Source organism: Bos indicus, chromosome 12 (assembly GCF_029378745.1).
Source record: "Bos indicus isolate NIAB-ARS_2022 breed Sahiwal x Tharparkar chromosome 12, NIAB-ARS_B.indTharparkar_mat_pri_1.0, whole genome shotgun sequence".
Taxonomy (NCBI): Eukaryota; Metazoa; Chordata; class Mammalia; order Artiodactyla; family Bovidae; genus Bos; species Bos indicus.
In genome coordinates this window covers 50,100,928-50,363,073 of record NC_091771.1, presented here as the reverse complement: position 1 = coordinate 50,363,073, position 262,146 = coordinate 50,100,928, and the positions used below count along the sequence as shown (strand labels likewise).

The 262,146-nt window shown below is 39.4% G+C and overlaps 1 protein-coding gene across 7 annotated transcripts; it reads left to right on the top strand.

Moving 5' to 3' along the window:
• The first annotated feature begins 27,820 nt into the window (after positions 1–27,820).
• On the top strand, positions 27,821–238,573 carry TBC1D4 (TBC1 domain family member 4). Of its 7 annotated transcripts, none has more exons than XM_019971563.2 (21): positions 28,214–29,128; positions 153,989–154,576; positions 156,909–156,998; positions 160,421–160,525; positions 170,841–170,973; positions 176,584–176,675; positions 176,942–177,052; positions 181,161–181,280; positions 191,550–191,624; positions 194,321–194,547; positions 196,311–196,475; positions 200,500–200,523; positions 205,477–205,634; positions 207,888–208,097; positions 211,586–211,744; positions 215,977–216,135; positions 218,909–219,153; positions 224,772–224,931; positions 227,572–227,741; positions 232,406–232,582; positions 236,105–238,573. In XM_019971563.2, exons 1-21 carry the CDS (start codon positions 28,631–28,633, stop codon positions 236,336–236,338), a joined length of 3,900 nt encoding a protein of 1,299 aa, XP_019827122.2. In that variant the 5' UTR covers positions 28,214–28,630; the 3' UTR covers positions 236,339–238,573. The 7 variants fall into 7 exon arrangements, with proteins under 7 accessions (XP_070656443.1, XP_019827122.2, XP_019827123.2 ...); XM_070800343.1 differs by lacking the exon at positions 28,214–29,128 and adding an exon at positions 29,201–29,510; XM_070800345.1 differs by lacking the exon at positions 28,214–29,128 and adding an exon at positions 77,193–78,415.
• Positions 238,574–262,146: the final 23,573 nt, after the last annotated feature.

Here is a 262,146-nt window from a genome sequence, read left to right as displayed (position 1 = left end):
TGCCTTCAGTCTTTCCCTGCATCAGGATCTTTTCCAATGAGTTAGTACTTTGCATCAGGTGGCCAAAGTACTGGAGCTTCAGCTTCAGCATCAGTCCTTCCAATGAATATTCAGGACTGATTTCTTTTAGGATTGACTGGTTTGATCGCCTTGCAGTCCAAAGGAAGCCCTAATATCTTATATTAGTGTGGTACATTTGTTACAATTGATGAACCAGTGTTGATTCATTAGGTTTCCTTGGTTTATACCTAATATATTTTTCTACTCCAGGATCCTGTATAGGACAGGATATTACATTTAGTCATCACTTCTCCTTAAGCTTGTCTGTAACAGTGTTTCAGATTTCCCTTGTTTTTGTTGACCTTGGCAGTTTTGAGGAGTACTCAACCTGGTCAGGGCTTCCCTGGTGGTTCAGTGGTAATGAACCTGCCTTCCAGTGCAGGAGACATGAATTCGATCCCTGGGTCAGGAAGATCCCCTGGAGAAGGAAATGGCAACCTACTCTAGTATTCTTGCCTGGGAAAACCAATGGACAGAGGAGCCTGGCAGGCTACAGTCCATAGGGTCACAAAAAGTTGGACACGACTTAGTGACTAAACAACAACATATGTTTATGTTTACAACATAAAAACAAAGGGAATGAAAACCAAAAGCAGGGTCAGTGATTCCCTCTAGTTTTCAAGCTAGAAGATAGAGGCAGGGGAGAAGGAAATGGCAACCCACTCCAGTGTTCTTGCCTGGAGAATCCCAGGGACGGGTGAGCCTGGTGGGCTGCGGTCTATGGGGTCACACAGAGTCGGACACGACTGAAGTGACTTAGCAGCAACAGCAGACGAGGAACCAAAGTAGATGTAAACTGGTCATGTCTAGTTGTTCAGGTTGGGAAGTAAGTTCATGGTCTTTATTATGTCATTAAGTAAATACATAAGTTAAAATTTTTTAAAAAGAGAGCTACATTTAGAACAATGATGAAAGTGTGCCACAAAGCAAGAACTGCAATTAAATGATTAATCCAGTATTCAAGTCTGCTTCTGAAGTAATTGCAAGCAAACAAACAAGAAGTAAACATGATACACAGCATTTTCTAGATAATATAGGTGGGTCTATTAGCCCAACATCTCAAGAAAATCAATTCAATAATCTTGCCTTAGGAGGATGATTCATGCTGACCAAATTCAGTGAAGATGGGCATATAACTCAAAATATTTATTAATTTACACTGAAAATATAATGGCGAAGTAGTCTGTAATATTCATTCACCAAATTTTTTAAATTATTTATTTCTCTTTGGTTGTACTGGGTCTTTGCTGCTGCATGCGAGATTTCTCTAGTGGAGAGCAGGGACTCCTCTTGCACTATGGTGCACAGGCTTCTCATCGCGGTGCCTTTTTGTGGATCATGGGCTGTAAGTGTGCAGGTTCAGTAGTGGTGGCACACGGGCTTAGTTGCTCTTCAGCACATGGAATCATCCAGGACCAGGGATTGAACTTGTGTCCCCTGCACTGGCAGGTGGATTCCTTTCCACTTTACCACCAGGGAAGTCCTCATTCAACAAACGTTGCTTGAATATTAGCAAACTCACACTTTGCTAATCACTTGGCGTATAGTGGTACACAGACAATTTTCACGAAGTTTATAATCTATTGGGGGAGTCAGATAGTTAATAACTAATAACAAACATTAATGGGTCAGCCTCTTACACAGTGTGGTAGAGTGGAGAATTTATTATCTGTTCTTTAAAACTGAAGAAACTGAGATAGTTTTGTGACCTTGGGCAGGAGGTCTTCATAATTCCTTCCTGGCAGGATTTCATCACTGCTGTGGATAAGGAGAGCTGTATCTCCCATTCATCTTTCAAATAAGTAAGTAGGCAAGCAAGTAAGAGGGAGTTTGTTCCTTATGTTTTCCTGTCTCTGTCCCACCAGTGTGTGTTGGGTGTGGATGGGGCTGGGCAGATATATTGGCTTTTGGTTCCTACACGGGTCTGCATTTGGATATGATGGAGACAACTTTGCAGCTGTAGTGAATCTGCACTGGGATAAAGTTTTGTGGGGTTTTTTTTTTGTGTGTCAATTTTCTGCTTTATTTGCCCTTATATGGGCAGTAAGTGGCAGGATTTATATTTCACACTGAAAATTGCTGGCTTTCAGCTGGCTGCTGCTGTTGGGATTGTAGTGGCTGCAGTGAGCATGCGTGTTCCTGAAAGGGAGATAGGAAAATAGACTATTTGTCGTATAGAAACAGAGCTCCTTTACAAGATAAAGTTCCTTCCCCAGCTAAAAGCCAAATTAAAACCAAGTGGTGATTCTCTCACTACCTGGAGAGTTGTTGAAGAGATGAGCCTCCTCAGATGACTTCATCTGGTTGAGTGCTGGTACTTCTCTCTTGTTTATTAATCATGGTTACTATGTTCTTTATGGGGCTTTCCAGGTAGGAATACCAGACCACCTGACCTGCCTCTTGAGAAACCTGTATGCAGGTCAGGAAGCAATAGTTAGAACTGGACATAGAACAACAGACTGGTTCCAAATAGGAAAAGGAGTACGTCAAGGCTGTATATTGTCACCCTGCTTATTTAACTTCTATGCAGAGTACATCATGAGAAACGCTGGCTGGAAGATGCACAAGCTGGAATTAAGATTGCCGGGAGAAATATCAATAACCTCAGATATGCAGATGACACCATCCTTATGGCAGAAAGTGAAGAGGAACTAAAAAGCCTCTTGATGAAAGTGAAAGAGGAGAGTGAAAAAGTTGGCTTAAAGCTCAACATTCAGAAAACGAAGATCATGCCATCTGGTCCCATCACTTCATAGGAAATAGATGGGGAAACAGTGGAAACAGTGTCAGACTTTATTTTTCTGGGCTCCAAAATCACTGCAGATGGTGACTGCAGCCATGAAATTAAAAGACGCTTACTCCTTGGAAGGAAAGTTATGACCAACCTAGATAGCATATTAAAAAGCAGAGACATTACTTTGCCAACAAAGGTCCGTCTAGTCAAGGCTATGGTTTTTCCTGTGGTCATGTGTGGATGTGAGAGTTGGACTGTGAAGAAAGCTGAGTGCCAAAGAATTGATGCTTTTGAACTGTGGTGTTGGAGAAGACTCTTGAGAGTCCCTTGGACTGCAAGGAGATCCAGCCAGTCCATTCTAAAGGAGATCAGCCCTGGGTGTTCTTTGGAAGGAATGAAGCTAAAGCTGAAACTCCAGTACTTTGGCCACCTCATGCGAAGAGTTGACTCATTGGAAAAGACTCTGATGCTGGGAGGGATTGGGGGCAGGAGGAAAAGGGGACGACAGAGGATGGGATGGCTGGATGGCATCACCAAATCGATAGATGTGAGTTTGAGTGAACTCTGGGAGTTGGTGATGGACAGGGAGGCCTGACATGCTGCGATTCATGGGGTCGCAAAGAGTCGGACACGACTGAGCGACTGAACTGAACTGAGGTGGTGCTACTGGTAAATAACCTGCCTGGAAATGCAAGAGACTTTAAAGATGTGGGTTGAATCCCTGGGTTGGGCATGGAGGAGGGCATGGCAACCCACTCCAGTATTCTTGCCTGGAAAATCCTATGGACAGAGAAGCCTGGTGGGCTCACCACTGAAGTGAATTAGTGCGCACGCATGTTCTTTGGTTTATTCATGAAATTAAGAAATGACTGAAAAGAAACTGTTGGCCTTCAGTGTCTTCTGTGGTAACCAGAAGGAGACAGCATTTGAGATTGAACTTCCATGTCAAAAAGTCCATGGAAAGAAAAGAAATTCTAAATTTGAAATTCCCCATTTTCACTGTATCTTAGTCTTCACAACGATCCTTTAGTAAGCTAGTTACCCATGGCTTCAAATTCAACGTTGTTCACAAGAGGCTTCGCTACTAGAGATTATAAGAACTAAAAAAGTAAGGAGAGGAAGACCCACATGGATATTATGGACACATACAAAATTAGTTGTATATTGACTAATTTTCATTTACCGATATTAAGAGCTTACCCTTTTTTTCCCACTATTTTTTCTTTGGATATATTGCCCATTCAGTACTCCCTTCCTTCCTGTATGGTTTATCTAAACTGTTTTGAAATGTCTGGCAATTATACTTGCAATTAGAGAGAGAGAGAGAGAAACTGTGGAAGTTAGGACACATAAAAGAGGAGTAGGAAAACGGCGGCACAGCGGTAAACAATCTGCTTGTCAGTGCAGGAGACACGGGTTCCATCCCTGGGCGGGGAAGATCTCCTGAAGTAGGAAATGGTAACTCACACCAGTATTGCCTGGGAAATTCCTTGGGCAAAGAAGCCTGGTGGGTTACAGCCCATGAGGTCACAAAGAGTTCGGCACAACTGAGTGGCAGAGCGCGCGCACACTTAAACGCGGTTAGGCGGTATAGCTGAGTTCAGTTCAGAGAAGCATATATACAGGGTACTATCCTGTACAATGGTTTAGGTTAGGTTGCAATTAACCATTAGTTTTCAAAGTTAAAAACCGAACAAAAAAACGCCAAGCATTCATGAGAGACGTGGTTAGATAAAAGTAAAACACAAAGTTCAAGATAAGCCTAAATACTTAAAAGAGATCTGAATTTTATCCTTGGGTCCTGCCTGATGCAGAGAGCAGTAGTCATGGGTGACTTGTGCTGACAATAACTAGAAAAAAAATCCTTGTTAATGGCTTGCAACGTTGCAACCAAAAGCAGAACAAATTATAATTACAATTGTTACGTATGTCTTGATTTACAATGCTTGGGAAATACTTAAATATTCATTGGTAATGCATTTAGAAGCTATTTCTCATATTGGGGTGCAGATTACTAATTCTCAGATTAAGTGGTTCTTTCCAAAGTAGATTAGGGGATTGTTGGGGGGGGGGTACTCAAGACTACCTTCAGTTTTAGTAATTTACTAGGAGTAATCACAGGACTCAGCATATAATCATACCAGCAAACCAGCAAAGTGAAAAGGCATGTGGGGCTAGTGTTGCAAGCTTCCAAGATTCCTTCCCCAGTGGAGTCACGCAGGATGTGCTTAATCCCTAACCCAACAAGTTGTGTCTAATTGTGTGAAAGGTTGCCAACCAGGGAAGCTCATTAGAGACTCAATACCTAGATTTTTTTTTTTTTTACTGAGAGCTTATCATATGGGCACCCCTGCCTGGCATGTACCCAAATTTCAAACTCCCAGAAGTAATGCAGAGGGTTGCGTAATTATATTGTTTGTAAAAACAGTTGAGACACAGTGAACCGCTCATATCAGTCAATGGTGGGAATTCTCCTGGAATCCAAGTTCCCAGATGCCAATGAAGGGCCAACCTTGCCAGCTCTAAGTATAAGCAGTCAGGAGTGCTGTGTTAACTCTTTTCTGCACAGGCATAAGTCAACTCTTCTAAAAATTCTAGAGGTAACTTACTAAATAACTTCTTATATATTGCCTAAAGAAATAATCTAACTTTTGTGATCATTCATTAATATTAGTATTAATTCTCCCCAAATGAATGATGCTAGTATAAATTTAGCCTATTCATTCTGCTATTACTATGCATGCTAAATTGCTTCAGTTGTGTCTGACGCTTTGCGACCCTATGGACTGTAGCCCACCAGAATGCTCTGTCCATGGGATTCTCCAGGTAAGAATACTGGAGTAGGTTACCATGCCCTCACCCAGGGGATCTTTCCCACCCAGGGATTGAACTCTCATCTATTAGGTTTCCTGAATTGGCAGGAGAGTTCTTTACCACCAGTGTCACCTGGGAAGACCTCATTCTACTATATTTATCAAGAATTTCAGAATTTAAGTATTAAGGTTTTCAAATTTGAATAAGAACTTATTTGCCATCATTTAAATGGAATTTTACTGTTTTACGTGTTATTTTCCAATGAAGGGTGCCGATTTGACTAGTCCTGTATTTGATAAGGGGGATATTCCAGCCATTGATGTAACCATTTCATAGCACACAGAAATACTGAATATTATGGATTGCATAGCTTGATGAACTTGATCCTGATTTATTCTCTTTTGAGTTCCAAGTACCCCAGGAGAATGTAGCTATTAATCTTCAGCTAGTTACTGTTTCGGCATATGAAGAACGTTTGTTAAAGAAAAGCACTTACATATCTCATTGTGTTTCACATTTCTGTGCCAAGGGAAAGGGCAAAGAAATATTTAAGATGTGCTACTAAAGAACTGTTATTATTAAGGTCATAATTGCAGGATGTAGGTTGATTTCAGATTCTGACTGGTGATGACTAAGCAACAGGTTTGATGATTTCAGACAGATATTAACATTCTGGCCCATAGGAATTTACAAAGAAATGGCAGGGCATGTGGGAAACCCTGGAGAAGCAGACTGCCTTCTCCCAACACGTGCAAACCCCTTCACACTGTAGAAGCAGAGACTTAGTTTGGGGGATGAGAAAAGAGGGTATTTTTTATTTCTTGCTAAAAATGCCACTCATAGATGGGTGTGAAAAACCCCTTGCTTTTAGGGTAGACATCTAACCATTCATTATTCATATATTTGGTGTCTCTGGAGCACACATACCAAGAGTCAAGGATACTGAGGAGAATGACATTGGTCATGCCCTTGAGGAGATAAGATTTCCTGTGGCAGTGATTTTGAAATTACAGGGTGAGTAAAAACCAGCTGAGGAGTTCGTTTCTACCCATAAACATTTAGATATTGGAGTGTAAGTGAAAGATTAGCCATTTATTAATGATTGTTGGAGTTGGATGATGTGTATATTTGGGTTCATTATGCCATTGTCCTTTTTATTTGTGTGAAAATTTCCATATAGATTTATATTTTATTTTAAAAATTATGTTTTAAATTTTATAAAATTATAAATAATTTATAATTTAAATTATATATAATTTATAATTGTATTATATTTTAAAATCATATTTTAAAAATTGTATTAAAATTTTTTTACTTTAAATTTAATTTAATTTTTATTTTATATTGGAGTATAGTTGATTTACAATGTTAGTTTCAGATGTACAGCAAAGTGATTCAGGTATGTGTGTGTGTGTGTGTGTGTATGTATATATATATATGTGTGTGTATATATATATATATCTCTCTCTCTCCATCCTTTTTCAGATTATTTTCCCATATAGGTTATTACATAATATGGTGTAGAGTTCCCTGTGCTGTACAATAGGTAAGTTGGGTTTTTTACTATCCTGATAATTTACCTTGTTTTATTAAAAAATTATAAAACATTAGCATTTTGTCTATAAATATATTTGTTCTTACTTCAAGATGGGAGACCAGGATACACCATAGAGCAATTTTTATCATACAGCTGGCGTAAATCATACATACTACCATAATTAAAGTATACTTTCAGCCAGATAATGTGTTTTTTATATTCTGATTAGTGATACATGAATTGGTAAGCAGCTTGTTCCATAATAGGCAGTAAAAGATGCTTGTTTTATGCTAAGAAATTTCTAAAAGTTGTTTTACATACAAATCATTCGGAAAAACTAATTTGACTAAAACTATTTAAAACATTTTAAAAGAAACTGACCATAAGACTGAGGGATATCTTAAGATGAACAGAATAAATAATCTAAACATTAAAACTCTCCCAAGTCATGGTAAACATTTGAAGACAGGAATCATAACTCTAATATATGTGAAACATGAATAAGATTATAAAACAATAAAATAAAATGATCATCCTTTAAAGTGCCTTATTATAAATTATGTAATCATTAAAACGTCAAACAACAAAACTGAATATTGAATGAATGAATGGCTAAATAAACAAATAGGTGTTTTTTCTTTAGCCTCAGTTTAAGAGTCACACATCTAATTGTCCAGCAGAAATGCACTTTTGAACTCCATAAATTTTTTTCAATTTGAGAGTCTTTTAAAAAATTACAGGCCCCAAAATACTACATGTACATTCTCCCATGCCAGTGATTGACTAGAGCTGAATGAAACTACCCCTTTGTTTGCTCAAGATAACTTTTCTCAGCTTTTACCTTTTCTTTGCCTTCGCTGCTGTTTTTCTGCTTTTGGCTTCTTGCTCAATGAAAGCTACCATGTGCTTCATTTGCTGTTTCTATCAGCACCGCACAGGCTTGTGGCAAACACAGAATTAGCCTAGGAAATAATGGGCTAATTTGATGGGCCAGATGAAAGAAAGGGCAGACAGAAACTCAACAAAGGTCTCAGCTTCCTTGCTTTATAATTCTGGATTCTGCATTTGCTATTTTTGAGTTTCTCTAATGCTAATTTATGTTATTCTTTCGTAGCTTCTATACTTTTCTTAATTTCTTTTAGTTTGTTTTGAAATATTAGATTTTACAGTTTCACATTTGGTCAGCATGTCTTTTTGAAGTGTTTTTGTCATGGTTTGTGAGGACTTTATTCTGCGCTTTCTCTTTTTTCTGATGAAAATGCTGCATGAAATTTGTCCAGTTTTTTTCTTTGCTTATTTTGAAAATAGGTTTTTCCTTCTTTTATAAGAGACGTCCAACGAGACAGATTTTCTAGCTTCCCTGTTCCAGGACTTCTTCTATTGTTTTTGCAAAGTAATAAGAAAATAATAGCCTCTTTCAGCGATCTGCCTCTCATTGCTTTTTTTTTTTTAAATAAGGAAGCAATGCATCATTTAACAAGGGAGAATTACTTTAAAACAGGGAGTATCACAATGAGTAGCTGAGAGAAGAGTGGAATTTTAATCAAAGGTACAACTGAGTTTAATGATCCAAAACAGATGACTAGTTCTCCTCTAGAGTTATAGCCATAACTGTAAAAAATACTGCATGGTCTGAATAACTTTTTCATATACATTAGAGCAAAGTGAAGGAAAAATTTTGTAACTATATAATCCAGAGGTGGTCTCACTCCTTCTCGGAATGTTTTTAACTTTTCAGACGTCATTTTTTCTTTCTTCCACCTCCTCCCTCCACTTTTGCTTAAAATAAATTTCCTAAGCCACGTTCGCCAGTGTTTTCTCTTTCATAATCTCAACACTAGATTGTCAGTTATTTGGTAAAGTTTTTCATGAAGCTATATATATTATCCAAGAATTTATGTTGCATTCTCTGAAATTTTGTTGAGAACTGACTTAAAATTACCTAGTGTCTAAAAAATACTTTATATACACATTGTTAATTAGTTCAGTTCAGTTCAGTCGCTGTGTCTGACTTTTTGTGACCCCACGGACTGCAGCATGCCAGGCTTCCCTGTCCATCACCAACTCCGGAGCTTACTCAAACTTATGTCCATTGAGTCGGTGAGGCCATCCAACCATCTCATTGTCTGTCGTCCCCTTCCTCCTCCCATCTTCAATCTTTCTCAGCATCAGGGTCTTTTCCAATGAGTGAGTTCTTCGCATCAGGTAGCCACAGTGTTGGAGTTACAGCTTCAGTATCAATGAATATTCAAGACTGATTTACTTTATGATGGACTGGTTGGATCTCCTTGCAGTCCAAGGGACTCGCAAGAGTCATCTCCAATACCACAGTTCGAAAGCATCAGTTCCTCAGCGCTCAGCTTATTTTATAGTCCAACTCTCACATCCGTATATGACTATTGGAAAAACCATAGCTTTGACTAGATGAGCCTTTGTTGGCAAAGTAATGTCTCTGCTTTTGAATATGCTATCTAGGTTGGTCATAACTTTTCTTCCAAGGAGTAAGCGTCTTTTAATTTCATGGCTGCAGTCATCATCTGCAGTGATTTGGGAGCCCCCCAAAATAAAGTCTGTCACTGTTTCCATTGTTTCCCCATTATTTGCCATGAAGTGATGGGACCAGGTGCTATGATATTAGTTTTCTGAATGTTGAGCTTTAAGCCAACTTTTTCACTCTCCTCTTTCACTTTCATCAAGAGGCTCTATAGTTCTTTTTCACTTTCTGCCATAAGGGTGATGTCATCTGGGTATCTGAGGTTATTGATATTTCTCCCGGAAATCTTGATTCCAGCTTGTGCTTCATCCAGCCCAGCATTCTGCATGACGTATTCTGCATATATGTTAAATAAGCAGGGTGACAATATACAGTCTTGATGTACTCTTTTCCCAACTTGGAACCAGTCTGTTGTTCCATGTCCAGTTCTACCTGTTGCTTCTTGACCTGCATACAGATTTCTCAGGAGGCAGGTAAGGTGGTCTGGTATTCCCATCTCTTGAAGAATTTTCCACAGTTTGTTGTGATCCATACAATCAAAGGCTTTGGCATAGTCAATATAACAGAAGTAGATGTTTTTCTGGAACTCTTTTGCTTTTTTGATGATCCTGCGGACGTTGGCAATTTGATCTCTGGTTCCTCTGCCTTTTCTAAAACCAGCTTGAACATCTGTAAGTTCACAGTTCACATATTGCTGAAGCCTGGCTTGGAGAATTTTGAGCATTACTTTCCTAGCGTATGAGATGAGTGCAGTTGTGCAGTAGTTTGAGCATTCTTTGGCATTTCCTTTGGGATTGAAATGAAAACTGACCTTTTCCAGTCCTGTTGGATTTTCCACATTTGCTGGCATATTGAGTGCAGCATCATCTTTTAGGATTTGAAAGAGCTCAACTGGAATTCCATCACCTTCACTAGCTTTGTTCATAATGATGCTTCCTAAGGCCCACTTGACTTCACATTCCAGGATGTCTGGTTCTAGGTGAGTGATCACACCACTGTGATTATCTGGGCCATGAAGATCTTTTTTTGCAGTTCTGTGTATTCTTGCCACCTCTTCATAACTACAATTGGCATGTAGTTTGTTCAACTCTTGTGTTGGACTGTAATATTCAGCTGTATACAGATTTAGGAGTTCCTCTGACTGTTGTAACAAAACTGCTTATCTTATGACTGTTTTCTCTTTTGGGGGCATGTTAGGCTTTCTATGTTATATCCTAATAAAGTTTCCTTGTTGAGGCTGTTTGCTAAGGTCATATTGATGTAGATTTCAAGCAGCATCTCCTCTCAAAGGGACAAGTTCTTTCCACTGTCAGGTACCTGGGAGAGTGGAGGGATTGAAGCCCTTAGGACTTAAGCATGTTAGATGAGCAAGGGTGTTAGTGCACAGATGACTCAGGTTCTGTGTAGAGACTCAGTAGACAATGAAGTAGGCTTCCGTGCCTTCTTATCAGGTTTCCCTGATAGCTCAGTTGGTAAAGAATATGCCTGCAGTGCATATTCTGGTTCGATTCCTGGGTCGGGAAGATCTGCTGGAGAAGGGATAGGTTACCCAATCCAGTATTCTTGGGCTTCCCTTGTGGCTCAGCTGGTAAAGAATCTGCCTGCAATGTGGGAGACCTGGTTCGATCCCTGGGTTGGAAAGATCCCCTGGAGAAGGGAAAGGCTAACCCACTCCAGTATTCTGGCCTGGAGAATTCTGTGGACTGTATAGTTCATGGGTTCGCAAAGAGTTAGATGTGACTGAGCGAATTTCACTTTCACGTTTTTCCCTGCCTTCTTAGATCTTGTGCCCAGTTTGATCCTTTGAAGACTGGCGGGTACTTTGTTGATAGGGTCATATCTGGCTCAGCAGGTCTCAGAATTGTAATGAGCTATTAAAAATGTCCTCCAGTGGAACCATGAGACATTGCCCAGGTTAGGAGGCAGAATGGTCCAAGGTCATGAACTAGCTCTGTGTGTGTGTGTGTGTGTGTGTGTGTGTGTGTGTGTGTGTGTGTATATGTGTGTGTGTATGTGCTCAGGGTCACTCAATTGTGTCCAAGTCTTTGCCACCCCATGGACTGTAGCCCACCAGCGTCCTCTGTCCATGCGATTTTCCAGGTAGGAATACTGGAGTGGGTTGCCATGCCCTCCTCTAGGGGGATCTTCCTGATCCACGGATCAAACCTGAGTCTCCTGCATTTTAGGCAGATTCTTCACTGTCTGATCCCCCAGGGAAGCCCCCAGGGTGCTATCAGTATCTACCAAATCTGGTGGAACAGTGACAGGAACAAAGGAGAGAAAAAATACTGAAGACTGTGGCCAAGAATTTCAAGTGAGGGAGGAGCAGGGAAGGATGCCAGGTAATGGTGTGTTCACTTGAGGGGGCCCTAAGGCTCTGTACTGGGAGCATGCACTGGGCAACCCCTTTCACCAGCCACCATGAACGCTGCAGAGGCTGGCAGCTGCTGAAAGGGGCTTCTCTCTGAAGCATCCTTTCAGAATACTATTCAGAAACCTTTTTCATTCTTCTCAGTCCTTCCAATCTGCCACCCTCAGATTTTATCTCTCAGATGATTCATCATTAATTTCACAGAGAAAATAGAAATCATCTAATAGAACTTTCTCAAATTCTTGACCTCACATCTACCAAATGACGTGCATCTACAACTGTGTCCTCCTTTTCTGCCTTTTTGATGGAAGAGATCTCATGCCTCATGTCTACAAATAATTCCTTCACTTGGTTGTGGTCTTAAATACATCCCTACTTGTAAAGGAATTCACTCATTTATTTAACAGATACCTACCAAGCATGTACTTTGTAACAGATGCTTTGTTCCATTTTTTTGAGTAACCGTTTTCTCTTCTGTATATTCAACTTCTCTCACTTCATTTGCTTCTTCCCAGTAGTATTTAACTGTGCTCAATAGTCTCAGTCAAATAGTTGATTTTTTTAGCTAAAAATCAACTAAACTGAACCAAATTGAAAATCATCTCCTATCTCCCTACCCCCCTCTTCAGCTACTAGCCTTTATTCTTCTCTGCACAGACAAGCAACCTCTAAAATTTTGTCTATACTTAGCATTTTAATGTCTGCTTCTCTCATTCATTCTCCTGCTCTTAATAAAAGTACATTCTCTGTAGTCACCAATAACATGGCATGTGGCTAAATATGGAGGGGAACCAATTCAGTCTTCACCTTATTTGATCTGTATGCACCTTTTAAAAATGTGGACCACTTCTTTTTTTCTTGGGTTTCCATGGGAAACCACATTCTTCCTATGTCTCTGGTTCATCCTTCTTAGCCTTTTTGCATGCTACATTTTGGTCTGTATTTCCCTTAAATGTTGATGTTCTTCAGGGTTTCCTATACATCCTTCCTTCTCATTGTCAGCCCTCTGTGTTTGATGTCATCAGCTCTTCAGACTGAAATTATCATCCACATCATGTAAGAAAAATGCTTTGACATGTGTTTAGACATGAAGTTGTTGGGATCACAAAGCCTGTTTTGTGTAAATAGGTCTATGAGGAGAAAGCCAAAATAAATGTTTTAATGAATCCCAATTAGCAATCTATTTCATGCCAATTAAATACCAGTGAAGTGACAGAGAAGTTATTAGGTTTATTGTTAGTATCTTAGGCATCACAATGCTGGGTACATATTATGAAGTAGGTGTGTAGAGTCAGTTCTTACAACAAATATTCTAACAGATACAATTTCATGCAATACTGATGTAATTGATAAAGGTATTATCATAACAAACATGAAAAATAAACTGCAGTATCTATTGTTTTGAGTTAATGTTACATTCTGAAGGAGAAGATGACGATAGTAATCCTTTTGTAATTAAAAATAGCATATCACAAAAAGGTTCTTTTTGTCCTGAGCAAACTGCCCAGTGATTCATATTTATGATACAGAACCTACATATATAAATTGGACATGGCCTTCTCCCTACTTGGCTAGTGCTACATACTCTTGCATTTTTGACATTTGAATTATAACCGCTTGTGTTCTGCTTTGAAAAATTGTCCTCTGTGAGGACTGTATCACTCATGCCCCTTTGGCTTGTCCAGTGGCATGTATACCAGCAGGAGATGTCATACAAGAGGACAGCAAGATCAGGGCATTTCTTCTCTGCTCGCTGCCTTCTCTGTGCCGTATCTTTGGCAGTAGCTGCTCTTCCCACCCCCAGTAAGTCCCCTACATGTGAATCTTCAAGCTGTGAAATTTCAAAGACTCAAACATGCATTTACATGTCCAAAGCCATGTCAAAGGTGAGTGAAATTGCAGCTTGCCCTCCATCTCCTGTTGCTGATGGTCTTCCAGCTCTGCCACCTCCCAGTCAGTAACTCTTGTCAGTTCACTCAGTGCCAGTCCCTGTATACCAGCTGTTGTACTGTTGTTGTCGTTTAGTTGCTAAGTCTTGTCTGACTCTTTTATGATCCTATGGACTGTAGCCCACCAGGCTCCTCTGTCCATGGATTTCCCAGACAAGAATACAGGAGTGGGTTGCCAACTGTACTTCTCAAGGTACTGTATTGTAAGATTAAAAAAAATTTTTTTAATTTTTGCTTTTTTTATGCATTATTTGTGTGAAAAATATTATAAACCCATTACAATACAGTACTCTATAGCTGATAGTGTTAGTTGGGTACCTAGGCTAACTGTGCTTGACTTATGAACAAATTGGACTTATGAACCTGTTCTTGGAGTGGAACTCATTTGTATGTAGATTTACTGTATAGGTTTTGCTGGGCAGTGCTCCCTTCAAGTTCCATTAACACCATTTCCTACTCTTGATTTTTCAGTCATAGGTGTAGTATGGGTTCCCCACTGCTCTAAGTCTCTCAGTGCCTCAGTATTCCCTGTTCTCCTCATTTTGCCCACACCTTGTTACTCCTTTCACCAAAATCTTATTTGAATCCATCAAGGGTGAGTTTTTTTCTTTCTAGGACCTGACTGATAGGATAGTGTTGTAAAAGTAGCCCAGTGCTCTGTGTCCTCAAAAGTACTTGTGTCAGCGATATTCTGCTTCTGTTAAAGATTCTCACTGAATAACATTTGTGATGCGGGGGTTCCAAGATTTAGCCTGTATTTCAACGAAAGGTGGCATGGATTTGTGATTTGTTATTTCATATGTGCTGATGATTCTCAAATTTATATCTCTAGCCCAGATCTGTCTCCTAAATTTCAGAACCAGACGTTCAACTCCTCTGATTTCTCTGTTCTGATAACCCACAGACGTTTAAAATTCCAAATGCCCAATTGCAGTTCATCTCCCTGTATCCCCTTTAAGCAACTTTCTCAGCCTGTTCCTGTATGCATAAAGTTAGGAACCCAGAAACTTCTTTATGATCTGAATAGTCATGGTTCCTGTTAGCCCAGGTTGGCAGTACTTTTGCTAGTACAGTTCCCTTAAGAATATTGGGAGTTTCCTATATACCAGGTGAAAATCCACTCCATGCTCTAGAAGCCAAAAACACACTTGTTTTCAAGACAGTCTTCTATACTTTAGACTAATTTACTTTGGGATCAGGCTTTTGTGACCTACATCTTTAAGCTTTTGAGAAGCCATTTTATTCAGCCCAAGAAAGCACCAATTTAGGATTGCTTAGAAGTCTTATAAAAAAGTCTTATAACTTTGATTTTATCCTTAGGTCATGTTTTAATTTGAAAATCTTTTATTTGCTCCAGAAGCTGAAAATAAGAGTTTATACTCTTGACTAATTCTAGCCCCCCCTACAATCTATTTAAATTCTGCTTACAAAGGGGCCAGTTGTTTTCCAAGCCTTTGTCTTTCTTGAAGCTCCTACTTCCGCTAGTACGAACACTCTGTTTTCCTCTTTGAAACCTGCTCAAATCCAGAAGTCCACCATGTTACTGGGTGCACCAAGTTACTGCAAGCGATACTTTTAGCATTACATAACATAGGTCACTGGTTTTTAAGCTTCTATAGCAGTTTCTTCCTCCCCCCCGACCCCCGCCCCAGTCTCCTGAAATTGTTTTCTTGCTATTTTTCCTGCCTCCACTAACAGTTTCCTTCCCTTCTGCCACATGGCCCTAGAATCAGTGTCACATGTTTTAGAGTTTTGTTATGGCATGATCTCAACTTCTGTATACTCATAATATTGTAGTTGCTTTTCCTTTGCCTGCCTTCCTCAGGAGAGGATGGCAACCATGTTTCCAGTGCCTGGACCATAGGAAGTTTTCCATAAATATTACTTAAGAAGTAAATAAAGTATTCTTAATTGTTAAAGACCTTTTAAAGGCATCTTTACATTTTATCAAATCTCAATTACCCTAATTGTTCAGTTGCTGAATCGTGTCTGACTCTTTGCGACCCCATGGACTGCAGTATGCTAGGCTTCCCTGTCCTTCACTATCAGTTCAGCTAGTTTCTTTCTTTTTTTTTTTTAAGATTTATTTAACTGTCTAATTTGTTTTTGGCTGTGCTGGATCTTTGCTGCAGTGTGAGGACTTTCTCTAGTTGCAGTGAGTGGGGCTACTCTTCCTTGCAGCGCGCGGGCTTCTCATTGTGGTGGCTTCTCTGCTTGTGGAGCACAGGCTCTAGATTGAGGGTTCAGTAGCTGTGGTGCACGGATTTAGTAGCTCCACAGCATGTGGGGTCTTCCTGAACCGGGGATCCAACCCACGTCCCCTGCATGGACAGGCAGAATCCTAACCTCTAGACCATCAGGGAAGCCCTCTTGTTCAGCGAGCTGCTTCTTAGCTGTTTTCTCTAGTATAGTATCTGTTTGAGTACAACCTGTACAAAAATGAGTAATGACCCTGTTTGAACCAAAATTCTCCTACTTACAAAGCATGACCCTAAAAAAAAAACTCAATGTTTGTATGACTCAGTTTTCTTATTTGTAAAGTGAGGTTAATAATAGTTAACTCATATGATTTTTGTGAGGAACCTGGGTGCAGAATTGAATATTCAACAGATGATGGCTATTATTATTACTTCATTTTTAGATCCATGCATAATAAACTTGTAACAATGGTTGTTTCCAGAAAGAAATGGGTATCTGGGGAAGGGAGTGGAAGGGAGACTTACATTTTGGTGTATTTATCTTTTTATACTTTTCAAACTCTCTACTCTCTATATACATTACCAATTCAAAATAAAGATTGGTTTTAAAACTATTACATGTATATTTATTCATTTTAATCTCTATTATATTAGTGGCTTGAGTGATGCATTTTAAAATCAGCAAGGAAAATGTGGAATAATTTCCCATGATAGATTTAAAATAGATTTATTTTTAAGCTTTTTAGGGACCATTAGAAATACTAATTAAACAGGAAGCACTTTTACAGGGGACAATTTTACTGCAGCATCAATAACATCAGTGTAAATCCACGTAATTCTGAAGAGCATAAATGTGAAATTTCACTCAATAATAAAAGAGTACATAGTGCAGGAAGTGATTAATCTCTCCATACTAATATCCTTATTCAAATAGTATTTTGTAACTTGTGCTTGACTTCATATGTTTGGCTGGTGTGGAGCTGTCTGGTCTGAAAATCTGCATTAAAACAAATGTACATATGTTTTTTTAACAAAAAAACATTTGTTCATTTTAACCCTACATTTCTTTCTTTTCATCCCTCAAATGGTTTTTATGATAACAGAGTTTTTCAGACCACTTGAGGCGCTTCTGAATTATGCAGTAAGACAAAAAATGGGTATTGTAAAATTATCCCTGCCTTATGGTAGAAGAAAAAACTGTTTCCTCTGCAGAAATTTTTAACTTCTGAAACTGATTCTGTTCTTTGGCATTCAAGAGAGCTCTAAACATGTTCATTCACCAGACTTCATTAATCACCTTCTGTGTGCCAAGCACTGTGCATTTGATTAGCAATCTTTTACTATGCATTGTGTTCATTTTCTACAACATTATTCTCATTACTTACTTATTTGATGCCTCAATTACCTAATTAAAAAATGTTGCTTTTATAATTCTTGCCATCCATTTATCTATCAAGAGCATTAAGAAGTAGCACTGGTATTTGGGGTGTAGGCTGAAGTAAACGAATAATTATCTCAATTTTTGTGAAGACATCTTAAACTATGTTAAAAGACAAGGTACAGTTAATTTCTTTGACTATTCCATGAGAGTTTGGAAAAAAAAACCAACTGTATTCTTTTGTTATGTTCCAAAAAGATAATGATAAACTGGGAGAAATATAGAAAATGTATGTTGAACAAAATTTTATGCTTCCTAATATGGGGAGATTCTATGATTTGGCCCTAATTTTAAAAATAGGCAAAAAATATGAACACCAAATCTTCTAAAACAACATAGATGCTCAATAGATACGTTAACATTCTTCCTTGCTATTCCTTTCTATTGTTTTCCCATTCCTTATTTTCCTGATTTCTAGACTTAACTTTATTCCTTCTTTACTTATTATTTCCTTGGGTTTTTCCATAAAATTTTTCTTGTTTTTTTTTTTTTAAGTTGAATTCTTAGTTCACTTATTTTCATTCATTGTTTATTTTTTATTTTGATAAATATACTTTAATCAATGCATTTATCTGTATTCTATAAGTTTTGAAAATTTTTTTAAACTTAATTCTATACATTTAAAATTTTCTTTTTAATCAGGATTATTCAATGCCATATTTATTACTTTCCAGATATATGGATTTATAAGCCTATGTTCTCAATTTCTAATTACCTTGAATACTAATCAGAAAATATATTGTATATAATAGCAATCCTTTGGAATTTATGGGCTTCCTGGGTGATGTGGTTCATAGTCATTTTTTAGCCACTTTCACAGGTGTTCTATAAAAAAAATTTGTATTATCTATTCATTTATTCACTACATATATTTAAACTGTAAATCATACTATTAAATTTAGAAATTTGATTATATTTAGCTTATTTAATCTTATAGTATCTGAGAATGATTTGTTAAAAATCACTATTTTTTTTTCTGTTATTATTTTTGTTGCTGTTTTTTGTATCTGACAGCAATTTAGGGTGTAAATGTTTAAGTATAATATCATCTTCTTAATACTTATACCGGCAAATATTTCTTCATGACCCCCTTCATTACATTAAATTCTATTTAATCTGACACTGAAACCACAACCCTGATTTTCTTTTCATTCATGTATGCCTAATATATTTTCTTCTATTTATTTTCAATTGTTTGTATATCCTTTTGTTTTAAAAGTGATTCTGTAGACAACATATTTCTGGATCTTTAAGTCTTTATCTTTTGATCTATTAGAGTAACTAACTTACATTTAGTATGGTTACTGTATGGAGTTACTATTGCCATACTATTTTAAGTTTCCTAATTACCACACTTTAATTTTGTTTCCTTTCTCATCTTTTTCTCTTTTTATTCCCTTTCCTTTCCTACTAGATAGATCAATATTCTACTGACTTGAAAATCATACTTTTTATATCTAGTTTTCTTTTTTTTTTTTTATATCTAGTTTTCTAATAACTGTCCTTTATTTATTTCCTCTCTCTTCATCTCTATCTCCCAAATTTGGGAAAACTTTTTTTTTTTTTTTTTTTTCAGTATGAAGAGCAATAGAAACTGACTCTGAGAGCACATAGTATTCAAAATCTTTTGCCTTTGCCAGGTTCTTATCTGTGTTCTGCTGTGTCATCGTTTTCCTGAATAAGCAATATTTAGGTTGCCTGGGTTGGGAAAAGTCACAGGGAACAATAGGGGAAAGTCCTGATAGTATCTGAAATTGTTATTCAGTCATAAACACTTGTGCTCTGCTTACGATCTCCAGTCAGAACTCTACCACAATTTTGGAGAGGAATTCTGTTATTTTCTAGTATTTTTAATTAGCTGATGGATATAGTTAGTACATTTACCTGAAATTAGCTAATTAAATCATTTTGGCATATTGCCTCTGTGATGTTAAAAATCCTCTCTTCAACTTTAGATTCTTAAATTCTCATCTGCCATTTATTCATTTATTCACTCAATATTTCAGTTCAGTTCAGGTCAGTTCCTCAGTTGTGTCCAACTCTTTGAGACCCCATGAACCGCAACATGCCAGGCCTCCCTGTCCATCACCAACTCCCAGAGTTTACCCAAACTCATGTCCATTGAGTTGGTGATGCCATCCAATCTCATCCTCTGTCATCCCCTTCTCCTCCCACCCTCAATCTTGCCCAGCATGAGGGTCTTTTCAAATGAGTCAGCTCTTCGCATCATGTGGCCAAAGTACTGGAGTTTCAGCTTCAACATCAGTCCTTCCAATGAACACTCAGGACTCATCTTCTTTAGGATGGACTGGTTGGATCTCCTTGCAGTCCAAGGGACTCTCAAGAGTCTTCTCCAACACCATAGTTCAAAAGCATCAATTCTGTGCTCAGCTTTCTTTATAGTCCAACTCTCACATCCATACATGACTACTGGAAAAACCATAGCCTTGACTAGATGGACCTTTGTTGACAAAGTAATGTCTCTGCTTTTTAATATGTAGTCTTGGTCATAACTTTCCTTCCAAGGAGTAAGTGTCTTTTAATTTCATGGCTGCAGTCACCATCTGCAGTGATTTTGGAGCCCAGAAAATAAAGTCTGACACTGTTTCCACTGCTTCTCCATCTATTTGCCATGAAGTAATGGGACCGGATGCCATGATCTTAATTTTCTGAATGTTGAGCTTTAAGCCAACTTTTTCACTCTCCTCTTTCACTTTCATCAAGAGGCTCTTTGGTTCTTCTTCACTTTCTGCCATAAGAGTGGTGTCATCTGCATATCTGAGATTATTGATATTTCTCCCGGAAATCTTGATTCCAGCTTGTGCTTCATCCAGCCCAGTGTTTCTCATGATATACTCTGCATATAAGTTAAATAAGCAGGGTGACAATATACAGCCTTGACATACTCCTTTTCCTATTTCGAACCAGTCTGTTGTTTCATGTCCAGTTCTAACTGTTGCTTCCTGACCTGCACACAGGTTTCTCAAAAGGCAGGTCAGGTGGCCTGATATTCCCACCTCTTTCAGAATTTTCCACAGTTTATTGTGATCCACACAGTCAAAGGCTTTGGCATAGTCAATAAAGCAGGAATATATGTTTTTCTGGAACTCTCTTGCTTTTTCAATGATCCAGCGGATGTTGGCAATTTGATCTCTGTTTCCTCTGCCTTTTCTAAGACCAGTTTGAACATCTAGAAGTTCATGGTTCACATATTGCTGAAGATTGGCTTGGAGAATTTTGAGCATTACTTAACTAGCGTGTGAGATGAGTGCAATTGTGAGGTAGTTTGAGCATTCTTTGGCATTGCCTTTCTTTGGGATTGGAATGAATTTATAAAGACCCTAATAAGTGTCATCTACTGTAGTTTCAGCTGGAATAAAATACAGCACAAAACCAATAATCCTTTCTCTCAAGATGCTCTCTTCATGGTGGGGGGTGGGCATAGACAAATCACCCAGTAATTATAAATGTAATAAGAGCTACAGTAGTAAATGTAGTAAGAAAAAAAAAAAAAAAGACCAAAGAAAATAGGGCCACTAACTCTGACTGGGGAAGTAAGAAATAACTTCACAGAAGACATGACTCTTGACTTGGGTCATGAACAATAGATGAGTATTTCTGTTGTGAAAGATGACGGAAATTCAAGTTGTTGGCTGCAGGAAGCAAGGGCAATTGGGGAGAAAAAGAAGCTTATGAAGCCCCATGAAGAACTGAGCATATAATACATTGAGAATCGAAGGATTATTTGGCTGAGGGAATGGGGGGACCATGGGCAGCAGTTATAAGACTAGAAAGATTTGTGCTTTGAGCTTTAGGAAATATGTATCTTTAGTTAGAGATTTTTGAGCAGGGAAGGAAAAGTAGATGTCTAGGGAGGACACAGAATGCAAGAGAGAGACAGAGAGACACAGAGAAAAAAAAGAGAGCACACTAGTGCCTGGAAGAAAGGAAACAAGCTAAGAGGTTGCAATGAATCTTTCCAATCTTATGTGCTAGCTTGGGCTCTTATAATTCTCATGTAGTACAATTTTTAAACTAGGATTTGACTGAATGTTACAGCTTCTAGTCAATGCTGAAAACATTATAATATTGGGATAGTAAAGGAGCACTTTAAAAAAATATATAAGGTACACTTTCGGATACATCGGTAGCAGTGCCTACAGGGCTGTTTAGTAGATACTTCTTCATATTGTCAGAGATGCATCTCATGAACATATGCTTTGGCCTTTTTGAGGGGTAGCAGTGGAAGTGGAAGGTTTGGGGGTGTCAGAGGATGATTTATTACCCCACCATTTAGTAAACATCATATACCTGCAGATTTTTGGTATAATAGCCACCAAACATTTTAAATTGTATCTTCATCCTCTTGTCCTTTTCTAAATTCAAGTGGTCAAACTATAACTGTATACTTTTTAATGTGCATACAATTCTCTAAGTTTCTGCAGGTGATACAATGTTAGTAAGAAAGTAATAGTTTACCATGTGGTTCATTCATGCAATAAACCAAATGTATAAATGATAATGTGTGTGTGTCTTACATCACTTCACTTGTGCCCGACTCTGTGCGACCCCATGAACTGTAGCCTGCCAGGCTCATCTGTCCATGGGGATTCTCCAGGCAAAAACACTGGAGTGGGAAGCCATGCCCTCCTCCAGGGGGTCTTCCTGACCCAGGGATGGAACTGGAGTCTCTTATGGCAGATGGGTTGTTTACCACTAGCGCCACCTGGGAGCCCATAAATGATAATAAGGCAAGTTATATAAGATATCTTATATACCATAGTATAATAACCTTACTGAACAGGATAGAATAGATTTACAGCAAGGTAACAAACAACTCCTGGAGAAGGCAATGGCACCCTACTCCAGTACTCTTGCCTGGAAAATCCCATGGATGGAGGAACCTGGTGGGATGCAGTCTATGGGGTCGCTAGGAGTCGGACACGACTGAGCGACTTCACTTTCACTTTTCACTTTCATGCATTGGAGAAGGAAATGGCAACTCACTCCAGTGTTCTTGCCTGGAGAATCCCAGGGACGTGGGAGCCTGGTGGGCTGCCGTCTCTGGGGTTGCACAGAGTCGGACATGATTGAAGCAACTTAGCAGCAGCAGCAACAAACAACTCCACAATCCCAGTGGCTTAACAAAGTGAAAAAAGTTTATTTCCCACTCATAGGAAGTGTGCTGTGTGCCTGGGAGGTTCTCCAAGACAGTTGTCCTCCATGTGCTGATGCTATGATCACAAGAAGCCTTCATGGTGGACGTTTCCACCATGATCACTGAAGGGGAAGAGTCGGGCTGGACAGCAAGAGTGAGCTGGGGCCTTAAATGCTTCTACTCAAGATGTGACCCAAGCCACTTCTGGTCACATTTTCCTGCCAAAACAAGTCTTATGATTTTGCCTATCTTCCCATGTGTCAGGATACAGAGAGGATCAGATATTGGTAAAAGTAATAATGCTCATTAATGCCTGATAAGATAAACATCACACAAAAAAGTCACAGAGAAATGGCTGAGGGCCTGCCAGAGAAGGAAGCAATCACGCTTAGGATGTTATGTAATAAAAGACAGTTCTTCTGTGTTTCTGTCAATAAGTAGATGTTGTTTATTGCATCGTGTTCTTTCACCAGTAGGAAATGGCCTGCCAGGGCTCCAAATTCAATCCTAGCTCCCAAGCTTGTTGATTTGACAGAACCCACAAGACGTCTGTGCTTTCCCAAGATCTCTGTTCTTTTCTTTGTCTTTTATAGATCTCAAATATGTGGCCTAGGGAAATGGATCTGTATAAGAGTTTCTGATAAGGTTCTAGAATGTTTTAATCATATTCCAAGAACTTGTCTCTGCTTCTTGAGACAGGGTTCTACTTTGCACAAAGGCGTGGTGGTGTGAGTAAACCAGCTGAGTAAATCTAACCCATTAATAATGTCTTTATCTTGTAGCTTAAATTCTATTTATGAGAGCTATCAGGGTGCATCCAGAAATTCAGCATAGGAATAATAATTGATCATTGTGATCCTACATAAAGGATAAAAATAGTCCCAGAACTTTATAGAAAGTGAGAATACCATTAAACTGAAAAAAATAATAAGAGTGAGAGAAACCTAGATTTTCATTTTTCCTGTAAGTTCTTTGCAGAAAATTGAGAACTTTCAGTTTTTTTCCCCACTTCTTTTGTTTACTTTTTACCTCTTAATTATAATTCAATGAGTGAAAAGAACAAAAGTCCAATTTGCTTTTAAAAAAAGAACCTTCATATATATGGAATTTAGAAAGATGGTAACGATAATCCTGTATGCGAGACAGCAAAAGAGACACAGATGTATAGAACAGTCTTTTGGACTCTGTGGGAGAGGGCGAGGGTGGGATGATTTGGGAGAATGGCATTGAAACGTGTATAATATCATATGTGAAATGAATCGCCAGTCCAGGTTTGATTCATGATACAGGATGCTCGGGGCTGGTGCACTGGGATGACCCAGAGGATGGGATGGGGAGGGAGGTAGGAGGGGGGTTCAGCATGGGCAACATGTGTACACCCATGGTGGATTCATGTCAATGTATGGAAAAACCAATACAATATTGTAAAGTAATTAGCCTCCAGTTAAATAAACATATTTAAAAAATTAAAAAAAAAAAAAGATAGCCAGACTTTCTGTTTAAAAAAAAAAAAGTAACTTCTTTCTTTTTAAAAATTAGAATGGTTAGATTTTCCCTAGAATGTTTTTTGTGTTCCTTGGAAATATATTGACATATTACTGCATATAAAAGGGTGAGAAATCTCTGTACTAGCTCTGAACTGGGTAGATACAATGATAAAATGGAACTTTTCCATATTTTAAGAAATCGGCTGCACCAAAAGCTACGAAGATGCATGTTTGTCATACCATGTCATATCTTAAAGTGAAATTGGAGTTAAAAATACTTTATCGTGATTGTGTTTGCACGCAGTTTGCATGCAACTCTGTTTCCTTTCAGAGAAGTTGTAAAGCAAAATAAGTAGAGGGAGATTTTTAAAAAGATAATTCTAAAATACTATTGACAAGTAGTGCAGGTGGCTCTGACTTGAGCAGTAACTGTTGATCAGCCATCCTAGGGCAGGTTGGGGGGGGGGGGGGTGCAGTTCTGAAGAGAAGGCAGGAAATATGCTCACCCTGGACATGGGCTAGGTAGAAGCACAGGCGGAAGTGGCAGTGCTGGCCCTGTAGGAAGATTTGGAGCATTTTCTGCTTTGTCATCAACAGGCTGCTGGAGGATGTCATGGCTTTCACCTGAGAGCACGTGAGAGCATATCTGAAGACCAGAACCAAGTTCTGGTGGATCAAAACTGGGTCTCCTGCATTGCAGGCAGATTCTTTACTGTCTGAGCCCCCTGGGAAGCTGCAAGATGGACAATAAAGTGTGCGTGTTAGTGGCTCAGTCACGTCCAACTCTTTGCAATCCCATGGACTATAGACCACAAGGCTCCTCTCTCCATAGGATTCTCAAGAATACTGGAGAGGGTTCCCATTTCCTTCTCCAGGGGATCTTCCTGACCCAGGGATTGAACCCGGGTATCCTGCATATTCTTTACCATCTGAGCCACCAGATGGACAATCAGTTAAGTTCAGTTCAGTCTCTCAGTCATGTTCGACTGTTTGTGACCCCATGAATCGCAGCACGCCAGGCCTCCCTGTCCATCACCAACTCCCGGAGTTCACTCAGACTCACATCTATCGAGTCAGTGATGCCATCCAGCCATCTCATCCTCTGTTGTCCCCTTCTCCTCCTGCCCCCAATCCCTCCCAGCATCAGAGTCTTTTCCAATGAGTCAACTCTTCGCATGAGGTGGCCAAAGTACTGGAGTTTCAGCTTTAGCATCATTCCTTCCAAAGAAATCCCAGGGCTGATCTCCTTCAGAATGGACTGGTTGGATCTCCTTGCAGTCCAAGGGACTCTCAAGAGTCTTCTCCAACACCACAGTTCAAAAGCATCAATTCTGTCACGCTCAGCTTTCTTCACAGTCCAACTCTCACATCCATACATGACCACAGGAAAAACCATAGCCTTGACTAGATGGACCTTTGTTGGCAAAGTAACGTCTCTGCTTTTGAATATGCTATCTAGGTTGGTCATAACTTTCCTTCCAATGAGTAAGCGTCTTAATTTCATGGCTGCAGTCACCATCTGCAGTGATTTTGGAGCCCAAAACAATAAAGTCTGACACTGTTTCCACTGTTTCCCCATCTATTTCCCATGAAGTCATGGGACCGGATGCCATGATGTGGGGGGAGACCTCGGAGGAGAAAGTCTTGAATCACCTTCAGCATCTTAGTGGGGAAGCTGATGAGAGTGTGATGAGAGTGTGGGTTGTGCCAGAAGTCAGAGGAGAAAGCCAAGGGAATGTTGGTGGAGCTAGTCTGGCAGGTAGAGAAAAGCAAACTGTCCTGAAGGAGGGTTGACATTTACAGCTGTTGGACTGCACTCAGTAAGAATGGGTTGACACCTGGAGGAAATTGAAACAGCTCCTCATTTTCTCTATTCTGTTTTTACATGTATTTTTCTTTTGCTCATGTAACAGTCTCCCCTGGGCTTCCCTGGCGGTTGAGATGGTAAAGAATTCATCCACAATGTGGGAGACCTGGGTTCCCTCCTTGGGTTGGAAAGATCCCCTGGAGTAACCCACTCCAGTATTCTTGCCTGGAAAATTCCATGGACAGAGGATCCTGGCTACAGTCCATGGGGTCCCAAAGAGTTGGTCAGGACTGAGTGACTAAGCACAAGCACAATCTGCCCTAGGGTCAGTGATTGGTGACCTTGATATGGGTGTAGATTGTCAGATGTATTTGGTTCATAAAAAATAACTTTTGTTTGGGAAATGCTCTCACAAGGGAAATAGGACTTAATCAAAACTTTTTTCAGTTTATTTTTGTTAGTTTGCGGTGTTTTGAAATGTTGGGCAAGGCCTTGTATTTTGCTGTTACCATGTGACCGGATTGTTTTCTGGAATTTTGGAGACTTGGGATCACAATCTTCCAACTTTAGAGGTGCAGTGGAAGGCACTACTTTGATGTAGTGGATGAAGAATGTAGGAATGAGACTGCTTTGGATAAGACTGGGAAAAACCAAAAGACAGATGGACATGGAACATGGTGGGAATATATTTTGGAACTTGAATACCTCTGTGAGAGAAAGGAAGAGAGTGGTGTTTTGTGGCATATTGTCTTGTGCACACTGTATAACCTGTCAGGTGTGTTTATTTAGAAAACCCATTCCAAACAGATACGGGGTGGTAATATTTAAGCATTTCGAGTGAGGGGAAGTGGGTTGAGGAGGCAGTGGAAGGAAGTGGGTTGATTATATTGTAAGATATAATCTTACAATAACCCTCTCTTAGCTCCTTCCCTGGTGGCTCAGACAATAAAGAATCTGCCTACAATACAGGAGACCTAGGTTCGATCCCTGGGTTGGGAAGATTCCCTGGAGGAGGACATAGCAACCCACTTCACTCTTCTTGCCTGAAGAATCCTCACGGACAGAGGAGCCAGGCGGGATACTGTTGGGTTTGGGAAGAGTCGGATGTGACTGAGTGACTAAGCGCTACTCTGACCCTAAAGGACAAAGCAGTTTGAACAGGGAATGATGGAGTACACTTTACTATTGTAATATTCTCACACAATAGAGAGGTTTAAGAGAACAGCATCAAAGAGACAGTCTACCAAGAGCCTTGAGAGCCTTGAGAAAGGGAAAAGCATATCAGAGCCAACAAAGTTCCTTCTAGGTCACCAGGGTAGTAGATCTGATTAGGACTTGAGGTCAAAATCAAACGTGTAACAAGTGTTCATTTCCCTTGAAAAACAAAGACCTAAAAAACCTTCCTTAAAAAAAAATATTCTTTGTTCAGATGACCAAAGCCCCTGTGTGTGTTAATGAAAGAATCATAAATTTCTTTTGAAATGGAAAAAAATTCATCATAATTTCGTGATTTAAAACATGAGTATTTTTTGAGATTATTAGTAAATAAGATTCAGAAATCATGTAGACTTTAGAAGGAACTGAAACCAAGCAAATATGATTACTTAAAAAAAAAAAGTCTTAGGGTCCCATTGAGAATGGTCCCTTCTCCAGAGGGCAGCAGAGACACCCAAAAGAAAACGGAGATCTCGGCGACCCGAGAGAGGACGAGTTGGTCGGGGCAGGGCCGGCGCTGGGCGCAAGACTGCTGCCCGAGGGGCGGGTTGGAGGAGCGGTCGGGGACCGCGGCCGGAAAAAGAGGCAAAGAGGTGACTTCTCAGATAAGCTTTCAGAGACAACGGTCTCCGCCCGCCCGCCCGTCCGGAGGCGGGGTGGCAGCCGGATTAAAGAAGCAGCCAGCCTGGAAGGAAGGAAGAAGCGAGGGAGGGACGGGAACAGTAGGAGGAGGAGCAGCGAGCTGGGCTGCAGCGACCGGAGGAGGAGCGGCCCCCGCGAGGCCGCGTTTCGTTTTTGTTATTTTCCACCGAAGTAGTTTTCGCAGGCCCTCCGGGGGTACCGATCGCGCCGAAGCCCAGGGACCCCGACCTTCCAGGTGACAGCCGGTCACCCTGGTAGGAATCAGCTCCGCCCCAAGTCACCCCCTCCCGCCCGCCCACAGCCGGTTCCCCGCCCAGCCTCCCTGTGCCCGCCCGCGGCGAGCGGCGGCCGCAGCGGCTCTGCAGCGCCGGAGAGGGCGGCGAGGGCCCTCGGACCCCGCGGAGCCGCGGACGAGGAACGGGAGGTCTGACCCCACGCGCGAGCCCGAGAAAGGAGAATGGCGATTTAATTCGCCCTCTTCAGCCAGTCCTGCTGGCCGGCGCTGCCCGGGTGCCCGCCGCCAAAGCCCGGGAGCCGCGCCCGGAGAAGTGCTGCATGGGGCAGGGCCGTTAGGGCGCGGAGTTCGGGGTCGCGCCGAGTAGGGCGCACGGCCCAGCGCAGCAGTTGGCACAGTTTCGGCGGCGCCTTCAACGCGAGAACTGGGGGGGTGGGGGGCGCGGCGGGCCTTTCCCCCGGCCTCCGTGCCCTCCTCGGGAGGAGTGAGTTATGGAGCCCCCCAGCTGCATTCAGGATGAGCCGTTCCCGCACCCACTGGAGCCCGAGCCTGGCACCCCGGCGCAGCCTGGCCCGGGGAAGCCGAGCGACAAAAGGTTCCGGCTGTGGTACGTAGGGGGGTCGTGCCTGGACCGCAGGACCACGCTACCCATGCTGCCCTGGCTCATGGCCGAGATCCGCCGGCGCAGCCAGAAGCCCGAGGCGGGCGGCTGCGGGGCGCCGGCGGCCCGCGAGGTGCTTCTGGTGCTCAGCGCGCCCTTCCTGCGTTGCATCCCTGCGCCGGGCGCCGGGGCCACTGGGGGCTCCGGCTCGACGGCCGCGCAGCCCAACCCGGCCGTGTTCATTTTCGAGCACAAGGCGCAACACATCTCGCGCTTCATCCACAACAGCCAGGACCTCACCTACTTTGCTTACCTGATCAAGGCTCAGCCCGACGACCCGGAGTCACAGATGGCCTGCCATGTTTTCCGCGCTGCAGACCCCAATCAGGCAAGACCGCGCCGCTCCGAGGCCCCGGGGAGGGTCCGACACACCCGGGAGGAGTGGCGGGGCTGCGGGCTCCGGTACCACCAGTTAAGGACCGGCTCTGGTCCGGCTGCTGGCGCGCGCCCTCCACGTGGCGCACTTGAGCGCAGCTGGTCCGGCTCCTCGGACCCCGAGTTCGGGAGCTGGCTTTTGGGGGCGGATGGGGTGGCGGGAGCAGATGACCCGCAGGAACGAGGAAGAGAGAGGGACGCTGAGTGGCTTCGAGACGGCAGAGGAGCTAGGACGATGCGGGGAGCAGCGCACGTCCTGGCAGGATCCCGACGTCTTGGGGTGTGACTGGAGAGATGGCATGCCCGGCCTTGGTCGAGGGTGTGAGTGCGTGCAGGTGTGTGTTTGAGTGAACGCGGGAGAGGGTTGGGTTCCTAAAGGCCCCCGCACTCACCCTGGGTCTTGGTCGAGCCCTGTTCCTTAGCCTCTTGGATGGTCGCATCTTCGTCACAATAACACCTGCAGGTCTCCGATGTGGGAAGATGTTTCAGAGCCGGGCTTAGGGAGAAGTTACTAGACACTGTCAGATTGTCAGCAAAATACGAACCCGCGTTTAGATGTTGAGCGGAAAGACTTTTTTTTGTGTGCCGTTTTTTACACACTAATTGGAGACAGAATCAATACCCACTTGCGTGATTTAAAAATCAGTGTCTTAGAAGAGGCAAAAAAATCTCTATTCTAATATCATTTCTCTCGAGTTTACGAAATCGAGGTGCCTGTTACCAAACAGTACATTTTTACTTCCTTAAGAAACGGACACAATCCTTTTTTCTTCTGGAGAGAGAAATTTAAACAGTCTTTACCACATTTTGGTTGTGTCTTGAACAACAACACCCCCTCCCCCCCTTTTTAAAAAAATGTGTAAGAGGTTTTTTTTTTTTTTTTACCGTGTCAAAAGTCCCTGAGATGCTGTCATTTTTTAGTTGTTTATTTGTTTGGGCAAAGTACTTAGATTCTTTGGGAAAATAGTGATGTCTAAATGTAAATCAATAGTCTCAGTTGTACTATGTGGCCAGGTTCTTTAGCAGCTGGCCAATTAACAGATGAGAAAAACATTCTATAAGGAAGTCTTTAATTTTTGAAAATTCATATGATACTAGAATATATACATTTTCAAAAATTAAAGCATCTAGTATCTGTAACGGAGAAGGAAATGGCAACCCACTCCAGTATTCTTGCCTGGAGAATCCCAGGGACAGAGGAGCCTCGTGGGCTGCCCTCTGTGGGGTTGCACAGAGTCAGACACCACTCAAGCAACTTAGCAGCAACAGCAGCAGTATCTGTAACAGAAAGACTGTCTGTTTAATAGCTTTCCACAAAAGGCCTATAGTTCAGCTGAAGAAAATCAAAGTTCAATATCTTCTGATTCCATCAGTTACTTTGTAAGCTAGTTTAATATGCTCAGAACTCCCAGTGTGAAGAGAGCAATTTTGATTTATGGGACCTCTGTTACATTATGGTAAAATACCTTATTACAGATGATCTCAGAATCCTAACCATGATTAAAATGAATTTCATTTCATACTTATCTGTTCAAAATTTATTTTTAGCTGTCAGCTATGTTGAAGTTGGAGGGCAGCATGTTCTTTATTTCCACTGTTGTAGTATTGTATTTATCACTATCTTTATTGTTTTAAGGTTTTGGGGTTCTGTGAGTAAGATGGAAGTAGTGGCATTTTTTAGGACTTTAAGGAATATTTCAAGATTCTTGATAGTTCTTTCCTTCAGGTCTGAAGCATGACACATCATTGCTAATTTCACTGATGGTCAAGGTTTGTCTCTGGATTATAGCACCTTAAATTCTCAACAGTAGCTATTGAGTTTTCCCTGGACTCATTGAAGTTTAATTAAAACATCCCATTTTATTTACCTTCCTTTTTGTGTTTAGATTTGAGAGCCTGAATGTGCGGTCACTTTACAAATAATAGCATGTGTAAGCTTATGTACCCGCTATGTAGGAGCAGTGGAAGCCAAATGGCTTTTTGATAAAAGAAGAAACAAATTTTTCCTGTTTATTGTCATTTCCTAGTTGAGTCTTTGATCTAAAGATGTAGATTCCTATTTGCCCCAAACCTAGAGAGCCCCTGGCAGAGGATCATTAATTTGAAAGGCCAGATGTTGTCTACTTAAGAATTATCTCCAGCCATAAATCAAGGGTTACAAACCTCCACGGCTGGGAGGATGGTTGAGTGAGGTCCATAGGGAACTAAATAGGGAAATTCTTTCTCAAGGTGCTGCTCAGCTCCAGATGGAAATTACGTTAACAGAATATAAGCTCAGTGTTGACCAAACTTCTGATTTCTCAAGAGAAAATGGAAATTTGGATTTTTACATATGAGTCCACATTTTAAAGTATTAGCAAGTATTTTAAACATTTAAGAATCCTATCTGGGCTAAACAAAACACATCTGAAGTTTGGCTTCAGAGATCTAAGGACGGCCACTTTTGATCTTGCACATAAATATTTGTTGAGTGGCCAAGTGCAGTCATTAGATACTGTGCGCTCTTTGTCACATTTCCTTTTGAAATAGTGAGGAGAGTTAGAATGATTTGGAAGGCAGAATTTATAAGTCAGATTCCCAGTAGTGATGATTCCGCAGTTGAACTTGTTTGAGGATGAATTCACATTATTTCCATCCAGCAGTATACCTCATATAGCGTAGAATCTCTGGATTTTTCTGAGCACCTATGAAATGAGAAGGAAGAAAATTTGCTGTTTGCAATTCTACATTTGAAGTAGAGACTTATTTGTTCTTGTTTAGTCGCTAAATCATATCTGACTCTTGCGACCCCATGGACTGTAGCCCGCCAGGCTCCTCTGTCCATGGGATTTACCAGGCAAGACTACTGGAGTGGGTTGCCATTTCTTTCTCCAGGGGATCTTCCCAACACAGGGATTGAATCTGCATCTCCTGCATTGGCAGGCGGGTTCTTTACCACTAAGCCATCGGGAAACCCCAGAGAATTATTTAGTTGGACTTTAAGATTATGGCTAAATCTCCTAAGTATTTTCTACAGTTCCTGAACAAAATATGGAAGGTAGCCTGGAGCAGAAGTCCTGCAAACATCCCTAAGTAAACTAGCCTCTGCTTTGTCTCTCTTGCCTGTCCCTTTTCTGAAATAGACTTGTCTGTTGGTTGACCATGTAACTTATTGTTTAATGCAGGACAATTTTTATGAGAAAGGAGGCGTCGTTAAACTTACACCGGCATAACAACTATAAAACTGGACCATTTAGGGCAAACAGGAACATAAATGACCATAGATAAATGGAAAAGTTTGTGTTTCTGCCAAGTCACTGAAATGGAGGATAGTGGTTTCTGTATATAAAATGATGATGTTTTGCAGCATATCTACTCACACATCTTTTGTGGGGTGGATCTCTGTGTGACCTCAAAGATGAGAGTGCTGTGTGTATGCGAGTAGCTTGGGTCTGTTGTGGGGAGTTGCCATAGTGATGTGCCCTTTGGCTCCACACCTTCCTGGTGGGTAAGAGTCAGCCTGAGGATGCTAAACCTTAGTCAGCCTGGAGGAGAGCTCTGCCATAATGCTCTGATGCAGAGCTATTTCTCCCAGGTGCAAAGAGAGGTGTGGGTTGGGAGCAAGTGAACTAGTTCCAGTTCAAATATATGCCAATACAGATTGCTTCCCATTTATTCAAGCCTGTGTAGTCTTGCATGGGAGGAATGTCAGTCAGCACACATCAGCCAAGGTTGGATATTTGAAAAGTGCTTAACTCTGCATAACTTAAAAAACAATTACACTGGCATAAATTGAGTTGTAGACTTAAAACTGGTTGGAGAAACCAAGAATCTCTGATTCTATACCGAAAATCTTGGGAAGGTCACTAATATTCTTCAAAGTACTTACCTTTATCTACTTTCAGAAAGAGCCTGAATGTTGCATTCAGAAAATACTACATACTGAGCGACTTCACTTTCACTTTTCACTTTTATGCGTTGGAGAAGGAAATGACAACCCACTCCACTGTTCTTGCCTGGAGAATCCCAGGGATGGGGGAGCCTGGTGGGCTGCCGTCTATGGGGTCGCACAGAGTCGGACACGACTGAAGCAACTTAGCAGCAGCAGCATTATCTCCATTTCCCCATTAAAAAGCAGAACTTGTTTTATGTTATATATATATTTTTATATTAAAAATAAGAATTGTTAGTGTTTGTAACGCTTGTTAGAGATTACATGTATTTGCATAAGACTCAACAGCATATGTTTCAGATTACAGAATGAGTAGTCATTTAAAACACAAAAACATGATTGCTGTAATTTTCATTGATTTCGTTTGTGTATATATTCCTTGAAGCTCACAAGAATGTACTTTCAAAGAGATTTTACAAATTGTGTTCTTAAAATTAAAAAGTGAACCCGACATGGTTTATTTTCAACTCTAAGTTCTCTAAGCCTGTGGGTTTTTTGCTTCTTTTAAAATAGTATTTTCTGAACTTTGCTCAGATAACCAATTTTCACCCATATATTTTCAAAAGATCATTTTTAGTGTTGTCAGAGTTGAGGATCAGTGGATCTGGGAATATACAAACAAGGAAACCAGAGAAATAGAAACCTGGAAATTTTCACATCTCTCTCTATGCTTTCCAAGTACTTTGTGCTATTCTAGACAGGTAGCTCTCTTCCCTCGTGTTTGCTCTGGTCACTTTTTTTGTTCTCTCCCTTTCTAATCTGAGGTGGATCTAATCTGCTTTGGCTTTGTGGTAGGATCCTGACTACCTTATCTAGGGGAAGGGTAAAAATGTATACCCAGAGACTCCCACTTGTGAATTGGCGTGTTATAGTGAAGATGGTGGTGTTTGGTATCAAGGCTTGTTTATCATAAACCAGAGCTTCTCAAACTTGAGTGTGTGTCAGAATCACCTGGTAAGCTTGTTCGAACAGACCGGTGGCCCCCACCCTCAGTTTCTGATGTTATCAAGTTCTCTGATGATGTTCAGACTCTGGTCTGGGGACCACGGTTTGAGACCCACTGCCTTCAGTGATTCTGTTCATCTGGTTGGCTATATAATCCTTTCTATTCTCTTGGTTATTTTTGTAGCTGTTCTCAAACTTGAAAGCTCAGGGTGAGTGTGGGGAGGAATAATATCTACAGAAGATTTTTAAGAAACTCTTCATTTTATAGCTTAATAAGCTTTGCCTATTTTCTTTGCTAGATAGACATTATTCTGCCAGACATGCTGAGTCTAGCCCTATGTTTAATGAAAACATTACCTTTCAAGCCAACGTTTTAGGTTCTTCAGATGGCATAATCAATTTATAAGGAATATAGTCTAATGTTCAGTTATGATACAGTTTTGCAAAAATCAAAGCTTTATTTATTGAATCTGCAGAACTAACATGTAAAACATCAGTATGTGTAACATACTGTCTAGTAAGAAAAAAATCAGGCAAGAAGAAACAGAATTGATAATTTGGTGAAAAGGATTATGACTACTCTGAGTGATTATTGCAAACTTTTCTCTCCTTCCCCTTCTTCCTCCTCCTTTTTCTTTTTAAAATCTCACGGCTTTTGTTTGTTTTGTTAAAATCATCTGGATGGTGATTTTAGACGCCCATTTCTTTTGGGCTGTGTTGCCGTGTTGTTGTGGCTCCCCAGGTAGCGCTAGTGGTAAAGAACCTGCCAGCCAATGTAGGAGACAGAAGAGACACAGGTTCAATCCCTAGGTTGGGAAGATCCCCTGGGGAAGGGCATGGCACCCCACTCCAGTATTCTTGCCTGGAGAATCCCCATGGACAGAGGAGCCTGGTGGGCTAGAGTCCATGCAGTCGCACAGAGTTGGACACGACTGCAGCGACTTACGATGCACCACCACATGCCATGTTTTTAGTTAGAGATATCCCCCTGTAAAATGAGGGACAGATCAATTATAAACTAATTTTGTAGTACATTCAGAATTATTGACCAGATAAAGGATTTTGTTTGAATTGTGGTCTATATAAAATATTAACACAAATTTAGTAATTCATTGGGAGGCATCAACTAAGCATGCCATTGGCTTGTTACTTTAAGGGTGTAATGTGATTACAAACATACACAATAGTACGTCTATCTAAATAGCTTTTTAATGCTTAAAAGCTAACCTTTGTTGAGCTCTTGCTGGATGATATTACTGCCTTTAGTGCTTGTCCTAGGTAATCACATTTTATCCTCACAGTAACAGTGTAAAGTATGTATAAGTCTTCCTCCCATTTTACAGATGAGAAAACTGAGCTAAAGAAAGTTTAAATATTTCCCTAAAGCACAAAGCTTGTAATGGTAGAAACAGTTTTCAATCTGTGTGAATAGATCTCTTATCTGTTACTCTAAAAATATGATTTTAATTGTTAGTGATAGGAAGCTTTATGCTATCACTTTTTCCCCATTTAAAAAAAAATATAGTTGTTTTATTTTGTTTTCCAGTTTTACTGAAGTATAATTAACAAGTGAAAGTGTGTTAGTTGCTTAGTTGTGTCCAGCTCTTTGTGATCCCATGGACTGTAGCCTGCCAGGCTCCTCTGTCCATGGAATTCTCCACGCAAGAATACTGCAGTGGGTTGCCATTCCCTTCTCCAGGGGATCTTCCAGACCCAGAGATCAAACTGAGTCTTCTGCATTGCTGCTGCTAAGTCACTTCAGTCATGTCCAACTCCGTGTGACCCCATGGACGGCAGCCCACCAGGCTCCCCTGTCCCTGAGATTGTCCAAGCAAGAATACTGGAGTGGGTTGCCATTTCCTTCTCCAATGCATGAAAGTGAAAAGTAAAAGTGAAGTCGCTCAGTCATGTCTGACTCAGCGACCCCATGGACTGCAGCCTACCAGGCTTCTCCATCCATGGGATTTTCCAGGCAAGAGTACTGGAGTGGGGTGCCATTGCCTTCTCTGGTCTTCTGCACTGGAGGCAGATTATTTACCATCAAAAAAGTTGTACATATTTAAAGGTATAATGTAGTGTTTTCATATACATATCAAATGGAAGGATTACCACATCAAGCTAATTAACATACCCATCAACTCAGACAGGTATTGTTTTCTCTGTGTGTGTATGGTGAGAAAACTTAAGATCTACTCTTATGGCAAATTTCAAGTATACAATATAGTATTATTAATTATAGTCACCATACTCTCTATTAGATCTTCAGAACTTTCTCATCCTGCATAATTGAAGTGTGTTTCCTTTGACCAACATCTCCCTATGTCTCCCATCCCCCAGCCTCTGGCAACCACTTTTACTCTTTGCATTTATGAGTCTGACTTTTTAAATTCCATGTATAAGTGAGATCATGCACTGTTTGTCCATCCCCCACCCCACCCCCGCCCCACTTTTTAATTAAAAATCTCCACATTTAAATGTATTCACTGAATTTATAAAATAATAATGAAATGCTGAATGCATGCTTGGATATAGTTTTGCCAGTGTGTATTTTTGTTTCACTGGAAAGTGAAAAGTCTGCATGATCTGTTAGACTGGTGAAGCTGACCTCTAGTCTTTTACATTGTGTCTTTAGGAGTGGCAGGAAAGTAAACTGTGAGAGTCTTGTTTGCAACCTTTGTAGCTACTTTGAGGGGAAGTGTTGCCGCTCAGTCATGTCCTACTGGACTGTAGCCCACCAGGCTCCTCTGTCCTTAGAATTTTATAGGCAAGAATACTGGAGTGGGTTACCATTTCCTTCTCCAGGGGATCTTTCCAACCCAGGAATTGAATCTGGGTCTCCTGCACTGCAGGCAGATTCTTTGCTGTCTTAGCCACCAGGGAAGCCCTGATAACTACTTTAGTTTAGAATAAAAATTCTTTAGGATATGTATTTAAGAATGGGTACAACCATGCATTTGTTTTATTGACCCTTAAAGGATATAAATATTGTAAAGTATAACAAAGTAGAAAGTATAAATTATAAAAATGTAATATCAAAGTATATAATTATAAAGTGTGAAATTATAAAATATAAAAGTAGTGCATCTTACCATCATTATAAAACATATACAATAAAGCAAAAAATATTGGTATCAAGTTGTGCTATTTTAATTACCTTGGGTTAAAGGGAAAGAATACGTAAATTTTAAGGTTATCCCAGTGACCTGATGGGCTGATATATGATTTTGCAGGAGTTCAAGTAGGGAAAGGTGGTTCAAAACAGCATTCATAGGTTCACAATAACTTCAGCCTGCTGAACCCACGCTGTGGCAGCCAGTGCCATAGGCATGTGTTTGGGAAAATAACATCGTTCATCACATTGAATTTAGCTCATTAGTGTAATTGTTACTGGTTTTATACTTGTGTTTGTGGGTATTTTGAAAGTTGGCTTTGGTTTGAAAATTGTTTAAAAGCTAGAGCTGTAAGTATCTAAAGTTTATGTCTAGATTTTTGTGACCATATTTAAAGTAACAGTAAAATAATCATGTTAACATCTTAATTTATCTTCAAAAGTATTCTAACAACCAAAGGTAAGTTCAGAAAACTCCTGGCTTAAACTTTCAGGTGTTATTTAATATGACTCCCATCATCTATGATCCTATGACAGAGAGAGAAAAAAGTATGAGATTAAAATTTTGATGGGTTTAATTTCAGATAATCTTAACACAGGTATTTGCAGCTCTATGAAAAAGATACAGAGGTATTCTCCAAATTACTGATCCCTTCCGAGTTTTATTTCTTGTAAGAGGTTGGGTTGGAAAGAGGATCTCCTAGTAATGTGATCTTCCTGGTTAAATATAGAAGCCTAAATTTGCTGCTTCAGATCTTTTATTTTGTGGATGCCCTGGACGTGAGTTAAGTGAACTCCGGGAGTTGGTGATGGACAGGGAGGCCTGGCGTGCTGCGATTCATGGGGTCGCAAAGAGTTGGACACGACTGAGTGACTAAACTGAACTGAACTTAACTAGTTGGATAGTCCTCACTTTCAAACTCTTGAGAATTTTTACAGGAATTTCTATAATTGTCAAAGTTAGAACATAGAACTTTGTACTGTCAGTATTATATAACTTCTGAGTAGTTTGAAATCAATTTCAGATTGCAAGTCAAACAGTGTTTCTGGTTGAGCAAATCAAGTAATATTTTATGTCTCACAATTGTATCTTCATTCACATTTTCCATAATAGGTTATACAATGTGGACAGGTGTATTTATGGCTTAGGGTTTTACAAAGCAATAAGCAAATCTGTCTTCTGGCCTCAGACAGCTCCCAGTTTTTTCAATTCACCTCTTGCCCTGACTTCAGCCATTTAATTCTCATTAGCTCGGCAGCTCGAGGGATTTTCTTGAGTTTACCTGAAATTAAACTGATGGCTTTCCTTCTTGGTTCTGCAAGTATTTCTGTTCCTTAGATTTCCAGTGTCTTAATACCGGGCTTCCTAAGTGGTGCTAGTGGTAAACAACCTGCCTGCCAATGCAGGAGATTTAAGAGATGTGGGTTTGATCCCTGGGTCGGGAAGATCTCATGGAGGAGGGCATGGCAACCCACTCCAGGCAAGGCAGTGTCTCTTGCCTGGAGACTCCCATGGACAGAGGAGCCAAAGAGTCGGACAGGGCTTAAGCAACTTAGCACGCACGCACATTTCTTTATACCTGGTGGGATACCCCATTACTCTGTGTTGCATGCGCTGCATCCTCCACTTTGGAGACTACCCAGTGTCTACTGTCGGACTCTTAAATATTGTGCACTGCCTGCTTGATTGAATTTCTTTCCACTTTTGGAAGCTGGAGTTCCCCCTTCTGAGGGATGATCTGGTTGTCTGGTCCTTACCCCTTCCTGTTGGTTCCCTCCAAAGCTGTTAGCCATTATTTACTGATTTTATTTTGGCTTTCATATGGAATTTTGCTAAGATCTATTGGCAGGAACATAGCCTAGTAGTGATAGGTAGTAGGCACGATCCCTCTATATTCACCCATAATTCTATATCTAATTTGAGGAAGATTCAGTAGGCTGAATTTAGGAAACTAGATTTCTGTCTAGTTTCTAATAGTACTGATAAAGCAATATGAAAGTGGGTGGTGTTATATTTTATTTTTCGACAGCCCTTTATATTTTAACTTCCCCCATTGATCCTCAATTCAAATGGCCATATTGTTCTGTTAAAATAATAATGGCATTTGATAAAATTGCCTGCTCTATATTCCTTAAAAAAAAGTGTGTTAGTTATAGCAATAACTAATAACTAATATAACTAACCAATACCACTAACCAATAACTAATATGACATGTAGGATCTGGAAGTTAATTGATATTAAACCTTCATTTCTGTTGGAAGTTAGGGTGAAGATATGTTGAGATTATATTGTTCATTTTAATAACTGGAGTATGAACATGACCAAATTAAATCTAGCTTAATTAATATATGAGGTAGTATTGAAATTCTTTGGAATAAAAGTATATTAAAAAAAATCTTCAATTTCTCAACTATTCTTACCTAAGCCCGTCTTGTAGTTTAACAGAGTTTGTTATCTCTCTTTTGCTTGATCCACCACAATTATCCAGCATTTGATTCTATCTTTAGAAAGTATGCTCTAAACTTCTAGGAACCATGTTAAAAAATAATAGATATATATTCATGATAATATTAGCTCTAAGCAGTATATATGTGTTTAGTTTCTTTTTCAAACTTTGACTTCTTTCTTTTCCTCTTTTTATTTTTTAAATTGTGAAAGTATGATAGCACATTTAATGGGAGACTTGGAAAATACAGAGCAAAGTTACATATAGTTCCACTATATAATACAATTATTTTTTTAAGTAGACAAATTAAGATTTTTTTAGTTGGAGTTTCAATATGAAACTCAAAAATTAATGGAATGAACAGACAGAAAAGTAGAAGGTATAGTAGACCTGAAAAGCACTGTGAACCAATTCAACCTAATTAAGATGAATACAGTTTTCACACAACTGCTAAGTCACTCCAGTCGTGTCCGACTCTGTGCGACTTCATAGACGGCAGCCCATCAGGCTCTCCGGTCCCTGGGATTCTCCAGGCAAGAACACTGGAGTGGGTTGCCATTTCCTTCAGCAGGATGCAAATATGTTCGTTTTCTTGACTCAGATCAGATCAGATCAGATCAGTCACTCAGTCGTGTCCAACTCTTTGCGACCCCATGAATCGCAGCATGTCAGGCCTCCCTGTCCATCACCAACTCCTGGAGTTCACTCAGACTCACGTCCATTGAGTCAGTGATGCCATCCAGCCATCTCATCCTCTGTCGTCCCCTTCTCCTCTTGCCCCCAATCCCTCCCAGCATCAGAGTCTTTTCCAATGAGTCAACTCTTCGCAGGAGGTGGCCAAAGGACTGGAGTTTCAGCTTTAGCATCATTCCTTCCAAAGAAATCCCAGGGCTGATCTTCAGAATGGACTGGTTGGATCTCCTTGCAGTCCAAGGGACTCTCAAGAGTCTTCTCCAACACCACAGTTCAAAAGCATCAATTCTGTGGCACTCAGCTATCTTCACAGTCCAACTCTCACATCCATACATGACCACAGGAAAAACCATAGCCTTGACTAGACGAAGCTTTGTTGGCCAAGTAATGTCTCTGCTTTTGAATATGCTATCTAGGTTGGTCATAACTTTCTTTCCAAGGAGTAAGCGTCTTTTAATTTCATGGCTGCAGTCACCATCTGCAGTGATTTTGGAGCCCAGAAAAATAAAGTCTGACATTGTTTCCACTGTTTCCCCATCTATTTCCCATGAAGTGATGGGACCAGATGCGATGATCTTCGTTTTCTGAATGTTGAGCTTTAAGCCAACTTTTTCACTCTCCACTTTCACTTTCATCAAGAGGCTTTTGAGTTCCTCTTCACTTTCTGTCATAAGGGTGGTGTCATCTGCATATCTGAGGTTATTGAAATTTTCCCAGCAGTCTTGATTCCAGCTTGTGCTTCTTCCAGCCCAGCGTTTCTCATGATGTACTCTGCATAGAAGTTAAATAAGCAGGGTGACAATATACAGCCTTGACGAACTCCTTTTCCTATTTGGAACCAGTCTGTTGTTCCATGTCCAGTTCTAACTGTTGCTTCCTGATCTGCATACAAATTTCTCAAGAGGCAGGTCAAGTGGTCTGGTATTCCCATCTCTTTCAGAATTTTCCACAGTTTATTGTGATCCACACAGTCAAAGGCTTTGGCATAGTCAAGAAAGCAGAAATAGATGCTTTTCTGGAACTCTCTTGCTTTTTGCATGATCCAGCGGATGTTGGCAATTTGATCTCTGGGTCTCAAACTTTAGCATGCATCACCTGGAGGGTTCATTTTCATGCTGATTGCTGGACCTCCATCCCCAGAGTTTCTGATTCAGTAAGTGTGGGGTGGGGCCAGAATTTGCATTTCTAGCAATTCCCAGGAGTTACTGATGCTGCTGGTGCAGAACCTCACTCTGACAACCACAGCTCTAGCCTGGGGGCTGACACACTCTTCCCTTTGTTTTTCTAAACACAGTTTTCTGTGAACACACCCCCCACTCATCTATTTACATATTGTCTATGGCTGCTTTCATTCTGCAATGACAGTACTGAGTGTTTTTGACAGAGACCCTATGGCCACCAAGCCCCAGGTTTTTATTACCTGGCATTTTATAGGAAATGTTTGCTGACCCCTTCTCTAGCAATCCTGTTAAAAATAGGTATTTTTATCTCCATTTAATAGATGAGAAAACTAAGTCAGTAATTTTCCTAAGGATGCAAGCCAGCAGTAGCAGCAGATCTGGATTTCCGAACCTCATGCCTTTTCTGAAGCCCACTTTGTAAGTTTTTTATCAATGGCCCTTAAATGTGTCTGTATAGCCCAGCCCTCTTCTCGGAGTGCCAGCTTCTTTCAGCATTTACATGCTTACTTGACATCTGCATGTGAATATGTAGTTGCTGATACTTATAACCTGGGAATTATATTTGAGTCCTAGTTTTCACTTCCCAAGTACAGTCCTGATGAAGAACAGTCCTCATTGAAGGAAGTCGTCATGTTGATTCTGCTTTCAACACTGACTTTTTTTAAATTTTTGGCTGCACTGGGCACGTGGGATCTTAGTTCCCTGACCAAGGATGGAACTGTGTCCTCTGCAGTGGAAGCCCAGAGCCAACCACTGGACTGTGGGAAGTCCAAAACTTAGTTTTTAGTATGTCCATGTCTCTCTAAGACCACTGCCACCACCTGGGTCTAATTCTCGTCAGGTCTTTCTGGGACTATTAGACTCCTCTCAACTATTCTCCCTGCTCTACTTTTGCTCTCTTATCAGTCCCTTCTTCAGTGGAAGCACAAACCAGACCAGATTCCCTTTGTGCTGAGAGTAATATCCAAATTCTTCTCACACAACCCTGCATGGCTCCGCCCCCCCTCAGTCTCCTCTTGGACTGCTCCTCTCCACATGCTCCCTACATTTCAGTCATCCTTAGCCAAGTCCAACTCAGATCACTGCAGAGTCTTCACAAGTGTGGTTTCCATTCTTAGCCATTCTTAGGTTTCAGTTCTTTGCTTGACTCACAAATAACACATCCTCAGATTGGCATCTGACAACGGTCTATCTAATAAAGTCAGTAGATATCTCAATTTTTCACTTATATCTCAGCCCTTTATTTGTTTTCCTTTTGGCATTCACACATTTAAAATTAATTTAAAACACATTTTCTCTGAATACTGTCACCACCTCTAGAATGTAAGCTCCAAAGAGACAGCAATCTTGTCTGGTCATGGTTGTATCCTCAGATCTGCTGCTGCTGCTGCTAAGTCACTTCAGTCATGTCCGACTCTGTGCGACCCCAGAGACAGCAGCCCACCAGGCTCCCCCATCCCTGGGATTCTCCAGGCAAGAACACTGGAGTGGGTTGCCATTTCCTTCTCCAATGCATGAAAGTGAAAAGTGAAATCCCTCAGTCGGGTCCGACTCCTAGCGACCCCATGGACTGTAGCCTACCAGGCTCCTCTGTCCATGGGATTTTCCAGGCACGGGTACTGGAGTGGGGTGCCATTGCCTTCACCGATCCTCAGATCTACTCCTATAGTAAAAGTTCTTGCTAACAAGTTGAAATTAAGCAAAGTAAGAGTTGGCCCCTACCCTCAAGGAATTTAAATCCACTGGTGAGAACTTAAAGTCTCCTGGCAGTAATTTGCATGTGCTCTCATACTTGTTGCTTTTCCTTAACTTTAAGAAGTGTTGATTTTATTGGTTGTGCAATATTATTTTTTCTTATGAATACTTATAATTTTAAAGACATCATACTGCTTACAGTATTAAATGTGGTTTAAGCAGATATTTTTTAAATAAGCAGATATTTTAAAAATTAGTAAAGTTATGCAGTTTCTGAAAACAAAACTGTAAACTCATTTGAGATGGACCTTTCCCCTCCCATATCAAAACACAAGAATTTTAGTGAGGCTGCCAACATGAAAACGTGAATGTTTGAATAACGTGAATCAAACATTCAGGCACCTGGAAGGTGATCAGCAAGAGCGGTGTTGTGAATACACCCTTGCAAGATTTGGATATATTTTAGTTTCAGTTTAGATGTTATTAGGCTTCTCCATGGAAATAAGGTCTCATTTGGAAGGCTATTTATTTTCAAAATACTTTGAATGGCTTCTGTGTTTTACTCCCAAATCTAAAATAGACCTTTTAAACCTTATCCTTAAAGGGGCAGGGAAGTGCTTAAGAGGTGTCTCAAAAAAAAAAATTTTTTTTTTTTAAGTCAAAAAAGTTAAGTGAATGAATGGTGAGAAGACACCAGGGTAACCAGGGATGGGAAAGAAAAAAAAAAGATATGGCCCATGTCCACGGTGAACTGTTGACCAGTAATAAAATGTATGATTTGTATTCTGGATTTCTTTATTTGCTTAAATAGCATACCCTTGTGACAGAGTGTTTTTTGGCTTGTTTGTCTGTATACTTCCTTTGTATTCTTTTTATCTAATGTTTGTAATAAGAGCAGTTGATAGGTTAGTTTTAGTTTTCAGTGCCCACTGAGGCATGTACCAAGCCACACATAAGATAGTATTCATGCTTGGCAGCTGTATCTCCATGGACTGGAGGTCAGCTTTAAAGAAAGAAAAAAACGACACAAGGAAAGATGATCTTATTTTTCCAGGAAAAATAAGTGCCAAAGTTATTTACCTTTATAGAGACGCCCATCTCTTCTCTTCCTTAGGAAGGGCATATTCTCCTCATTCCTTCTTTGCCTTCAGGCATAATCTGTCCACCCATGAGCATCTCTGCAGTTTTTTGAATGTTGGTCCCTTGTATGGGGTAGGAGCTGCCTCTGCTTCATTGATGGAGCCCTGTGTATTTACTGAATGAGCATCTCTGTTTTGTCATTTCCCTTATTTTTAAGTGATGGAAATGATCTTTGAAAGCCAACTCTACATTAGTAGGCTTGGCTTGAAGATGTAGATATTGCTGATGGTACATTTTTCTTTTCTTTTTCTATTTTTTTTTAGCTGTGGGATCTTAGTTCCCTGACCAGGGATTGAAACCATGCCCCCTGCAGTGGAAGTGCAGTGTCTTAACCACTGGACCACCAGGGAAGCTGCTGATGGTGCCTTTTTTTCAAGCTAGCACATGTAGCTGCTTATTATGGCAAAAGGCAAATATGTAAATAGTTTAATAGCAGGTTTGCCTATTTAGCTTGTTGTTTTTCTTTGCTCCCAGAGTGGAAGAAAAACTCACAAGCCTGTTCTGAGGAAGGAGAGGCTGTAATGTACACACTAAGCTTGAAGGCTGGTGCTTGTTGGCAATGGATTCCCTAACCCTGTTCACATTACCCCCATTGACTTAGGAACCAGGAAGATGGACAGCTTCTGGGTGGATGTGGTTGCACCAATTTATTGTCTCTCTGGAGACCTTGTTTGCTGTGATCAGGCAGTGATTTTTTTTTTTGAGAGTGGAATCATTTCCAGACATTGACAGTGGGAACTGACATATGTATGCCCTGCAATTTTTTCTTACCTGTTTACATTTCCAGATGAATTATTTTTAAATGTCATGCTGTCACCATGAAAAGGAGTTAAAACAAATGGTCTGCAGATACTCAGAGATCCCTTAATCAAATGGAGACTTTGATTAGCTTACTAAAATTATTCACTTAAAAAAATGTTTAAATGTCCTCAGTACCTGATACTACAAAGGACTTTGTATATGTTTTCAGTGTGGAGGTCTTACTCTTAATGAACAAAGTGTTTGTCTAATGCGGGTGGGCTAACCATGGGAAAAATCCCATCCTTTACTCAAATCATTCTCTATTTTGGACATGTTCACATCTGATCTCTCTCAAAAGAAGTGACTGTCTCCTACTGGAGTTTTCATTTGCTGTTTGGTGACTTTGCAAAGAAGGAAGGATTATTGACTCTGCAGGTGTGACCATGTGGAACAGAGATAACAAACCTTCAACTAGAGAAGGCAGACTGGACCCAGGAAATTAAAGCTCTGGGCTCCACTCTTCTGTGATTAATCATGTAACACGAACACTCTGTTAATCTAGTTAGTTAGTTAGTGTTAGTCACTCAGTCGTGTCTGACTCTTTGTGACCCCACGGATTGTAGCCCGCCAGGCTCCTCTGTCCATGGAATTCTCCAGGCAAGAATACTAGAGTGGGTTGCCATTCCCTTCTCCAGAGGATCTTCTCAACCCAAGGATCGAACCCAGGTCTCCTGCATTGTAGGCAGATTCTTTACCATCTGAGCCAGCAGGGAAGCCCTCTGTTAATCTGGATCATGGCTTTACCACTTGCTCTTTTGTTCATCACCGCAGTCACTCATTTACTTATTCTCTCAACATCTTTTCATTTATTCAGTTCTCAGGGGAACTGAATGTTTCCTGTGTGCCTGGCACTCCATTGAGACTGATCTATATAAAATAAACGAATTCCCTGCTTCATGTTTCTTAGACTTTTGTGGAGGAGTCAGACAAAACTGTGAATAAAGAGAATAGCACATCGTAGTAGCTGAGTGCCTGGCCTCTGGAGTCTGATCACTGAAACTCAAAGCTCTACCATCATTGGGCTCCATGCTCTGGGGAAGTTCCTGCCTCTCTCTGTATCTTGGTCTGCTCATCTTTCATATGGAAAGCGTAGCATTGTTGTGAAAGTTAAATGAGTCCATTGATATAAACTGTTTAAAATACTGCCACCTCAAAGTACTCTGTAAATGTTAGGTATGTGTCCACCAGTGTCCAGTTTCGAAGGTGATAGAGTCTATGAAGGCAAAGACTGTGGTGCTATGAGGGAATAAAAGGAGGAAACTTTAGACTGGGTTGTGAAGTAGATTCTCCAGCTCTCTTTTCCTAATCAAATCTTATAATTCTCTTAAGCTGTCTCTCCCTCTGCCACTCAGCCCATGTGCTACAGAAGGCTGGTCTCTGCAGCTCTAGGATTTGCCCAGTAATCTGGTCCCTGGAGAAGGGAATGGCTATCCACTCCAGTATTCTTGCCTGGAGAATTCCATGGACAGAGGAGCCTGGTAGGCGACAGTCCATGGGGTCACAAAGAGTCGGACATGACTAAGCAACTAACGCTGGTCCAAAGCCAATTTATAAGCTTATAACTGGAGACCTAGTGGTCCCAGGGAATGCACCCGTTTGTGCCAGGGCAAGATGAGAGAAGTTTTCCCTTAGTTGTTGTGTGCAGAGTTAAAGCCTGGAACTGTAACTGCTGTTTCACTGCCAAAGTGATGGTGATACAGAGGAAAGTGCTCTGGAGACATCTGGGAAAAACTGTCCCTGAACTCTGATAGGAACAAGGCTGATAACCACCGACTTGCAGACTTTTGCAGTTTGGGTGCATTGAGTTGTGTTTTTGATGGTGGTGGTGGTTTACTCACTAAGTTGTTCTGATTCTTTTGAGACCCCCATGGACTGTAGCCCACCAGGCTCCTTTGTCCATGGGATTCTCCAGGCAAGAATACTGGAGTGCGTTGTCATTTCCTTCTCCAGGGGATCTTCCTGACCCAGGGATCAAATCCATATCTCCTGCATTGCAGATGGATTCTTTACTGACTGAGCCAGCAGGGAAGCCCATGTTTTCTTCTACTTGTGGTCAAAAGTAAGAGCTGAGTCAAGGAAGGCTTATTGTGGAGATGATAATTAAGGATGATTTCCAAGTTTTCTGACTCTATTTTTTAATTTTTGGCCTTACCCCATGGCATGTGGGACTTTAGTTCTCTGACCAGGGATCAAACCTACGCCTCCTGCATTGGAAGGCAGAGTCTTAACCCTTGGACCACCAGGGTTGTCCCCTGACTTTTTTTTAAACTAATGGGTGAGTTTGTTACCATTTACAGATAAGAAGAAGGTTGGTTGGAGGAATTGGGGAGAAATAGGTTTTAGGTCAGAAATCTTATTTGTAAAATGAGAGGGCTGGAATGTTAGCAGTGATTTGCACACCTTTTCTTTTTCTGACCAAAGATTCCTAAGAGAGATGACATCTTTCCATCAGTATTTGTGATTTCTAGACCATTGGCAACTATTTTGACCAACATTGGTCTGATCAGAATCTCAGCAGGGGTTATAAAGGGTGATCTGAGGATGTTTTCCAACCCAGTTGCACATGAGAACCTTGTGGGGAGTTTAAGGGAAGTATACAGTCTACTAGATTCTTGGGCCCCTCTCCAGACACACTGCATCAGAATCTCTAGGGTGAGACCTGGAAAGCTATTTCAAAACTGGGACTGGGGTGCAGCCAGCTTGGCACTTACATGCAGCTTGGGTTTGGGGAGCCTCTGCTTTAGGGGGTGCCAGGTCCCTTCCTGTACAGCAGGGGTCCCAAACCGGAAAGTGGACTGCACAGCAGGAGGTGGGTGCTGGGCTAATGCCTGAAGCTTCATCTGTATTTACAGCTGCTCCCCATTGCTTGTATTACAGCTCTGCCTCCTGTCAGACCAGCGGCAACATAATAAATGTAATGCCCTTGAATCGTCCTGAAACTCTCCCTTCTCCCCTTGGTCCTGGGAAAAATTGTTTTCCATGAAACCTGCACCTGGTGCCAAAAAGACTGGGGACTATTGCTGTACTGGGTTTTATTTTTAAATTAATTAAATTTTAATTGGAAGATAATTGCTTTACGATGTTATGTTGGTTTCTGCCGTACATCAACATGAATAAGCCATATGTATACATATGTCCCCTCCCTCTTGGACCTCCCTTCCACCTTCCACCCCATTCCACTCCTCTAGGTTGTCACAGAGCACCAAGTTTGAGCTCCCGGTGTTGTACAGCAAATTCCCACGGGTTATCTATTTTATATATGGTCGTGTATATGTTTCAGTGCTACTCTCTCAGTTCATCCCATCTTCTTCTCCCACTGTGTTCACAAGTCTATCCAGGGTTTTTGATGACAACTCCAGGAACCAACTTCAGTTAGCTTAAGCCCAGGAAATAGCATGTACCATAGGGGTGGCTGCAGCCCAAAATGCCTCAGCTGCCATCAGGACACTATGGCTTCTTGATACTACCTTTAGTCAAATTGTTATCATTGTTTCTGTCTAGAGTGAGAGTCAAAACACCGTGTCTGACTGCTGGTGATGTTGTGAGTATATTAACAGTTGCCAGATGCCTAGGTGTTTGATTGATGGTTATTAGAGCATCTGATACTTGAACAGCAGTTACAGTATCACTTCACTTATCAGTACCTGGGCAATTCCATGAGAAATCAGGTGGCAGATCAACCTCCAGTCCACAGGCTGTGCTCTGTAGTCACTGTGTGGACATTATTACCCATGCTCGGCCAAGTTAGAAGATAGAATAGCAATGGATGATGCCTGTCATCAACAATGAGAGGGGGGCTTGGAGAAGAAATGAGTCAAGGACGCACTGAAGCACAATTAGGTGCTGTGTTATAAGCAGTGGGGGGATGAGATGTCTGGGAGTGGGTGAGCCCATGGGGAGGGTACTGGCTCCAGAGCTGAGACAGGGCCCCCAAATGCAGAGATGCTCTGCAGGAAGCAATTTCTCTAATTAATGTAATTAAAACTTTATTTATGGTCATTTGGGGCTGCACTGCAGCCAGGCAGTTTGCCCAAGGCAGTAATGATTCTCTCAGCTTTGGAACACGATGCTTCAGGCCTTTTGGGGGCAATTCAGCTCTACTTTGCCACATCTTTTTCTTTTTCCCCTCCAACATCTACTGTCACAGGATTATGAGTGGCAAAAGGAGAACATTTAATCCTGGAAGGAGGCAGCATATTAACTCTTTTACCTCCTAAGATAGATTTCTACTTTAACTTCCCCAGAAGGAAAACAGGTTGTAAATACAATAATCTTTCCTTTGCTTATTTGAGATGTTGGTAATTGTCTTAAGTGTCATATTAAGCTTTAGAACATTGGACACATACATGATTGTTCCTCTGGCTTCAATTTGCTCTCCCTAATTGAGCTGGCTTTTATATTTAAGCATTTGTCCATTGGAGAAGAGCAAGAATGATAATGGTGTCCATGAAGGATTTTTAGAGCATGATTTGGGGTTATGTGTTAGACAGTGGAAGCCATGAACATTTCATAGTTGTCAGAGTTTTAGTTTCCTTGTCACCACCATTGTTATCAGCTCCAGCAAGGCCATTTACAAATATTGGTTGAGGCTAATCAAGTGTAAGGTTGGTGAGTTAGCCACTGGGGATAAAAGGTTTGTGATTTCTGCAGAAAGAGATAAACAGATATAGTAACGTAAGCTTGTGTTGATTACCTGGGAAAGCTCCTCAGAGAATACACACTTGTTGGGCCTCTCTGTATCCCCTGACATGCAGGGGATTACAGGCCCTGGTTCTAGAATTTAAAAAATGGCAAATAATAAGAGAGAGGTGTGTTTTTTTTTGTTTTTTGATGCATTTATGTTCCTAATGAAATGTGACTGTTAATTTGAGACTTTTTAAAGTCAGTACATCTATGTAGATGTAGCAATGAAGAACTCAGTGATTAGGACATTTTAAGGACAGTGTTTTTTTTTTTTTTTGTTATTCTTAAATTTCTATAAAGAAGGTGGCATTTATGGGTTTAATCAAGTAAAAAATTTGTTTAAATGGCTTCATGGTGATTTCCAAGAGCATTTACATGCTCAGAAATGTAATCACGCCACTTTGAAAACACAGCTACAAAGTGTATCGCACCTCATACTTTTTGAAGCTGTAGTATCAAAGAGATTGATAGCCTCATTATATATGGAAATGGGAGCTCAAGACTGTATGGTAACAGAAATCCACAGACAGTCCTTCACTTGGAGTCCTTTCTGGAATGTGGTGAGGAACAAATAACCATTGTCTTTAAGTCTTTTTTCTTTTGAGCTATCACTTGCATTTCTTTTAGGCTATAATGTATTGTAGATTCCAAGAGGTGTAAAAAACATTAAACAACAAAAGTAGTAGTAAGGTGATAACGAGCTCCTCATTGCTTTACTGCTTACTTTTTGTGGCACAGACACTCACTGGCCCCCAAACATAGAGCAGAGTTTTATTTTTGTGGAATATTGGTTCCCCAACCAGGGATTGAGCCTGGTCGTGGAAGCTCCTGGCAGTGGAAGCTCAGTCTTAACCACTGGACTGCCAGGGAATTCCCATACAGCAGAATTTTAGATGGACTCTTTTGTGAGCTAGTGACTTAAGAAATCACTGATGGTATTGAAGGTGATGATGAAGAGTCATGTTGATTACTCGCGGAAACACTCCGAATGGGTGTGGCTTCATCTTCTAGAATGCTAGCGTCTAGGCCCTAAGACTCTAGTCGTGGATGGGGTAGATTTGGTCTGACTGTTGACTTCAATCCTTGTTTCTCTCCTTTTTGATGCCTAACCCAGTTACTCTGAGAACACCCACACTCCTTAATGTGGCTTCACTTCTGCCCCTTCCCCCGGCTCCCATCCTGTACCCCGGGTCTGTCTTCCAGCCTCTCGAAATTTTTTTACCATTTCTCATGCCCAGCTGCCCTTTCACATCTCTATGTTCACAGACTGGTCTTTTTGTTGGGAATGTCCTCTTATCCACTCTCCTGGTAGTGTGGTGTCCTAATCATCACAAATGCTACTCAACTCATTTCTGCTATGAAATCTTTGCGGTCAACCCCCAGCCCCCAGGTCAAGGTTTCTTCTCCTTCTCTGGCTCCCACCCTTGTGTATGATGAAAGTTATCTTACATCCTTAGTGTTCATTTGCAAGCCCTTCTCCACTGCTAGTTTGTAAAGGCATTGAAGGTGGAGACAATGCCATTTTTCTACTTTTTGTATCTGACACAATGACTCATATGTATTTCTCATTCATTGTATGCTTTGTTGAAATGATTTTAACAACATATATACTTTTTGTTGTTGTTTGGAGTGGTTCTTTCCTGAGTAGGACTGTGCTATGTGTCTAAGAAGTGTGACAGTTGACCAGGGCCTAAGGGGTTTATGTTGTAATTGGACGAGAAAAGACACAAAGGAAAAACATTAAATAATTAAAGACAGCGAATAGTACTACTTTTATTTTACACAAAGAACATGGAGAAAGCATATAGGTCCTCCATAGAGAACTGAGTAAAAGATGTTATATTTTATACAGAAGAGGAAAGGTATGGGGAAGTGAAATAGAGTATGTGCATATATTTTGGAGGAAGAAAATCAAGGAAAAAAGGCAGTGGCAGAGATCAGAGACCACATGGAATGAGGAGAGCTAGCAAATTCTTTCAAGTCTTTTCCCTTTCTATAAAGTAGGAATAATATTTGTACCTGTCTCTCAGAATTATGAAAAAGAAATAAGATGATTCATGTAAAGCATGCAGCAAAATGCTTGCAACAGAGGAAGGGTTCTCATGATAGTAATCCGTTATTATGATTGTGATTATAGTTGTGATGATTATTTTGGAGTGGCCAGGCATAAAAACACCCCTTTATGAGGGAACTGTAGAAATCTAAGCCAGACAATCTGTCAGAAATGCAGTTAGAGAAATAAAGGCAAGATAACAGGTCAGGGATCAGATGCAAGCGGGAATGAACACACTGGTCAGTGTTGTGGGGAAGGGAAGGCAGAGAAATGTGAAGGGCAGATGAGAAGGGAACACAAACAACTGGTGAAAAGAAGATGACCTTGAAGCTAAGCAGTGCTTGCCCCAGGCTGGTTAAAATAAAAAAAGATCTACTTCCTGCTGGGACGGGAGCCCATCTCTGAGCGTGCCCAGCCAGAGGGCCTGCTAGTAGGAGCAAGTGTCCCAAAGGAGTGAGCAGGTCATTAGGGGCACTTGTGGACAGTGGGAGTTGCTGTAAGGGCAGATTGTGACAAGAGATAGGGCGTGGCTTGTTGAGACAAAAGATTGGCCAAAAGGTTTATTGGAAACAGGATCCCAGTTTAAGTTTACATAGGGCTTTCTCTAGAGCTTCTCTGGTTGCTCACTGGTAAAGAATCTGCCTGCCAATGCAAGAGATGCAGGTCTGATCCCTGGGTCGGAAAGACCCTCCTGGAGAAAGAAATGGCAACCCACTCCAGTGTTCTTGCCTAGAAAATCCCATGGACAGAGGAGCCTGGTGGGCTACGTTCATGGGATTGCAAAGAGATGTGACTGAGCGACTGAACAACAACCCAGGGCTTTCTCTTTCTGCTGCCCTAGGTTTGAAAGGCAAGGTCTTGCAGTCCAGAGATGCCGTCTGTCTCCTGGGCCCCAGGGGAGTCCTCAGCCATTTGTTTGGTCTTTCTCAAAATATTAGACAGCTCCTATGTCTGGTGTTTCAGCTTTGCGGTGGCGCTTTAGTCGCTAAGTCGTGTCCAACTGTTGTGACCCCATGAGCTGAAGCCTGCCAGGCTCCTCTGTCTGTCCATGGGATTCTCCAAGCAAGAATACTGGAGTGGGTTGCCATTTCCTTCTCCAGGGGATCTTCCCGACCCAGGAATCAAACCCAGGTCTCTTGCATTGCATGCAGATTCTTTTCAGCTTTAGTAGATCTTTATTTTATTTTACTTTATATTTTTAAGTATGAGCTAAAAAAGACAAAGCCTTGTTTATTATCCTTGTGGAAATGTTGAGAATTTTTGTCATGCAGTATAACCAAACATTTTCTACCTAAGGTGTATACAGGAGTCAGAGTATATTTCCAACTTGCATGTTTATAAAAAATCACCCGAGGTGCTTGTTACACAATTTGATTTCTAAGCCTCACCCCAGACCTTCTTTATTTCTAGTGAAAGCATCTTGGAATGCGTGTTTATAAGCATCCCAAATATTTCTTCTGATCAGGCAACTTGGATAAATATCGCTTGTGACAAATGGAAGTCTTTTAAATTCCCCTGTCCTTGTAGGTCAGGGATTCTAGTTTTCATTTTTAAGTCATAGTCTGATTGTGCTCTGATTCAGGCTTTGAGAAGTCATAAGAAAGGTTTACTATATTCTTCTAGATAGATGAGGAATTAAACATAGTGGTTCTCAGCTGGGAAGGGTAGTGGATTTTTATCCCCCAGGCAGCGTTTGGTGATGTCTGGAGGCAGGTAGCTTAGTGATAAAAAATCCACCCGCCAATGTGGGAGACGCAGGTTTGAGCTCTGGGTCGGAAAGATCCTCTGGAGGAGGAAATGGCAACTCTCTCCAGTATTCTTGCCTGGAAAATTCCGTAGACAGAGGAGCCCGGGCTATAATCCATGGGGTTGCAAACAGTTAGACACAAATGAGCATGCATGGCACAGAGGCATTTTGGGGTGTTATACTGGGGCTGTGGGTGCTATCTGTGTGCGTGTATGTGTGTGTTACGTCACTTCAGTTGTATCTGACTCTTTTTGACCCCTTGGATTGTAGCCCACCAGGCTCCTCTGTCCATGGGATTCTCTAGGCACCCACAATCTACAGTGAACAAAACCTCCTCCCACAAAGAATTGTCTCATTGAAAATATCCATAGTGCTAAGGTCGAGACTCTCTGGTTAACCCTTAAGGTCTGTCTGTATTAATTAAATTAAATTAAACTTAATTTAACTAAAGTCAATTAAGGCTTAAGTTGGGGTATAATATATATCTTCTTTGATCACCATCCATATTAAGATGTAGAACATTTCTCCATAAAAGAGTAGGTCAAGTAAAAGTAAAGCCGAACACTTGCTAGACTTTGAGGTAGGTCCACCTCAAAGCCTTTCCCTGGTGGCTCAGACGGTAAAGTGTCTGCCTGTACTGCGGGAGACCTGGGTTTGATTCCTGGGTCGGGAAGATCCCCTGGAGAAGGAAATGGCAATCCACTCCAACACTCTTGCTTGGAAAATCCCATGGATGGAGGAGCCTGGTAGGCTGCAGTCCATGGGGTTGCAAAGAGTGGGACACAACTGAGCGACTTCACTTTCATGTTAATGATAATGGAGTCTTTTTTCTATTTTTTTTTCCTTACTAAATCATACTTCAAAGATTCCTTTAAAATGGAATCAGAATGTAAAAGCACTTATGAATTGGTTTGACTGTCAAGTCATCCTAAAGTTTTGCAATTTTTCTCATTTGCCTTTATGGCTGTTTCTTCTGTACTTGATTTGATAGCAGTTTTTTGTTTCAGTGACTTGCCTCAGTCCTGTAAGACATTTTTTTTTTAGGAAATTTTTATCAGTTTATATTGTAATTACTTGAATATGATTACAGTAGCAGCTATTGAATAGCTGTATAGTGAGTACAAACAGGACTAGGGACAAACACAACAGACTTAAAGATTTAACTAGGGGCACGGAGAAGCTTCCCTGCATGGAAGATGGGCCCCTAAATACTAGTTGGCCGGGGCTGTGGGCACATGGGACTTGCATGTTTTACAGAGGCACTGAAGGTAAGGGTTAAGTCATTAACTTATTTACGGGAAGGTTGATTGAGAAAGGTCCTTCAGTTTTCAGTGAGTCATGGGTGGATGGAGGGAGAGAAAACCAGATATTTCAATCTTTTTGATTCACTACATAGAAACCGTCTTTACTTTCTCTAACTTCTCTAAATTAGACAATGAAAATTTAAATTTGGATTTTTCGCCAGTTCATATTTTCTGAAAAGAATCAGAAGTAGATTAAAAAAGTAACTGTATATTTAATTAGGAAAAACAGGTGTTCATGTTTGCATTTTTCCTAGATAGTACTTAATTTTCAAAGTAGAAGGAATAGTTTGGGATTAGATAGATGAATCTGACAAATGTAAAAGACTATATTCGAGTACGTTTTCAATGTAATTATGTAAAGTACCTTGCAGATATATTTCAAAAGCAAAATATATCTTTTAAAGGTGTGTACCTTTAGGTCAAATCGTTGTAAACCCTGGGAAAAAGGACCAGGGACTTGCAGCCTCTTGTCAGGTCTTGCTTGTCTGTATTTGGAGTTAACCTTGTACCAACATGCCAGATTCCACCCATAAATTCTATTGAAAAGTGGTCTGCCAATTTGAAGCTGCTTGTTGCTTAATAAAGTCTAGCAGCTTCTTTCTATATGTTTTCTGTAGAAGCTGAATACATATACCAAGATAAAAGTCTGTGTTTAATTTTGTAAATGATAGTATCTTTTACTTAAAATTCTTCAGTTAAAAGTTGGAAGCAATTTTTGCATGAAGTTTTAAGTCCACATGAACAATGTTTTTGTATATTGTAGAAGTCTTATAAAAACTTAAAATGGAATATCTATGCTAACATTGGTATCAATTTTAAAAACTAGAAAGTACCATATTAAATAATATAAGTAGATAGTTTAAGCTACACTTTGGAATAGTAGATTATATACTTAATCACAATTGAGATTTATTTTATGATGCACTTTTAGAAATAACTGTATTTCACAAAATATTCCTTTTGTTTTTGTTTTTGCATTATTTATTGCTGGCAATTCCAAGTATCAGAATCCCCTTATGATTTTTCTTTCTTTTTTTTTTTTGATTTTTTTCTTGTTCACATCATTAAATGAGCATCTTTTAAAACAGAAAAAATTTTTTCTTCCTAGTGGAAGCATAGGCATTACTATATTTATAATTAATATTGTTGCAAGAAAATTAAATAACTTGGTTTAAATATGTCTAAGTGGAACTCAATTATTTGGCAGTAGTTGGGCAGGAAAATAGGAATTGGTGCACAATCCAAATCTGAGTTTTAATTGTATAATTTATTGTGTTGAAAACAAAAGTTATGATATATGAAATGTATTGCTTATTAGAGATTCTTAGGGAATTTGGATTTGAATAACCAACAAAATCTTGTAGCCAGCTTAACTCTAAGTATGCCTCTCTATGCTTAAGGATACTTGGAAACAAAAACTGGTCTACCTAAAAATCTTATTTATATTATTCATAAAGAAGTGTAATATCAGATTTAATTAATTCAGAAGTCTTTCACTGTGACTAATTTTTGGCAGATGCATTGGAGATGTGAATAATAAAACTTGTGCAAGCTGGTAAGAGTTTTAATACATTTGAAAATAATTTTCTTGAAATTTTGCTTTTTTTAATAGAGAAGACTGTAATTTACTAGTACCAGTATTTTCATAATTCTCATTTTATGTGTTCATTAAACCTGTGTGTATTGAATTGCTACTTTTACATCATAGTGGTCACAGTTGCCATTCATTTCTTGTGCCTTTTGCCCTTGTTTTTTCTTCATTGGTTTGTGCTGTCAGATTTGCCATCTTAGCTCTAGAGGTGTACTTCATTTAATGCAATAACAATGACCCTAAGACTCTGCATGTATCATATTTTAATATTACTCCTTCCTTTACTTTATAATTTCAGAAAGAATTGTCAAGCCCTTTAGTGCAAAACCTTTTGATAACACCTTGGATATTTCTTTCATTTTTAACATATACATGTATATATATATGAATGTATGTATGTTATATTTTTTCCTCCTGGGAAATTACAAATGAAAAAGATAATATGGTAAATTTACCTTCTTCTGATATGTGTTCAGAGCTCTGATTTACATCCTGAAACATAATTATGTGGCAATACACAGAGGATTGTGTATTAAGGTGAGCCAGGGAAGCTTTCCCAGTTGTCTAGAGTTTTACTTGAGTCTTCACTACATAGGCATGAATAATTGAACTCAGTCTCCAGCCCTCTCCCCTCTCAGGTTATCACAAAGCCCCACCCTCTAATTATGTGACTGGTCCTTCTCAGGAGTCTTCTTGTTGGGTTTACCACCCATCACCTTAGAATTGTAAACTATTGAGTAAGGGCTCAAGGACCCACTGTGAATAACAAGGATACTCCTATCACTTGGGAAACTGCAGGGATTTAGAAGCCAGACAAATTCTTATTACAGACTTTTTGATTCCCCCTGAAAGTATATGAGTAAATCACTTAACTTGTTTGAGTCTCAGTTTTCTTGTCTGTATAATGGAGGTAATAGGACTATTATTAGAGAAGAAGCAAATTGCCTTACAGTGTCTACAAACAAAAGGTACTCTATAAAATAATAATCATTATTATGTGCACATTTGCACTGTAATCAAGTGCTCTTTTTAAGAATCAATAGATAATTTTTAATTGCTACGTGTAAACATACAGCTAGGTCTGTCTTTGTGTAATTTGTTTCCCATTTATAATATATATATATATATATAAAACCTATGTTATTATATATTTTACATGTTATATTAAATATGTAAATATATTAATATTTATGCAGCATGTTTTATATTATAATGTAAACATATAGTTAGAAATACATATGGAAGTGAAGTGAAAGTGTTTGTCACTCAGTCGTGTCTGTGACCCCATGGACTGTAGCCCGCCAGGCTCCTCTGTCCATGGAATTCTCCAGGCAAGAATACCGGGTGGGTTGCCATTCCCTTCTTCGGGGATCTTGCCAACCCAGGGATCGAACTTGGGTGTCCTGCATTGCAGGTGGTTTCTTTACCATCAGAGCCACCAAGGAATATATACTAGAATGCAACTTATAATGTCTGGAGTTACTCAGAATGTACTGTTGTCTGCTCAGAAGTGGGCGACCTGATTACCTTTTGTACTTCCTTTGTAGAATATTTGGAGCTTATGACCAAAATACCCAAATTAATATAGGAAAGCTCCATATGTTCAAACTATGAGCACATGATATGAGCATATATTTAGGAAACTATGGGCATACCTTTCTAAAACTTGTCACATTGATTGGCAAAGCTGAATTAAAGCACCAATTTAAAAATGAACTATCATTACAAATCTTTATTATCTGTAGCAGTAAAAATAATAACAATTTGTGATTTATAGAAAAATCATCTTTGTTTCATATTTTTCTAAGAACTATTAGGAAATCAGTCCTAAATATTTATCGGAAGGACTGATGCTGAAGCTGAAGCTCCAATACTTTGGCCACTTGATGCGAAGAAACTGACTCCTTGGAAAAGACCCTGATGCTCGGAAAGATCGAAGGCAGGAGGAGAAGGGGACCGCAGAGGTTGAGATGGTTGGATGGCATCACCAACTCGATGGACATGAGTTTGAGCAAGCTCCAGGAGTTGGTGATAGACAGGGAGGCCGGGTGTGCTGCAGTCCATGAGATTGCAAAGAGCTGGACATGACTGAGTGACTGAGCTGAACTGAAAAACTATTATTAATTTTTTCTGATTAAATATTAATCTACATTCCATTGCCTAACCTGTCTATAAAAGTTGTTGCAAATTGCCAACAAGTAATTTTCACCAGCGAAACTGATGGAGGTTAAACTATATCTTAAAACACTTCAGTCCTTCATATGTGTGTAAGGTGGACAGAAGTAATTATCTGGATCACAGGAGATAACATTTTAGTTGTGGTTTTCTAGAAATGTCATATGAAAGTCCTTTTTCTGCTCATAAAGTGTCTGCTTCAAGCTTTCTACGTGGCCTGTGGTTTTAACTTGAGGGGGACCCCCAGGGCTATACTGTCTGGAGGTCTTAGACCCCTCACTAATTATCTTCAACTGGAACAGCTGGTTTTATTTGATTTATGTACTGGGATTCTATGAAAAAATCTTTGAAAAAAAGAGTTCCTTTGAGCCCCCAAAGCAGGCTCGTTCAGAAATTGCTGGTCCAAGAGAATGTTTAAGGCTTAACATAAGCTGAGCAACTGAGAATTGTAGTGGAGCATAACGGAGTAGAGGGAGGGAGAAACAATACTCAGGGCAGAGAACAGATTCGTTTTCTCTCCACACACCACAGTGAAAATGGGAAGAAGGTAGTGTGATTATCTGGCAGCCAACCATATGCTACTTGCTGGGATTATGCTGTACTCTTTTTTAGTTGAGATAAAATTTGCAGAAAATAAAGTGAACTATTTTAAGTAAAATGTATAATTCAGTAGCGTTTAGTACATTCATAATGTGGTGCAACTATCACCTCTGTTTTCATCACTATGTTGTATATTAAAATTTTATTTATACTGACCTTCTTTCTTAAAACTTTCTTCTTTCTTACTGCGCATCCCTGGTGGCTCAGCTGGTAAAGGATCCACCTGCAATGCAGGAGACCTGGGTTTGATCCCTGGGTTGGGAAGATTCCATGGAGAAAGGAAAGGCTACCCTCTCCAGTATTCTGGCCTAGAGAATTCCATGGACCGTGTAGTTCATGGGGTCGCAGAGTTGGACATGACTGAGTAACTTGTACTTTCTTTCTTAAAAGCGCTAGGAGATGGCATCCAGTAAAGACTGTTACTAAAACAGAAGTGGACAATTGGAACCAAGGAAAGGAGACGGAGGCTAATATTTTACAGATGTTAATGTCATGTTTATTCAGTGTCAGGGTTGATTCTTAGGCTTCCCAGCAGCAGAGCAATAAGGTACATCTGATAAGTAACCTAAAAGCAGAGAAAAATGACAGCTTCTCAGTGGAAACAGTTTTTCTCAACACTGGGTTCTAAATGAAATCTGTCATTTGAGACTTCATGTGACATTGGAGTGACTGCAGTTTTACAGTGGATACGGAAGCATTTTAAATATGACTTTTTGTGAAATAACCTTCAATAAAAGCTAAGGGCACATTGTTATTCTGTGAGATGATGGTAGGAATTTAGGTATAGCAGAATCACACGTATTTGGCTTCTACTTGCTTGATCTCCAATTAGTTCAGATACTTTTTTTTTTTTAAAACACTAGAAAAAGGCCGAATGTGAGGCCTTAAGAAGACCTCTGTCAGTAGGTCCAGAGGTGATGGGAGCCTGGTTGGGCCAGGAGTATTTTTGTTGTTTTCTTTTTTAAAGATGTATTTATTTGTCTATTTTTAGTTTTGCTCAGTCGTGTTCGACTCTTTGCGACCCCGTGGACTGTAACCTACCAGGCTTTTCTGTCCATGGGATTTTCCAGGCAGGAGTACTGGAGTGGGTTGCCATTTCCTTCTCCAGGAAGTTGCCCTGGGTCTTTGTTGCTGTGTGAGACTCTCTCTCGTTGTGGCGAGTGGGGGCCACTCTTGGTTGCAGTGCGTGGGCTTCTCACTGCAGAGCTTCTCTTGTTGAGGAGCACTGGCTCTGGAGGCGTGGGCTTCACTAGTCCAGGCTCCGGGGCTCTAGGATGCTGGCTCAGTAGTTGCGCCCCACGGGTTTAGTTTCCCCGCAGCATGTGGAATCTTCCTATATCAGGCATCGAATCCATGTCCTCTGCATTGGCAGGCAGATTCTTAACCACTAGACCACCAGGGAAGCCCAGAGGTAGGTTTTAAGTGAGTAATAAAATACAGTTTCAAAGCTAAAGTCTTTTTTTTTTTTTTAATGAGGCATAGATGATATAAAGTATAAACCATGCTGTGCACAAATTTATACTACTACTGCACATGGTTCCAGAGGTTACTTGTTTCAGCCAATGGATGTTGTGGGTGGCAAACCTAGAAGTAACTGGGAGATATTACAGGCAAAAATTTCCTTATGTATATTTGGTAAATTTAAGAATTAGAATAGTTTTGATTGGTTCTACACACCTACTTTTAAGTTGCTTTTCCTAAAGTTTTGCTAATTTATAGTGCAACTAGGAGTTTGAATCCAGTTTCATTGAATGTTTTTGTAAGTACCAAGTATGATCATTAACACTTTTTTCTAATTTAATACAAAAAAAAAAAAAAAGATTTAGAGGAGGGAACTAAAGGCCATGGTAACATAGTGACATCAGACATAAGCTATATATTTTTTACTTCAATTTTATTAAAAAAAAGTCTATAAAATGTGGAAAAAACAATACCATGGACACAGCATCCCTTCATGTAAAGTCACCAGTTTTTAACATTTAGGGACCTTTATATTACTTCCTTTACTAAATGCTGACCCATTTGAAAGTAAAATGTAGATATGTCAGCATGTATCTTTTAAAAACAAAGACATTTTTAGTCATTGCACAACCACCCTATTGTCATTATAGCTAAGACATTTAACACTAATATAATAAAGTTAATTGTATACAATTTGTCTTCTAATTTTTTCAGTTGTCCCAGAAATGTCCTTTTCCAATTTTACCGAGTCCAAATTCAAGTAAGGAGCATACCTGGCATGTAGTTGTCATGCCTTTTTAGTCCCCTTTAATCTAGAATCTCCCCTGCTGCCTTTTATCTTTCATAATATTGATGGTGTTGAAGAGTACAGGCTAGTTTTTATATAGAATGCCTCCAGTTTGGTTTCACCAGATTGTATTTCCTGTTAGATTAAACATTATGACTAGAATGTTGTATAAGTGAGACTGTTCTTTCCATTTCATCACACCAAAGAGACATTCAGTGTCTTTTGTTCTGTTTTTGGTGATGCTGCATTTGATAACTAAGTTAGGTAGTATTGCCAGATCATTTACAGATGCAGTTGTAAATGAGGTTTTTTTCCTTAATTTTTCTTCCAGATAGTTTGTTAGTGTATGTACATACAACCGATTTTTATTTCTGGAAACTTTACTGAATTCATTTATTAGTTTGATTTCTTAGTTCTTAAAAAACATTTTTTACTTTATATTGAACATATTAATTAAAATAAGTATTTGATTTATGCTTCTTGGCTAAATAAATGAAGTGCTAAAATGTAAATCATAAAGCATGTGAAATGAGTAGGCTTTTTGTAGAGAAACCAAGTGTTTTGGTAGTGAGAAAATAAGATAATAAACAGGCAGTTTTCTCCAGTGAGCTAAAACACTTTCCCAAGTCATGATTAGTAACTAATAAACTTTATCAAACTATCCCCTCATCTTTTAAAAACAAACTATACCAGTCTTTAAAGATGTAACATATGTAAATTTTAGTACAAGTTGCTCCAATTATGACTTCTAAAATGTGAAAATGTCACTCATATCACAGCTTGTGAAATTCCTATCTTTCATAAGAATTTTGCATATGCATTGACATATTTGAACTAAATGCATATAATTATATATACTATCTGATTATAATTAGGTACCAGTTCATTGATATTATATAGCATTAACACATATAATATTAACCTATATATCATAAATAATTTTTAATTTTAACCCCATGGACCGTAGCCTGCCAGGCTCCTCTGTCCGTGGAATTCTCCAGGCCAGAATACTGGAGTAGATAGCCATTCCCGTCTCCAGGGGATCTTCCCAATCCAGGGATCAAATCTGGGTCTCCTGCATTGCAGGTAGATTCTTTACTGTCTGAGCCACCAGAGAAGCCCTGATATTAATATATATGTATATATATATATATATATATATATATATATATATATATATAAAATAACGGAGAAGGCAATGGCACCCCACTCCAGTACTCTTGCCTAGAAAATCCATGGACGGAGGAGCCTGGTAGGCTGCAGTCCATGGGGTCGCTAAGAGTCAGACATGACTGAGCGACTTCACTTTCACTTTTCACTTTCATGCATTGGAGAAGGAAATGGCAACCCACTCCAGTGTTCTTGCCTGGAGAATCCCAGGGATGGGGGAGCCTGATGGGCTGCCGTCTATGTGGTCGCACAGAGTTGAACGCGACTGAAGCGACTTAGCAGTAGCAGCAGCAGCATATATCATAAATAATTTGTAATTTTAATGAAATGGCTGGTGATATAGTAATGCCCTGTCACTGTTCAGATTATACAAGTATGGCCATGGTGCTACTACACTGGATGACCTTTAGTGTTCTGGTTTGTTCTAAAATAAAGATGCTAGTCTTTGACTTAAGTATATTTCATTAATTCTAAGATACCTATGTTCTCCCCACTTTAATATCTCTGCAATCTGGATGTGTCTTACTGTCTATGGCATCTTAGGTTTGATTGTATGTGTTAGTCGCTCAGTTGTGTCCGACTCCTTGAGACCCCATGGACTGTAGCCTGCCAGTCTCCTCTGTCCATGGAGTTCTCTAGGCAAGAATACTAGAGTGGGTAGCCATTCACTTCTCCAGGAGATCTTCCCGACCCAGGGATTGAACCTGGGTCTCTAACATTGCAGGCAGATTCTTTACCATCTGAGCCACCAGGGAAGCCTGGTTAAGGACAGGCTTATTATTAAGGATAATAATTATAGGAAGGTGAGATTACTGAAATGGTTTTCAAAGCAACCATGACTCAGGATTACCTGAAATAACTCTTCAAAAATGGAAGTTTCTAGACTTTCAGTCAAGCTTATTGAATGAGCAGTCATTGAACTAAACTGCAAGTATGAAAGTAAGATGGCAGCAACATTTGAGAACTTTCTGGGAAGCAGTGGTAAGTTCCACTTACCACTTGATGGCACTTTTTTGAGGCTTGAAAACTTTTGTGCCATCAATCGATGTGCCCTTGCATGTTGCGTGTTAATAAATTGTAAATTTGCCAATCCAGACTTTTTTCTTTGTTTTTGTACCAATCGTAAATCCAAAATTAGATGAAGTGAGTATTGGCAGTACTGGATATTACTCTGGGTGAGTAGCTGCTGTGAACCTGCTGGTTTTAGTGCTTATGTTCATTGATAGTTTAACAGTTTAGAAAGCATTATGCATATATTATGTCATTGGATGCTTGCAGTGGTGTCTGGGAAAAATACAATAGATGACTAGATGTTATTATGCCTTTTGGCACAAATGAGGCAATAACATGCTCAAGGTCCATATCTAGTTCATATGTCTCCACAAGAAGTCCACTGGGCCACGTGGACCAGGAAGTGGTCTGTTCTGCACATTTCAAGATGTTAAGTATTCTATATCAGTCTACCACAGAAACCTAGCACAATATTGTAAAGCAACTGTACTCCAATGAAAATTAATAAAAAAGGTAATAAAAATTAAGATTGTTGCCATTTTGAGTAAAAATAAAGTTATTCAGTAACAACTTGAACATTTTCCAGAACAGTGGTGTGTTCTATGTGCTGTATGGGACACAGAGAACTACAGCATATACCTGAAGATTCTTTCAAATTCTGTAAAGATATAAAAGTGAGAAATAGCATTATCTGTGTGGTTACATCAAAGAAATATCATTCAAAAATTCTAGCTTCAATAGAGTATGAGGAAAAAGCATGGATTCACAGAACTTTGTTGCCAACGTTTAGCTCTTTCATTGGTTAAATGTCTCTGACCTTGAGCAGGTGACTTCTTTCTGAGTGTTGTTTGAAAAATAGAGAAGATTGTATCTATTCACAGATTTTGTGAGGATTAAATGAGATCATGTACAAAAAGGAACTGGAAAATTTTCTGGTTCATTTCATAGGAAGGAATCAGTAAGTGGTTGTCATTAATATAATTTCCTTCCAGTAATGAAATATTAAAAGTCATAATTAATTCACATTATAAATTAATGTATTAACACAATACTAACACAAAACTTAAAATTAGGTTTATAAACAAACATACAGACTGCAGGGATAAAATGATCAACCCTAGAACCAGATACATTTTATTTTATTTTTTTCTCCTTTGAGTTGTGTTACAGGTCTTTAGAAGGCTTATAGAAAAGCTGTGGAATACACTATAGTTTTTTTTTTTAAGCCCAAGATTCCATGTTCCATCAAGGTATTCAATAAAATAAATGAAACATGCACAAAACTTGACTTCTTATTTACAGTGTGAAATTATTAAACTTTTGAAGCCTTTTCTCCTATTCTTTTGCACTTTATATTCTCTTATAAATTGATGGTCACAGTGTTTCTTTATTTACTAAGGAGAACCATTGATATAGCAGCTAAATATTATTTTATTAGCAACTAAATATTATTTTACTTCCTTGAGCATTTGGGAGTGCCTAAAATCTGTGATTACTTTGCCTTTTTTCTCTGTTACTCTAACACCTAGTGCTTTTTTCAGGTGTTTGTTTTTTTCCTAGTTTATCTGCTTATAAATGCTTTACACAAACTTCAAAAGTTACCCCTTCATGCCTCTATGTGTGTGCTAAGTCACTTCAGTTGTGTTTGACTCTGTGTGACCTTATGGACTGTAGCCCACCAGGCTCCTCTGTCCATGGGATTCTCCAGGCAAGAATAGTGGTGTCGGTTGCCATGCCCTCTTCCGGGGGATCTTCTTGACCCAGGTATTGAATCCGAGTCTCAGGTCTCCCTGAAATGGCAGGCGTTTTCTTTTTTTTTTTTTAAGCCACCAGCGCTGTCTTGGAAGCCCTGTCATGCCCCTTGTCCTAATTCCCTCCACCTGGATTTCAGAGTTGGTGGCCTGAAGTGCTTGACACACCAGGTGAAGATATGTCTTACCTTTAGATTCATTTTTCTTGGTCTCTGTAATTGCTGATGGCTATGCAATACAGGAGACCTGGGTTTGATCCCTGGGTCAGGAAGATACCCTGGAGGAGGAAATGGCAACCCACTCCAGTACTCTTGCTTGGAGAATCCCATGGGCAGAGAAGCCTGGTGGGCTATAGTCCATGGTCACAAAGAGTCACACATGATTGAGAAACTAACACTTTCACACACATGATTCTAAGTAGGGCAAGTTCAGTTCAGTTCAGTTGCTCAGTCGTGTCCAACACTTTGTGACCCCATGGACTGCAGCATGCCAGGCCTCTCTGTCCCTCACCAGCTCCTGGAGTTTACTCAAACTTATGTTCATTGACTTGGTGATGCCATCCAACCATCTCATCCTCTGTCATCCCCTTCTCCTCCCGCCTTCAATCTTTCCCAGCATCAGGGTCTTTTCCAACGAGTCGGCTCCTCACAACAGGTGGCCAAATATTGGAGTTTCAGCTTCAGCATCAGTCCTTCCAATGAATATTCAGGACTGATTTCCTTTAGGATGGACTGGTTGGATCTTCTTGCAGTCCAAGGAACTCTCAAGAGTCTTCTCTAACACCACAGTTCAAAAAGCATCAATTCTTTGGTGCTCAGCCTTCTTTATAGTCAAACTCTCACATCCATGCATGACTACTGGAAAAACCATAGCTTTGACTAGATGGGGCAAAGCAATGTCTCTGCTTTATGTTGTCTAGGTTGATCATAGCTTTTCTTCCAAGGAGCAAGTGTCTTTTAATTTCATGGCTGCAGTCACCATCTGCAGTGATTTTGGAGCCCAGAAAAAATAAAGTCTCTCACTGTTTCCATTGTTTTCCCATCTGTTTGTCATGAAGTGATGGGACTGGATGACATGATCTTGGTTTTATGAATGTTGAGTTTTAAACCAGCTTTTTCACTCTCCTCTTTCACTTTCATCAAGAGGCTCTTTATTTCTTCTTCACTTTTTTGCCGTAAGGATAGGGTCATCTGGGTATCTGAGGTTATAGATATTTCTCCTTGCAGTCTTGATTCCAGCTTGTGCTTCATCCATCCCGGCATTTCGCATGATGTACTCTGCATATAAGTTAAATAAGCAGGGTGACAATATTCAGCCTTGACGAACTCCTTTCCCGATTGGAATCAGTCTGTTGTTCCATGTCCAGTTGTAACTGTTGCTTCTTGACCTGCATACAGATTTCTCAGGAGACAGATAAGGTGGTGTAGTATTCTCATCTCTTTAAGAATTTTCCACTTTGTTGTGATCCACATAGTCAAAGGCTTTCGACATAGTCAGTAAAGCAGAAGTAGATGTTTTTCTGGAACTCTTGCTTTTTTGATGATCCAGCGGATGTTGGCAATTTGATCTGTGGTTTCTCTGCCTTTCTAAATCCAGCTTGAACATCTGGAAGTTCATGGTTCAGGTACTGTTGAAGCCTGGCTTGGAGAATTTTGAGCATTACTTTGCTAGTGCGTGAGGTAAGTTCAACTGTGTGGTAGTTTGTGCATTCTTTGGCATTGCCTTTCTTTGGGATTGGAATGAAAACTGACCTTTTCCAGTCCTGTGGCCACTGCTGAGTTTTTCAAATTTGCTGGTATATTGAGTGCAACACTTCACAGCATCATCTTTTAGAATTTGAAATAGCTCAACTGGAATTCCATCACCTCCACTAGCTTTGTTCATAGTGATGCTTTCTAAGGCCCACTTGACTTCATACTCCAATATTTCTGGCTCTAGGTGAGTGATCACACCATCATGATTATCTGGGTTGTGAAGATCTTTTTTATATAGTTCTTCACTGTATTCTTGTTACCTCTTCTTAATATCTTTTGAGAGAGACTGACTTTGGGGGAAATTGGGTCTTGTTCTGATAGGGCAAGACTTCCTGGCAAATACAACGTAGTTTTAGGGATGAGGTAGAAGAAGAAGGCATCTCTCTGCTCTGTGAGGATGGAGCCTCCCTGGGGGTTCTGATGAGCTTTCTTTCTTTCCCCTTAGATGAGAATCACCGATGTAGAAAAAAGAAAGAGCGACAAGTGCTTCTGCTGCTTCAGTTATGGCTTTAGCTCTAGAATGGTGGCTGAAAGGCAGAGCTTCATAAGTGCTTGGTTGACCTCTAACAGGGAAACCCAGCTCCCCCATAATCTGGAAATGCTGTGATGAGAATTTTTCCAACCATTTCCTTGATCTTGCCTACACTTGGCAATGTGCTTTGATTTGTATATAATTATGTTTTTGTTTCATGTTAGTACTTTCAAATGATTCTAACCAAAGTACTGAAACATTTTGTGAATTCATATGGAAGTGCAAACATTATCTTGTTAAAAACCAGACATCTGACAAAAATCTAACTGCCTTTGTGTCTGTAATTCTAATTTTCATGTTTTTTTTTAGTAAACTTTAGAAACTCTGTGGCAGAACTTGCCTTTTAATTTCTTGATGGTTAAACTTAACAGGAAACAAAGCCGTTTACAAAGTTATTTGTAAGTGACAAATTGTGACCACTGTATTCTCTTTTTCATCTGCCCACGTTCAACTAGGGGCCTCTAAGCCTAAGTAACTAGTTATTTACATAACCCCAGAGAAGTTATGATGATATTTATAAAATAAACAGAGAAGTAATTACCTGTAGCAGTTTATCTGCAAAGGTGCTCTCCATCAGGCTGAGTGTTGCTGCTGTTTTTAGGAGAGATCAGGACACCAGCAAAGGGGCCTGCCTCCCTGGTGGCTCAGATGATAAAGAATCTGCCTGCAGTGCAGGAGACCCGGGTTCAATCTCTGGGTCGGGAAGATCCCCTAGAGAAGGGAATGGCTATCCACTCACTCCAGTATTCTTGCTTGGAGAATCCCATGGACTGAGGAGCCTGGTGGGCTGCAGTTCATAGGGTTGCAAAGAGTCGGACACAATTGAGAGACTAACGCTTGTACAGGACCCCAGGAAACAGTTGTCAGCATTGGCAGAATAGGGAGTCTGCACTGTTTTCTGTTTTTCTTTTTATGTCACCTTTCACTGTCCTCTCTTCATTTCCACCCCTCTCCCAAATCAGTCATACTTAAATCTAAATGTTAGTTTTACATTATATTCTCAAACCAAAAATAAGTGATTTTACAGTTGTTTTCTATTTTGAGGTATTCTAGTATTGCTGTATTTTGTTACTGATGATCATTAGACTCTTCATTATAGTAACATTACATTAGGATTTTCATTATAAAAACATTAGTTCTAACAACCACAATGACTAACATTTATTAACATTGATTACATGCTAGATTCTCTACTAAACATTTTATTTCATTCTAAGACTATTCTGTGGATGGGTTTTATTATTAGCACTGTTTCACAGATGAAAAAACTGAGGTTTTAAGAGGTTAAATGTGAACTGGCATTTGATAAAAGCCAAATACCACTTCCTCTTCTTCGAGACCTGACATTTTTGTTTTGAGGTTACTGATTATATCATTGAGGAAGCTGGAAAAGTATCCAGGTATCGTGTATATTGTGATGTTTATAAAGTATTCAAATGTTTTCTGAATCATTACTTGGGTAGCCTTAAAATGGAAATGTCAATCATTATTGGCTATATTTAGTTCTGTTCTCCTTGTCACGTTGACTGAGCTTAAAGACTGCGTGTGGCTACACTGCAGCGTTGGGTACACGGTGTGTAATGAGTCTTGTTTGTCTTTTTATGAGCGGAACACGCACATAAACTGTATCACAGATCACGTTGTGATGGTTGCTGTAGTTTGGGGGGTTGTGTGGAAATTGCGGTGGGAACAGAGAGAATGTGACGATTGATTTTTACTGGCAGGATGGGGGAAGGCTGTAGAGTCTGTCTCTGTAGTTAACTGATCTTGTTAAAGCTTGTGATTTTAAATTAGTTCAAATTGTCACGACCGTAATTTTCCAGCAAGGTCGATGTTGAACGCTATCTGTGCCCTGTGTCACACAGGCCTTCTTGAGTTATGGCAAAGAAGAAGGTATATTTTTAATCTCCTTAGAGAGATTAAACAATATAATGCTTTTAAGGTACCTCTGTGTGTGGGGGGGGGGCTATTTAAATTTTTTTTATGAGAAAGCAGTTACCTCCATTTTTATTTTTGAGATTGATTGTGTGTGTGAGTGAAGTCACTTCAGTCATTGTCCTACTCTTTGCAACCCTATGGGTGGTAGCCTCCCAGGCTTCTTTGTCCATGGGGTTTCCTAGGAAAGAGTACTGGGAAGCACCTTGAGATTGATTACTTTTGATTTTTGAAAAGTAAGCACATTATAATCATTTCTTCATATTAATTTGTGGCTCCTGTGGAATGAATTTGGTGCCTACTCTTGAAAATATGATTTCTAGATGAGTCCCCAGAGATACTTCCACTGTATCCATTTTGTATATTGTTGTGTATACAGAGGTATAGTTTTTTTTTTTTTCTTAAAACCACTGATTATGTCCTAGTCTCTTTTTTTTTTATCACCTAGCACTTAGCAAAGCACCTGGTTAATAGAAGGTAATCATTTGATCACTGAATGTGAATGAATATTAAAGTATGGTGGTTACAAACATAGGTTCAGGCTTCATTGTATATTTCTTGCTTTTAGGCTAGACTTTACACTTTCAGAGCACACGTTGTTTTGTTTTTTTTTCCTTCTAAAACTTAATTCTGTCAGTAACTCTGCTACTCAACCCCCCTGTCTGGTTTCTCACTACCTGAAAGGTGAAGTCCAAGTTTATGCATGGCTTACAGCCCACTTCACATGGGACCTGGCTCAGCGTAGCCTCAGACTTTCTCAAGGGACCTACTCCTTCTTGGAGATTTAGCCATTTCATTTGTATACTCCCCACCCTCAATGGAAATGTCCTTCTCTTGTTTCCAAAGTGCTTATTATCTTATTGTAAATGTTCATTCACTTGTGTGACTTTCTGGAAGTACTTGAAGGTGAGACTTTCTACCTTGATATATTTATATTGTACATCTTTTAAATACCAGAGTTTGGTAAATAGTGGATCAAAAAATGCTTGTCTAAAGATAGTGAACTGTCCTCAGAATTCCTCATAAAATCAGATATTAATTTTAACATTTAGCATATTATTTTCTAAGTAGTTTTGAATATTGTATACATACAAGTTTATTTCATACTGACCATTTGTAGGTAATTAAAAAAAATGATTCTGTTAGTTTCCTATTGCTACTGTTACCAATTAATGAAAACATAGAGGCTTAAAACAGCACAAATTTATTGAATATAGTTCTGGAAGTCAGAAGTCTGAAATAGGTCTAAGAGACTAAAGCGTTGACAGGGCTGCTTTCCTTCTGGAGGTAGAAGAATCTGGAAGGAAGTATCTGTCCCTTGCCTTTTCCAGCTTCTGGAGGCCGCCTGCATTCCTTGGCTTGTGGCTCCCTTCCAGCCATTGCATCATTTCCACATCTGTTTCCATCCTTCTGTCTCTTCTCTGCCTCCCTTGCCTGTCTCCTTCCCTTATAAGGACCCTTGTGGTTACATTAGTCTCACTGGGATAATCCAGGATAATCTATCTCAAGATCCTTAATTTAATCACACCTGCAAAGTCCCTTTTGCTTTGTAAGTTAATGGGGATTACAACATGAACGTCTTTCATAGTTGGCATTATTCTATCTATCACTGGTTAAATTCTCTTAAAAACTAGTTTTCCTAAACAGGCAATAAAGCAGAAATAGTAATTGACAGAAAGAAGACTAGATTCAGAGGTGGATTCTAAGCAACCACAAGTGAAGTCTTTATCTATGCCGAGATTTAGATATAGTCAGCGGTTTATAATTTCTGTTAAACATTCTCCATGTTAGACACCCTTATTATTTTGTATATATATTATCTTTGAGTGAGTAAGTAGTATAATTTGTTTATTGGAGACAGAACACAAGGGCAAACAATCAAGCATATTGGTTTTCAGAGTTCCAAGTAGCATATTCAGGCTGATGACACAGTATTAAATATGAACTGTTAAAAGTAAAAAACATGAATTTTATCACAATACTTGGCCTTAAATGAATACAAATCAGCATAAGATACTCTAAGAGCTAAAATTTATGTGTAAGTTTAGCATGAAGATGGCAAATTTCATTTGAAGTTTCCATCAAGAAACTGGAATTAGCTCTTGGGTGAGAAACAAGACAAATTTTCTAGAGATTTTCTCTTTGGGAAATAGATTTATAGAATGTTCAAAGAGAAGCATTGATTGTTATGTTGCTTTAGCTTATCTATAGCGGCAGCAGCTAAACTCTTTGCTCTCAAAATGTATGGTGCACAGAATGCTACAGCGTGTTAAATATTTGGTACTAAAAATGTAGCTCTCCACCTAAATTACCTCAAAGCATAAATATTTTTATCTCATCCTATGCCCTTCTTTACTAGACAGGCACATAACTGTAGGAAACTATTTCTATGTTTTCTAAAATATGAATCTAAGGCAATTGGATTAGCCACTGTTTATCTATAGTAGACGAAGTCAGTATTAAACTGCTACAAAGAGTAAGTGAAGAGACTTGCATGCTTTTGGATGAAAATCTTAACATTGTAAAAATGTTCCAGAATATTTTACTGTTTATAACTTGGATATTGAGTGTTATGTGGCTTTCCATGTGCTTGCCTTTTAGATCTACCATTGTTATAGAATTCAGTTACAAGTTTGATGGCTGTGCTTCCTAAAACTTTAGGTCCATGGAGGATGTTGTTGGGTTTGCCCCATTTTATACACTGGGCGGGGGTGCTTTCATTTCCCCATCTTTAGGCAGTTACAAGTGACGAGGCTTTCTTAAGGTGGGTATTTTAGGAGCAGCTAATATTCAAAGACATGTTTCTAGAGAAAACAGAATGTAAGCATTGCTCAAATAAATTGGAATGTGTTTTTCTTTAATGGTCAAATTAATAGAGGTGCTTATCTGCTTTATTCTTTATCAGTTGTAAGTTTCCAGTAGTTCCCAGGAAATTTTAATGAACGGAATATATACAACTTCAAGAGAAAAGTCTGACTATGAAAATTTAGAAGGGGGAAGTTATCTTTTTAAAGAGCAGTTCACCATCATTTTAACTATTGGATAAAGCAGAGTGACAAAAAGTTTATGAGGGTAAATTGGAATGTGATGGGAAAGTCTACAGATTTTCTTTTTGCCATGCTGTGCTGTGTTCAGCTGTGTCTGACTCTGCAACCCTTTGGTCTGTAGCCCGTCAGGCTCCTCTGTCCATGGGGTTTTCCAGACAAGAATACTGAAGTGGGCTGCCATTTCATTCTTCAAGGGATCTTCCTGAGCCAGGGATTGAACCCACATCTCCTGTGTCTTCTGCATTGCAGGCGGATTCTTTACCACTGAGCCACTGGGGAAGCCTTTTGCATATTAGTTTAGTTTTTTTGAGTATCTTCCAGGCTAACACCATTTCCCACAATTTGTAAAAACTGCAGATATATTTTCTCTAAAATGATTTAGAAAAGATTTTAAAAATCAGGTTTATAAATGATTTGTAGCACCAGTAGAGACTCTTTAGGCAGACCTCGGCCTGCAACCAAAGTTATGGTATCTTCCAATAGTTCACAGGGAATAATAGTGATTTCTCAGTGATGAGGTCAGGACACATGACAGCCTGCTTGGTTTGTAGAGGAATTAGCTGCTACTGGTGAATTAGCTATTTTCTGGGCTTCTGTTATCCACTGGAGAACTTTTAAAGACACCAGCTACTTTTTAGTGTATCAAGTCTGAAAAGTTGCATATTGATGTTTTGTGGAAGAGTTAGAAATAACTCCACATTTTGTATTGACCTAATGAGAGTATAACTTCAAAGAGTTTACTTGAAGGGAGTAATATTCCTGTGGACTTAAGGAATGTGTATACCTCAGCCAACTGAAGTAGAATTTTTTTTAAACTACTTTTAAAAAGTTTTTTGTTTGTTCTGAAATAATTTCAAACTCATGGAAACATTAAAAAATTGCAAAGAACTTTCCTCTCGCTCAGATTTTCCACTTATTAACTTTTTGCCAAGTTTGCCTTATAATTCTCTCTTTATATATTTTAACATTTTTTATGACTTTTTGAACTATTTGAGAGCAAGTTGCCCTACCCAGTTAATACTTGTGTGTTTTTCCTAAAAACAGACACCCTGATATAACAGAAGTGCTAGCATCACTCTCAGGAAAAACCATTGATCTATTATTACCATTTAATCCACAGACTTCATTCAGATTTCATCAATGATCTCCATAATACCCTTCATAGGTCCAGGATCCAGATCTAATGTCTCTCTAGTTTCCTTCAATCTGAAGTAGTTCCTTAATCTTTTCTTCTCTTGACATTTTTACACAGCATTGCTTACTTCTTGAAGAGGCCAGTTATTTTGTAGGATGTCCCTCAATTTGGACTTGATATTTCCTCCTGATTAGATTCAATTTATGCATTTTTGGAAGGAATACCACATAGGTGTGTCCTTCATCATACTTGGAGACACAGGATGTTGGTTTGTCCCATAGATTTGGTGATGATAGCTTTTATCACTTGGTCAAGATAGTGCCTGCCAGATATCTCCAGAAAGAGAATTTTGTTAAGAATTTGTCCTTGTCATTTAATCATTAGTATTTTGTGAGGACATGAGTTTGAGCAAACTCTGGGAGATGGTGAAGGACAGGGAAACCTAGTGGGCTGCAGTCTATGGAGTTGCAAAGAGTTGGACATGACTGAGCAACTGAACAACAACAAATTTCGTGAGGAGATACTTTCCAGGTTCTTATGCATTAGCTTTCATTGATAACTCTTTTTTAAACTTAAATTAATTTTTATTGATGATTCTCACCTGAATCCATCATTACTATGATGGTTGAGAAATGGTATTTTTTTTTTAATTCCATTATTCTATCTTCTGCAATTAGTTGGCATTCTGTATCAAGTTGAGCTATACTCTGTCTGTTTGTCTGTCTGTCTGTCTATCTATCTGTATCTTTCAATCTTTCTATTTTTCTACTGGCAGAAATTCATGGATTCCTATTTTGGGCAAGGAGCTATAATCTGTTACTGACATTATTGTTTTGGAGATCAACTTGTCTCAGATTTGGCCATTACAGCTCCTTCATACTGACTTCTATCTCGTTTTCGATGCCCTTATCATTCTTTGAACGTTTTATTCCGGTACGGAAGCACATTTCAGGCTCATTTACCCTGCCCCGGTCTGAGAATCAGCCATTTCTTCAAGCAGCCCCAGATTCCTGTAGTGGAGGATGGTGTTCATAAATCAAGACCTGGACACTTGGTGTGCTCATTGCTCCTGGGCATCTTAGCTTCTAGGATCTCGCAGCCTACAGACTTACAAGTTATATATATGTATGTGTTGTCTTAGTTCAGTTGGGCTATTATGACAAAATACTACTGACTGGATGGCTTAAACAACAAGCATTTGTTTCTCAGAGTTCTGGAGGCTGGGAAGTCCAGGATCCCAGGGGCTGGTAGATTTGGTGTCTGGTGAGAGCCCTCTTTCTGGCTTGTTATATCCTCATGTGGTGGATGAGGAGAGAGAGGGAGCACAAGGGAGGGCTTTCTCTTTTCTTTTAAGGGCACAGATCCCATCACGAGGACTCTACTCTCTTGACCTCATCTGTGCTTAACCTACTGAAGGTCATATCTCCAAATACCATCACTTTGGAGATTAGGGCGTCAACGTAGGAAGTTTCAGGAGATGCAGTTCAGTCCATAACATGCATATACATTTATATACATCTGTTTCTGTGACTGGACTTCCCTCGTGGCGCAGTGGGAAAGAATCCTTCTGCCAATGTAGGAGATGCGAGTTCAACCCCTAAGTTGGGAAGGTCTCTTGGAGAAGGAAATGGCAACCCATTCCAGTATTCTTACCTGGAAAATCCCATGGACGGAGAAGCCTGGCATACTACAGTCCATGGGATCTCAAAGAGTTGGACATGACTTAGCGACTAAGCAAGAATTTCTGTGGCTACATATTTTTTATCTGTTAAAAACTTTGAGTTTTTAATATTATTAAAGATATTTACTAATTTTAAAACCATGTAGTCACACAAATACTTCCAATTCCAACCCAACACTGCAGATTATTCTATACTCCCACTTTAATTTTTTACTCCCTTTTTCATCAGTGGGAAACTTGTCTTTCCTTATCCTCAACTGTTAATATTCTCAAATATTTACATATTTGCTTAATCTCCCTGTATGTAACAAACCTTCCAATTGAGTTGGCTGCTTTCTTCATCTTTACCATGTAGTCCCCTGATCACATGTAATACCTCTTTGGCCACAACCAGACCGGCTGAAGCTTCAGCCTCAATGAACATGTCAGATATGCCAGCCAAGTAGCTGATCATCCTGGCAACTTCACATGAATAGGCAAATGCATCAGGAATAAGGTATTATCTCTGTTTTCTGTGGCAGGTTTAAACTTGTTGCATTGAGAAACTTAATCTCATGTTTTAAAAGTAAGCAATAGAAACAACATGATACCCTTGTGATATGATTTATTGCTTGCCTTAACATTTTAATTTCATATTTGAAGGTTGAAAAGATCAAATTAGAAACGTCTGTTAGAGTTTTTATTGATGAAATCTTCTTTTGAAGTTAACATGAAGGAATCATGTCTGTATTTGAAGAGGTTTTGATTATATCAGTGGTATCAGGCTATTTTTTTTTTTAGGTGTTGCAATTGTGTATGTTTTCTCTCTCCTCTTTATGTGGTAAATGTAATTAGAAGTATTGAAAGTAACCATTTATAGGTCTGTGAAGTTCTCTGAACTTTTTCATTCTACTGATTAAAAAATATACAGTGTCTCATATCCTTTCTTAGACTGAATCTGCATTATTAAAGTGTTTTGAAATCTTATATGTCAAATATCTTTTAGTTATCTGTTCGAAGCTTTATAACTTGCCAGTGAGTCTTTTTTACCTTTTAGTATGAGTCTGTGTAAGATAGTATTATATATGGTATACAAATGAGTCAAATATATTAGGAAAAATCTATCTCTCTTAATTTATTTACTTTGCCTTTATGGCAACGTTCTTTGCCTTTATGTTACACTCATATACCTCAATGTTTGTAAAAGAGGAAAAAATCTTGGCATTTTCATTTCTTAACAAGGAAAGTTGATTGTTTTTATTTTATGACATACTGTGTGTGCATGCGATGATAAAAATATTAACACAGAAGTGGGAACAGATTATGCACAAAATCTATAAGTTCTTTAAAAATTCTATTTTGCACTTTATTTCTTGTCTAATGTCTCCACTGACCTGACAGGAGGTACCGGTCTGTGGCCCAGAGGTTGGGGACTCCTGTTACAGGTTAAATCTTCAATCTCAGTTTTGTTGTTGTTTAGTTGCTCAGTCGTGTAGACTCTGCTGTCCCATGGACTGTAGCCTGCAAGACTACTCTGTCCATGGGATTTCCCAGGCAAGAATACTGGAGTGGATTGCCATTTCCTTCTCCACAATCTCAGTTTACCTAGCATATGGTTGGTATTATCATTTTCCATTTACGGATAACCCATCTCAGTTTACTCATCCGTAAGTGGAAGATGATAATACCAACCATATGCTATGTTTATGAGGAGATAGAAAGTATGTCCAACTCAAAAGCATCAGTTACCCTCTTAAACAGTTTATATATTAGTGTCACCTTTTGAATTGTTTTCTCTGTGCCATTTTCGTTTTTATCTGAAAGTGGCTGTAAATGCCCACACCTCCTCAGTCCAAAGTTCAGCTTCCCATATCGTGCTAACTGAGTGCTGGTACCTCTGTCTTCTTTGTACTCCCTAATGCTCTTCTCTGCCTCATCCATGATGTTCCATTTCAGTGGGTGGTTGTTGACATTCTTGTTGTGTCATGGGCATTGTTTTGTCTGTACAGGGCTGCAGTCCACTACAGAAACCCATGCCTCAGAACATGTGGTTTTAGTGAAACTTGCAGTCGTGGTTTCTCCTGGCTCCCAGGCTGGAGTGCCTCTTCTGTGCAGATGGCTCACTTACATCTTGCCCACAGCTCTAGCTCTGGGCATGGGCCAGACCAGATAGAACTCTTCTCTGGATACTTCATGTGTGAGTCCATGCTTTTCTGTGACAGGACTGGAAGGGGCTCCTGCAGCCAAGAGGGAAGGAAGCCAAGGGTGGCAGGAGAATGGAGGATCCCTGGTTTCAGCTGTCTATAAAGCCAGTTCTTCACTGACCCTTTCTGGTTAAACAAAGAAAATGAGTTCTCTTTATTTGCTTAAGCCAGTTTAAGTTGGGTTTCTGCCACTTTTCACCAGAGAATATTTGCCTGGAATCTTTTTCTCTCCCACTCCAGTTGACTACATTTTACTCATGCAGTAGGCTCACTTCAGGCTAATTCAGTTCTTTGAAAAAGTCCACTCTTAACCCTGAGACTGAACCAAGTTGCCTTTCTCTTTTCATAGTTCCTCTCAGTACTGCTTTCTTAATGTTTCGCATATTATTTTGAAATTTATATGTGCACAAGTTTATGTTTTCCTCTGTATTCTGTTCCTGGAATATAGTCTGAAACCTTTAGTACCAATTCAGATTCAGGTACGCTGTAAATTCTTAATGTTTTTTTTTTTTTTTTAATTCACTGAATGACAAGGGAAGGATTTGCTGACTGGTAATTATATGTGGGATTTGATTGCAGAACTCCCACAGGACTGGGGGAAACAGAGACTCTTGGAGGGAACAAACAAAATCTGGTGTGCACCAGGACCCAGGGGAAAGAAGCAGTGACCCCACGAGAGACTGTGCCAGACCTGCCCGTGAGTGTTTGAGGGTCTTTTGCGGAGGCATGGGTCGGCAGTGGCCTGCCATGGAGACGGGGGCACAGCCAGCAGCGGTTCTGGGCATCGTGTGTGGTCATAAGTCCTATTTGGAGATTGCCAGTAGCCCTACCTTAGAGCTTATAGACTCTTGGACTGGGTTACTTCAGGCCAAACAACTAACCAGGAGGGAGCACAGCCCCACTCATCAGCAGACAATTGGATTATATGCAGATAATTCCTTAATAAAGATCTTTGGTAACAAGAATGAAACTTAAAATGCCTTTTGTTTTTATCATTCCAGTTGTTGCCTAACACTGAGCATTAAAGTAATGATGATCATTTAGAAAATGTACCAAAAATCTTCCTATAATCCTACCACCCGTATGCTTGATAGTCTTATGACATGTGTTTCCTCAGAGTTCTCAAGGCTGAAAATTGCATAACAAAACCAACATCCAGATTGCTCATAATAATTAGTACATATTACTTGCTTCTACAAATCAACTAGAAAATTCTATCAGTTATAATTTCTAGGCTGTCTTTTATAATTGATTGTTTAGAAGTGTTTAGGAAAGCTGTTCAAAGCCCACTGCAACCTCATTTCCCTTTTATTCTCTCTGGAACACCCCCAGAATTAGCTCAGCTTAAGCTTGCCATGGGTGTTTGCTTGCCAGTGTTCCCCAGGACCTGATTTTGAGTCCAGCCCATTTTAAGCCACAAGACTTTGCTTCACCTTGTTTTTGAATGAGAACCAGCAAGGATTTTCTCAGTTACATCAACAGAATTGTGGGGAGTAGTGTGAGAAGGCAAGTTTGAGCAAACACACCCAGGGAAGGAACCCAGTTGGCCATATTAAAGGGAGGTGTGGGTGGACAGAGATGGGGTTGCTATGCCTTGGGGGAGCATGTGTTCACATCCACTCAGATCAAATGGGATCATACAGGAATGCAAGATTCGAAACAGAAACAGCCATCTGTGTGTATGATAAACATTTGGTAAGTTGTGATTTCTCCATCTGCCTCCTGATGAGCTGGGGTACTAGGCTGGTGCAGAGAAAACAACACTTCACAAGAAAAGCCCTTGTAATGACCTCTTTCCTAAATTCACATGGTGACTCTTTGATTCTACCTGGAAAAAAGATGGGGCTATAAGAAATAAAAGAGATGTGAAGTGTGTGCTTAGGTGAGGTGAGGGAACAAAGTAGAGAAATGGCTTCTTTAGTTTAGAAGTCACAAAATCCCATTTATTTCATTTTGAAGCAATGAAACCACGCTAAATTAAACTCCATTTGCAGACTAGGAAGTGTTCAGCCTTTAAAGACATGTGTGTTTCACAGTGAGAAAGGAATGTCTTCCAACTTAAAGTGTAATTTTTGTCATCTCTTCATCCAGATAATAAAGTGTTGTAATTTCCAGTTACAGAGTAAATCCGTGATAAGATATAGCTACAGATACTCTGAGAATGTTCCCTGTAAACTCAGATTCTCCACTGTCACATTCATTTGTTCTAATTTTATTTTCACCAGGGTGCTCACTCATAGAATAATGAATAAACTGTTCTGCTCAGTCTTTGGAGATTTAGAGTGAAGTACCTTTAGCCAATATTGATCATTCTATATGAACTAAGACTAATTTTAGTTCTCCTCCTTCTCCATAAGGGTATTTTGGGAGAGTGAAAGTGAAAGTGAATGTGTTACTCACTTAGTCATGTCCAACTTTTTGTGACCCCAAAACTGTAGCCCACCAGGCTCCTCTGTCCATGGGATTGTCCAAGCAAGAATACTGGAGTGGGTTGCCATTCCCTTCTCCAGGGGATCTTCCTCACCCAGGGATTGAACCTGGGTCTCCTGCATTACTGCAGGCAGATTCTGGTATTACCATCTCAGCCGCCAGGAAAGCCCCATCTGGGGGAAGTTTATTGTATAGATTACAAGTTCTTCAGGACTACTCCATTCTCTGGGTTCTCAACCTGTGGTTTTTCAGGGATTGTCTTTGCATTTCACAGTTGTCTTAGTCCATTCAGGATGCTTTAACAAAAATTTCATAGACTGGGTAGCTTAGAAATAACAAACCTTTTTCTTGCAATCTGGTCCCTGTTAAGTCCAAGATCAAGGTGGTGACAGATTCATTGTTGCCATTTCTGCCAGGTGGGAACTCATAGGTGGCTGTCTTCTTACTATAACCTCCCTGGGGTATCTTCACACATGAGGGCAGAGCCTCATGAGGCCTAATCACTTCCCAGATACTATCATGTTGAAGGAGTAGGTTTCAACATATGAATTTAGAGAGGTCACCAGCATTCAGTTTTATAGCAAGTATATTAAGGTTCCCCCCAACCCCCATTTTTTCTGGTTTGGCCCAGAGATTTTCTTTTTTCATTTTGAGAGCAGTTAACCATAAATAGATTTGGGGGTCATTTAAATTGATAACTTTTATTTTACCAGGGATTTCTTTTGAAGAAAAATTGTCTAGACTTTCTTATCTGACAGAACTATAAACTCCTACGCATGGAAGTCCTGACACATTGCACCACAGTTGTTTCGCCTTGAAGCTTTGGATGTGCAAGGTCAGACCAGAAGATCCTGAAAGTGCTGGGTTAAGCCTGGATCATTGTTTTTTTTTTTTTTTTTTTGTCTTATATAACAGGGTATTTTTTTTTTTCTCTAATTTTACTTTATTTTTAAACTTTACATAATTGTATTAGTTTTGCCAAATATCAAAATGAATCCGCCACAGGTATACATGTGTTCCCCATCCCGAACCCTCCTCCCTCCTCCCTCCCCATACCATCCCTCTGGGCCGTCCCAGTGCACCAGCCCCAAGCATCCAGCATCATGCATCGAACCTGGACTGGCAACTCGTTTCCTACATGATATTTTACATGTTTCATTGCCAATCTCCCAAATCTTCCCACCCTCTCCCTCTCCCACAGAGTCCATAAGACTGTTCTATACATCAGTGTCTCTTTTGCTGTCTCGTACACCGGGTTATTATTACCATCTTTCTAAATTCCATATATATGCGTTAGTATACTGTATTTATGTTTTTCCTTCTGGCTTACTTCACTCTGTATAATAGGCTCCAGTTTCATCCACCTCATTAGAACTGATTCAAATGTATTCTTTTTAATGGCTGAGTAATACTCCATTGTGTATATGTACCACAGCTTTCTTATCCATTCATCTGCTGATGGACATCTAGGTTGCTTCCATGTCTTGGCTATTATAGACAGTGCTGCGATGAACATTGTTTTATAAACACAGCCCAGAAGTTCTGTCCCATGGTAGGACCTTGGGTTTACTAACTGAGCTGTGCAACTGGATTCTTTTTTGTGATCAGGTGGAAGTAAGGTTTGCTTTCAGTGATGGAAAGGGAGGTTTGCTTTATCTTCTTATGGAAGATATCTTCCATAAGATAAGATACCTTATGGAAGGGGAGGTTTCCTTTATCTTCTCTAGGCTGTTGATTTCCATACTGACTTACTTTAAAGAGTAGGGTAAGACATTTATAAACTTGTAACTTTGTGTGCTATGTTACTTGAAAGAAAACATCATCAAACCTAAGGATATCATAGACAAGAAATAGTAATAGAAGAAATAGTAAGTAAGTAAGTAAGAAATAGTAAGTAATGATGACTTAGAAATCCCATATAAAATGTTAAAAGATATTGATTCTTTTTATTATGATACTTCACTGACTTTATAGATTCTTACTCCGCAGTGTGGTTTCCCTGAATCTATTTGCTCTACTCTTATACAATTTTCTTTAGACATTGGCATGGGATAACAATTCAGTAGTTGCTCAGGCATCAAAATTGGAGTATTTCTCTTTGACAGTCTATCTTAATCTGCTTTAACTCTAGAAAGAAATGAAAGTAGTAGCTAATATATTTGGATATGATTTTTAAAGCACCTTTTTATAAGTCATGTCATATGAATCTTTCAACTGCCAGGTAAGTAGTCATGATGAATGTCTTTATCTCAGTCTTATAGATAGGAAAATAGATTTTGTCTGAGAGTTAAATTTCATGCTGGAGATCACACAGCAGCTTCAGTGACAGGGTTGAGATCAGAACACAGAATTCTTGCTTGGCTTGATTTTTTTCTTTCAATCACTGATGTTCCCTCTACAATGGAGACTATTCATTTTATAGAAAGATATTCAAGGTCACTGTAAATTGCTATACAGGATTTCTTTAAATAACCAATTTCCATAAACATTGATAACTTGATTTATTGATGTTTGATTAACAGGGTGATGGAATTATTTTCACATTGGAGTTTTAAAGGCAGTGTTGATGGCATGATCAGTCTTGAGGTTTGTAGTGAAAATGTGTACCCTTTCTTAAGTAGGACCTCCCCACTCAATATGCTTTTAAGAATTTTACCTAATGAATGAAGTGACCAGGGGATAGTGGTAGGAATCCTGATGCAGGATGGTAGAATTCTGGTGTGGCATCTGTAATTGCCGTATAGCTTTAGAATTGCATTGTTCCACCTTAAAAGAGTTGTCTCTGAAACCTGTCCCTTGACCACCTCATTTGTTCATTTATTGATCACTTTAAAAGACATTTAATTTTTTTAATCTGGTAATTCCTCCAATCAATTTTGTATTTTCTCTTAGGCTTATTTGTAAAAAAAAAAAAAAAAAAGGGAACTTTCTTAGTTTCTTTTTAAAATTTTTATATTATTTGGGTATCGTTGATTTACAATGTTGTGTTCATTTCTGCTGTATAGCAGAGGGGTTCAGTTACACATATGTGTGTGTGTATACACACACACACACACATATATATATATATTCTTTTTCATATTCTTTTCCATTATGGTTCATCACAGGATATTGAATATAGCTCCCTGTGCGATACAGTAAGACCTTGTTGTTTATCCATTCTATATATAATAGTTTGTGTCTGCTAATCTCAAGCTCCCAATCCATCCCTTCCCCACCCCACTTCCCTTGGCAACTGCAAGTCTGTTCTCTATGTCTGTGAGTCTGTCTCCTAGATGAGTTCAGTTGTGGCATGTTTTAGGTTCCACATAGAAATGCTGTCATGTGGTATTTGTCTTTCTCTTTCTGACTTACTTCGCTTAATATGATAATCTCAGTTTCTTCTTTAGTATGGTAATTTTCTCTTGAGACTATCCTTTCTAGTTATCATAGAGCTCCTCTTCAGAGTATATAAAACAATAATTAATATTTTAGGTTGCTCAGAATACTCTTAGATTACTATTAATTAAAATTTACAGCCATGAATGTCATACTTATGGTTAGTGAGCCCTCCTGGAAAAGTCACAAAATACCTCAGTTTCAAGAATTGAATTTTTATCACCAGACAGATAATTTAAACAAAAGTAATACTTAAGAATATGTATCAAAATTTTATTGTCCTCAAATATTGTAGTTTGCTTTAATTTTGCACTGTTATAGTTTCTGATATATTCTATACATATTTTATTAAGATGAAAAATGGTATTAGAAAATGAGCATTGGCCATTGAACAGAATAAGAATGATTAGATTTTATGTCTTGTGTACAGTTTTTGTAGAAACCAGTCTAAATTCTTGGGCACAGTGAAATGGAACCAATTCTTCATTGGTCAAAAGGTGAAAAAACAAAAAAAAAGACATTTACAGCCAGTAGCAAAAGGGAACCTGCCAGTGGAGAGCTGGCATTTGAAGAGGACGCATCTTCATTCAGCTGTCTGGAATCAAATCCAGGTCTCCCACATTGCAGGAGGATTCTTTACCATCTGAACCACCAGGGAAGCCCTAATTGATAATAAATATTATATAAATTGGCTTCCTAATTTATAGGGACGCTGGTGGCTCTAGCTTACTAGGTGGCACTAATGGTAAAGAATCTGCCAGCAAGTGCAGGAGACATAAGAGGCATGGGTTTGATCCCTGGGTGTGAAAGATCCCCTGGGGGAGGGCATGGGAACCCACTCTAGTATTCTTGCCTAGAGAATGTCATGGACAGAGGAGCCTGGTGGGCTCCAGTCCGTAGGGTCACAAAGAGTCCAACATGACTGAGGCGACTTAGCACAGCACAGCATTATATAGATTATAGGAATGCAATATAGTGATTTGCAGTTTTTAAAGGTTATACTCCATTTATAGTTATTATAAAATATTGGCTATATTCCCATTGCTGTACAATATATCCTGTAGCTTGTTTTATTTATGCATAGTAGTTTTGTTTATGCATAGTACTTCTTAATCTCTTACACCTATTTTGCCCCTCCTCTCTTCCCTCTCCCCACTAGTAACTACTGGTTTGTTCTCTATATCTCTGAGTTTGCTTGTTTTTAGTTCTAGCCACTAGTTTATTGTTTTTTTTTTTTTTTATATTCCACATATAAGTGATATCATAAATATTTATCTTTCTCTGTCTGATATATTTCACTTAGAATAATACCATCAGTTCCATCCATGTTACTGCAAATGGCAATATTTCATTCTGTTTTATGACTGGTAATATTCCACTGCATATATGTACTTAATCTTTATCCATTCATCTGTTGATTGACACTTAGGTTGCTTTTCTACGTTGGCTTCTATGAACTATTTTTGAAATAGTATTTTTGTTTTTTATGGATATATGCACAGGAATGGAATTGCTGGATCATATGGTACTTCTGTTTTTAGTTTTTTGAGAAGCCTCCATGCTGTTAGACACAGCGGTTGTACCAGTTTACATTCCCACCAACAATGTAGGAGGGTTTTCAATTCTCCACATCCTCACCAACATTTGCTATTTGTGTTCTTTATTCCATGTGATGGTACATGATGAAATGGTGAAATGATATAAAGATGTATGCATATTTGCTCTTTTCCATCCATGACCTTTGATAATGGACATTATAATATGAATAAATGTCTTCTGCCTCTTTGCACTGTTTTCCTCTATGTTTATGCATTTATATGTGCATTCCTATCCCTAAGCATGCATCCACACACATGCAAAGGCACACAAAATGCCAAGTTTGAGCAAATTACTGCTGTGATATTTTTGATATTCACAAACTATGAATAGGGACTTGATGTCTGTTATAGGCTTGATCCTTTTTCTCAGTTCAGTTCAGTCACTCATCGTGTCCGACTCTTTGTGACCCAATGGACTGCAGCACGCCAGGCTTCGCTGTCCATCACCAACTCCCAGAGCTTGCTTAAACTCATGTCCATTGAGTCGGTGATGCCATCCAACCATCTCATCCTCTGTCATCCCCTTCTCCTCCTGCCTTCAATCTTTTCCAGCATCAGGGTCTTTTTCAATGAGTCATGTCTTTGCATCAGGTGGCCAAAGTATTGGAGTTTCAGCTTCAGCATCAGTCCTTCCGATGAATATTCAGAACTGATTTCCTTTAGGATTGACTGATTTGGTCTCCTTTCAGTCCAAGGGACTCTCAAGAGTCTTCTCCAACACCACAGTTCAAAGGCATCTATTCTTTGGCTCTCAGCTTTCTTTATGGTCCAACTGTCACATCCATACATGACTACTGGAAAAACCATAGCTTTGACTAGATGTACCTTTGTTGGCAAAGTAATGTCTCTGCTTTTTAATATGCTGTCTAGGTTGGTCATAGCTTTTCTTCCAAGAAGCAAGTGTCTTTTAATTTCATGGCTGCAGTCACCATCTACAGTGATTTTGGAGCCTCCCCCAAAATGAAGTCTTTCACTGTTTCCATTGTTTTCCCATCTATTTGCCATGAAGTGATGGGACTTGATGCCATGATCTTAGTTCTAAAAGTTGAGTTTTAAGCCAACTTTTTTGCTCTCCTCTTTCCCTTTCATCAAGAGACTTTTTAATTCTTCTTCACTTTCTGAATAAGGGTGGTATCATCTGCATGTCTGAGCTCGTTGATATTTCTCCCAGCAATCTTGATTCCAGCTTGTGGTTCATCCAGCCTGGCATTTTGCATGATATACTCTGCATATAACTTAAATAAGAAGGGTGACAATATGCAACCTTGATGTACTCTTTTCCTGATTTGGAACCAGTTTGCTATTCCATGTCCAGGTCTAATTGTTGCTTCTTGACCTGCATACAGATTTCTCAGGAGGCAGGTCAGGTGGTCTCATATTCCCATCTCTTTAAGTAATTTCCACCGTTTGTTGTGATCCACGTAGTCAAAGCTTTGGCGTAGTCAATAAAGCAGAAGTAGATGTTTTTTTGGAACTCTCTCACTTTTTAAATGATCCAGAGGATGTTGGCAATTTGATTTCTGGTTCCTCTGCCTTTTCTAAATCCAGCTTGAACATCTGGAATTTCACAGTTCACATACTGTTGAAGTCTGGCTTGGAGAATTTTGAGCATTATTTTGCTAGTGCATGAGATGAGTGCAATTGTGTGGGAGTTTGAACATTCTTTGGCATTTCCTTTCTTCGGGATTGGAGTGAAAACTGACCTTTTCCGGTCCTATGGCCACTGCTGAGTTTTCCAAATTTGCTGGCATATTGAGTGCAGCACTTTCACAGCATCGTCTTTTAGGATTTGAAATAGCTCAACTGGAATTCCATCACCTCCACTAGCTTGGTTCATAGTGATGCTTCCTAAGGCCCAAATGATTTTGCATTCCAGGATGCCTGGCTCTAGGTGAGTGATCACACTATTGTGGTTATCTGGGTCGTAAAGATCTTTTTTGTACAGTTCTTCTGTGTATTCTTGCCAACTCTTCTTAATATCTTTTACTTCTGTGAGGTCCATACCATTTCTGCCCTTTATTGTTCTCATCTTTGCATGAAATGTTCCCTTGTTATCACTAATTTTCTTGAAGAGATCTCTGATCTTTCCCATTCTATTGTTTTCCTCTATTTCTCTGCATCGATCACTAAGGAAGGCTTTCTTATCTCTCCTTGCTGTTCTTTTGGACTGTGCATTCAAATGGCTATATCTTTCCTTTTCTCCTTTGCTTTTCGCTTCTCTTCTTTTCTCAGCTATTTGTAAGGCCTCCTCAGACGATCATTTTGCCTTTTTGCATTTCTTTTTCTGGGGATGGCCTTGATCCCTGCCTCCTGTACAGTGTCAGGAACCTCTGTCCATAGTTCTTCAGGGACTCTGTCTGTCAGATCTAATCCCTTGAATCTATTTGTCACTTTCTCTGTATAATCATAAGATTATACATTTGATTTAGGTCATACCTGAATGGTATGGTGGTTTTCCCCACTTTCTTCAATTTAAGTCTGAATTTTGCAGTAAGTAGTTCATGATCTGAGCTACAGTCAGCTCCCGGTCTTGTTTCTGCTGACTTTATAGAGCTTCTCCATCTTTGGCTGCAAAGAATATAATCAGTCTGATTTCAGTATTGACCATCTGGTGATGTTCATGTGTAGAGTCTTCTCTTGTGTTGTTGGAAGAGAGTGTTTACTATAACCAGTGTGTTCTCTTGGCAAAACTCTGTTAGTTTCTGACCTACTTCATTTTGTACTCCAAGGCCAAATTTGCCTGTTACTCTAGGTAGCTCTTAACTTCCTACTTTTGCATTTCAGTCCCCTATAATGAAGAGGACATCTTTTTTGCATGTTAGTTCTAGAAGGTCTTGTAGGTCTTCATAGAACCGTTCAACTTCAGCTTCTTCAGCATTCCTGGTTGGGGCATATAGAATGGTTTGCCTTGGAAACAAACAGAGATCAGTCTGTCGTTTTTGAGATTGCACCCAAGTACTGCATTTTGAACTCTTTTGTTGACTATGATGGCTACTCCATTTCTTCTAAGGGATTCTTCCCCCAGTAGTAGATATCATGGTCATCTGAGTTAAATTCACCCATTCCAGTCCATTTTAGTTCCTAAAATGTTGATGTTCACTCTTGTCATCTCCTGTTTGACCACTTCCAATTTGCCTTGATTCATGGACCTAACATTCTAGGTTCCTATGCAATATTGCTCTTTACAGCATTGGGCTTTACTTCCATCACCAGTCACATCCACAACTAGGCATTGTTTTTGCTTTGGCTCCATCTCTTCATTCTTTCTGGTGTTATTTCTCCACTCTTCTCCAGTAGCATATTGGGCACCTACTGGCCTGGAGTGTTCATCTTTCAGTGTCATCTCTTTTTGCCTTTCATACTGTTCATGGGGTTCTCAAGGCAAGAATACTGAAGTGGTTTGCCATTCCTTTCTCTAGTGGACCACATTTTGTCAGAACTCTCCACCATGATCTGTCCATCTTGGGTGGCCCTACACACAGCATGGCTCGTAGTTTCATCGAATTAGATAATGATGTGGTCCATGTGTTCACTTTGATTAGTTTTCTGTGATTGTAGTTTTCATTATGCCTGCCCTCTCAGGGATAAGGATAAGGGGCTAATGGAAGCTTCCTGATGGGAGAGACCGACCGAGGGGGAAACTGGGTCTTGTTCTGATGGGCAGGGCCATGCTCAGTAAATCTTTAATCCAATTTTCTGTTGATGGGCGGGGCTGTGTTCCCTCCCTGCTCTTTGGCCAGAGACCAAAGTATGGTGGAAGTAATGAAGATAGTGGCGGCCTCCTTCAAAAGGTCCTATGTGTGCACTGTCACACTCAGTGCCTGCGACCCTGTAGCAGGCCACCACAGACCCATGCTTCCACCGGAGACTCTGGGACACTCATGGGCAAGTCTGGGTCAGTCTTTTGTGGGGTCACTTCTCTTTTCTCCTGGGTCCTGGTGTGCACAAGGTTTGTGCCCTCCAAGATTCTGTTTTCCCAGTCCCGTGGAAGTTCTGTAATCAAATCCCACTGGCCTCCAAAGTCAAATTCCCTGGGGGTTCTCAGTCCCTTTGCCAGACCCCCAGGTTGGGAAATCTGTTGTGGGTCCTAGAACTTTCTTAACAGTGCAAGAATTTGTTTGGTATAATTGTTCTGCAGTTGGTGGATCATCTGCTCGGCAGTTCTATGGTGGGATTAATGGTGACCTCCTCCATGAGGGCTTATGCCACACCCAGGACTGCTGCACCCAGAGTCCCTGCCCTTGCGGCAGGCCACTGCTGACCCATACCTCCACAAGAGACACTCAAGCACTCAAAGACGGGTCTGGCTCAGTCTCTGTTGGGTCTCCTGTGTGCACAAGGTTTTGTTTGAGCCCTCCGAGCGTCTCTGGCAAGTATGGGGTTTGATTCTAAATATGATATTGCCCCTTCTACTGTCTTGCTGGGGTTTCTCCTGTGCCCTTGGATGTGGGGTATCTTTTTTTTTTTGGTGGGAATCCAACATTCTCCTGTTGATGGTTGTTCAGCAGTGAGTTGTAATTTCAGAGTTCTTGCAGGAGAAGATACCTGGCCTCCTCTTCATCTTTCCACTGGCAAGCAAATTGTGCAAACCCCTCAGAATATGACTTCACCCTTTTCTTTCTGCCAGTTCTCCCCAAAGCTCTGAGAATCGGGGTGGAAATGAAACAGAGTGAGATCTTGTGGGACTCTTCAGGTACAAATCTTTTCTGTGTCCCCCTTTTTATTTGCAGGAAAAAGACTTCAACCTCCTTAACCTTCCTTGAGTTCCTTTTTCTAGTGGGTGATTTTATGATATGAAGGCATGGTGTGGTAGTTTTACTTTCTCATTGATGCTTAAGAATGAAACACCAAAAACTTTCTCACGCAAAGCTAGGATTGACACCACTTTGACTCCATGCAAGGAGATCCAACCAGTCCATTCTGAAGGAGATCAGCCCTGGGATTTCTTTGGAAGGAATGATGCTAAAGCTGAAACTCCAGTACTTTGGCCACCTCATGCGAAGAGTTGACTCATTGGAAAAGACTCATGCTGGGAGGGATTGGGGGCAGGAGGAGAAGGGGACGACAGAGGATGAGATGGCTGGATGGCAACACCGACTCGATGGACATGAGTCTGAGTGAACTTTGGGAGTTGGTGATGGACAGGGAGGCGTGGCGTGCTGCAGTTCATGGGGTCGCAAAAAGTCGGACACGACTGAGTGACTGAACTGAACTGAATGGTAATCTGGACATGTAGTATGAGAGATTTGGTGATAGGTGATTCAGCAGTGGCAGTTTCCACAGTTAATGTATTCTTATCTTTAGGACGCTTCGGTTTTTAGCTAGTGGGCCACCGATTATCATTATTTTTCTTAAAGTTAGCCATTAAAGACCAAAGTTGTAATGGTTGGAAATATGGGAGCCCTAGGAAATGTGTGATGAAAAGGGTCTCAGTGACAACTTGTGTTCTCCTATTTACTTCTCTCTCCATCTGCCCTGTGGGTGTTTGTGACAGGCTCTGTTCCAAGAAGGCAAAGGCGTTGTAATACTGCCTCCTGTGCTGTATGATTCCATTTCAGAGTGAACCAATGAACTCATTCAGGGAACTGTGTCTCCAAAATTACTTTGGAATAAAATTGTTTCTCATTTGCCTATTATGTTTTTGTTCCTGTGCTGTTCAGTCTTTGATTCTATACACAGAGTGATTTACTAAGAATATTAGTTTTCTTTATAAGAGTTAAATGCAATGGTTATACATTAATTCCTGACTTTTTTTTTTTTTAAGGAAACTCTCTTATAGATTCAGATCAGTAAACAGCATTCCGGTTTTCCAATAGTTGTTATTATATATATGATTTTAAAAAGTAAGGATAGAGCAGAAACGTGCTGGACGGATATGCAAAACACATGACAGATTCCTAGGTAAATTCTCAAATTTTCCTCCTTAAAAAGTCTGATTTGGTAGTTAACATCAGACCTTAGTGTAGAATGCTACAAAACAGATGTATGTTTCAGATCTGTCTCTTGGGAGAAGCTTTTACACTGTAAAGTGTGAGCTTTGCTTGTTTTCCTCCTTGTCCTCCCCTCCCCCCGCCCCACACCCCGCAAAACCCTCCCAGTTCAGTTCAATTCAGTTCAGTCGCTCAGTCGTGTCCGACTCTGTGCGACCCCATGAATCGCAGCAAGCCAGGCCTCCCTGTCCATCACCAACTCCCGAAGTTCACTCAGACTCACGTCCATCGAGTCGGTGTTGCCATCCAGACATCTCATCCTCTGTCGTCCCCTTCTCCTCCTGCCCCCAATCCCTCCCAGCATCAGAGTCTTTTCCAATGAGTCAACTCTTCGCAGGAGGTGGCCAAAGTACTGGAGTTTCAGCTTTAGCATCATTCCTTCCAAAGAAATCCCAGGGCTGATCTTCAGAATGGACTGGTTGGATCTCCTTGCAGTCCAAGGGACTCTCAAGAGTCTTCTCCAACACCACAGTTCAAAAGCATCAATTCTTCGGCACTCAGCTTTCTTCACAGTCCAACTCTCACATCCATACATGACCACAGGAAAAACCATAGCCTTGACTAGACGGACCTTTGTTGGCAAAGTAATGTCTCTGCTTTTGAATATGCTATCTAGGTTGGTCATAACTTTCCTTCCAAGGAGTAAGCGTCTTTTAATTTCATGGCTGCAGTCACCATCTGCAGTGATTTTGGAGCCCAAAACAATAAAGTCTGACACTATTTCCACTGGTTCCCCAGCTATTTTCCATGAAGTGATGGGACTAGATGCCATGATCTTCATTTTCTGAATGTTGAGCTTTAAGCCAACTTTTTCACTCTCCTCTTTCATTTTCATCAAGAGGCTTTTGAGTTCCTCTTCACTTTCTGTCATAAGGGTGGTGTCATCTGCATATCTGAGGTTATTGGTATTTCTCCTGGAAATCTTGATTCCAGCTTGTGCTTTATCCAGCCCAGCGTTTCTCATGATGTACTCTGCATAGAAGTTAAATAAGCAGGGTGACAATATAAACCCTCCCAAACTATAATAAACAGTACTGAGGTACTCCTTTAATAAAGGCTGCATTTTAGCAATCTTTGGTTTTTATACCTATAGAGAATACCAAGTATTAAAAACCAAGTTTTATATTATTTGCTTCCTGACTTTATTTTTGTGGTTCATACTTTTGTTCAGCTCTTTTTCCTATTGCTAAAGAAGGAAATGGCAACCCACACCATTATTCTTGCCTGGAAAATCCCAAGGATGGGGGAGCCTGGTGGGCTACAGTCCATGTGATCACAAAGAGTCAGACACGACTAAGTGATTAACACACACACACACACACTATTAGGAGTGCATTCTAAGTTACTTCAAAACTATTAGGGGGGTGTTTACCAAAGTGCATCAGCAATTGATGAACAGCTCACAAAATGAATTATTAGGAGAAACATAATTTAGCATTTCTTTTTGCTCTTCTAAGCAACAGAAAGTTATTTAAATTGTGAATAAAGCACTGTTATAAATGCTGTAGTGGATGCAAAGATGAATGAGACCAGTGGTCCCACCCCTTTCGTGATCATCAAGTCTGGAGGAGAGTGATGTTTGTGAGTAATTTGAGAAGGTGAATGTGGGAGTAAGGGCAAGTGCCCATGAGGTCTCTATGCAGCAGGGGCCAGGCTCAAGCCTCAAGAGTGGGTGACAGCAGTGTGAGGTTGATGGGCTACTTTGAAAGATTTGTCTTAATAATGTTGATGTACATGGTACTTCAAAGTTAGTGTTTTGCCGATGTTCACTCTTTCTCCTTTTGTTTAAAGACTTTTGATTTGGGGATGTTTCCCCTTTGATGTAGTTTTTGGACAAGCAAAAGCCTTTTGTGGTTATTACCAGCCATGGGGTTGAGCAAGACTGCTTTCAAGCCTGTGTAGACATTTGTTCCATGAGGTAAGAACTTGAGCCAGTGGCTGAGTAGTTCCTAGAATCTCAACTAGTGTTGCTCAGAAATGGATTTGAATTTGAGGTGACAAAGAAAAGCATTATTTGATTTATATGTGTTTATTCTAATATGTCTAGAATCACAGGGTTAGCAGTAGCCAAACACAACAAACAAAAAGCTTAACCTCCACTCAGTTGTTAGCTGTATGCCTGATGCTTCTTGTGAAATCATGTAGTGACAGGAATCAATCACTGTGTTAGTTTTGAAAAAATGACTTGCCTTAAGCATTATCTAAAATAATTTTTAAAAGGTCATTGCAAAAAAGCCAATATAACTAAAAGATTTCAAATTTATTAAATGACTGTGTTCTTGGATCAATGTTTTGTAATTTAAAAAAAATTAATTTATATTGAGAGAGAATAAAACCTGTGGTATAAAAATTAAGTAAAGACCTGCTCCCAAAGGAATTATACTAGAAAAGTCTTAAAATGGAGACTGAGCAGAAGTAGCTATGGCGTTACTAGATCATGTAAGTTTTTGTTTATGGTCTCACAGAGAAACCTTCCTTCCCCAGCCTTCAGTACCTAGAATTGTAGAGTAAATAGTGTCTGGAATTGATTGATGTCTTCACCTGCTTGGGTTTATTCCCCCTCCAACTTGGTTATTCAATTTCCTTTCTTTTTTACAGTTTTATTGCCTTTTTATATATTTATTTTTTCAATTTGAAAAGAAAACCCTCTCTCTTTCATAAATTGTAGCAAGTTACTAGTCCTGACCAATCACCTCTTGTTTAAGTGCTTCCTTGTGTTCTTACTGCTGTATTAACCAGGGGGAAAATATACATGTTATTGTGTCCCTTTCTTTTGGAAATCAATTATATGGAGATTTACTGAGATATTTCCCTAAAACTTACCAGTTAGCTTTAAACAGAGAAGAGACCCTTAAATATATAGATTTCCATATAAATTAAGCGTTAATATAGGTAAAATTACAATAAAATGGTAGCAACTTTCTCTTGACTGAGGACAAATACCAGCTGCCTGTGTAGATCTAGTTTGTGATTATTACTTGGGACTAATGTTTTTAGTTTCTAATTTAGAGTGTTATTGGTTTTTGAAACTTTCCCTCCCAAGATTAGCTATGGTATAATTTCATTATAATACATTTTCTCTGTCAATTAGGTCATTTAGTCTAACTAGTAGGGATTGCAGCTCTAAAATTGGCCTGACTTTTTGAAAATATAATTTGAGTTAAAACTATAAGGTAAATTAAAGGAAAACTGGTAAACAGATGGTGGCTAGACCTACAAACTGATGGAACACTAAAGCAAAAATTATTTTAAAACCTGAAAATAGTTGACCGAATTCTGTATTTTCCTTTATAGACAAAGTATCACATTAAATATCTCCTATTCTGTGACATTTAGAAATGCATTGAAGATCCCTCCATCCTTATTTTTATTAGAAAAGACTATTTTTCTTAGAAGACACATTACATTGATGTTACCTTTAACATAAATGCCCAGAAAAGGTCCTTTTCACTGTCTTCCTGGACAGTTATAAAAGATAACTGGATAAATGTGTAATAGAAGTATAGCAATTTTTAAAAGATGGATTTAAATATTGGAAAGGATTGAACTTTTGAAAGAATTTTCTTTGATAATGAAAAATATACAGTAGAAATTTTCAATGTTTTCAAAGGAACTTCTGATTTTTCTTCTGATCCAAAAGTAATTAATTTTCCACTTGAAATGATTAATGGATCATGGCTTTATAAATAGATGATAGAAAACATGCTATCAAAGGGTATTTTAAGATGGAAATAAAGGAAATAGTTATCTGGTGTTGTTTGTTACAGCTTCTCATCTTGGTTATGAAAAAAAAAAAGGATGCTCTAATATTATCCTGTAGTTGTCCCAGAAGCAGTGGCTTTCTGATTTCAGGCCTGAATTATTTTGACTTTTTTTCCCTTAATACTGTATTTTTCAGACAGCATCCCAAGGAACTCCTTGAGGTCAGGGGACAGATGGACTCATCTTTGCTCAGCAGTTCACAATGGATGTAGATCAGCAATATTAACCCCCTAAGTGTTAATAAGGTCTTTGTGTATTACAATGTGTTTTAGTGGCTCAGTTGTGTCCGACTCTTTGCAACCCCACCAACTGTAGCCCACCAGGCTTCTCTGTCCACGGAATTCTCCAGCAAGAATGCTGGAGTGGGTTGCCATTCCCTTCTCCAGGGTATCTCCCTGACCCAGGGATTGAACTTAGATCTCCTGCATTACGGACTTCCCAGGGGGCACTAGTGGTAAAGAACCCGCCTGTCAGTGACACTGGTTCGATCCCTGGATTGAGAAAATTCCCTGGAGGAGGGCCCAGCAACTCGCTAAGTATTCTTGCCTGGAGAATCCCCATGGACATAGGAGCCTGGTGGGCTGCAGTCCAGTGAGTTGCAAAGAGTCAGACTTAGTACGCACCCACGCTCCTGCATTATAGGCAGATTGTTCACTATCTGAGCCACCAGGGAAGTAAGGTGGAAGTTGCTCAGTCGTGTCCGATTCTTTGCGACCCCATGGACTGTACAGTCCATGGAATTCTCCAGGCCAGAATACTAGAGAGGGTAGCTATTCCCTTCTCCAGAGGATCTTCCCAACCCAGGGATGGAATCCAGGCCTCCCACATTGAGGATGGATTCTCTACCAGCTGAGGCACCAGGGAAGCACAGAAGGTGTCATTAAAAACAGCCCTTAGTATACAAATATATGTGTGGCTGGGTCCCTTCACTGTTCACCTGAAGCTATCATAACGATTGTTAATCAGCTATACCCCAACTCAAAACAAAAAGTTAAAAAAAAATAGTCCTTTGTTTACTAACTGTGCATTTTAGTGCACAGTCTTTATAACCCATGAGCCTATGCTGGGGGCTTCCCTAGTGGCCTAGTGGTAAAGCATCCACCTGCAACGCAGGAGATGGGGGTTTAATCTCTGAGACAGGGAGATTCCCCGGAGAAGGAAAAGGCAACCCACTCTAGTATTCTTGCCTGGGAAATCCCGTGGACAGAGGAGCCTGGTGGGCTACAGTTTGTGGGTTCGCAACGAGTCGGACACAACTGAGCCACTGATACTTTCATCTTCTCTTTTGCTAAAAATGTTGTCGAAATACTTCCTTACTTGTTTTCATTTTTAAAAAATTTTTACTTGTTTTTAATAATAAAGGAAATGAGGCACATTTCTAAAGCCCACAATTGCTGTGTTGAAAACAAGATTTATTAGAGAAGTTCTATTTGTCTAGTCTATGATATGCTGATTTATATCATGTTTTTCTTCCAAGACACTACACACAACCAATGGAATAGCTGTGCTCCTTTGAAGTGTAATTGTTCCTAGCAAAAACAGTTATTCTGCAATCCTTGTTATAGAACATTTTGTAATGGGAGAGTATGTATAAATATACTCCAAAGAAATATTTAGCAACAGGGCTTCCAATTCTACAAGAAATCCCTGAAGACTCTATACCAGACCCTTGGGGGTTGCAAACATGAGTGGAACTCAATGCCTGTCCTCAAGGACTTTGGTCAAGGTATTTCGGGATAAGACCCCACAGTTAGGGAGACTGAAAGTAGGGTCAGAGAGACCAAAACCAATGACGGTCACAGACCAGAACCAATGATGAATTCAAGGATGGAGAGATTGTAATGTGGCCAAATAAAATGGCCAGAAAAGACTTTGTGAGGTCAAGGGTTTGTTTTATTGTCAGTGTTCTGAGGCATCAGTTGTGCCCTTGAAAGATTTGCAGCTGTGCTGTGGTGCCCAGCTGTTCCTGTAGCTCATCATTTCTCTGAAAGAAACTTGGAAAGCCATTGTGACACGGCTGCCAAGATGTTCTTAGTGCCTCATTTGGGGTAAGTGGGTAGGGTTTCTGTTGAGAGGTAAACATCTAAATTTTGAATGAAGAGTTTTATTTGTTGACTGTCTGAATACCTGAGGTTGGGCTCTTAATAATAGCCAAGTGTGTAAGCCTGCTTAAATCATTCCTACTTTTATTAACTTCTTGGCGTTTTCTATTCACTCAAGTTCCGTGTTCTATTAATAACTAATGGCCTTGTTCAGCCCCTGCATGTGCTGTGTTTCTTCGCTAGAAGTTGTTCACTCCTTCCTGAACGATTTCCTGCTTTTATGTTTTCTTGCTCTCTTCCTTGTTCCCATGGCATCTGGGTACTTCAGTCTATTAGGTGTGACTTGTTACATTCTTATTGGATAGAATTCACAAGGATCTCACAAGGCAAAATTGTATGGGGTTATTTGAAACTTTTGTTATTTCTGATTATGTTCCAGGGAGCTTTAATAGCCGTCTGATTAAGATTCCGGCTTATCTTCTTGCAAATAGAGAGATCTGCATTTCAGATTGTTTTTAGCACTTGTAAATTTCTCATTTACTTACCTCATCAAATCCCCCTTGAGACTTGGGTAGTTTCGAACTACAGAAGGAAGGCTGCACATGTAGATTGTGTGACTGTGTATGTACTGCAGCAGCACTCTGAAAAGAAATTCAAACCTTTTAAAATTCAAAACTTATGCTCAAAACCAAAAATTTAAAATCCCAAACTCCATGCTTAGGATTTACATATTATAGATAGGGCCTTGTAGTTGCAGGGCTGGCTGCAGCTGGCGAGGAGTGGCTGGGAGCCGTCAGTCGGTGGAACTTCCTTCTCTGGGATCAAATGTTTTTGAAATAAGAGGAGTCCCTTTTCCTTTTTGTTTTCTGCTGCTCCACCCAGAACTCATCTCTCACTCTTTTTGGAGGAATTCTCCAGATCCAAGCTCTTTGTCATTCTCTGGTGCTATCCTTTCCTCTAAAACATGTTACAAGCCATTCTTTATTTTCCCCCTCTTCGTATTTGTTAATGCAATCTTCTTCCCATTTCTGCCCCATGAAATCCTGCTCTTTCCTTTAAAATCTAGCAAAAAGCCTCTTCCTGTATGAGGTCTTCTAATCCTATCAGAAAATGTAATCTCGTAGTGGCATATTCTTTTAGTGCTTATTGTTTGTGGTATTCTGTGGTTATTTGTATATATCTCACCACCCCTGAGGACAGCCACTGTATCATATAATTTTTAAAATGTTCTTTATAGCATATAGCCTGGTATCATGCACATGGTAAGCAACTCAGTAAAGATTTTTGAATTTAATGCAATTTGTGAATCCCAAATGTACCACCACCCGTAAAGTAGTGATGACTGGGAGGCCACAGTTAATATATGATGCCTGCTTCAGTCTTATCCTTCAGCAGATTGTTATTCACTCATTTACCACCATGTGCTTCTCATTCATTTCCTTCATTTGTTTCTTTGACTGCACTGGGTCTTAGTTTCAGCACACGGATCTTTGATCTTCAATGGGCATGCCAGTTCTTTAGTTGCAGCACGTGGGATCTAGCTTCCTGACCAGGGGATCGATACCGAGCCCCCTTCACTGGGAGTGGGGAGTTTCTGCCACTGGACCACCAGGAAGTCCCTCATTTCCTTTTTAAAAAAGTTTTAAATTTATTTTTGGCTGTGCTGGGTCTGCGTTGCTGCATGTGGGCCTTCTCTAGTTGCAGCCAGCAGGGGCTACTCTAGTCGCGGTGCATGGGCTTCTCCCTGCAGTGGCTTCTCTTGTTGGGGAGCGCGGGCTCTAGGGTGCACGGGCTTAGTTGCCCAGCGGCATGTGGGATCCTCTCAGACCAGGGATCAAACCCGTGTCCCCTACATTGGCAGGCAGATTCTTAACCACTGGACCAGTGGGAAGTCCCGCTCATTTCCTTCTGTAATGTAAGAAACAACATCTGTTAGAGTATTGGGAAGAGTACTTTTCCTCATTTAATATTATTTTAAATAGCTTTTCCTATATAACATCAGTTCAGTTTAGTTCAGTTCAGTTGCTCAGTCGTGTCTGACTCTTTGCGACCCCATGAATCACAGCACGCCAGGCCTCCCTGTCCATCACCAACACCAGGGGGTGCTTAATCTGAACTAAGATATTTCATCTGGTCTGTTTTTTCTTAAAGCTGGTAATAGGCTATAAGACTACAAAGTTGGTAGAATCTGTGATCTTAACTAGATAGATGCATTTTTAGGTAGCAGTCCAAGGAATTAGGGGGGTAAGAATGTTGCAACATCTTCAACAACTTTTTTTTTAATCCAGCACTGGAATTGGAAGAGGTCAGAACTGTAAAGAGGCCAGATGATTGCTTAAAAACACCTCTCAGATTGCAACAGAACTTGACTAGCAGAATAAGCTCCATCCAAACTTTCTGAAGCAATTATCTGAGGGAATTATAAAGTCAGTTGCATAGTAAAGGGGTTCCTTGGGTACGGTTCATATTCAAATTTGAATTACTGTAAAAGTGCCTTGAGTTATTTATATTTATTATGTCCATTTGTGCTTATGAGCAAGAGTCAGGGTGGGAGGAAGGAAGGGAGAGAGAAAGAATGAAAAGCGAGCCTGATCGTGTTCTCTGGAGCTTGGGGAACAGAGAGAACCATGTAACATTTATGCCAGAGGAATCTCAAAGGAAGAAGCTGGCTGATGGAGACAGTGGCAGAGAGTAGAGAACAGTGGGTGGGGAGTCTGTTTTCCCACTGACAATGGGCTGGAGATATTCCATGGAATTGTAAGTGACCATCCCAAGAAGGTATGCTGGCGTTGGTCACAGATGGGTCAGGGAGCCCATATGTGGGTGGAGCAGACATCTCTGGGCATCTGAATGGCAAAGCAATATAGGTATTTGTAGGGCAGTTAAGAATTTCTCTGGTGGCTCAGATGGTGAAGAATCTTCCTGCAATGCAGGAGACCCGGGCTTGATCCCTGGGTCAGGAAGATCCCTGAAGAAGTGAATGGCTGGACTTTCTCTGTGGACAAAGGAGCCTGGCAAGGTACAGTCTATGCGATCGCAGATAATCAGACACGACTGAATGACCAACACATTAAGACTTTCTCTGCCTCCCCAAGGGGGTCGCAGGCAACTGCACAGGAGTCAGTAGGATGTGCCAAGGAAAGCTGCTAGTCAAGGGAAGAGAAAACGGCAGGTCTGAGCCAGGGGAGGGCGACACTCTACTTTTGCATGAAGTACGGAATTTGGTTTCTATGTGAACTGGGTATTTAATTCCGGAATTGAGACTCTTTTAGAGACTTTTCATTATCCAACAACACCTGGCACCCAACTGTGAGGCCTTAGATTTAAGTCCAGAGGAAGATTCAGCCTGCCTCAATGGATTTGCAGGGCTCCTCTGTCCATGGGACTCTCCAGGCAAGAATGCTGGAGTGGGTTGCGTTTCCTTCTCCAGGAGATCCTCCCAGTCCAGGGACTGAACCCACGTCTCCTTTGGCTCCTAAATTGGCAGGTGGATTCTTTATCACTGAACCACCAAAGGGGAGGAAAAGTTGCTTTATGACTTTTGTGTATTGTACTTTGTGTCCTCAGTCTTATCTCTTCTTCTGACATTAAAGTCCTTGAGGGTGAGACCTTGGAAATTAGAGGGAGTTGATGTCTTTCTGGAGAAGGAAATGGCAACCCACTCCAGTATTCTTGCCTGGAAAATCCCAAGGACAGAGGAGCCTGGCAGGCTGCAGTCCGTGGGGTCACAAAGAGTTGAACACAACTGAGTGACTGAGCATGCGTGTCCTGATGTCTTAGTCCTCAGGTCTTAGTCATCTTTGTGTATTGTGTATAGCTTAATATACCCATTTGTTCAATATGTATGTATCGAATGAATATTTGGTTGTGAGACTAAAGCAAAACATGACCTTTAAAAAGCATAAAAGTACAGTGATTTTTTTAAATAGAATTTTAAATTTTAGAGTCATTTTAGATTTACAGAAAAATTACAGAGATAGCACATAGAGTTCCTCCATTCCTCATGGTCAGCTTCTCCTTTTGTTAACATTTTATGATTTTAGTATGGTATATTTGTCACTACTGATGAATGAGTGATCGCTTTTTATATGTGCAAATTCTACTTCTTACAGTAGGAGGAAATAAAGGAAAACATGCCATAGTATTTATTGCAAAGAGTAGTCATTTTGATTTGTAGATCAAGGGTTTATACCAAGTATTTGTTAAACTTCTTCATGAGTTTGCTTTACATAAGTAATGTGCTTCCTAATTTCAGTTATAAATCAAAATATATTGCAAAATTCCTAGCAAGTCATATCACTCAGTTCCTTGACCCTTGAATTTCACAAAGTAGTTATGCTTTTTTTTTAAATGGTTAAGGAGGAACTTGATATTTATGTGAGCTGTCATTTTCTTTATTCCATGATGGATTGTTTCCTGTTGCTGCCAGAAATAATACGAATTAAAAGTTAAGATTATTTTTGGTTCAGGTGGTTGTATACCAAACCAAAAATATCAGGAGATGATCAAGTAAAACTCTTTAACCTAAGAAATTTTCCTCCTTGTATACCAGCCTTAATATTTTTGATCCAAACAAATTGTGTGCTTTCTCACAAGATAATTGGAAACAAAAAGTCATTTAATGTAAGAAAAATATTTGAAAAACCAAAGTCTAAAATAAATTCAAGCAACAGAATGAATTTTATATTCATAATGTGATGCACACTTTGCTGTTTGCCAGAACTACATTTGGTGATCTGTTATTTAATATTTTTGTGTTCACAAACACAGTTTAAAGCATTAAGGTAAAGAGTGCCAAGGTTAGAAGTACTTTCAAATGGTATGTCTGTGTAAGAATGGCTTGATAAACTTGTTTTTGCAGAATGTAATGACCCTGAGGGAAATTTCATCCATCTAATACTTTTCTAGTGTTAGCCATTCTCAGCAGTGTGGTAGTCACCGGGTCTCTTACATCATAACTGCTACCAGTGCTGGTGACTGACTGCAATTGAATGTCTTACGCCTCTCCAAACTCAATGTGTCTAAAATGAATTCATCTTTTAAAGTCTTGATTATTTCTTCTGACATCCCTCTTTAATCTATGGTAGTAACCACCCTTATGGAAGAAAGTGAAGAGAAACTAAAAAGCCTCTTGATGAAAGTGAAAGTGGAGAGTGAAAAAGTTGGCTTAAAGCTCAACATTCAGAGAACGAAGATCATGGCATCTGGTCCCATCACTTCATGGGAAATAGATGGGGAAACAGTGGAAACGGTGTCAGACTTTATTTTTCTGGGCTCCAAAATCACTGCAGATGGTGACTGCAGCCATGAAATTAAAAGACGCTTACTCCTTGGAGGGAAAGTTATGACCAACCTAGATAGCATATTCAAAAGCAGAGACATTACTTTGCCAACAAAGGTCTGTCTAGTCAAGGCTATGGATTTTCCAGTGGTCATGTATGGATGTGAGAGTTGGACTGTGAAGAAAGCTGAGCCCTGAAGAATTGATGGTTTTGAACTGTGGTGTTGGAGAAGACTCTTGAGAGTCCCTTGTACTGCAAGGAGATCCAACCAGTCCATTCTGAAGGAGATCAGCCCTGGGATTTCTTTGGAAGGAATGATGCTAAAGCTGAAACTCCAGTACTTTGGCCACCTCATGAGAAGAGTTGACTCATTGGAAAAGACTCTGATGCTGGGAGGGATTGGGGGCAGGAGGAGAAGGGGACGACAGAGGATGAGATGGCTGTATGGCATCACTGACTCGATGGATGTGAGTCTGAGTGAACTCCGGGAGTTGGTGATGGACAGGGAGGCCTGGCGTGCTGCGATTCATGGGGTCACAAACAGTCGAACATGACTGAGAGACTGAACTGAACTGAACTGAATTCAGTGACCTCTCCTCAAACCTCATACTTTACCATGATTTTCTTTCTTTCTACCCTTGCATTCAAACATTCTTCACATTTTGACTTTGAATAGTCTTTGTATGCATTTCTTCCTTTCTACTTCCAAATCCTTAGTCCACAGCTGGATTACCTCATATCTGGATTATTGAGATGGCATCCTAACTAGTCTAATTGTGTCTATTTTCTCTAAGTACTTCTATCATTTCAACATACTAAAAATCTTTCAGTGGATGGTTCTTCCTTCTTCTAGAATGTGATATAGGCTTCTCAGTCTGATTTTGTAGGCAGTTCACCTCTTAGTAGACTTTATTGAGAACTCTTCTTTTGCCATGCCCCTGAGTTTTTTCCATATGTAGAAGGAGATTTCAGTGCTCTTTATTGAGACTTTCTACAATGAACTAGTGTTTGTTTAATAAAGTCAACTCTTTTAACAGCATCATCCAGGACTCAGTTGGAATTGTCCACCGGCTTAGGTGTACAATCCTCCTTGTCTCACATAAAAAACTGAGAATATACTCAGGCAAGCTGACTCATTTATCCTTGCTGTGCTGTGCTTAGTCACTTCAGTTCTGCCTGACTCTTTGCAATCCCAACTGTAGCCCTCCAGGCTCCTCTGTCCACAGGATTCTTCAGGCAAGAATACTGGAGTGGGTTGCCATGCCCTTCTCCAGAGGATCTTCCTGACACAGGGACTGAACACAGGTCTCTTTGTCTCCTGCATTTCATGCAGATTCTTTATCCACTGAGCTATCTGGGAAACCACCCTTAGTCTTCTGAAAATTTTTAGGATTAAGTAAAGTTGGTATTGCAAGTAGAGGTAATACTTTTTGAGCCCTAGGGTCTTAAGAGACACTGTTAGCATCCTGTGCTTGGGGCTATTACTACAGTATTATACAACAATTCCAGCATTGTTCTTTCTAAACACTTTCTTTGTTCAAAATGTCCCAGCCTCTGAAGCATTTTTAGAAAAGTCCTTTCCCTCACATGTTTGTAAGCTTGAGAGGGATCCTAAAGGCCTCACAGGGCAAAGGCTTTTGTCGGTATATCATATATTGATATATAATTATATCCGCTATAACACTGATAACATTAATTGGGTTTTACAGAAGACCTCACATTTCCTACCAAGTGGTAACTAGTTTCATTTTGTTACATTACATTGTAAAGGTGAGAAGAATGATAGTGTGTATTTTATTTACTCTATCTGCATTAAAATTTGAGTTGTTGTCATGTTTACCATCTGCTTCCTTTTTGGGCTCAGTAAAGAAAAGTAAAGAACAGCTTTGAAGAAGAAGATTTATATCACTTGCAAAACACACTGCACAGCATTAGGGTACTTTTGGCCTCTTTATCTCTGTGGACTTATATAGCCTTTGCCACTTGGAGTCATGGTCTGTGTGAAGTGTCTGGCATTTGAGATTGGTGAAAATATTTTATATCTATGCTTGAAATATAGGTTGTGAACTTCCTCTTTTTAAGGCAGTTGATTTCACTATTAATTTCCATGTGGTTGTTCTGAAACAAAACAGGTGTTTAATTTTTTGACTGCAGATCATGTAATAGTATTCTTTGCGGTGTGCCATGACCCATCTTCTTAAGCAAATATAGCACGTGTGGAGTTTATTTATAGTTTTGACCTCTAGTCTTCATTGGCACCTAGTTTATTTGGGGCATAATTCACTAGGGCTATAGGTTGCAATTGTTAAGGAGTCAGCTGAGGAGAAGGAGACAGAAGGCACATTGTCCTACTGTGTATAACACTGAGGTGTGCCCACCCTCAGATTACTATACACGTTAAGGGAGGGTGTGGTTTCAGCAGACTGTAGAGGAAGACAGACTGAACAACTTTGAGTATGGAAGGGGGAGATAATATAGTAAAGTTTTGAAAATGTATTAAATAGAGCTAATTGGAGCTACCATTTATTGAGTGATTATCACCAGCATACGCTGTGTTAAGAGCTTTATGTATATCAGCTTATTTAGAGCTCACAACAGTATTCCCAGAGGACTTTGATTTCCTTTGAACAAAATAGGCAACTGAAGTTTAAGTCTGTGGCAAATAGGGATAAAGTAAACAAGAATGAATTTGGGGAACAAATATTAAAATCCTGAAACTAAGGACATTTTTTATAAATTCTGTGAAGTAGATCGGAACATTTTTTTTTTTTTTTTTAAGATCGGAACATTTAAAAGGTTTGCATCAGATTCATTTCCCCCAGAGGCGACAGAACAGGATAAGGATAAAGTGATAGCAGTGTCTTAACATCCTAAGATTAGAAGGGGCTTTTTACAGATATCTAAAAGATGGATTACAGAGAACATTTATGCCCTTTTTGAAGATGTTTCTAGGCAGCAGAATATTAGTTTGTTAAAGAGATTTATGGTTTTGTCCCTTAAAGCTATATTTAGGAGTTTGTTTATTTTACTGTGAAACTTCACCAAGGATTAGTCTGAATCAAACTGTGCACCTCAAGCTGAAGTGAACTAATCAACTTGTAAAAATTCAAGAAGGGCTCAAATACTTTAAATTATCTATCAACTAGAGTATTTTGAAGGAAAAAAAAGTCTAATGAGTAATTTTGAATGAATTCACACTGGAAAAGTATCAAATGTTTTCTAAGACTACGGAAATGAATTTATACTAACTGAAATTATAGTCATTTTCTTAGTCTTAAATTGAAGCAGTTGACAAACTTACTTGACAGAAGTGAAAAAACACTTTAAAAATTGAATTAAAAAAATAGAAACAAATTGTACATATTAATTATAGAAAAAATTTGAAAACAAATTTAGCAATGATGAAAAAAATTGCCCATAACCTACCATCATTGTAATATGAATGTTGGTAAGATTCTGTTTGTAGATTCATTAACTGTAAAAAAAAAACACAGATGTGTATAATTATATACACACACATGCATATATTCAAACTAAAACATCTAATAAAAGTTTTCTTGAGGGTAAGACTGATAACTTACCAGTAGCTCTTTCTGAAAAACTGGAATTTTAATATGTTTGGAAGCAAGGGAGTGAGAAATGGAGAGAGAGAATCCAGAGTTTGCTCTAGATGAAATGATTAAGACCAGAAATTTCCATCTGGCAATAAACAAGCCAAAAATGATGTTAAAAAAACAATTACATTTACACTAGCATGAAAAAGAACAAAACAGAAATAAATTTAGGAAAAGAAGTACAAGACTTGTTCATTAAAAACTACAAAATGTTATTGAAAAACAATGAAATCTACTAAATGGCAATTCATCTTTGTTCATGGATTGGAAAAATTAATATGGCTAAAATGGCATCCTCAAGTTGATCAAGATATTCAGTGCAATCACTTTTGGAATCCCAAGGGCTTGTTTTTTTGTTTTTGTTTTTTTTTTCAGAAATTGGCAAACTTATCCTGAAATTCAGGAGACCTAGGATACTCAAAGCATTAAAAAAAATTACAAAGTTGGAGGACTCACATTTATCAGTTTCAGAATACAAAGTTATAGTAATCAAGACAGTGTGGTACTCACATCAAGATAGACATGGATCTATAGAACAGAATTCCAAGATGAGAAATAAACTCTTACATTTATTGTAAATTAACTTTTGGCCTGAGTGCTAAAACAGTTCAGTGGGGAAATAAATGATCCTTCCAGTGAGTGGTGCTGGGAAAGCTGTATTGTTGTTGTTTTAGTTGCTAAGTCATGTCCAACTCCTTAGTGACCCCATGGACTGTAGCCACGAGGATGAACTTGCAGCCTACTTCACATACTATCCAAAAACTAACTTAAAGGGGATCATAGATCTAAATGTAAGAGGTAAAACTATAAAACTCCTAGAATAAATGTGGGAGCAAATCTTCATGACCTTGGATTTAGTCAATGTTTTTTTAGATATGGCCTCCAAAATATAAAGGTCAAAAGAGAAGACTAAGCTGGACTTTATCAAAATTAAAAGGTTGTGCACTTTTACCTTCAAGAAAATGAAAGGACAATGCGTAATATGAGAGAAAATATTTGCAAATCATATGTCTAAAGGGACTTATAACCAGAATATATAAAGAACTATTACCACTCAATAATAAAGACACATCATCCAATTAAAAATGGGCAAAGTATTTCAATGGCATTTTCTCCAAGGAGATATGCAAATGGTCAAATGCTCAGTGTCTTTTGCCATATTGAAATGCAAATCAAACCCACAAATTATTACTTGACACCTACCCGAACAGCAATGACAAAAAAGACAGACAGTAACAAGTGTTGACAAAGAAGTAGAGTCATTGGAACCTTCACACATTGTTGACAGGAATGTAAAACATTAATCATACAGCCACTATGGGAAATAGTCTGGAATTGCTCAAAAGTTTAAACATAGAGTTACCATATTACTCAACAGTTCCAAGAGAAATGAAAACATAGTGTATGCAAAACTTATAGATGAATGTTCATAACAGCATTGTTCATAGAAGCCAAAAAGTGTAAACCACTCAAATGCCCTTTAAGTGATGAATAGAGAAACAAAAGTGTTATGCTTATACAATGGAATATCATTTGGCAATAAAAAGGAATGAAGTTTATGAATTACTAATACATGCTATGGAGAAGGCAATGGCACCCCACTCCAGTACTCTTGCTTGGAAAATCCCATGGACCGAAGAGCCTGTTAGGCTGCAATCCATGGGGTCGCTAAGAGTCGGACACGACTAAGCGACTTCACTTTCACTTTTCACTTTCATGCATTGGAGAAGGAAATGGCAAGCCACTCCAGTGTTCTTGCCTGGAGAATCCCAGGGATGGGGGAGCTTGGTGGGCTGCCGTCTATGTGGTCGCACAGAGTCGGACACGACTGAAGTGACTTAGCATAGCAATACATGCTACAACATAGATGGATCTCAAAAAGTGCCAAGTGAAAGGAACCAGTCATAAAAGACCATATTGTGTAACAACCATTTATGTAAAATAATAAAAACTGTGAATAGAGAAAATAAATTAGTGGTTTCTAGGAGTTGGGTGAGAGGGGAAAGGCTGAGGATTTGGAAGTGTGACTGGTAACAGGTACAAGGTTTCTTTCTGGGGTGTTGAAAATGTCCTAAAATTGGGTAATGGTGATGACTGCAGTGAAAGAGGAGAGTGAAGAAGCTGGTTTAAAACTCAATATTCAAAAAACTAAGATCATGGCATCCAGTCCCATCACTTCATGGCAAATAGATGGGGAAACAATGGAAACAGTGACAGACTGTATTTTCTTGGGCTCCAAAATCACTGCAGATGGTGACTGCAGCCATGAAATTAAAAGATGCTTACTCCTTGGAAGAAAAGCTGTGACTAACCTAGACAGCATGTAAAAAACCAGAGACATTACTTTGCTGAAAAAGGTCCATCTAGTCAAAGCAATGGTTTTTCCAGTAGTCATGTATGGATGTGAGAGTTTGACCATAAAGAAAGCTGAGCGCCAAAAAGAAAAAAATTGATCCTCAGTTCTTTTTGAGCATCAAAAAGAATTGATGCTTTTGAACTGTGGTATAGGAGAAGACTCTAAAGAGTCCCTTGGACTGCAAGGAGATCCAACCAGTCAATCCTAAAGGAAATTAGTCCTGAATATTCATCGGAAGGACTGATGCTAAAGCTGAGGCTCTAATACTTTGGCCACCTAATGCAAAGAACTGACTCATTGGAAAAGACCCTGATGCTGGGAAAGGAGGAGGAGAAGGGGACGACAGAGGATGAGATGGTTGGATGGCATCAGCAACTCGATGGACATGAGTTTGAGCAGGGTCCTGGAGTTGGTGATAGACTGGGAAGTCTGGCATGCTGTAGTCCCTGGGGTTGCAGAGAGTCAGACACGACTGAGCCACTGAACTGAACTGACCTGGTGGCTGCATAACTTTGTAAATACACTAAAAATGAATGAATTGTATGCTTTAAAAAGGCAAAATTTGGGATATGTAAATTATATATTCATAAGACTGTTAAAAAATGCAGTAGCTTATTTTGTGAGATTTCCTTTTCTTCTTTTCTCTGGACCTTCTCTTTCCTTTTCCTGTTCTACTCAAGTTAGATTTTATGTCTAGCAGTTTCTTGTCAGTCTGAGTTCCCATCTTGAGTGTGAGTGCTGAGGGGTGCAGTTTCCAGAGTTTAGCCCCTTAGACTTGGCCATCGGCTTTATCATTCATCTGTTTTTGGAGTAGCCAAAAGCCTTCCAGTTTCAGTTGCTGCTCTGACGTTGGCCAGCAAGGCTTTGTAGTAAGTACCTGTTGGTTACTCTGGTTCTCAGGCTCCTTAGTCACCTTACTGCTTCACTTTCTTCCTTTCTTTAGAGATTCAGGGACTGTGCAAGTCTTGTAGTTGCATGTGATTTCTACCAAATGATTTGTATTTTTGGGGATTCAAGAAGATACTGTCTCACCTGGTTTTGTTGTGGATGTTGTCCAGGGTTTTGGTTTTGGTATTAGTTGTTCTGTTTTCATGTGGAGATTTGGGAAGATTCAAAGCTATGCTTCCATTGCTATGACTACCATTTTTCTAGAATTCAGAAATGTAACCTTTCTGACTCCTTGAGGAAGAGGTTTGGAAAGAGTCTGGCAAAAACAGGACATCCTCCTGGAGATTTAAATATCCTTGAAAGAAGAGTCTGTGGCTCATTGGCCTTCTAAATCCAGCACCTAGCACAGGCCATGGCATAGGATAACACCCAGATAAACATGTGTTGAGTGAATAGAAGTGCAGAGTGATGAACAACTTCTTGAAGGAGAGCACGCTAGAATTTGTAGCCAGCACCCTCTTACCAATGTTGACAAATGGGGGCCTGTCTAGATGGCTTCCTCTCCTTACACATGTAGATCAGAAACATGTCTGAAGCTTTGGGCAGCTATTCAACTGCATTACCTGCTTCAGTTTATCAAGAACTATTAAGAAATGATAAGAATTGTAAGTTTTCAGTATTCTTAGGGTGTTGATGATCTAGGTTGCCTGAATTCTAGAAGTACCTGAATGACGGTGTTAGATCCATCATTGTCCCCGAGGTGTTGGGTCTCTGTCCCAGAAGTCTTAGATTCCCTTAGGTCCTTCATAACCTTAGATTCATTTTCTAACCCTAAACTACGCTAACTAACCTTTCTTGTGGGTAAATAAACCACATGTATGGGATAGTATCTTGCCATGCAGGATCTTTTCAATCTGATACAGGGGAAAACTGCCTGATCTTTCCTGAGCTCTCTGCTTCTCTAATAAATCACTTTTATTTTTTCTATTCTAGGAACTTTGAAAACTTAGTAAATAGAGCTATATATCTTAAAAAGAGGAATTTCCTCAGGTCTCATCATTCTTCTGAAATTTCTGAGTTGCCTTGGGCTGGCCATGCCATGTCTTTCCTGAGTCTCTTAGCCTCATCACCACTGACTTCCCAGGGTTCCATTTAGTTTGATGAAATTGTGCTGAGATAGAAATGGAGTTTCAAGGCATAAAATGTGCTGTCTGTTATTTGTGTTTTGACAAAGACTTGCAATGCTTTAACTCGGAGAAGTTGAGTTGAGTAGAAACATGGATACCTTTGCCATTTTTCAAGTCCAGATGATGTCTGATGATCTTTGACATAATAAAAAAATAAAAAATACAATTACAAGGAGCACAGCATTCACTGTGAGTAGCTGTGAAGATGATTACTGTTACATCTCTGGGTTGGACTCTTGAATAGGTTTCTTCACAGATTCTCTTGAGATATGTGTATCAAATCAGCTTATTAAAAAATATGGGCATATTGCCTTAACAGTTGGCTGCCTTTAGACACTGCAGCTGTTGGAAAGGCCTGAGTGAACTAATTAAATTATGGTTGAAAAGCCCCTCTCTCTGACGTTAACTAGTACTTGCCATGAACACCCTTCTTAAAATACTGGTGGTTGGGGAGAGAAAGATGTGCAAAGAATACAGACAGCTGCATTTATTTTCAATTTGAAAAAGGAACTAAACACACAAAAATGCCATTTACATTCTTGAAAGTTGAGTGAAGAATTGTAATCTTGGTATGCCATTTCTGAAACTTTTTGAAACTTCCTTCTTTTGGTTTACTCTTTGCAACTCTGCCCAATTTTGTATATGGTGGTTAGTTTAACTCTTTAAATTGATGAATTTTTGGCTTAAAGCTTCCCTATATTTTAAAGTGCTTTTTAAAGTGATAAAAGATGCTTATGGCAAAGTTGATGTAATATGAAAAAGTGAAATGAAAGTGTTAATCATTTCATTTTTTCATATTATATAAACTTTCCATAAGCATCTTTTATCATTTTTAAAGAGCATTTTAAAATATAGAGGAGCTTTATGGTGAAGTTTATATAATATATCAATGTATAAGCAGTAAGAAAGCCAAAAATCAACTTTCCTTTTAATTCTCTTTTCCTTCAGGAAGTTGCAGACTGATGCACACCCTTCTAGGCTTAAAAAATACATATATGAAATTGATTTGACATTTATATATTCTATTTATAAAAATTGTGCCTACCATTTACACTGTTCTGCAACTTGAATTTTTTTTCACCTAATAGTTCATGATCTTTTCTCCACATAGATTAGAATGTAATGGGCTGAATTCTCCCTTTTCATATACATAATGGTATATTGCTTGTTGCCCTATATATAAGAAGGATGTCAGAAAGAATGACAGCCCTACCCAAACAGTTTGCCCTTCTCTGTCTCTAGCCTGAATAGATGCACCAGTACCTAGAAGTCATTCAACAGCTGTCAAATCAATTACACGGCTTCTGGTGACAAGAGGAGAAGCAGCAGCTGGTAGACAAGTGTAGCCACCCCATTTCTGAGCATGGGAGGAGGGACAGCAGATGACATATTTCTGCTATTGTTCCATTTTAAACTATATGATTTCTTTTTAGGTGTTTCCTTTTATAATAATAAAAATGATTTTAGTGAAGCATTTAAAAAAGTGATTTAGGTCAATGACAGAAGAAAAAAATTACTCATAGACCCTCATTATTCAACTTAATTATTGTTAACATTCTGGTTAACATTTTGTTAAATTTCTTTTTTCCCATGTTATCTCTTAAATATGTTGTTGGAAACAGTACTTTCCTTCTGTGACCTTTCTCCTCAAAACCCATCATAACCATGAGAAAAAAATAAGGGAAGTCCCAATTAAGGAATATTTTACAAAATGCCTTGTATGTCTTAAAGCTATAAATAACAAGGAAAATATGAGATACTGTCACAACCAAGGGGTGCTTAAGAAAATATGACTACTAAATGTGATGTGAGATCCTGGAACAGAAAAGGACATTTGGGAAAAGCTAAGGACATCTGAATAAAGCATGTAGTATTAGTCGCTCAGTTGTGTCCAACTCTTTGCAATCCCATGGACTGTAGTCCGCCAGACTCCTCTGTCCATGGGATTCTCCAGGCAAGAATACTAGAGTGGGCTGCCATGCCCTCCTCCATGGAATCATCTCAACCCAGGGATTATACCCGGGTGTCCCACATTGCAGGCAGATTCTTTACCATCTGAGCCAGCAGGAAAGTCCCTGAATAAAGCATGGACTTTGGTTAAAAAAAAGTATCATTATGGGCTGATTAATAGTGATAAGTTCACCATGCTAGAGGAAGATGTTAACCACGGGAGAAATTGGTTTTAAATTATATGGAAAGCCTTCATATTACCTTGACATTTTTTCTGTAAATCTAAAACTAGTCTAGAATAAAACAAAAAAAGAATTATGTTGTAATGATACCATGTATACAGTTTTGTATTCTACTTTTTCTTACTGTGTCATCTTTTCAAAAACTAATGATTGTTTTTATTACTCAGAATGAATACACTGTAATTCACCTATTTCTTTCATGTGGGATATATATATCATATAAATTATTTCTAATAGTAATGCTCTGAAGAATGGCTGTATCATTTGTTTATATCTTGTTCTAAAAGGATTTTTGAAAAATAATTTATTTTTAAGACAAATTTAATAATTTTCAGAAATATTTCTATATTTAATTTGAGGTGGTGGTGGCTAGATTCCTAAAAGTGGAGTTAAAAAGTTAAAAAGTCAAGTTGTATGAAGGTATTAAATATTTTGCCCAATTGTTTTATGAAAGCCTATTCTTAATTACAGTTATACCATCAAGGGCTCATTTTACTGGATCTTCTCCAGCACTGTGTATAATTTTTTAAAATAATCTTTTCCAAAACTAACATCTTCTTGATTTAATCTATATTTCTTTATTTTTCAATTATCTTTATTTTACCACTTCTCCTAAGAATAATCTGCTCATGATTAGAAAATTGGCAGAAGACCTGAATAGACATTTTTTCAAAGAAGACATCAGATGGCCAACAGGCACATGAAAAGATGCTCAACATCACTAATCATCAGAGAAATACAAATCAAAACCACAATAAGATAGCGCCTTGCACCTGTCAGAATGTCTATCATTCAAAAGACCACAAATAACAAATATTGGCAAGGTTGTGTGGAAAGGGAACCTTAGTATTCTGTTGGTGAGACTGTAAATTGGTGCCATCACTCTGGAAAACATTATGGATGTTTCTCAAAAAATTAAAAATAGAGCAACTATATGGTCTAACAATTCTGTGATTGGGTATGTCTGAAGAAAATGAAAACATTACTTCAAAAAGATACATGCACCCCAATGTTCATAGCAGCATTTGTTTACAATAGCTAAGATATGGAAACAACCTGAATGTCTGTCAACAGATGAATGGATAAAGAAAATATGGTGATATAGACATAGTGGAATATGACTCAGTTGTAAAAGAGAATGAAATTATGCCATTTGCAGCAATGGATAGACCTAGAGGGTATTATGTTTAGTGAAGTAAGTCATGCAGAGAAAGATAAATACTGTTTGTTATCACTTAGATGTGGAATCTAAAACATAAAGCAAATGAATTAATATAACAAAACCAAAGCAGACTCACAAAGAACAAACTAGTGGTTAGCAGATGGAAGAGAGAAAGGGGAAGAGGCAAGATAGGCGTAGAGGTAAAGAGGCACAAACTACTAGGTATAAAAAAATGAGCTACAGGGATATACTGTACAACACAGGGAAATGTAGTCAATATTTTATAACAATTTAAATGGAGTATGATCTATAAAAATATTGAATCACAATGTTATACACCTGAAACTGATATAAAGTAAATCAACTATACTTCAGTAAAAAAAGGATTATACATTCATATCCTTTGTCCTACTTGAATATGTGTTTTTCTTCTCAATTTGTTTGAGTTCTTTAAATGGTAAACACAACAAATTTAACAGAAAACACAGAAAGATGAAGTATTGGGTTCTTTTATAATAATGTCATAGTACACCTAGGACGAGGGAAAAGTATAAGTTCCCATGATAAAATCTAATGCAATTGAAATTTGTATCATAAGAGATATAGAAATGATAGTAACCAAATCATGTTGTAAATCTAAAACTGTGTTGTATATCAATTATATCTCAACAAAACTAGGTAAAAAGCTAATAATAATCAGTAGTAAATTACTTTCTTTGTATATATATGTATTAATTATCTTGCAACAACATGTGAATTTTGAAAATGTTGGTATCTTTAGCAAAATTATTTACACTTGTCTTTATCCATTAAGGTATCTACCAGATCAAAATTAGTAAAAACTTAATAAATTGTGAACATGTTAATGTCCCCCCCCCAAAAAAAAACCTACACAACCCCCACAGTATTTCAGAATGTATTTTAAGCAATATAAGTAAATGGATATCATAATAAAAACATTTTGTTTAGCAATGATAAAAGCTAGTTGTTAGTGAACATTTTTATTACTATCTGTGAAATTAGAACTAATAATTATTTTCATGCTGTTTCCCCACCAAAAGAATCCACACATTTTTCTCTGAAAAATAGTGATGATGTGAAGCTGAGGATGTGGTGGACAGGGAGGAATTAAAACTGTTGATTTTGGATCTATGATACCTGGCCAGGTACAGGAGTAGGTCGTCATCCATGGGTGAAAGGCAGTTCAGTGTTCTGGTTTGGTTTATCTTGGACCTGCATTCCTGGAGCAGCCCTTAAGAGAGCGGCCCTGGAGCATGGGAGCTGCGTGCTCTTTCCTCATGACTGCAAATGCCAGTAATTCTGTGACACTGGACTGTGCATTTCATTCACCCAAGGCCCAAGGGCTGGCTTGCTTCACACTTCCTCTGCTTCTGACTGGAGACAGAAGTTCAGACACCTTGTGTATATAACTTTACCTCTCTGTGAGTTCTATTTTTATTTTTTGTTCTTAGGCAGTGTATGTTTTTAGGTATAAAAGCGTCCTGTATCTCACTTTTACATTTTTTGGGTCAGTTTATTGGGGTACCTTTATTCTGTGCTCGTCTGAATTAAAATTGCTATGTAAAATGACTTACAGAAATCTTTTTATCACAGATTATAATATTTTGTGTGTGAGTATATGTTTACTCCTAGAGGAGGGCATGGCAACCCACTCCAGTATTCTTGCCTGTAGAATCCCATGGACAGAGGAGCTTGGCAGGCTACAGTCCATAGAGTTAAAAAGAGTTGGACACGACTGAAGCAACTGAACACACATGCATGCATTTACAAAAGAGTGGAAGACTGCATGGAAAATGTTTTTTAAAGTTTTAGGTACCAAATAAAATATATAGAATCAGGTAGGCAGATGACCTTTAAAATAGAGAACATGATGAGAAAAGTGAAGTGAAGTTGTGTCCGACTCTTTGCGACTCCATGAACTATAGCCTACCAGGCTCTGCCCATGGGATTTTCCAGGCAAGAGTACCGGAGTGGGTTTCCATTTCCTTCTCCAATGATAGAAATTTACCTTTAAGTATTTTATCCTTTTCTTTGCTGCCATTACCTGAGAATGGAAGCATTTTATTAGAGCAGAGTCATCATTATGTAATGGATCTTTCTTACATTGAAAGAATGCTGAAATGTTCTATTCAGTCTTTTTGAACTTTTCAACCAAAGCTTTAGGTCAGAGGAAAGTGAAGCTGTACATGTGGAGAGAATGGGGGTGACAACTTTGCGGTCTGCTACAAGCTCTAAATTTCTTTGAAGTTTTGCTTATGTTAAGAATTAATGCAGATTTTAGTCTATTTTTTAATACATCCTGTTTATTTTCATATAAAAATGTTTTAAATTGCTTGCTAATAAAATTATTCAACCCCTTCCCTCCAATCTATAAGTAGGAAAGATTCTGCTAGAATTCATGTCATGTATATCCTTGACTTTGGGCACACTTGACTGACATCGTCCATCCTAAAGGAGATCAGTCCTGGGTGTTCATTGGAAGGACTGATGTTGAAGCTGAAACTCCAATACTTTGGCCACCTCATGCAAAGAGTTGACTCACTGGAAAAGACCCTGATGCTGGGAGGGATTGGGGGCAGGAGGAGAAGGGGATGACTGAGGATGAGATGGCTGTATAGCATCACTGACTCGATGGACATGAGTTTGGGTAAACTCTGGGAGTTTGTGATGAACAGGGAGGCCTGGCGTGCTGCGGTTCATGGGGTCGCAAAGAGTCAGACACGACTGAGTGACTGAACTGAACTGACTGACATTGTTAGACATCCTACAGAACACACATAGCTTTGTTTAAGTAACTTTATAAGAGATAGAAGAACAGTTCAAGATCTACATGTTTTCAGAGGTGCTAGTCTGAATTTTTATGTGAAATGTCCTTTTGAGCAAAAGTCCACAGGTTCTCATAATTTGAGTAACACCTCATTGCTTCATATTCCCTTTCATTAACTCGTTCATTAGTTTCACAAATAGTCTAGTCTCCAGGACTGAAAAAGCATCTATCTTCATGGAGCTTACAATGTAGTTTTATTTACGACTTCAAGTTTTACAGACACATTCTGAAAGTAGTTTGAATTTGTTGCCTTTACTTTCTAGGAGTTTAAAAAAAGTAATGTATAAAAACATCTTCCTTAATCTGGCCAATAAATATGCTACATTCTGTGGGTGACAAATTGTAGATTAATCTGCAAATGCTACTAACTATTTTTAAGAAGGAAATGTCTCCTTGCCAGAGTATTATATTTTTAAACTTTATACATAACTCTTGATAGAAAAGAATTGATTATGTCTCTGAAGTTAGAATATTGTGTTCTTTCTGATTGTACTTTACTTTCAGCTATTGAAATACTGCCTAATGTCAAGATCACTCAGTGTCATGTACTGACTTGGAAATATTTCTAGAGGTGATTCTTGCCTGTGAGGTACGTGACTCATAAACAGTCATGCGTACAAATTCCAGCAGGTACCCTCCCCCTCTCTGCTCACCCCATCATCATGAGGGTGACCATGAGAAGGAAGCTTGGGCTTTGTGAAGATAACAGGACAAAGTAAAAGAGGAATTAAGAACAGATAAGGAGAGCTGATCCTGGAGACAAGCAGGCAGGAGGGTAGGGCTTGGGGCCAAGGAGAAGGATGGTATGTATAAGTTCCCCTTTGAAACACATTTTCTTTCTTTCTAATTTCCAAAATGCAAGTCCATGGGGTTGTAAAGAGTTGGACACAACTGAGCGACTGAATAGCAACGACAGCAAAAAATTGTGGGAATTACAGCATACAGAGATGGAAAGTGAAGGAGAAATCATCTAGTTCTTGTCTAACACTAATTTGTGTCTGACTCTTTGTGACCCCATGGACTGAAGCATACCAGGCTTCTCTGTCCAGCACAAACTCCTGGAACTTGCTGAAACTCATGTTCATCGATTTGGTGATGCCATCCAACCATCTTATCCTCTGTTGTCCCCTTCTCCTCCTGCCTTCAATCTTCCCAGCATCAAGTCTTTTCTAATGAGTGAGTTCTTTGCATCAGGTGGCCAAAGTATTGGAGTTTCAGCTTCAGCATCAGGCCTTCCAGTGAATATTCAGGCCTGATTTCCTTTAGGATTGACTGGTTTGATCTCCTTGCAGTCCAAGTGACTCTCAAGAGTCTTCTCCAGTACCACAGTTCAAAAGCATCAATTCTTCTGTGCTCAGCTTTCTTTATAGTCCAAGTCTCACTCCATATATAGCTACTGGAAAAACCATAGCTTTGACTAGATGGACCTTTGTTGGCAAAGTAATGTCTCTACTTTTTAATATGCTGTCTAGGTTGGTCATAGCTTTTCTTCCAAGGAGCAAGTGTCTTTTAATTTTATGGCTGCAGTCACCATCTGCAGTGATTTTGGAGCCCAAGAAAATAAAGTCTCTCACTGTTTCCATTGTTTTCCCATCTATTTGCCATGAAGTGATGGGACCATAAGGCATGATCTTAGTTTTTTGAATGTTGAGTTTTAAGCCAACTTTTTCCCTCTCCTTTTTCACTTTAATGTGTATGTAAAGGAAGCTAAAGTCTATCTCAAGTGATTGCCAAGTTCATAGGGTTAATTGGTGGCAGCCTATATAATACCTGTGGCTTCCCTGGCTGGCTCAGCGATAAAGAATCCACCTTCCAATCCAGGAGACATGGGTTCAATCCCTGAGTCAAGAAGATCCCCTGGAGAGGGACATGGCAACCCACGGACAGGGGAACCTGGTGGGCTACAGTCCATGGGGTTGCAGAGTCAGAGATGACTTAGTGACTGAATGACAACAACATATATGCCTCTAGATTCCAGAACGTATGCTTGGATTTTTCACACTTGACATTCTTTTTCTGGAGTGCTCATTGCCCGTAGGAGACAATGGGCTGTAGAGCTGAAAAGGTGGTCTGAATCCAAATTGTGGAAGGTTTTGTATGCATGCTGAGATGTCTCTTATGTGTGCGGGAGAGCTAGTGATGATTTTATGCATGGGTGTGACATTAGATTTGCGTCTAGAAAGGCAACTTTGACTGTAATTTGGAGAACGATTAATGTCCAGGGTAGTGGTGAGTGGTAAAGGGATATTAGAAAGTTACTGGAGTAATTCATTCAAAAAGTGCTTAGACTGAATATAAACAGTGGGAGTAAAGAGAAGGGTGAACTTGTTAGAGCAGTATTGGGGAGGTAGAGAGAGAGAAATTAGTGAGATTTTGTATATTGTTGGTAGTTGTCGTTCGGTCACTAAGTCGTGTCCAACTTTGCAACCCCACAAACTGCAGAGTGAAGGGAGAGGGAGAAATTAGACGTTTTTTACTTTCTTGGGTGCATAACAGGTCACGTTAAAATTGGCCTAAGCCGATACCTATTATTTAGTTGTCACTATCGCGCAGTTTGGGCAGGACTTCGTAAAGATAGCTCTCTCTGCTCCATGTGGCATCTGACATAGTTGGAATTTTCAGCATGTCTTCTTCCCTGTCTGGTGCCTCAGCTGAGGTCACTGTCAACTCGGAGTTGGCCAGAATCTCTCTGTGGTGTCTCCGCATGGCCAGTTTTAGCTTCCTCATAGCGCGTCAGCCTCATGGTAGTCTGACTTCTTATATGGCAACTATTTTTTCACCAGCGTACAAAAATAGAAGCTGAAGGCTTTCTTAATGCGTGGGTTTAGAAATCTCAGGACGTCATTTCTACTGCATTCTATTGGTCAGAGCAGTCACAGGTCCAGGCGAGATTTAAGACATGGGAATAATTTATTCCCATGAAATAATTTATGGACATATATTTAATCCACCACAGTCTGAATTCTGTCCACAAATTATTTACATCCTTTGACATGAAAAATATACTCACCCATTTCTAAGATGCCCAGCAGTCTCATTCTATCACAACAGATAGAATGTTGTGATTCAGACTCAAATAGCAGAATCTCATTTGCTAAATCACGTCTAGGTGCAGATGAAGTGTGTTGGGTATGATTTCTCAGATGCAGAAAGCTGTGAACTAAGAGAAGTTACCTGGTCTTCCTCTCCAATATAAAATGAATTTCACTTATAAGTGGTATCATACAGTATTTGTCTTTCTTTGTAAGTCTTACTTCACTTAGCATGAAACCTTCCAAGTCTACCCACGTCGTTGCAAATGGGAAAATTGTATTCTTTTTTAATATATTCATTCATTCTTTTTTATATATATTATATGTTACACTTATAGGAAATAAAATGCAAAAATGTTTGAAGTATCCCCTTTGTCTTTAAGAATCTCTTTGTTTTTACCCTGGTGAGATAAAGGGTAAGTGTTCACAGCTTGTTTCAAGACAATTTGTCTCTGAACTTTATCTTTTTAAAAAAAATTAATTTATTTATTTTAATTGGAGGCTAATTACTTTACAATATGGTAGTGGTTTTTGCCATACACTGACATGAATCAGCCATGGGTGTCAATGTGTTCCCCATCCTGAACCCCCCTCCAACCTCCCTCCTCATCCCATCCCTCAGGGTCATCCCAGTGCACCAGCCCTGAGCACGCTGTCTCATGCATCGAACCTGGACTGGAGATCTGTTTCACATATGATAATATACATGTTTCAATGCTATTCTCTCAAATCATCCCATCCTTGCCTTCTCCCACAGAGTCCAAAAGTCTTTTCTTTACATCTGTGTCCCTTTTGCTGTCTTGCATATAGGGTCATCATTGCCATCTTTCTAAATTCCATATATATGTTAATATACTGTATTGGTGTTTTTCTTTCTGACTTACTTAACTCTGTGTAACAGGCTCCAGTTTCATCCACCTCATTAGAACTGATTCAAATGCATTCTTTTTAATAGCTGAGTAATATTCCATTGGAGAGGGTGCAGAGAGAAGGGAACCCTCTTACACTGTTGGTGTATGAATGCTAACTATGGAGAACAGTGTGGAGATTCCTTAAAAAACTGGAAATGGAACTGTCATATGGCCCAGCAATGCCACTGCTGGGCATACACACTGAGGAAACCAGAATTGAAAGAGACACGTGTACCCCAATGTTCATCGCAGCACAGTTTACATTAGCCAGGACATGGAAGCAACCTAGATGTCTATCAGCAGATGAATGGATAAGAAAGCTGTGAACTTTATCTTTTTAAAGCACTTCTTTATCCATTCATCTGTTGATGGACTCAGGTTGCTTCCATATCTTTGCATTTGTAAATAATGTTCTATGTGCATTGGGGTACGTGTATCTTTCCAAATTAGTGTTTCTTTAATGGTATTTATTAAAATTTCCATGTCAATTCTACAACCTTTGCCTTTTAAAAATCTCTCTTCTACTTCCACTTTCTAGTTTCTGGTGTCTGTACTTTTTTATATTGATAAAATTGATATTGTTACAGCATGATGTGCCCATAGTTAATTTCATGCTTTGTTTTTAGATTGATTCTAAGATTTAATCATTAGTAATAGGTCATGCTGTTGTAACTCTGTAAACATTCACCAAAGCATCAGTGTGCCATGATTATATGTCTTTTGTTTTACAGCTTTTTTTGGTTTGCTTTTTGTTTTCCTGGAATCTCTACCAATGTTTTCTTGCCCTCTCTGCTGTAATTATATCCTTTAATTCTTCTAACATTTCAAGCCTACTAGCCAGCCTGAAAGCCCTTCCTTTCCTAGGTACGGGACTGATGGCACCTGTGCCTGTGGCACAGCCCTTGAGATTGGAGTCACTGTTTCCTTCATCCTGTGACTTCCTGTCTCTTATTTTACTGTGTTGTTTTGTTCAAGCATATTTTAAAATAGCTTCTCCAAAACATTTGTATGGGTGAACCTTCTGAATCTTTTTTGGGTGGGTGGAGATCAAGACATATGATTGAGGGGCTTTGGGGGGAGGGTTGAAGGACCGGGAAGACAATGAGATCCGATGTGCTCCAAAGCTGGGATCTTTCCAGATTCACAGTTGCTGAAAACCCAAGTCTTTTCTCATCTGAAAATGTGTCTATTCTTTGACAAGAATATTTTTTCAACACTGTAGAAGAAGAAATACCTAAGTACTCAGAACACTCTAGGCTCTAAATGCCTTGCAGTTACGCTCTTAATAAATGTAAAGGATGTGCTACTTGGTTTGTGTTTTTCCCCCCAAAATCTATGTTAGAATTGTTTGTCTATTTCATCAGTTTAATTTTTCTTTTTGGTGTTCATATTTTTGAATTGTAGGAATTGCATTCGGACATTCATTGTTGTGTTTATTTATTGATAATTAATTCTGTTAGATGACAAACTTGTAAAAATTTTTCCTGTATGGAAATCATTCTCATGAAGCAAATAGATAAGCCTCCTTTAGGGGGGAAAAATGCCAAAAGGTTTGAAGTATCCTTTTTCAGTCTTTATTTAAGAATCTCTTTACTTTTTTCCCTGATGAGACAAAGGCACATTGTTCAGAGCTTGTTTCAAAACAGTTTGTCTCTGTAGATGAACTTGAACTTTATCTTTTTAAAACATAGTTAACAAGATCTGAAAAGGTTTCTGAGCGATGGTAGTGGTGCTGCTCTTGGGTCAATTCTATTATCCCCCCTTTGAAAACAGCTGTTCAGATGGTAAAAGGTTGAGATATAAACTCCATTAACAGCATTCATGCCTGCAAGAAAAATGCATTTTATTGTTTTAGTATAGTGACTAGAACTGTCTGTGAGTCTGTACTGAATTTTTTTCTGCACCTGTGGAGGTGTGAGATTTGAAGCTTGTGATTTATAATGAAGGAGACTGGATTAAGCATTTACCCTTTACCTAGGTTATCAGCATGGGAAATAACCCTGTGGAAAACATTGCCTGAAAGCAGGAACTACATTAATAGCAGGTCATGAGACAAACAAGGTGCCCCGTCGGAAAGTGCAGAGCCAGTGCATTGCAAAAACAATCTGATCCTGTACACAAATGAGGAAACTTAAAGAGGCCAACCAATGAAAATGGAAGTAACACAAAAATTAATTGGATCTGGAGCGATCCAGGATACATACCAAGGTGCTATTTTTTTTTTTTTTTTCTTTAGTGGATTGTGAACTGCTTTAACTGTTTGTAGGTTCGCTATTTCTAGTAACTCATCATATAATACAAAGACTCATTATATACATAGCCTTTAATAGGATAAGGGGCTTCCCTGGTGGCTCAGATGGTAAAGAAACTGCCTGCAAGGCAGTAGATCCAGGTTTGGTCCCTGAGTCAGGAAGACCCCCTGGAGAAGGGAATGGCTACCCACTTCAGTATTCTTGCCTGGAGAATCTCGTGAACAAAAGAGCCTGGTGGGTTACAGTCCCTGGGGTCGCAGAGTTGGACGGGACTGAGCAGCTAACACTTGATAGGATAAAGCTATTTTTATTATAATGTTGGAGGAATGCATTTCATATTATGACTTCTGAACTTCTGAACTTGGAGAAGGCAATGGCACCCCACTCCAGTACTCTTGCTTGGAAAATCCCATGGACGGAGGAGCCTGTTAGGCTGCAATCCATGGGGTCGCTAAGAGTTGGACACGACTGAGTGACTTCACTTTCACTTTTCACTTTCATGCATTGGAGAAGGAAATGGCAAGCCACTCCAGTGTTCTTGCCTGGAGAATCCCAGGGACGGGGGAGCCTGGTGGGCTGCCATCTATGGGGCCGCACAGAGTCGGACACGACTGAAGTGACTTAGCATTTGCATAGTGTTCTATGCTTAATTGCTCAGTTGTGTCCAACTCTTTGAGACCCCATGGATTGTAGCCTGCTGGGCTCTTCTGTCCATGGGAATTCTCCAGGCAAGAGTAATGGAGTGGGTTGCCATGCCCTTCTCTAGGGGATCTTCCCAAATCAGGGATCAAACCCAGATCTCTGGCATTACATGCGGTTTCTTTACGATCTGAGCCACTAGGGAATCCCAAGAATACTGGAGTGGGTAATCTATCCCTTCTCCAGGGGAACTGCCTGACCCACTCCAACCCGGGTCTCCCGCATTATAGGCAGATTATTTACTGGCTGATCTACCTGGGAAGTGCTTTATAGTGAAGAGTTAGCATTTTACACGTCATTCCTGGTTAGATATTCTGCAGAGATAAGAGCCACAGCCTCTATGGGAAGCAGTCACTGGGGAGAAACAGCAGTAGATGAATCCCTTTCTGGCCTAACCTTACCCACTGCCTGGTTGACACAAACTGGTACATGTACCTCCTGGGTTCCCATCTCTTTGGACTGTATTCATTTATTTTAAAATTTGTATTTATTTATTTTTGACTGTGTGGGTCTTCGTTGCTGCGCAGGCATTTCTGTCTTTGTGGCGAGTGAGGGCTAGTTGCACTGCGCGGGCTTCTCATTGCGGTGGCTTCTCTTGTTGCAGAGCACAGGCTCAAGAGCTGTGGCGCACGGGCTTAGTTTCTTCATTGCTTGTGGGATCTTCCCGGATCAGGGATTGAACCCGTGTCTCCTGCATTGGCAGGCAGATTCTTTACCACTAAGCCCCAAGGAAGCTCTCTTTGGATTTTAGAAAATTTATACTTTGTCCTTTAACTTCCCTCACAAGACTACTTTAATACTTAAAGGAATGACAATATTTTTTCAGAAAATATATTAAAATTTGATAAATTCATTTTTTAATTCACACACTTCTGTGTGCAAAATCTCCATGTTTAGTGCCTCTCCTCTGTAAATGGCTTTTTGTGTACTTGGCAAGCTTTATACTGAATCTAATAACACAATCTTTTTTTTTCCTCTTGAGATAATCGTCTTTTAAAACTGATTCTTTAAAATTGAGGTAACATTCGTTTATAACTGGATGCAATCTTTTTGAATATGGTGATATTTCCACCCACTGTACACTTTGCCAAATCTAACAAGAGTTTTGCACATAGCAACTGCTTGATACTGTTTGTTGAATGAAATTAATTAGATATAGTCCTGCTTCTATTGTTGTTTCTCTTCAATTCAAAGTCCACATTATGTTTGTGTAGTAAAAGCACAGCAGTGTTGCTTCCAGAGTTCAGAGTCACCGGCAAAAAACATATTTGATTTGACTTATACTGAGAAATAAAATAGGAACTAGACAAAACAGCTAGCTACACTCTTTAATTTTCTTAAAAAGATTGGCTGGCAAATCTGGCTTCTATTGTATTTGAAATATGAAACAATTATTTGCATTATTTAGTAATACTCTAGCAAGTATTTGACATATAGGTGATTCTCGCTGAGCACTCATTTTTTCTTTTTTGATTTTTTTTTATTTTCTTTTTTGTTTCACTTGAAACATCTAACAAACGGATTTCATAAACAGCCAAATGTACCATTGTTCTTTTCATGAATGTCAATGGTTTTGATGACCTTCTGTGTTTGATGATGATGTTTATTTTTCAGAGTTGATAAAGACCATAGCAAGATCTAAAATCTGTGTGATCTAGATGATGATTCTGCTAAAGCTAGGTTAATAAGTAAGAAAATAATATGGTGGTATGAATTCGAGCTCAAAATAAGTTGGTCTGAGATGATAGTAAACTTGTGTTTGCTTCTCAAAGTTAACTATAACATGTTGTCCTTATAAGGTAATTTTACAAGTCAACCTAGAATTAATTGAAAAGCACTTTATAAGGTACTGGAATGTCTACATTTTGTAGACTTGGCCTGTTCATAGCAACCAAATGGGTGGTAGTGGGCATTATATTATCTGGTGGATCTGATAAGCTAAGCCTGTCCATCAGTTGGTATTTGTCAAAATGTTTGAAACAGGGCCTGGCACACTATAAGCCTTATATACTTTTTATTATATAAATATTGAAAACCAAGAAAACCTTAATTGCTGTAGTTAACGGGTTGGTAAGTGTAGCATTCCAGAGACCAACTTAGTAGGATGAGGGTCAAAAACTCAGAAGGCACAGGTTTCAGGGGTAAGCAAGAGGTGATGGCCTCTGATGTCCAAGGTGTGTGTGTATATGTGTGTTTCTGCCTTCACCAGCAATGTGTTCATTCATAGTATGGGTGGCAAGGCAGAATATAAAGGCACAAACATGCAGCTAGGCGATTAGACGTGGAAAGAGGAACTGGTGAGAGCTTTTTTTGGATATATATACAAAAATAATATGTCTTTTGTCTATCTATCCATCTATCGACACACACACACACACACACATACACACACACACTCACATACACATATACAATGATTCCGACAAAACAAGTTATAGAGAAAGATGAGGCTTTGTCTTTTGATAACTGCTGACTCATATATTAATACTGTAAGATCTGCTGTAATTTTCTGATCTCTTTGTAAATCTCTTTGACGTTCACATGCAGTATCCTTAAACTTTCATTCCAAGCCTTGACATCCTTGAAGAATATCTACAACCCTGGAAATACATCTTATGGTTTCAGCTGTGAGAAAGACAGGATTCAAGTAGGCATATTGCTTTCCTGTTTTAAGTATGAGAAAAAGAATCTGTAATATTGGAATCTGTCCATTAAAAAACCAAAATATTTGAACCCAGGATAGATGATGAGAAACAATGGCTACCATTTAGTGAGCACTTATGTGCCAACCATATATATTCTCTCATTTAATCCTTACAGTAATCATTTGAAGCAGGTCTCATTAAGCCATTTTATACATGAAAAAAAGATTAAAGTTTTAGAGAAGTTAAGAATACATTTGTATAAGACCACAGAGCCATAAATTGGAGAGCTGGTATTGGAGCCTGTTTGAACAATTTTGGAAGGTATTAAAATTTGATTATAACCTATATGTCCTTAAGTTTAACAGATAATTGAATTCAGTGGAGATAACTTAGGTTAATGTTTTTATACTTTATTGCTGTGGGCATGGTAAAATACTCTATTAACCGTGATTCTCAAATATGGTTGTGTATCTCTGGGTTCCCTGAGATGCTTTCAGTGGGTCAGCAAAACTACTTTCATCATAATGTTAAAATGTAATGTGTCCTTTTCACTATGTTAGCATTTGTACCGCTTGTCTGGAAGCAGTGGTAGATAAAACTACTGATGACTTAGCACGAATCAGTGTAGTGGCGCCAAACTTTACTAGTAGTCATTATATTTGTCACCACCAAGAATTCACAGTTAAAAAAAAGGCCAGGTTCATTTGAGAATATCCTTGATGGATCAGTAGAAATTACTCAATTTATTGAATTTTGTCCATTGAGAGCACATCTTTTTAACATATGTGACACAATGAGAACTGCATACACAAATACAGTGGTTGTCTAGAGGAAAAGCATTTGTGCATTTGTATGGGTTGTATGGTGGGCAGAATAATGACCCCAAATATTTTGGTGCCCTATTCCTCGGGACCTCTGAATATATCACCTTAGGTTGAAAAACTGATTTTGCAGATGTGGTTAAGGTTAAGGATCTTGAGATGGGGAGCTTATCCTGAATTATACAGGTAGGCCCAGTGTAATCACATGTGTCCCTAAAAGCAGATGAGGAAGGCAGAAGAACAGCTTACCAAGATGTGATATAAGAGGGACTGGATCCCTGTTGTTGGCTTTGTAGGTGGAGGAAGGAGCCACAAGCCAAGGAGTGGGATTATTCATTATTTTTAGTGAAATTACATCATTTAAGTTCATGTGCAAATAATTTGTTGTTAAATGTACTTTATTTAAATGTATTTAATTTAAATGTAATTTTAAATGTATTTTATTTAAATGTATTTTAAAGGAATTAAAAATATTTAAAATTTTCTCAACTGTAATTTCTAAAATGACAAATATTAACATAACCACAAGCACAAAAATTCTTTGAAGTCTTTCATTTTAAAGAATGAGAATTGCTGTTCTAGAGAGCCCTTTAAAAAGGATGATAAAGATGTATAATTATTGACATGGAAAATGCTTAGGGCATGTTTTCAAACACAAAGGAGGTAACAAAACCGATGCTTAGAACCATCCTATTTATTCAAAATATTATTCCTTAATTATATGTGCATAAAAGAGATCTGGAGGATGTTCACCAAAATTTCATTCATTTTTGGATGAGTTTTTTTCTCATTTGTACTTATCTTTATTACTTTATTATTTTACAGTGAGCACATATCATTCAAAAAACAACAAAGCTATATAAACCTGCATTTTATTATTTATTATTATTATTTATTATTTATTATCAACCCTGGGTCTTCTACATTGCAGGACGATTCTTTACCATCTGAGCCACCAGGGAAGCCCAATAGGAAAACCATATAAAGCATGTATAGTGTGTTCGCAAAAACTGTTCTTATAGTGCATTCTTTTTAGACATGCTAAACGGTAGTTGAGGTTTGTGGTCCAAATTTATTGCCCTAAACTTTAATGTAGTCATTTGAATTACACGTTTAATTAAGGTGATATTATTGGTAGCTTGACCTAGTAGATACTGATATTGGATATTTGGTAATGTGACTGTACGTTAGCAACTTTAGGAACCTTTTTGTTTTCTGTCTAGTATTTGTGGATAATCCTTGTAAGAGGGAATTAAACTGATGATGTTTATAAAAACACTGCAGATTGTTTAAGATCATAGCAGGTTGCAGCGACTTTGTAGTGTACACAGTTAATCATAAGAAACCCAGTGTTTGATATCAACTTACTGTTATCATGAAATCACCTTTGATCTTATCCTTCTGTCAAGGTTGGAAATTGTTATCTTCACTGTCTTGATCCAGTTAGCATGATTTAGAGTGTGGGTTATATAAATCTACAAAATCTAGGACAGTTTCTTATCTGTAAAATGAGGATAATAATAGAATTACCTCCAAGATGTGAGGATTTAAGGGATAAAATATGTAAAGCATTTAGAACAGTGCCTGGCACATAACAAGTACTTGATAAAAGCTACTGTTTTCTAGAAAGTGCACAAAGTAAGTAGGAAGCAAATAGTACTTACAAAGAGCTGACTTCTCCCAATATTTATTTGCAAGTTGTTCCTGTATTTATTTTAGTGATGGCTATGCAAAACCTCTTATCAGCTTTTCCTTTTAGAGTGGGCACCTGCTTTTAGAGTAGGTGGCATTCATGATTTGATTAGTACTGTTTCCCTAAGTGAAGACGCTCTGGTTTTGAGCAAGAACTTATTTAGTATTCTGATCTAGGAAGGCAGGCACAACCACCAATTTTCCTTTGTTTGTTCATTCATTTGTACACTCACTTTTGCAGACATACATTGAATGTGACCCATATGTGCTAGGGTTTGTGCTAGAGACAGAGAAAAAGGCATGAGACACATCTGGGCAGAAGCCATTGGTAACTAAAAACGATACATTAAGTGTCTTTTGGGGGGGACGCAGTGGATGCTGTGGGCGATTTGAAGGGCTGTGTTATAGCTACTGGGTTCTTGAGCCAGGCACCCATTGGAAAGGGCTCTGAAGGGAACTTTTCTCCAGGGGAATTGTGTTAGTCAGAGGTCAGTGTAGGCAAAGGACCTCCCGGGCTGAAGCGCGGTATAGCTTTGTTCTTGGTCTCACTTGTTCCAGTTCTCTGAGGACATCTTATCTTTGCTGATATGGCAGTTATGCCCTAGAGGCAGTATGCAGGGAAGATTTATTTGTGATACTGCTGTGTTCTTCACGTTCTGTTCACTGGGCTAAAAGACAGCATTTGTGTTTATCCAATATTTATAGGTCATCAAAATCTTTAGGAGTATTTCAGAAAGGCAAGGAGGTTTCTGAAAGATTTTTCCTTTAGGTTCTTTTAATCATACCATAACTTGAGGGGTTTTTAAAAATATATATAATTTAGAGATTAATTTTATTTCAGAAATGTTGAAGAAATGCCTCTCTTAAAATACTTTTTTCCCTGAATCAGTCCACAAACTCATAGATGAATCACAAGAAAACCATTCAACTGACATTAGTATAAGAAAATATTTTTTATTATAATTGAATTTTCATAAACGTGGGCTCATATTCTTATCTTTCGCAATCGTATGTCTTTTTACTGGTTTTTTTTTTTTTTTTTTGGCCCCTTCATCTTTTCACGTTGACAAACTGAAGTAGAATTTTCAAGAAACTGGAAACTTCCTGCTAAGTTGATTTGAAGCAGTGCTGCATGGGTGTCCAGGAAGGAATATAACTCACTGGAGATAAGTTTAGAAGTGACTTAAGAGCTGGACAGCAGGAGACGAGAAAGAACAGTTCAGGGAAGTGGACAGATGGTGTGTCCAGGAAATAGATTATGAGAAAAGAGAGAGTTTTAAGCAAGGAATTTCAGAATCTTGTAGGAGACACATGGAAGAAGTCAGATTACATACGAGTCAGAATTAAGTACCATGAGGCTAAAAACAAAGTGTTCATGCAGCTTATTCAGTAGGTATTTATTGAGTGCCTACAGTATGCCATGAGTGGGAGGGAGATAATTTCTATTTGAAGAATTCAGGATAGGCTTTTGATAGAGTTCATAAAATTTAACTTGCCCATGAATGGTATACAGAGGACAGAATTCTAAGGCAGTGCTGTTCAATTGAAATAAAATGTAAGCCACATATGTCATTATAAAAGTTCTAGTAACCACTTTACAAAAAGAAAAAAGGAGTTTAAAAAGTACAAACTTGCAGCTATAAGATAAATGTTGTGTGGATGTGATATATGGCATGGACATTGTAGTTAGTAATACTGTATTATTGAAAGTTGCTTTACGAGTAGATCTGAAAAGTTTTCATCACTAGAGAAGACATTTTGTAATTTATGGTGATGGATGTTAACTAGGCTTTTGTTGGGATCACTTCACAATATACGTAAATATTGAATCATTATGTTTTATCAGTTCAGTTCAATCACTCAGTCGTGTCCGACTCTTTGCGACCCCATGAACCGCAGCACACCAGGCCTCCCTGTCCATCACCAACTCCCAGAGTTTACCCAAACTCATGTCCATTGAGTTGGTGATGCCATCCAGACATCTCATTCTCTGTTGTCCCCTTCTCCTCCTGCCTTCAATCTTTCCCAGCATCAGGGTCTTTTCAAATGAATCAGCTCTTCGCATCATGTGGCCAAAGTATTGGAGTTTCAGCTTCAGGATCAGTCCCTCCAATGAACACCCAGGACTGATCTCCTTTAGGATGGACTGGTCGGATCTACTTGCAGCCCAAGGGACTCTCAAGAGTCTTCTCCAACACCACAGTTCAAAAGCATCAATTCTTTGGTGCTCAGCTTTCTTTATAGTGCAACTCTCATATCCATACATGACTACTGGAAAAACCATAACCTTGACTAGAAGGACCTTTGTTGACAAAGTAATGTCTCTGCTTTTTAATATGCTGTCTAGGTTGGTCATAACTTTCCTTCTAAGGAGCAAGCGTCTTTAAATTTCATGGCTGCAGTCACCATCTGCAGTGATTTTGGAGCCCAGAAAAATAAAGTTAGCCACTGTTTTCCACTGTTTCCCCATCTATTTGCCATGAAGTGATGGGACCGGATGCCATGATCTTAGTTTTCTGAATGTTGAGCTTTAAGCCAACTTTTTCACTCTCCTCTTTCACTTTCATCAAGAGGCTCTTTAATTCTTCTTCACTTTCTGCCATAAGGGTGGTGTCATCTGCATATCTGAGGTTATATACCTGAAACTAATATGTTAATATATCAATACCTCCTTGCTCATAACATTTGTTCAATAAAATTTTGCTGAGTCAAAGGATTTAAAAAAAGAAGTAAAAAGAAATAGGTGAAGTTAGTTTTAATAGTATACTTAAGTATATCTAAAATATTGTAATTTCAGCATATAATCAGTATAAAAATTATTAATGAGTTCTATTACATTTTTATACTATGTGCTTGAAATCTGCTATGTGACTGTACCAGAATAATATGAAAGGGGTAGGTTCAGGTTGAAATAAGATTTATGGTTATTTTGTGCATTGGTGCCCCATTGCTACCTCTTAAGAACTGTAAAAGTTGACTTTGAAACCACCAGCCAACATGGTTCTATTTGGAAAAAATATTTATAAATTTCAGTGTTGGCTTTGAATGGGATTTACTGTCATGGCCATCAGAAGTGCTCTGTTGTCTTTGAGTGAAAAGCTGTAATCTCATGATTGTCTTGGAAGGTTGGTCAGAAGATTTTCTGCTTCTTCCCTTTGGGAAAGATGTTGAAACACCTCGTCCACTCTTAAGGATGTATTTCTTCAGTTTTGACATAAAATCCTTCTTTTTAGAACTGTTCCATGATTTAAACACTCTGACCTAGCTAACCTCCATTTTTCTTTTTTGATTAGCTCTGACTGATGCCTTTTTTCCTGATGAATCATCGACGATTATGACAAGAATGCAGATTGTTCCTGATTTCTGTTCTCTCTTCTTTTTTAATAAATAAAATTTTAAACTAGGTATGTGGCCATCCAGAAGCAGGACTACATTTCTTAGCTTTCCTTACTGCTACAACTTTCTCTAGTTTTGGCCAGGGCAGGTGTAAGTAGATTGTTTTGAGGGGGCAACTTCCTTAAGAAACCTTAAGAGTGTCCATTATATTTGTGTGTGTGTGTGTGTGTACATACCTCTTGCTCTCTTTTTCTGTTATTTGCTCCTTACTCCTGCTGCTTGCAGTACAGTTGCCACTGTTTGGGACAATGGGGTTGAGTCCCCCAGGGCGTAGCGAGAAGATAAAAGGAACCTGAGTCTTTGATATTTAATGACACAATGTCAAAACAAAACAGCCTTGGACTGTCAACTGACTTTTTTTATGAGACAGAAAAAAACTTCTGTTTTGTGTAATCAAATGTTGTTTTGTGTTTCAGTCATAGCAGATGAACCCCATCCCAACAATTGGGTTCAACAGGTTATATGTAATATTAACAGCTTTTTAACATCTATGTTAATGTATATTCTCATAGACTTATATACTAGTCAGGACTCCTAGAGGCAAGGGTGAAAACCCTCCACCCTATGAAAAGATCCTTAGTGACCCCAGAACTGGAGGAGAACAAGAGCACATTTAGGCTTCCCTGGTGGCCCGGCTGGTAAAGAATCCCCCTGCAATGTGGGAGACCTGGGTTTGATCCCTGGGTTGGGAAGATCCTCTGGAGAAGGGAAAGGCTACCCACTCCAGTATTCTGGCCTGGAGAATTCCCCAGACTATACAGTCTGTATGTATATAATATACAGACTGTATATATATATAGACAATATACAGACACAACTGAGTGACTTCTGCTTTTCACTTTCCCAGGTGGCGCTAAGTGGTAAAGAACCCACCAGTGCAGGAGATGTAAGAGACATGGATTCAATCCCTGGGTCAGGCAGATCTCCTGGAGGAGGGCATGGCAACCCACTCCAATATTCTTGCCTGGAGAATCCCCTGGACAGAGGAGCCTGGTAGGCTACCATCCATAGCGTTCCAAAGAGTCGGACATGAGCAAAGCGACTTGGCATGCATGCAACAACACTTTAGTCACATCTCCAAGGATGTCTACCGCCTGAGACCCCAGGACTCTCTTTCTCTAAGTCTTGGCTTTAATTCTGTCTTTCTTTAGGTTTCATTTTGTGTTACTCTAGACTAGTTTTCTCCAGTGAAGTGATATGGCCACCTGTTTTACCAGACTAACTTCCTCAACAGCTCGAGAACTCACATGGAAAACAGTTGTATGAAAATCTCACCTCCTGTTTGAAAAATACTAGGGAGTTACTCAGATTGACCTGGCTTGGGTCACGTGCCCACCCCTATATCTGTCACTGGATCCACTGAGATTACATGCTTTCCACTGTGGTCTGCTTTGTGGGGGGTGGGGGGGTGGGGAGATTGGGCTCTGGAAGGGTGCAAACATTGACAGCATCTACTAGAACCATTTGTTCTAAATTGAGGTGGGTGCTATTTAGATAAAACAGTGCCTATTTCAGCTGATAAGTGATAAGAATCATCTTATTCTTTCTTAAAAGCCGTCACATGTATGAAAAATGAGGACTGCTAGTATGAGGACTGCTAGTTTGCTTTGAGTTTGCTTTCTGACTTTGACGTTGTGAATTTTTGCAAGATATAACACAGGTAGATCCCATGGAAAATTTTAATGAAAAACAATTCTGGCCACTTATCACAGTATACAGGCTAATTATTAGTTGCCACCAAACAGATTTCTTTAATTTCTTTTATCTGCAGTCAAGTTGATTAAAATGTCAGCCATGAAGCATTGCTGTAACTATTAATCTTTTTGAAATAGATATGAAAATGCATTTGGGGTATTAAAAAACTAAGACTTTACAACATGAAGAATATTTCAGTGCCAAACCTTCTATTTAGAATTCTCAAATGAGGGTTTCCTTCAAAGAATTAAAATTTACCAGTTAAATGTTTTACATACATGAAATCTGGTAAGTAAAAATAATTTGGGGGGTAGAGGCTTTGAGTTACCAATGTTTACTTGAAATCTTAACAAATTTATGAAAGATCAATTAATTGAAAAGTAACATGTCATATGATTGATTTCTGAAGGGGAGAGGAGATGTCTGTCCACAGGTCATGTCCAAGGGTGGATAGGACTGTGCTTCTGCTGGGTAAAGGCTAGTCATGTCACAGTACGCTCATCCAGGTGGTTTCAAGCGATCTGGTGACATTTCAGAGACCGCAAAGGTTAAGGTTTATTGCTTGGGGAGTACTATATTTATTAATCTGATTTTAAGTCAGATGCCTGTAAGGTGCACAGCCAGAAAGTGTTCCTTCTCTAGGTCTGAAAGACTCAATGTTTTCATTGTTTTCTGCAAAGATGACAGGAACCTGGAGTGGTTTGGATCCCCTTAATCATTACATGAATTTGAGCAAACATGGGGAGATGGTGAAGGACAGGGAAGCCTGGCCTGCTGCAGTCCATGGGGGTCACAAAAAGTCAGACATGACTTAGTGACAGAACAACAGCAATCATTATATGGTTTCCTTTGGTATCATTTAGCCAGATCACACAAAGGGCAAGGGGGAGATCTTTGATATTTACTGAACAAAGAAGCATATCTTTAAACAGCTTATATCAGCTCTGAAAAAAATTGTTTTTCTGGTGAGAAACTTTTCTAGGTACAATCACCACGTCTTTAACAGAGAAAGAAGGAATGATGGTCCCAAAGGCAAGTCTTGATACAAGATTTTATTGTACTAATTTTTCATTTCTCTGAGTGCCTTATGACACACTGTTTTCAGGAGTTTACCTCCACTGGAAGGGCTGGAGAGCACAGAGAGCATTCCAAGGTGTATAGTCACTGTGCGGAGACACAGTCCCTACGTGGAGACACTCTTTTCCTTTCATCCACGGAGAGGACAAGTCAGATCAGAGATCCAGCATCTGGTTGCTTGCTGTTTTTGACTGTGCTGGTTCTTCAGTGCTGTGCACAGGCTTAGCTGCAGTCTGTGAACTCAGGTGCAGCATGTAGGATCATAGTTTCCCGACCAGGGATGTAACCTGGGCCCTCTGCATGGGGAGCAGGGAACCTTAATCACTGGGCCACCAGGGAAGTCCCCTGGATGCCTGTGATTGCCTTTCCTTCCAGCCTAATTTTGGAGAGTAGCAAATGTACATTTTCCTTTTTGTCCTTGAATAGCAGGCAGCTAGGACTTTTTCTTCTTTGTGTAAGGAAGAAATTCGCACATTTAGGGGTTAACGGTAAGGTCTACAAGTCACCGATGCCTCTGAACACAAGTTCAAGAATGTTGGATTATTTTCCTTCGCAAGATGCTCATTCATCACTGCTGTAGGGTATAAATATCTGAGGTAATAAGGAAGGTCAGGACAAAAATAGGTTTCTGAGAAACTCATGACACTTTTTGCTTTTTGATAACATTACAGCTTTATCGTCTAATCTCAGCTGGAGCTGGTCCTGTCCAGGTCCCTCTGGGTTTAACCTCTTGTCTTTGGCCTCTTTTCCAGAGTTCGTTCTGTTTCACAACCCAGCATTGCTCAGAAAAGCTCACTTCTCAAGAGTTCAGACGTTTCATAAGTTAAAACTACTTATCAAGTGTCCAGTTTTAGCGTTTTGTTTAGGTGACTGTTCTTTCATATGTTATGATAAAGAACCAAGACATATCTTTTTTATTAGGTTTATTATGTCCTTTTTGAAAATATCTAACAGATTAAATGTTTTGAAGGGTTGATATTGACATACTCTAATTTTTTCAGTTTATTAACTTATTAATTTATCTAATCAGTTAAAATTCCAGTTAATTTACTAGCCGATGGTTAATATTCTAAGACTAAAATGGGAGCAGTGGTAATAAATGGTATTTCATAAACAGTGGTATTTTTCAGTATTATAAAAACTTAAAATTTTTTCTTTTTTTTTTTGCTTAGGTAAACTAGTTCATGTGGGAAAGCTCCCTCTAGTGTTTGTTGTAGTAAATACAAATGTTGTTGAACTATATTTTTTGAAAACAGATTTTATTTCTGTAGGGCAATTTAAAGATTTGCAATGTAAGGTCCAGAGATTTCCTGTACGCCCCTGCCTCCCCACATTCACAGGCTCCTCACTGTCAGCATCACTTATCAGAACTGTCCATTTGCGCCTACACTGACACATCATCGTCACCCAAGTCCCTAGTTTACCTTAGGCCTCCTCTTGGTGTTGTACATTTTGGGTTTCGACACATTTATAATGACACACACCCACCATTACAGTCTCACACAGGGTATTTTCACTGTTGTAAAATTCTCTGTGCTTTGTCTCCACTATCTCCATTCCTGCAACCATTGAAACTTTTTATTGTCCCCATCAGTTCAGTTCAGTTCATTTCAGTCGCTCACTCGTGTCCGACTCTTTGCAAACCCATGAATCACAGCACTCCAGGCCTCCCTGTCCATCACCATCTCCCGGAGTTCACTCAAACTCACATCCATCGAGTCAGTGATGCCATCCAGCCATCTCATCCTCTGTCGTCCCCTTCTCCTCCTGCCCCCAATCCCTCCCAGCATCAGAGTCTTTTCCAATGAGTCAACTCTTCGCAGGAGGTGGCCAAAGTACTGGAGTTTCAGCTTTAGCATCATTCCTTCCAAAGAATACCCAGGGCTGATCCCCTTCAGAATGGACTGGTTGGATCTCCTTGCAGTCCAAGGGACTCTCAAGAGTCTTCTCCAACACCACAGTTCAAAAGCATCAATTGTTCAGCGCTCGACTTTCTTCACAGTCCAACTCTCACATCCATATATGACAACAGGAAAAACCATAGCCTTGACTAGATGGACCTTTGTTGGCAAAGTAATAGTCTTTGCCTTTTCTAAAACATCATATAATTGGAATCATGCAACAGGTAGCCTTTTCAGATTGGCTTCTTTCACTTAGTAATATGCTCTTAAGTTTCTTCCATGTCTTTTCATAGCCTGATGGCTCATTTCTTTTTAGCCCTGAATAACATTCCATTGTCTGAATGTACAACAGTTTATTTATTCATTCACCTACTTAAGGACATCTTGGTTGCTTCCAAGTTCTGGTAATTTTGAGTACACTTGCTTAAAACATCAGTGTGCCAGTTTTTGTGTTGGTATAAGTTTTCAGTTCCTAAATACCAAGGAGCAAGGTTGCTGGATTGTATAGTAAGAGTATGTTTAGTCTTGTAAAAAGAAACCCAATATATTGGATTTCCCTGGTGGCTCAATGGTAAAGAATCTGCCTGCCAATGCAGGACACATGGGTTCGATCCCTGGTCCGTGAAGATCCAACATGCCCTGGAGCAACTAAGCCCACGTGCCGCAGTTATCGAGCCTGTGCTCTAGAGCCGAGGACCTGTAACTCCTGATGTCCGCGCCCCGCCTAGAACCTGTGCTCCACAACAAGAGAAGCCGCAGCACCGAGAAGCCAGCACTTTGCAACTGGAGAGTAGCCCCTGCATGCTGCAGCTACAGAAAAGCCTGCACAGCAACAAAGACCCAGCACAGCCAATAAATAAGTAAAATTATTTTTTTTTAAGTATGTTTAGTCTTGCAAGAAATCACCAAACTATCTTCCAAAGTGAGTGAACCATTTTTCACTCCCACCACCAGTGTATGGAAAGTTCCTTTTGCTCCATATCCTCATAGCATTTGGTGTTGTTAGTGTTCCAGATTTTGGCCATTCAGTTAGGTGTGTAGTGGTATCTCGTTTTCATTTGTATTTCTCTGATGACATATGCTATGGAGTATCTTTTCATAATGGTTATTTGACATCTGAATATCTTTTGAGGGGAGGTGTCTGTCAAGGTCTTTAGTTTATGTTTTAAGGTCTTCTTTTATTGCTGAGTTTTAAGAGTCCTTTGTGTATTGTCAACAAAGGTCCGTCTAGTCAAGGCTATGGTTTTTCCAGTAGTCATGTGTGGATGTGAGAGTTGGACTATGAAGAAAGCTGAGCACCAAAGAATTGATGCTTTTGAACTGTGGCGTTGGAGAAGGCGCTTGAGAGTCCCTTGGACTGCAAGGAGATCCAACCAGTCCATCCTAAAGGAGACCAGTCCTGGGTGTTCATTGGAGGGACTGATGTTGAAGCTGAAACTCCAATACTTTGGCCGCCTGATGCAAAGAGCTGACTCATTTGAAAAGACCCTGATGCTGGGAAAGATTGAGGGTGGGGAGGAGAAGGGGATGACAGAAGATGAGATGGTTGGATGGCATCACCGACTCAATGGACATAAGTTTGGGTAAACTCCGGGAGTTGGTGATGGACGTGGAGGCCTGGCGTGCTGCGGTTTAGGGTCGCAAAGAGTCAGACACAACTGAGCGACCGAACTGAACTGAACTGTGTATTGTGGATAACAAGACTTTATCAGCTGTGTCTTTGGCAAAATGTTTTCTCTCAACCTGTGTCTTGTCTTCCAATTCTCTTGATACTGTCTTTTATAGAGCAGAAGTTTTAATTTGAATGACATCTACCTTATCAATTTTATCATAGATTGCATCTTTGGTTTTGTATCTAAAAAAGCATGACCCTACCCAAGGTCATCTGAGTTTTCTAGATTTGAGTTAATTTTATAAACAGTGTAAGGTCTGTGTCTAGATTAATTTTTTCTGGCATGTAGATGTCCAGTTGTTGCAGAACCATTTGATGAAGGGACTATCTTTGCTCTGTTGTTCTCTCCTCTGTCAAGGTTCAGTTGACTATATTTATGTGAACCTATTTCTGGGCTGTCTGTTTCATGAATCTGTTTTTCTATTCTTTGGCCAGTTCCACACTGTCTTGATTATCATAGCTTTATAGTAAGTCTTGAAGCCAGATAGCACCAGTCCTCCTGCTCTGTTCTTTTCCTTCCGCTTTGTGTTAGCTATTCGGAGTTGCTTGCCTCTACATATAAACTTAAAATAAGTTTTCCAACCTGCTGGGATTTGATTGTGATTGCATTGAATTTATAGATCAAGTTGATATCTGGGCAACAGAGAGTCTTCCTACTCATGAATATGGAGTATTTCTCCGTTTATGTAGTTTTTCATTGATCATGTTCATCAGAGTTTTGTAAATCTAGTATAGATCTTATACATATTTTGTTAGATTTATACCTAAGTATTCATTGTTGGGTTGTTAATATAAATGACATTGGGCTTTTAATTTCAAAATTCACTTGCTCATTGCTCACATATAGAAAAGCAGTTGACTTTTTTATATTAACCGTGTATCATGCAAGTTTTTTTTGACTGTACCACCTGGCCTGTGGGATCCTAGTTCCCCAGCCAGGGATAGAACTTGCATCCCTAAGGTGGAACTGCTGAGTCTCAATCACTGGATGCCAGGGAAGTCCCTTGTGTATCCTTGCTATAATCACTTATTAGTTCTAGGAGGGGTTTTTTTGGTAAATTTTTATTTCATATATTCTGCAGACAATCATGTCATCTCAGAACAGTATTATTTCTTCCTTTCCAATCTGTATACTTTTAGTTTCCTTTTCTTGACTATTAGCAAGGACTTCTAATATGATGTTGAAAAGAATGGTGAGAGGAACACCCTTGCATGTACTTGATCTCAATGGAAATGCCTTGAATTTCTTACCATTAAGTATGATCTTAGCTGTAGTTTTTTTTCCTAGATCGTTGAAGAAATTTCCTTCTATTCTTTATTTGCTGAGAGTTTTTACCATGAGTGGGTGATGGATTTTATCAAATGCTTTTTCTGCTTCTATTGATATGATCATGTGATTTTCTTTTTCAGTCTGTTGATGTGATGTGACATTAATTGATTTTTTAATGTTGCACCACCTACATACTTGGTATATAATTCTTATTATACATTTTTTTTGGATTTGTTATGCTAGTATTTTGTTAATTTTTGCATCTATATTCATGAGAGATATTGTTTGTAATTTTCTTATGATGTCTGTGCCTGGTTTTGATATTAGGGTAATGAGTTAGAAAGTATTTTCTCTGCTTCTGTCTTCTGAAAGAGATTATGGAGAATTGGTATCACTTTGTTTTCTTAAGGGTTTGACAGGATTCACCAGTGTATCCATCTGGGCCATGTGCTTTCTGTTTTAGAAGATTAGTAACTAGTTATTCCATTTAGGCCTATTCAGATTATTTATTCTTGTCTGTGTTTTGGCAGATTATGTCATTTAAAGAAATTTTCCCTTTCATCTAGGGTATCAAATTTCTGGTCATGGAGTGGTTCATAGTATTCTCTTATTATGCTTTTATTTTCCATAGGATCTGTAGTGCTGTTCCCGCTTTCATTTCTAATATTAGTAATTTGTGTCCTCTCTCTTATCTCTTAGCCTTGCTAGAGACTGATTGATTATGAGCTGTATATTTTTAAAAGTGTCAGCATTAAGCAAATAATAGGACTGATTTGATGAATAGAAAACCTTCTGTTGAATAAACACACAGGGGGTCGATCTTACCTTGAAAGTGTTTTGTGATTGGGTGGAAGGTTATGCTGCATTTGAAAGTGGGTTTCATAATGCCGGCATAAGTAAATAAATAGCAGCTTTTCAGGATTGTTTCTTAGATGCCTCATTCTGTTTTTCTACAGTTTAAAAATGAAAGATTAACTTTCTTGATGACATGGCTGCAATAAGGTTGATTTTCTTGCATTGATGCCTGTGCTTACTTCACCTGTTTTGGTTGTATCTGTATAAATATCCATATCTGGAAAAAAGAAATATAAAGTTACTTTTCACAAGTGATACAAATATTCTATATTCACACTGTGTTATTCTTATTTTGGTAAGGTACAGGACACTTTTTTCCCCTACCACATGCAAACCTTTTCCAAAATTTATTTCTTATACATGCATACATGCCTGCTCAGCTGCTTCAGTCATGTCTAACTCTTTGGAGTCAGACATGGACTGTAGCCCGCTGGGATCCTCTGTCCTGGGGTTTTCCAGGCAAGAATTTTGGAACGGGTTGCTATTTCCTCCTCCAGGGGATCTTCCCAACCCGGGGATCAAATATGCATCTCCTGCACTGGCAGGTGAATTCTTTACTGCTGAGTCACCTGGGAAGCCCCCTGTTTTTATACAACTATTACTTGTATGGGTTAGCTCCCCATCTCATCCTAGGCAGAAGAAATAGTTTACCTGTATTATTTCACTTCAGGGTGCAAAACCCTGTCTTCTAATTTTTGGTTGATTCCTGAATTTCATCTAAGATACTTGAGTTCTCAAGTTAAACCTTCAGTTAAATGCAAATTTCTCCATGAAAGAGTTGTAGGAGTCACGTTTCTACATCATCACAATACAGAAAGTGTAGCCTGAGAGTTCTAAAGATAACATCACTTCACAGTTTTGCCCACAGTAAGCCTTGAATTAAATGATTACTGATCAATACTTATTTGATCTTCTTCCCGTCCTTACCTCAGCTGATCATCATGCTTTCAGTTTTCCTAAGAAATTACAGCATTCAGAGGTGAAATTCTCCATACTCTGACCTCTGTGTCTTCCTCAATCTGCACCTTTTGAGATGAACTATCCATTCCTTGGGTCAGTTCAAATTCTTCCACTGATTCCCTAGATTCAGTCCCCTCTTGCCTACTTAAAGATGTTGCTAGCAATTCTACTCTCATTCTCCACATCATCCATTTCTTCTTCACTATTGAAAACTGAAGGCTTCCCTCGTGGCTCAGACACTAAAGAATCTGCCTGCCAATGCAAGAGACCCAAGTTCAGTCCCTGGGTCGGGAAGATCCCCTAGAGAAGGGAATGGCTAACCACTCCAGTATTCTTGCCTGGAGAGTCCCATGGACAGAGGGGCCTGGCAGGCTACATACAGTTCATGGGATCTCAAAGAGTTAGATGTGACTGAGTAACTAACACACACTGGAAATTCTGTATTAAAAATTGTCATTTTGACTCACTTGTACCTCCAGCTACATCCCTAAAAGGTTGCCTGTACCTAATGTTTGGATTTTGTTCCTGAAATTTTCTTTTGAACCTACTCCAGGAAGGCTTTTGCCCTAAGCCTCACCAAAACTTTTCTTGTCAAAATCACCAATGATCTCCTAGTGCTTACTACTTCTTTCTGGGAAACTTCTCCTACTTGGCTTCTGACTACCATTCTTTTCTGGTTTTACCCTAGGCTCTTGCTGTATTTTCCTTATGGCACCCCACTCCAGTACTCTAGCCTGGGAAATCCCATGGACAGAGGAGCCTGGTAGGCTGCAGTCCATGGGGTCGCTAAGAGTTGGGCACGACTGAGCGACTTCACTTTCACTTTTCACTTTCATGCACTGGAGAAGGAAATGGCAACCCACTCTAGTGTTCTTGCCTGGAGAATCCCAGGGATGGTGGAGCCTGGTGGGCTTCCGTCTATGGGGTCACACAGAGTCGGACACGACTGAAGTGACTTAGCAGTAGCAGCAGTATGTTTCTCCATCTCCCAAACTATAGGCATTGTGCATCAAACGGCTTGGTTCCTGGAGATATTTCTCTTTGTGTCTAGCTCATCTCTAATCTCTCCCTCTTGCTCTGTCTCTCTGTGTCATCTGTGCTCACTTTTTTGATTAACTCCTCTAATCTCATGGCTTCAAATGCCATTGATATGCATTCCAGTTTTTCTTTCTCAGTTCTGTCCACAGCCCTGAGCTCTAGACATGTATACTTAACTGCCTACTGACATCACCCCTTGGATGTCTGTAAGCTTTTCCAAAATTAACAATCTAAAATGAAGCTCCTACTTCTTAAGCCACCCCCATCCCTCATCCTGTTTCACGGCAGCTCCATTTTTCAAAGTCCTCTGGCCAAAACCCATCAAGTTAATTCATGCCTCCTCTTCTTTTATAGTCCATCTTAGATCCATCAACAGATCATGTAGACCATGGCTTTAAAATGATCTTTAGAAGCCTGTACCTTCTTACACCTTCCCTTGCTGTTGCTCTTGTGTGAACCACCCCTGGCTCACCCTGAGAATGGTAGGCTTCTGCACCCCCTGCATCCTTGCCATCTATTCTCCATACAACAGGCAAAAAAATAAAAAAGTGTTAATCTCTCAGTCATGTCTGACTCTGTAGCCCACCAGGCTCCTCTGTCCATGAAATTCTCCAAGCAAGAATACTGGAGATGGTTGCCATTCTTTTCTCCAGGGGATCTTTCTGACCCAGGGATCATACCCCGGTCTCCTGCATTGGCAGGTGGATTCTTTATCATCTGAGTCAGGCAAAGGGATTCTTTAAACATGTAACTCAGCACTCTGCAATGGCTTTCTGTCTCACCAAGGGGTCAAAGCCAAAGTCCTTTCAAGGCCCTGCAGGATGTAGATGCCCCCTGCTCCCCACAAGGGCCGCCAATAATCTTCTGCTCTCTCACTCACATCCAGCCACATTGACTCCTCACTCTTCCCTGAACACACCAGACGAATCTCTGCTTCATGGCCTTCGTACCTGGTGTTCTATCTGCCTGGAATATTCCTCCCCCAGATACCTGTAAGGCTCACCTTCTTGCTGACTTCAGCTTTTTACTCAAATGTGTTATATAGATTCTTTTCTTTAAAATTGCAACTATTCTGATGTCTCCTCCAAATTTTCTGTACCCTTTTCCTTGCATTATTTTTCTCATTGGCAATTTTCACTATCTCAGATCCTTTATGATTCATTTATTCATTCTATACCCCCTACTACAATTTAACTTTCATAAAGGGATTTTTTTTTTTTTTAATCAGCAGCTTCTCACTTCCTCCATCTCCTTGCACAGCACATGTCAGACTTACAGGTTAGATTTAATTAAACATTGTTGAATGCTTCCATTGTCTCAGCACTGTGTCAGGCACTTTGCACATTTAGTTTAATTTCCCTAGTTTACCTTTGAAATAAACATTGCGATTCTCATTTTGCAGATGAAAAACCAAGAGACTATGAAAGATATGGCATCTTTTCTACAGACAGTCATAGCTACTGGAATGAGCTTTAAACACTAGACCTCTTAACTGCGTGTTATGTGCTTTTCTAATATGCTGTGCTACAGACTAATCTACTTTTAAAAGAGTGATGTTTTTGAAATGGAATTTGAAAAGGACTGTCCTTGTCTATCCTTTGCCATCTAACTTCTCACCCATCCCATCTTCTGTCTTATTTCCCTGTTTATTTATTCCCTGTCTTATTTCCCTAAAGTCAGCCACTACTAAGGATATTCCATTCTCTTAATAAAAATCATGAGTCCCTGCACAGAGCTCAAACTGGTGCGCTGTGACAACCTAGAGTGGTGGGATGGGGTGGGAGGTAGGAGGGAGGTTCAAGAGGGAGGGGACATATATATATACACCTATGGCTGATTTATGGAGAAGGAAATGGCAACCCACTCCAGTATTCTTGCCTGGAGAATCCCAGGGACGGCGGAGCCTGGTGGGCTGCCATCTATGGGGTCGCACAGAGTCGGACATGACTAAAGCGACTTAGCAGCAGCAGCAGCATGGCTAATTCATGTTGGTGTACGGCAGAAACCAACACAATATTGTTAATTATCCTTCAATTAAAAATAAATTAAAAATATATCTATATAAAACATGAGTCCTTGGATTTCCTGTAAGTTACTCTTATTTATTTTACATCTGATCACTTTTTCAAATTTTGAATGGTCATAGAGGCAGAAGTCATATCTTTTGGGGAAGGAATCAAAGATATGCAGTGAGGCAGAATGGAAGGGCAGCCCTTGGTAGGAAGTTTAAGGACTTTCTATCTCTGATGCTTGAGCTAATGCAGAGGCCGCCAGGAAAGAAGCAGAGAAGAGGTGAGCCAAAAATTCATTTGGAGCAAAGGAACTGAGAATATCTAAGAACCAAAGTCTAGTCTGAGAGGAAACTGCCTTGGCTGAAGCCCAAGATTCCAATTCAAGCAACTTGTCTGACTGCTGTGTAAATGGTAGAGATATTCTTGCTTTCTTTGGCTCCAAAGAGTCTCTCTACTTGTAATCTCATTATTTTCTTCTTTCTTGGTTTAACTTTTAATGTAAACCGTTTGTTTCCACATCTGTAAAACAAGATAGTAGGGACTGGTGATCCCATAAGGGACCCTTTAAGTTTAAAATTCTGTGATTTTAAAATCACTGCATTTTTCTATTCAATTTTGATTCTAGACCTAGTGATAATCAGATACTTTTTTTACTGTGCCAAATTTACCATAGAATAATAACATATATTTAACCAAATACAAAGAATCACTGAAATACTTTTGGGTAAAAGTTAAAATGGTTTAAAAATCAATTTTATTTCTTAGTGAGATTATCAGACACCCTCACCTTAAGAATGATAACACAGACTGAGAAAGCTTCCCAAGTAACTGGAGCTGGAACATCTTCATGGGTTCTTCAGTAATGGTGATTTTTTTCCCCTTGATGTAAGTAAGCTATTTCAGGGCACATATATAGCTTCCAAAATTACTTTCCATTGGTCGAAGATGAAGTTTTAAAAGCCAAACAGAAATTATAATATTTAATGACCAAATTAGTCTTTTCTTAAAATGCTGAACTAATCTTAATAGTTTCTTAAGTAAAACAGAATTAGAAAGGAAATCTACCTGTTTCCTAATGGCATATACTAGTTTCAAAGCAAATACATTTTCTTTTCCTTACTGTCTCTCTTTGACTGGGACTAGTTTAAATGATCAGTTCTTCTCATTTGTCAGGTTTTTGCAGTTTACTTGAAATGCTTCCTAGTATTCTTCCTCATCTTTTCTTAAATACCCTTCCCCTATTTTTTGTGAGGGCTTCCCATGTGGTGCTCAAGGTAAAGAACCCGCCTGCCAATACAGGAGAGACATGGGTTCGATCCCTGGATCGGGCAGATCCCCTGAGGAGGGGAATGGTAACCCACTCTAGTATTCTTGTCTGCAGAATTTCATGGACAGAGGAGTCTGGTGGGCTACAGTCCATGGGGTCGTAAAGAGTCAGATATGACTGAAGAAACTTAGCATACACCTCTTTTTTGTGCTGACCGAAATCTTGCTGTGCCTACTATAATTATTATAAAAAGATTAATAATGAATCAAGCAGCAAAGATCATTTTAGTTGTGAAAGAATTTACCCAGTTATTTTCTTTACTTTGAATATTTTTTTACTTTAAGAAGCTTATTTTCATTTCATATTTGTATCCACTTTTTAAATGTTTGCTGAAGTTCATCTGTTTATCAGTGAATTCTATGAGGAAAGAAGACATTGTAGATTAATTTTCTCCTACTTTCATAATTAAAAAGCCTTGGACACTTACGCTTATTTAAATAGCATAAGAAAGACAATGGTATTCAAATTTAAAATGCTTCTTTTTAAAGAAAGCTAAGAGAGTCTATTCTTTAGCCCTGAACAATCAGTGTGTTTCCGGACTGTACAGTCAGGAAATACTTTACTTTTGAAGCAATAACGGTTATTCCTGGGAAGTTTTATAATTGGCTGCACAGTGATAACGTGGACTTGAACAAATACAGCAAAATTACTGCTGGCTTATCTAGAATGAAAGAGAACTTCTTAAGTGTGACAGAGTGCTACTACTGAGGATTATATCAGTTTGGCATATTCACAGCTCTTGGAGAACTGCTCCAATTTTCTGCTGGCTTCCTGACCAAAGGTATCTTTTCCTTTGTGTTTTTCAGCATCCTGATAATTTTTCCACCCCTGGGTTTGCTTAGGCCTTTAGACATCAGCATGGGGTGGCTGTAGAATTTATTTTATTTTGAAATTAAGTGGAGAGTTATTTTTACAATACCATTGGATTTCTTGGAGTGTAATAACTAATTATGGTAATTAATTAATGAGAAACAACAGTCTGACATCCAGGGACCTAGGGGCAATTTTTTTTCTCCAGAGTGAGGAATCGCTTTAATGTCTGAATTTTGATATTTGAGCTTATATCCTTTTTTTTCTCTTAGAAATTATACTTTTAATAAATTTCTATTTTCTTTTTTTAATTAATTTATTTTAATTGAGGATAATTACAGTATTGTGATGGTTTTGCCATACATCAAAATGAGATCCCTGAAAGTGTAAGGACAAAACACTGGCTAAAGGTGGCACCGTGCTTTTTCTAAATGTCATGAGGCATTTGAATAAAGCCCAATTTATTTTATCATCTGTTGAATTGGTTATTGTATGTTAATGGAAATGAATAATGTCAATAACTTGCAATATTTCTGGCTTAATGACAGAGATGATTTTCCATCTCCTTTTAATGTATATTATTTTGTTCCTATATTGGCATCAATGTAGAAATGAGCTTGTAGAAATCTGGATTTAGATGAGATCTTAATGAGCATCTATCTAGTCTTCCATTTTACTAGGGAGGAAATTCAGGTGCAGAATGACACAAATTCCTGGCAGATCTGGGGTAGAGTATAAATCTCTTAATTCCTGGGTAGAGCGATTATTCATTCTTTTAAAAATATTGTTATTGTGCGCTGCCATACAATAAAACTTTTGCCTTGAATTGGCACTGAATCTGCATCAGACTCTTTGCAACCCTGTGGACAGTAGCCTGACAGGCTCCTCTGATCATAGAATTCTCAGGGTAAGAATACCGGAGTGGGTAGCCATTCCCTTCTCTAAGGGATCTTCCTGACCCTGGGATTGAACCTGGGTCTTTTGCATTACAGGCAGATTCCTTATCATCTGAACCACCAGGGAAGCCCATAAATCTTTTAATTCCTGAGTAGAGGGATTATTAATTCCCTTTTTAATATTGTATTTGTGTGTTAAAATTATGTGCTGCCATAGAATAAAACTTTCGTCTTGAATTGGCATTGAATCTGCATCAGACTCTGTGACACGTAGGCAGATTCTGAGCAGTGGTGTGTCCATGACAAGAGTAAGAATAACTAGAGTTATTTTTTTAACGAAGTCTCAGCATCTGGAGACATTCCTGCCACACACATTCACTTCCTAGCTGGAGCGAGCACTGAGGAGAGTAGAAAGCGTCAGCTCTTCATTTTGGGGAGTGCCAGGTTTCTCATGAATTAGCAACAGGAATTTGCTAAACCTATCTCAGTCCTGGAGAACTTTCATCAGGGTTCTTGGTAGTTGTTCACTATTTGTATACTTCTGTTTGCTGACAGCTGTCAATCAGTTTCTTCTGAGCACGAAATTCTCTCCCAGTGGTCACATGGAAAAAAACTCTAGTTAAGACACAAAGTCATCCCAACTCAGTCTTTCACTTAAGGGCTTACAGTATAATATTAGAGAGAAAAAGAGATGTTGTAAGATGCAATACATGCAAGGAGTCAAATTCATTCAAAAGCACATATAAATCTAAATATATGTCAGTTAACACCCAGTGGTAAAAAATCTTCCTGCTAATGCAGGAGACACCAGTTCAATCCCTGGGTCAGGAAGATCCCTTGGGGAAGGAAATGGCAACCTACTCCAGTATTCTTGCCTGAAAAAGTCCATGGACAGAGGAGCCTGGCAGGCTACAGTCCACAGAGTCACAAAGAGTTGGACAGGACTGAGCACTCATGCAACATAGAATAATACTGTTTTCCCAAAATGCCTTGTGTATGTGCAAGTACTGGATAGAGATTTTTTTCTCTCGTGTTGCTTCTGATTGATCTCTTAAATAAATGTCTCAGCAGAAAGTTTTTGTGGTCCTCTAATAACTCTTTTTCTCACCAAGGACATTTTACTGTCCTTGCTTTATCAGTGTGTCCCTTTGGTATGGGTGCTGATTGTGTAGGCACAATCTCCAGAGGGTCTTCCTGACCCAGGGATTGAACCCAGGTTTACCTGCACTGCAGGTAGACACTTTACCCTCTGAGCCACTAGAGAAGCTCAATTGTGTAGGCAGGGGCTGTATAATATTAACTTACATGTGTGATTACACTTAGAAGAAAAAATAGAGTGGAATGCTGTTAGATCAGTTTCATAGCTGGAGCCTCTTTGCAGCCCAGGTCATTGAAAGCTGCATTTAGTCCTGACCTCAGAGAGGATATTAAAGGATATTAGAATCTATGTCTTATGGTGCAATTAATAATTCAAATTATTGGAGGATTAAATTACTTAGCTTAGTCAAAGTGATAAGCTTTGCTTCTATCAACTGAGTTATTAACTGGATTATATTTAGATGTTGAGCTTTTACTTGCGGTCACAGGGAAGTGTCCTGTGGGACTATAGAAATTCAAGCACTAATCAGTTCTTCACATAATATCTCTCAATATAATAGTAGAGAAAAAGTACAAACATATAATATTGAGGAACTGATACAACTAATGTTGAACTGACTATATTTTCAGTCTCAGTGATAGGATATAACTCTAATCATCAGTAAAATATTTGTCACAAGATAAAAATTCTGCAGGTTCAAAAACATCCTACAGATAATATTTTTCTTATTCTGCACTCCATAGAGAGACTTTGGAAATTTAATTGCACTAGAGTTGCAAAATCGGATGAAAAGTATTAGATAAACTATGGTTAGTGAGGAAGGAGGGGTTTTGCCTAACCCACTAGAGTCACTGTATAGACATTCTTCAGGGTTGAATGTCTAGGTCAGTCTCCGGCCCTTGTCAGATACTAAAACAAAAAGAAAATGAGAGAGGGCTAAGGTTGCTGATCATATGTTAGTACAAAGCATCTGACTTCCCTGGAGATATGTCAGTTGTTCAGGGTGAGTCACTGAAACTATAGCATTTGGACTTTATTCTTTCCCAGGAAATATTCTGCTAGCAAATGGAAAGTCTTGTAATTTTAAACTGTGAAAACTCTAGCCATATATCCCGAATAATTATGTGAAAAAGAAGAAATTCTGGTTTTAGAATGGTTGCTGGTAGATTTAAATAAATACCATATATGTCTGAAGGTGAAGCAACCCTGCATATAAAATGATCTGTTTCCCAAAGGTAAAAATTACCAGAAAAGGTTTCCCCTTTCCCAAGTCCACATACTGAGGATCTACTTTATACTCGAACTTATTCTAGGCTATGGGGATACAAGGAAAAATGTGGGAAAAACCCCAGAAATCACCACCCTCCTAAGGGCTTCAGTTCAGTTCAGTTCAGTCGCTTAGTCGTGTCCGACTCTTTGCGACCCCATGAATCATAGCATGCCAGGCCTCCCTGTCCATCACCAACTCCCGGAGTTCACTCAGACTCACGTCTATCGAGTCAGTGATGCCATCCAGTCATCTCATCCTCTGTTGTCCCCTTCTCCTCTTGCCCCCAATCCCTCCCAGCATCAGAGTCTTTTCCAGTGAGTCAACTCTTCGCATGAGGTGGCCAAAGTACTGGAGTTTCAGCTTTAGCATCATTCCTTCCAAAGAAATCCCAGGGCTGATCTCCTTCAGAATGGACTGGTTGGATCTCCTTGCAGTCCAAGGGACTCTCAAGAGTCTTCTCCAACACCACAGTTCAAAAGCATCAATTGTTCAGCACTCGGCTTTCTTCACAGTCCAACTCTCACATCCATACGTGACCACAGGAAAAACCATAGCCTTGACTAGACCAACCTTTGTTAGCAAAGTAATGTCTCTGCTTTTGAATATGCTATCTAGGTTGGTCATAACGTTCCTTCCAAGGATTAAGCGTCTTTTAATTTCATGGCTGCAGTCACCATCTGCAGTGATTTTGGAGCCCCCCAAAATAAAGTCTGACACTATTTCCACTGTTTCCCCATCTATTTCCCATGAAGTGATGGGACCAGATGTCATGATCTTTGTTTTCTGAATGTTGAGTTTTAAGCCAACTTTTTCACTTTCCTCTTTCACCTTCATCAAGAGGCTTTTTAGTTCCGTCCAAGGTAAGAGAAACCCAAGTAAGACGGTAGGTGTTGCAAGAGGACATCAGAGAGCAGACACACTGAAAGCTAAGGGCTTACATTCTAGCAAATCAATTACATAGAATGTTCAAAGGGGTAAGTGCTATAGAGAGTAATAAAATGTGGGAGAAGGGGTGGAATTCCAGGGGAATGCTGGCTGTCAGAGCATGTATGTGTGTCTTTTGGGGTAGGGGACAGATGCCACCTCGAGGTGACACTAGAGCATGGATTTAAAGGAGGTGAGGAGTGAACTGTCCAGTTATCTAGGGGAGGAGCTTGGAGTTCAGAGACCTTCAGGGAAGAGTGTGCCTGGCATGTCCAAAGAGTAGCCAGGACGCCAGTGAGGGAGAGAGCTGGGAGGAGTACGGTCAGAGGAAACGGGGTGAGGATGAAAAGATGAAATGCACGTTGAGTATCTCAAGGTCACACGGAGGATGTGTAGCCACAGTGCACATTTAATCTGTTTGTTTCTCATGTGCAGAGAGTGAGGGCCCTGTAGGACAATGTAAGGATTTTGTCTTTTACTCAAGAAATGGGGAGCTTGGAAGATTTGCAGATGAGCACCATGACAAGTTTAAGAAGGATTCTTTTTACTTTTGAGAGTACGTTAAAGGGGGCAAGGGATACCAGTTAAAAGACTGTTGCAGAAAACCAGACGGGAGATAATGAGTTGTATTCCATTTTATGTGAATGTACCACTTTTGGGCTTCCCTGGTGGCTCAGCTGGTAAAGAATCCACCTGCAATGTGGATTGACCTGGGTTCGATCCCTGGATTGGGAAGATCCCCTGGAGAAGGGGAAGGCTACCTGCTTCAGTATTCTGGCCTGGAGAATTCCATGGACTGTGTAGTCAGTTCATGGGGTCACAAAGAGTCTGACTGAACGACTTTCAATTCAGTTCAATTCAATTAGCTCAGTGATAAAGAATTGGCCTGTCAATACAGGAGAAGCAGATTCGATCCTTGGGTTGGGAAGATCCTCTGGAGAAGGAAATGGCAATCCATCCCAGTATTCCTGCTTGAGAAGTCCATGGACAGAGGAGCCTGGTGGGCTACAGTCGATGGGGTCGAAAAAAAGTCAGACACGACAGAGTGACTATCAGCAACGGTACCACCTTTAGTTTATCTGTTCACTGTTTTCCTTTCAGTTTTATTGCGATATAATTGACATATAGCATTGTATTTAGGTCAAGGGGTACAACATAATGATTTGATACAGTATATATTACAAAATGATTAACATAAGTTAACACCACTCACCTCAAATGGTTACAGATTTATTTTTCTTGTGAGAAGAACTTTTAAAATCTACTCGCTTAGCAACTTTCAATATACAATATGGTATTATTAACTCTAGTCACCGTGCTGTACAGAATATGCCAAGAACTTACTTTTCTTGTCACTGGAAGTTTGTACTTTATATTTTCAAGTTTCTATTGAGCTTTCTATTTGTTTTCATATCCCCAAATATTTTGTTCATCTTAGATCTTTAAAAAATCATAGCTATTTAAACAATATTTGATGAGTGACTTAGCTTCTTGTTCAAGTCATATAGTAATATATATATATATATATATATTTATTTATTTATTTAAAGGCTACCCACTCTAGTATTCTTGGGCTTCCCTTGTGGCTCAGCTGGTAAAGAATTCGCCTGCAATGCAGAAGACCTGGGTTTGATCCCTGGGTTGGGATGATCCCTTGGAGAAGGGAACGGCTACCCACTCCAGTATTCTGGCCTGGAGAATTCCATGGCCTGTATAGTCCATGGGGTCACAAGGAGTCAGACACAACTGAGCGACTTTCACTCACTTTCACTAGGTTAACTTAGGTTGTTTCCATGTCTTTACTGTTGTGAATAATTCTGTGATGAACATGAAGGTGTAGATATCTTTTTGAGAGAGTAATTTTGTTTCTTTTGAATATATACACAGAAGTGGAATTGCTGGATCATATGATAGTTCCATTTTTAATATTTTAGGAATCTCTGTACTGTTTTCCATTGTGACTGCACTGATTTACATTCCTACCAACAGTGCTCAAGGGTTTCCTTTTTTCCATGTACTCCCCAGCACTTGGTATCATTTATCTTTTTGGCAATTATCTTTCTATCAGGTATAAGCTGATATTTCATTGTGCTTTGCTTTACATTTCCTTAACAATTAGTGATCATTCACTTGTTGATGAATGTTTGAGTCATTTTGAGTTTGGGAATGTTGTGACAAAGGCATCTGTTAATATTTGTGAACAAGGCTTTCTATGAACATATATTTTCAGGGCTTTCACCTAAATATCTAGGAGTGTGAGATCGATCTGTCTAATTTCTAAGCAACTGCCAAATTCCCGAGGTGCTCGTGCCATTTTACATTCCTGCACACAACGTACGGGTGTTCCAATTGCTCCATATTCTAGTCGGTACTTGGTCTTTTTGATTTTAGCCATTCTAATAGGTGTGTAATAGATAGTATCTTTCTATGGTTTAAATGTGCATTTTCTCTGATGGCTAATGCTGGTGAGGGGTGTCTGCATTTTAATCTCTTCATTCAGAAAGTTAATTTTAGTCTTATTGTTGAAACTTCCATTCCTTTCAGCTGAAGCTCGTAATAATTAGTTTATCTCAGTGGTGGTTGGTACTTTAACCATGTTACACTTTATTTTTTAAATTTAATTTTAACCTTTTGTTCCCTTATAATACCTTTATGTTGTTGTTCAGTCGCCAAGTCGTGTCTGACACTGCAAGCCCATGTACTGCAGCAAGCCAGGCCTGTCTGTCCCTCACCATCTCCTGGAGTTTGCCCAAGTTCATGTCCATTGAAACAGTGATAATAATACCTTTTAGAAGTACTCAAAGGGTACATTGTAGTAATTTATTAAAGGTTTAGCCGCTTGTAGAGTCTCATGGCTTTGTTTTGGGGAAATGAATACATTTAAAAGGGGAAATTATAAAAGTGATAAAAATTTTCAGTCTCATCTTTATATTACTTATATCCGATAGTGTAATTTAAGTTTATGCTTTGTCTTGTGTGCTTAGTCGATCAGTCATGACCGACTCTTTGTGACCCCATGAACTGTAGCCCATCAGGCTCCTTTCTCCATGGGGATTCTCCAGGCAAGAATACTGGAGTGGGTTGCCATTTCCTCCTCCAGGGGATCTTCCCAACCCAGGAATCAAACCCAGGTGTCCCGCATTGCAGGCGGATTCTTTACTGACTGAACCACCAGGGAAGCCCATACTTTATCTTATGTAGGGTCTATTACTTTCAGTATTTTATCACTTACCATGAGAATGCATTGCGTGTGATAATAATAATAATTGTTCTGAATTCTCTTCCAGGTTCCTGATGTTATCAGCAGCATAAGGCAGTTATCGAAAGCTGCCATGAAAGAGGATGCAAAACCCAGCAAAGACAACGAGGACGCCTTTTACAACTCTCAGAAGTTCGAGGTCCTGTACTGTGGCAGGGTGACCGTGACCCACAAGAAGGCGCCGTCCAGCCTCATCGACGACTGCATCGAGAAGTTCAGCCTGCACGAGCAGCAGCGCTTGCGGCTCCAGAGCGAGCCGCGCGCAGGGGACTCGGGCGAAGACCAGGCGGGATCCGAGGCCCGAACGCCGGCCTGCCCCGTCGACGTTCTGTCGGAGGAAGGGGATGGCGTCGCCGACACCCACCCGGTCTTCCCTGCCGCGCCCAGCCAGCCTGGGCCATCTAGCTCGCGAGTCTGCTTCCCTGAGAGGATTTTGGAAGATTCGGGCTTCGATGAACAGCAGGAGTTCCGGTCTCGGTGCAGCAGCGTCACGGGGGTCCTGCAAAGGAAAGTTCACGAGAACAGCCAGAAGCCGCAGCCGCGGCGGAGGCATGCCAGCGCGCCCAGCCACGTGCAGCCCTCGGACTCGGAGAAGAACAGAACCATGCTGTTTCAGGTGCTGTCCTGGCCGGCGGCTCTCCCGGTGTTTCCCCATCCTTTGCTATAGCCGGAAGCAGCCCAGCGGCCAGCTTCTCCCTGGTCCTCAATCTGGAAGCATCCAACTTTTCTGTCATGTCCCCCAGGCAGCAGAGAAGGCAGGTTGGAGAAAGAGCGAAGGACAGTAGTGAAGGGGAATGTAAGAGAAAAGGGAGCAGGGCAGGGAGGGAAAGAGAGAGAAGCACTTTAAGGAGCATCAGGGAAAGTTGGTTGGGGAAATTAGTAGAGACTACCCAGATGGCGCTAGTGGTAAAAAACAAAACAAAAAAACCCAACCCGCCTGCCAATGCAGGAGACCTAAGAGACGGGGTACCATCCCCGAGTGGGGTAGATCTCCTGGAGGAGCACATGGCAACCCACTCCGGGATTTTTGCCTGGAGAATCCCATGGACAGAGGAGCCTGGCAGGCTACAGTCCATAGGGTCTCAAAGAGTTGGTAACTACTGAAGCAATTTAGCACGCATGCCATCGTAGCATCACCAGCGTTTGCCTTAGGTTGATTCTTCACTAGGGCCTCCCAGGGTGCTCAGTGGTAAAGAATCCTCCTGTCAGTGCAGGAAACACAGGAGATGCAGGTTCAATCCTTGGGTGGGAAGATTCCCTGGAGTAGAAAATGGCAACCCACTCCAGTATTCATGCCTGGAAATCCCATGGACAGAGGAGTCTGGCAGGCTACAGTCCATGGTGTGGCAAAGAGTTGGACATGACTCAGCACACACGTGATTCTTCAGTAAATGTTGCTATTTATTATTATTATTTTTTAATGACTGCAGAAAGTCAGAAGGGTTTAAAGATGTGAGTCTGGGAGAGTGTGAATCTTCTTGAAGGAGAGAGAAGTTTCTAGAGAGAAGAAAAGTCCAGAGACTCATGGTTGTATCTTCAGATGAGGGTACACCAATTTACTCTATCATACAAAGAAGAGGTTTAGGAAACATCGTAGGCCTGATAATTTATTGGATCAGTTGTTAAAATCATTGGGTGCAGGTTGTATTATAGGTGTAAAACACGATTCTTAATTCTAAAAAGTAGTTTTTGAAGTTGTACAGGGTATAGAAAGTGTCCAATTCCACTTGAAAGAACTGAATTCCTAACAATGCCCTGTAGAGATTCTTTAATTAATCCTCAGCTTTGAGGATTAGAGTTTTCCTCAGATTTGAGTTTTCTTGAAAAAAGGAGTGACGGTCCTTTTGTCCCATTGCAAAGAGTCCTTAAGAAGGAAATTGCACTGTGTACCTTGGTAAATAGTCCCAGGATGTAATATTTGCTTTATCAGAAGTTCATGGTTGTTTTGTTCTGTTTTGTTCTTGATAACTTGAGGCATGTGATTAAAGTGTCTATAGTCTTTTCTTTGGTAATACATTAACTGAGTTTCTTCTTTTTTTTTTTAAGATTTTTTTTTTATGTGAATGATTTTTAAAGTTTTTATTGAATTTGTTACAGTATTCCTTCTGTTTTATGTTTTGGCTTTCTGGCTGCAAGGCGTGTGGTATCTTAGTTCCCCAAACAGGGAGCAAACCAGCATCCTCTGCCTTAGAAGTTGAAGTCTTAACCATTGGACCACCGGGAAAGTCCCCTGAGTTTCCTCTCTTGATTTGTTCTTTTTCTTAGCTAGCCAGAGTCCATGTTGTTAATTTTTTTCTAAATGGTTATTTATTTAAAAAACTAAAAAAAAATGTATCTGCCCCATTGAAAGTATATCTTTCTGTTGATCCTTTGTGAGAAAGTAAGATTTTAAATTATAAAGGTTGGTTTTTTTTTTGAAAAGACAATAATTTCTAATTTGGAAAAAAATGGTTTCTTTTAAATTAAGAGCAGCTTATTTCATGATTTCTAGATGAAAGGAAGAATTGTTTTCAGACGATTGATAACTGAGGTTGTAAATTTGATGGGGTTAGGTATTGACACTGTATATTCCTATACAGTCCATGGTATTCTCCAGGCCAGAGTACTGGAGTGGGTAGTCTTTCCCTTCTCCAGGGGCTCTTCCCAACCCAGGGATCCAACCCAGGTCTCCTGCATTGCGGGTGGATGCTTTACCAACTGAGCCACAAGGGAAGCCCCAAAATACTGGAGTGGGTAGCCTATCCCTTCTCCACTGGATCTTCCTGACACAGGAATCAAACCGGGGTCTCCTGCATTGTAGGCGGATTCTTTACCGGCTAAACTACCAGGGAAGCCCATATATCTTGTATAGAGTATTTGAATCTGTATTATTAGTCAAATATTTAATTGTAAACTAAGATATTAGCTTCTTGGTAAGTTGAAATTAATTGGAATGCTTTATTTTTAAGGTTGGGCGGTTTGAGATTAACCTTATCAGTCCGGACACTAAATCAGTTGTGCTTGAGAAGAATTTTAAAGATATCTCTTCTTGTTCCCAGGTATGTATTGAAGTAGATTATAGTATTTGAGGAAACCAATTAAGGCTTGTTTCTCAATTAACCAGAAAATAACTGGGATTGAATCCCTTCAAATTTTATTTATTTTTTAAAAACGTATTTATTTTAATTGGAAGCTAATTACTTTACAATATTGTGGTGGTTTTTGCCAAGTGGATTTATCTTCAGAGTGTTCGTGTGTTTGGGTCCAGGTCCTCAGTATCCTAGTATTTTGCGCTCACTGTCATCAGCCCTGTCTCCTCGTAGCACCCCTTCATCAAAGGGCTGAGTGGAATTTTTGCGCTGGTGAGTTCTTTTGGAAATATCTTCTTGATTAGTTTTCCTCAGAATCTTGGGCAGTGGGTTTTGGCATCACTGAGTCATGTTTGCTCTTTATGCCATAATAGGTAATAAAAGGAGAACCAGTACTTTCAAGTTTATTGTTGTAAATGTTAAAGTTTGAAAAGAAGGTTTGTGTATGTATCGTTGGCCTTTTACTTGTTGTTAATTCTTATATTGTGTATATAAAAGTTTTAAAAATAATCAATACAATTATATGTGGTTGAGGTCATATCAGGCATAAAGTAGTATTCTAAGTACCATAGTAATATAATAATTTAGTACAGCTATCCAAAAATTAGAGCTGCCTAATTATATGGCAAACCTAGGAAGAATTTCTGAAGATGTTGGAATGGAGGGAATATCTAAATCTGAATATGGGAAAGCTAAAAATGCAAGGATGCCTCTGAGGCGGTCCCTGGAATAGAGAAGCAATAACTTATTTCCTAATAGGTGTACCTTAGAGGTACCTTCAGGGTCTTGGATCTTGCCAAGGCCCTTTCCTATATTTTAATGTTGAAAATCAAGGCTGCCTATTAAAAAAATTTTTTTTTGAATTTTGGAGTTAGCACTGCCATAGGTAGGATGTTCAGATATTCTTCTGTTGGAAAATGACAACTTTTAGTACATCTTGTTAATTACTCTCCTCAGACTCAGCTAATGTAGTTTCACTTCCAGTGTTTTATTTTAATATTTGTTCTGTTATATGGAGACCTAGAATTATGTTCTGAAGATAAAAGCTTTCTACTCTAATAATTGAGAAAGGCAGCATCTGACTCTAGGGTGAATATATTGAAAATTTCTAAATTCCTATTTAAGGGACAAAAAATTTGGTAGAAAGATGATTCACTTTAACTGAAAAATAGTATTTACTAAGCATTCTCGTAACAACATGTTTCCTTGGGGTCTTTGCATAATCATAAGGTCTGTGAGGGTGGGTGTCTTATGCTGTAGAGCCTCAGAGAATAAGATGTGTTAAGACAGAGCTTAATGCTTAGGTGTTCAATAAATGTTGAATGAATATTTCTGTATATTGGGCCTCATGCCCAGTGTTGAGGAGAGAGTTGTGTGCAAAGCTGTGTATTTCCTGTTTCCCAGAGCAAGAGTCACCATTGGAAAAGACTGTGCCTCTTCCTAGCCCCACCCCAAGTCTTGCAGGAAGAAAACTAGCAATGCTCATTGACCATTTAAGGGAAAAAAAAAATTGAAAAAGAAGAAAAAAAGAACCAGCCAAACCAAATATGTAAACTTGCAGTTCAAACAAGATTTTTCCTTTCCTTTTCTTTTTTTTTTAAGCAAGCTTTGTAGTGACATTAAGAATTAAGAAAAAGAATTGACTGAAATATGAGGAAGCTTTGTGTAAAGGCCTTTGATCAGAATAATTGTCAGGTTAATCTCTGCCCCTCACTGCGTGGCCAGCTCCTATTACTTTTCCACAGAATTGCACTGATGGAGGGTGGCTGCATTTGGGAACAGGCATACTTTTAAACATACGACGTGATGTGACTCTTTGCGACCCCATGTTCTGTAGCCCACCAGGCTCCTCACATGTACCCCTATGTATGTTTCTTTCTTCAAAATCAGTAGGACTGGATTTTTGGCAAGCGTGAGGAATAAGGGAGTGGTTTTCTTTACTGGAACATTGCCACTGCCTGAAAACTTGGTCAGCTGGTGACGTACTATGCATTTTCCCCATTTAATGCCAAGTTAGTCAAAGATTTTTTTTTAAGATGATGCTATTTCTCCATTTTATTTTATTTACTTATTTTATTTTGGCTGCACTTTGCAGGCATGTGGGATCTTAGTTCCCCGATCAGGGATTGAACTCATTCCCCATGCAGCAGAAGCACAGATTCTTAACCTGGATCTCCTGGGAAGTCCCAAGTCAAAGAAATTATATAATCATGAATGAGTTGTATCAGATGGAATTTACTTTTACCTCATGGACTGTATAACTTTATTCTTCCTATTAACTTTTTCTTTTTATAGAGTTGATTTCCTTTTTCCATATCCACTGGATAGGTGAGGCTTATTAATACAAGAATTGTGGTTACTATTTATCAAACATGCAAAGAACTAAGATATTTCTTAGTTCTGAATCTGAAAAATTTTGGGGAATAGGTGCCATGACTACTATTTTATAATGAGAAGTGGAACTTCCGAGATACTTTTTATCAACACATCACAATATCTCATACCTAGTAAATTGCTTGAATTAAGGTGGAAGCACAAATCTGACTCCAAAGCCTGTTTCCTTTTCCCTGGAATTCAAGTGATTGCAGGACAACTTTAAAGTTTTGGTTTTCATGACTTTTCAAAGTACCGTGCTTTCTGTTAAAGCAACAAGGTGCTCAGTTCAGTTCAGTTGCTCAGTCGTGTCCGACTCTTTGCGACCCCATGGACTGCAATACGCCAGACCACAAGGTGCTACTGGCTGCTAATTGGTGTGTATATATTCAGGCTGATTGAAGTTCTCAAATGATTCAGAATTTTTTTATAAAGTGTAGCTGAGGTTATTTAGCTTGTGTTCAGAAAGTACAGATTTGTGAATTTGGATCATTGACATCTGCAGTAATTTCTTTAATGTATTCATCTTCTAACAGTTGTGACTCCTTGAATGTCTATAAATAGACAAATGTTCTAGTAGTTCTAATGCAGGCTTTAGGGAATTGCATGTCATTTCAGTAGAGCATTGTCAGTTTTATGATTCTTAATCTCAAGTAAATAAGAACAGGGTTTATGATGAATCATCAGACTGCTTGCTCAATGACGACCAATAAATTGAAAACTCTGGTACTGCCAAACACTGGGTAGTGGTTTTATTACAAGAGACAGTGGATTGTGCCATCCTGCTTTTCCTTCTGTGGCCCCGAGTCACAGAGTGTTTGCCAGAAACAAAGCAATCTGAGCTGGTTTTCTTTATTTTATGTATCAAAAGCCTGCCATAAAAGTTTGCTCTGACATTATGTCCCCTATCACAGTGCCGTGAAGGAGAAATTCATGACAGTGTGAAAGCACAGAACTGTTTGCATAGTGTTGGTTAAATGGACATAATCTTATAAACTCCCCACTTCTTCTCTCTCTAGGGTATAAAGCATGTTGATCACTTCGGCTTTATTTGTCGGGAGTCCTCGGAGCCTGGACTGAGCCAGTATATCTGCTACGTGTTCCAGTGTGCCAGTGAATCTCTGGTAAGTGGGGTGACTGCTGTCCACAGGCTCCTCCCCAAACCTCTGACTCCTGGGAGACTTGTCTCTGACAGACCCAAGCCTCACAGAATGGCCATCAGTGGAAAAAGAGGAGGGCAACCAGAGATGAGTTTCTGCCCTTTGAGGCAGAACCACAATAGAAAAACAAAACCAGATTGTCTTGGTAATTTTTTGGCCTAGATAATTTTCTTGAGTTTAACAAATCCAGAAATATTACTGGGAGTATTTTTCAAAGGTGGTGCTTGTTGTTGTTCAGTCGCTAAGGCGTGTCTGACTCTTTGAGACCCCATTGACTATAGCATGCTAGGCCTCCCTGTCTCTCACCATCTCCCAGAGTTTGCCCAAGTTCATGTCCATTGAATCGATGATGCCATCCAATCATTTCATCCTCTGCCACCCTCTTCTCCTTTTGCCTTCAATCCTTCTCAGCATCAGGGTCTTTTCCAATGAGTTGGCTGTTTTTTTTAAAAGGTAGGAAAAGCTTGATCATGGAAGAAGAGTGGTTACTTTTTCCATTGCTCATGTAAGAAGATAAAGAAGACCTTTTATTCTCTCAGTTGCTCTAACATTTCAGGGTAGATAATGCTTATTTCAACAGGGTAGACAGCGATTTTGTTTTTTTCTCTGTATTTCATCAGCCCCTGTCCTCCTTTTAAAAACACTTTCTTTATGGTCTTTTTTTAGCCTTGATTTTCTTTCTTTGGAATTTGGAAGCCAATTTTTCTCTCCAGCGTTCTCACTCCCTCTTTAATGGGAACAGTTAGAATTTTCGAAGAAATATGTAAGACGAAGTTGGAAATGGTTCTGAGTGACTAAAAATATGTCAGTGTTTTCCCCTAAATTTTTTTTACATATTCTTCCTTTTTACATATCCTTCCTGAGTTACCTCTCCTAACCATTTTAGCACATATCTTTAGATGTATACATTACCATTCTTGGAAGCACGGCATTTATTAGACATACATCTTCCCCCTTGATTTTCCCCAGGGAAATACCACCACTTAGAACAGAGTAAGCCAGGCTGCATTCTCCTCAATTCCTTAATGCATGTTGCCATCCTCTTTGCTAACTCATTTTTAAAACTTTTTGTTTTGTATCGGGATATAGCCAATTAACAACGTGGTGTTAGTTTCAGGTGAGCAGCGAAGGGACCCAGCTATACGTACACGTGTATCCATGCTCTCCCAAACTCCCCTCCCATCCAGGCTGCCATATAACATTGAGCAGAGTTCCCTCTCCTATACAGTAGGACCTTGTTGGTCATCCATTTTAAATCCTCCCTAGTAACTCCTTGGGAGTCACTGCCTTCCGTGTTCCCAGCGTGGACACTGAGTTGAGGGATAATGAAGAAATGGAGATGAATTGGTGCCAAGACACTTTCTGACTAGGGAATGTAGCATTCAACGGTTTTTACGCAAGAGGGGTCCTTTTAAAGTTTTGCTCTCACTTTAGGCAGTTAGCCATACCAATGAAAACCACATGTTGATAGCCAAGTGACACTGTATTATATAGGTTTAGTTTAGGGCTTGGGATAGAAATTTAAGGGTCACTGGGTGAAAAATGATTGAAGGTGTGGGGGTTGATGAGCACGCAGGGGCAAGAAAAAGAGAGAAGGCTAAAGAGAGCCAAGGATACAATCCTGGAAAATGCCAACTGAATAAGACTTAGGTAGAAAGTGAGAATGTAGGGTAATCTTGCCCCATTCCCCACCCATCCACTGCCTGACTCGCCCCTCTTCCTTCCTTCCTCAGTCCCTCCTCCGAAGACTGATTCTTCCTGCACTGCAGATCCTTGCTCTCCTACCCTTCCAAAACCTGCCGTATTTTGTTTTGACTGTTCCATTTACACAACTTCCATATTTAGAAATCATAATGCATCCTTTGGTACCATCTATATCCACCTGTTTACGAAATCCTACAAACCAGCAGTCCCCAACCTTTTTGGCACCAGGCTCTGGTTTCATGGTCCTGCTGCTGCTAAGTCGCGTCAGTCGTGTCCGACTCTGTGCAACCCCATAGACGGCAGCCCAACAGGCTCCCCCGTCCCTGGGATCCTCCAGCCAAGAACACTGGAGTGGGTTGCCATTTCCTTCTCCAATGCATGAAAGTGAAAAGTGAAAGTGAAGTTGCTCAGTCGTGTCCGACTCCTAGCAACCCCATGGACTGCAGCCTACCAGGCTCCTCCATCCATGGGATTTTCCAGGCAAGAGTACTGGAGTGGGGTGCCATTGCCTTCTCCAACTAGTTTCATGGGAGACAGTTTTTCATGGATGGGGGCTGGAATTGGTTTTGGGATAATTCTTTAAGGACCTTTTAACTGGGAGATAGATGTATAATTATGACTGATTTTCACTGTTGCATGGCAGAAACCAACACAACATTGTAAAGCAATTTTCATCCAACTAAAAAAAAGGAAGGAGCATGCAATCTAGATCCCTCATGTGCAGTTCACAGTAGGGTTTGTGCTTCTATGAGAATCTAATGCCACCACTGATCTGACAGGTGGCAGAGCTTAGGTGGTAATGTGAGTGATGGGGAGCAGCTGTAAATACAGATGAAGTTTCGCTCACTTGCCCACCATTCACCTGCTGCTGTGAGGCCCAGTTCCTAATAGGCCATGGACCGGTATCGGTCTGTGGTCCCACAGTTGGGGACCCTTGCTATAAACTCGAAGGTAGAATGTCCCATATGTCCATCTCGCTTTCCTTTTTCTCTCTGTCTGGTATCTAAGTCTGGGCCTTCTTTAGAAAGATAATCGCCTTCGTGTCCTAACTAGTCTTCCTGCCACTGCTTTAATCTGTCATCTGTCTATAGCCTACCTTACGTTGTAGTTTTTTTCTCACGAAGGACCAGTTTATGGCTCCTTACTAAGAGACAAAATCTACATGGTCTAGCGTGGCAGAAGGGCCTACCTCATGCTTCTCCGTCCCCCCGAAAGCTCTCCCTCTCTCTGCTGTGTCCTCCCACATGCTGTCCCCTGCGCTCAGCTGTCTCTAGGCCAGACTCCAGAGGCTGCTGTGACGCCTGATGTGAGGCTGCGTTTATTTGGCTTCCTACTGAAGCAACAAATGATTCATGCATAGGACACGTGAGATCAAGGAGATACGTGGGTGGTGCGGCTCACAGAAATGCCGCTGAAATTCTGAGCTGCATGGAGTGAGGGGTCTGCCTGTCAGAGGAGGGCAGAGCCAGGGCTCACTGCTTTCATACCATCGGGTGGGGAATGCGACTGTGCCAGCCTTGAGGGTCCACCCGGCTGCTATACAAGGAGACTGTGTATATTCTCTTTCTGTATCCGTTTTCACATTCTTTTCTGGGAAGCAGGCCTCCTTTGCTCTGCTCTGACTTGAATCCCTTTGCCCTTCTTTTCTACTGTGTACTTTTTAGGACCCTGTTTAAAGATAAACTCCCAGTAACCCCTTTCCTGACACCGTTTTCCAGGAATTGACCCCTTTCCCTGCTTTGTTGTAATTGCTCTTGCTGTGCCTTGGTCATAGATCTCTAACAGTTCCTGCAAATCCATTATCTTGTGTGTTTGTTCACATAACTTTCCACCCCACTGGGTGGTGACTCCTACAAGGTCAGGCTGTCCTTACTGTTGTATCCCCCATTAGTTTCTAGAAGAGCAGGGGTTGGTAAGTGTATTTTTGAGTGATAGAGTGTGTTACTCTTAACTTCAGGTAATCTTTTTATATGTGCTGGTTAATCTCTGATTAGGGCTTCTCTCATGGCTCAGATGGTAAAGAATTGCCTGCATTGCAGGCAGGAGACCCGGGTTTGATCCCTGGGTCGGGAAGATCCCCTGGAGGAGAGCATGGCAACCCACTCCAGTATTCTTGCCTAGAGAATTCCATGGACAGAGGAGCCTGCTAGGCTACAGTCTGTGGGGTCACAAAGAGTTGGTCATGACTGAGTGACTAACAAAAAGAACAGTAACAAATTTCTGATTACTGGATAACCTCCACCAAGAAGAAAACTGTAAAACCTTCTGATTTCCAACCTCTTTTACAAGTTTTGTTTTGCTTGTATTTTTTAGTATTTTTATTTTTCCCTCGTGTACATAGGATGAGTTTTCAGAACAGGAAGTCAGAGTTGAGAGTCTAGGAACATGCTGCATTTTTCCATCTTGAGAAGTTCTGTGGCTCAGGCAACAGCCAAGACTGGCTGAGAATGTCTTCCTGTTACATTGAAGTTGCATCAGAATATTAGTGCTGGCATCATTATTCTTAAGGAGGGGCCTGTGCTGGAATCTTTGAAATCCTGTTCACTTGTTTTTATCAGTAACCATCTTAACTGAATGGTGAGGCATCAGAATTGCAAGCTACAGGAAAAATTAAATGTAAATTTCCTGTATAAAGGAGGATGGTTCAAGCAGCTGACATATAGAATAAAACAGTCAAATATTATATAGGTCTAAGCAGTGTTATGTTTGATGTGGCTTGGTAGTTGTGAAAGACAAAATATTGCAAAACTACACATGCTGACTTATCTACTCTGAGCACAGAGAATATGCAACTAGCTTTTTCTCTTGTTTCTTTGTAGAGATTGTTATGAATGATAAACAGTGCAGTAAGTCCCACACGTACGAGTTTCATTTTGAGAACTTGTTTGTAAGTCCAATTTGTTCCTAAGTCCAACAAAGTTAACCTATGTACCCAGCTAACACAATCAGTTATATAGTACTGTACTGTGATAGTTTTCTAATACTTTTCACACAAACAATACATAAAAAACAGACAAAAACAATAAAGAAAACACTTTTTATCTTATAGTGCAGTACCTTGAAAAGTGTAGTAGCACAGTACAACAGCTGGCACACGGGGGCTGGCATCGAGTGGACAGGCAAGAAGAGTTACTGACTGGAGGAGGGAGAGGAGGTGGGAGATGGTAGAGCTGAAGGAGTGTCAGCAATAGGAGATGGAGGGCAATCTCAAATTTCACTCACGCCTCATGCTGATGGCACAGGTTCTGCTTCCTTGCTGAATTCAATTCCATCTACCCTCTTGAAAAAACAATCCAGTGATGTCTGGGTATTAGCTCTTTTTTTTCTCACCATAGATAACACAGTAACACTGGATTGCATTCTGAACAGCTGCTGCAATCTTTATGTACGGGTCTACATTTGGGTCCTGGGTCTCATAACCTTAACAGTGTCTGCTCAGATAAAATACCCTTGCCGTTTCCTGTGTCATGAATCTCTTTGGTTCTTCAGTTACTTCTTCTTCCTTTCGTCTTTGTCTTTTTTCTGGGCCTCCAGTTCTATCAGGTCTTCATTAGTAAGCTCCTCTTGTTGCTCACAACAGTCCTGTGCAGTAAAGTACACAAAAGCACAACCACTTGTAGAGGACGGACGCATGTGACAATGTGCGCCAGGCATGTGTGCTAACTTAACGTGATTTGACACGTGAACGCATGTTCATGTCTTTGAAAGTTCCCAACTTGAAGGGTTCCTGGATAGGGGCCTTACTGTATAGCGTTCAGATGGGCCCTGGAGGGTTACTCCAGAAGTTTAGATGCTCAGTGCTCCTCCTTCCCTCCTTCCCTTGCTTCCTCCTTCCCTCCCTTCCTTCTTTTGTAAAGTAACGCAAAGCAAGTGGCTTAATCTTGTTTAACCACATTTGAGATTTCTGGAAAATATCATTTCTGCTTTCTCCAAAAGTGGTTTAAAAGGTATGAAAAAAAATGGAACTGACTACTGTTCATAGACAGAAAAAGTAGAACTCCTCAGATCCACAGATCCCCACAATAGTATCCCAGGAAAGTAAAACTAGTAAAACAAAGAAACCCCCCCCAAAATCCACATTACCAAGACCCAGGCTTTGTGTGGGGTTAAGAGTGTAGATTTTCCCAGAGAATGAGGCTAGATAATCTTTTGAAGTCCTTATATATTCTGTGATTCTCATTCTTAAATGCCATACAGAACTTAAGTTTGGTAGGGAAATGTTTATGAGCATTATTTTCATCATGGAATTTCCCCTTAATTTCATAAATTAGCTTTCTTTGTTCCATCACATAATTTTCTCTGGAAATTTAATTTTTCCTGATGGTCACACTAAGAATACTTTCTTTTTGTTCCATATGGTTGATTTCTCTTTACTCATTCCTTTAGTGTTAAACTTTTAACATTTCTAGGATTTTTTGTTGTTGCTGATCTAAACTAAAACAATTAAGTTATTCATAATACTGATTTACCTTCCCGGAGTTTGAGCAAACTCAGGGAGCTGGTGATGGACAGGGAAACCTGACATGCTGCAGTCCGTGGGGTCGCCAAGAGTTGGACACGACTGAGCGACTGAACTGAATTTAACTTCATAGTATTAATTTAACTTTTAGTTGCTCTGATACCATCATAGAATTTATAAACCATCTATAAAATGGTAGATTAAAGCAAAGTAAAACACTGAAAATTTTAGAAGTAAAATTTTAGTAATATTTATGGCTGGGAGAAATCAGTAGCCACATTTCAGTCACCATTGAAATGATCTCGTTTCATCTAGAAATGGATTAAAAAATCATGAAAGTTCAGTATTTCCATTGGAGGCCTTTTACATCACATTCTTACCAAATAACAAATAATAAACTACCTGAAAGTTAAACAGGTGACTAACCCCTTCACTGCCTTAAATTAATGAGAAACAAGAAAACAATAGTAAATATCAATGTAAGTCATTGAAATTGCTTTTGAATACATAACAAGGCAAATAAATTAAAATGCAAAGTTACTAAAGCATGTAGTGCTTTTATTTTTGAGCGTTAGAACTCTTTATTTTTTTAAATTATAGTATAAAAGAGCAGATTATGGATACTCCATTTTTTGTACATAGAATGATATGAAATTATTGATGAGCCTTTTAAAAAGTTATAGTAAAACATAGCTGACTAATCACTGGCTACTTGGTCCTTTAAGCAATATCAGAAGAATAAAGTGTCTTTTTAAATTTTTTATTGGAGAATAATTGCTTTACAATGTTTTATTGACTTCTGTCATACAATAATGTGACTCAACTATATATATACATATATCCTCTCCCTCTTGAATCTCACCCCCATCCCACCCCTCTAGGTTGTCACAGAGAACCAGACTGAGCTCCCCGTGTTATGTAGCAATTTCCCACTAGATTTCTATTTTACCCATGGTATTACATCAGGTGGCGCTAGTGATAAAGAACCCACCTCCAGTGCAGGAGGTAAGAGGCTTGTGTTTGATCCCTGGGTCAGGCAGATTCCCCTGGAGGAGAGCAAGGCAACCCACTCCAGCACTCTTGCCTAGAGAATCCCATGGACAGAGGATCCTGGCAGGCTACAGTACGTAGGGTCACACACAGTCAGACATGACTGTAGCAACTTAGCATGCATGCATGCATTATATTTCAGTGCTGCTCTCTCAGTTTGTCCTACCCTCTCCTTCCCCTAGTATGTCCAGGTGAATGGATAGAGAGGTTGTGGTACACATATACACTGGAATATTACTCAGTCATAAAAAGGAACAAATCTGAGTTAGGTGAACTGAGGTGGACAAACCTAGAGCCTGTTATACAGAGTGAAGTAAGAGAAAAACAGATATTTTGTATTAATGTGTGTATATGGACTCCAGGAAAATGGTGCTGATGAACCCATTTGCAGGGCAGAAATAGAGATACAGAGAATGGACTTGTGGATGAAGTTTCTTTTTATTCCAGGCTCTTCATACACTCAGATGCAACAGTGGAGTAACTCCATTAAGTAATAACTTTTTCTTAAACCAGGCCGTAAGGGAAGGGAGAAAAAGGTCTTTAAAAATGGCTGTGTGTACGAAGGGTCTTTTCCCTCAACATCCTCTCCAACACTTGTTATTAAATATTTCTTGTCTTTTGGGTAATAGCTATTCTGATATGTGTGTGAGGTGATATCTCAATTGTGGTTTTGATTTGCATTTCCCTAAAAATTAGTGATGTTAAGCATCTTTTCTTGTGCCTGTGGCCTTTTGTTTTGGTAGAAATATAAACTGGTGCTGCCACTATGGAAAACAATATGGAGATTCCTCAAAAAATTAAGACTAGAATTATCATGTGGTCTAGCAATTCCATTTCTGGGTATTTATCTGAAAAAACTAAAAACACTAATTTGAAAAGATATGCACCGCTCTGTTCATTGTGGTTTACAAGAGCCAAGATATGGTATCCATGGAAGTGCCCATCAATGGACGAATGGATAAAGAAGATGTGATGTGTATATATATGCACATGTATGTTCTGTGCTTAGTTGCTCAGTCATGTCTGACTCTTTGTGACCCCATGGACTGTAGCCTGCTAGGCTCCTCTCTCCATGAGATTTCCCAGGCAAGAATTCTGCCATTTCCTTCTCCAGGGGATCTTCCCAATGCAGAGATTGAATCCAGGTCTCCTGCATTGCAGGTAGATTCTTTACCATCTGAGCCACCAGGGAATATATATATATATATATATATATATATATATATATATAATGGATTATTATTCAGCCATGTAAAAGTATGAAATCTTGCCATTAATGACAACATGATGGACCTAGACCTTGAGGGTATTACGCTATGAGAAATAAGTATGATTCCCTCATATGCAGAGTATAAAAAATAAATCAGAAACAAACACACACACTCAAAGAACAGATTGGTGGTTACCAGAGGGACCAGGGGTGGGAGAGAGAGCAGAATGGTAAAGGGGTCAATTGTATGGTGACAGATGGAAGTGAGACTTGGGTGCTAAGCACACTGTGTATACAGAAGTTGAATTAAATTTGTACCAAGAAACTTATATAATGTTATAAACAAATGTTACCTCAATAAAAACAGAACAAAACAAAGCATAGTTTATAAAGCGTGTCAATGGTTTTGAATATCAGAGAGAGTTTGGATGAGGCACTGGTACTTTACAGCTCCCCATGCAGGTTTTAGACTTTGACCTCAGTTCTACAGTGGGTGAGAAAACTACACTTTACTCTGATGATTGTGCCACAGAGGAGGAAACCTGGCCTGAAGTTGGCTTAACAATGCCTGGAGGATGAGCTGTTGGTTGACCTCGAAGAAACAACCAGGAAATGAGAATGCTAGAGTCCAACTTCTTGACTAAGTCATTGGAAGAGCAAGGAAGAGACAGGCTGGCAGTTTTCAAGCTCTTGACCTAGTGGTGAGACCCCGCTGTTAGACAGGAAGATGTCAGCAGTTCTTAGTGTCACAAACCAGAAGCAAAATGTGAATATTAATAAATAGAAGCCATAGAGAAAAGACAGGAGTTCTCATCACAAGGACAGAAAAAATTCTGTTTATTTAATCTTGCATCTATGTGAGATGATGATGTTCACTAAACTTATTGTGATAACTATTTCATGATGCATGTAAGTCAAATCATACTGTACACCTCAGACTTATACAGTGCTGTATATCGATTATATCTCAGTAGAACTCTAGGAAAAGAAACTTCAGCAGCCTTCATAGAATTTCCCCAAGATTATTATTTTTTTAATTTTTAAAAAATATATTTATTTTTAATTGGAGGATGATTGTTTTACAATATTATTTTGGTTTCTGCCATACGTCAACATGAATTAGCCATAGGTAAAAATATGTTTTCTCCCTCTTGAACCTCCCTCCCACTTACCATGTTATTTATTGAGCTCGTTTCTCCCCAGAACTTTGGTTAAACACATGTTCACTTGTTGCACTAAAAATGATCCAAAAGGATAAAATCAATAAGATACTTATTAACACAAGTTAATGTTAGACTTATTTTGTTGCTCCCTATGTATTGCAGGCAAAACTTCCAAAGAGATCTTTATCTGATAAACTACTTTAATAAAGACCTTAGATAACCAACAATGACCTACTGTATAGGACAGGGAACTCTACTCAATATTCTGTGATAACCTATATGAGAAAAGAATCTGATAAAGAATGAATATATATATGTATAACTGAATCACCTTGCTGTCTACCTGAAACAAAACTAAACTATAATTCTATAAAATTTAAAAAAAGAAAACAAAGTTCTGATCGACTATCATTTAACTGATAGCATAGTACTCAGTGGGATTCAAAAACAGCATTCAAGTAACAGGTCAGTATTGTTGTATTATGCACATTAAAATAGTCTTATTTCATCCAGTTTCCAATTTTATGTATAATTAATTGAAGGTCTAACTTCAAGACAATGTTTTCTCTCTATCATCAAAATTACATTATTAAGATTTAGTAGGCATCAACGAAGCCTCGCATTGCTATTGGGCTTTTAATATGTTACCCTGAAGGCAAACGTTTGCAGACCTGGCCTCTGTTTTTCTTGTAGGTTGATGAGGTAATGCTGACTCTGAAACAGGCTTTCAGCACGGCCGCTGCCCTGCAGAGTGCCAAGACCCAGATTAAGCTGTGTGAGGCCTGCCCCATGCACTCTTTGCATAAGCTCTGTGAAAGGATCGAAGGTACAGTATAAGTTGGCCTTGGCAGAGAGGAGTTTGCTTTGGCGTTGAGGAAGTGAGAAAGTTGCTACTGTTGTTGAATGCTTCTTTGTTTCGATGTAAACCAAGAGCCCTAAGAATTATTTCTCACATCCAGTCAAATTTGTGCAGTCAGTCTCTCCTAGGTGCTGGGCTCTTTTTCCTTTTTTGTTTATTTTTTAACTTTTTTTTCCAGAGGCAGACTCCAGGGAGGAACTTGTATTTCCCACAGTTCTTAAGACTCTACTGTGTGCACAGTGGGAACTGACCAAATATTTGTTGAATGAATGAAGAGAGGCAAACCCTCCCAGAATGTTGACTGTAGATTTTTTTCTCTTCTCACTTGATGATGTGTTCTTTTTTCCCTAAAGGTTTAGAACAGGAATGAAACTTTCCTAACTTTTGAGGGACATTTGAAAATCACCCAGATAATAGACATGATGTCATAAAGCAAGTTGAAAAAAAAAATGTGTTTTGAAGAGGGGGAGGGACATGAGGAAGAGGTGATTCTGACTCAGTTTTCCTCTCTTCTCCTTGTCCCCTAATAAAAAGGTTGAAAGCTACTGCACCCAAGAGGACACACAATTTAATAGATACTTGCTAAGCATCTGTTGGGTTGGCCAAAAAGTTCATTCAAGTTTTTCTAAATCTGCTTATGGAAAAACCCAAACGAACTTTTTGGCCTACCCAAAATCACGTTCTGGGTAGTGTGCTCAGCACTGGGGATGCAGAGATGATTGAGATGTGGACTGTGCCTTCAGGAAACTTATAGTCTGAAGGGAAGGCAGACTTGGGAGCAAGTAAATGTGATTCAGTATGATAGATGGTAGTGTTGATGGGGAGAGGTTGAGCTGTAGAATAAAGCAGAAAATGTATGAGCCATAATAAGTGTAACTTGTGATATCTGTTGAGTAGGCAGGAAAATCAAAAGCACATGGCAAAATTTATTGAATTTCCGCTCAACTGTGTGAATAAGTAATAGTCAAATTTAAAATTTAAATGTAGTAGTCAAATTAAAAAATTTATAATATTTTGCAGAACATGCCTTGTTTTCAAACATATATATAACCTTTACAAAAATGGAACAGTTTTTGGTGTATGGTAAAGGGAATATAAATCTGGGGAGAAAAGGCTGAGTGATTCAAGAGATGGTGTTGAATCAGTTTGCCATCCAAAGATTCCTTCTATGTATCTACTGAAAATACATTCTAGAGGGATCAAAGTCTTCAATGTAAACACGAAAAATACTAAAATCATTAAAATAAAAATGTTATTTTGTCCCTAAACAAGAAAGCCTTTATTAAGACACAGAAATGCAGAAACTACCAAAAGAAGACATTGACAGATTTGATTTTATAAAATCTTAACGTTTTTACAAAACAACAACTGCTTACTTGGAAGTTAAATGATAAGCAACAAATGAGGAGATAGCAGATTGCTGTTCAGAATTTGTGAGGACTGTTATTATCTATAAGAAAAAGATAAAACCACCAGTAGGAAATTATGCAAATCATATTAAAAAAAAGCTCCTTTAAAAATTTTAGTTTTAGAGATCTTTGTAAAGAAAGAGAATGCAAACTATACATCCAGAATTAGTAGGGCCCTCCCAAGATCTTGAATGGACTGAAATTTAAGGTCCCCAACCTTCAAGGTATGTATGTATCTGAACGGAGCAAAGGAAGGGTTCTTATTGACTGAGAAAGATTCACACAGATTCTTTTCCCAAGGCCTTGGCTAACACCTTCTGATTCGATTTTTTACCCTTGTCTTTGGCATTAGGCTAAGAGAACATAAGATAGGGCAGTGCTCTGGTAGTAAAAATGAAAGGAATAACTTAAGACAGATACTCTCATAAGACTTACTGTGCCTCAGCACTATTGTGGTTTCCATGTCTTGGACCACTTCAGTTCAGTTCAGTTCAGTTCAGTTGCTCAGTCGTGTCCGATTCTTTGTGACCCCATGAATTGCAGCACACCAGGCCTCCCTGTCCATCACCAACTCTCGGAGTTCACTCAAACTCACGTCCATCGAGTTGGTAATACCATCCAGCCATCTTATCCTCTGTCATCCCCTTTTCCTCCTGCCCCCAATCCCTCCCAGCATCAGAGTCTTTTCCAATGGATCACTTCATCCATATAGAAATCCCACAAGATAGGTGCTATTTTTTAATCCTCATTTTACTCATAAGGAACAGGCACTGAGATGCATAGTGGGTAATAACTATCACATCCTCACTGCTGAGGAGGGGCAGAATCAGGATTTGAACTTGTTCAATATGATTCCACAGCAACTTGATGTTTCTTTCTGGAAGAATATCAGAAAGCAAGGATTTTCAGGATCACACTGTCCTGAAGCCGTGGCATCAGTGTGTTTCCCCCAAGGCTGTTTTCACTGGCGCAGGATAACTGTGGATTCTGAACTTATGTTATGTACAAAGTATAAAGCTGGAAAAAGGACTGTATTGAGATTCAACACAAATTAATATGAGTAGAAAGTGAGAAAGATAGGAGTATATACAAGTATTTAGGAGTATCTAGATATTAGTATCAGAGAAGGCAATGGCACCCCACTCCAGTACTCTTGCCTGGAAAATCCCATGGCGGAGGAGCCTGGTAGGCTGCAGTCCCTGGGGTCGCTAAGAGTCGGAGACAACTGAGCAACTTCACTTTCACTTTTCACTTTTATGCATTGGAGAAGGAAATGGCAACCCACTCCAGTGTTCTTGCCTGGAGAATCCCAGGGACGGGGGAGCCTGGTGGGCTGCCATCTATGGGGTCGCACATAGTCGGACACGACTGAAGCAACTTAGCAGCAGCACCAGCAGGTATTAGTATTTCATATAGCTTACTCAGAATTATAGAGTCCTGTCAATACATTTGGCTGCATTAACATGGAGTTCTTTTTGTACTGAAAAAGAAAGAAAGAAAGGGAGTGGATACATATGCCAGCATAATCTATGCCTATGTTAAGGGCATAGACCGGGAAGAGTGGCACAGTCATGTTGGTGGACCAGAGTGAATCCAGGAAGCAGTGTCTGAGGGCACCATCTCTCGAGGACCATCCTCAGCATGTGAAACTAAAGTGATGCTGAGCATTGTGGAGATGGAACAATTATCCTCAATCTTGTTTTCCTACAATAACTTGTGTGAGGGCTAAATAATATACTTACCTCTCAGGACTGGTTAATTCACTAATCAGTGATTCCAAATTGGAAGCCAAATCAAATTCAAGGCAGTGTAGGGGGCATGCATAGTTTGAAAATAAATAATATACAGCTGTTTGCAATTCTTCCTTTGAAATGAAAGACTGAGGAAACTTCCTGGGCTATAGATTTAGTTACATACTTCAAGTAAATACCCTGTTTACTTTTCTCCTTTTTAATCTTTTGTCCTCCTACACATGCTAATAACATACTGGAATAATAAACAACATAAAACAAACAAACAAAAAAACACCATTTATGTGAATCAGTTTCTTAATGTACTGCCTGAGGAGACTTTGCCAGCAAATAATAAGCTGTGGTAGTGTGTGACATCACACCATCAAAATGAATTTTAGTGTTTCTGAACGTGATCACAGATTTTCACAGCATTTTGTTGTATATTGCACAAAGAAATGTAGAGCTGAGAAGTTTCTAGAAGCTTTTCTTCTTTCCAGTTCCCATCATATACTACACAGTGGTTTAAAACAGGTCCAGTGGTGGCCCTGTACATGTTCTACACACCAGGATAGGAATTCTAGTTGTTTTGTTTTTTTTTAAACAATGCATATTTTGAGGCACATCTCTCCTAGGGATTTTAAAGTGCAGTCTACATTTAAGAGTCATTAAATATGAATAGCTGGATATCCTCTTTCTAATCACAGTACAGTAGCAATGTTATAAGTGACCCCTAACTATGTAGATCTGTTTCTGAAAAATGGATGGTCAGGCAAATCATTATTAATATGAATTTCACTTCCCCTTTTAAAAAATTAAAAATGTTTTTGTGGAAAAGATGTTTGCCTGAGGATTTAACCTAAATTATGTGTAGAAGTGCAACGGATATATGAATAACATGATATAAGAATATAAACAGTTTGTTGGGAAAATTGTAACACTAAAAAATGTCCCTAAGTAGTAATGATGTCCTTGAAGTTTCATTACCAAGACCTGCATAAAGGGGAGAGCTTCTTAGCTAATAAGGTCCAGGTCTGCTTTTTAATATTAGTAGTTATTTTTTTCTTTTTTGAATGTCCAGTTTTAAGCTTAGAGATTTTGGCCAAGGCTAATAGTCACCTAAGAGTTTCTACGATGGCTGAGTTTGTTAGTACCTTCAGCGGTGTCTGAAGTACCTTCATGGTGTAGACACATGATACCAAATCAACAGCTAACCATGGAAGCTATTTTTCATGGCAAATAGATGGGTAAACAGTGGAAACAGTGGCTGACTTTATTTTTCTGGGCTCCAAAATCACTGCAGATGGTGATTGCAGCCATGAAATTAAAAGACGCTTACTCCTTGGAAGGAAAGTTATGACCAACCTAGACAGCATATTAAAAAGCGGAGACATTACTTTGCCAACAAAGGTCCATTTAGTGAAGGCTATGGTTTTTCCAGTGGTCATGTATGGATGTGAGAGTTGGACTATAAAGAAAACTGAGCGCCAAAGTATTGATGCTTTTGAACTGTGGTGTTGGAGAAGACTCTTGAGAGTCCCTTGGACCGCAAGGAGATCCAACCAGTCCATCCTAAAGGAGATCAGTCCTGGGTGTTCATTGGAAGGACTGATCCTGAAGCTGAAACTCCAATACTTTGGCCACCTGATGCGAAGAGCTGGCTCATTGGAAAAGACCCTGATGCTGGGAGGGATTGGGGGCAAGAGGAGAAGGGGATGACAGAGGATGAGATGGTTGGATGGCATCACTGACTCAATGGACATGGGTTTGGGTAGACTCCGGGAATTGGTGATGGACAGGGAAGCCTGGTGTGCTGCGGTTCATGGGGTCGCAAAGAGTCGGACGCGACTGAGCGACTGAACTGAACTGAACTGAGATATTTTTTGTTAATAAGTCTGACTTCAAGATCACTCATAGGGGTCATTGCTTTTGGTGAGGAGATTTTCCATTTAATTATTTCTTTGCAGTGTTCCAAGATTTGTTGTAGGCAGGGACATAACTCCTTGAGAAGGTTTAACTTCAGAGCCTGCTGGTGAAGGGACAGGCAGCAGTGCATTTTATATATTTATATTTATATTTGAGTGGTAAAGAATCTGCCTAGCAGTGCAGGGTTCAGTCCCCAGGGTTAGTGTTTCTGAACATGATCACAGATTTCCCCAGCATTTTGTTGTATATTGCACAAAGAAATGTAGAGCTGAGAAGTTTCTAGAAGCTTTTCTTCTTTCTAATTCCCTGGGTCAGTCCCTGGGTTGGGAAGATCTCCAGGAGAAGGAAATGGCAACCCATTCCAGTATTCTTGCCAGGAAAATCCCATGGACAGAGAGGCCTGGAAGGCTACAGTCCATGGGGTCACAAAGAATCAGACACAACTGAGTGACTAACATATATATCTCTGTGGCTAGAAGCTGTTTAACACGAATCCCGATCATTTCCCTTAGGTCTCTACCCACCAAGAGCCAAGCTGGTAATACAGAGGCATCTCTCATCCCTGACAGATAACGAGCAAGCTGACATCTTTGAACGCGTTCAGGTAACATGATTTATAGTCCTCACAAATAAGATATAAAGAATGAGAATTGGATCCTGTTTTTTGAGTTCCTTTTTCCATTTCTCTATATGAAACGAAAGATAGGTATCCCACTATATTCTCTGATAGTTACTAGAATCCCTTTTGTTCCTAAGAGCAGCTATGTGCTTAGCTTTATTTATGTTTGTCTACCAGACAGATAAAATTAAGTGAGAATAAAACAGTGGACGTTGTCTTCCCATAATGTGCTGTTGGTCTGTCTTCAACAGAAAATGAAGGCAGTCAATGACCAGGAGGAGAATGAACTTGTGATTTTACATCTGAGGCAGCTATGCGAAGCCAAGCAGAAGACACATGTTCATATCGGGGAAGGCCCATTGGTGAGACGTTTGCTCCCTGACTGATTTTTGTTTTTTTCATATATTCAATCAAAATTTCATAGAAGTTGTAAAAGGAGTTTCTTTGCTTTGTGTTCTCATCTTTAGGGTTAAGCCCTAATCATCCTTTTCCTCCTAGCATCTCAGAAATTTTATAGTAAATTTTAGCGAGCATTGGCACATGGAGATAAAATTGTGATGCTTTTAAAATGTAAAAAAATTGTGAATTTTGATAGAAAACCAGTGATAGCAAATGCTCATGATTTAGAACGAATGTACGTATTTTAGTAATACTAATCCATTATTTTATTTCAAATCCATATGAACATCTTATTTCATTAAAAACTTAGACAGCCTTGAGCGGTAGAAGGCAAACATGCAAAGAAGAAGTAATGTCATGGAAACAGCTCTCCTGACTGCAAACTAAGGGATGATGTTTCTGTGCACGTGGTTTAGAATGTGTTCTCAGCTGCATGTAGATAAAGCAAGACCAGTGGCAATGACATCTAAGGAAATTATGACATATTTACCTCAACACTAATTCAGGTTATATTTTTATTTCATTTTATTCAGAACAAATCACATACCATGTGATAAGTGATTCCTTAATTATTTATTGTACAAGTACTTCTAGAGGACTTTCTATGAGCCAAGCTATATGTTAATGTGACAAAAAAGACATCAATGATGATGCAGCCTGCAGAGAGGACCTCAAATAATCCAAAAGGGAATGCAAGCCTAAATATTAAAAGTGAAAAGTGTTAGTTGCTCAGTCCTTTCTGACTCTTTGTGACCATAAATATTAATAGATACATGTAGTACAGGCAACAAGATAGCTTTTTAAAAGAATGTGCAGTGAACACGAAGTGGCTATGTGTTTGCTTTGGAACCAGAGCAGAGAGTGAGGGAAGAGGAAAGCATGAAAGAATTGGAGAGGAAGAGATTTTGGGGGGAGGGTGGGGCTGGAATTTTAGGGGAGATAAAATTTTCTAATCAGAACAGTTGAGGATTTGTGTTTTAAGAAGGAACACTGAGCAGTTAAGTGGTAACTTTGTCACCATGAGTGAACATACTCCTTGCAGGCCTTCCAAGGACATACTGGCTTTTTAGGGTTTGCTTGGGGGTCAGGAGGAGAAGGGGACAACAGAGGATGAGATGGCTGGATGGCATCACCGACTCAATGGATGCGAGTTTGAGTGAACTCCGGGAGTTGGTGATGGACAGGGAGGCTTGGTGTGCTGCGATTCATGGGGTCACAGAGTCGGACACGACTGAGCGACTGAACTGAACTGAACTGGGAATTGATGAGTGATAAGGCTGGAGGCTAAGCAGTGGTGAGATGATAAAGAGCCTTAAGTGCTATGCCTGACTTTGTCATTGAAGGATTTCAGGTAAGAGCAAGAGAAAATCAGATTTGTACTTTAAAGAGATAATTCTTCTGTCATAGTGATGGTCGGTTTGTGGGGCTGGTTGGTGAGTGAGGGGGTTGACAGTGCCAGGACCGAAGTCACATTTTCAAATTGGGAGACTCTGGTAATAGACTGTGTTGGAAGTGATTCATTTATCAAGTGCATACTATGTACTAGGCAATAGAGATGAATAATGACAGCTCTTTTCTGACCTCTAACTGTTTAGAAGGAAAAACCAACATGTAATCAAATGAAGTGAAAATGGAAGTACAGTGTGGTTTGTACCATGATATATAAGAATGTTTTAGACAGAGATAGCACTGGGACATAAATAGATTGAATAATTCTATCATGAAAAATTTATTTTGTCTTAGAGAGAGGCTAAACTAGAGCCCTGGAGATGTAAGGGAGGCACTGAGTCAAGAGCTATTTGGGAAGCATGATCCTTAGGATAGATATGTTTAGGATGGGAGAGGGTCTTGCTGAGAGAGACTTTAAGGTTTCAGATTTGGAAGAACTGGGTGCAATAGCTAAGAAATACACAAAGAAGACAAGAGTAGGGCAGAAGATGGAAATAAGAAAGAAGAATTCAATTGTGCAAGTGTGTTTGAGATATAATTAGAAAATGGATTTGGTGCTCATAGAATATGAGTTGACATTATAAATACAGAAGACAGTGAGCTTTGGCACAGGTTTGAAGTCAAAGGCGGGTGTTCTGAGGGATACCCACATTTTAGGCAATGAGTAAACTAAAATGGAGCCAGTAAAAAAGGACTGAAAGGGAATAATGAGGTAGAAAGATTTATTATGGTATGACCAAGGTAGGAGAAAGTTCAAGTAAGAAGATCAACGATGTCCAATGACACAAGAAGGTCAAGAAATTTAAAGAGTAAAATCTGCTAATGGGTTTGCTTAAATCAGTCATTGATGATAATAGTCATGTTGACCAGAAGGCCAAAGGCAGTATGTAAGTAGTGATACAAATTTTCTATATGATGGAGAGAATTCAAGGTCACAGAGGAGATTTTAACAATTTATGTATGTTTTCCTGCCAGTATACTTAAATTCCTTCCTCTTGCTCTCCTTTGTTCTTTCTTTTCCTTTCTTCTTTCCACTAGTATTCACTGAGTGGGTTCCCAGGTGGTTCAGTGGTAAAGAACTTGCCTGCAGTATAGGAGATGTATGTTTGATTCCTGGGTTGGGAAGATCCCCTGGAGAAGGAAATAACAACCCACTCCAGTATTCTTGCCTGGAGAATCCCATGGACAGAGGAGCCTGGCGGGCTACAGTCCATGGGGTAGCAAAGAGTGGGACGTGGATTAGAGACTAAACAACAGCAGATTCACTGAGGAGCTGCTCTGTCAGGCATTGTGCTCGGTGACAATACGATTTCCCCATCTCAGTCGTGTCATTCCCCCCGAAGCCTTAGAATAATGAGTCATCTTAGTCCTTATACATAGCCAGAACCCAGTCCAGCCCACATTCCGATCCATTGTTTTCCTTCCTTTTGGATGGCAGCCGTGTTTCTTTTATCAGTAACTCCTTAGAAGATCCTGTGGCGCCAACTCCACTACAGACCTTTGTTGTCTCCTGTGTAGACTGTGCTGAAGCCTCCTATCTGATCTTCCAGTCTCTGATTTCCCAGTCCTTTGGATGACTTTTGAACACTCTTTTCACATAAATTTTCCCCAAACATTACTTTCACAGTGATGTTCTTCAGCTTATAAATTGTAATCAGTGATTCTTCCTAATTACCCAGCATTTAAGATCAAGGTTTTATCTCCAGCTTCACTTTCCCACTTTCCACTCACTTCCTTCTGTTTTAGTCAACTATCTGTACTGACATCCCATCCTGTGAGCATCCCAGCCTTTATGATTTTGCCAACATCATTCCCAGTGTTGGGAAAGTCTTCACCCTTTTTTTTTTTCCCTGCCCGCAATAAATCCTGTGTATCTTTTTCTTCCTAACCATTGAGAGCCACAGCTCATGGTTCCATGTTTGATACTTATGTGTTGCTTCTTTTCACTGTTAAATGTGAGAATATTTCCTCCACAAGCAAAGGATAAGTGTTCTCTTTTGGAAGTTTTCTGGCACGAAGAACCGTGTGATATACATAGTAGTTTTTTATGTCTGTATAGGATAAAATATTTAGAGAATCTCAATTTATATAGTGGACATATTGTAGGTTCTCATACAGTTTAGTACTGTCAGGGAGTACTTGCTGATCAAAAAGATAGATGACCCACTCGCAAATGAAAAGTGAATTATAACAAAGGCATTAGCAGAATCCAGCTTTACTAAAAGATTCTTTGTTCTTTGAAAACTGTTTCTTGTGTTTTCCTTGGTAATTTGGATATAAAGTATGCAATTTGGAAAGGCATGATTATAGTTATTAATCAAAATAACAGCAGTAAAAAGTGACATCTTTAGTTTTTGTTAAATGCAGCAGGAATATATTAGCAGAGAGGAAAGGCATAAATCAAAGATCTTATTTCTATCTTTTTATTACTTATAATATTAAAAATTAAACCCATTTGCTTATAATCTGTGTGCTTATGATGTGGAACCTAAATTATTACTTCTTTAATAGAGCTCCAGAAGAATTCTTGTGCTTTTTAATGGTTTAATCATAAGCCTGTTTTTAAAGCTTCATTTAACCTTGAGTTTTTCCAAACCAAAATTAATGTTTTTCTTTCCATAGACTATTTCAAATAGTACAATCCCGGAAAATGCGACAAGCAGTGGAAGGTTCAAACTTGACATTCTGAAAAATAAAGCTAAGAGATCCTTAACTAGCTCCCTGGAAAATATCTTCTCAAGGGTAAGATTAAACTGAGGCTCTTCAAGATATTATGTGTTGTCTAATTACTCTGCTTCATTCTCAACTGGCTTACAGAAGATTTCCTTTAAAAAAAAAAAAACTACTAAGATAACTTTAAGTTAGTTCATACTTATTTAAAATAATCTCTCAAAATAAGTTTTATTCTCAGATCTAGATTTATTCTTATGTGTCTTCTGTCTGAATTTGAACAGTAGTCATTTAGTAGTTGAGATATATGTATAAAGAGGGGAAATAGAATATTGATGTCCAATCCTGTATGAACTTTTTATCATTTACCATTTAAAGTTATAATGGAGGTCTTTCTTTTACTGATTCTTAGGAGCTGAGAGGGAATGCTGGAAACTTTAAGCATTTCTAGATTCCATATGTATGCATTAAACATTATATTTGTCTTCCTTTTTCTGACCTACTTCACTCTGTATGATAAGCTCTAGGTTCATCTACCTCATTAGAACTGACTTAAATGCATTTCACTTTATAGCTGAGTAATACTCCATTGTGTATATCTACCACAACTTCTTTATCCTTCCTTTTTCAATGGACATTTAGATTGCTTCCATGGAAGGAAACCATCGCAATATTATAATTATCCTCCACTTAAAAATAAAATGAAAAAAATTTAGCTGTAGTTTAACAGAAATGTGTGTATTCTTCAGTGAATTTATTTATTCTGTTTAAAAATAGCATAGTGTTGATGCATGGCAAAACCAATGCAATATTATAAAGTAATTAGCCTCTAATTAAAATAAATAAACTTAAATTAAAAAAAAATAGCATAGTGATTTCTTTTCCTCTTCATTTTCATCTTCCTAAACAGTTCACTCCTGAAGCTACTAGACAAGACATAGCAAGGTATATGTCTTGGGTCTGTAAGGCAGAGGAGACACAGTGGCCCAGGGCAGGGAGACAGCCTGAATGGGTGCTGTATGTGGTGGCGGGGGTGGGTGTCCCAATGCAGCGTGCAGAAACCAGAGTGTGGTGAGGAGGCTGTCAGCCTGTGGGGGCAGTCTGGTTTCTACAAGTGGAGCATGAGCAGGTGAAGAGGGTGCCCCGAAGCAGGATGGCTCAGTGCAGGGTGTCAGAGGCAGAGTGGAGGGGAGAAAGCATTCCAGGTGCCCAGTACAAGGATGGTGCCTTGTGTGGGGCTGCTGGAGCTGGGTGGGGTGAGGAGAGGGTGAGGTGCCAATTGTGCGGATTGGTTACATACAGGGAACTGACCAAATATGTAAATGTTGAAGGATAGTGGGATTCTGGGAGAAGGGAATTACAAAGTTAAAAGGGGAGAGGGAATTAGAATGAATTCTGCTGCTGTTGAATTCAACTCAGAGATAGCGGTATGGAATCTTGGTTTTTCTGTTTTGAGCAATAGAATAATATATACATATATTATACATATACATATAATATGTATGTAATATGTGTATTAATATATGTGTATGTGTATAAATGTGTATATATGGTCCACTGATAGGCACTGGGGACAGCTTTTCTATATATGTCAGATAATACATTAAGCCTGGTTGGGTGACCAGGTTAAAGTCTGTTTGGGTGACCAGATTTTTGATTTAGGACTCGGATTTCGGTTTCTGTACAGAAACAAAGAGGGAACCAGGATCCTGGCAGAAATGGCTAGTTCCAGGACTATATGGAAATTACAAGATAAGTCCAGAGCACCTTGGCATTCTAGATAATAAAGAAGTTGTCAAAGAGAGATGGCAGGATGTCACAAAGACATAAACACCTTGAAGGATTCCAGTGGTGACATCTGAGACAATTTAAGCGTCAGAATAGTTGACGGCGACAGACAGTAGCCTGTTGTATAACAGGAAGGTACTAAGGCGCTTAGTCGCCCACTTGTGTCCGACTCTCAGTGACTGCATGGCCTGCAGCCTGCCAGGCCCCTCTGTCCATGGAATTCTTCAGGCAAGAATGCTAGAGTGGGTATCCATTTCCTGTATGAAAGGAAACTGAGTCTATTCGGATGTGAAAAATAAATTGACAACTTGATCATTATCAGGATATTTACTGGATAGAATGAATACTTAGTAATTACAAAGGGGAAAATAGTAACTTTATGATGAAAAAGGCTGACAGGCACCTTGACAAATGGAACGTCATCAACAATGGACAAAATTAAAATCCTGTGCTACAAAGAATACAGAAGCACTTCTGTGGTATTCCTGCCAGAGGGGCAATGCTTGAATCCAATCATAAGGAAACATCAACAAACCCACTTTGAGATACAGTCTACAAAATAACTACCTGTTATCTTCCAAAGTGTTAAGGGCAGGAAAGTCAACGCAGTAGTACATTGGAACAGTGACTTCTGATGTCTGGTATTCTTATTTTTATTTCTCTGCTAGAACTCAAAATCCTTTATGGGTATTTCTATTAATGATGGAGAGTCTTCTAATTTTAACAAAAGCCCTACAGCAGTCATGGTCATCTGACAATGCTGTTATTTTATTAGCAGAAAACAGAACCTAGGAAAAAGCCTCTAGAAGATTTATCAGAAGTGTGTTAATGTAACTTCTCATAAAACTTCCTTATCTCCTTGTCTTCAACATTTATAAATCAGTTAGGTTCTTTCTTTCTCTCTCAGTCTTTCCCTCTCTCTTCTCCCTCTCTCCCATGTGTTTAGTGAGAATTTTAGTAGACTGATCATTTATGGGGTGGTCAGGGATCTGAATTCAAGATCTTGCCCAAGCACGTTTTATATTTATGACTTTGGACAAATTATTTACCTTTCTAAACAGTTTTTTCTCCACTTGTGAAATGGGAAAACATTTCCCATCCATTCTGATTGAGCCCATTGCCGTGAGGATGAAATGTCAGAATGTTGGGAAAATGTCACACTGTGGATATGAGGTGGTACATACAGCAGTGGTCAGCCCTGGAACCTGTCATTGGCAAATGACACAAGGGTATTATCCTACCGAGTACCTTGGCATTCCGCACAGTACTTACGTGACGGACTTTGAAGTGCCGCTCCATAGCCTTGATCAGCTGTAATGAATTTCCAGCCAGGGCACTGCCAGTCTATTCTGGTCAAGGTGGATACTGTAGCTTTTGTGTCCCAAAGTGCTGCCAAATGCCATAAATTATGTGACCTAACAAGGTCTTACTTGCAACATATGCAGAAGAATGGACTTCTTGGAAAGGCTGGCAGCTAACCATGTTGTTTCAGAGGTTACATAGAAAATGGGTTTTGCCTACTTCTAAAACTTGTCAGTTTATTTTTTTTCTCTCTGAGTGATACAGTAGAAAGTTGACCCTCCAGTCATAGTTCGGCTCATAATTGCTGCTATTTTTAAATGCTGGAATATTTCATTTAATGAACGATAGCTGTTTATGAAATAGGATACATTTTCAAAATGCTTTAAAGCTCAGTTCATAAACAATTAAAAAGTGAGTCCAAAGGAAAAGGCTTGACACATGCGTTACTAAATCATAATGTAGTAAAACTGAAAAAGCTATCTGTTCAAAAATGAGATGATGGAGTCTTGTATTCTTGTTGTTTGTCTGTTGCTTTTTCTCAAATTGAAGTTTTTCAAAAGAGGAATATTTACTAGTATATTATTATTCTAAAAGAGAGCTATTAATATAAAGTGTGAGTTGGGAAAAAGTCCTTATTTTATGTTTTCTTCAGAGTAATAGCCATTGTCCTTATTTGTTAAAATGTGTGAGTTAACAATTGTGGTAAATTGTAAAGTAAGTTTATTTTTCTTTGTGTTTAAGAAAAATTTGTGGATGAAACACTCCTACAAGTAATATGTGTGACAATGTTTTTTTAACAATGGAAATGGTTTGATGTCCATCTGAATGCTTTCTCTATCGTGAGCAAATAGCCTAAAATAACCAGGCCAGTTGACATATAAGTAGCAGCTAAAAAAATAGCAGAAAGCGACATGGCCCATTTTTCTTGCCCACAAACTCAAACCCCATGATTTATCAGCCACATGTATAGTTTATCATGTTATAGTATAGAACCGAAGAACTGAAAGAGCCTTGATCAAATTCTAGGACATTTATAAAATCACACAGCTAATGTAGGCTAATTGGTTTTATTTGTAATTTTACTTTTCACAAAGCTCTATCTTTAGGAAATAGTATTGAGCTCAAGAGCCTCACTTTAAAGTTGTCCTCCCTGAATTCAAATTGCTCCTCAGTCTTTAAACTGTGTAAATGTTGGCTACTTCAGCTACCAGAACTTCAGTCTCCTTATCTATAAAGTTGAGCCAAATTAAGTATCTACCTCATTAGAACTGTTGTGGGGATTAATGAGGTAATGCCTGATAGAATACTTTACATAATACCTGGCACATGGTAAGCATTTGGTAATATTAGATGCAGCTATTAGTTTTATGATTGATATAGCTGGTATTGACAGAGCCACCAGAGATAGAAAACTATAATTGATATATACACACACATATATATGTGATATATATACATATGAGAATAAGTATTGCTTCTATGAAACAAGATGGGCTACCATAAATACAAAGAGGCAGTTAAGAACAGGATAGAACTTTTATAACTTTCTGATAGTGAACATAAAAAGAGAAATTCAATAGAAGACAATGAAACTAAGTTGAAAAAAATCTTCCAGAAAGTAAAGCAAAATGAGAAAGAAATGGAAAATAAGAGAACAATGTAAACAGTTAAAGAATCTATCTGGAGGTCCAAAAGCCAAGGGGTAGGAGTTCCAGAAAGAAAATACATGCAGAAATTTTCATAGAAATCATTGAAAAAATTTCTCAGAGCTAATGGACATGTTTCAAACTTTAATGGACTCAGGAAATACACAATAGAAAGACTGAACAAAGCCATGCCAAGGCAACTCATTGTGAAATTTCATAATGCCCAAGGGTAAGCTTAGATTCTGCTCCATAGAGAAATAACAGGGTCGTATGGGTCAGGTCACAATGACATTAGACTTCTATACCAGAAGACACTTGAGCACTGCTGACATAGCCTGAAGGAATGTTTCCAAGCAGAACTGTATATTCAGCACAACTATTAGTGTAGTATAAATAAAGAACAAAGGCATTTACAGACATATATTGATACATTTAAAAAAATACTTCCCAGTCTCCCTTTCTCAGAAAGCACCTGGAATCTATGTTCTGCTAAAATGAAGAAGTAAGCTGAAAAAGAGGAAGACATGGCCCAGGGAAACAGAATTTTCAACATAGGATAGCATCAAAGGAAATTTCTAGGTTGATAGTGAAGGAGAATACTGGAAACATCTATTTGGCAAACCTGAATTTCTACCAGTCCAGACTGGGACAGGAAGACAGAAGTCTCAAAAATGGCTTGCTCAAAGAAAAAGAAAAAATGTGATTGACGCATTATGTGATGGATGCCCATAATGTGGTTTGTTGGTGCTGCTGCCTCAGTTGTGTCCGGCTCTCTGCGACCTTATGGACGGTAGCTCTCCAGGCTCCTCTGTCCGTGGATTCTCCAGGCAAGAATACTAGAGTGGTAGCCATTCCCTCCTCCAGGGGATCTTTCCGACCCAGGGATTGAACCCATGTCCTTTGCATCTCCTACACTGGCAGCCGAGTTACTTACGACCAGCACCACCTGGGAAGCCCTGATGGTGATAAATAAATGATAAACAAATAAATTAGTAGTAATAAGTTAGTGATTACTCAGGTAGTTATGGGACTTACCTGGTGGCTCAGATGGTAAAGAATCTGCCTGCGATGCAGGAGACCTGGGTTCAGTCCCTGGGTCGGGAAGATCCCCTGGAGAAGGGAATGGCTACGCACTCCAGTATTCTTGCCTGGAGAATTCCATGGACAGAGGAGCCTGGTGGACTACAGTCAATGGCATTGCAAAGAGTCGGACACGACTGAATGACTAACACTTTTCACTCGTTTCAGGTGATTCCCTGAAAAACAAATTGTACAAGATGTTAGTTGTATTAATAGTGAAATATGTATGTAGCTCAGGTGCAGACAATATTTACAAGGTCTAAAAATCTAAGAACCAAGTGTTAGTTTAACTGAAACTTGTGATCTAAGTTTACTGGGAAAAGAAGGAAAGAGAGAATTGTGTATGGTGATGGGTAATGAAGGAGTGATGTTGAAGCTGAAACTCCAATACTTTGGCCACCTGATGTGACGAGCTGACTCATTTGAAAAAACGCTGATGCTGGGAAAGATTGAAGGCAGGAGGAGAAGGGGACTACAGAGGATGAGATGGTTAGATGGCATCACTGACTCAATGGACATGAGTTTGGGTAAGCTCCGGGAGTTGGCGATGGACAGGGAGGCCTGGTATGCTGCGGTTCATGCAGTTGCAAAGAGTTGGACATGACTGAACTGACTGACTGAATGAAGTTAGAACTAAAGTCTCATCTTCCAGAGTAGGAGGTCAATAGATAGTGCCTGAAGCTCCAATACTTTGGCCACCTGATGCGAACAGCTGACTCACCGGAAAAAACCCTGATGCTGGGAAAGATTGAAGACAGGAGGAGAAGGGGACGACAGAGGATAAGATTGTTGGAAGGTACCACCAACTCAATGGTGAGGGATAGAGAAGCCTGGTGTGCTTGGGGGTTGCAAGTCCATGGGGTTGCAAAGAGTTGGACACAACTTGACGACTGGACAACAAAAGCATTAAAATGAACAACAGAAGGATTAACATAAATTTAATTTCAAGTGCTTACTTTTGAAGAATGGGATTCAGTGTATGAGAGACGGATCTGGTGATTGTCATTTATCGTTATAAGTTTTGTAGTACAGTTTGACTTTTTTTTTGGTTGTGCTGGGTCTTCGTTGAAGCACATGGAGGCTTCTGCAATTGTGGCACGTGGGTTTAGATGCCCCTTGGCATTGTGGATCTTGGTTCCCCAACTGGGTATCAAACTTGCGTCCCTGGCATTGGAAGGTGAATTCTTAACCACTAGACCACCAGGGAAGTCCCTAGTTTGACTTTTGAAGCTTTGTGTAGGTATTACTTTGATTAAAAATTAAAGTGAAGCTTAATGCCTTTTCCCTCCCCACCAAATGAAACCCAAGAATGTTTGGAGACAGTCTTTAATGTTGTAGAGCACTATAAAAATATTGGGTGTTTTTTCATTGTGCAGAGTCACTGTCACACCGACTTGATGTATTTCTAGTTACTCTTTTCAGAACTTTCCCATGTATTTTAGAGTTATGTAGAACTTCTTAGTCTGCTATTTTGTCTCCTAAGACCTTCTATGTGATGTGGTTCCCAACCAGCCTTTCCGTCTTCTTTCCTTCAATACTTGGCTTCAGTTTCTTCCTATGTAAAGTGAGGGAAATAGATGAGATGATCTCTTTGGTTCTTTTCTTAGATCATCTGTGAAATCCATATGAAGGGACTGTGTAAAAAGAAAGTAAAGAACCAATCCACCAATACCGAAGCAGACTTTTATCTGGTCTTCTGGAGAGAAGTGCTTTCCTGAAGTAGTTTTGTTTTATGGAATAATGAATGAAGATAAATTCATACATTTTAGGATGCGTTTTTTTTTTTTTAACCTGTGCTTATTATCATCCTATAATGTAAGTTATGATCTAGCTTATAGGGAGCTGTATGTAATAAGCCATTTTCTTTATAACTGTTGTGGTTTGCTGTGCTTTACTTTCCACGTGTGTTTACCTCTTTGTGACATCACGTTCATGGAACTCTCTCATCTTATATGTGAATAAGTTTAACCCTGTAACCAAAGCCACTTCAGTAGCTTGGTCTGAGTATTTGGTTATCTGATGGCTGATTTATAAATAATGGAAATAGATGGTGAACAGTTCTGTTTACCATGCTGGAATGGCTGTTAATCAGTTCAGTTCAGTTCAGCTCAGTTGTCAGTCATGTCCAACTCTTTTGTGACCCCATGGACTGCAGAATACCCGTCTTTCCTGTCTGTCACCAGCTCCCAGAGCTTATTCAAACTCATGTCCGAGTCAGTGATGCCATCCAACCATCTCATCCTCTGTTGTCCCCTTCTTCTCCCACCTTCATACTTTCCCAGCATCAGGATCTTTGCCAATGAGTCAGTGCTTTGCATCAGGTGGCCAAAATATTGGAGTTTCAGCTTCAGCATCAGTTCTTCCAATGAACACCCAGGACTGATCTCCCTTTAGGATTGACTGGTTGGATCTCCTTGCAGTTCAAGGGACTCTCAAGAGTCTTCTCCAACACCACAGTTCAAAAGCATCAGTTCTTCAGCACTCAGCGTTCTTTATAGTCCAACTCTCACATCCATATGACTACTGGAAAAACCAAAGCTTTGACTAGACGGACCTTTGTTGGCAAAGGAATGTCTCTGCTTTTTAATATGGTGTCTAGGTTGGTCATAACTTTTCTTCCAAGGAGCAAGCGCCTTTTAATTTCCTGGCTGCAGTCACCATCTGCAGTGATTTTGGAGCCCCCCAAAATAAAGTCTCTCACTGTTTCCATTGTTTCCCCATCTATTTTCCATGAAGTGATGGGACCAGATGCCATGATCTTCGTTTTCTGAATGTTGAGCTTTAAGCCAACTTTTTCACTCTCCTCTTTTCACTTTCATCAAGAGGCTCTTTAGTTCTTCCTTGCTTTCTGCCATAAGGGTGGTGTCATCTGCATATCTGAGGTTATTGATATTTCTCCCAGCAGTCTTGATTCCAGCTTGTGCTTCATCCAGTCTGGCATTTCTCATGATGTACTCTGTATGTAAGTTAAATAAGAAGGGTGACAGTATACAGCCTTGTCGAACTCCTTTCCCAATTTGGAACCAGTCTGTTGTTCCATGTCCCGTTCTAACTGTTGCTTCTTAACTTGCTATACAGATTTCTCAGGAGGCAGGTCAGGTGGTCTGGTATTCCCATCTCTTTTAAGAATTTTCTACAGTTTGTTGTGATCCACACAGTCAAAGGCTTTGGCATAGTCAATAAGGAAGAAGTAGATGTTTTTCTGTAACTCTCTTGCTTTTCCAATGATCCAGCGGATATTGGCAATTTGATCGCTGGTTCTTCTGCCTTTTCTAAATCCAGCTTGAACATCTGGAAGTTCATGGTTCACATACTGTTGAAGCCTGGCTTGGAGAATTTTGAGCATTACTTTGCTAGCGTGTGAGATGAGTGAAATTGTGCAGTAGTTTGAGCATTCTTTGGCATTGCCTTTGGGATTGAAACAAAAACTGACCTTTTCCAGTCCTGTGGCCACTACTGCATTTCCAAATTTGCTGGCATATTGAGTGCAGCACTTTCACAGCATCATCTTTCAGAATTTGAAATAGCTCAACTGGAATTCCATCACCTCCACTAGCTTTGTTGATAGTGATGCTTTCTAAGGCCCACTTGACCTCTCATTCTAGAATGTCTGGCTCTAGGTGAGTGATCACACCATCGTGATTATCTGGGTCATGAAGATTTTTTCTGTATAGTTCTTCTGTGTATTCTTGTCACCTCTTCTTAATATTTTCTGCTTCTGTTAGATCCATATCATTTCTGTCCTTTATTGTGCCCATTTTTGCATGAAATGTTCCCCTGGTATCTCTAATTTTCTTGAAGAGATCTCTGGTCTTTTCCATTCTATTGTTTTCCTCTATTTCTTTGCATTAATTACTGAGGATGGCTTTCTTATCTATCTCTCCTTGCTATTCTTTGGAACTCTGAATTCAAATGGGTATATTTTTCCTTTTCTCTGTTGCCTTTCACTTCTCTTCTTTTCTCAGCTATTTGTAAGGCTTCCTTAGACAACCATTTTGCCTTTTCGCATTTCTTTTTCTTGGGGATGGTCTTGATCCCTGCCTCCTGTACAGTGTCAGGAACCTCAGTCCATAGTTCTTCGGCACTCTATCAGATCTAATCCCTTGAATCTATCTGTCACTTCCACTGTATAATCGTAAGGGATTTGATTCAGATCATACCTGAATGGTCTAGTGGTTTTCCTTACTTTCTTCAACTTCAGTCTAAATTTGGCAATAAGGAGCTCGTGATCTGAGCCACAGTCAGCTCCCAGTTTTGTTTCTGCTAACTGTATAGAGCCTCTCCATCTTTGGCTGCAAGGAATATAATTAATCTGATTTCAGTATTGACCATCTGGTGATGTCCATGTGTAGAGTCTTCTCCTGTGTTGTTGGAAGAGGGTGTTTGCTATGACCAGTGCTGCCAACAAATTTGAGTGAACCCCCAAAAGATGAATTTCATACTAACACAAACAGACAGCTGCCTTTTATAATTTCAAAGTAAAAATTCAAACCGTGTGAATGATTTAATTTTACTCTTCACACAGGGAGCTAACAGAATGAGAGGTCGGCTTGGAAGTGTGGACAGCTTTGAACGATCCAACAGTGTTGCTTCAGAGAAGGTATGCACCTGGAGCTCTCCTTTTTTTCTGCTGTTTCAACTTGGCAAAAACAAACACTAATATGGTATTATGCCTGGTTAGTTATTTTGTTATGAGTCCTTCATGACTTCTAAAAATAACTCATGAGCCTTTATTATTTCAAAGAAGATTCTGTATATTAGCTCCTTTCTGTCAACTAAAAAAAGATCTACAACTTGAGAGTTGTGAGTTAAGTTTTATTTGGGGCAAAATGAGGACTGCAGCCTGGGAGGCAGCATCTCAGATAGCTGTGAGAGACTGCTCCAAAGCAGCAGTGGGGGAAAGACAATATAAGGTTTTGGTGAAGGGGAAGTTCAATACCATAAGCACTGAGCCACAAAAGGGTTTTACAAAAGGGTTTTTGTTAGTCAGGAGGATCTGATGTCACCATGAAGGGATTTAATCCTCCTCTAGATATGAAGAGATGCAAGGATTGAGATAATAAAATCTGTTCCTAAAAACATCCAACTATCTAAAGACCTGTCCCACCAGATTCCCTGGAGCACAGAGTGCCTCACTCCACTATGGACTCCCTCAGGGGCTGTTGAAGGTCAACAGCTGTAGCAGCATGGGGTTCAATCTCCCTCTGTTGTCCCCTTCTCCTCCTGCCCCCAATCCCTCCCAAGCATCAGGGTCTTTTCCAATGAGTCAACTCTTCGCATGAGGTGGCCAAAATACTGGAGTTTCAGCTTTAGCATCAGTCCTTCCAATGAACACCCAGTACTAATCTCCTTTAGAATGGACTGGTTGGATCTCCTTGCAGTACAAGGGACTCTCAAGAGTCTTCTCCAGCACCACAGTTCAAAAGTATCAATTCTTCGGCGCTCAGCCTTCTTCACAGTCCAACTCTCACATCCATACATGACCACAGGAAAAACCATAGCCTTGACTAGATGGACCTTTGTTGGCAAAGTAATATCTCTGCTTTTGAATATGCTATCTGGGTTGGTCATAACTTTCCTTCCAAGGAGTAAGCGTCCTTTAGTTTCATGGCTGCAGTCACCATCTGCAGTGATGTTAAGGCTTAGATATGGTCAATTACATCCTCGAACCCCATTGAAGGCACATGCACGCACACACACACACAAAAGCTGCTAAATGGTCATACTAGTAGAATACAGATCTTTGACCCACTGGGGTCATACCAGTGATAGGTTGGTTGGGGTTACCTCTAATTTGTTAACATGTATGACCTTAAATTCATGGGAATCCCTGGTTACACCTTCGTATCCATCCCAGTAAATGTCAAGGCCATAAATTAGTACCACAAATCCACTGAGTTCCATACCAATCACTCTCTCTAAGGGTAATAACAGGCATAGTTCATAAAGTACCCAGCCTTGTGTCATAATTACTAGATTAATCATTTTTAGTATGATTTAACCATTCCCAACATAGAGGAGCCTTTAAACTTAAATGACCATAGCCTGGTGTTAACCATGAATTTAAGGTCATACATCTGAGATGCTGCCTCCTGGGCTGCAGTCCTCATTTTGCCCCAAATAAAACTTAATTCACAACTCTCAAGTTGTACATCTTTTTTTAGTCGACATTTCTGTCTATTCAACTGAAGCTTTCTCTTGGTGGGACAGAACACAGTTTTGGCTGACTAACTCTGTTTTCTCAGGCTTTTGACTGTTTGGAGATAGTATATTTTGGGGAACAGTATTTGAACAACTATTGATCCAAAGCCATAGAAAAAGGAACCCTATAATTACTGTACTTATAGGGTGATCTTTTGTTCTCTCCTCATATTACTTCCCCCTCCCCTATGTTTAACCCTTTTAACTGCAACATTAGGCTCTTCTTTATCTCATAGGCAATTCTCACTAGGTTTGGTTTCCTGTTTCCTGTAACATGTAACCTGAGGCAGATGCAACCTATTTGTTTTTAATGGAAAAATACTAAAATATTTTCACTTAACTTTTTGTGGGTAGAATTGAGGACAGTTATGAGTCCATGAGCCCTAACCCATGTTTATCAAGCTACAGATTTCTACAGCAGAGCCCGTTCTGGAGAGTATAAACAGCATACTTGTCTAAATTGAAAGATTTATGTTGTCCACCCATGCAGTATGAGAGGCATTCCGGCATAGCTCACTTTTCATTCATTTCCTGTTTTTCATGTCTTTAAAAATTTTTTTACCTCAGGGACCACGTAGTTAGATAGAAACATCCACTGTGAGGGAGGATACTTAACAGGTTTTATTTTATTTTCCTGACGTCTTTGCCATGAGACTTGGACCCTTAAGCGTTGTTATATTGTTTGACAGTACAGGAAGCGTGCAACTGAGATGTCACGGAAATCAGTAGATATATGAATACAGACTCCACCCTCTTTTGGTCAGGATCTCTTTTCATCTTTCTGGTAACAAGAAGAGTATAGTAGCTTTGTAGCATTTTACCATAAGGGGTGAGAGGGAAGAATACCTTTTCTTATCATCCCTTTCACTTTCTGGCCTATCTTTACGGATGCTGTCTTACAGCTGCTTATCAGAAGAAATGGGCTGTGGTGATAGTGATTAGGCTTCAGCATGGATTGAGTAAAAAAAAAAAAAAACCACAACAGTTTCTCATGACTCAGGAGGCAGAAGAGACACTCTGTCCCTTTTGAGCTGTGTCTGAACAGGTCTGCCATGATCCATGTAGGAAAGAAAGGCCTGACTTCTTGCGTTTCAGGACTACTCGCCAGGAGACTCTCCGCCAGGGACCCCGCCAGCTTCCCCCCTGTCCTCAGCTTGGCAGACGTTCCCTGAGGAGGATTCCGACTCCCCGCAATTTCGAAGACGGGCCCACACATTCAGCCACCCACCTTCAAGCACGAAGAGGAAGCTGAATTTGCAGGATGGGAAGGCCCATGGGGTTCGCTCCCCTCTTCTGAGGCAGAGCTCCAGTGAGCAGTGCAGGTAAGTCCAAACCTCTCTCCAGAAACTGGAACCAAATTCCCCTGTCCCTGTTCTGACCACTGTGGAGTCGAGAGCTTTTGTGACTTCCTGCTCTAGCCAGTATTTAGTTTTCAGGGAGACCAGAAAAATAAATTAAATTATCAAAACCTTCATCACCAAGGGAAGCAGGCAAGCTTTAAGGCATCCATCCCCAAAAGAGCAGGGTTCAGACATTTTGGATGCAAGTATTTTTTTTCCTAGAAAAAATGGAGAAAACAAGATATCATGCCATTGTTTTATCTGAAAAACCTGCTGACAATACATGTTCCTCAGTGTCTCCTTGATGAAGGTGTTCATGAAGCAGCAAATTCGAAAATAACATAGCTGAGCTTCCTGTAAGCTTACAATGAAAAACACAAGGGTTGAAAAGAAGCACTCATTACCTTTCTACATGAGGTCAAATTTGGCTGTTATTTAATTTCATAAAAAATTATCACCAAATGTGAACAGTGTTAAAACTGTATCTAGAATAAAATGATGTTTATAGAGAAGAATGCATATACTGTAATTGACATGAGCATCTATTAGAAATTATCTCACATGATGTTTAGGAAATACTTTAACAAAATAATTTAGCATTTGATAACAGATAATAAAATTTGCAATTATAGAATGATTATACTTCTTACTGTGTAGTACAAGTCAGAATTTATATCCTAGGACTAATTTTGTTTCTCTTCTTTACCTGTGAGTTTGGTTTAGGAAATAGTTTGATGGGGATTCCAGTCAGAGGGGAAAAAATAAAATCAGAACTCTTAAGTAAAAAAGAAGATTGATTTTTAAATTAATTGCTATTAAATTTACCAGCATGTCTTTTAAAAATATAATTGAATCCTAATTTTTTAAAATAATTTCATATTATAAATAAGATATTTAAGATATATAAAAATAGTAGAACTAATTATCCTCAGATTTTTCTTTTATGAAAAAGAACTAAGTATTCATGTATATAGCAAGCATTTTTTATGATCATTTATATTTACCCAAGGCATTAAGTATCTTTTTCCAGGAAAAGTTATTTTCAATAATTTAAAATATTAAAGGATAAATGATGTCTATATTTTCTTATGTTTTCCACATTTTGTAATGTATATACTCAAAGAATTTCTGTCAATATGAAAAGATGCTATTTATATCATGGTAAAAATATGCTATGAAAAGAATCTTCTGGAAAAAAATCTTTGTAGGCGACTTAAGGATTCAGATAAAACCATGGCTGCACAATTCTACAGGCTGTAAGAAAGAACATGGACATTAACATTCATTAAGCCAAAGGTATTATGATGACTCCCAACAACCAAACATGTTGTTCTTAAATTTTTAGAAGCGTTTATATCTTTAAAATAATTAAGTCTTTGAACTACTGATAATCAGTTTTTCCTTCTGGAGCTTGTTTCCTGTAATTATTTGTGCTTTCCTACTTTTTCCCCTTGAAGTATCTTTTGCAAGTCAAAATAAACACTTTCTGTCCTAAAATTGTTAAGAGCATTTTAGAGACAAACACATTTGCTGAGAAACACTGCATAGATGAGGAATTCAGTTTGTGAAACAATGAACCGGGTCATCATCATCTAATAGAGAACTGCATGCATATAAATTTTTTCCATATAAATTCAACTTTGATTACATTAATAGCAAGAACCTGTGTATATGCTATTTCATAGTGAATGAAGATTGTTCCAGAATATAACTTAAGACGAATTTGCTGTATTTTCTGTACTCAGCATCCTTCCACCAGCTCGGCGCATGCACAAGGAGTGTAATTCTTCCTCCAGTCTTCCAAGTCTTCACACTTCCTTCTCTGCCCCTTCCTTCACTGCCCCCCCTTTCCTGAAAAGCTTTTACCAGAATTCAGGTAGACTATCCCCACAGTATGAGAATGAAATCAGGTGAGATCAGTGTCCTCTGTTTGCAAAGCAACCTTTCTGCAGTGATATACTGATATGTTACTAAAAAGTGGCTAATTGATTTGAGTGACATGAATGCATCTGTGTGTTGTGCCTGTTCTAACCAGTTTCTAATATATTGGCTCCAGTTCCAATTAATTTAAAGAAAACCTTTACAAACAAGTGTTTCAAAGCTTTTTGATGACATGATTATCTTACTTTGGGGACTATATTTTTGTACTCTTTGTGTGTTTCTTTGCCTTGGGCCCCACAGTCTGAGCTTTATTTTGTTTGGGGTAAGACCTATGCAAATATATACTAAGCAAACCTCCCCGATCATGTTTCTCTCTTTTTTTCATTTTTAGCTTCTCTGGACATATAAAGCCACTTATTTAAACAGCTGTACTAAAGTAATGGATATTATCTATTTTTATTATTAAATATATAGAATATTTCCTAGGTGTTTCACTGGTTTTTCAATGACATAGACTTACTTTTCTGAGTCTGAGCATAAGTCACATAATGGCTACAGGATCATATTGATAACAACTCCTTCTGGCAGCATGAGGGATCTCTTGAATTATGTAGATGTTCAGTTTTGTTTTTGTCCCCAGTATTGAAAATGCGTAACCTATTAAATCTTGTTCCTTACTGTTATAACTACACAAAATTAAGTGTGGTGATTTTTTGAGAATTACCATTAGATAATTTTTGAAATTCTGAATTCTTACTGATCTTGCAGATTCTCAATAGGATATTCTAACCTTTGGAAAGCAGTGGATTAAGCTGGAAATTCTCAAGGGGTTGTTGTTGGCTTAGAATTTTCTGAGATTCATTTTTATTTTTACGTGTAGCTTAAGCCATCCTTTTTTTTATTACTGTATAATATTCCATTTAATACATCACAATTTATCCATTCTCTTGCTAATGGATATTTGGGTTGTTTCTATTTTTTGATAATTGATAATTCTTGCAGTCAAGGAGAGGGATACATGCTGTCAACCAGCCGGTGTGCCACTAAAATCTTCTTGGGTGTTCTTTTGGCCTCCTTTCTTTTAGACATAGGGAATTCAAAAAGTTAGTATAATTAGGCAATGTGCATTAACTTGTTAAACTATAATAACCCTTGAATTATCTCTGAATGTCTTTTGTCCATGTATGTTAAGCTCTTTTCATCCCAAGGCAGGCAATTAATATTGGATTAATAAAATTTTGAATCTGAACTGTCCTTTGAGTTAGTACAAAATTATGCCAAAATATTGAATTTCTATTGAAGAAAGTTGACAAAGAATTGATTTCAAAAGGTTTTTACAGGCTCAACCTTATGTGAGAAGAATAAAACCATAAAAATTGCATTATGTATATGGAATATGCAATGAATTTAGAGAACTGATAGTTTAGATAATTGAGAACCGAGAAAACATTTTACACATGTTAACATTAAAAATTTCAGTCTACCTCAGCTCTATAGTTCTACCTATTGATAAGAATACAGCACTTTCAGTGACACCCGTTTTCAGGTTCCTGCTGTTATATTAAAGAGAACATCTAGAGAATTCCTGTTTTCTTCCAGAAACAGAACCACGTCTGAAGGTGACAGTTAGGGACAGCCACCAAGAAGGTCAAGGATTAGCTGTGAATAGGTTATAGAGTACAAAAGCAGTGACTATAAAAGATTATCATAGTTGTTAATTTCGGCTGAGGTGTATGTATTATTCTTGTGCCAAGCTTCCCTTAGCCCACTACACCTCATTCTAATAGGAGCGTATTGAAGTCAGAGGGCAAATATTTAATTTTGCATTGAAAAAAATGTACCTCCTTGTGGTGATCTTCTTTTAAATGCTATATTTAGGCATGTGGAGAACTTTTAAGTTTATAGGATCATTAAAAACATCCTGTCTTCTGAAATGTGTAGTGTTTTCTTGGTTCTGAGGAATTCTAAAAAATCAGAGAGCACTTTCTGGTATGTTTTTGTTTCCTTTTTGTACAGTGTTTTGTAATTTGACAGCTTAGAATCAATAGGCCAAAAAGACACTTAAAATTTCATGAAAGATTATGCCAGTTGTAAGCATCTGGCTCCATGGATTATCACAATGAACATCCCACATCACCCCCACTCAGTCAACACATGGAATGCTGCCAGCACCCTGGCAGCTCCTCCCATTTTCCCACCCAATCTCTACCCCTCATCCTGACCTCAGATACTATAGTTTAGTTTTGCCTGGTTTTGAACTTTCTATAAATGGAATGATACAGCATAAATTCTTTTATATCTGGCTTTTTCCACTGAATAATGGTTTATGAGCTGTATTCTTTTATGTGTACTTCAGTTTATTCATTTGTATTGCTGAATAGTATTTCATTTACTACATCACAATTCATTCCTTTTCCGGTGGACATGGAGGTTATTTCTAGTTTTTTGTTTTTTATAGAGTACTCTCCCTGGATAGGGGTTTCCCAGGTGACTCAGTGGTAAAAAATCCGCCTGCAAATGCAGGAGATGCAGGAGACACGGATTCTGTCCCTGGGTTGAAAAGATATCCTGGAGGAGGAAATGGCAACCCATTCCAGTATTTGTGCCTGGAGAATTTCACAGACACGGGATCCCGGTGGGCTACCATCCATGGGATCACAGAGTGTCGGACACCACTGAGTGGCTGAGCATGCGTGCATGCTCCCTGGATATTATCCATGTCTACATTGGTACATACTTGTGCATTGTTAGTAGCTATCTACACAGTAGCAAAGTTGTTGGACAGAATTCACTCTTAATAGGTTTATTTCAATTAGTCAGTCACTTTGACATAAATTTACTACAGCCTTGGAGAGAGATTTTTTTTTTAATTAGTATTATAAAATAGCTTAGATTTATAGGAAAATGCAAAACTATTATGGAGAACTGTTAAACCTTTATCCAGATTCATCCATTTTTAACATTTGCCACATTTGCTTTATCATTCTGTTTCCATGTATACATGCATATGTATATGCATATATATTTTGTTATTCTAAGCCATTTGTGAGTAGATTGCAGATAACATGTCCCTTCACTCTGAATCCTTCAGTGTGTATTTGCTAAGAATGAAGATATTCAAGAGTGTGGCTTTAAGCCAGGAATTTCTGAACTCTACATCTCTCATTATCACTGGTTTCAGAGAAAACATCGTATGCTCACAATTACCATGATATCTGCAACTATTCAAAATAGAAAGAGGTCCATAAAACTATGTAATATAATTTTCATTTGGGTAGCTCATATCTTATGAGAGGCATAGTGTGGATCTGTAAATATTCATAGTTAAGTAAAGTATAGAGTAGGTTAGCACATAGGTTAGCAAATACTATTTAAAGAGCATGATCATTTGAAATTTGAAATTCAGATAGGCATCCTTCTCCAGGACCACTATTTTGAATTATTAAAAACATGTAGATTATTGTTAAGCAGGCTGAGAAAAAGAAACCAAGATGCTTTTAATATCATGGTTTACTTAGTAGTAGGTTCATTTGTATAACAGTGAAATGCTAAAGGAAAGGGAGTACATATATGTTTCGTTTTACCTTACTTCAAGTTAATTCTTAAAAATTCGATGTTATTTCATTGTGTAGTAGCTGACATATAATTATGCATAATCTGATGGTACATTTACATAACATCCATTTAGCAAATATAATATATCCTTTTATAAAGAAACATCTGTTTCCTCTTATTGTTGCTTCTCAGCTTTTGCGCCTATATTTGAAAAATTTGTATTGAAATTCACTGGTCAAATGATAGTCATTACATCTGCTTCTAAAACTTTTCAGTGACAAAATAGGTTTTTGCTGACAAGTACTTTGTGGTGTAGTTTGGTTCTATAGTTTTCTCATATTATCTGATAAGAAAATAGTGTAATTACTCATGGTACAATATTGAAATTATTTGTACTTTATTGATGTCTTATGGGAATGCCTTTTTATTCTAAATCCTGGTTTTGGACATCACTCTTTTCCTGTGCTAATTCCGTTCCTTGTTTTCCTGTGGTACTAGACAAGACACTGCTTCAGAATCAAGGTGATTAGAGGTCTAAATATTTTCATTTACTAATTTATTAATTCTTCCAACTGATTATTACCATTCACTTAAACAATCAGTTTTGGCTGTCTTCTCCATGCATGGCATCCTTCCAGTGATGTGAAGGGTATATAGTAGGGGAAAAATGACTCCTGGTGTAATCAAAGATTATGAATGATCATATAAAAGATTGATTGTAAACAAATCCTGTTTCTACTCTATTCCACATTGACATTTCCTTAGGACTCTGCTGTGGCCCTCAGTAGAGATTAATTCAAATTTGAAACTAATGGAAGTAAATGAATTTGCTAGTTTGGAGGTACATATGTACATTTAAGGAGTCTATTTCAAATCCCAAGTAGATGCAGAAATAAGAATCCTAAAAGAAATCAAATCTGATTTTCACTGAAAAATATTCTTAGTCTGTTTCTGTTCGTCTTAATTGCTGACACATGGGTTACTTTGAGACACTGCTGTGGCCTTCCAGACCTTCCCCTGGGCTGGACACAGGAAAACACCTACTTCCTTTTTATGGAAGTCTGACCACATCTGTGATGACATTTCTTCCTCCTGACACACACGCTTTTTGTGGTAAATGTCCAGAATCACTGCTGAACAGCTTCACTGAAAATGATTATTCTTTCCTAGTTTCTATGCTTTGCTCATGTCACAAGCCCAGTGGAAAACAGATGTTCCTATCTTCCTGTTGGGGTCACTGACATTTAGATTTCTTCCTAATGGGAGTTAAAATCCAGTATAAAAGATTATACAATCCAGTATAAAAGATTGGGCTAGCATGAGATGTTCAAAGAAAAAAAAATTATTTGGGGCCACATTGATAAGATAAAAAGTGACTGAGACTTGTAATTGACCTACATTTTTTAATGGTTGCATGTAAGACCATTTCAGTAATATTTCTTATCTACTTCCAAAAGCCTAACAGAAATGTTAAGATTTTCTGTGTCCTTCTAGAAGGTTCTACTATAGGCATGGAACTAGGTCTGTGTTTTACCTTAGTGGTCATCTGGCCTATTATTTTATATATGGTTAGACTGAACCCCAGAAATGTTTAATATCTTGCTTGATATAATTTATATAACATTAAGTTATAAGAATGTGAGTAAGCAAATGAGCTCCCTAGAGATATTTTAAATTCCAATGCAAAGAACATAATTAAAAAAATTTTTTTTCATTTAGTGTAGAGTTTAGGAAATAAAATTCTTTGTTCTTGTTCTTTTTTTGTTTTACACATTGATGAATCTATCTCATTTGATTCAGCTTAATTGATTTCCACTCGATTAGCTTATTCTCAGTTTTATTTAATTAGTAAAGATATTCCATAGGATAATAGATGGGTACCCAGTTGAAACCAGGGCTTACATAAGCTATTAGTCCACCTAAAGTAATTATGAATTAAATTGTACTATGAGCCTTGTGGGAAAAACTCTCAAATTGCAACACCGTGTTACTCCATGCAGCCTTTCTTGAGGCATTTACAAAGAGAAAGCCTTTTCAGATTTCTGTTAAGTGGTTTTCTTTCTGTTGTTATTGTTTAGTGGATTAGTTGTGTCCAACTCTTTTGCGACCCCATGACCTACCGGGATCCTCTGTCTATGGGATTTCTCAGGCAAGAATACTAGAGTAGGTTGCCATTTCCTTCTCCAATATATGTTGGTATATATATTAATGTGTTTTCTATTTGATCCTCCTATTTTAAAATAAAAAAGTGTTTACATTTTGAAATCCAGTGGTTTCAAAAGAAAACAAAGTGAGACATTTTACATAAATGAACACATAATATAATAATACTCTATAATAATGTAAAATGACATTATTCCATTAAAAAAAAAAGGGAAGAGAAGTACTGACCTAAAGACTTAATGCTAATTACAGACTGATTTTTTACCCTAGAAATACAGGGGAACCTGGGAGTCCTGACAGCTTTATTTTTATGAACCAATAGGGCTTTGTCTGAACTAATGCAAAGGGTGTTTAGCTTGACATAGTAAACTACAAAGCCTAAGTGTCTGGATTCTGGATTGCCCGGGTTTGAATCCTGACTCCCCCACTATATCCCTGAGACTGTGGGCAAATGACTTAGCTTCTTTCTGCCTCAGTTTTCTCACTAAAAATAGGAATTGTAATACCATCTACCCCATAAAGTTGCTGTGAGGTTGAAATAAGTTCATACTTATGAAATGCCTTGAAGAGTGCCTGACACATTTTAAGTTTTTAGGATTTTAAGTTTTAGATATTATGAAATTTTCAAATAAGCGAGCTGATATAAGGGTACATTATGCACCAGTTTTATAACCTATTCCCCCAAAATTGTATATTTTACAGTCAATAATGAAAATGACATGAGTTCTTCTCAATTGTACTTTTAGTACTACCCAGACACTTGCTATGTTATTAACACTGAATTTGAAAAGATCTTTTTAATTCCAGCATTAAAATACAAAAGTTTCAGAATCCCTTTGCTTTGGTTTATTCTAATTTTGTTATTATATCTACTAAGCATTAAAAGAAATTACTATTTATTGAACACTTATCCTGTGAGGCATTGAAATTGTTGCTTTTACATAAGTCACTTAGCTTCCTAGGATTAACTTATAAATTGGATACTCTTAGGTCAATGTGTTACTATCTGGAAAAAAAATGCCTTATGTTTTTTATTATGTATTGTCATTGTTAGTACCTACCATTGACACCTTAGTCTGTGCTTTTGGGAAATGAAGCTATTAGAACTTTTTGCCAGAAAAACTTGAAAATCATGACTATCAACAAAAGATTTTAAGAAGGTAGATCTTTTATTTATTCCTGACCTGTCAAGGAATTTATTCCTGACAAGCCAAGCCAACATGAGTTTGATTAAACTCCGGGAGATAGTGAAGACCAGTCCTTGGGGTCACAAAGAGCTGGAGACTACCAAGTAACTGAACAACAACACAGTATCGATGTATTCCACAGATAGTTGTTGAGTTTGTTGTTCAGTTGCTAGGTCGTGTCCAATTCTTTGTGACCTTGTGGACCATGGCACGCCAAGCTCCTCTGTCCATAAAATTACCAGGCAAGAATACAGGAGTGGTTTGCCATTTCCTTCTCCACGGGGTCTTCCTGCCCCAGAGATTGAACCCGTGTCTCTTGATTGGCAGGTGGGTTCTTTACCACTGAGCCACCAGGGAGACCCCTTTGGTTGAGTGCTTACCATTAATTACCAGTTGCTATACTAGAAGCTAGAAATACATCCTTGAGTTGGGCATTTAACACATAACTGCCAAACAGTTATACAAATAGTGTTATACAAATGAAGATACAGGGTCGGTTAAGAATGTTTTTTAGGATATAGCTATTATAAAGAATGAATTATAGTTCCCAAAAGGAAAATATTGAATTAAGGCTTTCCAAAGGGGAAGTAAAGGTGGTCATATCCAGTCGGTATTACAGAGAGTGGTGAACTGTGGACACAAATTAAGGTTATAACATTATCCAGGATACATAACAAAATGGGCTTGACTCTACTGGGATGTGCGTCAGCTACTTTCTGAAGTATCATGTCACTTGCATGTCACTTGCTGTCTGTGAAGTAGCTCAAAAGTATGTCTTTTTCCTAACCTTAATTTACCTAATCTAGAAAGATAGATCAAGATTAGAAACAACTGAATGACCCGATAACTGTTGAGTATGGATATGCAAAGTAAATACAAATACTACAGACAAGGGCTGACTGGGTTTTCTGAATTCTGATTGTCTCAGCCTTAGGGAGTTCCTCTGAGTATGTTAGTGAGGTGGTGGCTTTTCTAGCTGAGTTTCATTTCTGCACTAATACTGCTTGGTTCCATCAGAAATTTCGCACCTTCACTTGTTGGAATCACCACATGCAAATATTGTTCATCATTCTCTTAGGAAGCTCAGAGACTTTAAAATGTAAAACAGCAAAATATTCCCACCACCATGAGTGGCAACAGTTATTGCATGGTGTTTCAGCTGCTAACATAATTGGTCTCAAAAGTTAAGTTTGAGTCATAATGACCTTCTTAAAAAAAATGACCTTTTCCTGCAGATAGCCCCAGCAGAATTTAGAGTACTCTTTTCTAGAAAATGAAATTCTTAGAGCAGACCAGCATTACTGTATGTTCATATTACCAAGCATTAAGGTAGAAAGATGTGACATCCCCAACTGCCTACCTCACCCCTGCTCCCCTAAGAAAGTTAAGGAAGGTGATTCTGGGGTCAAATAATTAAAGCAAGTTAGGGAATTTCTGTATACTATTTGCCTTTGGTGAGTCACAGTGCATGCCTGCATATTATGGTCTCTAAGAAGTCCTGCTCTAAAGAAATCTGTTTAGTATTTTAAAATGCAACCTATCCAGTTGATTTGGCCACACTTTTTTCTTTAGTATCACTTAGCAGTAATCCCAAGGTTGACTGTCCTGTCTGTCTTCAGGTTACTTTCTATCATGATCCAACTATTGGTGGTTAATACTTAGAGATGAATTGTAATAGTTACAGGCAACTAGAAGCTATTTTATCAGTCCGTTCTATAAAAGCTATAAGAAAAGCTCTTTATGATCTTTTAATAAAGTATTTACAATGTTTAGAATATACTACTTATTAAAATTCTTTCAGCAAATGATGAGGTCATTAGTTAAGCAGCCTTTGCTCCTCTGTATAAGCGCTCCTATTGCTCAGGATAGAACTTGGAATGGTTGGCTCCTATGGAAAGAGTAGAAACAGGTGAGCTTCTGATAGGTGGGCTGTGCCTGGACTGCACCTGTCCCAGGATGTCATGGCCTGGGTGATCCGTGTGCCTCGCGATGCATCGCTCCATGTTGCCTGTGGCTTGTGCTTGCCCCTGGTAGAACTTGTGAATGGCTTGTGCTACCATTTTGTTATGAAAGATCACGTTACGCGGTTTCCTTTACAAGTTATCTATTTCTGTGCTTTCCACAGTGATGGAGAGGGGAGAAAAAGGACCTCGTCCACCTGCAGCAATGAATCCCTAAATGCTGGAGGAACCCCCGTCACTCCTCGCCGAGTTTCCTGGCGGCAGCGCATCTTCCTCAGGGTTGCTTCGCCCATGAGGAAATCTCCCTCAGCGATGCAGCAGGGTTCGTTCGCCAGTCACTTACCCCTCACTACTATCGTAGACTCAGAAATGGAAGGGGTGCTTTTTGTACAAAGAGAATTAAGTGATTACGGTAGAGAAGTAACGTCTCTATTTTACATCCGAGCTAGTGGATATCGAGATAGTCACGTATCATTAGAACCTGTTAGACATACAGTGAATGCTGTTGAATGAAGGAAGGAAGGAATGAATGAATTTCCAAAACCTGTTTGGGGGCTTACTTCATCATGCAGAGGGAACTAGAGTAGTGATAGAAAAGAAGTCAGAGATCTTTTTATTTTTGGAAAAGCAGCATTTTTTACGAGTCACACATAAAGTCACATAGAAACACTGAACGATAAAGAAGTGGATGTAGGTACGCTCCGTAGACATCAGCCAGCAGAGAGCTCCTGCAGCTCTCTTTCCATATTAGACCTATAAGAAATTAAAGTGAAATATACAAGGGGGTGAAGTAAGTGTAACAAGGAACAGAAAGATTTAACAATGATGAGAATACTAAAATAACACTAAAGAGAATTTGAGAGAGAAAGGAATAAATAACTTTCATGGGAGATTTTAACATACTCCTCTCTGAAAATTAAATCTAAAGAAATTAAACATAGATAATATTTGAGAAACACAATTGAACAAGCTTGATCTGATATTTGTATAGAACCTTGTCACCTATAGAGAAAATTTATTTATTTTCAGCACACATGGAATAGTTGTAAAAATTATTTATGTAATTGGCTGTAAAGATTTTTAAATGAATTCTAGATAATCTTGATTATTCATACTATATCCTCTGATCACACTGCAGAAGGAAGAAAGGAAGGAAAGGAGGAAAGGAAGAGGAAGAATTAGAGGGTAACTAAAAAATGTCATGTGTTTAGAAACGGAAAACTGTTTTCCTAGAAACAAGAAGGAAGAAAATATGATTGGATCCCTCTGTGTCAAAATTGAGTGGTATTTAGAGGGCAGTTCTAAAACCAAGAAAGCAAAAAGTTTTAAATTCATACAGTAAGATTTTTAAAATATTATTAAGGAAGTAAATAATAAGAGTAGTGAAGTGATGTTGCTCAGTTGTGTCCGACTCTTTGCGACCCCACGGGCTATAGCCTACCAGGCTCCTGTGTCCATGGGATTTTCCAGGCAAGAGTACTGGAGTGGGCTGCCATTTAGGGAAGAGGTCAATTAATAAAGAAAACAACCCAAGAAAACAACGTTCCTAGAGGCAGAATTAACTCTGCTGGGGTGGTCAGAGAATGTTTTTCAAAAAAAGTTAAGTATTTTATTTAAACTCATTGCTGGGAGACATCTTTTGAGAAAAGGGACCAGAAAAACACTAGAGTCATTGCAGAGGACTTTGTGGGTCAGGGAGTCATGAGAAAATCAGCATCGTGAGGGCAGAGGATGGAGGATGGAGACAAGAGGTTGGAAAGATTGAGGCTAAAGTCTAAAGCGATCAATGTGCTATTCCCGGGAGTTTGGACTTTGGGATATATGCAACCACTGAAATGTTTTAAGACACAGAATCATGTTTGTTAATAGGAAAATAAATTGGCCAACAGTGCAAATGATGGCCTGGAATGAGGGTGAGAATGAACTCTGGAAACTGGGGAATAGTGTTGCAGGGGCTTCCTGGGTGGCTCAGGGATAAAGAATCCACCTGCCAACTCAGGAGACATGGGTTCAGTCCCTGGGTCAGGAAGATCCCCTGGAGAAGGGAATAGCAACCCACTCCAGTATTCTCGCCTGGAAAATCTCATGGACAGAGGAGCCTGGAGGGCTACAGTCCATGAAGTTGCAAAGAGTCAGACACGACTGAGTCCCTTGTTTCAGGAGTGAGCAGAGAGTTCTGAGCCAGGCTGTGCCCAGAGTCACTCAGTTGTTTTTTGTTTTGTTTTGTTTTGCACACTCAGAGAATATACATAGATGTCAATTGCAGAAGTGTTGAACCCTGGGGAAAGGCCAGGTCATTTTGGAGCACCTATCTTATAGGTCATTTTGTGCAGAAAGAAGAAGTAGTGACATCATCCATGCTTTCATTTCAGCAGAGAGGGAAATCTGAAAGGGGAATTCAGTCTAGTGAATTGACTCACATCATTAGTTCCAGAAACTGACAGTTTACTGGGAGGGCAGCTTTGTGTACAGCTTTAAAGGCGCAACACAGGAGGAGAGAGCGTCAAGTTCAGAGAGGACTTGTGTGGCCTGGCTTCTGACTTTGGAATGCCTCTCACTGTTTTCTTCTCTGCAGATGGCCTGGACAGGAGTGAGCTGCTGCCACTGTCCCCTCTTGCTCCAACCATGGAGGAGGAACCTCTAATGATATTCATGTCTGATGAAGATGACCCAGAAAAGGGTGAAGAGAGAAACAAGTCGGAGGAACTGAGGTGTTTGTGGAGAAAAGCTATACACCAGCAGATCCTGTTGCTTCGAATGGAAAAAGAAAACCAGAAACTTGAAGGTTAGCTATTCAAACGGGGCCAAAGGGCATGATATGATACTGTAATTTAAAGGTGTAGTTTGTTAATACTCCGCCCCACACTCATTCTCCATCTGTATACACACTTTTACTAGAATAGCTACTGATGAAAATTGTTACTTTCTAGTTTTTGAGGTGGTCATGACAGGGGAAAGGTTAGCCTAAGAAATCTGTATTTCTGTTTGATAGATTTAAAACATCAGATGCCTTTTGAGTATATTTGTGTGATAGAAGGTAATAGAATGTATATAATATGAAGTCAGTGGCTTTAATATGACTGAAAGTTTAACATCTTTGTGTATAATTTAAAAAAGACTTAAACATGAAAAAGTAAATTCTCTTCAAATATGATTTTCAAACTTCAGGTCAATTGTATTCATAATATGAGAAATATTCCTATTTCAAATAAATTATATTGTATCCAATACAACTAATTATCTATTAACAAATCAAAAGTGCTATGTTTTGTTACTATTTTATGAATTTTCTATTTAAAAACCATATTGAAGTCATTAAAATTTTAATTGGACAGTTTATAGCAGCTATTGTACTATTCATAGTGCTTGACTATTAAATTTATGAATACCAAATGCATTAGAATGTGTTTTCCAGACTCTGAAATAATGATGTCATTTACCCCAGTGCTGATAGAATCACACACAGGGAGATGTGTAGACAGTACCAAAATCTGAAACATGTATTAAAGCCCTTATCTTGGGCAAATCACTTAATAGAAAGGGCCTTTTTTCACATTTCTAAAATGAATGGCTTAGCTTATGCAGGCCTTTGACTTTTAAGATTATTGGAAAATTATAATCTAGGTTTTTCTCTGACTTGCTTTTATTATGTTGTCTTTCAATGAAGCTTGTTTTAGTATAGGCAGGTATTCACATTTCTGTGTTCACCATCTAAAGATTCCTCTTACTATATCTATTGTTCAACTAAATTTTTTACTTTTTAGTTTGCTAGGGCACAATTTATTTTTGCTTAACACTATATTCTTAGCAGAATGAAAAGTTTATAAGACTTTTAAATATCTTTAGGAAACAAATCTTTTCTTTCAAATTAAAAAAGCAATTAATTGTTATTAACATAGCTTTTGAAAGTTTGATGTGATAAATGATATGCCCACTCAAGCTTCCATAGATTTTGAAAGGAATTTATGTTTTTTGTAGTTGATTATATCTTGAACTAACTCATAAACAGAAGAAGAGGTTGAAAAAAGATGGTTATCATTTTCTTAAAACATTTAAAGCATGAAATTGGATTTCATTAACAGGAGTATGTGCAGTAGAGTATTATATTAAATACTAATGGATAATTTTAGAATCATAGACTGTTTGAACTGGAAATGGCCTTAGAGATTATTTAGTTCCATTTTTCATTCTGCAGCTGAGTTAGTGACTGGCTTGGGGATGCTAAGAAAATTAACCTAAGGTCAAACAGTGTTATACTGGCAAACAAATATGAAAATTCCAGTTTATTTACCACAGTTTTTAGGCTTTTTCCCAGTACACCATATTGTATTTCTCAAATATATAGCTAATATAAAGAAATTGAATGTTTTACTATAAATGACTGCATATTCTGTGTATTATATATGGCTGTATAAGTTGACAGAATAAAAGAAGAGGTGACATTTAGAATATATGATCAGAAACCTTTGTCAGTTCTGTTTTTATTTCTGTACTTAAGTAACAAAGACAAAAAAAACCAGCTTAACATATTATAAATGTTAGCCAATGGATAAGCATTTTTTCATAGTTCTTTTGTTCTTACCTCGTTAACCAGGGCAGATATTAACTATTCTTACTTAGCTATTCCTACTTACTATTCTTACTCAGGGTGTAGATGATGGTTATTATTATTTTAAATGAATAATGATCCAGAGAAGGTTGGAGAAAAAAAATCTGAGGAAATATGCTTCATCCATTATGAAAAATATAATTAGTAAAGTTATATATAGGATTATGTTAATTATTAGCTTTCTCTATGATAATCCTAGAGAAATATAAAACAAATTGTTGCAGTTCAGTTGCCAAGTCATGTCTAACTCTTTGCAGCACCCCAGGCTTCCCTGTCCCTCACTATCTCCCAGAATTTGCCCAAGTTCATGTTCATTGAATCGGTGGTGCCATCTAACCATCTCATCCTCTGTTGCCCTCTTCTCCTTCTGTCTTCAGTCTTTCCTAGCATCAATGTCTTTTCCAATGAGTCAGCTGTTTGCATCAGGTGGCCAAAGTATTGGAGCTTCAGCTTCAGCATCAGTCCTTCCAATGAATATTCAGGGTTGATTTCCTTTAGGATTGACTGGTTTGATCTCCTTGCTATCCAAGGGACTCTCAAAAGTCTTCTTCAGTATCAGAGTTCAAAAGCATCAGTTTTTTGGCAGATACTGAAAAGCAAAACTAAACTATGCTAGAAAGCCATCTAGTGGTATCTAGGAGGAATTTTTGATAGTTTGATTTATCTTTTGATTATGTGTGGACTTATTTTTACTGCCCTGCCAGAATAGTAGTCTATTATAAGATGGTTTAATTCTTTTGAAATGGCTTCAACACTAAGTAAAGAGTAATACTCATTCTGCTATTTTTGTGCTGTCGAGGACTTTGGATGCCTGACAGAGATTTGTGTTGCAGGAGGTAAGCTGGCTGAGCCCTGGAGCTTCAGTGATTACAGATTACACTTAGAGCTTCTGTTCCATGTGGTCCTAATGAGAGAGAAGAAATATGCTTCCATGTCTTTTCACCCTTCTCCCCTTTTGGAATCAATTCTTCAAGATAAAGCTGAGGTGTAGATACTGGTTGCTTTTATAAACATTTCTTTTAATGAACTCTGGGCTTAGATTTTAGACAATCAAGTCAGAGAAAATTTTGTATTATTTTGAAAAATGAAAATGTTAACTTCAGTGAAATGGACTTTCCTCTTAAAGATGATTAAAAATGGACACAGGAATATGTAACCTAGTGTCTGCGTGGCTAAAGACAGTGTGGGTAACTCTGGAAATAATTATAAAAATGTATCAGGCTATCATGATCAAATATTTATCAAATCAGGGTTAGCCTGAGGCATTATTTTCTCATAGATACAGGATATAAAACATTAACATTTTAATGGTATTAACAAACTGTCACTTTTGTAGTTATCTATCACATTTGTCAAATATTTGAAATTTCTAGCCTGGAAAACATGGTTTGTTTTTTATGTCTAGGAAATTTGTCATCTGTAAGATATAGAGTAAAACCTCCTTAGAAGTTATTCCTGTGTCTTTTTTTTTTTAATACATGAAATGACTCAAAATTTGAGAACTTTTCATGTATCTTTCATTTTTTACAAAAATTTTCATTTTGAGAAAATGTTAGTGGTTGATTCCTAAAAGCCATATGCTGAGGTTTTACAAAGGCAATAAAACATTACAAATTCTGTGTTTTAAAACTTAATAGTCTTAATGGAAACTCTTTCTTTCTTAGCAAGCAGAGATGAACTGCAGTCCAGAAAAGTTAAATTGGATTATGAAGAAGTTGGTGCATGTCAGAAGGAGGTCTTAACAATCTGGGATAAGAAGTTGTTAAACTGCAGAGCTAAAATCAGATGCGATATGGAAGATATTCATACTTCTCTTAAAGAAGGTATTCTGGATCATCTTAATCATCTTTTTTTTTTTTTTTGAAAAGTTTCAGAGATTGTTTTGACTCATCCAGCTTAAGCATAATTTTCTCTTTGTCGTTTCCTATAAAAAAAAGGAAAGTAGTTTGTTTCCTCCTGTAGTTAGTGACTATGTTGGTAGGAACATGGTGCTAACGGAAGTCCTATCCCTGAGGAGATAGCAGGCACGTTTTCTACAGTTTCCTGCCTCTTCAGTCAGCTGTTTTCAACTGAAGAGTTATCACTTACTAAGGAAAGAGCATGTGCGTTAGTACAAATCTTTAATCGTATCCATAAAAATATCTCGAACTTATAAACTTGACTCGTTCCCTTTATTTGCTCAGAAGTATTTATATATATATATATGTTCACCTACATGTATGTGTTTAAACAAATCTATATTATTAGCTAGCAATCAGTTGTCCTACCATCTATTTTTTCTTTTATTTATTTTTGAAACATTGCTTTTATTCAGCCTTATATTACACTGCCGCTTTGTCATATAAAATGACTGACATTTAAACTTCTTAAATTTAAAGTTAAAACTAACGTGCGAATTGCTTACTTGTGGTTTCTGTGACTCAGATTCAGTATATTAAAATGAGAATCTCTATGACCTGCTGGGCATAAAATAAAGATCCCAAGTTAACTTGATCATGAATCTTAAAAGCCTATGATAATGTGAAACTGTTGCATAATTAAGTTAAAATTAAGGTTAATTTTGTAAGATGCTGTGTTTGCAAACCTGGTACATGTTCTTTTTCCTTGAAGATATGGACCTCCCAAAGATTTCTACTGAATGCACTGTTTGGGAGACAAAATAGTGGCTAATCAAATGTGTGTGAGATGTAGATCACACTGTTCTTCGGTATGACTTGCAGAGATGTTTTAGAGGTGCTCATCTTCCCATTTCGTATAAAACAGAGTTGAAACTTCTTAGCATTGTGCCCACAGCTCTCCTTGATCTCTCCTTTCATTTCTCACCTCACTTTCTACCTTTCCCTACCTTGTAGCCTGTGCTTTGAAGATGCTAACTAATCTGCATCCTGGTATGACACAGGCCATTTCTTTATTTCTTCCTTTTTTTTTAAAATAAAGATATTCTATATTTTTTAAAGCTTTAAGTTTTTGCTTTTCATATTAACCCTTAGTCTTTTCAAAAAATAATTTTTCTTTATTTAGTTTTGGTTGCACTGGGGTCTTCATTGCTGTGCACGGGCTTTCTCTAGTTGTGGTGAGCAGGGACTGTTCTTTAATTGCAGTGCGTGGGTTTCTCATTGCTACGGCTTCCCGTTGGAGAGCATGGGCTCCAGGGTCCTGGGCATCAGTAGTTGTGGCACACGGACTTGGTTACCTCTCAGCATGTGGGGTCTTCCCGGACCAGGGATCCAACCCACGTCTCCTGCATTGGCAGGCGGATTCTTAACACTGGACCACCAGGGAGATCTCCCCAGCTCTTTCTTGATTAGATGCTCCCTTCCCTCCCTCTTCTGTCCTCTCTACCTTCTCCCCATTTCCCGGCTCCCCTTCTTTCCATCACATCTTCTTCTCACTCCTCCTCTGTGCCCCCTTTCTCTGCCCCTCTCAGGGCCTCCATACATTCTTCTTGCCAGAGTGATTGCTGCCTACACTCCCAGCCTGGAGAATCCTGTTCTCCCTCAGCAGTCAGTTTAAATACCATTTCCTCAGAATGTCCCACCCCCCAACCCCAAATAAAATAGTTTTGCTTTGTTATTCTTTCTCATGATTTTTTCCCTTTAATTGTGCTTACCATAGTTTATAATTTTGTATCTACGTGTTTATCTGTTAAACGTTTTCTCACTGCCCCCCTACACTCCTAGCACCCAAGACAGCATCTTACATGTTATTTACTAAATGAATGAATGAATGAATGAGACTAATTTTCCTGAGAATGGATTTATTCAACTCTCAATGATGAGGTTTCTTCAATGCCATGCTCTATTCTCTGCTATATGTTAGATGCTCAATAAATATTTAACTAAGGTGAATTACCAGACTTCTCTGGTGGTCCGGTGGTTAAGAATCTGCCTGCCAGTGCAGGAGCACAGATGTGTTCCCTAGTCTGGGAAGATTTTACATTCTGTGGGGCGACTAAGCCCAGGCACCACAACTACTGAGCCCACGCTTTAGAGCCAGTGCTCTGCAGCAAGAGTAGCTGCCACAGTGAGAAGTGGACACAGTGCAACAAAGAGAAAACAACTGTTTTCTCGCTGCAGCTAGAGAAAGCCTGCATGCAGCAGTGAAGAGCCGACACAGCCCAAAATAAATAAGGTGAATTTCCTTTTTGAAATTGTTATTGGATGGTTAACATAACAGCCCTCTCCTTAACAGTGATCCATTTAATGGGCTAATGAAAGTTACCCTCTAAAAATGACTTTTTATGTAAGATCATTCATTCATTCAACAAATATCTAAGTAGCAAGGTATATTCTTGGATTTCATCATTCAGAGATGAAAATATGCTGATTATTCTCAGGGAGTTCACCATCTAAGTGAGGAAACTAGACAGACATACAGTATAGCACTAACTCTAATCCAATATGCTAATGTTACAGTCCGAGTCACATAGTATGTGAGAAGGGAGTCTTACTCCTAGAGATGTTAGGGAGAGTTTCTGCAGAAGAATGACATACAGGCTCATTCCTTAAAGACAAATGGAGATATACTAGGCGATCAACTGGAGAAGCTTGGAATTCCATAAAGGTAACAGTAGAAACAAGAAACTGGAGGTCTGGAAATAACCATAAGCTTCTTGAGTATGTGAATACTTAGTGTATACTTAATATGGCAGGGAGTGGGAGGTAATGGAACTAAAAATAGTAGTTTCAAGGCATACCCTGTGGAGGACCTTATAATTCATGTTCAGGAGCCTGTGGTGTAGTTTTTGGGCAAGAATACTTTCAGCTTCTGCAGACTGTGACATTGCATTCCAAAAAGATTAGTGCCGTTAAACCTTCCTCTACCCAGCTAGATCTCAGGAACCTATCCCATATCTAGTCTTTTTGGACTGAAAGCAGTGAAATAAAATTACCTTTCCTGCAGAGAATTGAATTATGTCCCTCCCAGTGCTTTACTTCATGTCCCTTAGCATAAAAAACATAGTTTTAACATACTGTGAATTGCTTGTTTTGGTTTTCAAGCACACTGGAGTTACTATTTCATTATACATGAATGAAGCATTATATAGCCTAGCTCCTTTCTTCTCAAAGGCTGAGTGACATTCTGGAGCACTCCCTTTGTATTGTATTTACCATTTTTATTTCATTTTTTTGTGGACCGTAAAAATGCTATTTAATTCTCTTTTACAAAGTTACTTTTTAATGACAGATATTTAGAAATCAGAGTATGAATATTAGCATTTGTTACTAGCTTTAAACCAAATAAAAGGTGAAAATAAGCAGTCATACATTTCAGTATTTTACAATTTGGCCTCTGAAACTAGAGTTTGGATTCTCAACTGCACTAGCTATGAAGACCTGGGAAGTGACGTAGCCTCTTTCTGCCTCAGCTTTGCCACCTGTAAAGTATAGATAGTAGTAATTACCTGTCTCATTAAGTTATTTTCTGAGCACCTGTGAATAGTTGAGGTGCAGTTTCTGTAATTGCAATGCTCAAAAGCTGCTGCTGCTGCTAAGTGGCTTCAGTCGTGTCCGACTCTGTGACCCCATAGACGGCAGCCCACCAGGCTCCCCCGTCCCTGGGATTCTCCAGGCAAGAACACTGGAGTGGGTTGCCATTTCCTTCTCCGATGCATGAAAGTGAAAAGTGAAAGTGAAGTCTCTCAGTCGTGTCTGACTCTTAGCGACCCCATGGACTGCAGCCTTCCAGGCTCCTCCATCCATGGGATTTTCCAGGCAAGAGTACTGGAGTGGGGTGCCATTGCCTTCTCAGGCTCAAAAGCTACACCTCCTCAATACATGTTGTATTAGGTTCTCAATCAGTAGTGGCTGGTATTCTTGTTAATATTGCCATTATTTCCTCATTATTTGAGGGTTTTCTTTTGTAAGGCAGCAGCTAGAGGATTAAACTTGGCAAAATATGCTTGCACACTGTGTGATTGTAGCCTGGCACACAGGACACGTGTATGTATGGCTGTGTGTATGTGGTAGTATGGCTGCATTATAGTTAATCAGTTGTGATTTAGCAACATCATTCCAGTCTTCAAGGCCTTGCTTTCTTATCTCTTTGATTGCAGGTGTTCCCAAAAGTCGACGAGGAGAAATCTGGCAGTTCCTAGCTTTGCAATATCGTCTGAGACACAGATTGCCTAATAAACAACAACCTCCCGACATATCCTATAAAGAGCTTTTAAAACAGCTCACGGCTCAGCAGCATGCTATCCTCGTGGATTTAGGTATGTCTGCCGTATTGATTCTAATTTACGAAAGTAAACAATAGGTCCTTTTGTTGAGTTTTTTTTTTTTTTTTTAATTTGGTTTTTGGTGTTGATAAAGATGATCTGTTGGTCTGCAGAGTTGCTGACTTTGTTCTTTCCTGTGGGCATATCAGCCTTATGTCTGGTTGAAAATACCCTTAATGCCTGCATGTGGAGTGAAGTCTTTATCCTCAGACTTGTACTCTGAAAAGAGTCATCTTGTATTTGAATCGTTATAAAGGTCATGTTCTTGGGTGCTCTCAGTTCTTGTTTTTTGAACAACTGACTTTTTTGGGGGATAGACAATTATTATTTTAGTCAGCACTGGTCTTGAAATAGGCTAGAGCAGGTTTAAAGGGGCACCAGAAAATTTAACAAGGTCTACTAAATATTCTGGACATATTGCTGAAAACAAGCTTTTGAATAAGCCTTTAAAAAGCAATACAGTATGTGGTTAGGTTGTGGAAAATCATGAATACATCTTTGGAGGATGAAATAAGAATTAACTGTCCTACTGCTATGTGAATTTCCAGCATTTATGGCAGCATTATAAAGTCACCCTTTTAAAAGCTGAGTTTCAAATAACTTATGGAAAGCAAAATGGTGTAATAATTTAAAAAATAATGTTGTCTCTAATTTTTCTCTAAATTAATGTTATATTGTTATTTAAAAATATGTAACTTACTGAATTAAATTGACAATGACATTTGAATTATCTTATATATATCCCTAAAAGTTGATTTATTTAAGGTGGCCAGATATGTTATTTCAGCCCATATGGGAAAACAAGGGATTGCTTTACATTGAGAGGTCACTTCATTTCAGGCTGTATAAAAATCACAGGGCAACACTGACCTCTGCTCCTTTGGATGACAAACAACTTCTGTTGGGAAAAGGCCAATTAAGTTAATATTTTTTGAGCCCAGTAGAATTGAAAAGGAGAATTTTACTGAGAAACTGAAAACTTCGGTTTTTGTCCTGATGCTACCACTGAACAGTAGTTTTAGGGAAATTACTTTGCTTCTGAGTTTCAATCCTCTCTCTTAAATGAGGACAATGAGCCAGTCAATCACTGTGAATCCCCGCAGATGTGTGGTTCTGTGACCGGAAATGGATAATGAGTCTAGAAATTGGGATGTTGAATTTAGAGCTAGTCAAGATACCCTAAAAGATAAGGAGATGATGAGATCACATTACAGGGGGAAAAAAAAGCCTGGTCAGAAAAAAATGGAACCAGAATTAATGTCTTGAATGGACAGTATATTTATAGTTTTCTGTAGCAAGCATTTTAAGTGAAAAAGTAAAATGATAATTTTAAAAATTGCTTATTTGACTTTGCTCATAGTCATCTGTGTTTCCTCAGCACGTTCTTGTTAATTTCTCATATCTTTCCCTTTATTTGCTCTGCAGAAATAATCTTATCAGTTCCTGGGTGTGTGTGTGGGCGAATCACTTTTAAGCAAATCTGGTGGAAAACATTAAAAAATCTGGCCTTCTTATAAGTTCTAACCCTCATGAGTAATCATTGCACAAGGAAGCTAACACTCCCTTCATTTTCATGACGCAAGGAAAGTCCCAAACCACTGTATACAGCTTTAGGGTGAAGATGGGTTTGTTTCAGTGTTCAGTACCAACTTTTTAGTGATCCAGGACTAACTTGCTTGCTGAAGTGTCTCTGTGGTATTTTTGTACACAGAAGTGAATTTTAGAGGGGAATTTATTTTAAATCAGCTTGGCCCTTCATTATCCTTGACCTTCTTGGATTATACTGAAAATAAAAGAGGTCTGCATGGCTCATAGATCAGTTCAGTTCAGTTCAGTCACTCAGTCGTGTCCGACTCATGGATGGAGGTAGTTTAAGAAACAGGAAGCCAAGAATACTTGAAAACAAACAAACAAACAAAAACTGGGGTATTTCCTGAATGATAGACTGACTATAAAAGAAAACAACCCCAAAAAGTCCCTCTACTGTCATAATGTAAGAAAAGCAGAAAGGAATCTGCTATGGACTACTAAGATTTCTTCTTAAATTACATGATACCATCTGTAGAATTCTGATTTCAGTTGTTGTTCAGTCGCTAAGTTGTGTTCTGTTTTTTGTGACCCCGTGGACTGTGACACACCAGACTCCTCTGTATTCCAGTATCTCCCGGAGTTTGCTCAAATTCATGTCCATTAAGTCGGGGATGCTATCAAATCATCTCATCCTCCGTCTTCCCCTTCTCCTTTTGTCTTCAATCTTTCCCAGCATCAGGGTCTTTTCCAATGAGTCAGCTCTTTGCATCAGCTGGCTAAAGTACTAGAGCTTCAACCTCAGTCCTTCCACTGAATATTCAGGATTGATTTCCTTTAGGATTGACTGGTTTGATTTCAGTTAGTGGGTGGTTTCTATGTGAACTTAGAATTAGCCTTGATTTACAATCAGAATAAGTTTTATATTCTATTCCCTGAGATCTTTTCTGAATATGTCTTTGATTTGTTTATGAACTTTTTTCCCCCTAAAAATAAGTGCTTATTAGCATTAGTTATTTGCTCCTCTATCACATACATGGAGATGGGGTGATGGTCTGGCAGGTAGAACTTGGGACTCTCTAGAGGGAGAAAGACTCAGTTAGAGGGGTAGGTACTCCAGGTGATATTCAGTACTGGAAAAGAGCGTTGATTTATTCCTCGAAATTGCTGAATTGCAGTTTCACTCTGGACTCCAAAGCATCAGGACATCTCAAAAATATTTTTCTTTTTTCTCCTGCAGGGAGAACGTTTCCTACTCATCCTTACTTTTCAGCACAGCTTGGGGCAGGGCAGCTGTCGCTCTTTAATCTCTTGAAAGCCTACTCATTACTGGACAAAGAAGTGGGTTACTGTCAGGGGATCAGCTTTGTGGCTGGAGTCTTGCTTCTGCACATGAGTGAAGAGCAAGCCTTTGAAATGCTGAAATTCCTCATGTATGACCTGGGCTTCCGCAAGCAGTACCGACCTGACATGATGTCGCTGCAGGTGAGTGGTGGGTCTTCACAAGAAACAGGTAAAAATCCTAGCGGAGCCCTCTTCTGATTTATAGTGAAAATTTAAAGAAATTTGGGCCCATTGTCTTGGAACTTGGATAAATGCAGAGGCATGTTTTGGTTCATGGTTTTACTGTGGGATTTGCGATTTTGCTAAACCGGTAAGTGTATGACACCCATATGCAGAGTAACTTTTCCATAGTTTCTGAAGCAGATAAATAAGCCATTCGAGTGTGTCCTCAAGTCCCTATTTCTTAAGTCTACCAGTTGCCTGGAGAAAGTATCATCTTTGCTCACTTTCCCTCATCTTATCAGTTGAAAAGAATCATAGATATTTTATTTAAAATCTAAAATTATAATGCCTTATTCTTTTACTTTGAGTGCATCATTGGCAAATATCTATATTGTGTTTCTTCTCAAACTTTCTATCTCCCCCCCACCCCGCCTTATCTTAATAGTAGACAGGCCTTTATAGAGGAAAACGTGTTCAGCATCGGTGGCGCTTTTTCAGTCTGCTTTTCTTATGTTCTGAAGAAGAACATTAAGATTTTTCAGTTAAGTAGTGTATTCACTGCCATTATTATATTTCAAACTTTCTGTTTATACATTTCTCCTCTCTAGTTTAAACTTCACTTTCCTTAACATGCTGTTTTCTAACAAAAAGTTCAAATTTTCACTGTAGATACGATATCTTAAACAACCACTACCTTGCAATTTAAAGCTTTCAGACATAAAAATATAAGGGAAGGCTTTAAAGAGAAAAATGTGTCAGGGTTCTCCTCCCGTGAAATGAGGTAGACATGATGCCGAGTTCGTCATAATATTATGCTTTAGATAAGAACTAAAATATAAAATATTTTTATAATTACAAAAATATACTTTTAAATATACTTTGTACTGGTTCCCAGTGATCAGTATTTGCATGTAGTATTTCAATCTTACCAATCCTTGGGCAAAATGATACTTTATTTTCACTCTATGAATGTTATGGTAAGTGGCGTTTTCTTGAGAGGATGAGTGGAGAGGGAGTGCTCCATTTTTTATTATTAATACTTCTTCAAGATGGAATTTTTGGCGGGAAGATAAGGCTTTGCTCTCAGTGTTGGGTTTCAGCTGTGAGTTCTTATGAAGGGTGTACAGAAATCCTGATTTCAGGGTAGAGAAATCAAATACAGTGATTCATGAAAGTGAATGTCTCTCAGTTGTGTCCAACTCTGCGACCCCATGGACTTACACAGTCCATGGAATTCTCCAGGCCAGGATACTGGAGTTGGTAGCCTTTCCCTTTTCCAGGGGACCTTCCCAACCCAGGGATCGAACCCAGGTTTCCCACATTGCAGGTGGATTCTTTATCATCTGACAGTTGATTCCTAGTTGATGACTATTCGTAGGTCTATAAACATTCTGCAAGTGAAATAGTAATAACTATGGAAGGTTTTATTTTTTACCCTATTTCTAAACAGTTTATTGTGCCATATTGTATAGGAAGCATTTGGTACCCTTGTATTTTCAGAAGTAACAGTTTGGAATCTGCCATTAAAATTTCAAAGAAAGGAGTCACATGGTCTTGATTCATAAATTAAAAGGGTAGATACAGATATCACTTTAAAAATTCAACCTTTTTCCAATTTGAAGAAATTCCTCATCAATTTGGCATTATAAAAATTCACATACACTGGATTTATATGTTGATTTAATATGACCCACAATTACCAAGAAATATTTCCTGTCCATAGTTATGAAAATGAAGATGTTTAAGAATCTGTGGGGACAGTGTTCTTAGAGGCCATGAGACTGGGAATCTTAACTGGAAAATAGAGCCTTTTGATCTGTAAAGTGAGATGCAACACTTTTCTACTTTCTAGAACAGAAAGTGTTTCTTTTTCAATCAACATGATATTCAGAACTGGAAGTGGCAACAGGGTTAGGATCACTTGATAGGATTTCTGATTACCTGCATGGTGTGAGCTTGGGCACTGCAGTTCAGTTCAGTTCAGTCACTCAGTCATGTCTGACTCTTTGCAACCCCATGGACTGCAGTATGCCAGGCTTCCCTGTCCATCACCAACTCCCGGAGCTTACTCAAACTCATGTCCATTGAGTCGGTGATACTATCCAACCATCTCATCCTCTGTCGTCCCCTTTTCTTCCTGCCTTCAATCATTCCCAGCATCAGGGTCTTTTCCAATGAGTCAGTTCTTCACATTCAGGTGGCCAAGGTTTTGGAGTTTCAGCTTCAGCACCAATCCTTCCAATGAATATTCAGGACTGATTTCCTTTATGATGGACTGGTTGGATCTCCTTGCAGTCCAAGGGACTCTCAAGAATGTTCTCCAACACCACAGTTCAAAAGCATCAATTCTTCGCTGTTCAGCTTTCTTTATAGTCCAACTCTCACGTCCATACATGACTACTGGAAAAACCAAAGCTTTGACTAGACAGACCTTTGTTGGCAAAAAAATGTCTCTGCTTTTTAATATGCTGTCTAGGTTGGTCATAACTTTTCTTCCAAGGAGCAAGCATCTTTTAATTTCATGGCTGCAATCACCATCTGCAGTGATTTTAGAGTCCCCCAAAATAAAGTCTCTCACTGTTTCCATTGTTTCCCCATCTATTTTCCATGAAATGATGGGACCAGATACCATGATCTTAGTTTTCTGAATGTTGAGTTTTAAGCCAACTTTTTCACTCTCTTTCACTTTCATAAAGAGGCTCTTTAGTTCTTCACTTTCTGCCATAAGATTGGTGTCATCTGCATATCTGAGGTTATTGATATTTCTCCCGGCAGTCTTGATTCCAGCTTGTGCTTCATTCAGTCCAGCATTTCTCATGATGTACTCTGCATATAAGTTAAATAAGCAGAGTGACAATATACAGCCTGGATGTACTCCTTTCCCGATTTGGAACCAGTCTGTTGTTCAATGTCCAGTTCTAACTGTTGCTTCTTGACCTGCATACAGATTTCTCAGGAGGCAGGTCAGGTGGTCTGGTAGTCCCATCTCTTGAAGAATTTTCCAGTTGGTTGTGATCCACACAGTCAAAGGCTTTGGCATAGTCAATAAAGCAGAAGGAGAGGTTTTTCTGGAACTCTAGTTTTTTCAGTGATCCAACGGATGTTGGCAGTTTGATCTCTGGTTCCTGCCTTTTCTAAATCCAGCTTGAACATCTGGAAGTTCATGGTTCACATACTGTTGAAGCCTGGCATGGAGAATTTTGAGAATTATTTTGCTCGCATGTGAGATGAGTGCAATTGTGTGGTAGTTTGAGCATTCTTTGGCATTGCCTTTCTTTGGGATTGGAATGAAAACTGACCTTTTCCAGTCCTGTGGCCACTGCTGCATTTTCCAAATTTGCTGGCATATTAAGGGCAGCACTTTCACAGTATCATCTTTTAGGATTTGAAATAGCTCAATTGGAATTCCATCACCTCCAGTAACTTTGTTCATAGTGTTGCTTCCTAAGGCCCACTTGACCTCTCATTCCAGGATGTCTGGCTCTAGGTGAGTGATCACACCATTGTGATTATCTGGGTCATGAAGATCTTTTTTGTATATTTCTTCTGTGTATTCTTGTCACCTCTTCTTAATGTCTTCTGCTTCTGTCATACCATTTCTGTCCTTTATTGAGCCCATCTTTGCATGAAATGTTCCCTTGGTATCTCTAATTTTCTTGAGATCTCTGGTCTTTCCCATTGTATTGTTTTCTTCTATTTCTTTGCGTTTATCACTGAGGAAGTCTTTCTTATCTCTCCTTGCTATTCTTTGAAACTCTGCATTCAAATGCATATATCTTTCCTTCTCTCCAGCAGGCACTCATTTTATCTGTAAAATGAGGAGGTTCAGGGCTCTTTTAACTATGGACAGCCCATCATATTTGTGTCTGCTGTTTTCTATGTTAAGTGTAAAGCATCTTTTTATTTGAAGTCTTTGGTCTCTGCTTTTTCTCCCCCACTCTCTGCATCTCCCTTCCTCCAGTTCTGTCTCTTCCATTGGAAGATTTTCATGTTATCTCTAAGGTAGAATTGAAAAATTATGTATTATTAGCAAATGGCATCTTGTTATGAAAGTTTCCTTGGAAGGAAGACTGAGTTATATTTTGTCAAAAGAAATTTAATGTAAATATACCTTGATGGAAGAAATGTTCTTAACCCCCAGTTTAGAATGTAGGGAAAAAATAAGGTTCTACCAAAAAAAAAAAAAAAAAAATATATATATATATATATATATATATATATTGCTTCTGTGTTAAGACAGTGGACGAATAAGGACAGAATGTTTTTGATGATAGGCTTTCTTTTTATTCTGCTAATTAGATGTCTTTGATTTTTGTACTACCAACAACGGCAATACTTAGAGCCCAGTATGTCTAGTTTCTAAACTGTAAGTGGCCTAATGGAAATAAATATATGATGTTTTTTCAACATGACTTAATGAGATTATAATCTCATTTTTTAAAACCTCTTTGCTTGACTGCTGCTAAACTTCTTATTTTATATTTATGACTTCCAGTGGCTCTTTAATTCTTTCCTTTTACAGCTTGTGTGGATCCTTAGTTTCCACAGATAGAGATCAAACATTTGCTATATTTATGTATAGTACTTTGATTTTTTAGTTTTGTGCTCTGAAAAACAGTTGAATTCATAATATAGTTGGTTATTATTAGCTATTTTTATACTACTTAAGAATGATATTTTGATGCTGTCTAGAGAAAGAAGTTCTGCTAGATTTAGGAAAATGTTGAATGTATTTCACACCAAGAAGTTAAGCTGATATAACTGATCAAGGACTCATGACTCAATCTGTTACTGTGTAGATAAAAATTTAAATTAAATCACAAATCATGGATTTGTTTATTATTTGCTACTGCTTTACTTTTAACTACCCACATGTAAGACTTTAAAAGTTACTATAAGCTGTCTTTATAATATTTTTTTAAATATGAGTAATCAGCTCAGTAGCTAAATTAAATAATTTCTTTCAGTACTATAAACATTCGGACTGTACTTTTTGCTTGAATCTCCTTTGTCAAGAGAAAATATGCTGCTGGAATATCTTAGATATTAGAAATCACAGTTCAGGTTTCTGGCTCCTTTACCTTCTAAGCCTGACAGTGTCCTAGCGCGCAGATTGCCTGGTGGGTTCTGTCGTAAATCCAATGCTGGCCCCAGCAAAGACAGACAGGGTCTTGCTTTTGAACCAGATGTGGTCGATTCTTTTGGATGGAAGCTTTTCTGCAACTGGTCTGAAATTAGAATGGCCCTTCCATGAGAGTCCTGAGCCAGGACGGTTCTGACTAAATTCCAAAAGCCATACCTTCCTACAGGAAGAATAATTACCATTTCCATGTATACATGGCTATACCAAAACACACGTGATAGAGAAATGTGCTGTCTAGTCATAGATGGACTTACAGTGACTTGCTGTATGATCTCAGTTAAATGAACTTGGATCTGTCAACTTTAACATAATAATAAAACAATATTGCTTTTGTTTCTCTAATATACATGAATTAGTTCTTAAATATTAGAGTAATGACATTAAACAGTATTTGTTTTATGTGTACTCAGATAAATGCATAATATGTTATTTTTCTTTTCCAAATTAACTTTAGATTCAAATGTACCAGCTGTCCAGGCTCCTTCATGATTATCACAGAGATCTCTACAATCATCTTGAAGAAAATGAAATCAGCCCCAGTCTTTATGCTGCCCCCTGGTTCCTCACGTTGTTTGCCTCTCAATTTCCATTAGGATTTGTAGCCAGAGTGTTTGGTAAGAGATACCAATGATCAGTTGGAACAGTGTTATCTCTTCCAAGGGGTATACTTCTAGCCATAAGGTGCTTCAATTGTTTTATCTAGCATTGTATCACAGAATCACAAATTGCTAATGGAATTTAATAAATATGCCTGGCTCCATTCTGAGAGTAATTTGAAACCATCTTCGTCTTAAATTGAAACGCAAAGGGAAAGAAGAAGTGCTGAGCTCCTGTATTTGAGTAAACTATAATGGAATTCTTATTTTCATTTATACCTAAAAAAGTCACAGTATAATTTTTAAAAAATATGAACTAAGGATTTCTACTGTATAATTTTTTTCATATTTTTATACACATCTTTCCTATCTCTTTTGTATTTCCTTCCCCATTGTCCTCTTCAACCTGGATTCAAAACACAGAGAAACAACATGTTCTCTGACTGGGTTAATGGAAGCACCTCTTTCAATGTTGTTTTTAATGGCACTTGTTAATGTGACTTTTTATTGTTAACAAGGTAATTGGAATTCCTGTTTTATTGCTTTAAGTGCCCTCCTGTCATGCCAGTACAGAGGTGATGCCCATCTCTAACACTGGGTGCACAGCTGGTTGGACCCAGGGCAAGTTGTTGAGATGCTGTTTTGCTCCACAGTGTAGCAAAAAGAGAGTGTGACACAGCTTATGTTACCTTATGAGGCTTTTACATCTGTCATACCTCTTTAGTTAGCTTTGTCTAAATCTGTTATTTAAAAAGCAAACCATCTTTTTAAAAAACGACTCTTTAGCAGAGGTTTATTCTAATGTTAAGAGCTTGATGACCTCAGAAGAGGCTTCCAGTTTTTATGTTCCACTCATCTATCTGGCACCTGTAGTGCAAATAGACAGTATTTATATCTGTGCTTTTGCTAAATTTGAGCTTTTGGTCAAATTGGAAGTATTGGCCTGATTGTAGGTCATTACCAGGATTGAAAAACATGAACTAAAATAGAATAAAGAGAATACATCAGTTATAGGGAAAAAAATGTTATTTGGAGAAACTTCAAATTTGAAGATATATCCTCCTCCAGGGGATTTTCCCAACTCAAGGATTGAACCCAGGTCTCCTGAATTGTGGCCAGATTCTTTACCATCTGAGCCACCAGGGAAGCCCAAAGATATATTAATACATGTAATATGTATATATATATCACCAGATTACAGTGTACTGTGTCCTTCTTACTAGGGGCTGTGGTTTTAAAAATTAGACACTGCATTAGTGCTGATACAATTTGTAGGCTAAGTGCAGCAAAAGAGTAAAACAAGGATGCCCAGAATCAAATATTTACCAAATATCCATTTTTATATTGAGCATACACGATTGCTTTTTCTCCAGGGAAGTTTTCTTTGGAGCTTGGGTTTCTATTTATAGGTCTTCTATAAATCCTTTCATTTATATATTTTCTTATCAGGAAATAGCTTATCAAATCTAAAATGATATTTAGGGTATCTCTCTCTGACTTACCCTAGGAAGCTTGATATCTGAATTCAGGAAACATATTTCCCCAGTCATCTGTTTTTTGCTAAGAGAATATGAATGATGCTGTCAGCTCTACAATAGCCACACCATTCTTAGAATTGAGTGAAGAACAGAAACTGTCAGCAAAGGGAAAGATGTGTGAGCAAGAAGAATGACCATGTTTGAAGTGATTGTTTTATGGTTCCCTCATTTTTAACAACCCCCTCTTGTTTATTACTGACTACAGAATGGCATGGATTAAGAGGAATGCTTATACAAAAGTATTTAGTACTTTTCAAAACTATTGGTTTACATTTGTTTGGAGCAAAGTTCAGAGTCAGGGTGAAACTCTGGTGGCTCAAACGTAAAGCGTTTGCCTGCAATGCAGGAGACCCGGGTTTGATCCCTGGGTTAGGCAGATCCCCTGGAGAAGGTCGTGGCAACCCACTCCAGTACTCTTGCCTGGGAAAATCCCAAGGACAGAGGAGCCTGGTAGGCTACGGTCCATGGGATCGCAAAGAGTTGGACAGGACAGAGCACCTTCACTTTCACTTTCAGAGTTAGGGTAGCCTTTCTTTTTCTCTTCTGATTTAGGTTATACCCTGATTTTGATTTTTCTTTTAAAGTTTTTTTTTTCCTTAAAGTTTTTTCTCTAGTACAGGTTTCATTACATATTAACTGGTTCTTGTAGTTTTTTATTATGGTAATGAGAGTTTAATCCTAAGCTATTGATTATGTTGATTTGTTTTTGTATTCTCCTCATGAAGAAAATCTAAATATAAGTCTCCATTAAATTTGCAACTGCTGCTGCTGCACTAAAAATTATAAATATGTGGACAAACAAATATATAATTTATCTTTTTCTTTTTACCCTGACCTTATCTGAGGTTCCTAAATAAGTAAAAAGAATAGTTAAACAACTCTTTATTTGTTTTGGTCATATTATTATTTATTTCAAATCTAGGTTATTTTGACCAGTTTTATTTTGCAAAATATTCTGTGGTTCTGTTGCAGTAATTAAAACAACCACCATACACACACACACACACACACACACACACAAAACCATGCAAAAAACCCCATTAACACACAGAGGTCACGTTTTACAATAGTAGAGGCATAATTTTGATCATGAAAATTATATATCTTTTTTTTTTTTCAGATATTATTTTTCTTCAGGGAACTGAAGTTATATTTAAGGTTGCCCTAAGCCTGTTGAGCAACCAAGAGACACTCATAATGGAATGTGAAAACTTTGAAAATATTGTTGAATTCCTTAAAATCACTCTCCCCGATATGAATTCATCTGAAATGGAAAAAATAATCACCCAGGTATGATTTAAATGGTAATAATAAGGTATAAGATTATATAGCAGTTTCTCTACTAATTATATTATTAAATGTTTTAGCATAAACCTGTGTTTTGCTTGACCATTTTTAAATTTGATCAGATACATTTTATCTAGAAATGAAACTATTGTGTAATTTCTCCTTGTGACATTGTGTGGCTGTGCCCAGGCAAGGTGTTCAGTCCTTGCCTGTGATGATTCATGAGTTTTTCAATTTAGATCGGTGATAAGACTGAAGATAGAACTAAGAGAGTTAGGAAGACCTGATAAATGAATAAGCTGAGACGCGCTTAGCTTTGTAATATCGTTGTGTGTATTGGTCACTTAGTTGTGTCCGACTCTTTATGACTCCATGGACTGCAGCCCACTAGGCTTCTCTATCCGTGGGGTTTCCCAGGTAAGAGTACTGGAGTGAGTTGCCATTCCCTTCTCCAGGGGATCTTCCCCACACAGGGATCGAACCTGAGTCTCCTTCATTGGCAGGCAGATCCTTTGCCGTCTGAACCACCAATTCTGTTTTAAAATATATGAGGAGTACACATGACAGGAATGAAGACTGGAATCAGACAGTCTTGGATTCCCCATCAGCTTCCAGATCTTTTATTAGTTGTCTGTCTTGTACACATCACTCTAATGTTCTCCCCTGCAAAATGGGACAGTTCTGACCCAAGAGGTTTTGTGAGGCTTAAATGAGACTTGCTTTATTAGTCAGGGTCCCTTGCAGGAAACACAATCTACCTCCAGCAGCTCAAGGGAGGGTATGATTTACAGGAGTGCGGGCAAGATTAAGGGAACAAGATACGATGTCCAGGTGCTTAGGAACCAGTGACAGAGGGAACTGTTCATATCCCTGGTGCTGCATCCGGAGAAGGAGGATATGATAGTGCTGCCAGGCCCAGTGAGTGCCGAAGTCTGGAGGCAGGCTCTCTGGAGGTTGCTGTGCTCTTGGTGAGCAAGACAGGGAAGGAGCAGGGAAGAAGTTACCAACCTATTTCTTCTGCCCCTTTTGATCTCCTGATGACCTTTGCCATTGGCTGTACCCAACCAGAAGTCATGAGAAATGCTGGGCTGGATGAAGCACAAGCTGGAATCAAGATTGCTGGGAGAAATATCAATAACCTCAGATATGCAGATGACACAACCCTTATGACAGAAAGTAAAGAGGAACTAAAGGGCCTCTTGATGAGGATGAAAGAGGAGAGTGAAAAAATTGGCTTAAAGCTCAACATTCAGAAAACTAAGATCATGGCATCTGGTCCCATCACTTCATGGAAAATAGATGGGGAAACAGTGGAAACAGTGACAGACTTTATTTTGGGAGGCTCCAAAATCACTGTAGATGGTGACTGCAGCCATGAAATTAAAAGATGCTTGCTCCTTGGAAGAAAACTTATGACCAACCTAGACAGCATATTAAAAAGCAGAGACGTTCCTTTGCCAACAAAGGTCCATATAGTCAAAGCCATGGTTTTTCCAATAGTCATGTATGGATGTGAGAGTTGGACTATAAAGAAAGCTGAGTGGCAATGAATTGATGCTTTTGAACTGTGGTTTGGAGAAGACTCTTGAGAGTCCCGTTGACTGCAAGGAGATCCAACCAGTCCATCATAAAGGAAATCAGTCCTGAATATTCATTGGAAGGACTGATGCTGAAGCTGAAACTCCAAAACTTTGGCCAACTGATGTGAAGGACTGACTCACTGGAAAGACCCTGATGCTGAGACGGATTGAAGGCAGGAGGAGAAGGGGACGACAGAGGATTCAATGGTTGGATGGCGTCACCAACTCAATGGACATGAGTTTGAGTAAGCTCTGGGAGTTGGTGATGGACAGGGAGGCCTGGTGTGCTGCAGTCCATGGGGTCACAAAAAGTCAGACATAACTGAGCAACTGAACTGCACTGAACTGAACCAGAAATCAGCAGGAAGAAAAGTGTGGGGAATGCAGGTCAGAGGGGTCTGCCTCCTAGGGTACCGAGAATGGATGAGGGCAGAGAATGGAAGCAAACGGAGGGTAATCAGTATATCGTATACCTAGTCCCTGATTCTTCATAGGGACCAGGTAAGTGGTAGTTATATACTGTTGTTTGGATGACATGAATATACTTAAGACCAGATTTGTAAATAAAGCAATCATGCCTTATGAGTACTGATAAAATTTACCACTTTCCAAGAGGCCCTTGGGATAGCAGATAAAAGACAGAGTTTAGAGCAAGAGAAAGGGAGTCTGAGATCTTGTGCTAGTGTTCAGCTATCTACTAGCTGTGTGACTTTGGGCAAGTGAGGGCAACCTGTCTGAGTCTCAGCTTCCTTCTCTACAGAATGGAAATAACATTGTTTTTAGGGGTAAATGTAACCAACTCAGTTGAAGAATTTTGTATCATTCTATACAAGTCTATCACAAGAACTCATTTTATTACATGTAAAACTTTCTTTCTACCACATGTGTGGAATTGAAACCACAAGCAGATTATTCTGTAAATACCTGTGAATGTTTTTTATTTGTTAAGATGCTCTGGAAATAGAAAAATATAAATTTTATTTACATATTCACTTATTCCCCAATTCTTCAGAAATATCTTTTGGGACTGGCAAGTAGTCAGAGATTGTGGTTTTGGAGAGAGATGAAGTTTGATTTGAAATTAGATCACCTTTCTTTTCTAAGATTAATGAGGAAATTGCCTAGCTTTGGAGATTATTACTGTGGTTATTTGATAGAAGTTATAGGCTGGTAGATTTGGACTTGATATTAAAGATAACTTTCTAGCCAGTAGAATTGATTAACTATGGAAAAATACTTTGGCCATTTGATGTGAAGAGCTGACTCATTGGAAAAGACCCTGATTCTGGGAAAGATTGAAGGCCAAAGGAGGAAGGGGCAGCAGAGGATGAGATGGTTAAATAGCATCACCAACTCAATGGACATGAATCTGAGCAAAATCTGGGAGATAGTAAAGGACAGGGGCACCTAGCATACTGCAAAGAGTAGGTTTCAAAGAGTAGGACACAACTTAGCAATTGAACAAAAATGAACTGTTAATATTAAAGGAGACTTTGATGAGTTTTATTTACTGTAAAAATGCAAATAATATAGAACAGCACAAAGAAGAAAGTGAAGTTACAAATCTCAATAGCTTGAGATTTAAAACATCTTAAACATCCTCTTAAAATCTCTAATTATACTGTACATGCTGTTGTGTAATGATTTTTTATTAAAATAGTTGTAGAGTATCAGACATTTTTGCATGCCAATAAATATATTCATGCTCTTGTTTTTAATGGTTGTATAGTAGTCCAGTGTGTTCATACTCACTGGGTAGGGGGAAAAAAGATGCTTATTTAAAAAGAATAACCATATTGTCACGAAATATCATTTCAATTCTAAGATTTGAATATCTCTAATAGTAGTAGTGCAAGTAAGTCAGTGAGATTTTTTGTGGTTTCTTCTCTCCCAAGAGTGTTAGTGTGGATACCAATGCTTAAATGGCAGCTCACTTTCTCTTGCAAGTTTAGACTAAGGAGGAGTTACTTGTTCTCTAACTTTGAAGCAAACTGTCTTCCTAATGGGTGACAATACGGGAGAGCAGAGGCAGCTGCAATTAAACAGCTCTATACAGTGCCCAGTTCCCAAGTGGCTCGGTGCTACAGAGTGCACCTTCCAATGCAGAAGACGTGGGTTTGATCCCTGGGTCAGGAACATCCCCTGGAGAAGGAAATGGCAACCCGCTCCAGTACTGCTGCCTGGAAAATCCCATGGGCAGAGGAACCTGGCAGGCTACAGTTCATAGTGTCACAGAGTTGGACATGACTAAGAGATTGAATACGTATGTACAGTTTCCAGGGTGTGCAATTTTAAAGATTCTCTCTCTGGTAGGATATGTTAGTGAATTCTAAGAGACTTGCATGGATTAGAAAATGGATGAAAATATTTAGTACAAGCCCTTTCTACCTCCTTGACAAATAATTAGAAGGGCTTTTGATCTTATTAGTATAGAAATACCCTATGCAGTTTTTGGAGAAGGCAATGGCAACCCACTCCAGTACTCTTGCCTGGAAAATCCCATGGACAGAGGAGCCTGGTAGGCTGCAGTCCATGGGGTCGCTGAGAGTCGGACACGACTGAGCGACTTCACTTTCACTTTTCACTTTTATGCATTGGAGAAGGAAATGGCAACCCATTCCAGTGTTCTTGCCTGGAGAATCCCAGGGATGGTGGAGCCTGGTGGGCTGCCGTCTATGGGGTCGCACAGAGTCGGACACGACTGAAGCACCTTAGCAGCAGCAGCAGTATGCAGTTTTGCTTATTAACCAGCAAAGATGATCTCCAACTTGTATAAGAGTTACTCAGTTATTCATGTTTATCTGGTAGGCTACACTTTGGGAGACCATTCCTAGATTATGTATATTTTGGTTGCAAAATATCTTTGGACATTAACTTTCTCTAGTGTCTTGGCCTCCTCCTGAGAATGTGTCAATTGTATAGAAATGATCTGTTTGTCTTTATTTGACAGTCACATTTGTTACAATTCCCTTTGTTTGGTATGTCACGCTGTTCCTCATTAAGAAGTATTGGGAAATGCACCTTAGATACACAGATGTATCTTTGTGTACATCCTGAAAGTCAGACTGACCCCTGTTTTCACTGCAGGTTTTTGAGATGGATATTTCTAAACAGTTACATGCCTATGAGGTGGAGTATCACGTGCTACAGGATGAACTCCAAGAATCTTCCTATGCTTGCGAGGACAGTGAGCCCATAGAGAAGCTGGAGAGGGCCAACAGCCAACTGAAAAGACAAAACATGGACCTTCTAGAAAAATTACAGGTAAAGAGATAGTGATTTGACCATAAAAGCTGTTGAGTGCCTCCTCTCCTGCATAGAACCATCCCAGGAAGGATAGAGCTGTGGTATAGATTGAGCCATTGCTGACTGTTGACCTGTGTATCAGATTGTGTCCAAGTGCCCTGGGGGCTGCAAATGCACATGCTGATGTAAGTGTCAGTTGGGAGAGAAAATCTCCTCTCACAAAATAATTAAATGGCAGTTCAGAGCAGAATCTGATTCAAAACTTACTGGGTATTGCACGTGTTTGGTTTAAGTTCAGGTTGGGAGGGATTGACTAGAGGAAACTGGGAAAGCTCTGGGTGTCTTGGGGCTTGAGCTGGACTCTAGAGGCTTGGTGGGAATAAGAGAGGAGTGTTGAAAGCTGGATGATATGGCAGAACTTAGAGGAAACATATCCATTTAAGATTTACATTGGGGAGAAGTGGGGTAAACATGATGGAGGCAGATTTATAAATAACTTTCAAGGTCAAGAAGAAGAACACAGCTTTAATCACCTTGAGAGAGAAATCTCTCAAAAATTTTGAACCATACTTTAGGGAGATCAATCTGGAAAAACCTTGATGAGGACAGATTAGAACGGGGAGAGAAGGTAGGGAGACCAGCTAGCAATTATTTGTAGAAATCTGATTGGGGAAGATGAGAACTGTCTAGACTAAAACTCACAGAAATGGAAAGGAGAAAATTGAATGAAAACAGGTAACATGTAATCCTTGCCATGAAGGAATTTGCAGCTGATAGCTTTAATGTGGTGATCTCCAAAGAAGATTTAGCCAGGGCCCAGGCTTGATTGCTCAAGAGCTTTTGTGTAGCAGAGTTTTATTAAAGTGAAAAAGCTTCTGACATGGACATCAGAAGGGGGACTGAGAATGCCCCCCTTATTAGTCTCAGCAAGAGTTATATACTTTTTCAATTGATTATTACAGTAAATCAAAAGAATGTCTCAAGGTTGTAAAGGTCTTACCAGACCCACTCCCACAATTTACATTTTAAGATAACAGGATTGGAGCTAACAATAGAAAGAAAGGTCTTACCAGACCCACTCCCATAATATACATCTTAAAATAACAAGATTAGTCAGAAGGCTCTTGTTAAGGAGAAACATGTCTTTGAGCAAGATACATTGTTATATTGACTAAGACAAAGCAATGTAGAAAAAAAAGGTCTCTGCTTTTCTCCTCTTGAGAACCTCAGACCCCTTTCTCCTTCCCTAAGGCCTTGGACCCCTTCTTCCTCAAGGGCCCTGGATTCCTTATCAACCTACCTAAGGATGGGCTCTCTCATAGTTATTTCATAATAAAAATTATGCATTTATTTATCAGTGCACTCTTACAAATGCGATAAGTGATTTAGTGTAAAGTAATATTGCACATCTGTAACCTATATTAAGTGTGCTATGTATCCAAGCCTTAAGGAATGGGGTTTCCGTGATCAGAGGAGGGGGAGGGGAGAAAGTAAAGCTTCCAGGGAGCCTAGGGGTTGGGGGTAGGGAGTGTGGGGAGAGGGATTCTGAGTTAGAACTTAAGTACCCAATGAATGGCTCTTTGGTTTCTGCTTACCTGTCACTTCGTCAACACATGTCTCCAAACTAGGGAACACTAAAACCCTGCTTTGATGTGTGGTAACTCCTCTGAAGGATAGCTGGGAGAGTAATAGCTTAGAAATGAGGGGTTCCTAGAGTAATTGCTCCCCAAGAAGAAACACTGGCCTCCTTCATTTCATCTGTATTAGCTCTGGCCCATTCAACATTTTATGCCTTTTTCTATTCAAAACAATGCCAAAATGTTGTGTTAGTGCATTGCTAAAGATCATTTTTTTAAACAAGATCTGCAAATTCATCCATACCATTTTTCTACATTCCACGTATAAGCGATATTATGCGATACTTGTTTTTTCTCTTTCGAACTGACTTCACTCTGTATGACAGTCTCGAGGTCCATCCACATCTCTGCAAATGGTACTATTTAGTTACTTTTCATGGCACTGTGTACAGGTGCCACATCTTTACCCATTCCTCTGCTGATGGACATCTAGGTTGCTTCCGTGTTCTGGCTATTCCGAGTAGTGCTGCAATGAACATTGGGCTGTATGTATCTTTGAATTATGGTTTTCTCTGGATATATGCCCAGGAGTCGGATTGATGGATCATATGGAAGCTCTATTTTTCAGTGTTTTAAGGAACCTGTATACTGTTTTCCATAATGCCTGTGCCAATTTACATTCCCACCAACAGTGTGGGAGGGTTCCATTTTCTCCACATCCTCTCCAGCATTTATTTACCAAATTATATCTTTGTTTGAGGTGTTAATTATATGAAAGTGAAAGTTGCTCAGTTGTGTCTGACTCTGCGACCCCATGGACTGTAGCCAGCCAGGCTCCTCTGTCCATGGAATTCCCTAGGCAAGAATACTGCAGTGGGTAACCTGTCCCTTCTCCAGGGGATCTTCCAGACCCAGGAATTGAACCAGAGTCTCCTGCATTGCAGGCGGATTCTTTACCAGCTTAGCTGCCAGGGAAGCCCTCCAGCACTTATTGTTTGTAGATTTTGTGTGTGTGTGTGTTATGTGTGTGTGTGATGGATGCCAAGGTGGAGGAGGAGGAGGGGGATGAACTGGGAGATTGGGATTGACATGTATACATTATGGGTACTGTGTACAAAATAGATAAGTAATGAGAACCTACTGTATAGCACAGGGAACTCTACTCAGTGCTCTGTGGTGACCTAAATGGGAAGGAAATCTAAAAAAGAGGGGATATATGTATATGTGTAACTGATTCACTTTACAGCAGAAACTTACATAACATTGTAAAGCAACTATACTCCAATAAAAATTTTTTAAAAAGAGACAACAGTGTCTGTTTTCAGAAAGAAAAATAAACAGGCTATTGTCCTTTATTACTAGGATGTTTCAGTGATGATTAGTTGAACATTTATTTAGGGAAAGTGGGTTTGCACCTACTTTATGTTATAATGATTTTTATTAATGGTTACAAATTTTTTCATTCACAGTTCAATGCTGTCATCACCTCTGGGTTCCCAAGTTATATGGGCACATCCAACACCTGTAAAAACTGATAAGATCCCATGTATGTGTTGAGCAAACCCTGTATTTCCTCTCAGAGGGCAAAAAAACCTTTTAACACCTTAGGGCAGTGTCAGGAATCTCCTGTTTTTCCCTGTCAGATCCCAGTCACTCTTGGAGAAGGCCTGTGTGTGGAGTGAGTACCCTCACTACTGAGGGATGATGATTTAATATTGCATTTTTGGTGTATTCAGTGAAATGAAATGTATTTTGTTAGGACTCTAGTTATATTTTTGAGAACCATAAAAAATCGCCATGTCGTGGACGGTTTCAGAGTATTTGCTTCCTATACTATTGTACTAAGTAATATGATATGATTAGCTAATATATGTAAGTTCTGACTGCTGCTGTGATGATGAACCAAAACCTTCAGATTGTTGATTTGGCGGATTTTGTGTGTTTTTGTTTTTGCCCCAAACAGATAGCTCATGCTAAAATTCAGACCTTGGAGTCCAACCTGGAAAATCTTTTAACCAGAGAGACCAAAATGAAGTCTTTGATCCGGACCCTGGAACAGGAGAAGACGGCTTATCAGAAGGCAGTGGAGCAGATCTGGAAGCTGCTGCCTGCAGATATTTTAGCCAACTGCGAACCACTGCTGAGAGACTTAAACTGCAACCCTAACAACAAAGCCAAGACAGGAAACAAGCCATGAAGACTTGCCACCTCAGCAGGACGTGACCATTCAAGGATGCTACAGTCTGGAGGAGTCTGCATGCTGCTGGCCCAGTGCTGGACACCAGAGCTGACAATCACTGAATTGGTTGTGAGCCCGTCAGAGCCAGTGGCCCTTGCTCTCCTCAGAGCGTGCCACTTCTAAACCATTGTACATATGTAGACTGTTTTTTGCTGTTCTTGTTGACTATGTACATATATATAAAATGGACATAAAGAGTTGATGCTTTCAGATAAAAGTAGATGCATATTTAGAGCAATTTTTTAAAAAAAGAAATCAAAACTTCATGAAATCCACACCAAAGGGAAGTTAAAGTGAAGTTCCCCTTGGACACGTGTGACATCAGTTTGTCTTTGCAGTGAAACAAAGCTAGAACATCTTTGTATATTGAAATATACTTGAAAAAAATGAATGTATTTTTTTCTCCAAAGAATGGCATGTTTCACTCAGTGGTGGAGAGGTGGAAACATTTGTGTAACTTTATGTGCATCTGTCTTAAAATCTACTGACATTATATATATATGAGGAAAATGACTGATTGCCAGTAAAGCTCCTCTGAGTTTTTCAGGAAAGTAGGGGCCTTCCCCTGCTGCCTGCTTTGTGCCAATGAGCATGTCACACCTACATGCATTTTGAGTCTGGTCAGGCATTACTTTAGTTGTGTGTAAGGAGGAAACAAGACAGTGGCTGAGTCTGCCCATCCAGCTCAAGGTGAAAGAGAACATTACTAATTTTCTAGTAAATTAGACCAGCGTTTTGTTAAACTAAACATATCAGTCCTTAAAAATTAATTTAGGACCTAAATTATCTAGCCCTGGAGTAGGAAATGGCAACCCACTCCAGTATTCTTGCCTGCAAAATCTCATGGACTGAGGAGCCTGGCCGACTACAGTCCATGGGGTCACAAAGAGTTGGACACGGCTGAGCGACTGAGCATACATAAATTGTCTAGATTAACTTTCTACCTTTTTATTGAAATTTCTCCTGAATGTACTACGTGGTGCCATAGTTAGTGACAAGGATTTGCCATTTCCCACTAAAATGTGGGAACTCTTGTCTTAGTTCTCTCTACCTTAAACGGAGGGTAAGGAAATGCAATTATGATTGGTTTTCTGAAGATGAGATACTGTGTTGAGATATTTTTTTTGTCAATTGACAGTTCTGATAAGGTTGTAATCATCCTCCCCTTTTCACATGAGTGTTTATGAGAACTGTGGAATGTTTAAAACAAACTTGAAATCTATGGGAAGGGAAGGAGAAAGCCTTTCTAAAACCTACAGTTCTGCATTTGACTTTCTCAGTCTACAGAGAGATTATAACAAGACATTCATGCATGCTGGGTGAATTGAAGGAAAGCAATTTTTAACTTACACATGGAATTTCTCCATTTCAGAGATGATTCTATGACAGTGCCTCGGAAAGTGGATGCAGCAATTTTGCCTTTGCAAACAATATTTTTCATCACTGCTTTTTGCAGTGCTTGTATTATCACAGATGGATTATCTGGGATAATTTTTTTCAAAGGGAGTTTGTTATACACAAGCTACAGTGTATTACAGAGTAGAAAAGTAAAGCTCTAAAGGTTTCAGAAACATTTGATGAATGGATAAGCATCTGAACACCCCCTCCCACCCCCCGACCACCCAGTTACTCAGTGGAATGTAGTGACTCAGTGCCGTGTAGTAAATGTAATGTTACAATCAGCACGCCCTCTCATCCAGGCAGTTTCTCAGAAGAAAATGAAGTCTTACTAGTAAAATTAATGTAATTTCTAGATTCTAGAAAATGCTGACCTAATCAGTTGGGGCCACTGACCGTTTTGTTGCTTGGATTTCCCTCAAATTTCTCTATTTGTAGGAGAGGTATTTTCTTATGAGGAATATAATAAATATCATCTGATTACTGTCTGGTGATGAAAATTATCTGGTGTGTATGAAACACAGGTGGTAGCCAGGGAGCCTTCAAGTTGGGAAAAGAAAATTTTTCTTTCAGTTGTTCGGTTTAAATTTTATTCTGGATCTTCACAGTCAATGTTATCAGTTGTATTATGGTGTTCAGGGCTCGCCTTGGATACAATATTTCTTTTGAAAATGAATTTTCTTTTTATTTTGTGATCTTTTAAATGTTGCACCAATTATGCTTCATGCATTGTTACATCTTCATTTGGTTAATGTAATGTCTAGTTCATTTCCAATAAATACATTGCTGCCTGTTTCCTTGGCTTATTGGTTTTGCCTTTTTAATAAGAGAGAAGACCTTGGTTAGAGTCCTTTACAAAATCTGCATGGGTTGGATTGTTGCTACTTAAAATTTGTTCACTGATAATTCTTTTTTTTTTTTTTTTAAACCTTACATAATTGTATTAGTTTTGCCAAATATCAAAATGAATCCACCACAGGTATACATGCTCATCTTTCTTTATAGTCCAACTCTCACATCCATACATGACTATTGGAAAAACCATAGCTTTGACTAGACAGACCTTTGTTGGTAAAGTAATGTCTTTACCAATGCTGTCTAGTTGGTTATAGCTTTTCTTCCAATGAGCAAGCGTCTTTTAATTTCATGGCTGCAATGAAAGTACATTGTCTGTTACTAATTTTCAGCTGCTTTCCCAATGGAACCTTTTGCTGATAGGTATAAAAAGGCAAAAGATAACCATTTACCCCTTTTGTTTTCTGTTTACCCACATAGATAGTAAGTGAGAGACAGATCTGCATTTACCCCTTTTGTTTTCTGTTTACCCACATAGATAGTAAGTGAGAGACAGATCTGCATTTACCCCTTTTATTTTCTGTTTACCCACATAGTAAGTAAGAGAAAGAGGATAAGAAAATACAAAACTAAAATTGAGTTAACTCCTCAATAAAAAGATTAAGGGCATTTGTTGATAGATATGATATAAATGTGTTTACATAAAATAGGTATCATCAGAATATTTTCAAGTGTATTTGTAATTCAATAAATGGATACTGTATCTTCTTCCTAACTTTAGGACTAAAACTTTGAAATATTTTGTACTACATGTAATTAAGCATTTTGAGGACTCAGTGTAGGCCTAAGTATTAATAGAATGGTCTCTTAATATCCAGATTAATTTACCCATTTTATTACCATGTCACCATTTTACTCTGCTAGATTATAGAAAGGAAATCTGCCATCTGAATTATTTAGTACTCTACCATGATGTATCACTCTTATTTGCTGTGATATGTTGAGAAAAGCACTAGATTTAAGGTAGGGGTTGAGTCTTGGCTCTACCCCTTTTATTTTTTCATTCAACAAATAGTTTTTGTAAGCCAAGCTAGATGCTGAGTATTCAGAGGTGGAGAAGATACAGTCCTTGACCTCCATGAGCTTGTGGTGTAGTTGCAAGGAGTTAATTAGAAAACAAGAGAATTTACACTATAACAGGTATGCTGGGCAATCCACACCAGACTCGATACACGCGAGCTACCAGGAGGGGCTCATAGTGCTTTGGAGTGGGTGGCAAGTCCTCAAAGGAGGTGATGCCTTCCCTGAGCCTGGAAGAGCCAGTAGAAGTGGAGTGGCCTCTGTTGAACAATAGATGAATGAGAAAGGATGGCATATTTCTGAGATCACAACTCATTCCTTAATCCCAAAGTACAGGTAGTGTTCCCATGGAGGTGGGGCAGGGTGGTGGTGGGAGACAAGTCTCTCATCATGAAGGTTGTAGCTATTAGATAGCTAATAGATATTTAAAAGAGTTTGAACTTCACCTATTGAGAAATGGGAGCCATTAAGCCCAGTAACCTGGCAAGTGACATGCTTTGATTTGCTCCAATCCACCTAGTATGTTTGGACAGAAGCTGGGGACTGGGAAACTGCAGTTAAGTGAATGCATTCAAAATCTAGGCCAAAAAAGAGTAAAAGCCTGGTCTGTGGCAGTGACTTTGGGAAAGAAAGTCAGCCTAGACTTCTCTCCCTCTTTGATATAGTTGGTCGCTGAAATCTGCTAGCTTTGTCCGCTAAATATTCGTCCATTTCCCCCTGAAATCCCTGAAACCAAGGGTAGTCACCAGACAGATCTGTTACACTGTGACTGTCTGCTGAGTTGCTTCAGTGGTGTCTGACTCTTTGTGACCCCAAGGACTGTAGCCCACCAGGCTCCTTTGTCCATGGGATTCTCCAGGCAAGAATACTGGAGTGGGTTGCCATGCCCTCCTCCAGGGGATATTCCCCACCCAGGGATCCACCGTATCTCTTACGTCTCCTGCTTTGGTAGATGGGTTCTTTACCACTAGCGCCATCTGGGAAGCCTGATTGGTTAAACAACTTACTTTATAACAAATTTAACCTGCCTACACTAATCAAGGTAAATTTAATTGTTTTTAGAAAAACTTGCATGTCCTCCAAGCATCAGGTAGCCTAAACAAAATGACATTTGTGCAAACTCGTTTTCAGGAACTTCAAATCAGCTGTGTCCAGTTAGAGCTCCAGCTGCTTAGGACTTGCTTGGATCAGTGCTCCTCCAACTGGGCACGTGCTAGTATCAGATAGGGAGAAGGCAATGGCAGACCACTCCAGTACTCTTGCCTGGCAAATCCCATGGATGGAGGAGCCTGGTAGGCTGCAGTCCATGGGGTTGCAAACAGTCCGACACGACCGAGCAACTTCACTTTCACTTTTCACTTTCATGCATTGGAGAAGGAAATGTCAACCCACTCCAGTGTTCTTGCCTGGAGAATCGCAGGAACGGGGGAGCCTGGTGGGCTGCCGTCTCTGGGGTCGCACAGAGTCGGACACGACTGAAGCAACTTAGCAGCAGCACCACCAGCAGTATCAGATGGGTGACGTTTCAGAGGGCCAAAACCTCCACCCACAGAGCACTGGTCCCCTGTTAAGAAGCGTGCAGCTTAGCTGCACCTGCGCAGAATGATAATTACCGCACGTTTTCCTTCTCTCCATTTGGCTTTCCACGCTCCCCGTGTCTCAGCTTCATTGCGAGCCCCTCACCTGTGAGGCACGTTTGCGGTCTATTCTGCCATCTCCTCTTTTGGCTGTCTCAGGGGCAAGCCCTTTCTCTGGTGCAAACCTCGGCGTTTCAGCATTTGGCTCGCTGTGCATCCAGGAATGTGGTTCCTTGACAACCCCATCGCTCTTGCAGGTAGGTGCCTTATTCATATCCTTGCTAGAGTTTAAACTGAGACCAGCACCCATTTCGAGGGGCTCCAAAGTCACAGATATTGAGCTACTTGGTGTTTGTTTGATCCATGAGGAACCAGATTTGCCACAAATCCTACGTGGAGGGCATGACAAAGGGAGTCTGTCCAGATACGGGTTGTTACCACGTACCCAAACTGCGCTCACCTTGGGCAGAGGGAACTTCCTAAAACGTGACTCTCAAGTTTATCCTCAGTTTAAAACCCTTTCAAGGCTCCTCCTTCTTCCCAGGATCATCCAGTCTTTGAGGTGACACGCTTGCCCTTCCATGAGTGTGTCCCTGTCACCTGTCTAGCTTGTCCTCTGCCCTAGTCAAATGGTTAAGCTCCATCTTGTTTCCTGAACCAGCCGCCCTTTAGCTTTGCACTGGCCACTTCTTGTCTTGGGCGGTCCCGAAGGGCTCCTTTCTCCCTGTACTCTGTCCGGCTCACTCCTTCAGGACATGTTTCCGTCTGTATTGTATTGTGGGAGGAACTGAACTCCCCCGCTATAATCCAGGGTGTAAGGTCATTGGTTACCCCGAGGGTCCTGCTGACCTTCACACAGGACTCAGTGCCCCCAGAAGGGATTATGTATATATATATTTAAAAAGTTAACATCGTCATTGCTATTGCTGCTGCTAAGTCGCTTCAGTCGTGTCCAACTCTGTGCGACCCCATAGATGGCAGCCCACCAGGCTCCCCCGTCCCTGGGATTCTCCAGGCAAGAATACTGGAGTGGGTTGCCATTTCAACATGTTAATGGATTTTAGGTCAATTGAAAGGTAGGCTTAATATTATTTAGCGTTTGTGTTCCTTGGTGGCGTAGTATGGGTCACGTACTTTGGTAGATGTTGGAACCTCAAAAATGTCTCTCTCCTAGCTTCTTTGAGTAATTTCTTACCTGACAAATTCACAGTTCCAATGGGAAAAAAAAAATCAGAATATATGGAGTGATATTTCATTAAGTTGTAAGGGGACTCTGGTGCTTTACGTTTATCATAAATATATGCTAAATGGCATGTGCTATAAATAATTTATGTCATATTCAGTGTATTAGACTCTACCTTAAACTTATTTTAATACATGCTACAGCTATAATAGGGCTCTCATGTTGCCTAATTCAGGAACATTATTTACCAGACTGTGATATGGTCCCTGGAGCTGTGTAATATAGCAGTTGATAAAGTATATTACATATTAAATATTTACACATGTATGTATTATACTGAGAACTGAGATCATATATCCTGCACAGCTAATGGGCTACAAGAACATGATTTTACTATTGTATTGTTTTCACTGGCATACTTTTACTATTCTGGGAGACTCTTATTCAGGCAAATAAATTTATTTTTCATTACAGGAACTTCCCAAAAGACCCTTCAGCATTTCAATAGAAAATTTATACCCTGAAACACTTTGAATTCCTTGCTTCAAAATTCTCACCTTGCTCTTTCACCAGTCTGAAACTATTATATCCTGATCTTTATCAGTCTTAATCAAGTTCTACATTGAAATACTTACCTGAAACTAAACTTGGCTTCTGAGATACAAACCAAGCTCTATAGAGTTGGTGTTCCCCCTTACTGTGATAATAAGCTCAGCTCTATTTATCTACAGGTTGTGCTGGTGAGATTTGGTGATATTATCTGTTCTATACGCATATACTCCATAACACACACACTTTTATTTTCTCTCTATCCTTTTGTATTGTATATCATGCTTCATTTCTGTTTTCTTACGCTGGTCCCCCTTTCCCTAAGCTGTGTTTTGTCTCAGATTTCCTAGTAATTCCCATCAACATTTCATACCATAATTGGTGGCTCCTGAGAATAGAACTTAAGTGTTGACCTTCAGTACCAATAGTATAAAACAGAGGAAAAAGTTTGCTTTGAACTAAATATTTCATTTACTACCATGGGTAAAATGTATAAATGTCAATACCTGGGCATTCCAAGGAAATATCCCCTGAAACCTCATATAAGGAAACATGAGATCTTTTAAAGTGAAATCAACAGTTTTTGCTCTCATCTGTAAGGTTACTTTAGACTGAATAGCACTTGAGTCTGAACACTTCAACTGTGATCTAATTGAATATAATTTATAGAGCTAAAGAGGGCTTTCCTGGTGGTTCAAACGGTAAAGAATCCACCTGCAATGCGGGAGACCTGAGTTCGATCCCTGGGTTGGGAAGATCCCCTGGAGGAGGGCATGGCAACCCACACCAGTATTCTTGTCTGAAGAATCCCCATGGACAGAGAAGCCTGGAGGGCTACAGTCTTTGGGGTCGCAAAGAGTCGGATGTGACTGACTGACTAAGCACACACACACTTAGAGCTAAGGAATGATAGGGTTAATCAGAAGAGGACTAATTAGTCTTGGAAAGACAGAAGAAAGAAAACCAGGCAGGTTTAGGCAGTCCAGAGGAGAGAACCTTAGCCAAGACCCCTGGCAAAGCCAAGTCCTCATTGTTAAAATGGACACAGCAAGTCCCGACCTCCAGAATCCTAGTGTTCTGGCCGGCTCTCACAAGTCTGTTCCCAATGAGAGAATGATGTGTCTGTGTTGGACAGAGGCCCCAAACATACAGTTCATTGTACTCCCCTTGGTTGAATATATGTCCTGAGAGCAGTCTTTCATTTATGATTTAGAGATTCACTGTGTTATAGAAGCCAGGCTAGTTACACAGGCACAGATACTGGAGCCCCTGCCAGAGTCTGTATTTTTCATGTAAGTTAAAAACAGGAATTTTTAAAATTATAAAAGACACATAACATAAAATTTAGCATCAATAATTTTTAAGTGTGTAGTTCAGTGGCATGAAGTATTCACTTCCTGCCACCATCACCACCATCCATCCATCCATCTTTTCATCTTGCAAATCTGAAACTCTGTACCTTTGAAATGGTAATTTCACATCCCTCCTCCCAGCCACTGGGCAACCATTGTGCTTTCAGACTGTATGATTTCAACTACTCTAGTACCTCATTTCAGTGGATTCAATGTATTTTTCTTGCTTGTTCGTTAATGGCTAATTTTAGTCAGCAAGTCTCCAAGGATCTTTCATATGTAGTATACATCAGAATCGCCTTCCTTTCTAAGGCTAATATTGCATTGTATGCGTGCACTACATTTTGTTTACCCATTTACCTGTCGTTGGATTGCAATCTGAGTTGCTTCTACCTTTGGCTATTGTGAGAAATGGTCCTAGGAACATGGGTGTATAAATCTCTCTTCAGGTTTCTGATTTTAAGCATCAGTCTCAGGACTGAGTTTTTGGAAGTCCACCCACGAGAGGTGAATCTGTGGTTTGTGTACTAAAGAAATCAATTGCTGAACCTTCAGGGCCCTGAACTCATTAAGGTAAGTGATATATTTTAACCATTAAATTTTTTTTTATATTGGAGTATTATTGTTTTACAATGTTGTTAGTTACTGCTGTACAATGAAGTGAATCAGCTATATGTATACATGTATCTCGTCCCTCTTGGACAGTCCTCCCAACCCCCCATTCCACCCCACCTCCATCCCACCCATCTAGGTCATCAGAGAACACCAAGCTAAGCTCCCTGTGGTATACAGCAGGTTCATACTAGCTATTAGTTTTATACATGGTAGTGTATATATCTACAAATGAAGTGTATATATCTAAAAACTAAGATCATGGCACCCGGTCCCATCACTTCATGGCAAGTAGATGGGGAAACAATGGAAACAGTTCACTTTATTTTCTTGGGCTCCAAAATCGCTGTAGATGGTGACTGCAGCCATGAAATTAAAAGATGCTTACTCCTTGAAAGAAAAGCTATAACCAACCTAGACAACATATTAAAAAGCAGAGAGATTACTTTACCAACAAAGGTCTGTGTAGTCAAAGCTATGGTTTTTCCAGTAGTCATGTATGGATGTGAGAGTTGGACTATAAAGAAAGCTGAGCACCAATGAATCGATGCTTTTGAATGTGGTGTTGGAGAAGACCCTTCAGAGTCCCGTGGACTGCAAGGAGATTCAACCAGTCCATTCTAAAGGAAATCAGTCCTGGATATTCATTGGAAGGACTGATGCTGAAGCTGAAACTCCAATACTTTGGCTACCTAATGTGAAGAAGCGACTCATTGGAAAAGACCCTGATGCCGGGAAGATTGAAGGCAGAAGTAGGGGACAACAGAGGATGAGCTGGTTGGATGGTATCACCAACTCGATGGACATGAGTTTGAGTAAACTCTGGGAGTTGGTGATGGACAGGGAGGCCTGGTGTGCTGTAGTCCATGGGGTCCCAAAGAGTCGGACATGACTGAGTGACTGAACTGACTGCCAATCCCAATCTTCCAGTTCATCCCACCCTCCCCTTCCCACCTGTTTTAGATGATTGTTTTCATTATACAAAAAGAACCCTAGAATGTGTAGCTTGGATGTTGAGCAGATTGGTTTTCTTAAAAATTCTACTGCTTTATAAAACACAAGGAAAGAGTATTTTTTCTAAGAGACACTGAAATATTGTTAGCATTCAAGTTGTCTTTTGCAAAGTAAAATTTTTATGTAGTCTTATATTGTTTCTCTTCTCAATCTAAGTTAATTTGTACACTCACAAATGTTATTTTCAGTACCACATGATATTATTTAGACATAACCATTTCACTTAAATACACATCTTACAGTCTAAGCTCAGGAACATCTCAGGGACTTTACAAAATGAAATGTGGGAATTACTTGGGCACATTCAGTTTTCCTTACACATTTATATTCTATTTTGTCTGGCCAATAATCACTCTGTCTGAATCCTCTTTGGCCTCAAGTTAATAGTTTTTCTGTAGTAAATTGGGTACTTATGAGAAGAAATCACCATTTACTGTTTAATAAGTCTATTAAAGCTATGTAATTAGGGCATGCATTAGTACTTTAATAGCACTTATTTTAAAGTCACAGGGCAAGGCAGGAAGGGATGTACCAGTGACATGAATCAGTTAATATGCTTGGTTTTTCTTCCCATTTCTTCTGAAGCTAAGTTTATTATCAAGCATGTATGCCTTCGAATAAACTGTCCTAGATATGAAAAAAAAACAAATTAATACACTGTGTATGCTGTTTCTATAAAAGGATTGCAGACCAGAAGACAAGCACAAATTTGGAAAATATACTTGCTTACAGTTGTATTTTTCTGTTCCTCTGCTCTTCCTAAACCTGGAGGAAGTGGGCAAGACTTATTAAGAGCAGAGTCCTCTGCTTAGAAAGTCTTTGTCACAAGCAAAACACCACTTCCTGAGAGAGGGCACCAATGCTCAGAAGGATTGTTGGAAGGCATGACAGCTGTGCACCGTTTTGTTGTGCAGGGTGCCTTTTCTTGTGTCTGGCACAGTCTGATAGCCCCAGTCCACGTTATGCTTTCGTGGGTATTTTATTGAGCTGAGTTGTCACCAGCCCAAATGTACACGTGTCCATGGCAAATCACATAGAAGAAATGGTTCCCCCGGTGCATTTTGGGATCAGTAAAAACATGAACTGCTGGAGCATCTGTGAGATCTAGTCCCTGTGGTTCCGTAGCTGGGATCCTTGGGCTATCTCAGGATTCCCTGAAATTTATTCCCGGAGAACATTTATAGCTGCTAAAAGCTAAACAGGTTCCATGGCCAAGGAAGTTTGGGAGACAAGAAATTGAGCAGCATTACCAGAATTCTCTACCACAGGGCTTCCCAGAACCTTAAACCTACCTTGACTGTTCAGGAGGAGTGTGGACTAGACAAAAAGGATGAATTACCCAATGTCAGGAGCATGGATTTGTCAACATGTAAGCCTGGCTGAGTTCTGGCTCCTCCACTGAGTATTTGTTGACCTGAGGCCAGTGAGCAAACTCACTAGAGCTGAGTTTTCTCGTTTGTAGAAGGATGGATTTCAACTGGAGCTTAATCGGCTTCCACGGTGGCTCAGCAGTACAGAATCTGCCCGCAGTACAGATGTGGTAAGAGTTGTGGGTTCTATCCCTAGGTCAGGAAGATCCCCTAGAGAAGGGAATAGCAACCCACTCCATATTCTTGCCTGGAAAATCCCATTGACAGAGGAGCCTGGCGTGCTACAGTCCATGGGGTCACAAAGAGTTGGACACGACTTAGCAACAAGACGGCAACAAACTAGAGCTTAATGGTCTGCTCAATTGTGTGATTTCTTTGGTAATCGATTTTCCAAAACTCCAGCTAAATTAAGGCACATGGAAAGTGAATTCCAGTTTTGCTATTTAGTCTGTCATAATCCATCTTCATCTTGTAGATGGCTTTCTAAAAAAATACTACAAAACTAATGCCCCTAGTAAAATTTTGTTTTGACTAATATTACAAGTGAAGTAGTTGAAACTGTATGGTTAGCTTTGTTTTTTAAAAAAGATGAATAAGTTATTTTCCCCTCTTTATTCTTGGTGTTGGCATATAGGGACTTCATTTTCTCTATAGTCTTGCCTTTTTTCATTGGAATGGTGGAAGTAGAAGAATGCTACATATTTTCTTCTAGTTTAACCAAGAAAATAAATTTCATTTGAAAATTCTAGTTTATTTTTTTTTAAAGTCTATAATCTGAACAGATAAATGCTGTATCTTCAAGTGTATTTCTACAAATGCTTACCTCTTAACTGTTGCCCTCATGAATCTATACTCAGCTTCTGTCTTGTGGATGATCATCATTCTGTGAATGAATAAGCTTGGCAGATAGAGAAAGGCCCATTTGTATAAGGAAAGCATTCCTGTGTTTCTCCTTTACCCACAACATTTCCAAACTCCTAACACTTCTAATGCCAGATTTGTGGGTTTTCTACAAATTCAGTAATCAATTCTGTGACACCAACTGAGAATCCTATGATTTAATTCCATTTTGACACAATTTACTTGGAGTTAGTATTTGATTCTCCAGGCTAAGGCTTCAGTCCTATAAGTCTCTACCCATTTAACACAACAATGGCAGGTTCCACTCTGTCACCTGTACTGGGAGATACCATGAACTGCAGCCTGCTAGACTCCTCTGTCCATGGGATTTCCCAGGCAAGAATACTGGAGTGGGTTGTCATTTCCTTTTCCAGGGGATCTTCCCGACTCAGCTTCCAACTAGGATCAAACCCAGGCTTCCTGCATTGCAGGCAGATTTTTTACTGTCTGAACCACCAGGGAAGACCTTAGTTGGTATAGGGAATTGCAAAACCCTGAAAATTTTAAGAAAACTTACTTCACGACTACAAATAACTATTAGTACATTGATATATTAATATTTCTTTTGTCATCATTTCTGTGCATTATAACATATAGTCATAAACACAATTCTATACCTGGTATTGTTAATATTATAATGTACACATGTCTTTAGAAATCTCTAAAATCTATAAGCTTAATATTTAAATGGCTACTAAAATTAACCAAATTTTACTAACATTTTCCATACTTACATAGTTTTATACATTCTTCAGATAGAATCATGTGATTTTAGTCTTTCAGCTACCTACAATGAATTAAACATAACCAACTGTTTCCTATTTCCTAAAATCTGTGCCTTAGAGATTATACTGTATTTGGGATTTCCTTCATTATTAAGTAAACCAATGCTTAGACTGCACCTCCTAGTAGTATATGGTGAATTAAGCTTATCTGTAGGTTATCTCGGGCTTTCCAGGTGGCACTAGTGGTAAAGAACACACCTGCCAATGCAGGAGATGCAAGAGACATGGGTTTGATCCCTGGGTTGGGAAGATCCCCTGGAGGAGGGCATGGCAATCCTCTCCAGCGTTCTTGCCTGGAGAATCCCAGGGACGGAGGAGCCTGGAGGACTAGAGTCCAGAGGATCTTGAAGAGTCAGACTGAAGTGACTTGGCATGCACACACATCGGTTATCTAGGTAGAGCAATGTAAATTAAATCATTTTTTTTAAACAGAATTTCAGTGTTCCATGCATTTTAGATGCAGTTTGGCCACTAGATCATAAGACAACATCTGGAAAATAATTTTTAATCTAGTTCAGTGTCTCCCTGAAAAGACTAGAGAATTTATGTACCATGGGTAAAATAATAAAATTTGCTGAATATATACAAGGTCATACTTCTATTGAAACTGTAATCATTTTCCACTTTGGGCAGTATAACCTAAATTTTTGCCAGAGCCCCGTGTAATCCATTCTTACCTTGCTGTAGCTTTCAAATTTCACACTGAAATAAATTTCTTGGGGGAAAAAAAAGACCCAGTTTATAAACCACAGCTCTACTTCTTAAATTCTCTTGGCTCTCCCACAGCTGGAATCGTTCACTCTCAGCTGTCTACCCAAACTCTCCCCAACACTCATCCTGAGCTTTCCAGTTCTCTATTTTAGAGATCACTCCGGCCTCTCTGCTTCTTTCAGTTTTTCCCTATCTTCATCCAGTAAGCAAGAATCTTTCCCTCCAGAAGCCCAAGGAGAAGGAAGAGAAGGATATTTGAGTATGGTTGGTTCTGTTATGTAGTTGTGTGTCTCTGTGTGTGTCTGTTATGTGGCTAGTGACTCATGGATAATTGGAGAGAACCTTACTTCATTCAAAGTGAAAGGAGAAGGCAATGGCACCCCACTCCAGTACTCTTGCATGGAAAATCCCATGGACGGAGGAGCCTGGTAGGCGGCAGTCCATGGGGTCGCACAGAGTCAGACACGACTGAGCGACTTCCCTTTCCCTTTACTTCATTCAGATTAACGAATGTAATAGGACACCATTCAAAGGGCCAAGGGTCAGCATGCCTGATGTTCTCAAGAAGTTTGAACCTATTCTTAACTCTGCCTCTCATTCAATTGATAGTCAACTAGTTTAGTTGTTCCAGTCAAAAGACAGATTCTATGCTATGCTATGCTTAGTCGCTTCAGTCCCCAAAGACAGAAAAGATGTGTTAATATAAAGGATTATGCAGATTTGGTAAAAATTAAGTCTATATGCTAACCATAACACATTCAGATCAGTTCAGTCGCTCAGTCCTATCCGACTTTTTGAGACCCCATGGACTGCAGCATGACAGGCCTCCCTGTCCGTAACTAACTCCTGGAGTTTACTCAGACTCATGTTCTTTGAGTCAGTGATGCCATTCAACCATCTCATCCTCTGTCGTCCCCTTCTCTTCCTGCCTTCAATCTTTCCCAGCATCAGGGTCTTTTCAAATGAGTCAGCTCTTCGCATCAGGTGGCCAAAGTTTTGGAGTTTTAGCTTCAGCATCAGTCCTTCCAATGAATATTCAGGACTGATTTCCTTTAGAATTTACTGGTTTGATCTCCTTGCAGTCCTAGGGACTCACAACAGTCTTCTCCAACACCACATTTCAAAAGCATCAATTCTTCAGCCCTCAGCTTTCTTATAGTCCAACTCTCACATCCATACATGATTACTGGAAAAACCATAGCCTTAACTAGACAGACCTTTGTTGGCAAAGTAACGTCTCTGCTTTTTAATATGCTGTCTAGGCTGGTCATAACTTTCCTGCCAAGGAGTAAGCATCTTTTAATTCCATGGCTGCAGTCACCATTTGCAGTGATTTTGGAACCCCCCAAAATAAAGTCTGCCACTGTTTCTACTGTTTCACCATCAATTTGCCATGAATTGATGGGACTGGATGACATGATCTTAGTTTTCTGAATGTTGAGCTTTAAACCAACATTTTCGCTCTTCTCTTTCACTTTCATCAAGAGGCTCTTTAGTTCCTCTTCATTTTCTGCCATAAGGGTGGTGTCATCTGCATATCTGAGGTTATTGATATTTCTCCCAGCAATCTTGATTCCAGCTTGTGCTTCATCCAGCCCAGCGTTTCTCATGATGCATACTCCTTTTCTTATTTGGAACCAGTCTGTTGTTCCATGTTCAGTTCTAGCTGTTGCTTCCTGACCTGCATACAGATTTCTCAAGGGGCAGATCAGGTGGTCTGGTATTCTATCTCTTTCAGAATTTTCCACAGTTTATTGTGATCCACAAGTCAAAGACTTTGGCATAGTCAATAAAGCAGATGTAGATGTTTTTCTGGAACTCTCTTGCTTTTTCGATGATCCAGCGAATGTTGGCAATTTGATCTCTGGTTCCTCTGCCTTTTCTATAACCAGCTTGAACATCTGGAAGTTCATGGTTCATGTATTGTTGAAGCCTGGCATGGAGAATTTTGAGCATTACTTAACTAGTGTGTGAGGTGAATGCAATTGTGTGGTAGTTTGACCATTCTTTGGCATTGCCTTTCTTTGGGATTGGAATGAAAACTGACCTTTTCCAGTCCTGTGGCCACTGCTGAGTTTTCCAAATTTGCTGGCATCTTGAGTGCAACACTTTGGTAGCATCATCTTTTCAGATTTGAAATAGCTCAACTGGAATTCCATCACCTCCACTAGCTTTGTTCATAGTGATGCTTTCTAAGGCCCACTTGACTTCACATTTCAGGATGTCTGGCTCTAGGTGAGTGATAACAGCATCATGATTATCTGGGTCATGAAGATTTTTTTTGTACAGTTCTTCTGTGTATTCTTGGCACCTCTTAAAATCTTCTGCTTCTGTTAGGTCCCTACCATTTCTGTCCTTTATCGAGCCCATCTTTGCATGAAATGTTCCCTTGGTATCTCTAATTTTCTTGAAGAGATCTCTAGTCTTTCCCATTCTGTTGTTTTCTTCTCTTTCTTTGCACTGATCACTGAGGGTTTCTCATCTCTCCTTGCTATTCTTTGGAACTCTACATTCAAATGGGTATATCTTTTCTTTTCTCCTTTGCTTTTTGCTTCTCTTCTTTTCACAGCTATTTGTAAGGTCTCCTCAGACAGTCATTTTTATTTTTTGCATTTCTTTTTCTTGGGGATGGTCTTGATCCCTGTCTCCTGTACAATGTCATGAACCTCCATCCATAGTTCATCAGGCACTCTGTCTATCATATCTAGTCCCTTAAACCTATTTCTCACTTCCACTGTATAATTTTAAGGGATTTGATTTAGGTCATACCTGAATGGTCTAGTGGTTTTCCCCACTTTCTTCAATTTAAGTCTGAATTTGGCAATAAGGAGTTCATGATCTGAGCCATAGTCAGCTCCTGGTCTTATTTTTGCTGACTGTATAGAGCTTCTCCATCTTTGGCTGCAAAGAATATAATCAATCTGATTTTGGTGTTGACCATCTGGTGATGGCCATGTGTAGAGTCTTCTCTCATGTTGCTGGAAGTGGGTGTTTGCTATGACCAGTGTGTTCTCTTGGCAAAACTCTATTAGCCTTTGTTCTGCTTCATTCTGTACCCCAAGGCCAAATTTGCCTGTTACTCCAGGTGTTTCTTGACTTCCTACTTTTGCATTCCAGTCCCCTATAATGAAAAGGACATCTTTTTTGGAAGTTAATTCTAGAAGGTCTTGTAGGTCTTCATAGAACCGTTCAACTTCAGCTTCTTCAGTGTTACTGGTTGGGGCATAGACTTGGATTACTGTGATATTGAATGGTTTGCCTTGGAAATGAACAGAGATCATTCTTCCGTTTTTGAGACTGCATCCAAGTACTGCATTTCAGATTCTTTTGTTGACTATGATGGCTACTCCATTTCTTCTAAGGAATTGTTGCCCACAGTAGTAGATATAATGGTCATCTGAGTTAAATTCACCCATTCCAGTTCATTTCAGTTTGCTGATTCCTAAAATGTTGATGTTCACTCTTGCCATCTCCTGTTTGACCACTTCCAATTTGCCTTGATTCATGGACCTAACATTCTAGGTTGCTATGCAGTATTGCTCTTTACAGCATTGGACCTTACATCCATGACTGGGTGTTGTTTTTGCTTTGACTCCATCTCTTCATTCTTTTTGGTGTTATTTCTCCATTGATCTCCAGTAGCATTTTGGGCACCTACCAACCTGGGGAGTTCATCTTTCAGTGTCCTATCTTTTTGCCTTTTAATACTATTCATGGGGTTCTCAAGGCAAGAATACTGAAGTGGTTTGCCATTTCCTTCTCCAGTGGACCACGTTTTGTCAGAACTCTCCACCATGAACCGTCCATCTTGGGTGGCCCTACACGGCATGGCTCATAGTTTCATTGAGTTAGACAAGGCTGTGGTCCATGTGATTAGATTGGTTAGTTTCCTGTGATTGTGGTTTTCAGTCTGTCTGCCCTCTGATGGAGAAGGATAAGAGGCTTATGGAAGCTTCCTGTTGGGAGAGAATGACTGAGGGGGAAACTGGGTTTTGTTCTGATGGGCGGGGCCATGCTCAGTAAATCTTTAATCCAATTTTCTGTTGATGGGTGGAGCTGTGTTCACTCCCAGCTTTACCTGGGGCCAAACTATGGGCTTCCCTGGTGGCTCAGACAGTAAAGACAGTCTGTCTGCAGCGTGGGAGACCTGGGTTTGATCCCTGGGTTGGGAAGATCCCCTGGAGAAGGAAATAGCAACCCACTCCAGTACTCTTGCCTGGAAAATTCCATAGACTGAGGAGCCTGGTAGGCTACAGTACATGGGGCCGCAAAGAATCGGACACGACTGAGCGACTTCACTTTCACTTTTCTCTTTAAACTGTGGTGGAGGTAATGAAGATAATGGCGACCTCCTTCAAAGGATCCCATGCCTGTACTGCTACACTCACTGCCCCCAACGCTGCATCAGGCCACCACCAACCCACACCTCTGCTGGAGACTCCTGGATACTCACAGGCAAGTCTGGGTCAGTCTCCTGTGGGGTCACTGCTTCCTTCCCCTGGGTCCTGGTGCACAAGTTTCTGTTTGTGCCCTCCAAGAGTCTTTTCCCCAGTTCTAAGTTCTGGCAGCTCTATGATGGGGTTAATGGCGACCTCCTCCAAGAGGGCTTATGCCATACTCACGTCTGCTGTACCCAGAGCCCTGGTCCCTGTGGCAGTCCACTGCTGACCTGTACCTCCACAGGAGGCGCTCAAACACATTTCTCTCTCAGTCTCTGTGGAGTCCCCAGGTCCTGGTGTGCACAAGGTTTGTTTAAGCCCTCTTAGCATGTCTGGCGGGAATGGGGTTTGATTCTAAGTGCAAAATTGCCCCTCCCGCCATCTTGCTAGGGCTTCTTCTTTGCCCTTGGACGCAGGGTATCTCCTCACAGTTGCTCCAGCACCTACCGTCTTACTGGGGTTTCTCTGACCTTGGATGTGGGGTATCTCCTCATGGCTGATCCAGTGAAATGCAGCCTCTGCTCCTGACCTTGGATGTGGGGTATCTCCTCACAGCCGCTGCTCCTGACCTTGAACATGGGGTATCTCCTCTCAGCAGCTCCAGCGCCAAGCAGCTGTTGCTTGCTGCTCTGAAGGCATAAAAGTTAGGAATCATGAAGGTGTTTGTTGTTGTATCTAAGGAGCCATGTCACCTGCAAATTAGGAAGCTGTGTTTTCTACTTGGGACCCCTGCTTCCCTAATCACCAACTCCCTCACCACCCACTGTGCTGTCTTAAATAATTAATATTCATAGGCACCAAAAGTAAAATCTGTAAATATAGTCTTTTTGTAACGTAGACCACAGAAAGAGAAGAGATTCATGATCTGTAAATGCAGCTTTATTAAAGAGTGAAAGTGAAAGTTGCTCAGTCCTGTCGGACTCTACTGGAGGGGGTAGCCTTTCCCTTCTCCAGGGGGTCTTCCCAACCCAGGGATTGAACCCAGGTCTCCCTCATTTCAGGCGGATTCTTTACCAGCTGAGCCACAATGGAAGCAGCTTTATTAAATGCAGTTGTGAAATATGTGATGTTTCTAGTTCATCCTGTCTCTACAAAGGGATGTCTCTGCCACTGCTGAAACAGTTGGCCCTTGTAGCAGATGACCATTGAACAGCTGTGAGAGAACACTGAAGGATGCTCTGATCCATGAACAATTATACTGTGAAAAAGTACCATGTGAAAATAAGAAAAAAATCATAGTTAAACTCACCTTGGAGCATCTCCCTGGAATGAAAAGCTTCTGACAGAACAACAAGCACATTAGCAAGATTAACTGTCACTGTTGATAAGTAACCATATCAATGCACTTCATATACATTATCTCATTTAATTTTTGTGATATTTCTATGAAGTAAAGTATAATTTTATCTTTATTTTACAGAAGAAAAAACATAAAATTACACATCTAGTAAGTGATGGAGTTGGGGCTCAAATGCTACATGTCCTGATTGCAGAATTTTTCCTGTCAATTTTTTGGCAATCTACTGTAGACCTCCTTGGGTCAGCTAGCAGTCTTTGCAGGTTTATTTATATTACATTATCTTCAAGTCTCAGAAAATCTTGCAGTGCGGGGTTTCTTGTTCAAGTCGAGAATGCTTCTTATATTGGTTTACTGAGGTAATCAATTTAGGAATGAGCCATAGAATAAAGACGGGCTTCCCAGGTGGCGTTAGGGGTAAAGTACCCATCTGTTAATGCAGGAGACATAAGAAATGTGGGTTTGATCCTTGGGTTGAGAAGATCCCTGGAAAAGGGCATAGCAACCCACTCCAGTATTCTTGCCTGGAGAATCCCATGGACAAAGGAGCCTGGCGGGCTGTAGTCCACAGTGTCTCAGAGAGATGGACAGGATAACTGAAAGACTTAGCACTCATGCCCGCAAGGCAGGGATGAACCCACGTGGTGCCTTTAAAACAAAGGATATTTAAAGGTTGAGGGTGGGGTCAAGTTGTGGGGGGTGAATAGGAAAGAAGGGAGAGATAATTAATTTTTCTGGTCTCTGACCTTAGTGTTCAAAAGTTATGTGAAGAGGACCTTAAAGAAAGCCAGAGAGGGACTGTGAACTCCTCTTGACTTCTTACAGGATTCCTATATCTGAATTAGCTTACAACCCTTAGGGATTGTTTTTTCCTTGTAGCTACACAGTTAATTAAAGAAATATCCACCTCCGTTCTAATGGATTTCTCTTAAATGTTAAGAAAATCCCTGGGTAGGAATCTGTATCCCCCAAGTGCCATCCCCACTCAAAAGCCCATATGGTGGTCCACTTTGGGGATTTGGGGGGAAGGACAAGAAGAGGAACTATCTTCATGTTCTCTAGCTCTGCTCCTCATCTCTTTCTCTAGTTTTGCCCTCTGACTCTAACTTGAAAAGATGGTCATTGTAGGAAGGAATCAGAGTTCCAGTGTTTTGTTCTAATGAGCTTATGGATGGGAAATGAAACTGTGGAAACATTCTGAATACATAGACTCAAGATGGGCCATAAATCAAATTTATCTGTCGTTATTCCAGATTTTATGTGTATGACTGAAAAGAAACTTGTCTGACTTGATCGAATCTGAATCTATTTAGGGATTTCTAGGGACATGGATGTGTGAGGTAGTAAATAAATTTTGCTTTACTTCAAGAAACAATGTGGAAAAAGAAGGGGCCAATTAGATCAGATGTGGGATTTCTGAGATTAGACCTGTGCTTGGCATTGTGCTGTTAGCTGACTGGCTAGATGACTTGTTGAGTGGATGGAAGAAATGGCAATGTTTTGCCTCACTGGTGTTTGATTAGGTAATTAAGGTAATTCTGGGGAAAAGAAAAGAAAATATTGGGTCATTTTCCCTCAACAGAATGATCTAAACTTTCTACAAAATTGGCTTCCTTTTTATTAGGAGAATACAAGATGGAAAATGACTGACTGTGGCTGTAACTTCTGTGTTAATATCATTAAATGAAAGTCATTTCAAAACACTGTGTTGATGTGTTTGATTCTTTGATACCTAGTTTGTCTTCAAATCATCTTTGGGGGAATTTATTTTGTTAGATTAATACATGCATTATGCAATGTAGAATTAATGTCTATAAAATTGAAATTGGAAAACAGTACCTCACTTCATATTAATAATCTCATTGTTAGAACTTTGAATAGGAGGAATCGTCACCCACAAGGTTTGATTTAAAGAGCGATGACTAATCTCAGGTGTTTTTTTTAACATCTGAAATTGGCATCATTTAATTCAGCTTGCATTTAGGGAATATCTAATGTGTGCACTACTTGGAGAGAGAGACAGAGAAAATACTTACATTTCACTTTGGTGAGTTCCACAATAAGATATGTTTTAAGATTTATTTGTGCAAAAGTGAGGAAAGAATTACTTGAGCCTGGGAGGGCAGGCAGAAAAGCAGTTGAATGGAAAAACCTTGAAGAGTCAGAAAAGGAGCAACAGAGACAGTTTGGGGTGGTGGGGGGAAGACATGTGAAAGCATGAAGACAGACTGTTGGGCAGGCCTTGGTATTTCTTGATGAGCAATTCCTCAAAACACACTACATGTGAAGTCGCTCAGTCGTGTCCAGCTCTTTTCAACCCCATGGACTGTAGCCCACCAGGCTCCTCCATCCATGGAATTTTCCCGACAAGAATACTGGAGTGGGTTGCCATTTCCTTCTCCAGGGGATCTTCCTGACCCAGGGATCGAACCTGGGGCTCCTGCCTTGCAGGCAGACGCTTTACTGTCTGAGCCACCAGGGGGCTGACTCTACACGTGAAGTGTAGAGGTAACTAATTCTGCTTCTTCAACATTGTGATGCTGAGGAAGAAGGTAACTTGAGACACATGTATCCCACACGTTTCCTTTAAGAAGACAATTGCCGCTCAGTGGTGGACTTACTGGGACTTCCCTGGTGGCTCAGATGGTAAAGAATCTGCCTGCAATGCAGGAGACCCCGGTTTGATCCTTGGGTCAGGAAGATCCCCTGGAGAAGGGAACGGCAACCCACTCCAGTATTCTTGCCTGGAGAATCCCCATGGACAGAGGAGACTGGTGGGCTACAGTCTTTACTGTGAAGCCCGTGTTTCAGAGTTCCTTATTTGCATGAGATCGCCCCCATATTGTGGAGAAGACAATGGCACCCAACTCCAGTACTTTTGCCTGGAAAATCCCACGAACGGAGGAGCCCGGTAAGCTGCAGTCCGTGGGGTCGCTAAGAGTTGGACATAACTGAGCGACTTCCCTTTCACTTTTCACTTTCATGCATTGGAGAAAGAAATGGCAACCCACTCAGTGTTCTTGCCTGGAGAATCCCAGGGATGTGGGAGCCTGGTGGGCTGCCGTCTCTGGGGTCGCACAGAATCGGACACTTATTTTGTCAGACACTTAATTTTGTATTAGTGATTTCATATTATTTCTTTTGAAGGGGAATCCCATGTTATAGAAACTCCAGATCACACAAAACTGATAAGTCCCTAGCTACCATTTATTGAATAGTGTATCCATCAGGGTCCAGTCAGGAGACACAAACCACAAGTAATTTGAATAGGGACCATGTAATACAAACATTTGGGGCTTCCCAGGTGACTCAGTGAGTAAAGAATCTTCCTGCCACGCAGGAGACACAGGCAGACATCAGTTCGATCCCCGGGTCCAGAAGATACCCTGGAGGAGGGCATGGCAAACCACTCCAGTATTCTTGCCTGGAGAATCCCAAGGACAGAGGAACCTGGCGGGCTATGGTCCATGGGATCAAAAAGAGTCAGACATGACTGAAGGGACTGAGCATGCATGCTTGCAATATAGACATTTATTAACTGGAACAGGGAATTAGAGTAATGGGAATTGACTAGTAAAGGGTAAAAAGAACTGTTGAGAATAAAAGAAGGGCAGATATAGGGGGCACCCACTGAAGGCTAAGGGAGAGCACCAGGGAAGGAACAAATCAGGAAAAGCTGTTGCAGCCATTACCTCCTCATCTCAGAACTGAAATCCAACTTCGTTGGAGAAGGCATAGCTGAGGCTTCCTGGGCGAGCTCTCTGCAAAGCTCCCCAAGGGGGTTCCAGAGAAGACTCTTATGGGAAAGTGCCAAGCCAGTGGCCATCCACAGAGAAGCGCTCCTAGGGAGTGGGGGGAAGACCATGCTTGGAAGGCACTGTGTACTGGTGGCCAGCTAGTGCTGCAGAAGGGGGGCCTGTGAAAACTTCGTCTGCTGCAGGAGCAGACCCAGAGGGGTACCTGCAACCAGGAGGCAGAACCCCTTCCTACCCTAGTGTCCTCCCAGCACCCTCTGTGACAAAGTTAAAATTTTATCATCATGCAAGCTGCAAAGGTAGAGTATAAGGTCCAGTTTGATTATTGCAAAGCAAATACAGAGTACATTTAAATCTCAAAAGCAATCCACTGACAACCGGCACCTTTCTGCCTGTGTTAACAAGGTGGCTCAGGGCTTTCCTGGTGGCTCAGAAGGTAAAGAATCTGCCTGCCATGCAGGAGACCTGGGTTCGATCCCTAAGTTGAGAAGATCCCCTGGAGAAGGGGATGGCATCCCACTCCAGTATTCTTGCCTGGGAAATCCCATGGACAGTGGAGCCTGGAAGACTACATGGGATCACAGAGAGTCAGATGTGATTGAGCGACTTGATATACCTGAACTCGTTCACTTTCAACAAGATCTTGTATGTCCCACATATGTTTTACTGGCATGAGGCACTGCTTGTGTCTTAGTCTGGGCTGCTGTAACAGAAATATCACAGACAGAGTGGAATATAAACAGCATTTAGTTCTCACAGTTCTGGAGGCTGGGAAGTCCAAGATCAAAGCGTTGGCAGATTCAGTGTCTGGTGAGAACCCACCTCCAGGTTCAGAGATGAGCTGTACTATGTCCTCAATGGCAGGAGGGGAAAGGAGCTCTGTGGTCTCTTCTTTTAAAAAAATTTTTCAAATTAATCATTTTAGTTAATTTGGCTGAACTTGTGGAATCTTAGTTCCCTGATCAGGGATTGAACTGATACCTCAGCAGTGAAAGCCCAGAGTTCTAACCACTGGACCATCAGGGAATTCCCTGGGGTCTCTTTTATAAGGTAGTGATCTTATTTCTAGTCAACCTTAAAGGAAATCAATCCTGAATATTCACTGGAAGGAATAAGGCAGAAGCTCCAATACTTTGGCCATTTGATGCAAAGAGCCAACTCATTGGAAAAGACCCTGATGCTGGGTAAGATTGAAGGGAAAAGAAGAAGAGGGCGGCAGAGGATGAGATGGTTTAGATAGCATTACTGACTCAGTGGACATGAATCTGAGAAAACTTCCGGAGTTGGTGAACGACAGGGAAGCTTGGTGTGCTACAGTCCGTGGGGTGGCAAAGAGTCAAGACACGACTCAGCGAGTGAACAGCAATGACAGTCTTATTTCTGAGAGCTGCACCTATGATCTCATCACATCCCCAGGGCTCCATGTCCAAATACCATCACATTAGGGATTAGGTTGCAATCTTGGAATTTTGGCAGCACACATTCAATCTGTAGTATCTTGTGAACCTAAGCTTTCTGACTGACAACAAAGCAGGGGTGAGGAAAACCACCAAAAACAATGTGGTATTTCCCAGAAAGTTTACTGAGAGAGGCACATGGAAGAGACTAACAGTTCAGTTGGTCACTCAGTCCTGTCCGACTTTTTGTGACCCCATGAATTGCAGCACGCCAGGCCTCCCTGTCCATCACCATCTCCCGGAGTTCACCCAAACTCATGTCCATCAAGTTGGTGATGCCATTCAGCCATCTCATCCTCTGTCGTCCCCTTATATGCAGAGGACACCACCCTTATGACAGAAAGTGAAGAGGAACTAAAAAGCCTCTTGATGAAAGTGAAAGAGGAGAGTGAAAAAGTTGGCTTAAAGCTCAACATTCAGAAAATGAAGATCATGGCATCTGGTCCCATCACTTCATGGGAAATAGATGGGGAAACAGTGTCAGATTTTATTTTTTGGGGCTCCAAAATCACTGCAGATGGTGATTGCAGCCATGAAATTAAAAGACTCTTACTCCTTGGAAGGAAAGTTATGACCAACCTAGATAGCATATTGAAAAGCAGAGACATTACTTTGCCAACAAAGGTCCATCTAGTCAAGGCTATGGCTTTTCCAGTGGTTATGTATGGATGTGAGAGTTGGACTGTGAAGAAAGCTGAGCACTGAAGAATTGATGCTTTTTTTGAACTGTGGTGTTGGAGAAGACTCTTAAGAGTCCCTTGGACTGCAAAGTGATCCAACCAGTCCATCCTAAAGGAGATCAGTCCTGGGTGTTCACTGGAAGGACTGATGCTGAAGCTAAAACTCCAATACTTTGGCCACCTCATGCGAAGAGTTGACTCATTGGAAAAGACAAGGGCCTCCAAAAGGTCTTATCAGTCATTTTGGCCTCTGATCCTTCTCATCAGCAGTCACCCTTTATCTCAGCAACAGAGATTTGTACTTGTCTTGAAATCTGGAAAACCCAAGACATACATGAGGAGTGTAGCTATTAAGAATTTAATTAAAACATTCCTTTTTGTGTTGGGTTTAGCCTTTAAACTGTAACTCTCGAACTACTTATGTTACTGTCTGTGAGCCCCTCTGGAGGGTTTAGACATCCATTGGCCTGAGGATCTGGGGCTTGTTTTCCCCTTAAGCATATGTGGCTGAGGCATGAATTGGAAAATATGATCTTGAAACAGATTTGCATCTAGGTTTAAAAAATTAATTAGTTTGAAAGTTTAGAGTATATAGGGAATTTTTCTATCATAGATTGGTATTGAATATATTGAGTGCTATTACTGAGCTTTCCGCTAGATGACACTGTTGTTTCAATTTTACTTGCATTGATCTTAACTTCCTTTGGAATGAACTTTATGGTAAGCTGCTTATGTAGTTTCTGCTTCCAGGTAAAATATCTTCAGTATAGGGAAATCTAGCTTATTTAGAAATGTCTTCAGGGACACCACTT

Bases quoted from the DNA above. Each gene is read 5' to 3' on its own strand.
- TBC1D4 (XM_019971563.2), top strand. From the start codon at position 28,631: ATGGAGCCCCCCAGCTGCATTCAGGATGAGCCGTTCCCGCACCCACTG. The intron at 224,932-227,571 runs GTAAGAGATACC...TTTTTTTTTCAG, and splicing joins ATTTGTAGCCAGAGTGTTTG to ATATTATTTTTCTTCAGGGA. The intron at 227,742-232,405 runs GTATGATTTAAA...TTTTCACTGCAG, and splicing joins TGGAAAAAATAATCACCCAG to GTTTTTGAGATGGATATTTC.